The sequence below is a fragment of the Lutra lutra genome, chromosome 7, assembly GCF_902655055.1.
Source record: "Lutra lutra chromosome 7, mLutLut1.2, whole genome shotgun sequence".
NCBI lineage: Eukaryota > Metazoa > Chordata > Mammalia > Carnivora > Mustelidae > Lutra > Lutra lutra.
Genome location: NC_062284.1, coordinates 100,579,187 through 100,821,628, shown reverse-complemented (window position 1 = coordinate 100,821,628; position 242,442 = coordinate 100,579,187). Strand labels below are relative to the sequence as shown.

The following is a 242,442-nucleotide window of genomic DNA, read 5'->3' as shown; positions in this document are numbered from 1 at the left end:
TAGGACAGGAGCTGATATTTTTCTAGAGAGAATTTGGGAAACTATCAGATAGGCAAGTAGCAACTATTTTTGCTTCCTGCATCATCTGCAACACTCAAGATTTTGGAAACTTGTCATCCCAAATATCTACCCCAAATGTCTACCAAAATGCATGTAATTGAATGTATTCATGGCTAAGCAGTAAGATATTGAGATAGAAGCTAGAATCCTATGCTTCTGGGAAATACTCTTCTTTAATAAAGTAATACATAAAGACTTCTTTTTTAAAGTACCACAACACTTAGATTGAAAAAGAGGAGTCTCTACCCTATTCTGACCTGGGTCCCATTCCTCAATTCTTTTTTTTTTTTTTTTTTAATGGAGAGAAAGCAAGAGAGCACAAGCAGTGGAAGCAGCAGAGGGAGAGCAGGGCTCAATCCTGGGACCCCAGGATCATGACCTGTGCTGAAGGCAGTCGCTTAACCAAATGGACCACCCACGCAACACTACAACAGGTACATTTGATTGTAAAAATGTTTGAACTTCCTAGAATTAAAAGCTGACTCATTTTTAAAATGTTCTTTGGTGTTGTTTGTTTTTTAAATGACTTCCCCCCAACTTTACAATAAAATTGTTAAGTTCCCCTGAATAGTGTCTTCCATAAAGTCATTCGCATCAGATATCCCTCCAGTTCATCTAGTGATACTGCTCTTTAGGCCTCCCTGCTGTCTGTAATCTGGGCCATAGGGACGTTGCATGCCTGTCTTCTCAGAACTTCTCTAACTCCTCTCTTGGCGCTATCTTTTCTTTCTGAATACCCATGGCTCCTCATTTCCGGTTTACTCCCTTTGTTGGATCATATCCTCCCATAAATGGTCTGAGAAAGGATTTAAAGATGTACATTATTCTTCATATATAAAAATACCTTAACTCTATTCTTAGACTTGATTAATAGCTTGGCTGGCTAAAGAATTCTCAGAATTTTGAGGGCCTTCCTCCATTATCCTAGGGCTTCCAGTGCTTCTGTAGTACCCTTCTGATTCTTAATTCTTTGTAGAGTACCAGGTATTTTGTTTTTCTTTCTGAAAATTTTACCTCTGTTAGGGACACTTTTCATCCAGTAGACTGGGCACTCAAAGTTCCCTATCAATTTAAGTAGCTATCCTTCAGTTTTGGCCATTTTCTTGAATAACCTCTAAGATGATTTCCTCTCTATTTTCATGTTCTCCTTCCTGGTACTCTTATTAGTCAGACTCTGTACTTGAATTAACCCTCTATTTTTTCCATTTCCTCTCATTTATTTCTACCTCTTTGTTTTTTTATATCACTATCTAGGAGATTTCCTCAATGTTTCCTCTAATATTTCGGTCAAAACTTTTTATTTTGGGTATCGTATGTTTAGTTTCCAAGATCTCTTTCTTGTTCTCTAGTTTTTCCTTTTTATATATTCCTGTTCTTATGTGTTTGATGATATTGATTATAGCTGTTTGTTTGTCTTCCTTTCTTCCCTCTTTTTTTCCTCAAAGTTCTATTTTCTTGTTTGTTTTGGTCTGTTTCATGTTGGAGGCTTTCCTTAACAAACTTGTTAACCTGGGGGTATTTTATTTTTTGATGCTTTTGTTTATTCCTGGAATAATTCTCTACTCTCCTTATAGAATGGGAGAGGAAGGGATGAGGTGGTGACTGGAAAGCAGGTGTGCATAAGGTCTTCAGTTTTGGAACTGAGTATTACAGGTGGTCTGCCGGTGATCAGGGAGGCATTTTAACATTCAACAGGGAGGGGCTTCACTTAATCCACTTTTTTTTTTTTTTTTTTCATTTTGGAAATGTCTTCCCTCTCTGTCCAAATGTGCCGTGTCTAGAGTCCCTGAGTTTGTAGCCACTCTTCTTTCTTGACTGGACAATTTGATCTGGAAATGTGTTCTAAATGAATTTAGGTAAGTTTCTTTTATTTTTTTCTAATCTATCAACTAGTAGTTAAGCCCCTACTTCATCATCAGTTTTCCCACATCCATATCTTTTGTGAATTTTCCCTTGTCAATTCCAATTCTCTTCTGTCCTCTGCCCCATCCAAATTTACTTCTGCCTAAAATGGTTGCTTTGCCTTTAAGCTTATAATTTTTTTTTAAAGATTTTATTTATTTATTTGACAGACAGAGATCACAGGTAGACAGAGAGGCAGGCAGAGAGAGAGAGGGAAGCAGGCTCCCTGCTGAGCAGAGAGCCCGATGTGGGACTCGATCCCAGGACCCTGAGATCACGACCTGAGCCGAAGGCAGCGGCCTAACCCACTGAGCCACCCAGGCGCCCTATAATTTTTGTTTGAAACATAATCACATGTTGCCCCGTGACATCTCAGGCTGTTATCTTTTCAAGTTCATTATTTAATTTATGTGTACGTTCATTAATTCATTTAAAAGTCGTCTTGTGAAACTCACATACTAAGTGCTGAGGAAGCTGAGACTACTAACGTGAGTTCCCTACCCCTCTGTTGAATGAAGAGAATACATAAATTCATATTTGATTCCATGCCAGAAAGTGTTTAGGTACTGAGAAGCACAATTATATGAGCTTATGGAATGAAAAAGGAGAAACCTAATCCAACCACAGAGGAGTTAGGGAAGACTTCACAGAGGTAGCAGTTGCTTGAGCTTAATCTTAAAGGAGTTAGCCAGATGAATTGAGGACGGCCCATGTGGCACAGGGCAGAAAACATTTCAGGAGTGAAAACTTTGTAAAGACATGGAGGGAGGAAACAAGGTCAATATGGGGAATTGTTAATAGTTCAGTGACTATAAGGCAGAGAGGTATTAGAGACATAACCGGAAAAATAGGTGGGGCCAGATCATGGGGACCTTGAATGTCATGCTGAGAATCTTGAATTTGATTCCTCAGATAGTGGTGATCATTGGAGATTTTAAACAGAGGTGTGATGTGGTCAGATTTATATTTTTGAGAAATCAGGGTAGCATCAGGGAGGCTGTTTTTTGATGGGTACAAGCCTAGAGGCTGGGTGATCATTTAAGAAAATGTGATAAGGGGCACCTGGGTGGCTCAGTGGGTTAAAGCCTCTGCCTTCGGCTGGTCATGATGTCAGATTCCTGGGATCGAGCCCCACAAGGGGCTCTCTGTTCCGCGGAGAGCCTGCTTCCTCCTCTCTCTCTCTCTGCCTGCCTCTCTGCCTACTTGTGATCTCTGTCTGTCAAGTAATTAAATAAAATCTTAAAAAAAAAAAAAGAAAGAAAATGTGACAATAAATCAGGTGGAGTGACAGTAAGTGCTGAAATTAAGTCCTAGGTCATAAAGATGGAGAGAAGGGAGTAAATTGAAGAAAGAACTGGTGGGACTTGGTTAACTAATAGATTAACCAATCTATAGACTGGAGGAAAAGAGGGAGAAACTGAGGGTGGATTCCTGCTTTCTGGGTGTTTAGATATGGATAGTGGTGTGATCAAACAGTTCTAAGGAAAGTAGATGGTTGTGTCTGATAGGCAGTTGGATTTTGAAGGTCGAAGGAGAGATCTGAACTAGAAAAATAGATTTAGGAGTCATCGGCAGGGAGGAGGTACTTAAAATCATGAGACTGGGCAACTTTCTACACGGGCAAATATAGAAGAAGAGCACTGGACAGAGGATAGAATCCTGGGGAACATCCACATCATAGAGGTAGGCTGGGGGAAAGCCCATGAAGGAGACAGTTAAATAATATTAGAGAAGTGTAAGGAGAATCTGGAGTGTTTGGTGCACAGGAAACTGAATTGAAGGAGGATGGAATAAGCATTTTCAAAATGCAGCAGAGATTTCATAATCTCATGAAAGTGGTAATTAGATTTGACCAAAAGATGGCCAGGTATAGAGGAGTAGGACGGTAGAGTTGGATCCCCAACTGCACAGTGGGATTAAGGGGAAGTTAATATGTCAGTTGCTACTATATGAAGCTTGTTCTTCTAGGAATATGAGGGAAAGGAGGTGTAGATAACACTTAAGTGGCATTTCTTCCCTTTCTCAAATAACCTCAAGTGTCTTGAGAGAAAATTCTAGCAATGTATTACATGCATATTTATATTTAATAAATACTAATTAGATAAATAGATCTAATCAACTACCAAACCTTTAGATTTTTACTTAGCCTTTCTTCCTCTTGAGTGTCATAATAATTCCTTTTCCTTGAGCAGATTTTTCCCTTTAAATTATCTCCTTCCAACCTATTCAGTGCCAGAAAGTGTTTAGGTACTGAGAAGCTTCCTACAGAAATCTCCATGTCTCATTTTGGGAAATTGGGCACAGGCCATTTCCTGCTTTGGTCATTAAAAAAAATAATAATAGCTGTTGTTTGCACAGGTAATCAGAATTCCATCAAGAAATGCTGTGTACACTAAATCTAAGTTATGTTATTGTTATAATCACTAGTATTAGAATAACAAGGTTGTGACCTTGTTCATCTCTAAAAAATTTAATGTTGTTTAGCTAAGGTGTAATAGAAGGGAGGCTGGACTTTTGGAGAGCAAAGATTGAACTATGTGCCCTGTGGGTGCTCCTTAATAGTTACTGAATGACTAATCAGGTATTTCATAAGCCCTAACACAGGTGAGATGATTGCCAGAGCAGGCAGGGTGGGAAAAGTAAACTCCCACAAAAAGGACCGACTTGAAGGATTCTCAGGGAAATAAATGTCAGTGGTATTGTGCCATGTGTTATAAAACTGTATTTTACACATTCTGAAATACCTTACAAAGCTGAAAGGAAAAATTATAATTCTCAAGACAATAAAGTAAGATCCAGCAATCCCACTGCTGGGTGCATATGAAACCATTGTCTCAAAGAGATATCTGCACTCCCATGTTCATTGCAGCATATTCCCAATTGCCAAAGTATGGAAACAACCTAAGTGTACTTCACTGGATAGATGGATAAAGGGGATATGGTATACTATACAATGGACTACTATTCAGTTATGAGAAAGAAGGAAATCCTGCTGTTTGCTACAACATGGATAGGCCTTGAGGGCATCATGCCTAGTGAAATAAGCCAGACAGAGAAAGACAAATACTGCATGGTATCACTTATATGTGAAATTAAAAAAAAAAAAAGTCAAACTTATAGAAACAAAGAGGGTAGAAGAGTGGTTGGCAGGGGCTGGTGTTGGGGGAGGAATAGGGAGAAACTGGTAAAAGGGTACAAACCTTCAAACATAAGATGAATAAGCTCTTAGGATCTAATGTCTAACATGGTGACTGTAGTTGGTAACTATTTGTATAATTGAAATTTGCTGTGAGTTGAATTTAAATGTTCTCACCGAAGAGGAAGAAAGGGTAAATATGTGAGATGACAGATGTGTTAATGAACTCAGTGGTGGTGGGGGGTCCTTTGACAATGCATCTGTGTATCAGATCATCATGACACATACTTTAAATATCTTACAGTTTTAGTAGTTGATTAAACTTTGATAAAGCTGATAAAGCAGTAAAGTAAAAACTAAATTGTCTTATATGGTGATGGTTTCTGATTACAGGTTTGCTAGAAATTTGTTGTGGGCAAGAATTCAAATCTGAGGAATGGAGCTTTTGTCCTGGGAACATTCATACTTTCAAACTCCCCCAATTACAGGTTTATTGCATCAGGGTGAAATCCAGAGCTGATTCACATTCAGATTGCTTCCTTCTGCAACTTTAGGCTTTATTCATTTAGTTTCTCCATTTTCGTATCTCTCAATTTTGATAGTGTATTCTTTAGGTATTAATACTGTATACGAAAAAATACTCATTTTACAAACACAGGCAAAGAGAAGACTTGTTAAGATACTGCGAGTCACAGGTATGTTTGAGGCATAATTCCCACTTAAACAGTTGAAAGAGATTACAATTCAGTGGTAGAAACATGAAGTAGAAATGTCATAAAGGATCACATGCGAAGTTTTGTGGGGTGTCGCTCTACATGCAGGGACTTTATGTCTTTTTATCTCTAGTATCAAGCTCAGTCTGGTATAGAGTAAGTTTATTGACTGGAAATTCATTTAGAGACTGGAAATGGGTGAAGCGGAAACCAGAAAGACCATGTAGAAGAGAGAAGGAATGAGCTGAGTCTGGCCTTGGAGAGAGAAGTAGGATCAGTACACAAGCATGATGAAAAAGAACTTCCTAGGCAAAGAGGGAGATTGGATTAATATGTAAATGTAGCATGTTGTAGATATTAGAATCTGAGCTTCTCAGGCCCACCAGGATCTCAGATGGTTGATGATAAGGATCTCAGATGGTTGATGACATTTTACATTTACATTTTACAGTCCACTTGGCGAGTGATGGGGAGAGCATAGGTTATGGGCATTGAAGTAATATCTGAAGTAATATCTGAGTAATATCTGAGTTTGAGTCTCACCTTTAGCATATCATGTGACATCATGGCTGATGACATTTTATGATGTGTCAGTCCACTTGGCAGGTGATGGGGAGAGCATGGGTTATGGGCATTGAAGTAATATCTGAGTTTGAGTCTCACCTCTAACATATCATGTGACTTTGAATAAGGTATATAAACTTTCTATGCTTATTTTTCTCAGCTGGAAAACAGGAATAATACCTATTTGGGGCGTACCATATCCTAAGCTACTTCATTAAATGACGGTTCTTTAAAAAATGGCATACAAAAAAAAAGATAATTTGAAATATTTGAAATGTTAATGTGTAAGATGTTGGGAAGGTTTCCAGTTTCACCTTGAAAATTTCTCCTTGGGAAAAAAAAAAAGCTTTTAGAATAGACCCATGGCTCGGAATCAAAGGACCAGTTGCCTCTTCTTCCTGTCATCTTCCTAGAGTGGGGAGATGAAATGCGAGGGTAGTTTCCACCTGCGCTGCTGGATACAATCGTAGCCACTCTCTCGCTACATTTGACTATGAAATATGGCTAGTTTGCATAAAATGCACACCAGATTAGACTTAAAAACAACATGTAAAATATTTAATGAATCATTTACTATTGAGTATATTTTGAAATGTTTCACACATATTGGGCTAAATAAAATAAATTATTAAAATTAATTTCACCTGTTTCTTTTTGCTCTTTCGATGTAACTACTAGAAACTCTAAGTTACCTTTGCAGCCCTGGTCTTGATGACCACTCATGTCCCTTTCAGCTTTAAGACTGCCAGGGACACTGTGGACGCGTAATTGATAAGGTTTGCTTTCCACGCTTTGAGATACTGAAGGATTGGCCTGGAGTGCGCGGGGTGGGGTGGGGTGAGGCGGGGCCCTGCGGGGAGACCCAGACCCCTTCGGTTTTGCTCTCGCTCTCACAGCGGGAAAGACCCCGACTCCAGTGCGGGGGGTTGGGGCGGCCGCCCGCGAGCGAGGCACCATGCGCGGGGCGTAGGGAGGCCGGGGCCGGGCGCGGCGCGCCGGGCGGGGCCGCACCGGGAAGCGGGTTCGTGCGTCAGCCTCACACGCGGGGAAGGAAGCCGACCCGAGGCCCTGGGCAGCCCGCTGCGGGCGCCTAGGCACGTCCGCAGGCTCTGCCGGGAGGTGGCTGCCGCTGAGAGGCGGGAGAGTCGAGGGCGGGCCTGGGAGGCGGCCCGGAGGTGGGGCGCTACTGGGGGCCGGCCCGCGCGGGCTTCATCTGCGGACGCGCGGCCTGCGCCCCAGTGCTGGGACCGCGAGGCGCCGGGCGGCGATCGGCCAGAGCGGCTATGGGGTGCCGCTGGGCCTTCCTGATCGGCCTCTTGGGGGCCGTGTGGCTGCTGCTCGGCTCGGGTCACGGTGGGCAGCAGGCCCCTGAGACGGCGGCACAGAGGTGCTTCTGCCAGGTGAGGGCTGTGCGCGGCCGTGCGGCCGCTCCCGTGCTTCCCGCCTCTCCCCTGCGCTCCGTCCCGCGCAGCCCGGCAGGTGAGGGGCTAGGAGGACCCTTGAGTTTCTACCCTCCCGGACGAGTCCCCTCTTGCGGGGCTGAGTCCTCTGCAGCTCGCCTGGCTTGGTGTGGACCTGTGTCCCAACGCAGCCGCCCTTCGGATCCGGTGTTGGGTGAGAGGTGTGGGTGCACGCTGTTGTGTTTTTACCGAGTTGGTTTATGCATCTTTGTTGGTCTTCCCTTCCCGGGAAGGGCGTGGACACTGTGCACGCATACTCACTATTTGTTATTTTAGTAGAAACCTGGGTCTTCCTAACTTCTGACTTGACCTGGAACTGTGTACGTTGTGCCTATGCTGGGTGCCTTCGGTCTGCTTCCTGGGCAGGACACGCTTTTGTAGGGCGGCTACTCTCAAATCGCGTTGTCAGGCAGAAGGACTTGGTGTGGCTTTTCTGTGTCTAAGCCTCACTGCCTTGTGTCTTTGGGGCTGCGGCTTGCCCTGTGGCTCTTCGCACTGTGTGTCCTTTCTTTTTCCCAAATGTGACGAGATTTTTTAACGTGACGCCCATTTGGCTGGTCTGAACTGGGAGGATGAGCCTTACTCCTCAGTGCACAAGTTTAATTACATGCTTATTATGATCATTTTCCCTTTTTAGTAAGAGATGCGGGTTTCTTGAGAAAAATTTTCAAAGAAATTTAGAGGTTTTTGGATCTACAGTATTCTGTGTTTTAATATCATTACTCTTAAAGTCACGTTTTGGTTGGTTTATGTTGATAAAAATTACATTTTATAGAAAATTGAGGGTAGGCATCCACATTTTTCCTTTTAAGTGGATTGTACTATTATCAGAAATGACATTTTATGTGTGTAAGGACAATGCTACTATTTCACAGAGTAAAGAAACAATCTTAAATCTTATGGAAGGAAAAAAATAAATAAATCAGTATTATGGGGAGAAGAACTGTCTTTTTCACTGCTTTATATTCTTGCATTTTGTCAATTTGCGGAGTGATTTGGGAGTTGAGGTGTTATCCCAGCATGAGTAGGACAAGTTGAAAGGAAATTGCTCCTTTACTAGTAAGACTGAAAAGCTCCTTTACCTTCAGGGGTTGCAAACTGCGCACAATCAAGTACTTAAAAGGAAGAAGGGTCATTTTTATTCAGATTACAAATACAACATAACACAAAGTGTCAACTTTTACAAATAAGTAATATTGAGGTAAAATATGTTAAAATAAGTTAGTGTTGGGGCACCTGGGTGGCTCAGTTGGTTAAACGACTGCCTTCGGCTCAGGTCACGATCCCGGAATTTTTCTTAAAAGTGTTTTTTAGGGGACCTGGGTGGCTCAGTTGGTTAAGCAACTTCCTTTGGCTCAGGTCATGATGCCAGCTCCATGGGGAGTCTGCTTCTCCCTCTGACCTTCCCCATTCTCATGATCTCTCTCACTCTCTCTCAAATAAATAAATAAAATCTTTAAAAAATAAAATAAGTTAGTGTTGAAACAAGATGTGCAATATAACATTTTCAACTACATTTTAGATTTTTAGATAATGAAATAATAGTACATGTTGAGCTTTTCAACTTTCACTACGCCCCCCATAACCTTTTTAGATACCTGATTAAAATTGGGGAATTTTTAATTTTTTAATATTTTTTCTTCTAATTAGTATTTAAGCTCCCCCACCCTTACAATTATTTTCAAGATTTGAATATTCCCCCAACACAGACATCCATTAGATCCCTTTCTTTTTGTTTTAGAACAAGAGTGGCTGTTTTTCTTTTCAGAATCAACTTTTACAAATAATAAATTGAGGATCACACGGTAAAAAAGTTTTGTTTTTTTTTTTTTAAGATTTTATTTATTTGAGAGAGAGAGCATGAGAAGGGAGAAAGTCAGAGGGAGAAACAGACTCCCCGTGGAGTTGGGAGCCCGATGTGGGACTTGATCCCTGGACTCTGGGATCATGACCTGAGCCAAAGGAAGTTGCTTAACCAACTGAGCCACCCAGGTCCCCTAAAAAACACTTTAAAGAAAAATTTAAAATGGTCTATTTAATCAGTTTAAGAACAGAGACCATCAGTTTTGATTCAATAGATTGAAACAAAAATACATTTTAGTTCTGTTATGGTCAGTAACAGAAGAGATGAGGGTAAGGAGGAGAAGGGACAAATGATGAATAGACATGAAGAGAAAATTGGAGATAAGCATATAGATATAGACATGTACAGAAACGAGAGAGACACACATAAAAGAATGGTGGAAGAAAAGATTAGAGGAGATGAATGGTGGAAATTATTCATTCAATAAACATTTATAAACACTGTGTACATTGACCTGAGTGTTTGGAATACAGAAATAACTATGGTGTGATCCTTGCCCTTAAGAACTTAGAATTTAGTGAATAAAGTCCTTTAGAGCTTGGGTAGAGGCAGAGGCAGAGATCCTAAGCACTTTATTTTAAAGATTTTATTTATTTTTTGGACAGAGTAAGAGCACAAGGAGGGGGAGTGCCAGAGGGAAGGGGAGAAGCAGGCTCCCTGCAATTTGGGGGTCCACCCCAGGACTCCGGGATGCCTAGATCTTAAGCATCTTAAAAAGCAAGTTAGTAGGGACACCTGGTTGGCTCAGGCAGTAGGGGATGATACTCTTGATCTTGGGGATCTAAGTTCGAACCCTATGTTGGGTGTAGAGATTACTTAAAAAAGATCTTTTTAAAAAGTTAGTAAATAATGCTAGCCACTAAATTGAAGACTAACTTTCGACCTAAAGTTTAGAAACAAAAGTTAAAATCTCTTATTCTCTTTGCAATACCAAATTAGCAGCAAAGTTCTGTGCAGTCTGCTTTGTTAATAGTCATCTCCCTTCCTACTGGCAATCTCTCTCTTACCGGCTTCTGCCTTGAATTACCACATCATCATCCCCTCATCACATGGGTGCCTGGTAATAGGGGTTCGGTTAACAGAATACCACTTTAATGGAGCCAAAGTAGCATGTAGTTCTTTGGTCTTAGAAAGTGATTGAAATAAAATGTACAAAGCTCTACAAATAAACAGATTAAATTCAGTAAGCATTTTATTGAGGCCAATTGTGAATAAGTTTTGAGAAATCAAGAAATAAACTAAAAATTTTATTTTTTTTTAAGATTTTATTTATTTATTTGATAGAGATCACAGGTAGGCAGAGAGGCAGGCAGAGAGAGGAAAGGAAGCAGGCTCCCTGCTGAGCAGAGAGCCTGATGCGATGCGGGGCTCGATCCCAGGACTCTGGGATCACGACCTGAGCCAAGGGCAGAGGCTTTAACCCACTGAACCACCCAGGTGCCCCTAAACAAAAAATTTTAAAATTTAGTCCCATTTCTTGATACTCCAGGGTACTGAGCCTGGTACATAATTGGTACTCAGCGAATATTAGGGAAGTTACAAAACAGGATGTGAGCACTGTGCTAGCAGGAGTATATTCTTTCAGTTATTCTGCTTAGCGAGCCATTTGCATGTTTTTCTGGAATTGATCTTTCAGATGGGTTGATGGCTCCAAATGAATCTTTAAAGTTAGTCAGTTACTGCATATGTCTGTTGACATCAAGTCCTACTAAAACCATTTCCACTGTATGTTGTCAATTATTTCGGTAACGATGCTTCAGTGTTAGTTGCTGCAAATAAGTGATAAATTGCCTGGGACTTATAAGACGTCCTTAAATATAGTGCCCCATTTTTTAAATCATTCTACTTAAAAATTTTTAAAAATGTACACTTGGTGTGCAGGTCTATGTGGTTTGTGTAAAGAACCCTATGATCATGACCCGCCCTTTCTTTCAACCACAATAATAATCGTATTATTTGTTGTAATAGTATGGGCTTGAAGTACATGGAGACTCTTCAGACTTTCTTGTTTTCTTTTTTTGTTTTGTTTTTTGTTTTGCTTTTGACAGGGTTTCAAATTTTCTTTTCCCCATTATGTAACATTAGAGAGAAGGAATGTAACAGAACTTTAGTCCCAGTTCTTGGAATCCCAGGATGCATTTTAAAGAAATAACCCCAGGAGAAATATTGAAGCCTAGATATGCAGGCAGTATGGCCAGGTTTTTCATTTAAATTAATTAGAAATGAGTCTGTAAACTTTCATGTAGTCAAAATGTTTTATTAATCTTAATATGGCTAGTGCTGATAACACTCAGATCCACTTCAGTGCAGTAAATATCAGGCTAATGAAAGGGAAGTAGGTCAGATAATTCAAAATTGATCGTTTTTGTTTGGAGTGCATTGTAGATGCACTCTTCATACATGTATTTTGGCAGATTTACCTGTCCAGTGGCTTCTTTAGATTGATTTTATTTATTTACTTATTTAATATTTTATTTATTTATTTGAGAGAGAGAGCAAGAGTGAGCACAAGTGAGAAGGAGGGAAAGGGCAGGAGGGGAAGAAGAGGGAGAGAGAGAATCTTAAGCAGATTCCTCACTGAGCGCAGAGCCCAATGTAAGGCTCAATCCCGAGACTGTGAGATAATGACCTGAGCCGAAATCAAGAATCAGGCATTTAACCAACAGAGCCACCCAGGCTCTGAGCCACCCGCCCTGTTTAGGTCAATTTAAAAAACAGTTTTTATTTGTTAGAGTGGCTGGGCCATGGAAGAGACACTCCATAATATGTTGCCTGGTGGGTAGAAATACGCCTGGATTAAAACTTAGTCAGAGGACTCTTTGAAACAGGTTATCCTGCAGAGATGTCCACTGACTATGAGTACTTACTATTTGAACAAAGAATGTGGAGGAAAGCACGTTTCACATTGGTTGCTTTTCTTTGGGTCACAACAACAATTTAAAGTTCTAAAGACTAAGGCTTCAAGGCAGAAATAGCTTGTAGCTTTCCATGTCCTTAGAATGGTGCCAACTACTGAGTATAGAATGTTTGGTGTTTCCATGCTTTCATTAACAGAGGTGTCTCAGTCAAATCTTTCAATAAATAGTTTTCATGTTCTTTTTGATGGTCACAAACCACTATAAAATTAAATACAACTAAAAGTTTCTGCAAAAAAAAAAAAAAGAACACTTTGAACACTTTAAAAAAAAAACGATTTATTTATTTGACAGAGAGAGAGAACTCGCACATGTGCAGGCAGGGGAGGGGCAGAGAGAGAGGGAGAGAGAGAGAGAATCCTCAAGCAGACTCCCAGCTGAGTGCAGAGCCTGATGTGGGGCTCGATCTCAGGACCCTGAGATCATGACCTGAACTGAAATCAAGAGTCGGGTGCTTAACCAACCGAGCCACCGAGGTGTCCCTACTTTGAACACTTTTAAAAGGTATTTCATATTTTGTACAAGTATGAAGAATATATTTTCACAGTGCTTTGGAAAAAAATGATAGTCTGTGTTGGGACTAGAAGTTGTTTGCTCATAAGGAAACTATTTAGAAAGGGTTTTTTTGTTTTGCCTTTCATTGTAAATTCATTGTGAATAAAGGAAATAGTGAATAAGCAGGCCCATGTTGTTTTCTTTTCACTTGCCTTTTGTATTTGGTATTTGGTCCAAACCACTCAGTCTGTGGAGAAACTGTTTGAGACTACCTCTGCAGCTAACTGTTGGCTCTCCAGTTCTATGTTCCATTGGGGCTACAGATGTAAAATTTTGGGAAAATTTTAGCTACAAACTGGGCCTTTTTTTTCTTACTAAAAAAAAAAAATGTAGGGGTGCCTGGGTGGCTTAGTTGATTAGGTGTCTGACTCTTGATTTCAGCTTATGTCATGATCTCAGGGTTATGGGATCAAGCCCCACATCAGGCTCTGCACCAGGCTTAGAGCCTGCTTAAGATTATCTCTCCCTCTATTCCCTGCCCCTGTCCCCCGCCAGCCCACCACTCAGGACTCATGTGTTAGAATGCATGCGTGTTCTCTCTCTCTCTCTCTTTAAAAAAAAAAAAAAATTGTGGGTTGCTTTGGGGAATAGTAACATCCCTTTCCCTAGAAGCACTTAGGCAGCAGTAGGGTGATAATACTAACACTTACTGGCCATTTATTCTGTAATTTCATCTTGATATTAACTCTTATAGATGGGAACTATTAGTATTGCCATTTTGTGTTGAGAGAGCAAACTGAGGCTTAGAGAGATTAAAAAAAACTTGGGTAAGATCAGTTACTAATAAGTAGCAGAGATGGGATTCAACCCCAAGAAGGCCTGACCCCTCAGCCTTCGTGCTATCCATTGTCACACACTACCTCCTTGAGAGTGTGTAGGAGGGCATTGCTGTGTGCTTGGGAGGTTGCCGTCAAAGGCCCTCAAAGGCTTTTCAGCTCTTTAGAGGCTAGGACTTTAAACTGGATGATGTTATGTCAGGTCTACCCTGGTCCTTATATCTGCCATACCTCAGCAAGGGCCTTCTACTTGCCACCTGTTAATTTGGCTCCCTACCCAAAGCTGATTGCCACCTGAGGCCTAGAGCAGCAAATCTCAAATTTTAGCATGCATCAGTCACTTCGTCTGTGTGTGTGGCAGGGAGTTGGGAAGGGGGCATTAAACACATTCAGGTTCCTATGGTAGGGTCAGGTCAGAATTCCCTTGGAGTTTAGGAGATAGTGTGGCCGTTATTTAAGTAGCCTTCGCACATCCCAGAGCTGCATCAATGTCAGGTCGTCCTTGTTCCAAATTAGCACCCAACTTTGGGTCTTAGTTTAGGTACTAGGACATTGCTTTGTTTCCAAGATTCTGTTCATTGGATTTCTTCCTTTGTCTTTCCCAGAGACTCTATTCTGGTAACATGCCTGGTTCTCTAGTTTGTAGAACTGGGCCTGGCATCATACCTGCCAGACTTTCCAGGGATTGGGTTTTGCCTGTTGGGAGTCTTATCTGAATAGTCACGTGGCTTGGATTTCTGAGTATCTTCCTGTCTCTCTTTTGCTGGGGCCTCTCCATCTATGGAAACTTCCCCACCCTTGCTCTACCTCCTTAGGTGCCCTACTACCTTTTGTAGTAGTTGGAAATACCTCCTACTCAATTTCTAAGGTAAAGGTCAGAGGATTTTTAAATCTACCATTGTCCTGTCTTCTCTCTTTGAGGTCTCTGGGCTATAAGCCATTTCTGCTCTGAGTGCATCTTGCATTCCTTTATGGTTTCGGGCTTCTTCTAGCTTCCTTTGTGGTTAAGGTATAGATTGATAAGATGTTGCTTGCAGTAGGTTATTTACCTCTGCTGCTTGCCTTCCTTGTTCTGAGCGCATTCCTGCCGCTCGGGCTTGTGTGGTCTGGAGCACTGAATACCGTAGGTAGCACTGAGCTACTGTAGGTGACATGATAGTACATAGTCCTAATTAGATTGTGGGGCTGGTGTCCAGTGAATGAGAGTGAGAGTGGACAATATTCACCAAAACATTCATTCATATACCCACTCCACAAATAATATTGAGCATCCCCTATATGCTTTCTAGAAGTACAGTGCTAAGGACTGGGAATACAAAACATGATTTTGCTCTCAAGGAGTTTAAACTCTATGGGGAGGAAGTGAAATAGGTAAGTCGAATATAGCGAGGTAATTTGTATATAGCGAGTATGTGAAGTGTCCTGGATACACATAGGAGGGACAGTTAAGCCAATAGGGATTGAGTGGTACCCTGGGGATAGCTTGAACTTGAATTTCAAGGATAGAATTTTACCTTAAAAATGAATTATTTAAGGGGCATCTGGGTGGCTCTGTCGTTTAAGTGTCTGCCTTCGGCTCATGTCATGATCTTAGAGTAGGGGGATGGAGTCCCGCATCGGGCTCTCTGCTCAGTGGGGAGTCTGCTTTTCCCTCTCCCTCTGTGTTCTCTCTCTCAAATAAATAAATAAATAAATAAATAAATAAATAAATAAATAAAATCTTTAATAAAGAAAAGGTGAACACATTTAAAAGAACTGAATTAAAGGGAAAAATAAGTTTCAAACCCTTTCTCTTGTCCGTGTGTGTGCGTGTGTGTGTGTTTGTGCTTGTTTCTTTTTGTGACCTAATGTCTTTACTTGGCATGTGTCACTTTGGCCTTTGCAGTCTTACTATCTGTTATTTCTTTGTGTAATAATTTGTATCCAAGGGGGAAAACAGTAGCTATTTTATGTCCTTAGAAGTTTTGCTTTTAATTCTTGAAAGAAAGAGGTGTGAAAAGTCAAATCATCTAGGTTAGAAGCACTTTTGTTTTATTACTACCCCAAATTAGGAACTGAAGATTATTGTATACTCAGAGAATTTTTAGCAGGAAACAAGGACAAATTTGCATATGAAATGAAAGTAGTTATTGCAGTAACAAAATATGTAGATGAGATTTCTAGTATCCAAATTAGTCTAAAACAAGTCCAAAACAAATGAGACTAGGTAAATTGGTATAAAATCTTAGCTCTCAGATATTGCTGTCATCCTCCGACGTATTATCTGTCATCACCCAAATGTATTCACTCAGGTAAAAATTTGCATTATTGTTTTGTAAGAGCAATAGCATCATTAAATTACTGTCATACCCCATCTCTGAAAATTAGGAGGAGGAGGGATGAGAAGAGTTGTCTGAATCATAGCCTGTGAGGAAGAAGAACCTTGTTATACCTAAAGTATTTTTATGTATTATTTCATTTTCTTTGTAACAGGTTAGTGGTTACTTGGATGACTGTACCTGTGATGTTGAAACCATCGATAGATTTAATAACTACAGGCTTTTCCCGAGACTACAAAAACTTCTTGAAAGTGACTACTTTAGATATTACAAGGTATTTTTATTTTTAATTTTTTTTGTAAAAGAATACTTAGAGTTTAAATATACAGCTATATTTTCTTAGGAATTTCTGAACTTCAAAATTGTGGCCATTATTTAAAATTCAGTTCACAAGAGTGAACAATGTTGTTCTGAAACCGTCCATTGGATGCTTTTAATTTCAACAACTCAATTTTGCACTCTGGAGTTAGAAACTTACTGGTTAAATTGAAGTCAGAACAGAAACTATTACACTGTTACCAAAATTGCTAATGCGTACTTTTCTAAAATACTATATTGACTCCACTTAATTAAAATCATTAGATTTTTTTGAGAAGCATGACTTTATTCTGACCTGTATTATTTTAACTAGTCACTTGAGATATCTACAGAAAGAGTTTAGAAAATCTGATCATTGGAGTATGTAGTCCTCATCTGAGTTCACAAAGGCCTGGTACTTGCTTAAAAAAGAGTATCATTTGAGTTTTGATGGTATGAGCTACTTTGGCTCCTAGTCATCGTCTGTTCAGGGTTTGTGTAGTAGTGGTCTATCTTTCTAATCAAATCTACCAATTTGCTTACACAAGTTACACATTGATATAATTGCTGGAACTTGGCAACGGGGACCTAGAAGAAAAAGAAAAACTGAAGCTAATAGCATGACCAGGTTGTAGCATCTTAATTCAACACTTGTCAATAATAATCTCATGGTTCTTACTTTTATAACCTTTTTTGTTATCCTATAGGTAAACCTGAAGAGGCCATGTCCTTTCTGGAATGATATCAACCAGTGTGGGCGAAGAGACTGTGCTGTCAAGCCTTGTCAATCAGTAAGAACCACACATACATTTAAAACCTGTTACATCGTTTTTCAAATAATTGCAATTTTAAAAAAGGGCACAATGCGACTAAAATAACATTTCAGTCCTTAGGTTAAATATAATGTTGTTTAATATTTATGGATTAAAAACCTAAACTTGGGTGCCTGGGTGGCTCAGTCGGTTAAGCATCAAAACTCTTGGTTTTTTGCTCAGTCATGATCTCAGGATCCTGGGATCAGCCCTATGTCAGGTTCCATGCTCAGCAGGGGGTCTACTGGAGATTTTCTCTCTACTTCTACCTTAACTCCCTCCCCCATTAAATAAATAAATCAATCTTAAAAAAGAAAAAACAAAAACCAAAGGGCACCTGGGTGGCTCAGTGGGTTAAACATCTGCCTTTGGCTCAGGTCATGATCCCGGGATCCTAGGATCGAGTCTCATATTGGGCCTCCTTGCTCAGCAGGGAGCCTGCTTCTCTCTTTCCCTCTGTCTGCTGCTCCTCATGCATATGCTTTGCTCTCTCTCTAATAAAATAAAATCTTAAAAAACAGAAAAACACAAAAGCAAAACCTCAACTTACTAATGATATATCCCATTTTGAATTATTTTGCTTTCATAATAATAGAATTAAATTTTGTGATAAATATAATCCTTTGATTTACTAGTGAGATTAGTAGTTCTTTTGGCTTGATGTTTGTTTTTCTTATGTCTTACCCAAAGTTGTGTTTATAGTATAATGAAATGAAATTAATCGAAGTATAAACAAAATCCCTTTTTTCATGGGTGTATTTTTTTCTTTGGGTGGGGAGGGGTTGGACAGAATTGCTTAAGAATTGGTTTTTGCTTGGGGCGCCTGGGTGGCTCAGTGGGTTAAGCCGCTGCCTTCGGCTCAGGTCATGATCTCGGAGTCCTGGGATCGAGCCCCGCATCGGGCTCTCTGCTCAGCAGGGAGCCTGCTTCCTCCTCTCTCTCTGCCTGCCTCTCTGCCTGCTTGTGATCTCTCTGTCAAATAAAGAAATAAAATCTTTAAAAAAAAAAAAAAAAAAAAGAATTGGTTTTTGCTCACGAATTCTCAGAGCAGGGAGGCCTGAGTGGCTCAGTTGATTAGGTGTCTGCCTTTGGCTTGGATTATGATCTGGGGTCCTGGGATCGAGGCCCATATTGGGCTCCTTGCTCAGCAGGGAGCCTGCTTCTCCTTCTACCTATCACTTCTTCTGTCCACTGCTCCTCCTGATTGTGTTTTATTTATTTAATTTAAATTTTTAATTAAAAAATTAAAAAAAGAATTCTCAGAACATTAAAATTTAAAGCATTTTACTCTGAAAACAGAATTTTACACTTTCAACAAAACCTTTTTTCCCTTTAAAAGCATAAATTTCTATTTTTCTTCTTTATTGTGATAAAATATACATAACAAAATTTACCATTTTAACCATTTTTAAGTGTACAGTTTATTGGCATTAAGTACAGTCATGTTGTTGTGCAATGATTACCACCATCCAGTTAGAGAACTTCTTCCTGATCACAAACTGAAACTGCATGTTGATTAAACAGTAACTCCCTATTCCACCCTCCCTCTCGCCCTTAGCAACCACTATTCTGCTTTCTGTCTCTATGAATTTGATTATTCTAGGTACCTCGTGTAAGGGGGATTATACAAAATTTGTCCTTTTGTGTCTGGCTTGTTTCACTTAACGTGATTTCAAGGTTTATCCATAGTAACATGTATTTGAATTTTATTCCTCTTTAAGGCTGAGGAATACTGCATTGTATGTGTATCTGCTTTTCATTTATCCATTCTCCCATGGCTTGGCTTTTGGGTTATTCCCATCTTTTGGCCATTGTGCATAATGCCCTGGATATGGGTGCAGAAGTATATGCTTGCGTCCCTAATTTCCATTCTTTGGGGTATACACCTAGAGTTAGAATTACTGGATCATACGGTAGTTCTCGCTTTAATTTTTGGGGGGAACATCATACTGTCTTCACAGTAGCTGCACCATTTTACATTCCCACCAGCAGTGTACAATGTTTCCAAATTCTCTGTATCCTCACCAACACTCACTCTTTTCTGTTTTCTGGATAATAGCCATCCTAAAGGGTATGCTATAATTTTGAGTGGTTTATTTTATTTTTTAATGTTTTGTTGCTGTATTTCTTTTTTTTATTTAATTTTTTTATTAACATAAGATGTATTATGTATTAACATAAAATGTATTATTTGCCCCAAGGGGTACAGGTCTGTGAATTGTCAGGCTTACACACTTCATAGCACTCACCATTGAGTGGTTTATTTTTATATGTGTAAATATTGCTATATAGAGCTATCTAGCATATGGAATTAAAGAAAATATAAAAATTTTATTTATGGGCATTTTGTCATTAGATACCTGAGAATCAGGTCTTTAGTTATACTCATCTTCACAGACAAACTTTTTGAAAATTCAAGAATTAGCTTGTGAAACAACCTCTATTATGAAAATATCATTAAAGTGATGTCATCAGTTTAAATGTTTCATTTTATTTCCTAAGTTCTGGCATTTATATTTGGTAATCAGAAACATTAGTTGGGGAAATTCAAGTTTACCAATAACTTATGTATGACTTATTAAATATGATGAAAATAGGAGTGGCTGGGTAGCTCAGACGTTGAGCATCTGTCTTTGGTTCAGGTCATGATCCCAGAGTCTGGGGATCAAGCCCTGCATCAGGTTCCCTGCTTAGCAGGGAGCCTGCTTCTCCCTCTCTAACTCTCCTGATTTGTGTTCTCTCTCTTACTGTGTCTCTCTCTGTCAAGTGAATGAATAAAATCTTAAAAAAAAAATGCTGAAAATATGGTACATACTTAATAAAGGCATTTAATTGCACTTATGCATTAAATGGGCCATTATTAACATTGGTCAAAACAGGCAAGTGGGGGGGTCCTGGGTGGCTCAGTGGGTTGAAGCCTCCGCCTTCGGCTAGGGTCATGATCTCAGGGTTCTGGGATCGAGCCCCGCGTCCGGCTCTGCTCGGCAAGGAGCCTGCTTCCTCCTTTCTCTCTGCCTGCTTCTCTGCCTACTTGTGATCTCTGTCTGTCAAATAAATAAATAAAATCTTAAAAAAAAAAAAAAACCAGGCAAGTGGTTTTACAGGTATTGAAAATTTGGATCTCATCTTTTTTTTAAAAAAATGTTTCTTTTCTTTTAAGATTTTATTTATTTGAGAGAGAGAGAGCAAGCGAGAGAGAGAGAGAGTGTGCACAAGCAGGGTGTAGGGGAAGAGGGAGAAGGAGAAGCAGACTCTGCTGAGCTGAGCAGGGAGCACGATGTAGGCCTTGATCCCAGAACCCTGAGATCATGACCTGAGCCGGAGGCAGATGCTTAACTGAGTGAGCCACCCAGGCACCCCTCATCTTTTTTTTTTTTTTTAAGCAATTAAAAAAAAATTTTTTTTTCGGGGGCTTGAATTCATGACCCTGAGATCAAGACCTGAGCTGAGATGAGTCATGTGCTTAACTGACTGAGAAATTCAGGCATCCCTAAACGTTTTCTTTTAAGTAATTTCTACACCCAATGTGGGGCTTGAACTTGTAACCTGGAATCTCTCTATAAACTGACAGTCCAATTATTTATTACCTTTACAATGGGTCAAAGCAACATTCTTTCCCCTCCATTCTTAAATGACCAATGTGAAAATGAATAACAAAATCTAGTGTTAGTCTGTGAATAAGAAATGAGCACTCTGCTGGTTAAATCTTTTTGGAGATCAGTTCAGCAAATGTATCAACAAAATAAAAAAGGTACATGTCTTTTGGTATAGCAATTCCACCAAGATTTTGACTTACTAAAATAATTGGACAGATGTTCAAAGATCACCATAAAGCAGTAATAAATACTGTAAAGGTGTCAATTCTGCTACAATTAGTTTATGAATTTGGCAAGATATGAAAAAATTAGAGACCATCTAAATATCTGGTCTTAAGAAAAAGAATTGTACATTGAGCTAGTTCAAAATCTGGAAAGTTACATAATAAAGTGATTGTCTCTGTGTGGGTCCTTCCCTTTTGGCAGGTATATTCTATTTCAGAAATATACTTAGCACTGGAATAGGGCCCTCCCTGCGGTTTCAGAGTACATGCATCATTATGTCTATTCACAGCATCACTTTGAGGATAGACAGGTCCTATAGTTGGTAAGTGGACAACACGTGACTAAAGACCAGTGTCAATCTCCTCTGAAAAGAACTAGGGCTTCTTAAAAAATTCATGATTCCAAGATTGGAGCAAGAAATATACATGGTGGGCCACCTGGGTGGCTCAGTCAGTTAAGCATCTTCATTCAGGTCAGATCATGATCCCAGGCCTGGGATTGAGCCCCACTTCTGGCTCCCTGCTCAGTGGGGAGTCTGCTTCTCCCTTTGCCCCTCCCTGCAACTCATGCTGTCTCTCAAATAAATAAATAAATAAAATCTTAAAAAAAAAAATATACAAGGTGAGCCTGGAGTATCTTGTCATAACAGAACACAAAGGGTGCTGCTAAAGATTACTAGGGTCATATCAATAGGGATACAGATATCAAGTCAGCACTTTGTGGGTCCCCTGGTTGCCAGTGTGGGACAATTTGGGCGTCAAAAGGAGTGGCTATTTTTACATTTCCATGCTGTTATGTAAGTAATAAAATACATGATCGCAGCCTATACAATAATTTGTTGGGTTTTTGTGTACTTTTAAGAAGTGATATAAAGGGGGGGTGCCTGGGTGGCTCAGTGGGTTAAGCCTCTGCCTTCGGCTCAAGCATGATCTCCAGGGTCCTGGGATTGACCCCCATATCCAGCTCTCTGCTCAGCAGGGAGCCTCCTTATCCCCCAACCCGCCTGACTCTCTGCTTACTTGTGATCTGTCTGCCAAAAAAAAAGAGGTGATATAAAGGGACACCTGGGTGGCTGAGTTGTTAAGCGTCTGGGATTGAGCCCCACATTGGGCTCCTTGCTTGGCAGGAAGCCTGCTTCTCCCTCTTCCTCTTCCTGCTGCTCTGCCTACTTGTGCTATCTCTCTGTCAAATAAATAAACAAAATCTTAAAAAAGGGTGAATGATCTAAAAACTGTTTAACTATTCTCAGTTTAAAAATAATCTCAAAAAATAAAAAATAAAAATAATCTCATAAGGGTGCCTGATTGACTCATTTGGAAGAGCATGTGACTCTTGATCTTGGGATCATGAGTTCGAGCACCATGACGGGGGTAGAGATTACTTAAATAAATAAAATAAACTTAAAAAAAAATAATCTCATAAATTATAGAAACTTAAATTTTTTTTTCAAAAGGTGGAATAAATTTCTGATAAAAGCATTTTTTTTTCTTTTTCAGGATGAAGTTCCTGATGGAATTAAATCTGCAAGCTATAAGGTATGTATAGGTACTTACTAATAAAAGAAAAAAACCCATCACCCAGCTTCAGCAATTATTAGTCTGTGGTCAATTTTGTTTCATCTGTACCTTGTGCTCCACTTTCCCAATTATTTTAAAGCCATTCTCAGATAAGTCTTTATGGATATTTATTTTCTACTTAGAATTATAATTTAGTGTGACTTCATTTTACTGTTCAGATCATTCTAATTTGGCCACTGGGAGCTGTTTCAGTTGTTCCTGTGTCCCTTTGATCTACTCTCGTTATTGTGGTTTTTCTCTTTCTTCAGCACTTTCTTAGTTTCTGGCACTACTGGTATATTTCTGTCTCTTCAGTCTCTTTTAACCCATGTCCATTCCCTTTTCTTTTTCTTCTTTGCAAACTTATATGTTGAGGAAATGAATCCTTATCCTATAGAATTTTCCACATCCTGGGTGCCTGGGTGGGTCAGTTGTTAAATGTCTGCCTTCAGCTCAGGTCATGATCCCAGGGTTCTGGGATCGAGTCCCACATGGGGCTCCTGCTCAGTGGGGAGCCTGCTCCTCCCTCTCCCTCTGCTGCTCCCCCTGCTTGTGTTCTCTCGCTCTGTCAAATAAATAAATAAAATCTTTAAAAAAAAAAAAAAGAATTTTTCACATTGTGTTTTAGTTGATTGTATCCCTATTATATCATTCAACACATTATTTTCTATAAACTGGCAGTTATGTTTTATGGCTTTTCAGATTCATTTCCTGATATGTATTGTAAGTGTTGCTGTATACTTCTTATTACATCATATCAGAAGACACATCATGTCTGGTTTTCTTTTTTTCTATGATAAGATTGATGACTAGGTTCATTATACATCTGATATAAAGTTCCCTACTAGCTTTTTCTGTGAAAGTTTTGGTAGCTTTGATGATTATTTACCTAGTTGCATTCTTTCATTAGGGTTTTGAAAATGCTGATACCCTAATTATATCGTTCTTTCTATACTTATTATCTGTTATTATTCTATAAAGATCTTTTCTTGTCAACTATTTGGATGCCCTGAAATACAGTTTATACAGGACAGACAGGATCAGTGCTTCATTCTTTTCCTCTCTTTACCAGTTTTCAGAATAATTATGAGTCTGGTCCCCTAACACCTCTGAAGATGCCCAATAAAGTTTTTATTTTTAGGTGTTATTTTGAACTTAAGATTTTTGACATAATTTATGTGTTGGATTCTATTGTACTCATTTCTTATGATTCCTTTTGATGTTTGAGTTGTTCTGTCTTTAGTTACTAGGAGCTCCTTCAAGTTAGTGACTATGGCCTTTTAAGATGATCCCAGTAATGGATTCTGCCATTAACATTTTGTAAACTTACATTATTTCATATGTATCTGTCCATCTTTCTAGTTATCCATTAAAAAATGTTATTTTCTGGATATATTTCAAAGTAGATTGCAAGCATCAGTACGCATTGCCCTAAATGTGTCATCACACACATATATATACACACACATACACACACAACTAGAAGTATATCATTAACCAGAGTCCAATATTTGCTTCTACGTATTTTTTATAAAGTTAACACACAGTGAGATGCACAAATCTTAGGTGTGCCTGTGCTAAACACAGGTACCTGTGTAATCTATGCTTTGATTACAATAGGGAACATTACTATTACCCTAGAAAGTCGCTTGATACCCTGTTCCAATTTTTACTTTTTCTCCCAGGGGCAACCACTGTTCACTTTTTCCACCATAGATTCTAAAGTAATTTTGCTCCTTTTTGATTCCATGTTTTGTTGTTCACGTACAAAGAGTAAAGTCATAGCTATAAATGTGTTGGCTCTAGGAGCAGAACTTTGAGCATAGTTAAATAATGCCAGCATCATCAAAACTTTTGAAAGTTTATGCTGTTGAGGGAAAACATTTGTCCCTATTGTGAATGCCAGTATAAATTCATTTTAAGCTAAAAACTGAAGACAAAATATTTGTTTTGTGGTGGTAATATACAAATTCTGATAAAAACAATTCTGACTAAATCAAGAAATCTGTGGAGCAGAAATGAATTTGTAGTTGATTAAGATATACACATAATTCAGGGGTGCCTGACTGGCTCAGTCAATAGAGCATATGACTTTTTTTTTTTTTTTAAAGATTTTATTTATTTATTTAACTGACATAGATCACAAGGAGGCAGAGAGGCAGGCAGAGAGAGAGAGCGGGGAAGCAGGCTCCCTGCCAAGTAGAGAGCCCAGTGCGGGGCTCGATCCCAGGACCCTGGGATCATGACCTGAGCTGAAGGCAGAGGCTTAACCCACTGTTACCCAGGCGCCCCTAGAACATATGACTCTTGATCTCAGGGTTGTGAGTTCAAGCCCCACATTGGGTGTAGAGATGACCTAAAAATAAAATCTTAAAAAAAAGGATACATGCATAATTCATAATTGTGTCCAAATATGCTGTGATATTTTACCAATTAAGATCGAAGTGGTAATTGTCAAAATATATAGGTTTTTGTATTTATATATACACTTAATGGCCATAAAATTTTTGAGGTAAAGCTAATACAGAAGAAAATATTACTTTGGCATGGACAGGGGTACTTTCTTTGCTGTCTATCATCAATCAGATTTTATCAATGTTTGAGCCTTTGGGGAGCCTGGGTGCCTCAGTCGGTTGAGCCTCTGCCTTCAGCTTGGGTCATGATCTCAGGGTCCTGGGATCGAGCCCCACATTGGGCTCTCTGCTTGGTGGGGAGCCTGTTTCCCCCACTCTCTCTCTGCCTGCCTCTCTGCCTACCTCTCTGCCTACTTGTGATCTCTGTTTTTCAAATAGATAAATAAATAGAATCTTTAAAAAACAATAAACAATAAAAAAAAATGTTTGAGCCTTTGAAGACTATTTTGTAAAACAACCCAAGAGTCCTTCAGTGGTATTAACCAGTTTTTAATAAATGAGATCACTAAATGTCAATAGCTATATGTTTAAAATCAGTGGACAATTATTGTTCAAAGTATCAATGAATAGAATCTTAAAGGAAAAATTCTTAGGTTTTGAAGGTTTAGCAAATTGCAGTTATTATAACAAAGCTTGTAAACAAAAACAACGAAATTTATTTCTACAAAAGCTAGGAGGGATTAAACATAATAACGTGGGGAAAGTTGGTGCTCTAAGGTTTAATTCTGAAATTTTATAATTGTGTTTTGGAGTATCTCTTGTGGGAAGAGTCTCTTCTTGAAACTCTTGTTTTTAATTGGATAAGTTTGTATCATCTAAAATGAAATGAAATAAGAAGGATTACAATTTTGTAGCATCTATATTTGGCAAAATATTTAAAATAATAAGTTATTTGATGAGTTTTGTCTTAAAATATTTAGTGAAGAAACATACTTTGAAGGCGAACGAATAGACCTTGTGGAAATAATTTGGTTTAAGATATTTTCACATATTTACCTGTAGAGAGGATATTTTTCTCAATTAAAAAGTATAAATGCAGGGAAGAGGTAATTGAAGGTAGTGATGATTTCAAATTGACTAGGCATAAAAATTAACTTTGAAGGAGATTATGGGCAGTTTTATGAAAAATTAAAAATGACAAATTGAAAAAAATTTTTCTTCAAAAAAATGCCAATGATAAAAAATTAAGACCAATATGTGACTTAACAAAGTCAATTAAATTTTTAAATAGAAATAAAGAATAGAAAAAGAACCTGAAGAATGTTTTGTTTAACATATGTTTTAATATTCAGATAATTATAATGATAAGGTTTTTAAATTTTTTTGTTTTAATGTACGTAGGTATGTCATTTTTTGAACAAATTCTGTTCATTTTTTGATATGTATTTTTGACTTTTTAGTTTAAGCTAATTGTTTATAGAAAAGTTGCAAAGTTAGTATAAAGACATTGTGTGTACTCTACAGATTTACTAATTTTTAATATTTTGCCTCATTTTTCTATGTACATATTCTATATGTATGTATACATATTCTTATTTTGTATATACATATTCTTATTTTCAGACCATTTGAGAGTAGGTTGAGTGTACCATATCCCTTTAATACTTAATTATGTAGAAAGAATTTTAGTTGCTTTTTTTTTTTTAAAGATTTTATTTATTTATTTGACAGACAGAGATCACAAGTAGGCAGAGAGGCAGGCAGAGAGAGAGAAAGGGAAGCAGGCTCCCTGCTGAGCAGAGAGCCCAGTGTCGTGGGGCTCTATTCCAGGGCCTTGGGACCTGAGCCGAAGGCAGAGGCTTTAACCCACTGAGCCACCCAGTCACCCCGAGAATTTTAGTTTTGAAAATAGTGTTGGAATTGAGCTGTCTTATAGAGATAGGTTAACCATTGTAATGAAACAAAGCTGTTATTCAGTAAATAAACATTTCAAAAAATTGTATCATTTCGGTTATCTTAGTGTTCCCTTTTATCCTCAGAAGTGTCATAGGCTAGGCAGTCATTATTAGTATGGTCACTCTAACAATAAGGATACTCAGTAAATATTTGTTGAGTGATTGAGTCTGTGCCTTCTGTTTCCATTGTTATCTTTCAGCTCTGTGGTGGTGATGACCAGTGTGTTGTGAAATCGTATGATCTACATTCACTTCCTCTGTGCCAAATACATGCCTATCAGAATAATGTGTGTGTGTGTGTGAGGCTTAGATGTTGAGAAGAAATGTGGTTGTTAAAGAATATATTTTATTTTTTTATTTTATTTTTTAAAAGATTTTATTTATTTATTTGACAGAGAGAGAGAGACATCACAAGTAGGCAAAGAGGCAGGCAGAGGAAGAAGGAGAAGCAGGCTCCCTGCCAAGCAGAGAGCCAGATGCGGGGCTCGATCCTAGGACCCTGAGATCACAACCTGAGCTGAAAGCAGAGGCTTAACCCACTGAGCCACCCAGGTGCCCCTAAAGAATATATTTTAAACACCTAAAGATGTCAGAATACTTTTTGTAAGACTTGGTGTGCCCCAGGGCATATTTAGAATCATGGCATTTGGAGATGAGATTGACCTACACACACATCATCTGGTCCAGCCACTTATCTATGGAAGAGAAAACTGATGCTTACAATTAGGCCATTAAAAAAGTGGGACACCAGGGTGCCTGGATGGCTCAGTCAGTTAAGTGTCAGATTCTTGATCTCAGCTCAGGTCTTGATCTCAGGATCATGAGTTCAGAGCCTGTGTTGGGCTCCACACTGGGCATGGAGCCTACTTTAAGGAAAAAAGAAAAAAAAAAAAAGTGGGACATTACCTCATGATCCCTTGCCTAATGTTCCTAAAACCTCAGAGACTTTCTTAGCGAACAGTTTGGTAATGAGTTATCAGAACTACATTCTCTATTTTGTGACCATATAGTAAATGTGTTCATCAACAAAAACAAGGGGCAAAGCCTTTTGTTTTTTTTGTTTGTTTGTTTTTTAACCTTCAGGGGAGATGTGAGGGCTTAATTTTTTTTTTTTTTTTTTTTTTAAGTTTTGAAGCCAAGGAAATTGTGCTAGGTATGAAAAAATTTCAGATAATTTTGATATTCTTTTAAACAGTTCTTAAAATGTCATCTGTTTATTCTCCTTTTCCTTTTAGTATTCTGAGATAGCCAATAACTTCATTGAAGAATGTGAACAAGCTGAACGACTTGGAGCAGTGGATGAATCTCTGAGGTTTGATTTTTTTCTTTTTTTGCAGTAGTTTTTTTTTTTCCTTGTGAAATGGTAACTTTAAGAAAAGGGTAACAGTACCTGTTTTCTTTATTTGAAGTGAGGAAACACAGAAGGCTGTTCTTCAGTGGACCAAGCATGATGATTCCTCAGACAACTTCTGTGAAGCTGATGGTATAACAGTTTTCATAGTGTGCATTTTGTTTAAAATTGGGTTTAATTTTAAATTTGTTGTTTAAAATGGCTTTTAGAACTCAGTTTCTAAGGTTAGGCAGTTCGTCAAAAAGCTAAAGACAATTACAGTATGACCTAACAATTCAGCTCCTAAATATGTACCAAAAAAAAATGAAGACAGAGTAACACATACTTGTATGCCCGTATTTGTGGCAGCATTTTTCACAATGGCCAAAAGGTAGAAATGACCCAGATATCCATCAACAAATGAATAGAAAAGCAGAGTATAATAAATACATACAATGGAATATTATTTAGCCATAAACAAAGTTTTGGTATGTGCTGCAACATGGATAAACCTGGAAAATACTATGCTAAATGAAATAAGCCAGACACAAAAGAGCAACTATTGTGTGATTCCATTTACATAAAATATCTAGAATAGGTAAGGTGATAGAGACAGAGTAACCAGAGGTTAGGAGAAGGGAAGAATGGGGCGTTAATATTTAATGGTTAAAGTTCCTGTTTGAGGTCATAGAAAAGTTTGGAAACAGTGGTGACGATTGCCCAATGTTGTGAATATAATTAATGTCACTGGATTCTACTTGTAAACATGGTTAATATGGTAAGTTTTACATTACATACATTTTACTGCAGTTAAAGAAAAACAAACTGCCAGTTTCTGGAAAAAATTTACCTCCTGAGTTTGAGTATTACTGTTTTGTGTATCTCAGATATGTGTGTGTGTGTGTTACTTACCTATTATATATATATATGATTTTGTAATATATACAGGCATTTTTGCATAAATAGCTCAAATGTAGAGATTGAGATTGCAAAACCTTGCTTCTTTTGTACTGGCCTTGGGTTATTACATATTTTCCTTAATGATGGTGTGCGTTACTTTTGGAAAAGAGAAGAAAGAACCATGAGTTAAATCTGAGACAGTGGGACGCTGGGCCAGAGTTCTGGGACTGTTCAAATCCAGGAGCCCTAGGATGCATTAGAACCCTTTAATCAGATTTGTGGATTCTCCTATTCTTCTTTTTCCAAGTTGAATTGTTAGCCTTTTAGTTGGCTAAACAAATCAAATCCACCTGAGTTTTGGTATCCTTCATGGCTCTTTGAAGCAGATTAATGATCTTTAAAAAAAAATTAGCAAAAAGAATGATACAGATAATTTTAATTGCAAGTGAGAGACAGATCCTGCAATTCTCTAAAAAGAGGAAGACAGAGAGAAAGTACTTATTTTTAACTTTGTGGTTTCATTTTGGGAAAAAAAAGAGAAACATGTGTTTTCCTTAACGTAACAGGATTATGCCTTGGCAAATAATATTTATAATCCTCTATTCCTAATTCCAAAATCTGAAAACTCTGAAAAATGAATATTTCCCCCCTGAGTTTAGCACAGACTCATTTAGTGTGAATATTCACATGTTTCACTACAGGACTATTTTTGTGTTTGTTTAAAAGTTGCTGCCCCCCCAATCCCTCCTGGAATAATTATTCAGTATATGTTGCATACACTATAATACTTTTCTAAAATCCAAAAAGTTCTGAATTCCCAAAACATAGGCCCCAGCAATGTTGGATAGGGAGTTTTGGACTTACACCAAGTTTTAGACTAGCAAAGAAGGGGGATAAAATGCGCCAAGAGGTGCCTGGGTGGCTCAGTCCTTAAGTGTCTGCCTTTGACTGAGGTCATGATCCCAGGGTCCTAGGATCGAGCCTTGCATTCGGCTCCCTGCGTAGTAGGAAGCCTGATTCTCCCTCTCCCACTCCCCTTGCTTGTGTTCCCTCTCTCACTCTCTATCTCTGTGTCTGTTAAATAAATAAAATCTTTAAAAAAGAAATGCTCTCCCAGCCCTTTAACTTTACAGTCTCTTTTCCACAAGGATTCTTTGGCCTGAATATTACTATGAGATAAAATTAAACTCTTAACATGCAGCACATTTTTTTCAGACCTGCAGTGTTAGAGAAAGAACAGTAATACTTTAACTTCATTTACCAAAGTGTACTTTTGAGACTACCTGCTTAGATTTGTGTAGCAAGGACTGAGAATCTGTTCCATGAATCACTTGTCCATTCATATTTGTTTCTTCTGTTACAGTGAATATTTTAAAAAAGGATAGCTTTATAAGGAAGATATAATATATGTAAATGGTAGGTAGAAGACAGAAGATATTTTGTGAGTTTTAATTAGAAATTTGAGCTTTTGTCATCTGGCGAAATATGGCTATAGTAACAATTTTTTTTTTTTTAAGATTTCATTTATTTTTGACAGACAGAGATCACAAGTAGGCAGAGAGGCAGGCAGAGAGAGAGAGGAAAGCAGGCTCCCTGCCAAGCAGAGAGCCCTATGCGGGGCTTGATTCCAGGACCCTGGGATCATGACCTGAGCCAAAGGGAGAGGCTTAACCCACTGAGCCACCCAGGCACCCCTATAGTAACAATTTTTTAAAACTTTTTATTTATTTACTTAGAGCAAGTGAGAGAGAGCACGAATGGTGAGAAGGGGCAGAGGGAAAGGGAGAAGCAGACTCCTCACTGAGCAGGGAGCCTGATGTGAGGCTTCATCCCAGTCTGGAATCATGACCAGAGCCAAAGGCAGTTGCTTAACTAACTGAGCCAGCCAGGTGCCCCAGTAACAATTATTTTTTATTAAAAAGTTGAGGCAAGATGAAGTATTTATTATAAGTAAAATTATGAGTCAACTAATACTTATATCTAATTAGGCAGAATATTAAAAATTTAATTTTTTCTTGGTAATTTGTTTTCTGTCTTAAAGTACTAGATGCTGAGCATTATTTATATGTTTTAAAAGTGAGGGCTATTTTTTATGAATTTATTATAATTTGCTATACTGTGGCGATACTTGAGTTGAGTTGAACAGAAATATCTGTTCCTGAACCAGAGGATCCCATACAAATTTGTTCTACTATTTTTTTTTTTTTTTTTAAATAATCTGTATACCCAACTTGGGGCTTAAATTAACAACCTGAAGATCAAGAGTCACATGCTTTACTGACTGAACTAGCCAAGTGCCCCTGTTTTTAAGTTTTGTTTCTACTTTCTCTAGTTACTTTAATTGTCACTTCCGCATGGACTCTCAGTTATTTCTAGATGCTATCACTGTGCTACTTCTAGAAGCCAAATTTCCCCTAATTTATGTCTCTAGTGTATTGTCAATTGGGATAAAAATAACCATGCTTAGTTTTATTTTTGTTTTTGTCATTGTGTTTTTAATAAGAAGTAGGTACTTTTGAGAGCCTAATGGACTTTCTTAAAAGCACCTGTGTGCTCAGATTTTTGTCATCTGCTTTAGTTGCTTTGAGGCCATTTTTGCCTACTTCATTTTTTTAATAAAGATTTTATTTATTTATTTGACAGAGAGAGAGTGATCACAAGTGGGCAGAGAGGCAAGCAGAGAGAGAGCGGGGAAGCAGGCTCCCCGCCGAGTAGAGAGCCTGATGCGGGGCTGGATCCCAGAACCCTGGGATCATGACCTGAGCCAAAGGCAGAGGCTTAACCCACTGAGCCACCCAGGTGCCCCACGCACTTCATTTTTTGTTGGTTCATGTTGTTAAGCTTTACAAATGAGTAAGATATTACTGTATATTAAATAATTTCCCGAAGCTACTGGAAAACAAGGGGCCATTTTTTTGTTTCAAAGATAAAATACGTTGGTGCCTGGGTGGCTCAGTGGGTTAAGCCGCTGCCTTCGGCTCAGGTCATGATCTCAGGGTCCTGGGATCGAGTCCCACGTCGGGCTCTCTGCTCAGCAGGGAGCCTGCTTCCCTCTCTCTCTCTGCCTGCCTCTCCGTCTACTTGTGATCTCTCTCTGTCAAATAAATAAATAAAATCTTTAAAAAAAAAAAAAGATAAAATACGTTATACAAATTTATAGGACATATGAGTAACCAGCATCTCACCAATTTTTGTATGGTTTTCATTGGTATTTGTAATGGACTTTTCTAGAATACTTACCTTTTCATTTTATTAGACAGCCTTTGTTCTTAAGAGTTTTGTTGATTATAAAATGTAAGATATGTCATAATACCACTAGCTAATATGTATTGAACTCTTACCGTGGTTCCAAGCACTCTACACATATAAACTTACCTAAGTCTCATGGTAACGCTGAGTATTAGCTCCACTTTATAAATGATGGCACCAATGCATTGAGAACGTATGTAATTTGCCCCAGGTTCCACATGAAATAAGAAGTAGGACCTGGATTCTCACCCAGGCAGTCTGGCTCCAGAGCCCCATGTGTTGGTCTGTTTGACATAGAGGTTGCTTCTTATTTTCCCTTCTATAAATAATGCTGATGCAAGTATATTCCTGCTTATAACTTTTTTGCATGTTTAGGATTGTACCTTTGGGACAGCTTTGTGGTGGATCTTGATGGTGGTCTTGTAAGAAGGAAGTTTTTGGTAACGGTGTGTGGTAGTAATACATCTTCATCTACCCCGGTTGCTGATGAACTGCTTGCGGTTAAGGTGGAGGGAAAGGGAAATGCGTAGTATATTTTTCATCTGGACAGCTTATGAGAATCAAATCACCGTGTTTCTTTGATTCTAAAATTCACACATTCCTATTTACCATTTTTAAAAGCAGGATGCTTTTGCAACCAGTGAGTACATTTAATGTGGTTGTGCCTTCTTCTTCTCTCATCTTTCTTTCTTTTTTTTTTTTTTAAAGATTTTATTTATTTATTTGACAGATCACAAGTACGCAGAGAGACAGGCGGGGAGGGTGTGGGGGCGGAAGCAGGCTCTCTGTTGAGCAGAGAGCCCGAAGCGGGGCTGGATCCCAGGACTCTGGGATCATGACCTGAGCCGAAGGCAGAGGCTTTAACCCATTGAGCCACCCAGGCGGCCCTTCTCTCATCTTTCTTGTAAAAGGTTGTATTTAAAGTCTAGATGCACTTGTTAAATTTGTGGTGCCTTAGAATCAGTGGGATATAGTCTGTTATACAATTTTCTTAAGTAAGTGAAGAAAAAGGTTGAATGAAACATTTCATTTTACAGACATACAGTCTCCTGATGCTGAATATGTAGATTTGCTCCTTAATCCCGAGCGCTACACGGGTTACAAGGGACCAGATGCTTGGAAGATTTGGAATGTCATCTATGAAGAAAACTGTTTTAAGTATGTGTCATTTTCATTTAGAAAATCCTGACAGAGTGATTTTTATTTATATATCAACAAATCAATAAATCATAATGACTCTAAATTGCAAATCACATTGACTTTGTTAAAGGATGTATTTGGACATAGAAACATTCTTACTCATTAATCCAGTTCTCCTCTGGGAAAACATGTGGACATGAGTTTCAACAAATATTTTTTTCTTCTTCAAAAGACACAGACGTAGAAAAATAAATAAAAAATTCTTTAAAAAAATAAAGTAAAAGACATAGAAAAAAATAAAAGACAGTGACTAGTATAGGACTTTTATGGGAGTCTTGTAGACATTTTACAGATGTTCCTTCAGTGGATTATATAATCTCATTTTACAGATGAAATTACTGAGAGCCAGCCAGGTTTAATTCATTTCCCAGGATCCTAAACTTAGTAGTAGAGAATAAGTGACTCCTAAATCGTTTTTTGGTGCTCTGTATTCATCTTTTTGAGGCTCTGGTTATTTTACCTGCTTTCATGCTTAAGTTAGATTAATTTCAGAGAATAATTATAATAGGTAACACTTGAACACTCACGGTGTGCCAGACCTGTGCTAAGCATGGTATGTACATTTTCTCTTTTAGTCCCTGCAATAGCCCTTGTCACTGTTGTAGTCCTCACTGTTTACAGATGGAGAAACTAGAGACTTGGAAGGGTTAAATGATTTTTCCAGTGTCAAAAGTCTAGTAAGTGGAAGAACCCACTTTGTATTCTTTACTGCTACCATGGAAATAGTCAATTTGATCACTGTGTGACTGGGACATGCTTCAAATTTACATGCCTCTTGGAAACCTCTGGCCTCTAACCAATGTGCTTCTTGGTTTTTGGAAGGAATTTGTGTGTGCATTTGCATTATACTGTCTCAGAGATGGGGCGAGTTCTGGGAAAATGGAGTTCATAGATAAGGTAGTAATACATTTCACTTTGCGTTAAGTCAAATATAAGGGATAAGCAGTTATGCTTATACCAGAAAAATGTGTTTCTTTTTTTTTGACTTGAAGAACGTCTCCAGTTTTAAAGTGGATAATTTTCATTATTTACTCATTTCTGCCATGTGTTTTATTTAAATTCCCTGGTTTATTATTAAGAATGTTTGACTTAATTGGCTTACTTTTTTTTAAATTTAAGATTTTATTTACTTACTTGACACAGAGAGAGAGAGACAGCTAGAGAGAGAACACAAATGGGGAGTGGGAGAGAGGGAGAAACAGTCTCTCCGCTGAGCAGGAAGCCAGACACGGGGCTCAACCCCAGGACCCTGGGATCATGACCTGAGCCGAGAGCAGGCACTTAACAACTGAGCCACCCAGGCACCCCGTAATTGACTTACATTAAGGTTTTTGTTTTTTTTTTGCTTTTGCTTTGCTTTAGATTTTATGTTTAAGTAATCTCTAGACCCAACTTGGGGCTCTAACTTACAACCCCAAAATACAGAGTTGTATGCTCTACTGACTGAGCCTGCTAGGCGCCCCTAAAGGGTCTGTTTTTTTTTTTTTAATGTGAACTAAAATAGACTCAACAGAAGCATTTGTTGGATTTTACATTTGTATTATAGTTATTTCTTAACTAATTTATATCATGATTCCCAGTATAAATATTTCTAAAATATAAACAATATATGAGGCACAAAACTGAGTGTGATATAATATAGCTTACATGTTCTGTTCTTAAAGTGTCTCAAGTTGTGCAAGTTTGTAAAATTTAAATTGCAGACAAAGCAGTCCCTACACTTTAGTAGTGTTACTAACAAATACTTAATTTGAGATTTAAAGGCACTTCAGTGACATTAAAAAAAAATTTTTTTTTTTAACTTTAGTGACATTTTAACTCCTTTTTTCATATTAAAAAAATGCCTTTTACTGAAATCCTAACAGACTTGGCGGCCATAGGATCAGTTGACATACCTAAGATTTACGAAGTGGAAAATAATCTACCCAGAGTGTTTTTTCCCTTTTTATTTTCGTGCTTCGTTTGGGTATTTATATTTCTTATTTGTCTTTCAGTCAGGAGTGCACTTTGTGCCACATGCAAACACACATATGTGTACACGCATATATGTATATGTAACATATTTATTTATTTATTTATTTTTTAAAGATTTTATTTATTTATTTGACAGACAGAGATCACAAGTAGGCAGAGAGGCAGGCAGAGAGAGAGAGAGGAGGAAGCAGGCTCCCTGCGGAGCAGAGAGCCCGATGCGGGGCTCGATCCCAGGACCCTGGGATCATGACCTGAGCCAAAGGCAGAGGCTTTAACCCACTGAGCCACCCAGGTGCCCCATATGTAACATATTTAAAAACATTAGTGACTCTAGGAGAAGAGCTTGACTCGGTGTAGTCTTCCTTTGAGGAAGTGATTAAGAAATGGCTTTCTGGCTGCTACAATGGGAAAAGATCAGAAACTATTGCTAAGACAAATAACAACCACCCTCCCTTAAAGCAATTTGAGAACACTAAATGTTTTATAAGCTCAATAAAACAGTTTGATTTTGGATGTAGTCATTAAGCAATTATCTCTCTGAGATAATTTCACTTTTACCTAGATAATTATAACAAGATAGGTAACATAATTATATTTTACAGTTTAATTCTTTCGTTTCTAGGCCACAGACGATTAAAAGACCTTTAAATCCTTTGGCTTCTGGTCAAGGTGAGTTATTTATTTGCACTGTTATATTATTTATCAGCCAGTGAACTTTGGTTAGAAGGAAGAGGAAGGCCAGATAAGGGTTTTGGCAAGAGCATTTGAGGTCATATATTCCCGTTTCCATAGAAGTTATGCCTCACCCTTATAGACAAGTTGGTGTTTAAAATATTTATACCTCAGTAAGGAGTATTTGTGTAATGAAGTTCATGGTATTAGATTATCATAGGGTGGAGAGTAGGTTAAATTTTTATTCTTTTGTGCATTTTTACAAAATGTGTGTGTTTAGTTTTTACTATTTTTATTCATTTTCTAGTTAAATGAATATCCAAAAAAAAATGATTATACATATTGGGAGTCTGATTTCAAATTCACATGTCTTTATATTTCATTAAGATTTTTCATTTAAGGTCTTGCCCAAATGCTGCCTTTTCTATCTTCCCTGACTCTCCTAACTGGAATCTCCTCATAAAGTGATCTTACGTCATGTTTTGTGTCTCTTACCACCTTTCCACTGGCATTATTTTACTATTATGCATCTATTGATCTACCCTAGCACTCTGGGTATTTGGGGAGTATTTATTGGTTTCATCTCTTAATAGAGAGCCTGACACATAACAGATGGAGTTGTTTGTTAAGTGAATGATTGATGAAAACTGCTCTCCTCATTTAATGGTCTTGTCTGCAGTTAGGAAGATCACTGTTCCTTCAGCAAATGATTATCCTCCATTTACTGTGCGCTAGGCACTGTGCAGAGGCAGAAGGGGTGTGAAATTGCAACTCAGAAACCCTGCTCAGTCTGTAATAGGCAGAATGGTTTGTTGAATAAACCATTTCAGTGCTATGATTTCAGACTTTTTGCTTAGGAAATATATATCCCTGTTCTCATAATATGTGCTTACTGATGAAATCTTTGGTGTGCTTTTAGCAAATGTGTGAGTTTTTCATTTTTAAAATTTATTTGAAAAGCTGCTGATCTCATATAGTCAATAAACATAAATTTCCTCCTGGAAAGCAATGAAATTGCATCATTCCCTAAATGTTGGCAGCCTAGGCTTTCTTAGATTAGAAATGAAAGAACATCTTTAAAGAAGAGTTTGGGTTTATCTGAGTCACATATGGTAACCCTTTGGAAGCTATTGATTTAATATCAGATGAGTGCAAATTCCTAGGTAAGGGGTGATCCTCAGTATGAACTCACATTATGATCTGATTAATTAACTACCCTCACTTATCATGAAGATAAGTGGGAACAATTTAAATATTTATCATTAAGGAACTGGTTAAATGATTCACGGTATGTTCATGGAGTAAAATATACCACTAGAAATGTTGCTGAAAATTTGTATTCATTTAGGTCAGTAATGACCAATAGCACATTGAAGAAAAGAAACAGGCATCAAATCGTATGTATATTTTTGTAAAAACATACTTAATATAATATCTAAATGTCTATATGCGAAGAAAAAGGACATTTACCAAAGCATAAATGGTATTTATCTAGGGTAGAGGGAGTTCAGATGACATTTTTTATTTCGTCTGTGTCTTCTTTTTTTTTTAAACATGTATTTGCAGTTAGCATATGTATTTTAATAATCAAACAATGATGGCATTAAATAAGCATGGGCAAAATGAAGACAGTTTTTTTAAGAGTAAATGAGCAGCTGCTTACAAACTGCTGAATGGTGCATAATTTGAATCTTCACAAATAGTCTTTTGAAATATTCCTGAATTAGGTAAAATTTTACAGTGTCAGTCTAGAGGTTTCAAAGCAAGAATACAAATTTTTTTTTTAAGATTTTATTTATTTATTTATTTGACAGAGAGATCACAAGCAGGCAGAGAGGCAGGCAGAGAGAGAGGAGGAAGCAGGCTCCCTGCTGAGCAGAGAGCCCGATGCGGGGCTCGATCCCAGGACTCTGAGATCATGACCTGAGCCGAAGGCAGCGGCTTAACCCACTGAGCCACCCAGGCGCCCCAAGAATACAATTTTTTAGTAGAAACCATGTTACAGATTTAGAATAAATAAATGTGAAAAAAGGCTCTGCCAACCAAATAACTGTTAAGTCCTTAAGGTATTTGAGAGTACTCTCAGATGATAGATTAGATTTTTCTCTCCCTTCAGCCTGTATTAAATCTTGTATGAGCTGAAGCCACTCCTTACCCAGGCTCTTGGAGATGATGCCCTTGAAGCAAATCAGGCATAATTCCTATTTACCACTAGATAGGGTTGTGTCACGAGTGACTGCCTCACATTTTGCTTATGTGGGTGAACTGATGGACTAAAACTAACTGTTATTCAAAGTCTTATTTTTTTTTTTTTTTTTTTTTTTTTTTTTTAGATTTTCATTTATTTATTTGACAGACAGAGATTACAAGTAGAGAGAGGGAGGGGGAAGCAGGCTCACTGCTGAGCAGAGAGCCCGATGTGGGGCTCGATCCCAGGACCCTGAGATCATGACCTGAGCCGAAGGCAGAGGCTTTAACCCACTGAGCCACCCAGGCGCCCCCAAAGTCTTATTTTTTATGGAAGTATAGCATTTTAAAGTGACATCTGGAAGGACTTTATAATAATCAACATTTTGTTTTGTTTTTCAGGGAAAAGTGAAGGTAAGTATAATTTCTTTATCATATATATATGAATTTGCTGATACATTCAGATGTTTATTTGGGAGACTGTTCTTCCTACTTCTAAGAACTCCTTTTTATCTAAAATTTAGGAGATGAAAGCACAGGGAAAATGACTGCGCCTGGGATCAGGCCTTTACTTCTGGAGCAGATCTCTAGGATCTGCTGGGTCCTTATAGGAAGATTTAGGCATTGTCACAGTGTTGCTCCGTGGCTTCCAAGGCTTGTGTTCGCTCTTGGGAGTAGTTATTACCAACTCTGAGTTGTAATGCTAAAATTTTTAACGTATCTTAGGTTTACTTTGTCTTTGTGAGAGTCTTTTTGCTTTCTGAGTGAAATTGAAAGATTTTTTAAAAAGATTTTTCTTTATTTATTTGAGAGAGAGAGAGCGCGCGCGAGCACAAGCGGGGGAGGAGAGGCAGGAGGAGAGGCAGAAGGAGAGGAGAAGCAGCTCCCCGCTGAGCCCGACATGATCCCAGGACCCTGAGATCATGACCTGAGCTGAAGGCAGACGCTCCACTGACTGAGCCACCCGGGTGCCCTGAAGTGATTTTTCTTATTCTTAAGGCCATGTGTTTAACCATATGAAAAGACAAAGCAGTACTTAGCTTTAGTCCAGCCAGATGAAATTGCTAAAATGTGAAGTATCCCTTTCCTCTTTGGAGAGGAACATTAGTTTCTTCTGAACATTAGTTTACAAATTGCTTTTATGGGACGCCTGGGTGGCTCAGTGGGTTAAAGTCTCTGCCTTCGGCTCAGGTCATGATCCCAGGACCCTGGGATGGAGCCCACATCTCTGCTCAGCAGGGAGCCTGCTTCCTCCTCTCGCTCTGCCTGCCTCTGCCTGCTTGTGATCTCTGTCAAATAAATAAATAAAATCTTTAAAAAAACAAATTGCTTTTGTATTCTGTCTAAATAACAGAATACCAGTGTCTGATAATATTGAATTTCTTAAAATTATACTTTATGGGTGCCTGGGTGGCTCAGTGGGTTAAGCCGCTGCCTTCGGCTCAGGTCATGATCTCAGGGTCCTGGGATCAAGGCCCGCATCGGGCTCTCTGCTCAGCGGGGAGCCAGCTTCCCTCTCTCTCTCTCTGCCTGCCTCTCTGTCTACTTGTGATCTCTCTCTGTCAAATAAATAAATAAAATCTTTAAAAAAAAAATAAAATTATACTTTATGTTAATAGAAACAATAACAGCTTAATAAAATAAGATCAGAATTATACTAGTTGGAACAGAAATTCTTTAGTATAAGATTATTCTTCCAAAGATGCCTTATATTTTATTACTGTTAGTAATGATCCTATAATTTTCAGAGGTTCCCCCCCCCTTCCTTATAATTTTTAGTTTTGAGAGATTTTATTCTACCTTGGTTAGAATACCTTGGGTATTCCTAGCTATGTTAGAGGATATTGTTTCAGTTTTTCAATACTATTTAAAGATCTCATCCTGTCTCTTATTGTCAGAGAAAAGATTGTTAACTTGTGGAGTCTATCTTTAGAGAAATCATCTTGTTTATGAGTATATTTATAATTTTCCATTTTGGTCAAATTTGAAAGAGTTATCCCTGACAGCTATCCTATGAGGTGACTACACTCCTTTTCCCCCTGATTCATGGTCCCAAACTTGAAAAAAAACAAGAAAAAACTCTAAAGGTTGTTCTTTTTTGTTTTTCTTTTTTTAAAGATTATTTATTTGAGAGAGAGAGTTTGTGTGTGCCTGGGGAAGGGGAGAGGGATAGGGAGAAAGTGTCTTAAAGAGGAGACTCCCCACTGAGTGTGGAGCCTGACACTGTTCAGTCTCATGACTCTGAGATCAGACCTGCGATGAGACCAAGAGTCAAAGGCTTAACCAACCATTACCCAGGTGCCCCAACTTTGAAGGTTTTAATAAGGAGACAAATCACTTGGAATCCCACAACACCAAGAGAATTGATAATGGTAATGGCTAAGACTACATGCCAGTACTTTTCCAAGCAGTTTACAAGTATGATTTCATTTAATCCTTCCAACATTCTCAGGAGGTATTACTTTTGTTTCCATTTTGTAGACAAGGAAAATAAGTGCCAAAGAGGTTTAGCAACTCAGCTAAATCATGTATGACTTGTAAGTAGCACAGTTGGAATTGAAATTAGTCAGTTTGGCTCCAAGGTCTGTGTTCTCAGTCACTATCTCATACTGCTTCTCTGTTAACATTGTGATAATTTAAAAAAAAAAAAATCTTATTTATTTGTCAGAGAGAGTGTGTGTGCAGGCAGAGGGAGAAGCAGGAGCGATGTGGGACTCAATCCCAGGACTCTAGGATCGTGATCTGAGCCGAAGGCAGATGCTTAACCAACAGCCACTCAGACATCCCAACATTTTAATAATTACGATTATTTACATGCATGTATGTTTATACTAGATATATTTGTAGTCATGTATATTGTTATCCCCATGCCTGCTTGCTTCCTTAGCCTATGGCTTGTGTCAGGCTGCTCTAACAAAATACCATAGACTGGGTGGCTTAAATGAGTTTATTTTCTCACAGTTCTGGAGGCTCGGAAGTGTAAATCAAAGCACCAGCCAGCGGATTTGATTCTTCCTAAGGCCTCTCTTTCTGGCTTGCAGATAGCCAGCCTTTCACCTGTCCTCACTGGTGGAGAAGGAGCTCTGGTCCTTTCAGAGATCTGTGAAGACACTAATCCCATCATGGGGACCCTATCCCCCTGACCTCATCTAAACCTAATCACCTCCAAATACCATCCTCTGGGGGCTTAGATCTTCAACACATGAATTTTATCTGGAACAGTCTAGATTTCTAGAAATGGGTTTACTGGATCAAAGGTTATGGACCTTTTAGGCTCCTGACTGCATTTTGTCACTGAGAGAATGTGTGAATTTGTAACCTTTCCAATCAGTGTGCTGCTCATTTTACCTGACCCTTGTCAGCATTAAGTATTGTCATATTTTATTTTATTTATTTTATTTTATTTTATTTTATTTTATTTTATTTTATTTTAAGATTATTTATTTATTTATTTGACAGAGAGAGAGATCACAAGCAGGCAGAGAGGCAGGCAGAGAGAGAGGAGGAAGCAGGTTCTCTGCTGAGCAGAGAGCCTGATGCGGGGCTCGATCCCAGGACCCTGAGATCAGGACCTGAGCCGAAGGCAGCGGCTTAACCCGCTGAGCCACCCAGGCGCCCCAAGTATTGTCATATTTTAATCTTTACTGTTAAAAGTGCTATCTCTATGGTTGTAATTTGCATTTTTTATTTATTTTTTATTACTAGTGAGGGGGAGTAATTTTATATTCTTACTTTTCCTTTGTGAATTCTCTATTATTTGCCCACCTTAACTGAGCACTTGAGCATTTTTATTCAGTTTATGAGTTTTTTATGTAGAATATTATCCTTCTGGGGCATCTGGCTGGCTCAGTCGGTTAAGCAGTTGACTTTGGCTCAGGTTGTGATCTCAAGGTCTTGGGATTGAGCCACATGTCAGGCTCTCTGCTTGACAGGGAGCCTGCCTCTCCCTCTCCCTCTGCCTGCTACTTCCCCACTCCCCCTGCTTGTGCACGCTTTCTCTCTCTTTCTCGCTGTCAAATGAATAAATAAATAATAAATAATTTTTAAAATTTAGAAAAGCGTACAATGAGTTCTTAATTTTCATAGCATCACCTGTTTTCAAGGCTAAGTAGTTTTCCTTGCATTGATTTATTATTTAAATTGTGTGTTCTGACATCCTATGAAACATTTTATCTGGAAAATTACAAGATTTAGGGCCACCTAAGGCAATGCTGAAGCCTTCTAGAGACGGACCAAGAGAATGGTACTAAATTGAATCCACACCAAGAACTTCTCTCCTTCCTTTGGATAAATAGCAAATAAAATTTGGAACTTTCGTTCATTTTTAAATCACCATTTGGCACAAATTGCTGTTACATATTGAAAAACGTACACTTTGGCATTTTTACAACTTTGTGACTTCTTTTTCTTTTAATTTCAGAGAACACTTTTTACAGTTGGCTAGAAGGTAATTGGAAACTTTTAAACAAATTTAAATGTTAAACATTTTTTTCATCTTTAAAGACATATGAAATTAGTTTTAAAATGGTATGAGTTCCACATATAAGATTTCTGTTACCAAATTACTATTTTTAGGCCTCTGCGTAGAAAAAAGAGCATTCTACAGACTTATATCTGGCCTGCATGCAAGTATTAATGTGCATTTGAGTGCACGATATCTTCTACAAGGTATGTGACATTCACGTTTATTTATTTTACCATACTTATTTTCCGATATTCTTTTTTTTTTTTAAAGATTTTATTTATTTATTTGACAGACAAAGATCACAGTAGACAGAGAGGTAGGCAGAGAGAGAGGAAGGGAAGCAGGTTCCCTGCTGAGCAGAGAGCCGGATGCGGGGCTCGATCCCAGGACCCTGGGATCATGACCTGAGCCGAAGGCAGAGACTTTAACCCACTGAGCCACCGCGCCCCTATTTTCCGATATTCTTTTTTTTTTTTTTTTTTAATTTATTTATTTGAGAGACAGAGAGAGAGCATGAGAGGGGAAGTCAGAGGGAGAAGCAGACTCCCCATGGAGCTGGGAGCCCGATGTGGGACTCGATCCGAGGACTCCAGGATCATGACCTGAGCCGAAGGCAGCTGCTTAACCAACTGAGCCACCCAGGCGCCCCTATTTTCCGATATTCTTAAAATGTTTTGGTATTTACCTTAGCAAGACAAAATTGACATGATTGAATATTAGGCAGTAACAAATCATTCTTCAATGGTAGTAATCAGGAATGTAGGAACTATAGATATTTTAAAGACATATTCAGTATGATCTCACCTCTGTTTACCTTCTTTTTTTTTTTTTTAAGATTTTATTTATTTGACAGACAGAGATCACAAGTAGGCTGAGAGGCAGGCAGAGAGAGAGAGAGGAGGAAGCAGGCTTCCTGCTGAGCAGAGAGCCTGACGTGGGGCTCGATCCTGGGACCCTGGGATCATGATCTGAGCCAAAGGCAGAGGCTTTAACCCACTGAGCCATGCAGGCACCCCTGTTTACCTTTTTTAAGAAGCAGCTCAAAATTGTGCACATCGCTTTGGAAATATTCTTTTGTTTTGTTTGTGAGAGTTAAAAAATCTCCTAATGGCACGGTATGTTATTCAGTAGATACTTTAATTGTATTAAAACCGTTCTATTTGTGTGCCAACTTAAGGCCTGGAGTTTAACGGGTTAAAAAGCATTTTCTGCTGTTCTTTATGCTTTAAAAATGCTTTTGCAAAACAAGGCCATGGTTGAGTTTCATTAGTAACCTATTTCTTCTGGAATTTTAAAGGACTTCAGACTTATCAATAATGTCAGGCAGTCATTTTTAAATTGTGTATTTTGGTTTTATAAATATGTTTATATTCAGAAATTTGATTTCTGTGAGATCATACTTCTCAGTAAAACAGTGAATTTATTTTCCTTCTAAGTATGGGTTCTAGAAGATAAAATATTAATATAGAATCATAAAAATCTATATTATGAAAAGCAGCTTTCATTGTTCTGTATTTTCAAGTATATAATGAAACTAACTTCTCTAGATATAAATAACTCAATGTAAGTAAACTGAAACTTAATTTTAAAATTCAGATTTTAATATTTAATTCTTCTTTCTTCTCAGAAACTTGGTTGGAAAAGAAATGGGGACATAACGTTACAGAATTTCAGCAGCGATTTGATGGAATTTTGACTGAAGGAGAGGGTCCAAGAAGGCTTAAGAACTTGTATTTTCTCTACTTAATAGAATTAAGGGCTTTATCTAAAGTGGTACCGTTCTTTGAGCGCCCAGATTTTCAGCTCTTCACTGGAAATAAAGTCCACGATGCAGAAAACAAAATGCTACTTCTGGAAATACTTCATGAAGTCAAGTAAATTACATATTTTGATTTGTACAACTTATTAATAGAAGAGTGACAAGTGGTATCCAAGTTCAGGTCTTAAATATTCAGTTTAGAGAAAGGAAAAAAATTTTTTAAAGATTTTATTTATTTATATGAGAGAGAGAGAGAGAGCATGAGCAGGAGGAAGGGGCAGAGGGAGAGGGAGAAGCAGACTCCCGGCTGAACACAAAGCCCTACATGGGACTTGATCCCCTGACCGTGAAATCATGGCCTCGGTTGAAGTCAGATGCTTAACCAACTGAGCCACACAGGCATCCCAAGAAAGGAAAATTATTAAAAAAATAATTAAAAGCTAATTTTGCCTATAGGTCTTTTAGAATTGAGTTTTGTTTTTGTTTTGACTTAGGTACTAAGTGGCACAAATTTTTAGTTTTGAGAATCATTTTGTAGTATTTGATAACCTGCATTCTTTTCTTTTCTTTCTTTCTTTCTTTTTAAAAAATATTTTGTTTGTTTATTTATTTGAGAGAGAGAGAGCATGTGAGAGAGCAAGCAGGGGGAGGGGCAGAGGGAGAGGGAGAAGAAGGCTTTCTGCTGAATTAGGAGCCGATGCAGGACTCGATCCCAGAAACTTGAGATCATGACCTGAGCCAAAGGCAGATACTTAACTGACTGAGCCACCCAGGTGCCCACCTGCATTCTTTTCATATGTGGTTGAACATACTACTGTTTTATGTGGTTGTTTAAGACCTTGTTTGGGGGCAACAGGGTGTTGATTTTACTCGATTTTCTACTCTTTTTTATTATAATATTCATCACCAACCAGCAAAATGTTATCTTAGAGGTATTTTTAATATTTTACAATACCTGAAAATGAATCTTCTCTGTTTTAACCTGTAGGTCATTTCCTTTGCATTTTGATGAGAATTCCTTTTTTGTTGGGGATAAAAAAGAAGCAAACAAACTGAAGGTAATTATTTCACATTGTCTTTTTTTGGAATTTTTTTTTTTTAAAGATTTTATTTATTTATTTGACAGACAGAGATCACAAGTAGGCAGAAAGGCAGGCAGAGAGAGAGAGAGAGAGGAGGAAGCAGGCTCCCCATGGAGCAGAGAGCCCGATGTGGGGCTCGATCCCAGGACCCTGGGATCATGACCTGAGCCGAAGGCAGAGGCTTTAACCCACTGAGCCAGCCAGGCACCCCAATTATTTCATATTTTAACTTAAGTTTTAGATTCAAACTCGTATGTAGATATGAATATAAGCCCCATGTTTTTATAGTTAACAATAAATCTTATTCTGTATTAGGAAATGATAAGAAAAGCCAAAGTCATAATCATTCTTTTCCTGTAAAAAAGGAAGTCCTAAGGCAGGCCAACTTAAGATCTAGTTTGTGTTGTGTTCAAAGTAACAAAGTGTGTCACTGCACACCTTACAGATGGCTTTCATATCAATGGTCTCATCACAAATAGAAGTTATAAATTAAAGGAAAGGGATCCAGAGCCTGAATGGCAGTATTTGTCTTTTGCTGAGGAGAATTCTGAAAATGGCTTTGGATAGAGTAAAGCCATTTAGGGGGACAAGGGCCCAGGGTTTGTTACTCATCTTATTTTTCCGGAATGAAAGGTATTTAGGGAGGCCAGAAGAAGAGAAGGCATGATGCCCTACAAAATAGAGATATTAATCTCTTACCTAGAGGTATAAGCTCATACAAGACCATCTTGGTGTATATTGGCATCAAAATCCTACAAATATAAAATATTGCTAGGAAGACTTATTAAACACTCACTATGTGCAAAATATGATTCCTGTCATTAAAGGAAGGGACAGCTCCTAACCTCAGTGATTTCTACTCTGTTTGGAGACTCAAGTAAAATTGTATTACCATTCTCTGTTACAAAGCTAAGGTAAGTAAAGGCAGGTCGCTCTCAGGAGCACTGGGCTTGAACTGATTTCTTCAGAGTATGACAATATGCCTCTGTTTTGTATTCTTTGTTTCCTTCTGTAAGGAAAGAACCTGATTTTATGCAGTTTGCAAACAATACTTCTTGCACTGATTCTTTTGCTGTTAAATAATAGTTATTTTTGATCTCCCATCTACCTCCTACAGAAAGCATTCTTGCTAGAAATACATACTTCATGCTTATATAACCTGCCAGGCAGCTTCCAGGAACTTGGAAGTGAGGGGGAAGATACTGTAATAAGACTTTCTTTGTCTACTAGTTTCACTTTCTTCATTATTTTTAGTACACTTGCTGGTTTATTGGAAAGTGTTTTGGCATCAACTCTTTTTATATTGTGCCGATTAGAAATATTGCTCATGATGTTTTAATTTTATCAAAACTCAGAAACACTCAGATTTGATGTTCTATGGAGTTTAACAGATAATTTTTCTGAATTCTTTTATAATGAAGAAGTAAAACTTGTTAATATCAGAGATTTACTTTCCTAAGAAAAAGTAGTTTTATGGTGAACATCATGGATTTAAACAGTAACATGAGTTTTATTTATTTATTTATTTTAAAATATTTTTAAATTTTATTTTTATTTATTTTAAGTAATCACTGCACCCATGGTGGGGCTCAAACTCATTACCCTGAGATCAAGAGTCGCATGCTCTTCTGACTGAGCCAGCCAGGTGCCCCGAGTTTTATTTTCTTATAATTAGCATAGATTGTTATATTAGTTTCAGGTATATTATAAGTTCATTTAAAAATATCATCTTTTTTAAAAAAAGATTTTATTTATTTATTTGACAGACAGAGAACACAATTAGGCAGGGAGGCAGGCAGAGAGAGAGGAAGGGAAGCAGGCTCTGAGCAGAGAGCCCGATGTAGGGCTTGATCCCAAGACCCTGGGATCACGACCTGAGCCAAAGGCAGAGGCTTTAACCCACTGAGTCACCCAGGTGCCCCTAAAAATCTCATACTGTCTGCATTATACTCTATCCATGGATGGTTAGAAATTGAAGATGATATGGGGCGCCTGGGTGGCTCAGTGGGTTAAAGCCTCTGAGTGAAATCAAGAGTGATCTCTGTCAAATAAATAAATAAAATTAAAAAAAATAGAAGACGGTATGAAAGAATAGTCCAGTGTTCAAGATAGAGTAGGATCTCATTTGAAGGCTTCTGAAACATTTAAGAATTGGGTGAGAATTGTTTTCTGGTTAGTTGGTTTCACTGGACGTAAATTACAGCAGATAACCATAGCATGTCCGATTGTTCTACCCACTGATGGTACTTTTATGTGTTGACCTAAAAGCTGTATCCTAAACAAGGAGAATGTATAAGTGAGTTAGGTTCTGGTTATTTTAAGGATCTTAAATTTTTCTAATCTGAAATAACTTTGGGATATATTTAGATTGTTGGACATTGATATCTGGGGAGGTCACAGATGTTTTCTCCTGTTCTGATCTAGTAAACTTCCAGCTTATTAATTGGGTTCTGCATATTAAGTTAACTTATGCATTTGTACTTGGTTTTAATCTTGCAGTGTTATTTTGGCGATCATAAGCAGCCATGCTTACTCTTTCTGTGCGCCGGACAGAGATTTACTCAAGAGGTTCCGTGTTCAAGTGTTTGAATTAACAAAGATAACCACATACCGAATTTAGACAATGTCTACAAAAACAAGCATGGTCTTGTAGAACAGAAGCTTCCAACCTTTACAAGTATGAGAGTCTTTAAAGTCAAAAACTTTCAAAGCCTCTCCCCATGGTAGCAGTATTTTTAGTATCTATTGATTGTGAAAATGTAATTGCCAAAAGGCCACTATACATTTAGAAACCTTTTTAAAAAAGATTTTATTTATTAGAGAGAGAGAGAGAGAGAGTGCTCACAAGCTGGGGAAGCAGCAGGCAGAGAGATGGGGGAAGTAGGCCCCAGGGTGAACAGGGAGCCTGTTGTTGAGACTTGATCCCAGGACCCTGGGATCATGACCTCAGCTGAAGGCAGATGCTTACCTGACTGAGCCACCCAGGCACCCCTTAGTAACACTTTTTAAATAAAAGTTGTGTTTTATTGATCATAATATTTATATTCATTTGGAAATTTATAGTGCATACCTGTGACTTATTGATTCTGTCTGCATGCAATGCTTGTCTACATATGAATTGTTCAGGTCTGTATAATAACTATTAAGTCCTCCAGAGGTCAGCACCTCATAGGATGGGAACATTGACTTTAGAGTAATTTTACTATGCTGTTATTATTGTTAAAAGTGTGATTTTTTTTTTTTAAGGTCAAAACACAAATTTAAAGGAAGCCTTAAATTACCATAGTTTACTTACAGTAGTATCACTGGGTAAATGTTTTTTAAAGTTGGTTTAAAGTTCAAATTACTGGGGCGCTTGGATGGCTCAGTGGGTTAAGCCTCTGCCTTCAGCTCAGGTCATGGTCCCAGCACCCTAGGATCGAGCCCTGTATCAGGCTCTCTGCTCAGCAGGGAGCCTGCTTCCCCCCTTTCTCTCTGCCTGCCTCTCTGCGTACTTGTGATCTCTCTCTGTCAAATAAATAAATAAAAATTAAAAAATCTTTGAAAAAAAATTCAAATGACCTCCTACTGAACTCAGTCCAAAAGCACAGAAACACAAGATGTAGAATATTGTTAACATGTGGTAATAATTAATATTAATAATATGAGCATTGTATTAAATAAATACAATATTTGTATGAATAAAGATGCAAGATCTGGGATCCATTAAAAATCTTTTATATAATACAGCTGTTTCAGAGTCTCAAGCTGAATAAAGCATCTGGGGAAGAACTGTCCCCAAAATGAATTGAGGTCTACTTTGAATAGTGGGTACCAATCTTTGCTGATTTATTCCTATTTTTAGATCTTTGGTCCTGTTCTGTTCTGGTTGAGCCTGGTATGTGGTTTATTACTAAAAAAAGAGAGAGAGAGAGAAACACTACATGGTCCTCAAATTGTAGGCTGATTGATACAGTGGATTTTCTTTCTTTTTTTTTTTTTTTTTAAGATTTCATTCATTCACTTGACAGAGATCACAAGTAGGCAGAGAAGCAAGCAGAGAAGCAGGCAGAGAGAGATAGGAGGAAGCAGGCTCTCTGCCGAGCAGAGAGCCCGACGCGGGGCTCGATCCCAAGACCCTGGGATCATGACCTGAGCCGAAGGCAGAGGCTTTAACCCACTGAGCCACCCAGGTGCCCCAATACAGTGGATTTTCAATCAGAAATATATGTCATGGGGCACCTGGGTGATTCATTCAGATGTCGGACTTTTGACTGTTGGTTTTGGCTCAGGTCATGATCTCAGGGTCATGGGTTGGAGCCCTGCTTGGGGCTCCACTCTCAGCACAGTCTGCTTAAGTTCCCCCCCATTCTGTTCCTTCCCCCGCCCCTGCTAGTGTGCTCTCAAGTGAATGAATGTATGCTTAAAATACTGTAAATCTGGATTCCAATGCAAGTCAAGGACAGAGGGAGTCACTTGGTGGATCAGTTAATTTCCATTGGTGTAAAAGAAGGGTGTGTCCTTGTTGCCCCTTCTTTTTTTACTTATCCCTTAAGGACATATACTACTTTTGGATGAATTGGATTCATTTTGTCCAATTACAAACAACATAGTACCTTAGTGTACATAGATACATACATATGTATTAAAAGTATAAAAAAAAGGAACGATAAACACCAAATTCAGAATAATTATAGAGGGTAGGGTATAGGACTTTCGAGGGGTACATAGAGGGCTTCGTGGTACTTGTAATGGTTTCTTTCTCAAGATTGGTAAAATGTACATGGATGTTCACTATATTCTGTATATTTATGTATGATAACATTAATTATATTTTAAAATAAAAGATATAATAAAATAGTATTAATAATAGTAAAATATCTGATTGTTTTACCTAATTAATACTGGGATTAAAGCAGGACATAATAGGAGGCCATATTTTCAAATTCCTCCCTCCCTCTCTTGCACCCTCTCTCTCCTTCTCTCTTTTCTTTTTTTCCTTTTTTGGTAAATGATGCCACTCCACCCCTGTCCCCCTTCCTCTGATATTCACATGTAATTAATAATCACATAAAACAACAACAGCGGCAACAAAAACAATCAGAGAAAAACAGAACACTTCAGCTCAGATGGTGTGTATTTACAGATAGTTTAGTTTCTGAGTCAGGCAGGCCTGGTGTCTAAGTTTGCTGTTTACTCCATGTGGGAATTTGGGCAGCCTAAACTCTCCGAGCCTTTTGTTTTTAATTCATTAGGTATAGATTATAATAAATCTACTTTTGGATTTGCAGTGAAGTTGAAGTTGCATATGTAGATTCTGGCATGCAGGAGGTGCTCAGTGAACGTGGATTTTAATTCTTTTCGCTTTCTTTGGTGCACGCGGGGACCCCTGGCACAGTGCTAGGCACATAGAAGGCACTCAGAAAATACCTAGGGTTTGACTAGATGCTACATCTTAATAAAAATCTTGTTAAATTGTTTTTTAGGAGGACTTTCGACTGCATTTTAGAAATATTTCAAGAATCATGGATTGTGTTGGTTGTTTTAAATGTCGACTATGGGGAAAGCTTCAGGTAAGCAAATCTGGTTCAGTCTTATTTTTCATTTATTCTCTGTGCAAAGAAGTTTCTGACTTTTCTTTCTTTACTATTTCTCTTACAGATTCAGGGTTTGGGTACTGCTCTGAAGATTTTGTTTTCTGAGAAGCTGATAGCAAATATGCCAGAAAGTGGGCCCAGCTATGAATTCCATCTAACCCGACAAGAAATAGTATCATTATTTAATGCATTTGGAAGGTGAGTTTGAAAGTAGTGAAATTGTTTCTGTTAGCCAAGTAAGTCTAAAACTGGATAAGTACTATCCTTTTTAGTGAAATTATTTCACTACCGAATTCTGTAATCTTATGAAATACCTTAAGTATATACACACACACAATCATCAGGTGATATTCTTTCCTTTCCTCTCTTGATTTTTATAATTATGATTAATTACTGATTGGACCTCAATATTCATCTTACTGAATTTGTACATTTTTTTGTAATTATTAAAAAGTAGTTTTTGTGCTGTCCAAATATTTTTTGAAGGTCCTGGAGAAATCATGTTGTTTAATATATGCATATGTATAAAATTGATCTGCAAATTCATCATCATGTAAAAAGGTTAATAATGCTTTAAAAATAATTTTCATGAAAACGATTAGAAGATAAGCTTGAAATAAGGAACTTAACATTACGAAATGTAGGTATAGATGCCTTTCTTTTTGGCCCATCATACGTAAAGAATGCAGAGATTTATACCAACTGATATTTTCTAAGGACTACATTTCTTCACTTTAAAAAAATTATGACTTACTATTTTGGGTTTGAAACAATTGACCTTCAGAATTATTCTCTAGTACACAAAAACTTAATAGATATGATATGGTTCACTGAGACTTCAGCTACTTTTTTCATGGCGGAAAGCAGAACTAAAATATACTTAAAATAGTGAACAAACTTTTTATAGTAAGTAGTGAAAACAGTTTGGTTACACATTTACTGTTCTCACTTTTTTTTGTTGTTGTTTAAGATTTTATTTATTTATTTGACAGACATATATCACAAGTAGGCAGAGAGGCAGGCAGAGAGAGAGAGGAGGAAGCAGGCTCCCCGCCGAGCAGAGAGCCTGATGTGGGGCTCGATCCCAGGCCCCTGGGATCATGTCCTGAGCTGAAGGCAGAGGCTTTAACCCACTGAGCCACCCAGGTGCCCCCTGTTTTCACTTTTTATAGTCCAGAAGCTTTGATTCTTTGTGTATTTACTAACTGTGGAACATTGATTAGTTTTCAATATTTGTATACTTACACATATTTAAAGATTTTATTTATTTGTATATTTTAGAGTGAGAGACCATGTGTGTGCAGGGGGGAGAGGCAGAGGAAGAGAGAGACAGAATCTCAAGAAGACTCCATGCTGAGCGGGAACCCTATGCAGGGCTCGGTCTCATGTCCCTGACATCAGGACCTGAGCTGAAATCAAGAGTGAGATATTTAACTGACTGAGCCACCCATGCACTCCAATTTATGCATATTTAAAATACATATTTTAATGCTTATGTAATTTATATTTATGCACTTTAAATACTACACGTGTGAATATGCTTAGGAATACTTTAAATACCTAAGTATTTTGGGGCACCTGGGTGGCTCAGTTGGTTAAGCATCCGACTCTTGATTTCAGCTCAGATCCTGATCCTAGGTTCATGAGCTCAAGCCCCATGTTGGGCTCCATCCACACTGGGTGTGGAACCTACTAAAAAAAAGAAAAAAAGAATAAAAATTGCCCAAGTATTTTGATATTTATATACTTTCTAATTGTGTATTTTAAAACTTTTAATACTAAGTTTTGAATACTTAAAAATAACTAACCTCAAGGCAATATTATCTTGGTTTTACCATGTCAGATTAAGAACTCAGGTACATCAAAATTGACTAAATGGTTTATGCTAATAATAATAAATTTATACTAAATTTATTGAAATAAATTACTTGAAAATTTTTCTGTGCTCTAAAAATGCAGGGTTGAATAACAGAGAAAAAGTATCTAAAATACCTTCTGAGTGAAATTTTTTTTTGGTTACAGAATTTCCACAAGTGTGAAAGAATTAGAAAACTTCAGGAATTTGTTACAAAATATTCATTAAAGAAAACAGAAAACAAGTTGAAACCTGCCTGTTTCTGGACTATGAAAGCCAAAGAGTGGAATTTCATTCAAAGGCATAAGAGTAATGACATTCTTAAGCCAAACATTTTATATAAAGCTGCTTTTGTAAAAGGATAATTATATTGTTTTGAGTAAACAATTTTTTTTTTAATTGGGTTAAGTTTATGTATAATAGTATTGTGAGTAAAAGTAACACTTTGATGATGTGGTACAAATTTTAAAGTTTAATATTGAATAAAATCAGGATTTTCAAATTCATATATGTTAAAACTAAGTAAATGTTGTAAGTCTCTCAATTTTGTGTGAGAAGATGTAATATAAATAAAACTGGGGTCAGTGTGTTATGAGCGTTTAATAGGAAAATGCTAAGGAGGCTCATGAATCATCCATAATTAACAACTTAAGAGCTTTCAGTACATTTACGGTTACCAGATTTAGTAAATAAAAATATGGAATGCCAGTTAAATTTGAATTTCAGATAAACAATAATTTTTTTATATAAGTATGTTGCATGCAATGTTTAAGACATACTTATGCCAAAAATTATTTCTTGTTTAAAATTCAAATTTAACTGGGAGCCCTGTGTTTTATCTGGCAACCCAGAAGTACATTGATATGAAGTATGAAGTAAAAAAGTATGAGAATTATATTGCTATTTAGGTTGGCTTTTTTTTAGTGTGTAGAAAGATACAATGACAACTCAAAGACGTAGGGGATTTCTACACGTTGTGAAAAGTTGAATAGATTTATATATTTATTCTCATAATACTTTACCTAATGCTGAATAAAATTTGGGAGAAACTTTTTATTTTTATATAATTTCAAATTTACAGAAAAGTTTCCAAGGTAGTACAAAAGAACTCTTTACCCAGATTAACTAATTGTTCACTCGTGCTTTATCTTTCGTGCTCTCTGTCTATACACATGTATACTACTTTTTCCCAAGTCATTTGGAAGTCAGTTCCAGGCATCATGCCCTTTGAACCTTAAATACTTCAGTGTGTAATACTGGATAATTTTTTAAAATGATTTTTTCTGAAGAAAAAAAAAGTGGAACTTTTTAATAATAAGGCTTAATACTGTAAGCCTTAGAATAAGGAATCATTTTGAGTGCCGGTGTAAATAAAGTTCTTTTTGAGTTTGTTGTCCTTTTGACGCTTGATCTATATAGTCATAGGGCATATAATTTTTGTTCTTTGTACCTGAGGTTCATTTCCTTTTTATCCCTAAAAATTAATTTTGGGAGATTTTCATTAGTGGCAGTTCTTTAATGATAAAAATATTTGAAGGGGTTTAAGAATTTTGATCACATGGTAATTGTGAAAGAAATTATAAAAGAAACTGTACCTCAAAATGATGTGTGCCCTCTTTATACTAGGAAGTTATACCATGTTGAGATGTCACATTATTAATAAAGCAGGGTTTATTTATATGATGGTTTAGAAATACCATTTTATACTGCTGTATACTTCTTTTCTGTGTCCCTGAAGCCTGGTATATTGCCAAGTACATAGTAAGCACATGGTGGGTATCCAATAAATATTTGTTGAATGACTGTATGAATATGTATTTGGTACATCTTAAATGAAAAACCACAGAGCTGAGTTTAACAATATGTGTCATATTTTTCTCTCTCCCGCCCCCAACTGAATAAGGCAGGAAAAGAATGACATTAACCTACTTATTAAGTCAATATTCTTGGAGACTCAGACTATGCCGTGAGCACCGTGTGTAAAAGTTTAAAGGACATTTGTACTACTCTGAACCTGTGTGGAAGGGTTTAAGTGGCAATTTTTTCTGTATGCTCTTCTGACTCTCACGTCATGCCCTCGCCCTTTTTTAAGTCTGTCTTTTTGAAAGAATATTTCTGTCATCACTTTGTCACCTCCCACTTGCTCCTTAACCAAAAATCTTGCTTTTGACTCTGTAGTCCCTAACCATTTCTTCTTTTGAAGACAAAAATTTCAGTTCTAAATTCATAATCCAGTTCAGAAGCCATTTCTTATTTGACTTTTTTTTTTTTCCTGCATTTGATACTGTTGGGCAACCCCTTCTTTAAAGATATGCCCCTATATCCCTCCCTCAGGTTCCTTATATTTCACTCCTGGGCTTCTGGATGTGTCCTTTTTTTAGGCTTTTTTCATTTATGCCTTAAATGTTATTCCTCAGACTTTCACCACCACTTACTTCTCACTCTTGGGTAGTTACGACTCAATGATGTCCAAGTTCTTACCATTAGTCCAGACTTCTCAATCCGTCTGTTTATAACATGTCTTTACTGTTGTCCCACAGATATCTGTGGGTCTTAAAACAACCATTTTCCCCCCAAATCTATTCTTATGCCTGTGATCCTTACTCTTGTTAATTTCAGAGCCATCATCATCTAAATTCTCCAGGCTCATTCCTCTGCATCTTTCCGTATCTGGTCAGTGTGTTAGCACTGTGGAGTTGATCTCCACATGTCTGATGCATTACTGTCTTTCCCTTTTCCTTGCTCTTATCTAGAGCACTACACTGGCCTGCTTCCCTGTTCCCAGACTATCTCCTCCCATACACCCCACAATACTGTCACAGTAGGCTTTCTAGAAGCACTCAAACAAGGTCCTCTGACACGTCTCCCAGTCCTGTCCCCAGCCGCTATGCTTTGATAAAACACATAGTTCTTCAAATGTGCCGGGTCACCTTGGTGCATGCTGTTCTCTTTGCATCATGTGCTCTAGCCATCCTTCCCTACCTGGAAAACGCCCATTTCTCGTTGCAGACCACCATAACGCCCGCCTCTGTGAAATTGCCCTTGCTCCACTCAAGGAGTATCTTCTAATTGCCTCTCTAATGTCACCACTGTAATTACAACCTACCTCTATTGTATCACTTATTGTACTGTATTTTCTTTTAAGCCTCCTTTACTAGAATGTGAGCTCCTTAAGGGCAGGAAAAGGAACTTTACCCACTTTTGCATCTCCATAGCATATTTTTTGGCATATGAACACTTAATAAATGTTTGTTGAATAAATAGCTTTTCAGATGACAATTTTATTGTACTAGAGGTCAGACCTTCACTCCGAATATTCTTTACGACAAGAGTCAATAGATTCCCAAGGATTTGTGACATTGGGGGAAGGTCAGTAAAGCTCAAAATTTGGTGTGGTTTTGGCAAGTTATGAAGTGAGTCTATTATGGAAAAAATGGTAAGAACTATTCTTTGAGGGGAAAAGGCAACAACATCACTGAAGAATTTCTTGAATAATCAAAGAATAACTGCCCAACATTATGGCCTAGCTAAATTTATTCCTGTTTAAAATTGAAGGAGAAGGAAGGCAGTGTTCTAAGTCATTTAATTATAAAGATTTTTTCTTAGCTTAATGTTGGAATAAATGTACTATCGAAATCATACTGATATTTTAAACTAAGGTGCAAATTCACATAAAATCTGTATAACATTAAGGGACATAATGTCCAGATGTAAATATAAGCTCACTAACAACAAACTCATTTGTAATTCCTGATATTTTTGTCTTTTCTTTGGTAGCACGAGGGTTCTTTCCTGGGTATGCTAGAAACTTAGGGTTGTCAATGGAAACGTGTTAAGCAAACCAGAGCACCAAATAAAAGCACAAACACTTTTATTTTTAACAGTAGTGTTTTGTTACCATTTAGTGAAACAACAAATAAATACATTCATTGGCCACAGCTATACTTTTATGACCAGTTTGAAACTGACTGTATAGCTGAGAAACACTGTTAAACAATAAAAAAGGCAGCTATACATAAAAAAGCCACTTTAACTATAAATTACATCTTTCATAAAACTACAACCAGCTATAATGAGTGGTAAGAGTCTCAAAATTAATGACCACCCAAATGAAACAATAAAAACAAGTACTGCTAATCACTGTAGAATTACACACTTAAGCAATGAAATTCACCATTCTAATTAACCGAAAAAGAAGGTCTGAAATTGTCATCATGTGCTTCAGTGCAGGATAAGCAGGGAATCGGTAGCCCTTTGATTTCATCAACTCCTTCTTTCGAGACCAAACTTAAAGTGCTCCTAGTGCTTTGGAATTTTTAAGCAAATATTGGGCCAGAAGCTTATCTTTCTTTGTCTTTGGTGATGTATTATGGGAGATGTGTATAAGGAGACAAATGTAAGAATTCAGGTACCCTAGTTAGGGATAAGAAGAAATATACAAATCTGAAATTTGGAAGAATCCACAAATGTAGCTGAAAGAACCAAGATATTTTATCTGGAATTTTTTTTTTTTTTTTAAAGTAACCTTTGCTTATCTGGTCAAATAGGAAAACTACCTAGGGAGGCCTTAGAAAAAGTGTACCTTATTTACTTTGAACCCCAAGGATTCACAGAGATATCTTTTCAGATAGTTCTAGGTAGATACCCAACATTATTAGGAAAATAAATAGTTGGCATTCTAAAAAGAAATTTAGCAACTGAAGTTGTCCTCAAAATATACTCAGTTAAGTGCATGTTACGTTGTCATGTAAATACTAAGGTTAACTTCTGTACTATACATTTTTAAAGAATTTGGTCACAACAAGAGAACTTACAAACAAACCCAAAGTAACATAACTAGGTTTATGCTTCTGATTGAGTTCAAAATCATTTTGTATGATAAAAAGAAGGAATTTCTTTGGCTATGTACCAGCCTTTCAAAAGAGCGAAAGTATTAAAAATTTCATTTGTTCCTGTTAAACTTTTGTGAAGTTACTAAATAAGCAATTATTAAAACATTGAATGGTGTTTTTTTCCATCGAAAGGTATTTTAAGAGTACAAATAAAACATAACTTTCTAACCAAAGTAGAAGACAGAAAAGGACAGTTGTATTAGTTCAGTTCTGAAGAAACAGATCAGCAGACAATTTTACGTAGCTGGTCGTCTTTAAGCATGTTGTGACAACTTCCCAATGTTGCCTGTTCCCTTGGCATCTTGAGGTATTCAGCATCTACTTCTTTCCGTATAGATACTGGTAGAAAGTGCATTTTAAAATCCTTTATTACCTTAGCCTACCATATATATATATTTTTAGATTTGGGATAGGACATTCAAGACAGTTTTAATATAATTCTAGTAGTATTTCAATATTGTTAAACAGTGGTTTTATACTTACCTAGTTAATACCTTTGCGTCAGTTTGCTTATTCAGTGCTGGAATTAATTTGAATTAAATTTGATCTGGCTTTGCCCATTTACAAGATATAAAAACGGGAAAACTAAAGGAGGAATTATATGTCTTACGAAGTATTGCACTTGAGTTTACTGCAATAATGTATCATGATTTAATTTACCTGAGGACAATTCTGATTCAATAGGTACAATCAGCTATATCTTGTTCAGCTAAATCCAATGCTTTGAAAATGTACTCATGTTTTAACTTAGAATCGTACATTTTATGAATAATTCTTAAATGCATCTGTAAACTTGTTTAGTCCCAAGAAGTTTCTACCAAAATCTCCCTATGCAAAAATCACTATTGCTTTCTTGAAGAATCATGCTTAAACTACTACAGATATCTTAATCATACAAAATAATCACTTGACCAATTCTACTCAAAATAGCCACATAATTTTCACCGGTATACTTTCTTCTTGAAGAAATGCCTGTGGCCTTCCAAAGAACACTGCCAGTCATCACTGAAAAGGATTACTATGGTCGTTTAAAAAAAATGATTGAATAATTTCAGTTGGTATTTTACAATCATGCTTAAAAGAACTATCTTCAATGATTACATATATTTTAGATTTTAAAAAAGAATGATACATTGTTACGCTTTAATCCTGTGCACTGTTCACACTGTAAAATTTTTATTGGGTAAGAATTCTGCATAGAATACACCACTGAATATACAGGCTTGAATTTTTCATAGGAAAATTGCCTCCTAATTAGGTGTACAGTGTAATATCCCAGTGTGAACACTGGAGTGTGACTTTGGGGACCGCGGTGTATTCTTTCAGGACAAGATAAAAGTGCAAATATGCAAATATGCATGTGATGTTCCAGAGTCAGGGTGTTTGCAGCCATCAAGTGCCTTAAGATCGAATCCCTCTTTTCTCCCACTCCACACTTCCCATTTTACTTTACTTTGTATGAAGTTAAAATAAGTAACAGGTGTGTCCTCTGCTGAACACAGCCACATTTCCAGGCTTTGTTTTCAGTTGCGACAGATAATGGAATGTTTATGTAGGTGGAATTTAAACACATCGAATATACACGTTCATGTAAGACAATGGCGGAATCACATCTCTGAAATGCTCTCAGTTTTGTGGTGTTACATACAAGCTATGGTGATTGCTCATATCTAAGTTGCTACAAGTAAACAGCAATGGAGCAGTATCTGTCACAGGTCCATTCAGGTGGGGAGAAACTGTGTAACTGTTGCTGCCACACCCAGTCATGGTGCCATACCAGCCCAAACCTTGGGAATTCGATAAACTGCAACAACAAAAAAAGGCAAAAAGGCCAAAGGATGGTGATCAGAATATAGGGCACGTTGGCATTTTTAGCATTCGATGACTTATAATATAAAAAGTTAGTATCAAATATGTTGAAATATGTTTTTTGCCAAATAACATAGTAGCTTTCTATAAAATGTAATGACTTTTATCTAATATCCTTGATTTTATAACACATATTACAAAAGAATAAATATGTCAGAATTAGAACTTGATTATCAGATAATAATATAGTGCTTATTAAGGACGAGGCTCTATTTTAGGACATGTTTGTGTGTGTATATACAAAATAATGTATATACATGCACATACCCTATTTAATCTTCACAACAATCTCATTAGATAAACTCTATTACCACTATTTTACAGATGAAGAGCAGACTAAAAAATAAGGGTTAAGGAACTTGTCCAGTGAAGTGAAAATTGCAGAAAATGCTATTACCAAGCTCAAAGCATTATGGAGGTATGCATTTAGCCTTTCACTTTGCCCTGATATACAGCTAATGGTACAGAGTTGCAATGGTTTTAGAATAAGAAGGACACAAGATTTTCTATGGCCACTAAGCTTCCTGAGAGTTTCATCCAGGGTTTCTTGGTGGGTTTTGAATAGCACTATAAATAAGGAAACATAATCACTCTAATTGTATTCCTTCCCTGTTCATCAACCCCTGCCAGCTTTGAACCAACACGGAACCTGAAATGAGATGGTCCCATTTTACACACAGAGGCATTTCCCAAATAAAGGTAATATATGGACTTAGAGTCCGATGACAGTTCTTTATAGTATAGGTCCCTCTATGTGTGTAATGCCTAATGCTCTAAGATCCAGGTTAAATGATCTTATTTACTGACATATGGCACCCAATCTACCTTTCTCATATTTGGGTTAAAGCTTAGGTTTGTTCTTGTCAATCTATTCAGTACTAATTCAGTACATTTACCTTCCTTCTCTTGAACTTCCCAGTCTTGGCAAGTCATCATCACTATCGTATCGTCTTGGATTGTCGAAAAAGTAAGCTCTGGAACTGTAATTGTGACTATTTATCATGCCAGCAGGTGCCTGTGAACAAAGTATTAAATAGCATATGAATGTTTCTTTTCAACTAAGAAAGGAGGCTGAGCTCTAGAATGCTTTTTAGTTTTAAGCTTTGCCCCAAAAAACTCCAAAAAATTGATATAAACTTTCCATTATTTTTATAAAAATAAGGGGAACAGGCATTGGGGAATATTATGATATCATACCAAATTCTGGTTTAATCTCTGCGCCCGGAAAAAGAGTACCACTGACCATGCTGGCACATGTTCCCACAGAAAGAGGACCATTCCAAATACTATATACTCTTCTCCACTTATGTCTTCTAGATGAGCCTGTAAACAGAGTATGACAGGGCCATTTTTAAACCTGTTTTTTTGTATAAGCAGTCACCTGCCACAGTTAATTTGCTTCAGGTAGGGTAAGTTAAAACACACCAACTATAGGCACATAAATCTCTAAATTCATTTTCCATAGTTTGTGGTTTTATGTCCTTTAAAGGACATAAACATGCTTTGATGTTAAGTAAAATAAAAAGCTATTAACTTTTTCAATGCATCAGTTTGTGAAAATATTTTTAATATATGGGTAAGTTGAAATTATCTCATTTCTAGACTCCACAGTCTGAAGAGAGTTATAAAAGAGAGGACTGGTTCTAGCTACTACATAGCTAACCTAATAGCACCTACTGAGTTACACCTGTAGAGAAATGTCACATGTTAAGTAGCTCAGCCCCACTACTATTTAAAAATATGCTTTGGGGCAAAAAAAGAGAGAATGCTTTGGGGCCTAAACTTCATATTGAATTTGCTTTTATTCTGCTAGATGTTGGGTGAGAGAAGAGGCAAAAGGAGTGAAGAGAATCTGCCAGCTGGAACTACAGGTGAAAATTCCCTTACTGAGGAAGGAAAAAAAAAAAAACAAAAAAAAACAAAAAAAACCAAAAAACTAAGAGAATTCCTTTTCTTTAGAAAGGTAACTGAAATTCTGATAAAATGATATTCCAGAATGTCTTAAATTCAGCACTAAGTTATATTAATGTAAAGACATGACATGAAGCTATGTCAAACTGCACTTTTAGGAGGGGGGCAGAGAAAGCTGGGAGGTTAAATGTGATAGCCAGAGCACCAGGAATTACTAGAACAAGCACCTGGACACCCAGAAACTATGAATGCTCTCCCATGATCATGAATGATAATACCAGATTTTCAGAAAAGATCCTTATTTAAGTATCTAAAACCAAACCAAATATTTAGGTTATATGTAGGTCTTGGGTTTGAGAGAATAAATTTCATCCTAACAGGTTAAAAATATACCCATATTCACTAGCTAATGACAGGCAGTCAATTTATCTAGAGATAGTTCAACACTATCCTTGAAAAAATCAGTAAAATATAGGGTTATGACCAATAAATAGGTTTATGGCCCTATTAGTGTTATCCACAAAAAGAAAAGAAAATACTCCTTTGGAAGAAGTTCTCTCTGAAGAATGATTTTAAGTGACACATGTAAATGAGGATTTTTAAGCATAAACTTTTTTTTTTTTAAGATTTTTATTTATTTATTTGACAGAGATTACAAGTCAGCAGAGAGGCAGGCAGAGAGAGGAGGAAGCAGGCTCCCCGCTGAGCAGAGAGCCCGATGTGGGGCTTGATCCCAGGACCCTGGGATCAGGACCTGAGCTGAAGGCAGAGGCTTTAACCCACTGAGCCACCCAGGTGCCCCAATTAAGCATAAACTTTAAGTATGGTTATTGTTATAGCCAGAGGTAAATGTTTGGAAGTCAAACACTTAAAATATTCTCTTAGTTAATGCTAATTTCATTATTATATTATTAGATTAGCAATACATGGTAGCTACTTACCTTATCTGAAAGATTATCCCAGCCATAATTAAATGGACTTTCTAATGTATCCTGAGATATGGTGATCACCACCAAATTATAACAAGCTCTTGAAGAGTAGAGAAGAATGACTACAGAGCCTACGACAACGGTCTGGCACAGAGACATACCCTAGAAGAGATAAAACTCGTCATCATGGCACTCCACACATTTGTCACAAGCTGTTCATCCACATTCAACAGAGTCACCACTTGCAGTGGTGAGCTCGCTGAGTGAGCACTTGGTGGACTAAACCTTGGTTATCCTCCTTTGCAATTCCTATCCTTAGAACCACTTGTGTTTAAACTACCCTATTAATACAAATAAGTTATTTGCCAACTTGGCCAATGGTAGCTGGAGGAAGATTTTGTCCTGCCATGATTACCTTACTCCCTTAAGTAATATGTGAATAAATAAATTGGAGAAATCGATATTAAGAGAAGTAGTTTAATTGTAATGAGAAAAGAATGGGAAATAGAAGAAAAAGAAATAGAAATAGAGGAAATTCCATTTCATACACTTAATTTCTAATGAGATACAAAATTAGAGTAGAAATACAGCTCCTATGTTATTTGCTTCATTCTATTAAAGAGTTGATGTTAGTCCCTTATTGAAGTCATTATGTTGACAACAAAATGATGTTGGCACTCAAATGCACTTTCAAATCCACAATATTTTAATAGCAAGACTTCTGTTGTTTTCCCAAATAGAAAACCTTATAATTTATTACTTAGTCACAATTTAGTAGTCACACTCAACTTGACTGTGTATTCTGGAAAAAGGTGCAGTATCACCTTTTTACAAGGATTATTAACCTGGGGTCGATATTTCAATATAATTGGTTTCCTTTGTAATCCTATTTATCTTATGCATTAAAAACATTATTCTGAGAAGTGACACAATTGCCAAAGAGACGTACTGCAAAAAACACCCAGTGTGGTGTTTTGGAAGTTTGTGTTCTGGTTGTCACATGATGGCATTTAGCACACAAGGGCAGGGGAGGCTAGATGATCCGCAATTCACAGGAGAGTTCTCCACATGAGAGAATTCCTCTCTAAACTTCTCTAACTTTCCAGGGTCCTCTTAGAAATTCATGAAGATGAAAAACCGGTTTGTAATGATCTGAGCTAAAACCCAATTGTTTTATATATAAACAATGTTTATGTTTGCATAGTTTGAATAGATGCCAACATTTCCAGACATACATATAACATGTAAACTGAGGGAAATTTGTAATTTGTTTTGTTCAGAACTTTATCAAGAATGGCCAAAATTTGGAAAATTGTGATACAGACAGCAATACTGTGTGTGGTGTGTAAGGCACCAACACAATACCCTGTAACAGTCTGTGTTTGTAACTGTCCCATTCAGTTTCTGTGTACAAATAACAAGCATCTGACTAGTACATCATGCCCCCAAATTTACATATTGAAATGTTGGTCAATTGCTTTCCTTTTATTTCCTCTTTATACCCAGGGCAATTATGTTGAATTTTTGAAGTTATGTGTGTAGGCAGATTAATAAATTGTTAATTGCAGGATAGAAAGAGTTTATTAAAAATACTTATCAGAGGGGTGTGCTGGGTTTGATAGGATTGAGAACCATTATTGTAACTTACTTCTTTATATATAAGAACAACACATTTTAGGGGCATATGAGAAGAAGGAGAACTAAAAGATAAAAGATACCTTGAAAGATGTTGAGAGAGTAACCTTTTTAAGCTTAGTCACTACCATAACAAAAAGTGTGTGTGAAAATAAATAAAACCCTAACAAGATTAAAATTCTCTAAAGTCAAGTCTAAAATTTTCTACAGTGTGAATTTTTATTTTTGTGAATCCCCCCAAAAACTGTTAATAAAAAAGCTAATCTAAAACCAATCCAGATCCAATTTTAGAAGTACTGTATTATTAAACATTGAGTAACAAAAACTTAAAATGCTGTAAGCATTACCATTCTTTAAAATAATCATGAGTAACTTTACAGAGGAATAAAATGACCACTAAATGGGCTTGATCCCAGACATAATATAGAGAGAGATTCTGCTCATACTTATAAGTACTATAAAAACTAAAAAAAAAAAAAAAAAAAGATTGCTAGAAAAGAGCACAGAATCAATAACACTGAGGTAATTAATAAAACAAGATTACAGACAAATTACATACATATAACAATGAAAGAAGCCCACTAATTTAGAAAACAAAAGAAGATTCTTCCTGCAAAACACAGAATTACAAAACAAAACAAAGCAAAAAAGGATTCTGCAACATGGAAGCTGTTGTCAAAAGCTAAAGAAAATCTTCCTAAAATGGGTAGAGTCGTAACATACAATTCCACTCAGGAGCAGTCCTCAAGGTCTTATTTTCCCTTCCTCTATCCCTGCACTTTTTTGGAAATTCCACACCAGACAAGGAAAGAAGAATTACATCTCACTCCAGGATGCCTATTATTAATATATTGGTATGTATATCATTGACTATAGTTCAATTTTGTTTACAGGTATTTTTAAATGCAGGTATGCAGAAATTTCAACTTATCATTCACTGAGTTTTGTTTGACAAATGCGTATATGCCAATACAACCCAAATTTCTACCAAAATTGAGAACATTGCCATCACTCCAGAAAATTCCTCATACTCCTTCCCCATCAGCCAAACCCTCAAAGGCATATACTCTCCTGCTTCTGTTTTTATAACTTAGTTCTGAACTTCAAATAAATGGGACCATTGAATATGAACTCTTTTGTAGGTTTCATTCAGTCAGCGTAATGTTTTCTGCTTCATGCATGTTTCAGTAGTTTGGTCTTTGTATTGCTCAGGTGGTTGATTAGAATGACCAACTTCTCCTGGTTTGCTCAAGAGTTTCCTAGTTTTAGCACTGAAAGTTCCACATCCCAGAAAACTTCTCAGCCCCAGAGAAACCAGGACAGTTGACCACACTAATTCTACTAATTAGATGAAATTGTTTATATGAGAGTTTCATCTGTTGATGCACAGTTTCTATAAACATTCTTACACAAGTCATTTTGTGGACATGTCCTTTCACTTCTTTGTGGTAAATACCTAAAAATGGAATTACTGGGTCATATGGTAGGTATAAGTTCAGCTGTATAAGAAACTGCCAGATCTTTTTCCAAGATGGAGGTACACTTTTACACTTCCAACAAAGTACGAGAGTTCCAGTTGCTCCACATCCTAGAGAACAATAGGGGTTTTCAAGCTTTCTAATTTTAGCCATGCTGGTAGATGTATAGTTGTATCTCATTTTGGTTTTAATTTGCATTTCCCCAACAACTTATTGGCCATTTGTATATCTTCTTTGTGAAAAATCTAGTCATATCTTTGACCACTTCTAAATTGGGTTATCTTTTTTTTTTTTTTTTTTTTTTGAGTTGTAGAAGATCTCTATATATGCTGGAAATGAGTCCCTTGTCAGAAATATGTATTGCAAATATTATCTTGAAGTCTGTGCTTTGCCTTTGCATTTTCTTAGTCTTTTCTTTGGATGAGAAATTCAAACTTTTAATTAAGCTTAATTTATCAATTTATTCTTTCTGAATACTTTCTATGACCTAAGAGATCTTTGCTTACTCCCAAGTTATAAAGATGTTTTTCTGTGTTTACTTCTAAAAGCTTTGGAGTTTTTTCATTTATATTTAGGTCTATGATCCATTTAAAAATTTTCTTGTATGAGTATAGTATGAAATGAAGTTAGGAGTTCATTTTATTTCATTTAGATATCAGTTTTTATAGCCTCATTTGTTGAAAAGCTCCCATTTTCCCTTCGGATTGCTTTAGCACCTTTGTCATAAATCAAAAGACCTTATAAGTGTGAATTGATTTCTAGCTTTCTATTCTGTTCCATTGATCTGTTTGCCTCTTTTATGCTAGTCACACAGTCTTAATTATTGTAGCTTTATACTAAATTTCAAAGCCATGTAGTGTAAGTCCCTGCTTTTTCAGGGTTTCTTTTTGCATTGTTTAATGTAATAGCCGTTAGCTTCATGTGAGTATTTACATTTAAATGAAATTAAATTATTTATTTACTTGAGAGAGAGAACAGCACACACACATGAGGGGCAAGAAGGGGCAGAGGGAGGAGTGGGAGAACCAGAGAGCCCACCAAGCAGGAAGCTTGACATGGAGCTTGATCAGGTTCTGATCTCATCAGGATCTTGAGATCAGAACCTGAGCCAAAGGCAGATACTTAACTGACCGAGCCACCCAGGCACTTCCTGTAAGGGACTCTTAACTATAGGGAACATACTGAGAGTGACTGGAGGGGAGGTGGGTGGGGGAAATGGGGTAACTGCATGATGGACATCAAGGAAGATGTGTGATATAATGAGCACTGGGTGTATTATATGTATTTGATGAATCACTGAACTCTACCTCTAAAAGTTAGTAATATATTATATGTTAATTAATTGAATTTAACTAAAAAATTGAAAAATTAAATTATCAAATCCTCTTTCACAATAGCAACATTTCAAGTGCTCAGTAGTTACATATGGCTTGTTACAATACTGAATAATGCAGATACAAAATATTTTCATCATCACACAAAGTTCTACTAGGAAGCACTATTTTAAAAGTATTTTTAGGTCTTTTTCATTTTCACATACATTTAAAAATAAAATTGCCAATTTCTGTTTTTAAGAACCTCATGGTAGAATTATGATTAGGATTGGTTTGAATCTGTAGATCATTTTGGGGAGAATTGCCATCTTAACCATACTGCATCTTCCAATCCATGAACAATCGTCTCCACTGATTTAAGTCTTCTTTAGTTTCTGTCAGCAATATTTTGTAGTTTTCAGTATAGAGGTATTGTTTTTCAGAAAATTTGTTCTAAGTATTTTGGGTTTTTTGATGCTAATATAAATGGGGTTATTTTTTGAATTTCATCTTCTAACTGTCTGCTCTTGATATATGTAAAATACAATATAATTTTGTATTTTGACCTTGTGTCCTGAGAACTTGCTACAGTCAAAGTTCTAGTAGTTATCTAGTTATTTAAATATGTTTTAAAAGATGTTTTATATAAACAATTCTGTTGTCTGCACTTAGAGATATTTTTACTTTTTTATTTCCAATTTTATAACTTTTGTTTCTTTTTTTTTGTTTGTTTTCTTGGAATATTGAATAGAAATGGTGAGAATGGGCATCCTTGCTTTGTTTCCAATCCTAGGGACAAAATAATACTTTAAGTATGATATTGATTGTAGGTATTTATAGAAGGTATTTTATCAGATTGAGGAGTATTCCTAGAATTCTTTATATTCTTTATTCTGTTTTTTTTTTTTTTTTTTTTTTATCATGGAGGGCGCTAAATTTTGTCAAATGCTTTTTCTACATCTATTCAATTTATTATTTTTTTTCTCTTTGTTTTCTTAATGTAGTGAATTAAACTGATTGGTTTTTAAATGTTAAACCAATGTTGCATTCCTGTGATAAATTCTACTTGGTCATGAATTATTATTCTTTTTATATGTTGCTTAGATTCTGCGTCTTTAAGTATAAGGGACACTAGTTTGTAATTTTTATTTGTTTTGTAAATCTTTGTCAAGTTTTGGTATCAGTAATGCTGTCCTCATTATGTGCGTTGGAAAATGTTCCTTTCTTCTCTATTTTCAAAAGAATTTGTTTAATATTGCTATTATTATTTTTTTTAAATATTTGATAAAATTAACCAGTGAAACCATCTAGCCCTAGAGTTTTCTTTGAGGGAAATTTCTGATAACAACTTAGATTTCCTTAAGAAAATTAAGGGCTATTCAGATTTTATATTTTGTCTTCTAACAATTTGTTAAGTTGTATTTTTAAAGTAATTTGTCCATTTCCTCTAAGTTGTCAGATTTACCCACAAAGCATTGTTCATAACCTTCCTTTATTTTTCTTTTAATGCCTAGTAAGATCTATAGTGATATTCCCTCTTTCATTCATGGTATTGGCAGTTTGTATTTTCACTCTGCTTTTTTCTGTACATGAAATTTTTTTTATCTATTCACAGAATTAACTTTTGGCTTTAATTTCTTTATTGTTAGTTTTCTGATTCACTTATTTCTATTATCTTTATTATTGCAGTCCTTCCACTTATTTTGTCTCTCTCTCTTTTTAAAAATTTTCCTAGTTTCCCCTCGTAGTTTCTAAGGTGAAATCTTAGGTCACAATTTTATATATTTCTTCTATTCTAATATATAGTGTTTAAAGTTATAGTTTTCTCTCCAAGCACTATTTTAGCAGCATCCTACAATTTTTGGTGTATTATATTTTATTATCCTATGTGAAATTTTTCTTTTTCTTTCTTTCTTTTTTTTTTTTAAGATTTTACTTATTTGTCAGAGATAGAGCACAAACAGTGGGAGTTGCAAAGAGGGAGAAGCAGGCTCCCTGCTGAGTAAAGAGCCTAGTGCAGGACTTGATCCCAGGACTCTGGGATCATGACCGGAGCCAAAGTCAGATGCTTAACCAATGAGCCACACAGGCATCCCTATATGAAATATTTTCTAATTTCCTTTGTGATGCTCAACTGGAAGAAATGTGTGTTCTCCAGTTAGTGAGAGTCAATTAGCTTAAGGGTGTCAGTAGTACTGTTCAGATTTTTTTGTATTGATTCCTTGTTTTATCAATTGTTGAGGATGGGGCATCACAATCTCCAAATATAAGTATAAACAGATTCCTTCCCCTTTATTTCTTACTATTTGGTAAATCTTTTTTCTGCTTTATTTCCTAGTATTTTGGCTTCATGTGTACATTTTTAATTTAAATTCAATTAGCCAACATATAGTACATCATTAGTTTCAGATGTAGAGTTCAATAATTCATCAGTTGCTTATAACACCCAGTGCTCATCACATCACATGCCCTCTTTAATGCACATATTTATAATTTTTATGTCTTTCTGATGAACTGTATCTCTTTATATTTGGTAATACTCTTTGCTTCCTGATGAAAGGTATCTTTAATCTGGTAATACTCTGTCTTTAAGTCTATTTTATCTGATATTAAAAGGCCTTCTACCCTTATACTAAATGCATAGTATATTAGTTTCCATCTATTTATTTTGACTTATATCTTTTTTTATATTTAAAGTGCCATTTTGACAGTCTCTACTTTTTAATGGGAGTGTTTAGTCCATTAACATTGAATACGACTGGTGATATGTTTGGATTTAGATTTTACATTTTACTGTTTGTTTTCTGTTTGTCCCTCTTGTGTTTTGTTGTTGGTATTGTTTTTCTTCTGTCTCTTATTTCTTGTGTTCTTTTGTGTTAATTGAATATTTTTAAGAATTCCATTTTAACTTACATATTGGGCTTTTAACTACACTTCACTAGTTTTTGTTTGTTTGTTTTGTTTTGCCTTAAGTGGTTGCTCTAGAGCAGCAGTTCTTAAAAAGTGTGTTCCAGTGACCTTAAGATTAAAATCAATATGATTAAAAATACTGAGATGTTATTTACCTATTGTACTCTAATTCTTTTTTTTTTTTTAAGATTTATTTATTTATTTATTTGACAGATGGAGATCACAAGTAGGCAGAGGGGCAGGCAGAGAGAGAGGGGGAAGCAGGCTCCCCGCTGAGCAGAGAGCCCGATGCGGGGCTCGATCCCCGGACCCGGGGATCATGACCTGAGCCGAAGGCAGAGGCCAAACCCACTGAGCCACCCAGGCGCCCCTGTACTCTAATTCTTTTTAGAATACACAGCAGGCTACATGATAAGTGATGTCAACATTTTTGTGTACATGTGTATTCTTGTGTTTTCTAGAATTCCTGTTATAATAGAATTAAGGTATAAATATGTGCACTTTCAGAGATGAACTCAGCGTGTTCTCTTACTTTTACTGGGCTCTTACTAGTTTTTTTTGGTTATACCTGTCATATCTGTTGAAACCTTATTATCATCCAATGTGTAGTTATTTTGAAATCTTGTATCTCCATGGAAATATCAGGAATAGGTATTCCTGATAGATTTGTTTTACAATATTTAAGAGCTTTAAAAAAATTTAAAATTTGGGGCGCCTGGGTGGCTCAGTCCTTGAATGTCTGCCTTTGGCTCATGACATTCTGGCGTGATCCCAGAATTCTGGGATTGAGCCCTGCCTCAGGCTCCCTGCTCAGCGGGAAGCCTGCTTCTCCCCTTGCCTGCTGCTCCCTCTCTGGCTGCCTCTCTCTGTCAAATAAATAAAATCTTTTTAAAAAAATTTAAAATTTGATATTAAATGCATTTTAGAAATTAATCACATTTTACTCTAAAGTGAAAACATATTTTTTCATAGTTAAGAATGGATTATTGACTTAAGAATGGGGAATTATTTTTTAATGGATAAGAGTTTCAGTATGGGGTAATGAAATGTTCTGGAGATAGATGGTGGTGATGGTTGTATAACAATATGAACCTATTGAATGCCACTGAACTGTACACTTAAAAATGAGTAAAATGGTAACTTTTATGTTATGTATATTTTGCCACAATAAAAAAAACATTTCTCAACACACAATGACCCTGTTTACCTCTAAGATGCTGAGAAAGATGAAAGTGATTAGAATTCTCTGACTCAAAAATGAAAAGAATCTACCTCAAAGGAACTGGAAGAAACTGACTTGTTTTATCAAATAAAATGTGATGAAAACTATCTTTCAGTTATCAACATTGGATAATTTACCTTATCGTGTCTTCTATGAGAGAAGCTTTTTGAATAGTATTATGGCCCAATGAGGCTGCAGCATCATTTTGAGACCAGTTGATCAGAGTTTAAAAGCAAAAGGAACTGAAAATTTAAATGCAGGTGTGGTGAGCACTTTAAATACCAAAAATTGTTTTTATAACTTTCCAAACTAGGAATGAAAAAGCCATTCAAACATTTCACAGACTACACTATTATATTGCTCTAATATATGGCATTGGCTATCCATTGGCTGAGAAACCACACATGGTAGTTGAGAAACCAGTAAAGTCTTAATACAGTTGACATTGCTGAATGCCTACTGGATAGGAAGTCCATTCAAGAAATTATGGCATTGCCTTTTTCCAATAATACAGAAACTCACTGATTTAAAGATTTAACTGAAAACAAGGAGTGATTTAATATCTTGTCTACAGATTTATATTTTTGTCTTACAAATAAATGAACATGATATAGCAAGACTAATTTTGTTTCTATTTGTCTGGTGTCAGCCCCAGTTAATCATCCAGGGAGATATTCTTTTATCTTAATGTCTGAGAAGAAACATAAGTGGCTGCAATATCCAAAGTGTTGAAAACTCTTCTGATTGATTATTGTGGATCAACTGTGTTGATATGTTCACTAATGGTACAAAAGCAATGGTAAATAAAATGTCTGGGCCTTAGCACAAATCAAAGCAGTGGCACCAAATTGTATCGTATTCTTTACTGCCATGCGTTCCCAATTAAAAAAGAAAGTCAGTTTCATTTAAAAATGTCCTTGATGAAGCAGTGAAAATATTTATTAGTCACCAACCCTTGAGTATGTGTCTATTTAATACTCTGTGTGATTAGATGAGCTATTTAAAGCAATTCTCCTGCATGCTGAAGTATAGTGGTTGTCTTGAGTCAAAGCACTTATGTGGTTGTTTGACTTGTGAGCAGAAGTAGCCACTTTTCTCACAGAACACCATTTTTGACTTAACAAACAACTATGGAAGACAAACGATGGTTACTCAGACTTGGTTGTTGGGTATACATTCTTTTGAAAATAAATGAAATGAGCCTTTCACTTCAAGGAAAATACCCAACACTATTGCCAACAGTGAAATATAAATTTTCAAATTAAAATTAGAATTTTTGAAAACTTGTAAGCACTTTTGTTCATAGTAAGACTGGCATGGCAGCTTCTGAAAACTTAAAAACTTTTCTGATGAGATTGGAGGTGGTATTAAGATGATTTTGAATATTGTCCAATGAAATGTATCATCATTTTGAAGATCTGTGACCACTCTCTTTCAATGATCCATGCATGATGTTACACAATCATTCAAAGGGCAAGATAGACCAATGGTAGTACAGAAAGTCCACTAATATGGTTTTAGATTCCACATGGCAACTAACCTTTAAGAAACCTCCACTTCAGATGTTTGGTGTAGTATTAGAGAAGAATATCCACAATTATTTGAAAAGATTATTAAAATTCTCTTCCATTTTTCAGCTACATATATGTGTGAGGATTTTCTTCATATACTTCAACCTAAATGACATACCACAACAGACTGAATGCAGAAGCAAACATGAAAATCCACCTGTCTTCCATTAAATTAGAAATTTAAGAGATTTACAAAAGGTAAAGCAATGTTGATCTTCTAATTTATTTTTGTTTTGGAAAACACAATTATTTTTCATAAAAACATGTTAACACAATGGACTTATTATTGTTATTTTAAATGAATTAATAAATGAATATTTTTATAAGTCAAGTAGAGAGAGTCAATTATCATATGGTTTCACTTATTTGTGGAGCATAACAAATAGCATGGAGGACAAGGGGAGATGGAGAGGAGAAGGGAGTTGAGGGAAATTGGAAGGGGAGGTGAACCATGAGAGACTATGGACTCTGAAAAACGATCTGAGAATTTTGAAGGGGTGGGGGGTGGGAGGTTGGGGGCACCAGGTGGTGGGTATTGTAGAGGGCACGGATTGCATGGAGCACTGGGTGTGGTGCAAAAATAATGAATACTGTTATGCTGAAAAAATAAAAAAATTAAAAAAAAATAAAATAATAAATGAATATTTTTAGATTTTCTCAATTTTTATTTCTAATAATGAATATATAAGTAGATATAATCTATATAAACAATAGCTCTTTGGAGTTCTCAATAATTCTCAGGGTTGTAATGGAGTCTTGAGACTAAAAAGTCTGAGAACAACTACTCTAGAAATTATAATATATATCCTCAACTTTTCATGGTCTAAGTAAAGTTAATATCATATGACTTGAACTAAAATGTAAGGACTTTGTAACCATATGGATACATTTATCCCCTGTCCTTTAAGCTATAGTTGCTATGTGTTGTTATATACTATTATAGAGAATTATATATGTACACATGTAAACCTCTCATTATAAGTTTTGCTTTGCACATATTTCTTTTTTAGAAATTAAGAAATTATATTTACCCACATATTTACTATTTCTTGTATTCTTCATTCCTTCCTGAAGAGATGAAATTCAAGCTGACTTTATTTCCCTTCAGTTGTAGAATTTTCTTAACATTTCTTGTAATGCAGGTCTCTTGGTAACTAACCCTCTTAGTTCTATTAGAAGATGATGTTTTTATTTTTTCATCATTCTTTATATTCTTTATAGTTTGATTTGATACAGATTTCAGACTTGACCACATTTTCCCTTCAGTATGTTAAAGATGTTTCCATGTCTTCTGGTCTCCTTTATTTCTGATAAGTGATTTATCTTTTGAATCAATGTTCCCTTATGTAGGTGTCATTTTTCTCTGCTTTGAAGATTTCCTTTTCAGTTTTGGTTTTAAGAACTTTGATTATAAGGAATGTAGGTGAGACTTTCTTTATCCTAATTGGGGTTGCTGAGCTTCATGAAACTGTAAATTTATGTCTTTCATCAAAATTGGAAAATTTCACTCATTATTTCTTCAAATATTTTTTTCCAACCTCATTTTCTCTCTCTTTTCCTTTGGGGATTCCACCTACACTTACTTAGATCCTGAGATTGTGTCATTTTATTATCTTCTTTACCCTCACCCTCCTCGATTCTTCAGATTGGATACTTTCTGTTGATTTAAGTTCATTGACTTTTTCTTCTTTCCTCTCCTGTCTGCTGTTAAGTCACCCAACTGGTGACTTTTTAATTTTAAATATTGTATTTTTTAATTCTAGAATTTCTTTTTATAGTTTGTATTTCTCCTGAGATTTCCTATTTATTTATCAAAGTATATTTTCCTTAAGCATACTTGAACATATGATAAAATCTTTGTCTGATATAGCCAACATCTAAGTCATCTGGAAGGGGGAATTGCTTCTAATGATTGCTTTTTGCTTTTCGAGTATGAGTTGTATTTTTCCTGTTTCTTCATATAGCGAGTAACCTTGGATTGTTTTTTGGATCTTGCGAATGACATGTTTTAGAGAGTCTGGATTCTGTTATATTCTTCTGAAAAGTATTGATTTTTTTTTTCTTTTCCTTTTTTTTTTTTTTAAAGCAAAAATTAACTCGGCTAGACTCAAATCCCAAACCATGTAAGCATGGATGGCAGCTGAAATATTCTTAACTTTGATGCTTGAGTACTGTCCTGCTCATATGTAGTTCAGGTAACAAGATAAAAATTTGGCAGAATTTGTCATCAGAATTTGTTGCTTCCTCTACCTGGGTGTTCTCTTCTTGATATTTCCCACATTTTCCATCTGTGGTAGTTACTTGAATTTTGTCTTCTGATTCTTCAAGCAAGTAAAATAGAGGTTTTCTCTTCAAGTTTTGGCTGCCCCATGGATGAGAACTTCCCTCAGGCTAGAAGCTGTAAAAAACAGGAAACTTACTCAATGTCATTTCCTTCTTCTAAGTGGTTGCTCTCCAGTGCCTTCAGTGTTTTTTATATTTTGTCCAGAATTTATCATTGCTATCTGTGGATGTTTTGTCCAATAGAAGCTACTCAGCCATTACCAGAAGCAGAATCCTACATATATTTTTTGAAACAATCTTGCAAATGTTATTTTGATTTGGAATTACAACGCCAAGCTAAGCAACAATAAGAGAAAAAAGTAATAGCAAAAACACCAAACTAAACATCAATGATAAGAAAACAAAGTAATGGCAATTAGTAAATTAAAAAATTTACAGTTAATCCTTTAACAACAGATTTGAACTGTAGGGTCCACTTATATACAGTTTGTTTTTTGTTTTAATACTCAGTATTGTAAATGTATTTTCTCTTCCTTATGATTTATTTAAAAGATTTTTTTATTTATTCATTTGACAGAGAGAGAGCATGAGTGAGAGGACAAGCAGGGGGCAGAGTCAGAGGGAATGGGAGAAACAGGCTTGATCAGGATCATAACCTGAGCTGAAGGCAGACATTTAACCAACTGAGCCACCTAGGCACCCCTTACTTATGATCTTCTTAATAACATTTTCATTCCTCTAGTTTACTTTATTATAAGAAAACAGTATATAATACATATAATATACAAATAAGGTATGTGTTAATAGACTGTTTATATCAGTCAACAGTAGGCTATTAGTAAATTTTGGGGGAGTCAGTGTGTCACCTATACTTAAAAAGAAACAAAGGCATTAGAAGAAGTTTTGGGGGAGTCAAAAGTTATATGTGGATTTTTTTTTAATTTTAAAAAAGATTTATTTATTTATGAGAGAGAGAGAGACAGCATATGAGTGGGGGAAAGGGGTAGAGGGAGAGTGAGAGAGAAATCTCAAGCAGACTCTCCGCTGAGCACAGAGTCCCAACACAGGGCTTGATCCCAGAACCCTGAGATCATGACTTGAGCCAAAATCAAGAGTCAGCCACAGGCACACTGTCATACATGGGTTTTATGTGGGGATCAGTGCCCCTAATCCCTCTGTTGTTCAAGTTTCAACAGAATTTTGATAATTTTAAGATCTAAACAGTTTCAAAAATAGTTTCATGCTGCAGAGACAAATTAGATTTCTGTCTCCTATGGATTTTTAAAATTGGACAAGTGTGCGGTGGGTCTACTCAGCAACAGAATAAAAAGTAAGACTTGGGGTATAAGTACTGGAGTAATGAAGGCAGCAAAGTAAAGAAGTGACACAACTTAAGATGGATAGAGTAAAGCCTCATAATTCAGGAGAGAAATTATAGCAAAATATTGGGAAAGTGGTAATCATACCATTATAGAGGATGGTGTAGCCTCTATTTCTCTAGCAGCATCCTCTCCAAATTCTGGTTAAATTGTATTTCAGGGAGGTGGAAGAGAGACACCCATAGTATTTTAGCCTATTTCTTCAATTATGGCTTAAATTATCATAAACCACTGCCTGGGTTTTATAGGATCACCTTGTCTGCATATAAATGTCAGTAAAATTGAATGTTACTGTGTCTCTGCAAGATGCTGATGCTGTTTCCCATTCCAATACATTAAATTGGTATGGATAAAGGATTGAGTGAACATTGGATACAAAGGTTTACATAGTAATTAAAACAGGAATTCAGGAGAGAGAGAGAGAATGCATTATTTGCAAATGGGTGACTGGGCTAGGAGACAAGCTGATCTAATACTAAGTATCAGACAATGATTCCTTTTACACTCTTACCTAAATATAAAATTGGGCATGTCCCTGACCAAAGAGATAAACCTAAAAGTTAAACTTTTATTTCCACCATGACTTTGAGTGGTCTTTTTTTTTTTTTTTAAAGATTTTATTTATTTATTTGACAGACAGAGATCACAAGTAGGCAGAGAGACAGGCAGAGAGAGAGGAGGAAGCAGGCTCCCTGCCGAGCAGAGAGCCCGATGCGGGGCTCGATCCCAAGACCCTGAGATCATGACCTGAGCCGAAGGCAGAGGCTTAACCCTCTGAGCCACCCAGGCGCCCCTGAGTGGTCTTTTATACAGATAATCCCAACCTATCATTACAGGGACTAAGCATCAACATTGGTTTAAACTTTTTTGTGCTGATAAAGTTATTTTATCCATTAAAAATGATATACGTTCTACATTCTTATGAATATTCTCTTTTTTCTGAAATGGAAAGGAATATTAGAATAAAAACACTCTTATCAGCATGCATTTTATTTATTTATTTTTTTAAAGATTCGGGGCACCTGGGTGGTTCAGTGGGTTAAGCCTCTACCTTCTGCTCAGGTCATGATCTCAGGGTCTTGGGATTGAGCCCCACATCAGGCTCTCTGCTCAGCAGGGAGCCTTCTTCCCCCCTCTCTGTCTCTTCCTGCCTCTCTGCCTACTTGTGATCTCTCTCTCTCTCTGTCAAATAAATAAATAAGAAAATTTAAAAAAATTAAAATTCGTTTATTTGAGAGACAGAGTGAGTGCGAGTGCAAGCTGGGGGGAAGGGCAGATGGAGAGGGAGAAAGAGTCTTAAGCCTTGAGCCCAGAGCCCAGAGCCAGAGCCTGGAGCACAGAGCACGGAGGCTGGAGGCTGGAGCCTGGAGCCCAGTGTGGGGCTCAGTCTCATGACCTTTAGATCACAGTCTGCAGTGAAACCAAGAGTTGGACACTAAACCAACTGTGCCACCCAGGAACCCTATCAGTATGCATTTTAAAGTTAAAAGTTATGTTATAATTCTGGTAAAAATTAAATTCAAACATACCACAGGAATCATAGAAATGAAGGCAAAGCAAACAGCAATAAAAACCAATGGGAGAAAAAGACCAATACTAACACACAATCATGTCAATAAATATAAACTATTTGTTTACCATATAAAGGATTTGTTAAAACCTCAACAGCTCTGTATTTTAAGTTAATGAGACACACTTGAAATGTTAGCAATAAATAAAAAGTTAAGATAGCATCATCTATCATGAAATGCAAATAAAAGGAAATAGAGATTGTAATAAAAGATATAAGAGATTTCAGAACAAAATATGCCTATGATTAAAAATGCCATTACATTATTTTGACAATATTTGATCTATGAATTTTGAAGGGAAGCTAGTTAAATATTAGATGAAATGTAACCTATTAGAGACTTCAACTCTTATTAAAAGCTGTGTGGAATGATACATAAATAAGGTGGAATCATGTAAAATTAGAATAAAATATTTAAATAAAATATTAAAAAGAGAAATTCACTTCTTCAATGATTCTTACTCTTTTTTGAATCACTGTTCCTTTTGAGAATTTGATTACATGTATAGGACCCCCTTCCAGATAAATTTTGCCAACAATTTCAAGAATTCAAGAACTTCCTGAAACTATATTTACTTCCTGAAACTAAAACTATATTATCCCTTAGTACATGTTAGGATCATAATAGCTAACATTTAAAAGCACTTCTCAAGTGCTAGGTGGTATACTAAGCACTTTATATAAAATTTCATTTATAACCACCTTACAAGGTACTACCTTGCCCTGATAATGACCCATATGAGCAACACTATCATTATTCCCACTTAATAGGTCAGCCGACTGAAGCTTAGAGATGCTGTTACTCGTCTAATGTCATATAGCCAGTAAACAGAAGATGGGATTTATGGCCTTACATCTTTGTTCTCAGGTTTCCAGCTCTTTTTTTTTTTTTTAAGATTTTATTTATTTATTTGACAGAGAGAGATCACAAGTAGGCAGAGAGGCAGGTAGAGAGAGATGAAGGGAAGCAGGCTCCCTGCTGAGCAGAAAGCCCGATGCGGGACTCGATCCCAGGACCCTGGGACCATGAAGGCAGAGGCAGAGGCTTTAACCCACTGAGCCACCCAGGCACCCCTCCGGTTTCCAGCTCTTAATCACTATGGTACATTCCCTGTCTTTCACTAAGGTCTTTCCAAATTAATTAAAAATTGATATATCTGAAAAAAGGTAAACATATCCAAAAGTATATCCAATACCATTTTTTATTTATGCCACCCTCATTGCAAAAGAGAATTTGAAGTAGTTACAGAGATGCACACAAAATTAAAAATACACAGGAATGTACATGTGTGTGGTAGTGCTGGGGAATAAGAGAGTGAAGTAAAACTAGAGGTAGAGCCAGAACCCAAAGTAGATATCCTAAGGTCATCTATGATTGACATAGAGGTGAGCCACGTATTTGCCTCTGAATGGCATAGTGGTCAGAGAAAAGAAGGATTTAATCAATACTGTTTTACCTGGTACTGAACTGGAGAAAAAGATCTTTTCTGCAGAACACTATGTAGACAATATCCTTAAGAACATTATACAATAGAAAATTTTAAGATAAATATTTCTTACATATTTCTTCATATAGGCCAAAGCATGATGTCAAAGTATAGGTCAGAACAGACAATTCCACCCATGGAACACTGTAGTCTGAGTGCAAAACATCTGGACTGGGCTAAAGATAAAGTATAGAATAGATAGGGAGATGGAAGACTAGACATCTCTTCAGGTAATCTTTCTGGTAATTAAGCTTTTGAATTTAACAGTTGAGAGTTTATTTCAAGAACCTGGAGTACAGAAATTCTATATTGTTTATTAGGCCAGATTCATATGCATAGACAGTCAAGAGAGGGTAAAACTGGTAACTTCTCATGGAAGTCAGGGGACCTGAATAGGATAGGTGTCTGAATTTTAGACTTTCTACCAAAATAAGCTAGAGGAAGACCTATCTATAAAGATAATATCTAATTCACATTGATATATATGTATGTAATGTTGGAGACATCACTGAAATTGAAACAGAAAATTTCCTTTGTTTTTGTTAAATAAGAATGTTGGTACAATATAACAAGATTATGGAAAGCTGCCAAAGCAGTACTTGAGAAAACATATCGCTCTAAATATCTTATTTACAAAACAATAAATCATGTATCTATGTAAGAACATAGACAAAGGACAAAGTAAAAACCTTAATTATGTAAGAAAATAGAAAAATGAAAGTGCAGAAATAAACTATTCAAATTGGCAATAACTAATATTTAAAAACCCAATTAGAGTTGTTTTTTTTTTTTGAAAAAGGAAACTAATACACAGCACTGTCCTAGCTGCTAAAGGAATAAAAACTTCTTTTTTTAAAAGAGAGTCCAGATAGTTGTTTCTGAATTTTATTCTCAAAGTGAAGGAGAAGGAATCAAATTAAGTCCATAAAAAGGGAAAACACTAGAATTATGCCTTCAAAATTTGGTAAGATGAGGACAGATTATAGAACACAGGGTAGGAGAGAGATGTTCCTGGAAAATAAAACAGCCTAAGGATATAGAGACAGAAGAATGTTGTGTGCCATTTAGAAATAAGGTGGGTAAGACTGAGTTGAAACAAATCATGGACGATCTCATTCTCACTGAATATGTAGAAGAAGGAGAGAAGAATAAGCAGAAAAACAGAAGACCAACGTCTGAGCTTTAAGAAAATGCTCTCAGAGCTGGTAGGAAGCAGAGTCGGTTTGAAAGTGGCAGAGGTAGATGTTCAGTCTCTATTTGTTGACTGAATAAAAGAAATGGCTATCCCTGTGCAGAAGTAAAAGAATAAAAATGGGCCTAGTGATTTTACAAAGAGAACATGAAAGCAAGATGATGTACTCTTTGTATATGTGCTGCCGAAGCGAGCACGATGATGTACTCTTTGAATAAATGTTTATAACCTAGTTAGGATGACCAAAAACTATATAACTGTACAATGTAATACAAATAATCTAATATATTATGTTTACCTATAAAGGCCTGTATTTAAGTATGTCTCTCTGTAGTGTTCCTAGAGAATTCTGTATCCATGCACCTTTTAAATGTAAGAATTCTAAAATAATAATAATAATAAAAATAAAGTGAACACCTTTCATATGATAGTTAGGGGAAGATGTTTGAAATAATTCTCATAAATCTCATTCAGATGAGATTTTCCACTCAGTTTGGCAACTTCACTATATTCGGAGAAATATCTATTTCAAAGCAAGTAATCCAAACTTAAAAGTTGTTAGATATCCAGAAAAGAAGGCTTTTAAATTCAATCACATCTATTTATGCTTTATTACTATAAAAGCACAAGGTATGAATTTCACAGTGATATTATTACATTAAGAGGGGATGCTGTTGATACATCACAAGATTATATACTACAGTGGTGACATTATCATTTTTAACACTAAACTGAAGCCAGAATTAGCAAAAACATTTATATTTTGGGAACTTTTTAGGATAGAAATTGGATACAATTATTTTCCAGGTAAGATTAGTAGGCTTGAAAGTCTCTCTCTCTCTCTCTTTCTGTATATATATTTTTATTTTTATTTCTGTATTTATCCTGCATTCTACTGACACATGTTTAAAAACTAAAATTAAAGTCTCTACCTAAACTTAAAGGACAAGTTGATTACCATACATTTAATTAAAGCACCTAACTTTTACTAGGATTATATGAAAAATGACAACAATATAGAAGTCTAACTATATTTCAGAGAACTGTTTAAGACACTATCTTACTTATCTTCAGTGAATAGATAATGATGCCAGATTAGGGCAACCTTGTGTGTATATATAAATCACAGATCCAAATCTACACATCTATACCCATACACCCAGTGACACATACACACTGTGATGACTGATTCACTGCTCAACCACATTGTCAATCAGCAGTATAAACTTCTATGGTTCTCTGTTAATAGCTTAGCATTGACCTCTGTTTGCTGATCCGAAGTATAAGGAAAGGCAGAAGCAAGGCATTTATAAGTTTAATTACATGACTAGCTGTTTTAAAATCATAGGGTCTTCATATTATGGGATGAAATAACATTTTCTAAATCTTCATACAAATAAACACCGCCTTGGAAGTATGACATCTTAAGACTGCTAACCCAAATGCATGTAGGTATAATCTGGTGAATTTTTTAACAGCAATATTGCCACCCTCCCTGATGAAATCTTAAGTTGTTAGTGTGGCTTTATATATTAGGCCATTTGTGATACATTCATGTAAATTATGGTTTATTTAATTTACCTTTCTATGCAGAGGCTATAAGTCACAGGAAATATAATGTGTTCAATAGAAACTTAAAAAAAAACCTATTATTTAGTAAGGGCCAAGTTTCGAATGCCTTTTAATATCTTGTGACCATTCTTTCAAGCTCAAAAATATACCTTACGTTCAGAACACTTTTTAAAAAAACATAAGCTTTCCATTAAAATATGCTTCATGGGATGAGGATTTGAAGTTAGATTTTTAAGTGTAAATTTAAGAAATATACTTACCTTTGATTCGAGGTAGACATTTGCTGATGACATTTTTGTAATTTTGCATATGTAATTAACTAAAGAAATGGCACAAAGAATAAACAGGCTATCATTAACTAATGCTCGAACAAACACAGTCCATTTCAACTGATTTTCTGGGACATCTCCGTGGACTAGCATTGCACAAGCCAAGTTCACCACTAAAAAAAGAAGGCTTGCCAATATAAAGCCCAAATGCAACAGAATTCTGAAAGAAAAAAAAAAATTATTAGATGTTCATATGTTAATGAGAGATTAGACTTAATACTGAATTAGTGTGGTACTTCAGGTACAATAATACCTTTAGCTTAAAATCTTTATAATTTCATTAATTACAAATTTAATAACCACTCAGAGTTACTTGGGGCATCTTCGCTGTTATGAAATTAGTATCTAAACATTTTTAAAATAGCATTAGGTTTTAAAACACTAATTTAAAAATAATTGCATGTGGACTTGAACTCAGTTGCTTCTACCAGGAAGAATAATATAAGAGTATTTTAACACTAATTAAAGTAATCCTGCATTTTTCATCTTTATAACTACTAAACATATTTTCATTGACCTTTCCATTCTAGGAATTACGAAGCTTTTTTTTTTTTTTTAAAGATTTTATTTATTTATTTGACAGACACGAGTAGGCAGAGAGGCAGGCAGAGAGAGAGGAGGAAGCAGGCTCCCTGCCGAGCAGAGAGCCCGATGCGGGGCTCGATCCCAGGACCCTGGGATCATGACCTGAGCCAAAGGCAGAGGCTTTAACCCACTGAGCCACCCAGGCGCCCCGGAATTACGAAGCTTTTATAATTTTCTTGGAAAATTAATATACCTATCTAAATTTAAATTGATCCCTAGTATTAATTTCAAGAGGTTAAGAGAAATCTGTTTTAAATAATGTTCAATTTTTATGAACTTTTGAATATCCTTAGCAAACATTACTTTCAAACATGACCAAGGAAGAACATAGGGACAGTATATGTAGAGTTTCAAGCAGCTCATTGATACCTCAGCTTCTTATAAAGTTGCATATTTACGATGCATATATAGCAACTCTGAAAAAGAGATACCTCAACTATATCCTCTTAAAAAAATCATATCAGTGCATAAAAACTCTTCAGGTAAGGGACAGAAATTTGTATCAAGTAGCTGTAACAGCTATCTGTTCCCATTGCAAATATATTTATAACCTAAATTAGTATGAGCCAGAAATTTATTTGGCATCCTAATATCTTCTATTTTGGGTCACTTTCAAGAGTGGAAATCATAAAATATTGTCTGCCTTTGGTACAAGAGGTTAACTGAAGGTAATGTGTAATTTGTAACAAGCAATCTTTGTTAGGTGTACATTCAAAGCACAAAGATTTTAGTTTGAGGAGTTCAGATCTTAATATTCTCTCAGAATACATAATAAAATAATACTATATAACTTGAAACCCAAAATAGACCTTGAAGCTAACCATATACCCGGGGGAAGCCAAGTATGTATAGAGAGGTTAGATGAGTCGACCAGTTAGTGGGAGAATTGGTCTGAAACCCCAATCTCCTGACTCCCCAGCTTGGCACTCTCATTTTTGATGTTAGTCAGTACTGACACATTCCTTATTTCATGGAACTATACTGTACATGCTTGCCCCAAACAGTAAAATCTAACTTTAGTATGTGTGGGCCCTATGAAACTATATCTGACATCTAAAGCAGGACAGTAGCAGAGTAGCAAAAAAAGGTGTTAGGCAGCAATATGGCTGAAGGGGGAGAGCTGTGCATTACTCAATTCATTTCCCATGTGCTAATCTAACTACTGGACTTCCTATAAAACTGCTGCCTGGTGGTGGGTTTTAAGGAGGGCACGTACTGCATGGAGCCCTGGGTGTGGTGCATAAACAATGAATTTTGTAACAGTGAAAAAAAATTAAATAAAAAAAAAAACTGCTACAACTCCCTCAACCACCATGCCCTTCTACCTTGAGAAGTCTGCTGTGAAAAAAATCAGATCTTGCTACACATGAAACTTACTTGTGTTTGTCAAGTTCAGTGGCACATCTGACTTTACATATAACCTATAAAGAGAGTATAGAAAAAGGTTTTGAAAAAACATGTGTAATATATATTCTTAAACTTGTTTCAACTTTGTGTTTCAAAGTGATAAAACTACAAATAATAATATGTTACGAATAACATAAGTAAAAATTCAACTTTTAACATTTGAACTACCATGAAGCAAAAATAAACAGATTTCCAAAGGCTTAAAGCAATAATAATTTTCTTTGTTATAGTATTAAATTTAAATTTCTATCTTTAAAATTTTAAATAGAATGTATCTAGTTTAAACATCTATTGAACTTTTATTATGAGCCAAACATTGTGCTGGATAGTTTTCCACCTATTCTAAACTTCAATATATGATCTACATTTTGTCTTTTTTTAAAAAAGATTTTACTTATATATTTATTTATTGACTTATTTGTCAGAGACAGAGAGCACAAGCAAGGAGAGCTGCAGGGAGAGGGAGAGGCAGGGTCCCTGCTGAGGAAGGAGCCCGATGCGGGACTCAATCCCAGGACCCCCAGGATCATGATCTGAGCTGAAGGCAGATGCTTGCCCAACTGAGCCACCCAGGCATTCCACTTACATTTTGTCTTAAAATGGAACTGCTTACTTAAATATGAATATGGATGAATGTTCTCCAAAGATTATTTTCCCCTAAGATGCAATGAAGTAGTAAAAGGAAACAAGGGACCAAAAAATGAACACAAAGATAATGATCATATATCTTATTTTAGAAACTTCCTTCTTTCACAAAGCCTTGCAAAGCGTAGGTTTCAAATACTTGTTGAATAAAATTAAGTAGGTCGGTAAACAGAATTTGAAATAAATATGGTAAATTCTGACAGCCTTGTGTGGAAGGTCTTAATTTCTTACTGGTGAATTTGGACTTTATTTAGATGCTTGGAAGATAAGAAGTTTTTTTATGCAGACATTCCAAAATATGAAATGACACAGTTGATATCAGTGCAAAAGATGCTATCACAACATTTAAGAAGGGAAAAAGACTTAATTCAGTCCAAGAAATGGTGTGAGGTAAGGAGAAAGGGGAAAGACTGTGTAGAATCAGTGAGGACTTCTCAAAGGAAGTCACATTCAAGCCAGAGCCAAGTTATGAAGGGCAAATGAGTGTTAGATAAATGGTCAGGCAAAGATAGCAACCAGTGCATGCACTTATATCTGTGCATTTTGGTTAACCAGAAGCCAAATGTGATACAGGAGTCTAAAATATTATCCTATTAGTTTCCTAATCATTCTCAGATGTATCCATTTTCTCTGTCTGAGGTATACATTAGGACACTTTTCAGATAGTCTCTCTGCTTCTGTTCTTTATTCCATCTATATCTTTCAAAGATAAGTGTTCATTTTACTACTTTTCCTTTATTCTCACCTGTCTACAAAAAATTTTTAATGATTTCTATTTTTATAAATTGTACATTATATATATATTATGCAAAATTCACCATTTAACCATTTTTTAAAGATTTTTAAAAAATTTTATTCATTTGAGGGGGGGGCATTGGGGTGGCAGAGGGAGAGGGAGAAGCAGACTCCCTGCTGAGCAGGAGGCCTGACATGGCCCATTCCAGGGCCCTGAGATTATGAACTGAGCCAAAGGCAGATGCTTAACCAACTGAGCCACCTAGGCACCTGTGAACCCTTCTTAAAAGAGACTTGTATATTTATTTTACAGAGAGAAAAAGAGAGAGTGTGGGGGAAGGGCAGAGGGAGAGAGAAACTTAAGTAGACTCTGCACTGAGCTTGGAGTACAACACGGAGCTCCATCCCATGACCTTGATATCATGCCTTGAACTGAAACCAAAAGTCAGGAGCTAACTGACTGAGCCCCCCAGGGGCCCCCCATTTAACCATTTTTAAGGGTATAGTTCAATTGCGTTAAGTACATTCACATTGTTGTGTGAACCATCACCATCATTCATCTCCAGAAATATTCACCTTCCCAAACTAAAACTCTGTATTCATGAAACAAAACTCCTGATTCCTAGGGAGGAATCAGGCCAGCACCTGGCAACCACCATTATACTTTCTGTCTGTGAATCTGATAGCTCTAGTAACCTCATCTAAGGGGAATCATACGGTATTTGTTCTTTTTCTGATTGGCTCATAACAGTTAGCATAGTGTCTTACAGGTTCATCCATGTTGTAACTCGTGTCATATTTTCTGTCCCCTTCAAAGCTGAATAAGATTCCATTGTATGTATATATCACATTTTGTCTATCTATTCATCCATCAATGGACACTTGAGTAGCTTTCACCTTTTGGGTATTGTGAATAATACTGCTATAAACAGTATGTTCTATATATGAACATGTTTTAATATGATTTTTAAAAAATCACTTGATAGTAAGTTGTAGATGTGATGCTCCTTCAACACTAAATGTGTACTTCAATGTATACTTCTTAAAATATAAAATTCTCTTATGTAATCACAATATAATTACAAAATTTAAAAAATTGAATGTTGATAAAATACTATTACCTAATTTTCAGACCTTACTCAGATTTTGCCTTTTGTTTCAATAATGCCATTTATGGGAAAAATACCAGGATTATGCATTAATCTGTGCATTTAATTTCCTTTACTTTTCCATTTTTCCCTTTGTCTTTTCAGTGATTTTGTATGCTTCTCAGTTTGGGTTTATTTGTTTCTTCATAATTAGATTCAGGATATCATTTTGGTAGGAAGACCACAGAAGTGATGGTGCTATGTTCTTCTCAATGAATTACATCAGGATGCTCATGATTTATCCCATTATTGTGATGCTCACTTTGAGTAACTGGTTAAGGTAGTGTCTACCAAATTTCTCACTAAGTTACAATTTTTCTCCTTGTAATGAATACCACATGGAGAGATATTTACAATGTAATTATCTTTTGTTCTTCAAACTTTCATCCATTAGTTTTGGCAACCATTGCCTGAATAAATTATTATTATTATGGGGAATTTTCATTTCATTTTATTTATTTTTTAAAAGGTTTTATTCATTTATTTGACACAGAGAGCAAGAGAACACAAGTGGGGGAGTAGCAGAGGAAGAGGGAGAAGCAGGTTCCCTGCCAAGCAGGGTGTCCAATGTGGGGTTTGTTCCCAGGACCCTGGGATCATGACCTGAGTCAATGGCAGATGCTTAACCACCTGAGCCAACCAGGTGTCTGGGGGCATTTTCATTTAAAAAAGTAAATCTGATCATATTATACCAGGACAAAGCCCACACTCCATTTGACATAACAGGTCTTTCATCATCTTGCCCCACCTTCCCATCTTTGCATCCTTCATCCCATCTTCAATCTTATGGTTTGGCCATTTTGGATTATTTACAACTCTTCAAATAAGGGATTCATTTTCACATCTCTGTGCTTTCCTTTGTGTTTTTACTTTCCCTGAAATAAGCTTTCTATGTCATATACCAAATTCTAACTCATCCTTCAAGATTTGTACTTGAATGTTATCTTTTATATTGTCGCCTTAAGTGACTTAGGAAGAGAAACACCACTCTGTATCTTTGCTTTTCTAATCACATTTTATGGAATTTATCTACATTTTTCTTTCTTTCTTTTTTTTTTTTTTTAAAGATTTTATTTATTTATTTGACAGACAGAGATCACAGGTAGGCAGAGAGACAGGCAGAGAGAGGGGAGGGAGCAGGCTCCCTGCTGAACAGAAAGCCCAATGCAGGGCTCGATCCCAGGACCCTGAGATCACGACCTGAGCCAAAGGCAGAGGCTTTAACCCACTGAGCCATGCAGGGGCCCCACATTTTTATTTACTTCTTAAGAGACACCATAACTTACTCATATTTATAGCCTCAGTACTGAGCAAAATGCTTGGTTCATAGTAAGTTTTCAGAATATGTTGGATAAATAACCAGTGAATTTAGGTCAAAGCAAGTATTTTGGTGAAATACAGTGCAAGTGAAATTGGAGGGGCAAGCAGTTGCTTGCAAGTATTTTGGTTAAATATAGCACAAGTGAAATTGGAGGGGCAACAGTTGCCTAATTGTGGAGACCTTGTGTAAAAATGTTAAAGAATTAGTCTCTAACTCCCACAAACTCTGTAATATGATTTTATGTCTGAGTGATTTATTAGGTGAAGTGTAGCAAATGGATTAGAATAGTGTGAAGAACACTAGTTAAAATACTCTTGAACTTGAGTGAGTCTACTAAACCACATTCTCAGGTTATGAATCTAAAGACCTAAATGTGAGAACTGAATACATAAAAATATTAGAAGAGAGCACGCACAGTAATTTCTCTGACATTGGCCATAGCAACATTTGTCTAGTTATGTCTCCTCAGGCAAAGGAAACAAAAGCAAAAATAAATGATTGGGACCACATCAAAATAAAAAAGCTTCTGCACAACAAAGGAAAGCATCAACAAAACTAAAAGACAACCTACTGAATGGAAGAAGGTATCTGCAAATGATATATCCAATAAGGGGTTAATATCCAAAATATATGAAGAACTTATACAACTCTACACCAAAATAGACGGAAGACATCAACAGACATTTCTCCAAAGAAGACATACAGATGGCTAACATACATATGAAAAGATGCTCAACATCTCTGATCACCAGGGAAATGCAGATCAAAACCATAATGAAAAAAAAAAACAAAAAACACAACAGATATCACCTGTCAGAATGCCTAAAATAAAAAACACAAGAAACAACAAGTCTTGGTGAGGATTTGGAAAAAAAGGAACCCCTCAAGCAGTACTGGTGGGAATGCAAACTGGTGTGGCGACCATGGAAAGCAGTATGGATGTTCTTGAAAAAATTAAAAGTAGAATTACCATATGATCCAGGAATTAAACTACTGGGAATTTACCCAAAGAATATGAAAGCACTAATAAGAAAAGATATATGCACTTCTATGTTTAGTGCAACATTATTTATGATAGCCAAGACATGGAAGCAGCCCAAGTGTTCATTGATAGATGGATGGATAAAGATGTGGTACATGTATACAATGGAAAGTTACTCAGCCATAGGGAATAATGAAATCCAGGGAATCTGGGTGGCTCAGTTAGTTAAGCAACTGCCTTCAGCTCAGGTCATGATCCGAGTCCCAGGATCGAGTCCCGCCTTGGGTTTCCTTCTTGGTGGGGAGTCTGCTTCTCCCTCTCACCCTCCCCCTCTCATGCTTTCTCTCTCAGATAAATAAATAAGTGAAATCTTTAAAGAAAGAAAATAATGAAATCTTGCCATTTGCAACAAGAGGGATGTACCTAGAAGATATTAGGCTAAGTGAAACATTAATCAGAGAAAAGCAAATACCATATAATTTCACTCATATATGGAATTTAAGAAACAAAACAAATGAACAAAGGAAAAAAGAGACAAAAAGATTTTTAGAGAAAATATAGAGAACAAATTTGTGGTTTCCAGAGGGAAGGTGAGTGGAAGGATGGATGAAATAGATAAAGGGAATTAAGAGTATATTTCTTGTGATGAGAAGTGAGTAATATACAGAATTGTTGAATCACTATATTGTATACCTGAAACCAATGTAACACCATACACAATTATACTGGATAAAAAAGAAAGAATGTTATATGAATGAAACTATACAGTATGTAACCTCTTGAAATTGGATTTTTCCATAATTCTTTGGAGATGCATGTAGATTGCTGTGCTTAGGAATAAATTTGTTCTTTAAAAAAAATAAAGAATTAATAGAATGAGTGCCTCATGGCAAAAATTTTAAAAGTCAGTTTGTGGGATTGATTTTCAGGTTTAAAATTTATTACATATAGGCAGAAATACTGAGAAGATAGGTGAGTTTGGGATTATAAAAAGGAAATTACAGTCTCCTACAGAGGTGACAATTGAAACTCAAACTACAAGACATTTGAGGGACTATAATAGGTAGTCAACTTGTGATATGTTCACATCTAATAGTCATATGAAAAATCAAGAAGAGGGAAGGAAAGAAATAGGCAAAGGAGACAGATCTAAAAATCAGATTAATCACATAAAACAGCAGAGTAGTTCAGAGGTAATAAGAAGCAAGTATAGCCCTTGTAAAATTTTGCAAAAAGTTAAGAATGAATAAGAGAAGACCATTTGGTTTGGTTACCAGTATGTCACAGATACCTTGGAGGGAACAGTTTTCAGTGGGATAATAGAACAAAAGTACAAGGGGTTAAGAGGGAGTACAACAACAAAGACAGTGAGTATAGACTATATGAGATATTATGGTAGATAAGAGAACCTGGGAAAATCTGTGTTGAGAGACATTTTCTCCATGAATATTGCACATTTCTGCATGGTCCAGGTCTTCTGGACCTTTGCAGGCTTTGCAAAGCAAACATCCTTGAAAAGTAGAGAGGATGTCTACCTTAAGTCCGGAGGGCAGATTTGTTTCTTGGTTAGTAGAATAAAGATTGAGAACATCTCTCTCCCTGGGGACATTTGGGTGTGGGTGTGGGGGTGATAAAGTTCCTGTATCTGTCCTTGCTTACATTCCAGAGTAAAGAAAAAGTCTGTCTGTCTCCCTTCCTTATTTCAGGGTTCTTCCCCTGTAACACATCTTGCAGCAGGCACAAGTAACATCCGGCTCTCACTGTGTTAAATATATGGAAATTGGGGCTAAGGACCTGTTTCGCGACATTACTTTGGTTGTTTTTGTCATGAGTAATAAGTGGTATTTTGTTTTTCATGGGTCTTGTGTTTTTGTCAGTATATGTATATACAATTGTAGTAAGCTAATCTGTTAGCTTTCAAGTAAGATAAGGTCTCAGACCTTGCACAGTTTCTGATTTAATAATCTGTTGATCAGAAATAAACTAGAGATGGTGAAATGATAAATGGAGATCAGGAGAGAGGAAGGGAGAGTTCAATTGTTAAAGAAGGCTCTAGAAGAAGCAGATTAGCCCTTAAAAGGAAAACATATATTTTTTGAGTCAAGAGGTTAGAAAAGATAGTTGAAGAAAAACTAGGAGGTCTGCAGAGAAAATTTAAAATAATCTATAAACCAGCTCTCTTAAAATTGGAAATTTGGATGTAGCATGGATACAATCATTTTGATATAGAGAAGATGGATGAGAGAATGGGGCAGATGGACTCTATTTTTTCTAGTAAAGTAGGAGGCAAGGTCATATCCTGGGAAGGGATGTTAGATTTGAGCACTTATAATATGGAAAACATTTGAAGCACATGAACAGAAGAGTTATAAAGAAATATATTGAGAAGCAGATAGGTCCAGTTAGTCAGATAGTTGACAGTGGGTACTGGCTGCAAGATTTCTTAATTTTAAAATTGAAACAATCTAATAGGAAAAAATAGCTGATATTATAAAAGTTCAAATAACTAGGCTGCATTTTTCATGTAATAATTTAAAACTGTGACATATGAAACTATTATAGAGAAAGAAAAAGTGGATGAGTGAACTATATTGGCATAGCAAAAAGTCAAGGAAGGGGAATACTAGATTGACTGTAGGTTCTCAGTGCGAAAAACATCACAAGGAAGCTAATGGAGTAGGGAAAACAGAAGTGGCAAAGCGATTAAAAGTTAGAATGATTCAGTTGTTAAAACAAAATGGAGGTAAACGTTTATAATTAATCAGGAGATAATTTAAAGCCATATTAAATGTTTTTCAAAATCAAAAAAAAAAAAGTTAGAATGAGGGTGAAAAACAGATAAAAGGATGACTTCAAGATGTATAAGGGAAAAGAGAAGACACTGGTTATAAAGAATTTGCTTCATTTTCAAAAGCTGACCCAAGGTGTGCCTTGCTGTTGGGTGGTTCAGACAGAAAGGGAGGGTTTTAGAGCTCTGAGAAGTCACTGAATTGAGACACATTGATGGATTATCAGTATTAGCTTTGAAAAAGAACTGTATAACGGCAGACCACGCCAGAAGAAAAAGTGCTGATTCATCCAGGAAAGTGCAAGTTATTATTATAGCCAATGATGACCTAATCAGATGGCATGGATTTCAGAGATGATGATAACATAACATCAGTGAGTGTTGGGAACATAAAATAGGCTGATTGTTCTTCCCACAAATTGAGATGGGGGGGCAGTTTTCCTTATACCCAAAGTGTCATCAAGAAAAAGCTAGATTTCAGTGAAGGCATTTAAAAGTTTCAAGTGAAGAACAGAATGGGAAGCAGGTGGGAAGTATGGTAAGATTAAGGTCATGTACAGGGATAAATAATAGGCAGGAGAGGGAGTTGAGCAGAATGAGGAAAGAATTAAAGGTCACCTATCAGCCTAGATTTACAGAATATGTTATAATGCATCATAGATTCAACTAGGTGTTTAAATCACATTTAGAGTATAATCAAGTTAAAAACAATGATCTGGTTTTAGTAGATTCCAAGTATGTATAGAATATAGCTAACAGGACATGATCCCAAGCAAAAAAAAGTTAGTAATACAAAAAATGTCAAGCAATTGTATGTTATTTGTTAAGACAATGAAGGGAAGTTCATGGAACATAATAAACGTGTACTTTACACATATTTTTTTGAACTTTAGAATGGTTAATAACATACATTTAAATGACTTGCTGATGTCAATTTATGTCACAGGGACTATATCTTTCCAGGTCTTTCTTAATATCAGAAAAACTGAATAAATGGGCAATTTATAGGATAGTGTTCTTTATTGCAAAGATATGAAGAATTACAATGGAATGTTATTCAGCCATCAAAAAAAGAAATCTTACCATTTGCAAAGATGTGGTTGGAACTAGAGGGTATTAGGCTGAGTGAAATAAGTCAATTAGAGAAAGACAATTATCATATGATTTCACTTATATGTGGAATTTAAGAAATAAAGCAGAGGGTCATAGGGGAAGGGAGGGAAAAATAAAATAAGATGAAGTCAGAGAAGGAAACAAATCACAAGAGACTCTTAACTATAGGAAACACACTGAGGGTTGCTGGAGAGGAGGTGTGTGGGGGGGATGGGGTAACTAGGTGATAGGCATTAAGGAGGGCATGTGATGTAATGGGCACCGAGTCTTATATGCAATTGATGAGTCACTGGACTCTGTCTCTGAAACTAACATATTATATGTTAACTGAATTTAGATAAAATAAAAAAACAAAGTTATGAAGAATTATGTGGATTGATGGATATCAAATGTTTTTCAACATATAATACCCACCTTTATGCCATAAAGTAGTAGCCCATAATTTAGAAAATACTGATTTAGAATTTTTGAATTAATGAATATTTAAAATACTGTTATCATTAGCACACTTTATTAAAACATTTCAACCTATTTTTATAAAGATTTTATTTATTTATTTGAGAGAGAGAATGCATGTGCATGCATGAGTGGAGGGAGGGGCAGAGGAAGAAGGAGAAGCAGGCTCCCTGTTGAGAAGGGATCCCTGATACAGTGCTCAATCCCAGGACTCTGAGATCATGACTTGAGCTGAAGGCAGATACTTAACTGACTGAGCCACCCAGGAGCCCCTCAAACTATTTTTAAGTGTTCTGAAATGATTTTTCTATCTTAAAATGTCAACTCCATATTTTCGTCTCCCTATTTAACTTCTCAAATAAAGGGAAGAAAGGTCAGAGTATGACAAATATGTTTTATTTGTGAATGTTATCTAATGTAAGGTTAATTAATACAGGTATCCCAAGATTTGAGGAAGAGTTAAACTGGAACTACACATTATTTATTGTTTTTCATTTCATGTAGAAACATGTTGCTTGGAGATGGTAGATACTGAAATATTATAGAGCGAATGCTTTCTATAGAATTTCTTTTTGTTAAGTTGATTTTTTCTACTTTTGTTAATTTCAAATAAAAACTTAACTGTTTTCAGGAATTTTCAAGTGGAAACTTTACTGGAAAATTTGGAATTGATGCAAAAATGAACTATGGTGGGCGCCTGGGTGGCTCAGTGGGTTAAGCCTCTGCCTTCAGCTCAGGTCTTGATCTTAGGGTCCTGGGATCGAGGCCCGCATTGGGCTCTCTGCTCAGCGGGGAGCCTGCTTTCTCCTCTCTCTCTCTATGCCTGCCTCTCTGCATACTTATGATCTCACTCTCTCTGTTTCAAATAAATAAATAAAATCTTTAAAAAAAAATGAACTATGGTGAACATAATCTCTTCTCTATGGTGAATAGATAGGCATACATATCCATCTATGTAGATTACTTTCACAGAAACAGTTATCTATAGTTTCCATCTCAGTTGCTTATGTTCTCATGAGGAGTAATGTACCATTTTCAAGCCTACCATTGCTACTGCTTGCATATACAAAAAATGAGGCTTTAGCTATCCTAGCTATAAATTGAATAGCCAGACTTTTTTTCAGATGTTCTCTCTCAATGCTTATATTTCATTTTTAAGAGCCTTTTTTTAACCTTCAAAGAATTTTTTCTTTACAGTTGCCTGTTCTTTCTAGGATACAATACCTTTTTGTCTCTGACGATACTAATACCTTTCTTTTTAAAAATATTTTATTTATTTATTTGGGAGAAAGAAAGAGAGAGAGCATGAGTTGAGGAGAGCGGCAGAGGGAGAAGGAGAAGCAGAATCCCAGCTGAGCAGGGAGCCCAACATGGGGCTTGATCCTAGGATCTTGGGATCATGACCTGAACTGAAGACAGATGCTTTATGACTGAGACGCCCAGATGCCCCTCCTTTCTGCTTTTTTAAAAAAATTTCTTCTGTTAGATAGACAAAATGAGGACACAGAGAAATTTGACCCAAAATAAAGAACACGACAATACCATAGCAAGGATCTAAGTGAAACAGATATAAACAACATCTGATAGAGAATTCAAAGCAATGATCACAAGGATAGTCATTGGGCATGAGAAAAGAATAGATAATATAAGTAAACCCTTAATACAGAGATAAGGAACAACATAGCAGAGATAAAGGGCTCAATAAACAAATTGAGGAAGCTGCTTGACAGAATGAACAGCAGATTGTAAGAAGCAAAGGAACAAATTAATGACTTAGAAGACAGAGTACTGGAAAATAGTCAAGATGAACAAAAGAAAAGAGAATTTTGCAAAACAAGAATAGACTTAAGGAACTCAGTGACTTCGTCAAATGTAATAACATTCATATTATGGGGGGAAAAAACCCCACAAAACAAAAAATAAAATGGCAATAAATACTTATCTATTGATAATTACTTTATATATAAAAGGACTAAATGCTCTAATAAAGACATGGGGTGACAGAATGGATTAAAAACAAGACTCACCTACCTGCTGCCTATCAGAGACTCATTTTAGACCTATAGATATCTGCAGATTGAAAGTGAAGGGATGGGGGCTCCTGGCTGGCACAGTTCTTAAGAGCATGGGATTCTTGTTCTTGGGTTGGTGAGTACAAGCTCCATGCTGGGCACAGAACTTCCTTTAAAAAAATAAATAGAAAGTAAGGGGATGGAGAAACATCTAACATGCAAATGATGTCCAAAGAAAGCTAGAGTAGCAATACTTATATCAGACAAACTAGATTTCATTTTTATAAAAGATTTTATTTATTTACATGACAGAGATAGAGAGAGCAAGCACAAACAGGGGAATGGCAGGCAGAGGGAGACGGAGAAGCAAGCTCCTTGCTGAGCAGAGAGCCCAGTGTGGGGCTTGATCCCAAGAATCCGGGATCAAGCCAAAGGCAGATGGTTAACTGACTGAGCCACCCAGGTGCCCTGAAATAAACTAGACTTTAAAATAAAGACTGTAACAAGAGACAAAGAAGGACACTATATAATAATAAATGGGATAATCCAACAAGAAGATTTGACAATTATAAATATTTATGCATTTAACATCAGAGCAACCAAACACATAAAAGAGTTAAGTTAATAACAAATATGAAGGAATGAATCTGATCTTAATACAATAATAGTAGGGGACTTTAATACCCCACTAACATCAAAGGACAGATCATCTAAACAGAAAATCAATAAGGAAACAATGGCTTTGAAAGAAACACTGTAACAGATGGATTTAACAGACATATTCAGAACATTCCATCCTAAAAATCTATAACACACACTCTTTTCTAGTGCACATGGAACATAATCCAGAATAGATCATGTATTAGTCCACAAAATAAGCCTCAACAAATTCAAGACTGAAGACATACCATGCATCTTTTCTGACCACAACGCTATAAAACTAGAAGTCATCCACAAGAAAAAAATCTGTAAAGATCACAAATATATGGAGGTTAAATAACATGCTACTAAACAATGAAGTCAACCAGGAAATAAGCTAAGAACTAAAAAAAGTACATGGAAACAAATAAAAATGAAAATATGATGGTCTCAAACCTTTGAGAGTCAGAAACAGTGGTTCTAAGAGGGAAATTTATAAAATACAGGTCAACCTCAAGAAGGAAGAAAAATCCCAAATAAACAACCCAGACTTATACCTAATGGAACTAGAAACAGAACGACACACTTAACCTAAAACTAGCAGAAGCAAGGAAATAATAAAGATTAGAGCAGAAATAAATGATACAGAAACTAGAAAACCAACAGAACAAATCAATGAAACCAGGAGATGTTTCTTTGAAAAAAATCAATAAAATTGATAAACGTCTAGCCAGGTTTACCAATAATAAAAAAAGAAAGGACTGAAAAAAATAAAATCACAAATGAGAGAGGAGAAATAACAACCAACACCAAAGAAATGCAAACAACTGTAAGAGAATATTATGAAAAACTATATGCCAACAAATTGGGCAACCTAGAAGAAATGGATACATTCATAGAAACATATAAACTACCAAAACCCAAACAGGAAGAAGTTGAAAATTTGAAGATAACTTGAAGAAAAATTTGAAGAAAATTTGAGAGATAACCAGCAAAGAAATTGAATCAGTAATCAAAAAACAAAAGCTCACAACCAGATGCCTTCCTAGGCAAATTCTACTAATCATTCAAAGAAGCACTAATACCTATTCTTCTCAATCTATTCCAAAAAATAGAAGAGGAAGGAAAACTTCTAAATTTATTCTATGGGGCTAGCATTATCCTGAGGCAAAAATCAGATAAAGATACCACACACACACACACACACACAGAGAACTATAGGCCAATATCTTTGATGAATTTAAATGCAAAAATACTCAATAAAATACTAGCAAACTGAATCCAACAATACATTAGAAAAATCATTCACCATGATCAAGTGGGATTTATTCCTGGGTTGCAAGAGTGGTTCAATATTTCCAAATCAATCAGTGTGATACACCACATCAATAAGAGAAAGGATAAGAACCATACATTCATTTCAACAGACTCAGAAAAAGCATTTGACAAAGTATAATATCCATTCATGATAAAAGCCCTCAACAAAGTTGGTTTAGAGGGAATATAGCTCAACATAATAAAGGCCATATATGAAAAACTTACAGCTAACATCATCCTTAATGGGGAAAAACTGAGAGCTTTTCCTTTAAGGTCAGGAGCAAGACAAAGATGTCCATTCTCACTACATTTATTCAATATAGTACTAGAAGTCCTAGCCACAACAATCAGACAACCAAAAGAAATAAAAGGCATCCAAATTGGTAAGGAAGAAATAAGACTTTCACTATTTGAAGATGACATGATGCTTTATGTAGAAAACCTGAAGACTCCACCAAAAAACTGCCAGAAGGGATGCATGAATTGAGTAAGCTGCAGAATACAAAATCAATGTACAGAAAGTTGTTGCATTTCTAGCCAGCAATAATGAAGCAGCAGGAAGAGAAATTAAGAAAACAATCTCATTTACTATTGGACCAAAAATGATAAAATACCTAGGAATAAACCTGACCAAAGAGGTGGAAGACCTGTACTCTGAAAATTATAAAATACTGATGAAAGAAATTGAAGACAACACAAAGAAATGGAAAGACATTCCATGCTCATGGATTACAAATATATTTAAAACAATCTACACATTTAATGTAATCCCTATCAAAATACTGATAGCATTTTTTTCCACAGAACTCAACCAATCTTAAAATGTCTATGGAACCACAAAAGACCTTGAATAGTCAAAGCAATCTCGAAAAAGGAAAGTAAAGCTGGAAGCATTGTAATCTCAGACGTCAAGTAGTACTACAAAGCTGTAGTAATGAAAACAGTATGATACTGGCACAAAAATAGACATATCGATCAATAGAACAGAATACAAAATCTGGAAATAAACCCACAACTATATGACTAATTAATCTCAACAAGGCAGGAATTATATCCAATGGGAAAAAGATAGTCTCTTCAACAAATGTGTTGGTAAAACTGGACAGCAACATGCAAAAGAAAGAAATTGGGTCACTTTCATATATCACACACAAAAATAAATTCCAAACCTGGAATTTGTGAGACCTGAAACCATAAAAATCATAAAAGGCAGTAACTTCGACATCAACTATAGCAACTTTTTTCTAAATATGTCTCCTGAGGCAAGGGAAACAAAAGCAAAAATAAACTATTGGGACTACATCAAAATAAGTTTCTGCACAGAGAAGGAAACAACAAAAGTAAAATGCAACCTATGGAGTGGAAGAAGATATTTGCAAAGGAATATCTGATGGAGGATTATTATCCAAAATATAGAAAGAACTCATATGACTTAACACAGAAAAAATAAGTAATCCAATTAAAAAATAGACATGAACAGATATTTCTCCAAAGAAGACACACAGATGGCCAACATACACATGCAAAGATGTTCATCATTGCTTCCATCAGGGAAATGCAATTCAAAACCACAAAGATATATCACCTCACACTTGTCAAAATGGCTAAAACCAACAACAAAAGAAATGACAAGTGTTGGCAAGGACGTGGAGAAAAAGGAACTGTCACACCCTGTTGGTGGGAATGCAAACTGGAGCAGCCACTTGGAAAACAGTATAGAAGCCTCTCAAAAAGTTAAAAATAGAAATATGCTAGATCTAGTAATTGTATGACTTTGTATCTACCCCCAAAATATGACAACATTAATTTGTAAAGATATATGCAACCCCCATGTTCATTGCAACATTACTTACAATAGCAAAACTGTGAAAACAGCCCAAGTGTTTATCAACTGGTGAATGAATAAAAAAGACATATATATGCACACACACACATATATATATATATAAATTTTTAAAGAGACTTTATTTATTTATTTGTCAGAGAGAGTGAGTGAGAGAACAGCAGGCAGAAGGAGAGGCAGGCTCCCTGCGGAGCAAGGAGCCCCATGCGGGACTCAATCCCAGGAGCCTGGGATCATGACCTGAGCCAAAGGCAGACACTTAACTGACTGAGCCACCCAGGCGTCCCTATATATGTATATATATACATATAAACATAATGGAATATCATCCAGCCATTAAAAAGAATGAAATCTTGCCTTTTGCAAAGACATGGCTAGAGCTAGAGAGTGTAATGCTAAGCAAAATAAGTCAATAAGAGAAAGAAAAATATCATATGATTTCACTCATATGTGGAATTTAAGGGGAAAAAAGCAAATAGATAAAAAAGAGAAGACAAGAGAGAAACCAAGAAAAAGACTATTAAAAAAAAAAAGGTTTTATTTATTTGACAGAGATCACAAGTAGGCAGAAAGGCAGGCAGAGAGAGAGAGAAGGGGGCAAGCAAGCTCCCTGATGAATGGAGATCCTGATGTGGGGCTTGATCCCAGTACCCTGAGATCATGACCTGAGCCAAAGGCAGAGGCTTAACTCCCTGAGCCACCCAGGCACCCCAAGAAACAGACTCTTAACTATAGAGAACAAACTGATGATTATCAGAGGGGAACTGGGTGGGGAGATGAGTTAAATAGGTGATGGGGATTATGGAGTGCATTTGTCATAATGAGCACCAGGTGATGTATGAAATCCCTGAATCCATATATTGTACACCTGAAACTAATATAACACTGTGTTAACTAGATGGAATTAAAATAAAAAGTTTAAAACAAGTCTCTCTCTCTGCTTCATCTGTTTTCTTTCAAGTTGCTTAAAAAATGATATACAATCAAATAGGGGTGTTTTGATTTATAATCAAATGAAATTCCAGGTTAATATTGAACATACATATCTAATACTGTTCTCACCTTAAACTTCACTAAAACATAGTACAGGAATTTTCTTAAAAGGCATAAACCACCAAGTTTGAGCAGAATGGGAAAGGATACAATAACAAAAAATTGGAACCTGGAAAGCAGATGCATGTGTGTACAGAAAAGTTAACATAGCATGCTTGAGACTTGAGAAAAACCTGCTTGTAAGGTTGCTCTCTGGCTGGTATTTGAGAACTTGGATTTCAGGAAGATTCCTACCATTCCCTAAATGATAAGGGTGCTTCATTGTGCCTAAACTGTTTGTGCAAACAATATGGTTTATACTGGTTTATACCCAATATCTGCTTTCCTTCTGGAAGTCTGGAATTTTTTTATGTCTTAGGCAGAGAGTGCTTACCTGTTTCAATCCCAATAAAAATACTTTGGCACTGAGTTTCTAATGAGCTTCACTGGTAAGTAACATTTTACATGTGTTGTCATACATCATTACATAAAGAATTAAGTATATCCTCTGGGAGAGGACTCCTGGAAGCTTGTGTGTGATTTCCTCTGGACCTTACTCGATGCATTTTTCCGCTTTGTTGATTTTACTCTGAACTTTCACTGTAATAAACTATAACCATGAGTATAATAACTTTGAGTCCCTCTAGAAAATTATCGAGGCCGAGGATAGTATTGGAAACTCCAAAACAATATGTGATTATCCAAGAAAGATGAATCCCAAGACAGTAGTGAGAAGGGTTGAGAACCTAAAACGTATTTCATAATCTTCAAAAGATATAGGAATCAAGAAAATAAAATACCACTGAAACTGAGAAATGGGGGTGGTTAAAACTGGTAGATAAAAGCTATTTAATGTCAGCTAAACCCCTAAATTGCTTTACTAGTCCATGCCCTGGGCAAATGCCTCTTACTCACCCTGAAAAATAGCTGGGTTTTTATTTTCTGGGGACATTCTGGGCTTGGAGTATGAAAGTTAGATGCCAGTCACAGTTGATAGTTTGGCATCATACTAAAAACAGAGAGTTTAATGATGAATACCAAGTACAGGGATTCTCTCATCTTTTACCCTCTTTCCCAATTAGGTTTTCAAAATGCTGTATACTAGACCTCTATTCTCTAAAGGATTAGAATATCTTTTCACCATGAAGAATCCTATCATCCTAAGAGGAAAAACCTAAATTTACCACATCAGTGTTTCCCTAACAAGCTGACCAGCTAGATCATCCTACAATTTGACATGCCTCACCCACATTTATAGCTTCCAATCTTAATTATCAATGGGGATCCAAGGATAACCAGATAGCTCAAAAGTTTTTAATGAAAGATAGAGATCAAAACAAACAGGAAAAAGAAAATTACACACAAAGAAAAAAAAACCTAAACAAAAAATCCTATTATTCATAGAAAGATACTACAATCATGAAACCAAACAAGATTTTATTAATAAAAAATTCAGTGAATAAAAAAGAGCTCATAGAAATTAAACATGTTGGTAGAAGTGAAAAAGAGAAGCGCTGGAAGTTGAAGAAATCACCTACAAAATTGAGCAAAAAGACAGATACAAAGTAAAAGAGAAGAGGTAAGAAAAGGATCTGTCTTAGAGGTCTAACATCCAAATGTTAGGAGTTCCAGAAAGAACAGAAACAAATGAGGAGAGAAAATCATTGAAAAATTAAAGACTATTTCCCTAAAGGATACATGTGACTAAATCGAAAGGGCTTGTTCAATGCCCATCAAAATGAATGGAAAACAGAATCATATGAAGAGACAACATTTCAGAACACTAGGGTCAAAGAAAAATCTAAGTTCTCAGTAAAGAAAAAACGAGTCACCTATAAAGGGTCGAGATTCAGAATGACTTTCAGACTTCGCTAACAACACTGGAAATGTAGCAACGCCTTAAAAATCTGTAGGGAAAATTATCTCCAACCTAGAATTCTATAGCTGCCTAAACTATCAATCAAATATGACAGTAAAATAAAAATATTTCAGACATGAAAAGCCTCAAAAAATTGCTTACCAAGCACATTTTCTCAAAAAGGTACTGGTGGATTACTTCAGGGAAAAAAGATAGGCAGTGAAGGATTAATTCAGGAGGCCCGAGTTGCCTAAACTCTACATAGTTCAAAGAAATATCTGGCCCTTCCGGAGCTCTTGGAAGATAATTCCTAAATCCTACCTGATACTGGTGTCTTTGTTTACCTAGAGCCTGGGGCTACACCAAATAGTCTATGCTAATAATGTGATTTATGGTGGATGCCCAGGGCCATCTGGTATCAATTTGACCTTTGAGGAGGCTGGAGATTAAGAAACAAAGGTTGGCCCCAAAGACACCCCATGCCTACATCACTGACCTCCAGTAAAAACTCTGGAAACACCGTGTCTTAAGTAAGTTCTCTTGGTTGGCAGTACTTGATAGGTGTTGTCATATATTGTTGCTACGAGTATACATGTTTTGTGCAAGACTGCCTGGAGAGGACAACCAGAGCTTGTCTCTGGTCTCTCCTGGACTAAAAGAAACCTTGAAGATTTAATCCAATAATTTAATTTTACAAATAACAAAACCGAGCTTTAGAGATTAAATGGATTATCCAGGAACACCTAGGAAATTGAAAGAATTAAACTCCAGGTATCCTGACTCTTAATTCAAGGCTCATAGGAATCCTGGTTTTCTTTGATATATTTGCATGTTTAGATTTTTGATGGTATACAGTTCAAGTTAATGCCCTAATTTTTAAGGTGAGAAATAATGCTTTATTAACAGTGGTGTCATCTATACGTCACAGCAATAGTTGTTAGTTGTTCACGATTTGAAGAATTAACAAGTTGAAGAAAAATATATTCAGAAACTTAATTGTTTAGTAAAATGTAATAACCTGAAGCAGTTTAATACCTTCATTTTGTGTTGTTTTGCATGCTATGAAGTACCTTTACCATATACTTTACTTAACCAGAAGAATATTTTTTTAAAGCATAAATAAAATTTTCCAGGAATGAAGTATTAATTTTATGAGTGAGATGAAAAATTTGTGAGCTTTCATTATTGAAAATCACCCTGAAATATAATAGATTACTATGGACTGTTCATTAGTTTAGTATAGATAGCTTTTTGAAGATAATTTAACATATTTTATATTAAGGAATATATAGAATCTATTTCTGAACCAAGAGTCTCCCTCATTATAGATTTAAACTCCCTAAGAAACTGATTTAAATTGAATTTGTGCTGAAACAGTTTTATCCTTTAAAAAGGTTTTTCTAACACTAAATCCCCCATTGAATATTACTGATTTTTTATAAAGCCTTTCATGCTTTTTGAACGAGGAAGATAGCAGAATTGCTTTTTGTAGAAATAGAAAAAGAGAGCCAGATTCTTTGGAGAATATCAGTCTGACTGATAATGGTAGAGAAAAAAATGGGCAGAATATATCAGAAGTAATAGAATATCCCAGAGAAGGAAGAAGCAAAAGGAACACAGCTTACTTTCTTTTCATCTTGATTTCTTTTTTTTTTTTTAAAAGATTTTATTTATTTATTTGACAGAGAGAAATCACAAGTAGGCAGAGAGGCAGGCAGAGAGAGAGGAGGAAGCAGGCTCCCTGCTGAGCAGAAAGCCCGATGCGGGGCTCGAACCCAGGACCTGGGATCATGACCTGAGCCGAAGGCAGCGGCTCAACCCACTGAGCCACCCAGGCGCCCCTCATCTTGATTTCTTAAAAGCAGTAACAGTTTGAACAAAATCAGTTTGAACATAACATAATTACATTAGCTTAAAACTTCTAATTCCATGATATAATGGAAAGTTCCCTCGAGTTCATCATACCACCTCAAATTAGCCCAAGTCTTTCCATCAGCAATTGAATTAAGTCCTATACAATAACTGAGGAAAAGAGCAAAAAAGTTTAAGAAAATATTATTTAACATTTTTTTTTTTAGAGAAGGGAAAGTGGGGAGGGGCAGAGGGAGAGAATCTTAAGCAGGCTGCACACCAGCTGATCTCACAACCCTGAGATCATGACCTGAGTGGAAATCAAGAGTTGGACGCTTAACTGATTGAGTCACCCAGGTGACCCTACGTAAGCATTTTTATACTAAGAATAAAATTGAAAAAAAAAAATTCTAGTGAGTGATCAATATGCTAATGAAAATTACAGCTATATTTTTAAAAAAAGAGAAAAAAGAAAACAAATGGCAGCTATTGTTTTACAGCTGTTTTTTATAAAAGTTTTATAAAAAGTTATATACAGTTTTATAAAAAGTTATAACATACAGATTTGAAGTATTCAACCATAGCTTATTTTAGAAAGCAGATGATCCTAAATATTTAAGTATTTATGTCCTAAACAAACTAAACTTTGATTATTTTTTTTTAAACTTTGATTAATTTTAACATGATATGTGTAACTTTTTTAAAATGGCCTTCCTAGGGCACCTGGGTGGTGTTGTTGGTTAAGCATCTGACTCTTGGTTTTCAATTCAGGTCATGATCTCAGGGTCTTGAGATCAAGTACTGCAGCAGGCTTCCCATTCAGCATGGAGTGTGCATGAGATTCTCTTTCCCTCTCCCTCTGCCCCTCCTGCTCATGCTCTCTCTCTCTCTAAAATAAATAAATCTTTTAAAAAATAAATAAAATGGGCATTTGTATCTCAGAGATAGAATTCACAGTGTATTCACAACTCAGAATTCATAATTCACACTGTATTAAATCTTAAAATTGGTTCAGAAAGTAAGAAGGGTTTTTCTTTTTTAAAAGCCTCAAATTCTAGGGGTGGCCTGGGTGACTCAGTTGATTAAGTGTCTGGCTTTGGCTCAGGTCATGATCTAAGGGTCCTGGGATGGAGCCCCCAGCTGGCTTCCTGTTCAGCGAGGAGTCTGCTTCTCTCTCTTCTGCTCCTCCCCCCACACCCTGCTTGTGCACTTGCATTCTCTCTGTCTCTCAAATAAATAAATAAAATCTTTAAAAAAATAAAACCTTCAAAATCTAGATTGCTTTATTAATGTCAACTATTAGAATTAAAGATGTCTTGGATATCAAGGAGACTAATCACTTTAGAAATTAAACAAATGAAAAAAAAAGAAATTAAACAAATGGCCCAGAAAAGTAGTAATTTGGCAAATATCAATTAGTCAAGTAAAATGGAATTTGGATCAGAACTCAGAATACCAGACATCTAGTTCAGGGCTACTAAAGTTATACTACTTTAAACAGATCTCTTAACTAAGTTAAAATTAAAAGATAACAAGGACACTTAATTTATAAAAGTTTGTCTTTATTTAAAACAAATTAGGTGAAAAATTCTACTTTGCTGAGTTAGAGATTCTGATTTTATTTGTGGAGATAGAAAGAAGGAAACATTTCTTTTAAACTCTGTGAATTTGCTCAACTATACAAATCAATGGATCTATCACATACATAACAGTACTGGATGCTTAAGCACATGCAAAATCTTCCTCAAAATATATGTACAGTAGTGGCTGGCCTAAAAAATATGTAGTGTAGTGGAGGGAGGCAAACATCAATGCTATGTCATGTGATATGTGGTACTTTTTTTTAATGTATTTGATCAGACTTAGAACACTATAAATTTCCCTTAAGTTAAAATGTGCATTACTTAGAGTTCATTTTAACTAATGTTAATGGGTATTAAATGTTATTCAGCTTTGTTATATGGAAATTATAAGGACAAGATTGTGTTGATTTGTTTTGTTCCTTTAAGCAAGATAACACAGAAGAAGTAAAACGAGTTGGAGAAAATACAAATTAGTAGCCCATGGGTTGCGTTTGACCCACAAATGTTTTGTTTGGCTTATCCAATGTTAGCCTGTGGTATTTTGAACAATACTTCAATATCCTGTCATTATTTAAAAAGTAGATACCGCATTTAAATGATTTTTTTGAAGATTTTATTTATTTATTTGACAGAGATCACAAGTAGGCAGAGAGAGAGAGAGAGAGGAGGAAGCAGGTTCTCCACTGAGCAGAGAGCCCGATGTGGGACTTGATTCCAAGACCCTGAGATCATGACCTGAGCCGAAGGCAGAGGCTTAACCACTGAGCCACCCAGGCGCCCCTAGATACCGCATTTAAAGAAATCCAAACTTCTTGGCATTTGGGTGGCTCAGTTGGTTAAGTGTCTGCCTTTGGCTCGAGTCATGATTCCAGGATCCTGGGGTTAAGCCCCTTGGTAGACTTCCTGGTCAGGAGGGAGTCTGCTTATCCCTGTGCCCCTCCTCCTGCTCATGCTCTGTCTCTTTCTCTTTGTTAGATAAGTAAATAAAATTTAAAAAAATTTAAAAAACCCAAACTTCTGATTTCTTATGAAAAATCAGATGATCTGGCAATGACAGCTCACAGCTGCAACTGAATTCATGGGGCTGTCCTCTTTAGATACGTGCTGTCTAGTTGGCTACAGACACCTCCCCTCTCTATTATCTCTCAAATGGAAGTGTCCAGGGCTTCCTAAGCACTTGAATTTGGGACCTTTGTTTTAAAGCAAATGTTCTTTTTGAGGGGAGGAGGTAGATAAGTGGAAAAAGATAAAAAAAAAAATATGGGTAGGGAAAGTTCTGCTGTGAAATTACATATTCAGGAATTCCTTTACCCCACAATATTTAAGATATGTTGAATAAGGGCTTCATTCATTCAATAAATATTTATTGAACACCCAATACATACCAGTTGTTAATTTCGGTGCTAGGGATACAGCAAGAACAGATTTGGTCCTTAGGATTCCTATAATGCTTACAGTCCAGTAAGCTCCCACGAATAAGTCACACAAATATAAAATTGCCATGTGCAAATAATGTGAAGGAAAGGAGCTTAATGCTCTGACAGTCTACAATTTTGGAATCTAATCTGGTTGGATAGCTGGGGTGAAGTCTTTTCTGAAGAAGTGTCACCCTGGAGCTGAGAGTTAACTAAACAGAGGAAATAGTATTCTAAGAAGAGGGAAAAGAATATGGAAACGTTTTGTGGTAGAAGGGAAATGACAAGTACAAAGGACCGAAAATGCTAAGTGTGGCTGGAGTGGTGAGGGATAAGGAGGAACATAGTATAAGATAAGGCTGGAACCACTTGGTTAAAAAAAAAATAAATTAACTATATATGTATGGTTCTAATTCTGATTTATTTTGCTCCATTGATCTATGTATCTATTTTCCCCCAGCATTACAATGTCTTGATTACTATAGCTTTAATAAATCCTAAAATAAGGTAGTATGATTCTCCAACTTCATTCCTTTTCAAAATTCTCAGCTACTGTAAGTCCTTTGTATTTCCACATACATTTTTTTTATAAAATTGCTTTTTTTTTAAAGATTTTTATTTATTTATTTGACAGATCACAAGTAGGCAGAAAGGCAGGCAGAGAGAGGAGGAAGCAGGCTCCCTACTGAGCAGAGAGCCCGATGCGGGGCTCGATCCCAGGACCCTGGGATCATGACATGAGCCGAAGGCAGAGGCTTTAACCCACCCAGGTGCCCCTCCACATACATTTTTTAAAGACTTTATTTACTTATTTGAGAGAAAGAGAGAAAGTGCATGCATGAGCTGGGGAGAGGGGCACAGAAAGAGGGAGAAGCAGATTCCCTGCTGAGCAGGGAGCATGATGCAGGACTCCAGGTGCCCCCCCCCCCATATATTTTTTCTTTTTTTTCAAAGATTTTATTTATTTATTTGACAGAGAGAGAGAGAGAGAGAGAGAGATTACAAGGTGGGAGAAGACAGGCAGAGAGGGAGTGAGGGGGAAGAGATTCCTGCTAAGCAGAGAGCCCAATGCTGGGCTTGATCTCAGGACCCCGAGATCATGACCTGAGCCAAAGGCAGAGGCTTAACTCCCTGAGCCACCCAGGCACCCTGCCCCAATACACTTTTAAATCATCTTGGCAACTGCTACCAAAAAATTCTGCTGATATTTTAATGGGGACTGCATTATATACATAGATGAATTTGGGGGGCAAGTGACATCTTAAAAATAATGAGCTTTCCAGGGTATATCTTGCCATTGGGCTTTCTTTAATTTCTTTCAGTAGTTTTGTAGTTTCCATCGCAGAGGATTTGCACATCTATTGTTAGGAGGCACTAATGTAAGTGGAATTATTTTTATTTCATTTTCCAATTGTTTTCTGCTAGAATATAAAATATAGTCATATACCACAAGCTTCTTAGATTCACTTATTACCTACAACAATTTTTTGTTGATTAGGATTTTTGCCTAAATAATCATGTTACCTACAAATGGAGATAATTTTGCTTCTTTCTTTCTAATTAAAAGAAATTATTTTAACCCCAGAATAGTTAATATACAGTGATACGTTAGCTTCAGGTGTATAATATGGTGATTCAACAATTCTATATATTACTCAGTGCTCATCATGGTAAGTACACTCTTAATCCCCTTCACCTAGTTCATCCATCCCCCCCCAACTCACTTACCCCCTGGTAACCATCAGTTTGTTCTCTGTAGTTAATAGTCTGTTCTTTGGTTTGTCTCTTTTTTTCTTTGTCTTGCTTCTTAAATTCCATATATGAGTAAAATTATTTAGAAGTTTGTCTTCCTCTGACATACTTTACTTAGCATTATACCCTCTAGATCCATCCATATTGTTGCAAATGGCAAGATACCATTCTTTTTTATGGCTGAGTAATATTCCTGTGTATGTGTGTGTGTGTGTGTACACACATATACATATATATACACACACAATGGAATATGTGTGTATGGAATTTATGTAATATATATGGAATGTGTGATGGACAGTTGGGCTGTTTCTGTGTCTTGGCTATTGTAAATAATGCTGTAATAAACATAGGGTGCATTTATCTTTTCAAATTAGTGTTTTTGTATTCTTTCATAATCTTTGGGTAAATACCTAGGAGTGAATAATATGATAGTTCTATTTTTAATTTGAGGAAATTCCATACTGTTTTCCACAGTGGCCACACTGCTCCCACCAACAGGGCATGAGGGTTCCTTTTTCTTTGCACCCTTGTCAATGCTTGTTGTTTCTTCTGTTTGATTTTAGCCATTTTGATGGGTGTGAGGTGATACCTCATTGTGATTTTGATTTACATTTCCTTGATAATTAGTGATGTTGACATCTTTTTATGCGTATGTTGTCCATCTATGTGTTTTATTTGGAAAAATGTCTGTTCATGTCTTCTGCCCATATTTTAATTGGATTATTTTTTAATGTTCTTTGTAATTTTTAAAAAAGATTTATTTGTCAGAGGGAGAGAGAAAGCATGAGCAGGGGAAGGGGCTGAGAGAGAAGCAGATTCCCCGCTAAGCAGGGAGCCCACACCCCTGGGGCTCCGTCTCAGGACCCTGGGATCATGACCTGAGCTGAGGCCAGATGCTAAACTGACTGAGCCACCCAGGTGCCCCATCTCTGTAGTTTTTATTTTTTTTTCTTATTTTATTGCAATGGCTAGAATCTTTAGCATAATGGGTAGGACAAGAAGTGAACGTACCTTCTTCTTGTCCTAGGGAGTAATCTTTGTTGTTGTTGTTCTTTTTTTTTTTTAAAGTAATCTTCTTTACTTTTTAAAAAGATTACTTTTTAAAGTAATCTTCACACTCAGTGGGACTCAAACTCATGACCCTGAGATCAAGAGTTGTATGCTCCACCAACTAAGCCAGCCAGGTGTGGGAGTAATCTTTCAATCTTTCATTATTAAGTATAATATCTGATGTAGGTTTTTTTGTGGATGTCCTTTGTTCAATTGAGGAATTTCTCCTCTTTTGCCTAGTTTGCTAAAAGTGGAGTTTTAAAAAATCATGGTTTAATTTTGTCAGATTCTTTTTTCTACATTTAGTGAGATGATATGATTTTTTCCTTTACACTGTCAATAAAATTTATTACATTGATTGTTGAATGTTATACCAATGTTGCATTCTTTTTTTATTTTATTTTTAATTTTTTAATTTTATTTTTTTTAAAAGATTTTATTTATTTATTTTGACAGAGAGAAATCACAAGTAGGCAGAGAGGCAAGCAGAGAGAGAGGAGGAAGCAGGCTCCACGCCGAGCGGAAAGCCCGATGTGGGGCTTGAACCCAGGACCTGGGATCATGACCTGAGCCGAAGGCAGCGGCTTAACCCACTGAGCCACCCAGGTGGCCCTCTTTTTTTTTTTTTTTTTTTAAAGATTTTATTTATTTATTTGACAGAGAGAGATCACAAGTAGACGGAGAGGCAGGCAGAGAGAGAGAGAGAGGGAAGCAGGCTCCCTGCTGAGCAGAGAGCCCGACGCGGGACTCGATCCCAGGACCCCGAGATCATGACCTGAGCCGAAGGCAGCGGCTTAACCCACTGAGCCACCCAGGCGCCCCCAATGTTGCATTCTTGGGATAAAACTTATTTGGTCAGGATATGTTATCTTTTATGTAAGTTTTTGGATTTGATTTGCTAAGAATTTTTACATCTATATTCATGAGATATTTGCAGTTTTTTAAATAATTTTTTCTGAATTTGGTATCATTTAGTTCTATAACAACCCTATGGGATAGGCATTATTCCCCATTTATGGAGATGGGATATAGGCACAGCTATCTGGTAAGTTTGAGATACCCTCTCAATCACTGTCTCACTGTCTCTAACTTGTTAATGTTACTTTCATGTTCTAGCATGTGGACAATTTCTTTTTCTTTTTTTTTTTTTTAAGATTTTATCTATTTGAGAGAGAGAAAGCAGTGGGGAGGGGCAAAGGAAGAGAGAGAGAGAAGCAGACTCCCCACTGAGAAGGAAACCTGATGTGGGGCTCCATCCTAGGACCCAGAGATCATGACCTGAGCTGAAAGCAGATGCCCAACTGACTGGGCCACCCAGGTGCCCCTCATGTGATCAATTTCTAAAAATATTCCATGTGTTAATAAAAAGAAAGTGTACCCTGTTGCTGGATGTTGTATGCAATGAATGAACACTTTCTGTATTCCCTTTTATTTTATATACTTACATTTTTATGTTCCTTATATTTTTCAATAGCAGAAGTGAAAATGGAAAATTCACAACTATGTGGAAATTAAACGACACACTATTGAACAACTGTTGGTCAAAAAGGAAACCCAAAGGGAAATTAGGCAATATCTCAAGATGTATGAAATTTATTCATAGCATTTTATACATGGCCTTTATTATGTTGAGGTAATTTCCTTTATTCCTACTGTGCTGAGAGTTTTTATCACAAAAGAATATTAAATTTTGTCAAATGCTTTTCTGTATCTATTGAAATGATCACTTTTATCCTTTATTCAGTTAATGTAGTACATCATACTAATTGATTTTCCTATATTGAACCATTCTTGCATGCCAGAGGTAAATCCCACTTGGTGTGTGATCCTTTTAAAGTGCTGTTGGATTATTTGCTCATATTTTCTTGAGGATTTTTGCATCTATATTTATCAGGATATTGGCCTGTTGGTTTCTTTTAATGTGTTGTCTTTGTCTGGCTTTGGTCTCAGGGTGATGCTGGCCCCATAAAATGAGTTAGGAAGTGTTTTTTTCAATTTTTTAAAAGTGTTTTTGAAAAACTGGAATTAATTCTTCTTTAAATGTTTGGTGGAATTCTCCAGTGACATCATCTTAGTCTAAGATCTGTTGGGAGGTTTTTGATTATGGATGCACTCTCCATACCAAGCATAGGTTTTCAGATTTTCTATTTCTTTATGATTCAGTGCTAGTAGGTTTTACATTTCCCGATATTTATCCATTTTGTTGGTTTGTTGGTGTATAATTGTTCATAGTATCTTTTATGATCCTTTTTATTTCTGTGGCATCAGTTGTAATTTCTCTTCTTTTGTTTCTAATTTTCTTTTTTTTTTCTTAGTCTAGCTGAGAGTTTGTTGAAAAAAATTATCTTTTTAAAAATCCAACTCTTTCGGGGCACCTGGATGGCTCAGTCATTAAGCGTCTGCTTTGGCTTGGGGCATGATCCCGTGGTCCTAGGATTGAGTCCTGCTGAGCAGGAAGCCTACTTCTCCCTCTCCACCTCCCCCATGCTTGTGTACCCTCTCTTGCTGTCTATCTCTGTCAAATAAGTTAAAAAAAAAAATCCAACTCTTTCATTAACTTTTCCCATTGTTTTTCTATTTTCTGTTTCATTTATTTCTCCTGTGATCTTTGTTATTTCCTTCATTCTACTAACTTTGGGCTTAGTTTGTTTTATTTTTCTAGCTCCTTGAGGTGTAAGTTTAGGCTGAGATCTGAGATCTTTCTTCTTCTTTGTTAATGTAGGCATTTGTAGTACAGACTTCCCTTTTAGTACTACTTTTGTTCACATAATTTTTGGTATGTTGTATTTTCCTTTGCCACAGGACATTTTCTAATTTCCTTTTTTTATTTCTTCTTTCACCCAATGGCTGTTCAAGGGTGTGTAAATTTCCACATAGCTGTGAATTTTCCAGTTTCACTTCTACTGTCAATTTTTAGTTTCATTTTATTGTGGTCAGAAAAGACACTTGGTATGACTTCAAACTTGTTAAATTTGCTAAGACTTACTTTGTGATTTAACATATCATCTACCCTGGAGATTGTGGTTGAGAAAAGTGTGTATTATGTTGCTATTGGGTGAAATGTTCTGTATATGTGTGTCAGGTCTATTTGGTGTACAGTTTACTCTAGTACTTTGTGTCTTTTTTGATCTTCTGTCTGGATGTTCTCTCATTTTTTAAAGATTTTTATTTATTTGAGAGAGAGAGAGAGAGAGAGGGAGAGTGTGTGCACACACATGCACAAGCAGGGAGAGAAGCAGAGGGGGAGGAAGAAGCAGGCTTCCCCCTGAGCAGGGAGCCCAACATAGGGCTCAATCCCAGGACCCTGAGATCATGACCTGAACTGAAGGCAGATGCTTAACCCATGGAGCCATCCAGATGCCCCACTGTCTGGATGTTCTATCCATTATTAAAAATGTGGTATTGAAGTCTCTATTATGGTATTACTGTGTATTTCTTCCTTCAGTTCTGTCAGTATTCACTTTACATATTTAGATATCCTGACGTTGGGTGTATACATAATTGTTATATTTTCCTGGTGGATTGACCCTTTTATTGTTATAAAATGTCTTTCTTTGCCCCTTATCACAAATTTTGACATAAAGTCTATTTTGTCTTATAGCCACCACTGTTCTTTTGGTTACTATTTTTATGGAATATACTTTTCTATCCCTTCACTTTCAGTTTATGTATATCCTTAAATCTGAAATAAGTTTTTGCAGACAGTATATAGTTGGGTCTTTTATTTTTTTTCAATCCATTCAGGAACTCTAAGCAATTTGGGGAGTTTAATCCATGTACATTTATTTATTTATTTAAAGATTTATTTTATATATATATAGAGGGAGTGTGTGTGTGTGTGTGTGTGTGTGTGTGTGTGTGAGAACGGGGGGAGAGCAAAGGGAGAGGGAGAGAATCTCAAGCAGACTCCCTGCTGAGCATGGAGCCCAATGCCAGGCTTGATCTCATGACCCTGAGATCATGACCTGAGCTGAAATCAAGAGATCTAAAAGAATGAGCCACCCAGGCACCCATAATCTGCTTACAGTAAAAGTAATTATTAATAAGAAAGGATTTACTTTTGCCATTTGTTGATTTTTCAGTTAGTCTTGTTATTCTTCTGTCTTTTCATCACTTGGTGTCCTCCTTTATGATTTGTTGATTTTTTTGTATTGATATGCTTTGATTCCTTTTTCTTTTTTTTAAAGATTTTCTTTATTTATTTGACAGACAGAGATCACAAGTAGGCAGAGAGGCAGGAGGGGGTGGGGGGGAAGCAGGCTCCCTGCTGAGCAGAGAACCCGATGTAGGGCTTGATCCCAGGACCCTGAGATCATGACCCAAGCCGAAGGCAGAAGCTTTAACCCACTGAGCCACCCAGGCGCCCCTCCTTTTCCTTTTTATTGTATAACTTTCATAGGTTTTTACATGTGCATATGTGTAGTTACCTTGGAATACACAAAAAATCTTATAGTTAATAAGTTTATTTTAAGCTGATAACTTAAGTTCAATTGTATACAAAAACTCTCCACTTTAACTTCTTCCCCTAACATTTTTTGTCACAATTTGTATCTATTTTGTGTATCTTTTAACATTTTCACTGTTATTTTACTATTCTTTTCCTAACACTTATACTGGAATTAAAAGTGATTTAATAACTGCCATTACAGTAATACAGTATTCTGTATTTGTCTATATATTTATCTTTACCAACAAGTTTCATACTAATGCTATTGTGTTACTTTTAGCATCCTTTTGTTCTAACTTGAAGAATTCTCTTTGGCATCTTTTCTAAGGCAGGTCTAGTGGTGATGAACTCCTCCAGCTTTTATCTGAGAAAGTCATTATTTTTCCAATTTCTAAAGAATAGTTTTGCAAAATAAATATTATTCTTGGTTGGTAGTATTTTTTTTTTTTCTTTGCACTTTGAATAGCTCATCCCACTTTTTTCTGGCCTGCAAGATTTCTCCTGGAAAATCTGCTTATAGTGCTATATGGATTCCCTTGTATGTGACAAGTATCTATTTTTCTCTCTGCTTTCAAAAATCATTTTGACTTTGACAATCTGATTATAATTTGTCTTGGTGTGGATTTCTTTGGATTCCTCTCTTTAATGGTCTTTTGGCTTCTTGGATCTGGATGTCCATTTTCTACCCCAGATTTGGAACTTTTCAGTCATTATTTCTTTGAATAAGCTTTCTGGTCATTTCTCTCTTTTCTAACCAGGACTCAATGCATATAGTGGTCTGTATAATGGTGTACCATAAGTCTCTTTAGCTTTATCATTCTTCTTCATTCTATTTTCTTTTTGCTCTTCTGACTAAATTATTTCTAGTGACTTGTCTTTGAGTTCATTGATCCCTTCTTCCATTTGACTGGTTTGCTGATGAACCCCTCAAATGAATTTTTCACATCAGATTTTATTTCCAGCTCCATGATTTCCATTTTGTACTTTTAAAATATTTTCTCTCTCTTTTGAAATTCTCATCCTTTGTCGAAATTGTTCATGCTTTGTTCTAGACCTTGGTTAGCATCTTAATGGCAGTTATTTTTGAATTCTCTGTCAAGCAAATCGTATAACGCTGTTTTATTAAGATTTCTGAAGAGAATCTTGCTGATTTATTTGGAACAGCTTTGCCTGATTATTCATTTTTCTTGACTTTCTGTGTTGGTGGCTGTGCAACAGGCAAAAGTGTCACCTCTCCCAGTCTTCACAGAATGTCCTTATACAAAAGATGGCCCTCACTAATCAGCTTGTACAGAGATTTTGGGGGCCTCTACCAATTCTTTTTCTCCCCAGGGAAATGTAGGAAGTTGTAGTTCTGTTTTGCTTGATCTTTGCAGAAATTTGGGAGGGAAGCTATGCCGTCCTCTAGTTCAAATAGCTATCTCTGTTCTTCCCCCCAGGTGGTTAGACTATTTTGGACCCATAGAACTCCAAGACTGGAAAGACAGAAGCTTAACATTTGGGGAACACCCTAGGGAAAGTTAAGGTGCTGGATGAGTGAATAAACACTTTTCTTCCACTGAAAGAAGCTGAGTACTGGGAGGTCTCTTCCCAGTTACAAGATATTGCACTGGGATCAGGGACTGGTTTCCCTACTCATTTTAGTGATTGTGGTTTTTGTCTTCACCTGGGATGCAGGAGCCTTTCGATTAGTTTCTGGATTTCTCATAAAGGGAATTTGTCTGTGAATTATTGCTGAATTGGTCTGTTTGCAGGGGGAAGGGGGTCCAGGCTTACCACTCCACCATCTTGCTGATGTCCCTCCTGACAAGGCTTTTATTTCACCCTTATTGTTGATAGTTTCATTGTGGATAGAATTTTATGTTGCTGTTTTTTTTTTCTCTCAGCATTTTGATGATGTTTCACTGTCTTCTGAATTCTTTAGTTGTTAATGAAATGTCAACACTCAAACTAATTTTCTTTGTTAGTAATATATTGTCTAGTTTTAAAAAAATTTAATAGATATTATGTTTATTTTAATTCCAGTATTAGTTATAAATGTTATATTAGTTTCAGGTATATAATGCAATATAGTAGTTCAGGAATTCTATATATTACTCATACTCATCATGATAAATGTACTCTTAATCTCCTTCACCTAGTTCACCCATTCCCCCATGCACTTCCCCTCTGGTTACCATTAGTTTGTTCTCTATTGTGAAGTCTGTTTCTTGGTTTGTCTCCCTCTTTTTTCTTTGCTCATTTGTTTTGTTTCTTAAATTCCTCATATGAATGAAATCATGTTTTATTTGTCTTTCTCTAACTTATTTCCTTTAGCATTATACCCTCTAGATCCAACCATGTTGTTATAAATGACAAAATTTTATTTTTTTTAATCTGAATAATATTCTATTGTATATATACACATTTTCTATCTCCATTCATCCATTGATGGACACTTGGGCTGTTTCCATGTCTTGGATATTGTAAATAATGGGGCAATAAACATGGGAGTGCATATATCTTTTTGAATGTGTTTTTGTATTTTTTGGGTAAATACCCAGTGGTGGAGTTACTGGTTATGACAGTTCTATTTTTAATTTTTTTTGAGAAACCTCCACACTGCTTTCTATAGTGACTGCACCAGTTTATATTCCCAACAACAGTGTATGAGAGTTCCTTTTTCTCCACATCTTCACCAACACTTGTTATTTCTTGTGTTATTTTAGCCATTCTACTTGTTTTAAAAATATTTTGTCTTTGTTATTTTGAAGTTTTACTTTGTGTTTATTTTCATTTAGATTGTCTTGGATTTTGGGGCTTTCTTACTCTGAAACTTGGTTTCTTTCATAAATTTGGGCAAACTCTGTCATTATTCTTTTGAAAAATTTCTCTGAAATTCCAGTTGGTATATATTGGACTTGCTTACTCTATTTTCATTCTCCCTTAATCCTTTGTTCATATTTATTTATTTATTTTCTGGGCTATATTCTGAGTGATTTTACTCTCAGCTCCTTAGTAATTTAAGATTTTGAGTGAGGGGCGCCTGAGTGGCTCAGTGGGTTAAGCCTCTGCCTTTGGCTCAGGTCATAATTTCAGGGTCCTGGGATTGAGCCCCACATTGGGTTCTCTGCTCGGTGGGGAGCCTGCTTCCTCCTCTCTCTCCGCCTGCCTCTCTTCCTGCTTGTGATCTCTGTCAAATAAATAAATAAATAAATAAATAAATAAAATCTAAAAAAAAAAAAGATTTTGAGTGAGAGAGAGAAAGGTGGGACTATGAGTTGGGGGAGGAGCAGAAGGGGAGGGAAAGGGAAAGGGAGAGAATCCCAAGCTGACTGCACTGAGCATGGAGCCCATGGCACTGAGATCCCAACCTGAGCCAAAATGAAGAGTCAGATGCTCAACCTGGGCCCTGCCATTTCTTCTTGTTTAATTTGTTTAACCATTCATTTCAATTTTTAATTTTAATTACATTTTTAATTTAAAATTATTTATTTCCAAATGTGCCTAGTTTACTTTTTAAAATCATATATCAATACTGTTCACTTTCTTAATTCACATAAATGAATATTTTATATTATGTATTTGATAATTCTAATATCTTTAATTTTTGTAGGTAGATTCCATAGTGTACTATTTCATTCTGAGCTCATGTTCTATAAAATCTTATCTGTCAGGATTCTGGGTTTAAATTATACTCCTCAATAAATGATTTGCATTGGCTCCTTCCAAGTTCTTGAGGTTATTATCAAGCCCGGATAGCATTAAACTACATTTTCAGATTGGGGTTTATTTATTTTTTCCTCCAAGGTCACAGAAGTGGTATGAATTCAGGCTTTAAACTGGTGTGAGAATAAACTTTAGTTATGTGTTCTCAGGGGAGACTTTTCTTTCCCAATATGTACCTCCTTCACCCAGAACCAAGGCAGAGATAGGCACAAAGACCATCATTAACCTTTGGGAATCTGCTTATTTTTCCAAGCCCATCCACCGAAGATATACACTTTGAGAATTCTGGGATTAAGTTGGAGGGAAATGAAGTCTCTGATCAAACCTTACCATAAGATATTGCCTCCAATGTCACCTTCCCAGATTCCCAACACATAAAATTTAAAATCCAGCCTTTAAGCCAGCAGGAAGCAGCTAAGAACCAATCCTACCCCCACAACAAACATCTGTGTGGTATCATTCTGCATTCACTTCTTTTGTGTGTGTGTATGGTTTCTTGCTTCTGAGGAACTTCCTCACTTATTAGCTCAATCATTCATTGAAAAGATTAAATACTCTTTGCAGCATTTTAAGATATCTTTCTGAATCTTTGTTTAGCCAGATGGCCCTGGTTTCTTCTATAAACTAGGAGCTGAGAGTCATATGCTGAGAATGAAGGGGCAAGAAATAGTTTGCTGGAGAGAGAAAAGGTTTGAAATGGGGGAAAGTGGGAAAGCAAATGACATAGTAAAGCACTAAATATTAAAGAGTTGATGGTACCCAGGAAAGTTCATAAGGATGGATCACTTGATAAGATTTATAGCCTTTGGGTATATGGTAGCCTTATATCTGATACATATTAGCCCAATAACCTTGGACAAATCACACCCTGTTTGTATCTACCTATATCACAGTGATTGTGAAGACAATTGTTATAAAAATCCAGCATTGAACTAAATCACTATTTCTAGCAAATAGTAATTGAGTCATGATGTGAAACTTATTTGTTTTACAGACTTATTTAACAGAATTTGTTGAAGCCAAATTAGCAAAGACCTACTTACTATGGGCCATTTGCTGTGATGTAAAAATAGTTTTGCCAAGCAAAACTTGAATATATTCAAGTGTCTTCATTAGTAATACTTTACCCGTGGTAATAAAAATTAACTTTTATCCAATTAAATCATGATAATCTAAGAGAATCTTAGCATTCATACCAACAGGCAATCTTTAAGGCAGAAAATATAAAGATCCCAGAAAGTACACAAATAATTTACCACAAAATGTTCATCAAAATCAAGTTAACCCCCAAATTTTAGATGGCTAAATATTTTCTAGTTTTGGCCTTTTCAAGAATATCATTTGATAATATATTCACCATTGATCTAGTTGCTATGAGATAAAAATATAATAAATTAACTTAATCTTAAGGAGTTTCCATGTTAGGTGGTCAAATGCTTTTGTGACAAATCACAGAACATTATAATGAAACCCAAGTACATGTAAATTAAACTACACATTATTTGACATATCACCAATATTTGGAAGAATGTATTCATTGTCAGAACAATGATAGCATCCATGAATATAAGAGTTAAGATTCTGAATTTAATTTTCCTAGCTGGCATTGTGGCATTTTGGCATTGTGATTAAGTCACCATATTTATCCTGATTAAACAACTGGCATTCATGCTACAAAACTGTGAGAAAAAATGTCAATATGGGCCTTGAAAATGAATTCATTGATTTTGGGATATATAACAATGCTCAAAAGGCAGTATACTATTAACTCTTATCTTAAGTCCTTTTACTTGTTCCAGTGGTAGGTAGCATCAGTTTTTTTCAGATTATCTGTTTTAAAGATTGAAGTCTTTTCTGGTCAAAGTACAGGAGTAGAATCTTCCTCTGGTAAAGTACATGTTCTATTGATCATGCCAAAAAAAAGTTCGGTAGGTGTTTTTAGATTAGTGTACAGTGGGATTTTTCCCCCCTCAAGTGTCTGCTTCCAGGAGATTAAGTTGAAAAGTCTAATTATTTCAGAAGGGTTACTTCTCCTTATCTCAATTCCACTCAAGTGTAGTCAACAAAAGAGGGACTTAGGCAGTCTTAACTTTTTGAAAACTTAATGAGTTTTGGAAGAACCACCAAAATGCATTCAAAGGAGTAATAGTTGTTTTTCTAACTTTATTTGTATTCTGCTCCATGGTTCTTTGTAAGTCCTTAAAGTTAGAATGTTTTTAATTATAAAAAATGTATGTAACAAATGCTTTAAAGAGGCCAAGAACAAAATGTAATTGGTATTTAATGACAGATAGTAAAGACAGAGTGATTTGGTAATCTAGAAGTACAACTATTTGAAACAGATATAGGGCCTTTTAGTTAAAAAAAAAAAAAAAAAAGTCAAGTGTTAGTTTTGTTGTCACCAGATAGATCCTTACCATACTTCTGTGATACCAAGAACCACTGAAAGAGTTTCATTGATTCAGAATGATCAATGGAAAGTATACTTCCAGTTACTTGGAATTGATATAAAAATTTAAATTCAAATACTCTTTTAAATACAGATTCCTCTGGATTTTTTCTCATGAATAGGGAAATGATTTCTGGTCAAGATATCTCTCTTTAAACAGTTGAAAATTTGTTAAGTACAGTTATGGGTCTTAAAATTGTTTATGTGATCATGAAAAGACGAGTATAGACAAACTACACTCTTTTTAGGAGACACTGTGAAAGGAAAAAGTTTTAATCTATCTTTTCCAATTATATTTTCTAGGTTTATTGAGTTTTATTGCCTTTTGAAAAATGACATCACACAAAAGATTCATTTAACAGGAAGACTTTTAGACACTTAAAATCTTCCCTTGGAATATCAGTCTATTAAAAGTATGAAAACTCAATCTAGATATCATGCAGTTTATGCTGTAGAAGCATACTTTTAGAATTTTAAGCTTAACTATAAATGCTTTTTCTATTGCAATAGTGTTTAGCCACTTTGTGATTACCTCAAGGTGAGAAGTGTGACTGGGAGAGGGCACAAGGGAATATCCTGGGGCACCAGAAATGCTGTTTATCTTAATCCGGGTGGTAACATGAATGTAAGCATACATAAAATTTCATATCTGTATCCTTCAGATTTACGCCCTATGGCATAACTTATTTCTCCAAAAAATGTAAAAAAAAAAAGAGTGTTTACTTTATGAAATGCCTACTCTTTTACAGGAATCATTAATATAATTTTATAAGTCAAAATGTATACGGGAAAAACAAATTATCTGATGCTTATGGCATAAGGATTACTGGTCACTTTCAGGTAAATTATATCTGAAGCTAGAGTTAAGCTTCAGTAATGAGAGGTCACTGGTATTCTATCAGAAATGGTGTTGGGAAGAATACAGTGTATCAATTTAACTATAAAGGACAGAAATGCTATAACAGCTTTAACAACAACTCAAGATGAGAGCATCATTAAATAAGTGACAGGACTCTGGCATAATTATTTGGCTTATGATTGCCCTTTTTTTTTTTAATTTTTGCTTTTCACTGCTTGGGTTTTGCCTTATTTTTGCTTGGACTTCCAAAGTATAGGGAAGGAAAAGAATTCAAGTTAAATTAGTTTTGTTATTTATTTTCAACTGTTTTTAATGTGGTAAAAAGCTGAAGTTATGACTGTAATTTGAAAATTATGCATTCTACTTTCCATCTATTATAGGAGAAAAGAGTTGGTTTATGAAGGAAATATAAACAACCTGCCTCAAATGTTTTTTTACTTTTGCTCAGAACTATGTTAATTCTCATCACCTCCAAAAGCCTTTGAGAGGATTAGCTGCATAGACCAATATTGTTCTATATTAGTCAGTATTAAGCATATGATGTCACCTTGTTTCCTCCCCTCCTCAAGTCTTTTTTTTTTAAGTGGGGGGAGGGGAGAGGGAGTGTTTTGGGCGATTCTCAAAATTCTGTGGCTTAAATATCACTAGCTGACACACCTGATTGACAACCTTACACTCTCAAACCTGTTTGAAATGGGTCAAATACCCAAGCGCTGCAGAACAATGCAATCTAACCAGCAATTCCCCATAAGAGAGAAAGGGGGTGTGATTAGGTTCCAGCTATTAAGCAAGTTATTGCAAAAACAGTTTAGTGGTTTGTTTCTGCAACAGTCACAGGTTAAGCTAGTATTTTCTATCTTAATTAGCTCCAAGAAAACCCCAGTAGGCTGTAAGAGGCAGGATAAATAGCCAAAGCTCGAAGCAAGTGGGGCAAACATTAAGAGCTTTATGGAGGTCTTTATACTGACCCTCAGCTTTGGTTATTGATCATTAACCCTGCTGGGGAACTATCGAACGGAATTTGTTTGAGGCTTATCGAGCCACAGGAAAGGAGATGCAGGAGGGAATATAAGCTTCTAATAAAAGAAACGCAGCAACAATAGCAGAGGAACAGCTCTGCCTGGTGACGTAATGGCTGGCAGCAGTCCAGCTTCAGCAGAGCTGCTGCTACCTCAGCATCCAACCTCTCTCAACACAGTCCAGCTTCGGCAGAGCTACCGGGGCTGCTACTTCTTGCGATGCCACTTTGTTGGTGCCACCAACACCTTACCTTGGAGGGCCAAAACACCGAACAAAGGGTTGTCCTGTTTTAAGTTGTCGGAACCCACACTCTCACTCACTCAATCCCGCCAGCTTCTCAGGAACCGAGTCAATCCGCCGCTTAAGTTTAGGGTGAGCACACTGGCGCACACTCCAGGCGTGCCTCAGTTTCCCCAAGCTGCTCTCGGGTCCGCCTCGAACTGCCCGGTCCCCCTCCCCCTCCCGCCCCCCCGCCGATCCTCAGCCCGAGTTGATCGCAGCAGCCCCGCTCACCCGCCCGGCCCCGCATGCCGGTCCTCTCGCCTTACCTCCGCCAGGTAGAGGTTGAGGAGACAGAGCGTGGAGAACTGGAGACAGGAGGGGAAGCAGTAGAGCAGCCAGTGGGGGAAGAAGTGCAGGTGAGCGGGCGGCCGGAGCAGGGGCAGGGAGCCGCTGAGAGAGAAGGCGGCGGAGAAGAGGGTGGTCCTGAGCGCTGCCCACAGGAGACAGAGGAAGAGGCAGAGGCTCTGGTAACTCAGCCGCCGCTCCCGGTACAGGAGCAGCCGCCACAGCTGCAGGTAGGCAAAGGCGAAGAGCGCGGCGTAGAGCAGGGCGTGCAGGATGCTCAGCGCCAACTGCACGGAGCCCGGCACCGCGGCGCCTGAGGCGGCAGCGACGGCGCCTCCGCCTCCGCCTCCGGGCGTCGAGGGCTCGCGGCCGGCAGCCGGACCCGGCACGGACACCCTCATGAGGGGGCTGGGGATCAGGAGAGAGAGCGCGGGAAGGAAGGGGCCGGACTCAGAGCCGCCGTCGAGGGGGAGAAAGATTTCCCCCTTACCCCCCACCCACCCCAACCTCCAACCCCAGGAAGCGCCGTGACAGGACCCGGAGCCCCGCGCAGAGCAGTCGCGGCTCCCCGGACCCCGCCTCCTCTCCCCGCCCCCCCCGGGGGGTCTCGGCTCCTCCTGCTGCGGCTCGGCTCGGTGGCTGCAAAAAACAACTCTCGGCTGGAGACAATCAGCTGAGAAACCCGAGCATTTGAGGCGCTCGCTCCGCACCGTGGGCTCGCGCCGATTGGTCCAGGCGGGCACGCCCCCTGCGCACCGCGCTCGGAAGGCCACGGGCCACAGGACCCGTCGCTCGAAGGCTCCAAGATCTGATTGGGCATCCGCTTTCCTCACTTTCTCCCTCCCTTTTACTCCCCACCCACATTGCCGATTGGCCCAGCAACTGCACGGCCCGCTCGCGCCGGCGGGAGGACTCGGTGGTCGCCTGTCACCTGGGGCGGCTCTCGCTCCTCCCCCTGAGCTTTCCATTGGTTGGAGAGGCCGCACGTAGGGAGCACGAGTAGGGGGAGGAGCCGTGGGATTGTTTTTTGCTCAGCAGGCCGACCCCATCGTGCGGAGGTGGCCACAGGCGCTGAGGTTGGGTTTGCTGCACCCTAGTAGGTAGGCGCTGCCGTTCGTCGCTGCCCGCCAGTCGGCGGGGGCCCCACCTTCTGCCTCTTCTTCACGTGGCGGGCACTGTCGGCCGCTGGAACCGTCTTGGTTCCTCTGGGTAGGTCTTGCCGCAGGTTTCGCGCAGGTGAGTGGCAGCGGAGGTCCTTCCTTGAAGGGGCTGTGGTTTCTGCCTGCCGGGATGGGGATTCAGCCTGGCGGCTGTTCCCCAGCAAGGGCAGCTCCACTGAGCTCTGGGGTCTGGCTTAAAAGGGCCTCACCTGCATCCTTCTGAGGGGCATTTTGCTTTCTTCTTTTCCCCCAGCATGAGCAGCGAGAAAAACGTGAGCCCTTTGTGGGGAGAGGGGACGGAATGAGAAGAGTGAACTGAAGCTTTAAGCAAACTTCTTCCTCGGGGGAGGACGAGTGATATTAGGATGAGGTGGATGTCCACAGGAGATGTGAATGGGGGGATGTGGGTCTTTGAAACTTAGAATTTGAAAGGATGCTCTGAGCACAAGTGTAGGGAAGAAGGCAGAAAAAGAACTGTAAGTCTGATGAATGTTTAGGGAGAAAAAAGTAGAGTAGTTTGTGCTTAAATTCCACATATATTCCTTCAGTCCTTAGTCCTGTACTTGGTGGATGGTGGCGCTCTTCTTGAGGCTCAGAGAGGTACAAAACAAATGCTATATTATGTTATTGCTATACATAGCGAGGAGTAGATCTTCCAACGTGTGTTGGACTGACGACATTTGCTGATTTTTTTTTTTAGCGTTTGGCAATAAAATGAGCAAAGTAATGCAGAATGATGAGAAAACAATTTATATTCTCTTTAGAGTGAGTGGCACGTCACAAATTCAGTATCCTTTTGAAAGTCACTGCTACATTTACTGGTGCAGCCAAGACTCAGCCTTCGGTAACTTACCATTCTTTGTCCTAACGCTTTCCGTAAGAAGACTTTGCTACCTTCTTTCCTAGCTAAGTGATCCACAGGGAACTGTAAAGTCTATTTTGTACTACAGAGTCTGGGACAGTGCTTCACCCAGGCACCAGATGCTGATGTGTTTTGGATTCTTTATAGGTATATTGACAAACTGTGATGTTTAGGCTTGGCATAATTATGTGGATCTCTCAGATAAAACATTCAGCCCAGCAGGGTGTACAGTGTAGCCTAGAGCAGGGTACAACTTGTTGAAAGAAATAGGTCTGAGTTAAGCAGTTGTGTGCTTTAGCTTGCAATTTGCTTTTTAAAAGGGAAATTATTATATTTTAAAGATTTTATTTATTTGAGAGAGAGCAAGCATGAGCGCAAGGGAAAGGGAGAAGTAGACTTCCCACTGAGCAGGGACCCTGGGATCGTGACCTGAGCTGAAGGCAGCTGCTTAATGCACTGGGCCCCCCAGGTGCCCCTTAAGCTTGTAAATTAAGCAGGAACTCAGAGTTCTGTGATTTTAGGCACTCATCAAAATCAGGAGAACCTCCTGTTCCCTGACATGCCTATTTTTGTATCTTCCATAATGATGAGGTACATGTTTTGTTCACAAATAGACTTTCACCATGAACTGGTTTTTCTTTTTCTCTGGTATTCTCTATTCAAAGTTATGGTAAACAACATCTGGATAGTACCCATACTAGTTTGAGGTCTTTGCTTGTTAACTTTTTTATTTCAGAGCATGTCCAGATAGTTTTTTTTTCCCCCCTCTTCCTCTTTTGGGGGTGCATGAGGGCTGCAGATAGGGGATTTGCCCCAACTGCCTTGAAGAAGCTCTGAAGTAGAGAGAGGTTGACTCCTTTTATTGCTTCCATTGAATCTTAAATGATAAACGTTTGTTTGTTTTGTTTTGTTTTTAGAGGTCACAAGTAAGCAGAGAGGTAGGCAAAGAGAAAGGGGGAAGCAGGCTCCCTTCTGAGCAGAGAGCCCGATGCAGGGCTCGATCCCAGCACCCCGAGATCATGACCTGAGCCGAAGATAGAGGCTTAACCCACAGAGCCACCCAGGTGCCCCTTAAATGATAAACTTTGATGATATCTAATCAAGAGTTTATTTAAAGCTGGTTCAATGAGCAGGTTTTCTCCAGTAGTAGCATTAAACTATAAGCTAATTTTTGCCAGAATGTTCTTACAGGAAGTTTGTAAGCATTATATGCTCCATTTGTTGCAAAATATGAAATGTGTCTTTTCTCAGAGAATGATGCCCACAGACTTGGTATAATTTGTTTAATGATTATAGTTGTTAATTTCCTCTTTTTCTTGAGAGAGAAAACTTTTAGTTTTATGGTTAATCATTAGGGAAATTTAAGTCTATCAAGGGAAACTAACCAAGGTCGTCTAGAAAAGCTTGCTACTTGATATTCTAAAATTTGAAATGTGTCCAAATGCAGAGTGGTTGAATATTGTTTTCTAGGAGGGTACATTACTCCAGCACAATGGTCTTTCAAACATTTCAAAGCAGAAGAACTATTTGCCAAGTTTTATTATAAACAGGACCCAATCCCAAAATGGGATTGTTCTAACTGTAGAGAGTCACCAGCTGCTCCAGCTGTGGAACACTGGAAGGCAGTGTTCCTGCTACCCCTCACTAGCAGGAAGATGAATGTTTTTCTGTTTTCTGTTGAAATTCTTCCTCCTCATTGCCCTCTGGGGACTCTCAGTATTTTGGTGCTGAGCAAAATTTTGTTGCTTTTTTTTTTTTTTTTTTTTTTTTTTTGTAAGTTGGCTTCACGCCCACTGTGCAGCCCAACGCAGGGCCAAATCCACAACCCTGACATCAAGACCTGAGCTGAGATCAAGAGTTGGTTGCTTAACCGACTGAGCAACCCCAGGGCCCCCAGATTTTGTTGCCTTTTATTTACTGTTTCTATTTGCAAGCTTCAACCCTGTTTGTACTACAGCTTCATTGTTCCAACTCACAGTGTTTGTCACTCTCTTGTATTTGTCCTTAGTTAAATGTCACATGTATTTGCCAAACTTTTTTTTTTTTTTTTTTTTTTTAAGTAGTCTCCATGCCCAGTATGGAGCCCAATGTGGGGCTTAAACTGAGATCAAGAACTGCTTAACCGGGGCGCCTGGGTGGCTCAGTGGGTTGAGCCGCTGCCTTCGGCTCAGGTCATGGTCTCAGGGTCCTGGGATCGAGTCCCACGTCGGGCTCTCTGCTCAGCAGGAAGCCTGCTTCCCTCTCTCTCTCTCTCTGCCTGCCTCTCCGTCTACTTGTGATCTCTCTCTGTCAAATAAATACATAAAATCTTTAAAAAAAAAAAAAAAAAGAACTGCTTAACCTATTGAGCCACCCAGGTGCCCCTACCAACTTTTTTTTTTTTTTTTTTTAAGATTTTATTTATTTATTTGACAGAGAGACAGAGAGAGGGAATACAAGCAGGAAGTGTGGGAGAAGGAGAAGCAGGCTTCTCGCTGAGCAGGGAGCCCGATGCAGGAATCCATCCCAGGACCCTGGGACCACGACCTGAGCCAAAGGCAGCGGCCCAACCCACTGAGCCACCCAGGCGCCCTGCCCCTACCAACTTTTAAATGGTACAGGTAGGTGTACTTGTTTAGAGTTTAGGGATGAGGCAAAAGTTACATCTTGCATACCAACTCTGATTAGTGCTGACAGGAGCATTATACTGATGAACTGAAGGCCCCCTCTAGGCTCAAAGGGTATGAGTCTGCATGTAGTTGGGTGATATATATGTGTAGTATAGGTAAACATTTACCTATGACTTCCTTCTTTTGGTATTGGCACCTGTTGTGGTTATAGTCTGTTGCATTTGAAAGAGTCCTCTTCATTTGTAGAATTATCCTACAGAGAAATTGGGTCAATTTCCTGTGAATTCTTTGATATTTACTGCTTTGAAAACACAGTGTATGTATTTATGTTCAAGTCACTTTCCTCTTAGCTGTTATTAAAACCAATAAGTCTAGGCTGGGTTGTACTGTAATAACAACCCCCCAGACTTAAGAGATTTAACACAACAATGTTTAATTTGTGTTCACTGTGGGTTAGCTGGGAGCTTTGCCCCATGTTGTCCTCTTTCTGAGACTAGGTTTAGCAGAGAAGGCTACATTTTGAGTATTATCATTCATCATAGCAGAAGAAAAATGTGTTGTGGGTCATGAAAATATATTGACTAGGAAAAACTCCCGGAAGTTACATATGTCACTGCACATTTCATTGGCCAAATCAAGTCATGGCTATACCTAATTCAAGGAATTGGGGAAGTATAATCTTAACATGTGTAGAGAACTAGAAGCATTTGAACAGTCCACCCTTTTTGTGAACAGATACTCTCCTTCTTACCTGTAGTTCATCCTTGGCCCTCCCAGTGGACATAACCTCCAAATCCTATCCAGTCACTATATCAAGCTCAAAGTCCAGGATCTCTGACTAATGCCCAGTAGTGCTAATCTCTAACCAGTCTAGACATTATAATTTATCTGTTTCCCACTCCCAGTTGAATACATAGGATAGCTTAGGGACAAATACGAATAAGTGTTCCAATTTGGAGAGGGGAGGAATGGAAGACACATACCAGACTTGAACTCTGAAATCTCACTGGGCAGATATTGCCAGGGCTCTTCTTCCGTTCACTGGGTTCTCCAGGTCCGTGCTTTTCAAACTGTCTGTCATGAATGACCAGGGTTGGTTTTTTTTTTTTTAAATTCTTAATAATTCAAAATCTAAATTTGTATTTTTCTTAACTACAATAAAAATGAATTACAACAAAAATGGAATGAAAACACTTATCAAATGACAAGCCCAATTTTAAAATTTTTAGATTTAACAGACAGAAGATTACTGTGTAAAATGGATTATAACAGCTTTTTGACATCTACACTCAATGTCTGTGTTTGTCTCATTATTATAGACCCAGTAACAAACAGTTGGTATTCTGGCACATGCCCTAGGGCATAGTTCTCCATGGTCCTTGGCTTTACTCTGCAGGCGGTCTTTCCATTTTTATTATCTTTGGCCACATCTGAAGTTTATTTTGGAGAATATGGCCTCTTTCCATAGCTGAGCAGTTTTGTCAGCTTGCTTCCTGATGATAGAAGGGTGGGTGCTAAAGAACTAAGTTTTAAACAGCTAGTCTCTTGGATGGCGGTGGTTCTTTGAGTACCTTTATTTGAATACCTTGTTAAACATAAGCACCTACACTCTTGGTGGGAATGCAAGCTGGTGCAGCCATTCTGGAAAACAGCATGGAGATTCCTCAAAAAGTTGAAAATAGAGCTAACCTACGACCCAGCAATCACACTACTGGGTATTTACCCTAGAGATACAAATGTAGTGATCCGAAGGGGCATGTGCACCCAAATGTTTATAGCAGCAGTGTCCACAAGAGCCAAACTATGGAAAGAACCTAGATGTCCGTCAATAGGTGAATGGATGAAGAGGATATGGTATATATACACAGTGGAATACTATGCAGCCATCAAAAGAAATGAAATCTTGCCATTTGCAATGATGTGGATGGAACTAGAGGGTATTCTGCTGAGTGAAATAAGTCAATCAGAGAAAGACAATTATCATATGATCTCCCTGATGTGAGGAAGTTGAGAGGCAAAGTGGGGGGTTTGGGGGTTAGGGAAGGAAAAACTGAAACAAGGTGGGATCAGGAGGGAGACAAACCACGAGATTCTTAATCTCACAAAACAATCTGAGGGTTGCCGGGGTGAGTGGGGTGGGGAGAAGGTGGTTGGGTTATGGACACTGGGGAAGGTAGGTGCTATGGTGAGTACTGTGAAGTGTGTAAACCTGGCGATTCACAGACCTGTACCCCTGGGGCTAATAATACATTATATGTTAATAAAAAATAAAAAATAAAAAAAAACCAACAGCAACTATAACCCAGTGCTCATCTTCTGTCTATCAGCCTCTTCTGTTAGGGCCATATATAAGTTCATTAGCCACACAAGCCTGGGTACATGCTCATTATAAATTCATTAGGTGTGTGTCACCTCCAAATTATTGTAGTGACTGTTTTGTCAAATGTTTTGTCACTCCTTAATATGGATTGCTAAGCTCCGGTCTCTGATGAAAGTTTCCCTGATTGGGCCCCGAACAGTCCTTGCTCCTTGGCCTCTGAGCCACTGTTTTGGGGTTCTTGTTAAGGTAGCACCTCATTCTAGTTTGTATACCAGTGAAGATAAACTAGATTATGCTGCCATAATAACCCCTCAAAGCTCAGTGGCTTCTGACAATAAGGTTTATTTCCTCCTGTGTCACACACTCTTTGCATCTCAGTGAGGGTTCTCTGTGTTGTGCTCATACTGGGACTCACGCTGAGGAATAGCCACCAGCTGAGCATCTTTCATGACTGTGAGAGAAGAAAATAACTCCTGCCCTACCCCACACTAGCTGTTAAACTTGCCTGAATGAGACATGCCGCTTCTGCTTACATTTCATTGGCCAGAGTAAGTCACCTGGTGGCCACAACCAATTCGCTAGAGGTGGAAAGTGCAGGAAGTTAAGTGTAATCCTACTTTCTACAGGAGAGCGGAACTATTTACCCCATACCAACAAATTACTACACCAAAGTACCAAGATTACATTTCTGCCAAGGTACTCATTTCTTTGTTGATATTTAGTTTGTTTTTTAATTAAAAAAAAGTATTTATTTTTTAAAAGATTTTATTTATTTATTTGACAGGCAGAGATCACAAGTAAGCAGAGAAGCAGGCAGAGAGAGAGGAGGAAGCAGGCTCCCTGCTGAGCAGAGAGCCCGATGTGGGGCTCGATCCCAGGACCCTGGGATCACGACCTGAGCCGAAGGCAGAGGCTTTAACCCACTGAGCCACCCAGGCGCCCCTATTTATTTATTTTTGTGGGGAGTGGGGAGAAGCAGACTTCTCGCTGAGCAGGGAGCTGGGTGTGGGACTCGATCCCAGGACCTCGAGATCATGACCTGAGCCAAAGGAGGATGGATGCTTAACTGACTGAGCCACCCAGGCACTTAATGTTTAGATTTTGAATAATTAAGTATTGTTTTCTGTTTCATTTTCTAATTACTGGAGAAAAAGAGCCACCGAATACCTTCTGTATCTTTGTTTTTACTCTGTTCTCACTAGTATTCTTATTCCCTCCCCCTTTCCCATTCATACTTCCCTTCTCTTTAAAGATATTTTTATATGGAGAACATGTCTCTGGGCAAATGCATTTTTATTTTACATGCATGTGAAATGAACATTCTTCTGTAGCCCCACAGGGATAAGTTGGAGTAATAGGAGTAGGAGCTATGGAAAATGTGATTCCATACAAGTAATAACTTTAATGTTTAATTTTCATTTGTATTATTTTAATGCCAGTGTAATCAACATACAGTGTTGTATTAGTTTCAGGTGTACAATATAGCAGTTCAACAATTCCATGTATTACTCAGTGCTCATAAAGAGAAGTGTACTCTTTTTTTTTTTTTTTTAAAGATTTATTTATTTATTTTAAGAGAGCCTGTGCATCCGAGCTCGGGGAGGGGCAGAGGGAGAGGAAGAATCCTTAAGCATTTTACCTGCTTTGCGTGGAGTCTGTTCCAAGTCTTGATGTCAGGACCCTGGAGATCACAACGTGAAACAAAACCAAGAGTTGGACGCTCAACCAACTGATCCACCCGGGTGCCCCAAGAGAAGTGTACTCTTAATCCCCTTCACCTGTTTTATCCATCCCCCCTCAACCCACTTCTCCTCTGGTAACCCTCTGTTCTCTATAGTTAAGAGTCTGGTTTTTGGTTTGTGTGTCTCTCTTTTTTCTGCATTTGTTTTAATTTCCACATTTGAGTGAAATCATATGGTATTTGTCTTTCTCTTATTTCACTTAGCATCATACCTTCTAGATCCATCCATGTTGTTGCAAATGGCAGGATTTCATTCTTTTTTATGGCTGAATAATATTTTAATGTATATATACTATATCTTCTTTATCCTAGTTATGGACACTTAGGCTGCTTCCATAGTTTGGCTATTGCTAAGTAATGCTGCAATAAACATAAATGTATATGAATCTTTTTGAATTAGTGTTTTTGTATTCTTTGGGTAAATACGCAGTAGTGCAATTTACTGGGTCATAGGGTAGTTATATTTTGGGGGGAACTTCCATACTGTTTTCCACAGTGCCTGTACCAGTTTGCTCCCATCAACAGTACATGAGGGTTCTGTTTTCTCCACATCCTCGCCAAGGCTTGTTGTTTCTTGAACTTTTGATTTTAGCCCTTCTGATAGGCGCCAGGTGCTATCTCATTGTGGTTTTGATTTGCATTTTCCTGATGATGAGTGATGTTGAGCATATTTTCTTGGGTCTGTTGGTCATCTGTATATCATCTTTGGATAAATGTCTGTTTTTGTCTTCTGCCCATTTTTAAATCGGATTACTTTTTTTTTTGATGTTGAGTTGTGTAAGTTCTTTATGTATTTTGGATACTAACACTTCTTTGGATATGTCATAAGCAGATATCTTCTCCCATTGAGTAATTGTTTTTGGTTTTGTTGGTTGTTTCCTTTGCTATGCAGAGCTTTTTATTTTGACGTAGTCTAAATAGGATGACTTTAACTTTTAAAATCAAAATGAAAAGGTACACTGTTTAAAGAGTTAGATGGTTCTATGTAAGACTTCAGAAGTCCCCTTGGTATCGTCCTCCTCCAATTTCTTATTCCTTAGGGGCAGTTATTTAAATTTCTCCCTGTTTCTTATGGCATCAATCTTCCTATTTCTGATAAACTTGGCTTTTGGTGTTGTGAAAGTGAAGATTTAGCTCTTTTATTCCTCCTCCCACCCTGACTTTGTGTTTCCTTATTTTCTGTCTTCTCAGCCTCTGAACTGTGGTTGTCTTAAATTTAGTTAAATCATTGTTCAATGTTTATTTTTCTTAAATATTTATTTATTTATTTATTCACTGTTTGTTTTATTATAATCATGTAAGCTATTTCTGGCTGACCTGTGCAATATTCTCTGCTTTAAGTAATTCCCTAAAGAATCAAATTTATCAAAGATGGAACAAACTGCAAAGGTTTTAGTTACTAATGAGTTCCTATCCTTCAAAGTATGTATGTAAGAATAATCACCAACATCTCTAATTGATCAAATGCATAGTACTTTCACATCTATAATTTCATTCGTCCAATGAACTGGTGTGGGAAAGTATTGTAGCACTGAATGTGCAGTTAGACCTTTTGCTGCTACAAAATTCATTCTATGGGAAAAGAATCCTATGTTAACCCTACTGTCCAACTAGTGTTAAAATAACTGCATTATAACCACAAGCCCAGGAAAAATTATATTTATACTTGAATTGTTCAAGTGTACTTTTATTTAAAAGTTTTATCTTTTCATTAGGTTTTAGTTATTTTGTATAGTAACAAATGTTATATACTTATTCTCTTAGCCTTGGGATGCATACATTTCCCATCCTCCCATAAAGAAAATATTGAATGACCTATTTTAAACCATTGCCATTAATATAAGTGGCTTTAAAATACACTGGTTTAAAATGGCTGTAATATGTAATCAGTGTTAATATAAAGGATACCCCTTAATTATATAATTAAAATTACTTTTTTATATACCCCTTACAGTCCTCACTCACTCTACTTGAATTTTTGAACTCTTGTTCATTATTAAATATCAGTGGCAGATTGTTCATTGGTATAAATTAGCTCTAATGAAAATAATGTTAAGAAGAAATTGATGAGGGTAGGGAAGGAAGGAAGAAAACAAAAATGAAACAAGATGGGATTGAGAGGGAGACAAACCATGAGAGACTCTTAATCTCATACCCTCCCCAATGTCCGTCACCCAGTTACCCCATTTGCCTACCTCCTCCCTTCCAACAACCCTCAGTTTGTTTCCTAAGATTAAGAGTCTTTTATGGTTTGTCTCCCTCTCTGGTTTTGTCTTGTTTCATTTTTTCCCTCTCTTCTCCTATGATTTGCAGCCATCAAAAAAAAAAAGAAAAAAGAAAAAAAAAAAGAAATCTTGTCATATGCAACAACATGGATGGAACTAGAGGGTATTATGCTTAAGTGAAATAAGTCAATCAGAGAAAGACAATTACCATATGATCTCACTGATAGGTGGAATTTAAGAAACAAGATCTAGGGTCATAGGAATACCTGCTTCTTAAGGAGAGAAGTTACATGCTTACTGATAAGATTAAAAGAGCAAAGTAGGGATGCCTGGGTGGCTCAGTTAGTTGATCATCTGCCTTTGGCTCAGGTTATGATCCTAGAGTTCTAGCTCCTTGCTTAGTGGGGAGCCTGCGTTTCCCTCTGGGTGCAACTTCTTTGCTTGTGCATGCAACCCCCAACACCTGACAAATAAATAAGTAAAATCTTAAAAAAAAAAAAAAAAGTGAAGTAAATACCCAGTTTAGTATAATTCTCACTAAATTTTTCATTCTTCTATCATTTTATTCTTTACTGAGAAAGCATACCCCTCTCCTTATGAGCAATTTTTAGCTATATTTTTCTGTCTCTTGTTCGGAGATAGTGATCTTTTGTTTGAAAGATAGGGATTCTGTTTGAAATTTAAAAAAAATTAAAATTCTCATCTATGCTTGTGGGTGTATATTACCTCCTAGAAGTATGATATATTTTCCCAAACTATCTTCTTTTAAATTTAGGTAGTATAGATCATCAGTAGAAAAACTTCCTGAAAGAAGAAATTGTTCAAGAGAAATTTGAAGGTAGCAAAACGGAAGAGGAAGAATTGACAACAGATGCAGAGGATAGTATGGAAGTAAGTACAGCATGAAGGAAGATGAAAGGAGGATATCTAGAACAAATCTGAGTTCAGAAGATAGAGTTAAAATATGGGTTGGAAAAGATGCTTGAATTTCTAAGCTATATAAATAAATCTAAGTAATGTATTAAAAGTATATTTAGAAGGAATGTCCTTTAAATAGTTTTTATAGCTGTCTTCTAGGGAATTTAAAATAAAAAGAATGTGGACATAGTAGATATAGATTTTGGATGTCTCACTACCATTTAATGGTATTAAATAACTGAGTATTGATTGTAAGTCTGTTCTAGGTAGAGAAAGATAAAATGCCCAATTTAAAACAAGGATTAAAAAATATTTGAGAATTAATTTTAGGACCCTTAAAAATGACAATTAGCTTAACATCCTTTAGTAAATATCTATTAAACTCAAAATATTTCATATTGAATTTTCTAGATCTCTTTTGCAAGTATCAAAAATCAATAGTATTATTAAATCAATGTCATTTTATACCATCCCTCTCAAATATTTACTAGAAGGAAATAGGAAAGTACTGGCAAGATCAAATATATAAGTAATGCCTTATATTATTCTTTTTGCAGATTTTACTTCATTCATTTGTTTAACAAATTTATTCAGCAAAACTTTGTTGAACACCTGCTCTTGCTAGATATTACCCTAGGCAACAGAACCGCAGCACTGAAAAAAACAGACAAAAACCTCCTGCCCATGTACAACTACAGCTGATGATGTCTTCCAGTTTCAATTTATTTAGAGTGGGCATCTCTTTTGTCATGATGTGCATTTTTTGTAAGTCAGCAGTAGGCTCTCTATCAGAACTGAGTCCTCAGAAATATTTCAGTACATTACAACCAGGAAAAGCCTCCTTAGCTTATTTTTGTCAAGCTGGTAAGTATTTTTTATATTCTACATGATTTTTGTGATGTTTCTATTGCTGTTTAATCAATATTCTCAGTGGGAATTTATTGTCAGGATTAGTATTATGTGCCATAAAGCTGCTACTAAAATATGCCTGCCTGAGTTTAAATCCCGATTTTGCCACTGTATGATTTTGATCAAGTCACCTAGCCTCTCTGTGTTTTTGTTATCATCCTTAATGAGGAAATAATACTTGCTTTATAAATTTGTTGTCCTTACAATTAAATGAATTTACTCATGTGACTGGTCCATAGTAAATATTAGATAAGAATTAGCGATTAGTAGAATTACATCTGAATTTCATCTAGTCATTTCTGAAAGTATGCTTTTTGGTATTTTTAGTGAACAAATAAAAGTGTTTTAAAACTTTAAATGATGTATTAGTAACACTTTTGTTTAATACCTTGCTTTAGCTGTACCATTAATTACACTGATTAACCAGTTGAACATAACTAAAAATTGTAATGGTCTCATTAAGTCTTTATCCCTTAAAAAAAACTATTCTTGGAATTAGTAAGTGGAATGAATCCACATTTCTGTTCGCTCTCTTCTAATTGTCATTTGAAAATGGTATTTTAAAGTTATTTTGAGGGGCGCCTGGGTGGCTCAGTCAGTTAAGTGTTGGATTCTTGATTTCAGCTCAGGTCATGATCTCAGGGTGGTGAGATTAAGCCCCACAGTGAGCTCTTTGCTGGGTGTGGAGCCTGCTTGAGATTCTCTTCCTCTCCTGCTGCCCCTCCCCTCACTTGCATGCATGCTCTCTCTCTTTCTCTCATTAAAAAAAAGCTTTAAAATTGTTTTGAAAGTTTTGTACATGTATCCATGTGTGTTGTGTATGTGGCATTAAACTTGGAAAAATAATGTCAAATGTTAGCTTTAAATTAAAAAAAAATTTGTTTTTTTTAAGATTATTTATTTATTTATTTGACAGAGAGACCACAAGTAGGCAGAGAGCAGGCAGAGAGAGATGGGGAAGCAGGCTCCCTGCTGAGCAGAGAGCCCAATATGGGGCTCGATCCCAGGAGCCTGGGATCATGACCTGAGCCGAAGGCAGAGGCTTTAACCCACTGAGCCACCCAGGCGCCCCTTGTTTTAGAAATTTTAAAAATTTACTTACAAAGTTAAAATATATCATAAAAACATTAGAAATATGAATGATGAGGCAATAGGAAATAAGGGTATAAAATATATAACTAGGTATGTTTATTATTTGTTGTTTTGTATACTTTTAGGGCAAACTGATCTGTTTCTTCTTCAGTGTGCAGCTTTCAGGTTTAGTTTTTAAAATTCATCTTTTCTAAGGAGCAAGCCATAAAACATTCATTAAACATTTCTTATTTTTAGATTCTCCAAGAAACTCTGTATTTCTTGAAGAATTGAATGAGGCTGTTAAACCTCTCCAGGACTATGGAATTTCAGTTGCAAAGGTAGGAAGACATTTTTTGTTACTAAATTATTAGTGACAGACACTTTACAATTATATGACTTAAGGCTGAGTATCTAAATATACTTATGTTTCACACCTTTTTCCAGACTGGAAAAATTTTTTCCCTACCATTTTATATACGAAAAAACAGCACAGAAAGATAGTTGCAGGTTATTGTGTAAATTAATACATGAAGAAAAAAAGCTGTTCAGAATTCTTTGGCTTAGAATTTATTTTGTAAACTGTTTTATTGAGGCTGTGGTTCAGTTTTCAATCCTATGGTTAGGCTTTGTTGTTTTGTTTTGCCTGACAAATATATAATAATAGATCTCTATATTCAATCATTTATTAAATTTCAGTTTATTAGCTCAGTTTCTGACCACAAACTGAGGTACAAAAATTGAGGTAATTGTTTGCTTTTCTAGTCTTCTGAGTCTTTATAATTACTTATGTTTCAGTTTTCCCTTTATTTTTAGAATAAAGTCAAATCACTCTAGCTTGAAATGACATATTTAATTTTTTTCTCAAAAAAATGTTTAAACTTGTCATTGAGTATATGGAAAATTTCCACATGCGTCAGAGATTAGATAGCTCCATGAGCTTTTCATTTACTTTAATCTTAGAATTTGTATCTCAGAAAATTGAATGATTAAAACCCAGTGATTATTGAATTCTCTCAGATTAGTGTCTACCTAACTTTCTGTGTACATTTATTCTTTGTTAGTTCATTAGCTTCCTACCTCTGAGAGATGGTCACTGTCCCACTTGGTCCCTACAGCTAGAGTTCCCAGGGCAGGAAGCATAGAAAGATTAACTAATCTTGGCTATTAAAGGGAAACTCTTTCCTCTACCCAGAGATCACTTTCAACATCAAAATGTGTGTTTTCCCACACCAATCAGTTCTGTCACTAGCCACCCACTTAGCTCAGATCTTACAGGTTAAGGGCTCAGTCCTATGAGACTGCCCTTCCCCTGCCAGCTTCAGATGCCAATACCAAGGAGTGGATTCTCAGGTTACCTACAACTTCTGCCTGACTTGGCTACAAATTGGGGGCTTTTACAACCCCCTCCTGGGTTTGATAATTTGCTATAATGGCTCGCAGAATTAAGGGAAAACACTTTGTTTACTAGGACTGGTTTATAATAAATGATGGAGCCCTGGAACAGCCCAATGGATGAGCTGCATAGAGCGAGGTCTGGAAGTCTTGAGCACAGGAGCTTCTGTCCTTTTCTGGTTTGGACTGTGCCACACTCCTGGTACTTGGATGTGTTCACCACCCTGGAAGCTCTCCAAGCCCTGTTGTTTAGGGTTTTTATGGGGGTTCCATTATGTGGACATGATTGATTAAATCTTTGGCTCTTGGTGATTAACTCAATCTCCTGAGGATAGGAGGTAGGACAGAAAGTTCAGCGTAATCATGCCTTTGTCTTTTCGGTTAAGAGTCTCCATCTCAAAGCTATATAGGAGCCATCAGGGATCAGTCACCTCATTAGCATGCAGAAAGGTACTCTTAAACACTACAGGAGTTTTCTTAGAAGCTCTTGTATAAGGAACTGGGGTTTAAGACCAAGTATTAGAACAAAAGATACTCCTATCACTCAGGAAATAATAAGGGTTTCAGGAGCCCTGTGTCAGGAACCAGGGGCAAAAACCAATTATCTGTTTCTTACTATATCACTGCTAAATACTTAAAAAAATATTTTTTATGTCGATTCTATATGTAACTTTGTTAACTTTGAACAACTGATTTCACTCTAGAATGATAATGGTGCTCATCTTCAAGGCGCTTTTAATAAAATTCTAAAGTTTAGAAGTGAAATACTAGGCTGGTATGACATTCAAAAGGGATAATCATGCTGTTTATCTAGTAACTAATAACCGTGTATCTAGTAACTAAAATAGAGTATTAAGGTTTATGCCCAGGGTGTTGCCTTTATGAACTAACAAAACTTAAAGCCTTGATTTTACAGTTGAGGATGCTAAGCTGTGTGGAAAGGAGACTGGTGAATAACACAGACCTATATTGAGGACCTAGCTCACTCTCTGGCACACAGTAGATACTGGATAAATGTTTATGACCTTGAAATGAGGTGATGTTGTTTAGTCTTTTAGATAGATATGTGACTAAGATCTGGTCTATTTCCTTGAAGAATTTAGATCCTAAATAGGGGAGAAAAAAATATATTCACAAATCATTTCAGAAATTAGCAGAACACAATCATTGTAATAGTTACAAATAAAATGCCATTTAGGTTTAAAGGAAGGGAAGCTCATACCTGATTGTCAGGGGAGAAGGTCATGTGTGGTAGTAGGAAGGACTTGACAAAAAGTAGCATTTTGAGATTGTCTTTAAAAGTTAAGATTTCAGGAGGAAGGTGCAGATGAAGGAAACACTAAAATATAAATTGGACTAAATGTTCCAGTTAAGACAAAGATTGCCAAGCTGGGTATGATAAGCAAACCCTACTCTGTACTATTTAGAAATTCATCTTAAAATAAAGGCTTCAGACATCTTCAAGGTAAATGAAGGAAAAAGATGTATCATGTAAGTGATGATCAGAAGAAAGCTGGTGTAGCTATCTTACTATATCAAAGCAGGTTTTAAAACAAAAAAACCTTTGGATCATCTTTGACTCTTCATTTTGTTGTAAACAATCCATCAATAAACCTTTAGGTTCTATTATTAAAACTTCTCAAATCTTCTCACATCCTACACTTGCACCACACCCTGCCCGTCTAAATCTTTTTCACTTCTCATCTGGGAAATTATAGTAGCCTTCTAATAATTGGTCTTTCTCCTTTAACTCTTGTCCCACTAGAGTTTTCTCCACACATAATTCATATGTGTCAGGTCACTTTGCTACCCCTTCCCATTACATTAGGATAAAATAGAAACCTTTCCCTCTTACTGACACTGGCTTCCTCTCTAATTTCATTTTTTGTCTCTTACCTAGCTCAGTTTGTTCCTGAAACCTACAGGTCCTTTTTTTGTTACTTGGACAAGCTAGAAGTGTTTTTCCATAAGGCCTTTGCAAATATTTTCCCTGCTGCTTAGAACTTCTCTCTTCCATATATTTATATAATCATATGCATCGTTCCTTTCCTTCTGTTCTTTGTGCAAAGGTCACTCCCTCCTGCAAGCCTTCCTTGGTTACCTATCTAAAATGTCCTGTCATAAACTGTCCCCTTAGTATTTTTTTCTATATGGGACTTAACACTGCATATTAATTAGTTTTTAAAATTGTATCTACTTTTAGAATGTAAGTTCTAAAGATAAAGATTTTTATTTGGAACTTAACTGTACCCCCGGTGACTAGAAGACTGACATATGGTAGGTGTTCATATATATGTTGAATGGGATGAATGGAAAAAAAAAATCTATTGTCATAATGTCAATCATCCCCTATACTCTGACTTGTAAAATTCTTGCTAACATTCAGTTTTTTGGGGGGAGGGGTGTAGCTGTATTTTGACTTTTAATTCTAATTCTCTATTCCTAATACTTCTTTCTGAGTATCAGTTCTCCTTTTCTTGCTTTTGAAAATAAACATGGCTTCCCCAGTTGTCATTCTCCTTCCTTTCAGACTCCATTAAAATTAAATTGAGCAACACACACACACAGACACACAAAACCCCGAACCCATTAAAAAAAAAAAAAACTTACAAAGTCTAAAATGAAATAACTTTTGCTTCCAGCCTTAGTTTAAGTTTTGTTGGCAGCTACTCCTTGCCCCATCTCAAAACCTCTTCATTCTCTTTATCTCTTTCCTTCCTCCTCTATCCCATGCTACAAACACATGCCCAGGCTTCTTCCTAGATCTCCTTGCTGTATTGGTGAAAGATCCCTTGAACCTCTTCTGTCCTTCTCTGCTTTACTTCAGGTGCCAGTCATCTTTGCCCTGCACTGATGTGATACTCATTTAACCTGCCTCCTTATCTTTGCACTTGCTTGCCTTCCATTGTATCTTCATGTTGCTGCCAGGATTATCCTTATATTTTTCACACAGAGTCTAGATTATAAACCATCAAGGGCTGTTATGGCTGCTTTAATGTCATCAGTGATTAAGGTTCATTGTTTCTGTGGCACCATCCTCAGCAAGGGTTTCTCCTTTCAAGATGTTTTATGGTCCATGATTACTGTTGGTGCCCTTGCTGCCTTGTCTGTTTTTTTGTCAGAAAGAAGTGGAAAAAGAGTGTAAGTCAGCTCCCTTTGAGGAACCATCTGGAATCCAATGCCAGTGACTTCGAACACTGTTCAGCCATCTGTACCTGTTGGGGAGTCTGGAAAAGTCTTTCATTGGGGCACTTGGGTTTAGGGAAGTTCTGTTAGTAAAACAAAAGGGAAGGATGGATTTTGGGTAAGAAACCAACAGTATCTGTATTCTAGCTGTTGAGATGCTTTCATGCTCCCAACTTACCACTTACTTCTGCTTCTTGGCTTTTACTCATGATTTTTTGTCCTGCCTTAATTGTTTCTTTCCTTTTCTACCTGGTTACCTCTAACTTGTTCTATAAGGTTGAGTTAAATGTAAATGCTTAAGTACAATTAAATAGAACTATTAGATGTAGAAATAATTCCTTAGGGTTACCTCAAGCACTTGAATAAATGAGCAATTATAGGATACAAATCAGAAAGAAAAGTAAAATAAAAAATCTGACCTGGAGACAGACTGTACTGCTTAATTTTCCTTCTTGTTTCCCTAACCAAGAAACTTGACCTTTTGATATATACTCTAAACTTTAAATATAATCTTTTAAAGGTTAATTGTATCAAAGAAGAAACATCAAGATACTGTGGAAAAGAGAAGGATTTGATGAAAGCATATTTATTCAGGTAAAGTATTTTTTTGAGTGTGATAGGCAGATATAAAGCTATACTTCTAGAATGTTAAAATATACAAAATATCACTAAGTCAGAATAAAGTTGCATGCAGTAGGAGTCAATGAAGCTTAGCAAACAGTCTAAGCCATAGAGTTGTTACCTGTGCTTCAGCTTTCTTGTCTATAAAATGATATAAAATAACTCTAAAACCTACCTCACTGACTTGTTTTGAATATTACATGAAAATTCTTATGTAAATTCCTACTATAAGTGCCTGAAAAGTAATCACTTAACAAATTTAGTGTTTTGAGTAGATCTGTCAGGTCCATATTTGGGTGTGAAAGAAATGTATTTTTTTTTTTTTTTTTAAGAAATGTATTTTTGAAAGATCTGCCAATGTCCCAGTTACAGATTCCTTTCCACTTTGGTATGCTAGTCTCTCTGAGGTTTCTCAGAGTCTTTTTCCCAAACTATTTGGATTTGGCCTAAGAAGAGGGGACAGATTCTGTCTCCTCAGAGATCAACTGCTAAGGATACTTCTTTTTCTCTCCAACTTGTGTCCTTTCCCAGCCCATTTAGGGAATGTGTGTGTATATGACTGGGAAGTTGGTAGGAAGCCTTGTTGAGACTCATGTGTTTTTCCCAGTCTTTTTGCCTAGCCCAGGGTCTAAGCTCCTCAAAGTCAACGTATTTATTGAGTGTAAATATTCAATAAATATTTTTGTGTGTTTTATGGTCAGCATGCTGGTAGGGGAGGTACATGGGATAATAGATAACACTCAGGCTCTGACATCAAAGAACTTACAACCTACTGTATTGGAAAGACAAGAAAAATGAATTTCAAGGGAATATTTCTGTAATGCTTTTTGAAATTTTTTGTAGGGGCAACATCTTACTTAGAGAATTCCCTCCTGATACTCTTTTTGATGTGAATGCCATTGTTGCTCATGCTCTCTTGTAAGTACGGAGGTACCTATTCATTTGTTGTTTATCTCTTGATTTTGTTAGAGGCTGCCACAATCCATTAAAATATTTTAGGGTTTTAACATTATATTTGTAGGCATTCATTCACACATTACTGGTCTGTCTTCTCCCTATGTAGAGGATCTCAAATGTCTTGAATGGCAGAGGATACAGAAACATTTTTATATAAGAAATAGGAGAGGACACAATCACATGGTGATAGTATTGCTTTTCCTTTTGAGTATAACTGTGGAGTAAGGATTTTACAGGTAAGAAGCTCATTTTGCTATTCTCACTGGGATTTTTAAAATGTCTGGCTTGCTTCTCATCCCAGCCGGATTTTTCTGGAGTCTGTAGCTCTGTGCCTACTCGGTAGGTGCCGAAACAGTGCAAATAGTCCCAGCACTCATCTTAGTGTTTACTGAGAGAGGGAGAGAGAGAGAGAATCTAAATTTAACTTCCCTGGCATGGAATCTTTACACCTAGGATTTAGGCCTATGAGGAGTCCATTCTTGTATTCTCCCCCTGAATGGAGTCTGGTTTCCTCCTCAGTGACACAGCTAGAAGCTACAACTTAATCAGGGATACAAGGTTACATGGACTTTTCCAGTTTAATGTTATGTTAGGACTGCTGGCACTTAGACTTTTGCTGACATGAGTATCTTTGTTGTCTGCTTGGCTACCCTATTCCTTCTCCTCTTGGACTGGATTCCCATAAAAATTGGGTGAAAGTTAAATGACAGGAAACTCAAAACTTATAGGTGAAAAGTTGTGGTTATCATTTTGAAAATGGACACTTTTAAATGTTCCAGTACCCATCATATATAAAAAGATTTTAGAAATCCTTGGGGCGCCTGGGTGGCTCAGTGGGTTAAACCTCTGCCTTCGGCTCAGGTCATGATCTCAGGGTCCTGGGATCGAGTCCCGCATCGGGCTCTCTGCTTAGTGGGGAGCCTGCTTTCCCTCTCTCTCTCTCTCTGCCTGCCTCTCTGCCTACTTGTGATCTCTGTCTGTGTGTCAAATAAAATCTTAAAAAAAAAAAAAAAAAAAAAAGAAATCCTTGCCAATGATGGAGCCTAAGACCTGTAGACTAAGAAGCCAGTTGTAAAGAGTAAGTGGTGGCCTTTTAGAGAGGAATTCCAAAGAGCTGGTATGGTTTCTCTTCTCTAGGAATATAGTGTTTTGTTGCATAGACAGATACAGAAACAGGAAATATTAAGTAGTAAGTAAATTGGTAGCAACTTCTATGTATGAGGGCATAAGGATCCACAACACAGGGAAAAATTCCTTGTGTCTAGAATGGAGGCGGATATTTGTTAAGAAGGCTTCCTGGTGGAGGTGGCACTTGGGATGAATCTTAAAGGATAAGTGGGAGTTTGCTTGGTGAAGAAACAGAAGGTGGGGAGGCAGGGGAAACTGAGCAAAGGCATGGAGGTTAGAAAACTTTGGGGGGGCAGTTTTTTTTAAATAAAATTTTTAAAAGATTTTTATTTTTTTGAGAGAGAGCAGGGGGAGAGGCAGAGGGAGAAGCAGACGCCCTGCTGATCAGGGAGCCCAATGTAGGGCTTGATCCCAGGACCCTGGGATCATGACCTGAGCCAAAGGCAGATACTTAGCTGACTGAGCCACCGGGTGCCCCATGGAGGGGTGCAGTTTTTACTGGACTATGAAATGTGAAGCAGGAGATGAGAGCAGAAAAGTAGGCATGGGGTTCAGATAAAGGGATCTTTGTTTACCATGTGAAGAAGTTGAGGCTTTGCAGTAGCCACTGAAGGGTGAGGAGTTTAGCTCCAAGCCAGAATCCTTGTGTGACCTCTGAGTCATGACCATAGGCAATTACAGTCTTCGTCTGGCAGCCCTCATAGAGGAAAGATGCCCTGCCCGCACCAGACTGGCTGTGTGCCCAGTGCATTGTGTTTTCTAGAGAAAATTGAGATCCAGGACTCAGGCACCTAGGCCAGTCATGCTCATATGTAACCTGTATTTCTAGCCCAGGTGTCCCTATACAGAGGCCTCCTTATCAGGGACCTTGACTGAGGCACCTCCTAGGTGCTTTTGCTAAGACCTTCTTATCAGAGGTCTTTAGTTGAGGCACTTTCCTCCACTTGACTCAGTATCTTTCCATGTCTGGCTCTTCCCCCTTCCTTTCCCCTTGGACCACAAGTCCATAGTCAAGAGCCTTTTGTTTGGGACCCCTTGGAATGAGATGCCTCCATGCATGTGACTGCATCCACCTAACCCTTGCCTAATGCTGGCCCATGGTGGTTGTGGCAAGGAATTGAGCCCTTATGGAACTGGGCCTCTCTATTGGTCTCTGGCTTGCCCTCCTATTACAATGAGGGAATAAAGACTTGATTGTTACTTAAGTTTGGCTCACTGTCTTGACCACCTCAATGTCTGATTGCTCAATAGAGGGTTGTAGGCAGTAAGTGATGTAATCAGATTAGTACCTTCGAGCTCTTTCTGGTGGACATGAGACAGATTTGTGAAGTCCAATCACACATAGAAAGCATTGTGTGTACATTATACAACCTAGGGAGGTAAAATAGAGATAGCAAAGAGGGGATTTCCTTTTTAATGCTTAGGAGGTGAAGTTAACTGGATTTGCTAAGGGCTAATTTGGTAATAATCAGCAAAACTACAGACTCAAAGTTAATCCCTAATCTCTTCTTTTCTGACTTTCCAGTCTCACTCTACCCCAAATCCTCTCTGATTAACATCTGAAGTAGGCAAGGAAGAAGAACAGATTGACAGGGGAAGATGAGTCTATTTTAACAAGGGGAAGCCCATCAGACCTGAGTCTCCAGTAGGGACCTGTGGGAATTTGAACCACTGAGGAGTACAGATGTAGGTGTAGTCAACATACAGGTTATTCAGGGAGCATCTGACACAACACCAACACTCATGAGAAGAAGAAACTGAGGGGGGGAATGTAAATGTAGAATTGCAAAGAGGCAATGTTCTCATTTTAATTTAAAATGTAAGAAAAATGACTTGTGGAATATAGTATTTTACAAAAATTCTCTGTAGTAATATTTAGAATGTTGAAGAACTGTGCTAAATAATGTGCCATGTCATAGCTGCACCTTCCAAATAACCATGAGGGAAAAAAATACCTTTCAATTTGACATTCTGCTTTAAGGTGCTAAAACCATCTGTTTGAAATATGCAGTGCCTGGCAAGCAATTTCTCTCCTTAATGCCCATCACCCATTTAGCCCATCTCTGGCCCACCCCCCTCCATCAATCTTGTTTGTTCTCTATAGTTAAAGCTCTGTTTTACCGTTTGCTTCTTCCCTACCCCACCCCCCATGTTCATTTGATTCTTAAATTCCACATATGAGTGAGAACATATGGCATTTGTCTTTTTCTGACTGACTTATTTTGCTTAGCATGATACACTCTGGGTCAATCCACATTGTTGCAAATAGCAAGATTTCATTCTTTTTGATGGCTGAGTGATATTCCATTATGTATATACATATATATATATATATATATATACACACATACATGTACCACATCTTCTTTATCTACTCATGAGTTGATGGACATTTGTGTTCTTTCCATAATTTGCCTGTTCTTAGTAATGCTGCCATAAACATTGGGGTGCATGTATCCCTTCAAATCAGTATTTTGTATCCTTTGGGTAAATATCTAGCAGTGCTAGAACTACCCTGAATCCTAGGGTAGTTCTATTTTTAACTTTGTGAGGAACCTCCATACTCTTTTCCCAAGTGGACACACCAGTTTGCATTCCCGCCAACAGGGCCAGAGGGTTCCCCTTTCCCTGCATCCTCGCCAACATCTCTTGTTTCCTGTGTTGTTAATTTTAGGCATTCTGAGGTGGTATTTGATTGTAGTTTTGATTTGTATTTCCCTGATGATGAATGATGTTGAATGGTCTGGATGTCTTCTTTAGAAAAATGTCTATTGATGTCTTCCACCCACTTCTTAACTAGGTTATTTGTTTTTTGGGTATTGAGTTTGTTCTTTATAGATTTTAGATATTAATTCTTTATCTGATATGTCATTTGCAAATACCTTCTCCCATTCCAAAGGCTACCTTTTTGTTTTATTGATTGTTTCCATTGTTGTGTAGAAACTTTTTATCTTGATGAAGTCCCAATAGTTCATTTTTGTTTTTCTTTCCCTGTATGTATGTAGTAGGGAGTTGCTATGGTTGATGTCAAAGAGATAGTGCCTTTGTTCTCTAGGATTTTGATGCTTTCCTATCTCACATTTAGGTCTTTTGTCCATTTTGAATTTATTTTTGTGTATTGTGTAAGAAAGTGGTCTAGTTTCATTCTTCTGCATGTTCCTATCCAGTTTTCCCAACACCATTTGTTGAAGAGACTGTCCTTTTTCCGTTGGATATTCTTTACTGCTTTGTTGAAAATTAGCCTTTCTTACCCATTCATTTAAAAAATTTTTTTTTTTAAAGATTTTTATTTAGTTATTTGAGAGAGAGAGAGAGACAGTGAGAGAGAGCATGAGCGAGGAGAAGGTCAGAGGGAGAGGCAGACTCCCTTTGGAGCTGGGAGCCTGATGCGGGACTCAATCCTGGGACTCCGGGACCATGACCTGAGCTGAAGGCAGTTGCTTAACCAACTGAGCTGCCCAGGTGTCCCCATTCATTCTTTAGTAGAATGTTCTTTAGCTTCTATATATTTGTGGTCTTTCCAATTTTTTTCTTGTGGTTGTCTTCAAGTTTCATAGCATTGTGATTGGAAAATGTATTGTATGGTCTCAGTCTTTTTGTACTATTTGAGGCCTGATTTGTGACCTAGTATGTGATCTATTCTGGAGAAGGTCCCATGTGCACTTGAAAAGAATGTGTATTCTGCTGCTCTGAGCTGAAGTGTTGTGAATATATCTGTTATTTTAAGTCCATGTGGTCCAGTGTGTCATTCAAAGCCATGTTTCTTTGTTGATTTTCTGCTTGGATTGTCTGTCCATTGATGTAAGTGGGGGTGTTAAAGTCCCCTACTATTATTATTTTATTACTAATTCATTCCTTTATATTTGTTATTAATTATATATTTGGGTGCTCCCAAGTTGGGGGCATAAATATTTACCATTGTTAGATCTTCTTGTTAGATTGACCCCTTTATTATGATGTAGTGCCCTTTTTCCTCTCTTTAAAATCTAGCTTATCTGATATTAGAATGGCTACTCTGACTTTCTTTTGACATCCATTTGCATGGTAAATATTTCTCCATACCTTTACTTTCAATATACAGGTGTCTTTAGGTCTAAAATGAGTCCCTTGTAGGCGGCATATATTGATTTTTTTTTTTTTTAAATCCATTCTGATACCCTGTGTCCTTTGGAGCTTTTAGTCCATTTATATTCAGAGTGATTTTTGATAGATATGAACTTAGTGCCATTTTATTACTTGTTTTGTTGTTGTTTCTAGAGATTTTTCTTTGTTCCTTTCTAGTCTTTGTCATTTTTGATCTTTCTTTCCCATTCAGAGAGTATCCTTTAATATTTCTTGAAGACTAGACAAACTCCTTTTGTTTGTCTAGGAAACTTCTTTATCTCTTCTATTCTGAATGACAGCCTTACAGGATAGAGGATAGAAGAGCATAAGAGCTGTATATTTTTCCCATTTAGCATGTTGAATATATCATGCCACTTTCTTCTTGCCTGCTGAGTTTCTGTGGAGAGATCTTTTGCTAACCTTATTCGCCTTCCCTTATTTGTTAGGGACTTCTTTTGTCTTGTTTCATTTAGTATTTTTTCCTTATCTTTATATTTTGCAAATTTTACTATGATGTGGCTTGGCGTTGGCCTGATTTTGTTGATTTTGATGGGAGTTCTCTGTGCCTCCTGGATTTGGATATCTGTTTCCTTTTCCAGACTGGGAAAGTTGTCAGCTGTAATTTCTTCAAATAAACCTTCTGCCCTCTTTTCCCAATTCTTCTGGGACTCCTATGATACAAATGTTATTATGCTTTATAGAATCACTGAGTTCCCTAGGTCTACATTCATGATCCAGTATTTTTCTTTCCCTCTTCAGCTTCATTATTTTCCATAATTTTGTCTTCTATATCAGTTATTTGTTCCTCTGCTTCTTCCATCCTTGTAGTCATTACATCCAGTCAGTTTTGCATCTTGGTTATTGCAGTTTTCATTTCAGCCTGACTACATTTTAGGTTTTTTATCTCTTGGATAAGGGTCTCCCTGCTATCTTCTGTGGTTTTCTCAAGCCCAGCTAGTATCCTTATGATTGTTGCTTTACATTCTGGATCAGGAATATTACTTATATTTGTTTTCATTAGATCCCTGGCAGTGTGATCTTTTCTTATTCTTTCTTTTGGGATGAATTCTTCTGTCTTGGCATTTTGTGTATATTCTGTCTTCTTTGTGTTAGGAAAGCCTGTTATGGGGGCACCTGGGTGGCACAGTTGGTTGAGTGTCTGCCTTTGGCTCCAGTCATGATCCCAGGGTCCTGGGATTGAGCCCTACATTGGGCTTCCTGCTCAGCAAAGAACCTGCTTCTCCTTCTCTTGCTCAGTGGAGAGCCTGCTTCTCCCTCTCTCTCTGCTGCTCCCTCTGCTTGTGCTCTCTCTGTGTCATATAATTATATAAGGTATAAAAAAAAAAAAGAAAGAAAAGAAAGCCTGTTATCTTTCCTTCTCTTGAGAGTGATGGTTTTATGAAGTAGAGGTCCTGTACTGTCCAGGGCCTGGTGCTTCAGGAAGTGTTTCAGAGTGTATACTCTGATGCTGTGTGTTTTGGCCCCTCTTTCCTTCAGGTCAGTCCTTCCTCTTCAGAGTTTCTCCTTGCCTGCAGTGGCGAGTGTTTGGATCTTGGCCAGAGTGTGGCACATTTTAACTAGTGTATTCCTGTCTGTTTTTTTTTTTAAAGGTTTTATTTATTTATTTGACAGATAAAGATCACAAATAGTGAGGTGGGCAGCGAGAGAGGAGGAAGGAGAGAGGAAGCTAAGCAGAGAGCCCGATGTGGGGCTCGATCCTAGGACCCTGGGATCATGACCTGAGCTGAAGGCAGAGGCTTTAACCCACTGAGCCACCCAGGAACCCATTTTTTAAAAAAGATTTTATTTATTTATTTGACAGAGAGAGAGGTCACAAGTAGGCAGAGAGGCAGGCAGAGACAGAGAGGGAAAGTAGGCTCCCCACTGAGCAGAGAGCCCGATGCAGCCCTCGATCCTAGGACCCTGAGATCACGACCTGAGCCGAAGGCGGAGGCTTAACCCACTAAGCCACCCAGGCGCTCTCCCGTCTGTTAAAAGAGACCTGATGCTATTTCCACTAGAGCTGAAGCTTTGTAGAGCTTTATGTTTAGTAGATGTGGTATATGGGGGATGGAGGGTTGTGCTGGTATTCTTGGAGAGGGTCCCACCACGCTGGTTCTTAGGCACGCTTGTCTAAGAAAGCAGCAGCAGCAGCAGCAGACCCTGTGCAAGGCTTGGTGTAAGCTATTTAGCCCACCACTGTTGGCACTGTGCTGCTTATTGAAATTAGTTTATGCTGAGTGGTGGGGGAGGGAAATGGGGCCAGCTCTCTCCCTTGCCCCTAGAGAGGGGAGTATGTGCCTGCCACTGTCCAGGAAGTCCTCCTGGAAGAGCAAAGAATCTCCCCTCATGTGTCCTAGGCATCCCTCAGATGCCTGCCTTTACCCTGTCTGTGTCTAGCATGGCTGCCCCGCTGATAGCACAGTGCACCTTGGGGTCTATCCCAGGCAGACTGGTTGTGTTTTAAAACTCCATACTTTAGGGACCTGGCATGGTGGGGTCCTACACTGTCCTTTAGGGCAGGGTCTCACTGTGCTGAGAGTGATACAGGTTTGTCCCAGAAGAGTAGTCGCACCAAAGTGCAGGGGTTTGGAGTTTGTTGTAAACCACAGCAAAGAGCTGGTGTCTAGGTTAGCTGCCCTCAGCAGGTGTCTTTGCATCTATGTTGAGAGGTGGGGAGGGAAATCGTGCCTGCTGGCTCTTTAGTCCACCTCTCCCAGATGTGCTCCAAGAATGGGGAACTGCCTCTCCTAGTGAGTCCCAAGGAATCCTGCGATCAACATCTGCCTCCAGGCTATCTGCCCTCTTTCTCCACAGGAGAACTGTAGCCCCTGCCAGGATCCACACCAATTTTGCTGTGGATAGCTAAAACTCTAGTCTTTGAGCCCCACTGGTTGTCAAAAAATATCGAAAATCAGCTCCTCTCATTTTCCCTGTCAGTTGCTTTGGGGAAGTGTTTTCCATATGCAGTGCCCTGTGCATTCCTCTCTCCCTCCCTCCTTCCCTCTTCTGTGACCAGGGTTCCCTGCCCTCTGCAAGCACGCATGATCTCTTTCTCCCCCAAACCACATCTCTGCACCTCCTACCTTCCATGATATGTCTTCTCTCCCTCTAGATGCGCAATTTGTTCTGTCAGTCTTCAGATCAATTTTGTCCTAAACAAACAACTTGATTAAAGAGAAGAATTAGTAAATCAAACCTAGGTTCTGCAACTTGTGAATTTCTGCCCATGGTACTGGGAATTCTCTCTCTCTGGGATATGATTATGAGTGTACAAGACACCACTACTAGTTTCTTACCCTTCCAATTTAGAGGATGAACTAGATTTTTTTTTTTAAGACTTTAATTTTTAGAGAGAGAGCATGAGCATAAGTGGGAGTGAGGGGCAGAGAGGGAGGAGAGAGACAAGCAGACTCTGTGCTAAATGCAGAGCCTGATGTGGGGCTTGACCTCAAGACCCTGAGGGCATGACCTGAGCCAAAATCAAGAGTTGGATGCTCAACTGACTGACTGTGCCATCCAGGTGCCCCTAGATTTTGTTCTTGTTTTGTTTTAGAGCAGTACTAGATTTAGAGAAAATTGAGCACATAGTGCAGAGAATTCTGTATAACTGCTTTCTCTTCTGTATTCAGTTTCCCTTATTGTTAACATTTTGCATTAGTGTGGTACATTTGTTACAATTGATGAACCAATATCAATACATTATTAACAAAAGTCCATAGTTTACAGTAAGATTTAGGCTTTCTGTTGTACAGGTCTGTGAGTTTTGACAAATGTATAATGATACATATTCACCATTATAATATCAAACAATAGTTTCACTAGCCTGAAAAAAATCCCATGCTTCACCTATTTGTCCCTCCTTTCCACTCCCCAACCACTAATCTTACTGTCTCTGTAGTTTTGCCTTTTCTAGAGTGTCATATAATTGGAATCATAGAACTGTAGATTTTCAGATTGACTTATTTTACTTAGCAACATGTATTTAAGTTTCTTCCATGTCTTTTCATTGTTTGATGGTTCATTTTTAGAAAACTTTTAATTCTAGTATACCTAACATACAGTGCTATATTAGTTTCAAGTGCACAAATTAGTGATTCAGCAATTCCATACATCACCTGGTGCTTATCATGACAAGTGCACCTCTTAATCACCATCACCTATTTTACCCATCCACCCCATCCACCTCCCCTCTAGTAACCATCAGTTCATTCTCTATAGTTAAGAGTCTGTGTCTTGGTTTGTTTCTCTCTCTCTCTCTCTTTTTTTTTTTTTTTTGCCTTTGCTCTTTTTTTTTGTTTCTTAAATTCTGTGTATGAGTGAAATCATATGGTATTTATCTTTCTCTGACTGACTTATTTCACTTAGCATTATACTCTCTAGCTCTATCCAAGTTGTTGCAAATGGCAAGATTTCATTCTTATTCATGGCTGAACAATATTCCATTTTTTATATATATATATATATATATACACACACATACACACACAGATATGTGTATATACACACATATGTGTATGTATACATATATACACATATATGTGTGTATACATGTACATATATGTGTATGTATATACATATGTACACACACACACACACACAGACACACACACACACCCCACATCATTATCCATTCATCTATTGATGGACACTTAGGTTACTGCCATAATTTGGCTATTATAATTAATGCTGCAATAAACATCAGGGTGCATGTATCCTTTTGAAATAGCGTTTTTGTATCCTTTGGATAAACATCTAGTAGTACAATTGCTGGATCATAGGGTAGCTCTATTTTTAACTTTTTGAGGAACCTCCATACCGTTGCAGAGTGGCTGTACCAGTTTGCATTCCTACCAAAAGTACATGAGGATTCCTTTTTCTCCACATACTCGTCAATACTTGTTTCTTGTGTTTATTTATTTATTTTGAGAGAGAGAGAAAGTGGGGGAGGGACAGAGAGAGAGGGAGAGAGAATCTTAAGCAGGCTCCATGCCCAGTATGGAACCCAACACCAGGCTTGATCATATAACCCTGAGATCTTGACCTGAGCCAAAATCAGGAGTCTGGACACAACCAATTGAGGCACCCAGGCACCCATGTTCCTTGTGGTTTTGATTTTAGCCATTCTAACAGGTGTGAGGTAGTATCTCACTGTAGTTTTAATTTGCATTTCCCTAATGATAAGTGATGTTGAACATCTTTTCATGTGTCTGTTGGCCATCTGGATGTCTTCTTTGGGGAAATGTCTGTTTATTTCTTCTGGTTGGCTCATTTCTTTTATCACTAAATAATATCCCATTGTGTGGTTATACCAGTGTTTGTTTATACATTCACCTATTGAAGACATCTTGGTTGAGTCCAAGTTTTGACAATTATGAATAAAGCTTCTATAAATGTTCATGTGTAGGTGGGCTGTACTATTTTGTATTCACACCCACAATGAATGAATGAGTTCCTGTTGCTCCACATCCTTGTCAGCATTTGGTATTGTCAATTTTTTTTAAAAGATTTTATTTATTTATTTGACAGAGATCACAAGTAGGCAGAGAGGCAGGCAAAGAAAAAGAGGGGAAGCAGGCTCCCCGCTGAGCAGAGAGCCTGATGTTGGGCTCAATCCCAGGACCCTGGGATTATGACCTGAGCCAAAGGCAGAGGCTTTAACCCACTGAGCCACCCAGGTGCTCCAGTATTGTCAATTAAAAAAAATTTTTTTAACCATTCCAGTTGTGATATCTCATTGTTTTAATTTGCAATTTCCTAATTACATATGATGTTGTGCATCTTTTAATATCCTTATTTTCCATCTGTGTATTTTCTTTGGTGGAATATCTATTTGGATCTTTTGCCTATGTTTATTTTTATTTTTTTAAAGATTTATTTATGGTCCTTTGGTCCTTTGCTCTGGTCCATCGCAGTGGACATAGGGGAAGGGAGGAAAACTGAATGGGAAGAAAGTCAGAGAGAGAAACAAACCATGAGAGACTCCAGACTCTGGGAAGCAAGCTGAATGTTACAGAAAGGAGGGGGTGAGGGGGATGGGGTAGCTGGGTAATGGGTATTAAGGAGGGCACAATTGGTGATGAGCCATGGGCGTTATACACAACTAATGAATCATTGAACACTACATCAAAAACTACAAAAAAAAAAAAAAAAAGATTGATTTATTTTAGAGGGGTTGGGGGGCCAGAGGGAGAGAAAGAGAATCTCAAGGAGACTCCCTGCTGAGCGTGGAGCCCTACAATGGGCTCAGATTCACGACTCTGAGATTTTGACCTGAGCCAAAATCAAGAGTTGGATGCTTAACAGACTGAGCCACCCATATTTTTTTTGCCCCATCTTTTGCCCATATTTTAATTAGATTGTTTTCTTATTGTTGAAGTTTTGTGTTTTTGACAACCAGGAGTCTTTTTAAATTTTATTATTTATTTTACTGAAGTATAATTGACACACAATAGCCTGTTAGTTTTTGGTGTACATGATAGTAATTTGATATATATATATATTTTAAAGATTTTATTTATTTATTTGACAGACAGAGATCACAAGTAGGCAGAGAGGCAGAGAGAGAGAGAAGAGGAAGCAGGCTCCCTGCGGAGCAGACAGCCTGATGTGGGGCTCGATCCCAGGACCCTGGGATCATGACCTGAGCCGAAGGCAGAGGCTTTAACCCACTGAGCCACCCAGGCGCCCCTAATTTGATATTTTTATACGTTGGCAAATTATTCTAACACTTGCCATCTGTCACCATTAAAGTTACTGTAATACCATTGACTGCTGTCACCATGTTGTGCTTTCATCTCCATGACTTATTTATTTTTTATTTTCTTTGCTGCAGCACTTTATTTTCCTCACACAATGATGCTTTGCTGGGGCCTAATGTTTTCACAGGACAATAGAAACCAAAATTTACTGTCCTGTCTTAAAGAATTGAGAATTGGGTACAAAATCCTTACATAAGTTGAAAGGATGAATACATTTATAGTTGTAAATGCAAACTGTTTTCCAGCTTATGGCAATTAACAATCCACAGTGTTCTGCCAGGAAAACATTGGGTAAGAAAGGAAAGTGGGTCCAAAGGTTCAGACCTTTCCAAGCCTGTCAGACCAGCAAGATAGAAATGACAGCTGGTTCAGTATTCTTGCCAGCCTCTAGAGAAATCCTCGAATAGGCAGCTCTTACACATTAATAACCTGCACAGATCAAGAACATCATGGTCTTGCAGATTCTTATCAAACCGATGGATTTCTCTTTATATGACTTTTTTATACCTGAGAGTTTGTACCTTTTAATCCCCTTCACCTATTTTGCCCTCAGCCTCTCCCACCTTGAATCTGTTTTGTTCTTTTGTTTTTTAGATTTCACATGTAAATGAAATCATATAGTATTTGTCTTTCTCTGTTTGACTTACTTGACTTAGCAGAATACACTTTGGGGTCCATCTGTGTTATCTCAAATGGTAAGATTTCATTCTGTTTTATGGCTGAGTAATACTACAATATGTGTATATGTATGTGTCACATTTTAAAAAATCCATTCATCCATGGATACTTAGATTGCTTCTATATTTTGGCTATTGTAAATAATGGTGCAATGAATATAGGAGTGCATATATTTTTACAGATTGGTATTTTTGTTTCCTTCAGATAAATACCCACAAGTGGAATTGTTGGATCATATGGCAGTTCTATTTGTAATTTTTTTGAAAAGTTCCATGCTGTTATCCATAGTGGCTATACCAATTTACATTTCCAACAGCATTGTACAAAGGATCCTTTTTCTTTATAGCCTAAGAGCACTTTTTTTTTTTTTTTTTGGTCTTTTTGATAATAGCCAATCTGACAGGTGTGAGGTGATATTGTAGTTGTGATTTGCATTTCTGTGATGATTATTATTGATTAGTGATGATTAATGATATTGAGCATCTTTTCATGCACCTGTTGGCCATCTGTATGTCTTATTTGGAAAAATATCTTTTCAAGTCCTATGCCCATTTTTTAAATTAGATTATTTGGGAGTTTTAAAGTTGTATAAATTCTTTATATATTTTGGATATTAACTCCTTATAGGATGTACGATTTGCTAATATCTTCTTCCATTCAGTAGGTTGTCTTTTCCTTTTACTGATGATTTTCTTCACTGTGTAAAAGCTTTTTAGTTTGATGTAATCCCTTTAGTTTGTTTTAGCTTGTGTTACTTTTTGCCTGGTCCAAAAAAATATTGTTAAGACAGATATCAAAGAGCTTACTACCTATGCTTTCTTCTAAGAGTTTTATGATTCCAGGTCTTACATTCAAGTCTTTAGTCCATTTTGGATATATTTTGGTACATGGTGTAAGATAGTGGTCCAGTTTTATTCTTTTGCATGTAGCTAACCAGTTTTCCCAACACTATTTAGGAGTTCTTTTGTATATTTTGAATACAAATTCTTTATTAGACATGTTGCAAATATTCTCTTCCAGGCTTGGCTTTTTTTCATTCTCTTAACCTGTCTTTCACAAAGCAGGAGTTTTTAATAATAATAAGTCCAGCTTAACATTTTTCATGGATTGTACTTCCAGTGTTATATCCAAAAATTCATTGCCAAATCCGAGGTCATCAAGATTTTCTTCTATGTTATCTTTTATAAGTTTTATGGAAGACGTTTGTATGTTTTATATTTAGATCTTTGACTCATTGAGTTATTCCTGTGAAAGTGTAAAGCCAGTGTCTAATTTCATTTGTTTGCATGTGGATGTCCAGTTGTTTTAGCTATACTTTCTTCATTAAATTGCTTTCTGCTCCTTTGTCAAAGATGAGATTCTATTTGTATTTATTCTCTTAATGTTTTAATGGTTTCAATTTTAAACAATCTTTGATGTTTGGAATTTAACTAGTATAGAAATGGATTTAGCTCTATACTAGCCAGGTTGCTACATAGTTGTCTCAATACAACTCAGTACAACTGAGATTAGTGAATCTCTTCATTATTCAAGATGTTACCTTTTATATTAAATGCTAATGTATATATATATTTGGGTCTATCTTTGGACCATTTCATATATATATACTGGTACCATTGCGCACTATATATATATATATATATATATATATATACACACACACACACACACACACACACACACACACTGGTACCATTGCTTTAATTATTGAGGCTTTATAATATGAAGGTCTTATATATTTCATATTTCATATGAGGAGGCCTTTATATTTCTGTTTTCAGAATTGCTTGTTTTGTTTACATATGACATTAAAATTAACTCATCCAGTTTCTTCCCCTCCCTGACTAAATCCTACTGGCATTAAATTTATAAATTATTTTAGGGATGATTGGTATCTTTATAATGAATCTTCCCATCCTGGAACCTGATGTCTTTCCATTTGTTCAGCTTTTCTTTTGTGACCTCCAGTAGAGTTTTAGTGTTCTCATGATTTATGATTGGACACTTAAATGTATTGCTAGGTATTTTATCTCTTTAGTTTCTATTGTAAATGGGTTCTTTTCTTTCGTTGTCTTCTAGCATACACATATTGATATTTTATGTGTGTATATGTATGTATAATATATGTGTATGAGAAACAAGTATAATGTATAATTATAGTTATATGCATTAAGTTTATGTCCTTTGACCTTATTGAATTTTTATTATTTTAAAGAAGACTGGAAAAACAAACATAGGTTACAGTAATATGTTTATTATAGAATGCATAAGAAATATAGAAAGCCATGAAAAACCCTTGTAAAATTCTTAATAATCCCATTACCCAGATCTAAACAGTTATTTATTTATTTATTTATTTTTGTTTTTATCCTTGAGTTTCTTCCCTAAGACACTGTTATATTTATTTATTTATATATTTATTTTTAAAGATTTTATTTATTTATTTGACAGATATCACAAGTAGGCAGAGAGACAGGCAGAGAGAGAGGGTAAGCAGGCTCCCCGCTGAGCAGAGAGCCTGATGCAGGGCTTGATCCCAGGATCCTGAGATCAGGACCTGAGCTGAAGGCAGAGGCTTAACCACTGAGCCACCCAGAGGCCCCAAGACACTGTTATTTGATATTAAATATATACATAAGAACTTTGTCTTTTTTCAGACACCATTACCTGATACTAAATAAATATATAAACTATGTGTGTGTATATATATAAGTATATTATATAGTAGGTATATAATTATATATAAATAATTCTTAATAAGTTTAAATTAAACATTTTATTAGGCAATAAACTGATGAGCCAAAACTCACTGGCATTTATTCAGACATGTTAATTTCAATTAACTTGTCAGTTATTTGACTCAAGTCCTCTTCTTAGTCTTATTATAATCAAGAAGAAGAAATATTTATATATAATATTTAGATTGTTTTTATATTTCTCAAAATACTTGTATATGTACTCAAAACTTGTATTTGAGAATATTTGTATTGCTTTATTTGACTTTTTTTTTTTTTAATTTATTTGACAGATAGAGATCACAAGTAGGCAGAGAGGCAGGCAGAGAGAGAGGAGGAAGCAGGCTCCCCACTGAGCAGAAAGCCTGATGTGGGGCTCGATCCCAGGACCATGGGATCATGACCTGAGCCGAAGGCAGAGGCTTTAACCCACTGAGCCACCCAGGCACCCCAACTTTATTTGACTTTTTAAAAACGTGTAAACCTATGCTAATTATTTTTTTTCTTCAAAGCATTTGAACTTGTTCTTTATGTAGAATGTTTTCATTGAGAGTTCTTTGACAACAGAAAAGATCAAGGTTTTAGCTAACTTTTTTTCTCTGAACATAGGAAAGTTGTGTTTAGGAAAAAGATTAAGTTAGTAAAAATAGAAGAATAGGAAAACATAAAGTTAGGGTAAGCAATTACACAAAACATTTAAAGAATTATCTATTTTTGGACCATTACAGCTAGTTAAGTAGTGTTTTTGGTAAGATATTTAAAATACTCCTAAAACATCATTGAGTAAAAATATACTGACTTACTGTCTATTAAAATTTTCCTACATTGGGGTGCCTGGGTGGCTCTGTCAAACCTCTGACTATTGATTTTGGCTCAGGTCATGATCTCAGGGTCCAGTTGGTGTTGGGCTCTGTGCTGGGTGTGGAGCCTACTTAAGATCCTCCCTCTACCTCCTCCTCTCCCCTCCTTGTGCACATGTATGTGTAAGCACACATGCACGTGCCTGTGTGTTTGCTGGCTTGCTCTCAAAAAAAATTTTTTTTTTTCTTGCACTGATATTTCAGGATATGTTAAGTAAACTAAACCAAGTGAGTGTTGAGAGTATAACTCAGCACCATGTATGTAAGACAGCAGGTATTAAGTCTAGATCTCAGAAGGGTTTCTGGTATTACCCTACTTGTATATATAATTGCAGAAACACCAGGACTCTGAATCAGAAGTTAGACCACACGGCAGTGACAGCAGTCAGGGTAGCATGGTAATACTAGGTCTCCCTTAGCCAGGTCTTCACAGAGCAACAATGTGAGAGCCATATGCTTACACCTAGACTTATAGTGAGGTTTGGAGAAGGAGAACTCAGAAATTATGAATCTCTGAGCTTCTTTTTTTACTCGATTTTATTTATATATTTGAACAAGAGAGGGAGCTCAAGAGAGAACAAGCAGGGGGAGAAGGTAAGGGAGAAGCAAAAGCAGGCTCCCCGCTGAGCAAGGAACCTGATGCAGGGCTGGATCCCAGGACCCTGGGATCATGACCTGAGCTGAAGGCAGACACTTAACTGACTGAATCACTCAGGGGCCCATGAATCTCTGAGCTTCTAAAAGAGCTGACACATTTAATCTTTCTTTCTAGATAGTGGTAGAGTGCTCATCTTATTTTTTTTCCTCTGAAAGTAAACAGATCTTCTCTGGGGCAGAAGATCTCTGCCCCTAAATTTAACTCTTTGGCTCCAGGGGGATAGGAAAGGTTTTATTGCTCCTTGAATGGGAGCTGATGGCTTCAGAGAAAGGAGGCAAGCTTAGAAAGGTACAGAGGAGACAGTCTCCAATGTTAATGTCATGCTAAGTTTCATCTGTGGGAGACTTGGACTGTGAAGGAACACTGAGAAATACAGGGAGGACTGTCTTGTAACAGAGGCATATATAAATACATGTTTATGGCTTATATGTATATGGCACACATATTCAAGATTCATAGGAAACTGATAATGTTGGCTTACAGGAATGGAGTAGAGAAACTGGGATTGGGGGAGGGCATTATAGGTGGATACAACTCCTCAACTCAGAAGTACTTGTGTTTTGAACCATATGGGAATTTTTACCAATTTGCAAAATAAATAACATTTAAATTAAAAATGAGAATTGGGATTTATAGTCTAAAACTTCTTAGTCCTGTTTTCTAAAATATACATAGTCAAAACTAATGGAATTGAGTGGTTTGATAACCATATGAGGAAAATTTTACTCCCAGCTACTGGATGGAAAAGGGTAATATTTAGAAAAAGAAGGTTGAGATAGCAGCTAACCTTTACTTGTTGATTGAGAATATCCTATATTTAGCCAGTGTGAGGCAGGTTAGGTAGAGGATGGGTGATTGAGGCACTATAATCTTAAATGTGGATTGGAAAATTGTATGATATATGAGGAAGTCAGGATTCACTGAGTATTTGAGTTCCCATTCCTTATTTTCCATAGTATGATCTGAGCAATTTATCTTTTCTGACTGCTAGTTTTGCACATCTTTAAATGTTACAGTTGCACCTCATGAGATTGTTGTGAAGATCAAAGAAGGTAATGCCTGTGAAAATAAATTGTGCATTTTACCCAGTACTCTATGAGTGTTAGTTGCTTTTTTCTGTGTAAATGCAGGAAGTCTGGGGTGCCTGGGTGGCTCAGTGAGTTAAGCCTCTGCCTTCGGCTCAGGTCATGATCTCAGAGGCTTGTGCCCAGCAGGGAGCCTGCTCCATGCGCCCCCCCCCCCAATCCCAGCTCTCTACCTGCCTACTTGTGATCTCTCTCTCTCTCTCTCTGAAATAAATAAAATCTTTTTAAAAATGCAATTATTTTTTCTTAATTTGCAATTTAGAAAAAAAAGGAATCCAAATTCAGATGTCTACCTGTGGTTTTGTTCCACACACAGTGTTAACAGAAGTGAATTCATGTGAATTCATGCTGTGATAGGTGCTGTGATACTTGCCATGAGGTAGCAGTTGCAAAGAAAGACCTTTCTTTCTTTCTTTCTTTTTCTTTCTTTCTTTCTTTCTTTCTTTCTTTCTTTTTTTCTTTCTTCCTTTCTTTGACAGAGATCACAAGTAGGCAGAGAGGCAGGCAGAGAGAGAGAGAGAGTGGAGGAAGCAGGCTTCCCACTGTGCAGAGAGCCTGATGCGGGGCTCAATCCCAGGACCCTTGGATCACGACATGAGCTGAAAGCAGAGGCTTTAACCCCCTGAGCCACCCAGGCACTCCAAGAAAGACCATTCTTTTTTTTTTTTTTTTTTAAAGATTTATTTATTTATTTGACAGATCACAAGTAGGCAGAGCAGAGAGAGAGAGAGAGAGAAGAGGAAGCAGGCTCCCTGCTGAGCAGAGAGCCCGATGTGGGGCTCGATCCCAGGACCCTGGCATCATGACCTGAGCCGAAGGCAGAGGCTTTAACCCACGGAGCCACCCAGGCGCCCCAAGAGAGACCATTCTTATAGTCATTTTTGATTCCTAAATACCATGAAATGATTCAAAAAGGAAAGATTATCCAGGACTATAAGAAACAATGAAATTGGGGCGCCTGGGTGGCTCCGTGGGTTAAGCCGCTGCCTTCGGCTCAGGTCATGATCTCAGAGTCCTGGGATCGAGCCCCACATCGGGCTCTCTGCTCAGCAGGGAGCCTGCTTCTTCCTCTCTCTCTGCCTGCCTCTCTGCCTGCTTGTGATCTCTATCTGTCAAATAAATAAATAAAATCTTTAAAAAAAAAAAAGAAACAATGAAATCTCATGAACTCTTCATTAAGATGTGGTACTTGGTATTCTTGAGACAGTGTTTTGTCACAAAGTGGTTTCTTTCCCTTTAAATGAACATATTACTTATAATAATATGAACTTCAAATATTATGGGAGTTATTTTCAACTATCACAAATTTTGCTAATACTTTGTTCTTTAACATATTATTGCCAAGCCAGGCTATTGAGTCTTAAGGTGACTTTATTATAGAACCTCTGGAAAAAGCTACCTTTAGAAATGTCTTCCTCTAAGATCCTAAACTGCACCTGTGTTGGTCCTTTCTTAATAGGATTGGTCTATTGCTTATTCTTTAATCTGTGTCAGGTTTGTTAATGCACAATATTGTCAGGTGGGTTCATGTGTGATAGTGGTATACTTTTTACTGGGAAATTGTAATAAAACATTACTTTCTTGGATTTGAATTCCTCACAGCTCTATGTTAACTGGTGGAAATGATTATTTCTCTATATGTTGCTCTATTATATGAAGTCCTTATACCAGTGCATAGCACCTTGCATGACATGTATTAGGTGTTCATAAAATACTGGATTGATGGATGAATGAATTTGGAAGCTTCACCGTTTGGTTGTTAAAAATGGGAGAAGCAGAAATTCTTTCATGTTATAAGTCTGCAAGATTGTTTCTGGTGATAAAATTTTATAAGGAGAAAGCGAGTAGGAGAATATACAATATATGACAAAAATAATAAGACCAGTATTTGTGAATTTGTTATTACTTGTACTCTCCATTTATATTTCAGAGGTGGCTTTTGTCTGATATTTTAACTGTATTAATTTAGAAAATGCTTAAATAAATATTTTGGGATATTTCATTTTGTTCATGGATCTGCCCAGTCACAATGTAATTAATTTAGAGAAAAGTAATCTGTTCCTCTCTCTGTGTTGTTTTTCCTCCTTCCTCTCCCCCCCATTTTTTTTCTTTCTTCTTTAAAAAAAATTTTTTTTTTGTCATAGGGATTTGGTATGGCAAAATAGAAGGTAATATTTCCTTTTTAGTGGGTTTTTTTTTTTAGGAATAATGACAGAAACATAATGTAAAAATAGTCTTTTTTTCTGAAGAAAAGGCTGAATGACCTGCTGCTCCAAAATCAGGGTCAAGTTGACTTCAGTTTCATTTCTTTTTCTTTTTCTCTTTTTTCCCTCCCTCCCTTCCTTCCTTCCTTCTTCTCCCTCTCTCTCCCTATCCTTCTTTCTCTTTTTTTGACACCCATTCAGTTCTGGGCCATATTCTAATGGTTGTGATAGGAGGGTCTCAGGAAAAGCATGCCAAGGAAAAGGAAGACCTTTCTGGGACAGGAAGAGCTTCCAGGTCAGAACTGCTTTAAGCTATTTCACCCCATCAATAAATAAGAAAATGCCAAGACAGACTTTTCCTTTTACCCATTTCTCTCAGTATTTCTCTTCTTTGTGAATTTGAGTAAAGGAACACAGGCTTGTGAATGGATCCTCGAGATCTTTGGATGTCCCCGTATTCTACAGATTGACATTAAAAATGTATTAAAGTTAGGAAGCCACTGGGAACAATCACGGAGGTCATTAGATTGTGAATGTCATTAGTTTTGGTTATTATTACCTCACAGATAATGACTACTTAATGAGCTTTGGGACATTAGGCAAGGTAACCTCTCTAAGCCCCATGACCTTATCTATAAAATGGAGTTAATGATAGTACTGATCTCAGATGGTTGCTATGAAAATTAAGCAAGACTGAGTGCATTTCTGAGTGTTTTTAGTGATAAGCCTCAAAATCTGGGTCTGACTGACTTAAGCAGAAAAGGATTTGGAGTGGATATAGGAAATCTCAGGCTCGCTAGAAGGGCTGGAGAAATGGACTCAAAGTTAATACGGTTCTAAATTATAGTCAAAAACATGACCCACAACTAGTCTGGGTGTGACTGGTGCAATAGCGCTGAGTGTCAGATGTGACAACTTGCCTCACCTGTGCTGGGGCTGTCATTGATACTGTTGTTAGTGCGAGTTTTAAAGCTGACTATTGCTCTACTGCTTCTTGAAATAATTCTGTTCTGTCCCTTATTCTTTACATCACTGGCTCCTGATCCAGAATGTCAGGCAAGTGATTCTGGGTCATATGGCCATGCCTTGCAGCAGAGATCCTAGAAGAGCAAATTTATGATATTATTAGCTTTTGTGGGGGGGGATTTGGGCTCTGCCCACTGTGAAGACATAGAAAATAGAAATCCCCAAAGCAAAAGAGAGTTTAGAGCTGGGCAGTCCCCAAACTGATAAAATTTCCACTACCATGGAATACTTCATACTATGCCTGACATGAGGTAGGTGCCCCCATATGTTGGCTTTGTTAATTTATATTTGCCAGTTTTTTTGAGAAACAAAAAAGGGAGATTTATACTCCCAGATATGATTTTTGAAGCAAATGGATTAAAGTTGCTAAAGCAGTAAAGATAAATGGGCCGATGTAATTTCCAAGCCTAGAATTACATGGCAGTCCAATTAAGTTCACTAGATGTCCTCTCCCTTTGGATTGAAATATTTCAAGGGTAATTTTGGACAGGTAGCCAAAATGTATAAGCAGCAAATAACCTAGATTGCCACCAAGACTCCCCTGATGTTCATTAGTTGCTTCCCTTTTCACCTAGTTTCCCATTTATGAGTGGACAGTACTAAACATAGTTTAGAAAGTTCTGGCCTCAGTGTCAGAAGACCTGGGTTTGAATCTCAGCTCTACCGGTGACCACCACTATGATCCGGACAGATTAAATAGTCCCTCAGGTTGTTTCATGTGTATATAATACAGAATATTTAGATTGAATACAATCAGCTGGAGTCTGGCGTGCAGCTCTTTTGCTGACTTGTTCAAGTTCACCAAGCTGCACATGGAACACAATGACTTGGTCAAGTTGAACTTCACCTACTTTCCACGCCTCATCTTCTGGCACTCCCTCTGCCTGAAGAGGGATAAGGTGGCCATCGTGGTTAGCTCGCTGGACTAGGTTTGGAACCTGGAGAAAAGGACCTGTTGGGCAGTAAGATCAAGTACATGGAGCATGTGTTTGAGATCCTGCTGCACCTGCAGACCCTGCAGCTGGACTCCAGCTGCCTCACGTGCATCGAGGCCTGGATCCTCAACTCTTGGAAATCATTGATGAGCATCATCCTGGCCAGGAGGAACATATGGGACTGTGGACGCATTGTGTGTGGCCTGGCCTCGTGGCTCCACAGCTTCCAGGGGCACTGCGATGACAACTCCCAGTGTGCCAGCCCAGAGTACACACAGGGCAAAAACATCCTAGATGCTGTGGACACCTTCTAGGTGTGAGGATAGGGCCGAGTCCAACGTCAGTCTTCTGCTCTCAACCATCCCAACAGCAGTGACCTGGGGCTCCTGGCCAGTCCGGCCACCGTGCTTGCTGATGGCAGGGAGGGGCAGCTCGGTGGCACAGACGAGCCAGCTGCTGTGGCTCTCCCCAGCAGTGAGCATGCTGAGAATACCATGCAGATCCACAGGGTGGTCACAGGCACCATGGCCCTCATCTTCTGCCTCATCTTGGTCCTGGTGCTCTTTGTCTCCTAGAAGTGTTTCCTACCCAGCCTTGGACAACTCAGACAGTGCTTTGTCATGCAGTGCAGGAAGCAAAAGCAGAAATAGACCAAGCATCAGATGGCTGCCATATCTTCCCAGGAACACTACATTGATTACAAACTGAATCACATGGAGAGAGCCCTGGTGGTCATGCCAGGTGTGATTGTCCCAGTGGATCTCAACCCTTATGCTATCAAACAGGTCTGGCCGGCTGGGTTGACCTGCCAGCACCGGGGTGGGGTCTCCTTGTCTGTGCTCTGATACGCTCATGACTGAAACTATAGGGGGATATTTTAACAGCAAGGTCTGTCCATACTAAGGAACCTGAGAGTGTAAAAAGGTTCCAATCATTCATTTTTTAATTTTTTTGTAAATGAAAATGTTTAAAATAACATTTATAGTTTTTACCAAAAGAATATTTAAATAGTACCATTGAGGATTTACGTGAAAACCTATGAAAATATCTAGCAAATAGTACTGCTCAGTAAATATATCTTTTTTTTTTAAAGATTTTATTTATTTATTTGACAGAGAGAGATCATAAGCAGGCAGAGAGGCAGGCAGAGAGAGAGGAGGAAGCAGGCTCCCTGCTGAGCAAAGAGCCCAATGCGGGGCTCTATCCCAGGACTCTGAGATCATGACCTGAGCCGAAGGCAGCGGCTTAACCCACTGAGCCACCCAGGCGCCCCTGTAAATATATCTTTTAAAAATGAAACAAGAAGTATACCTGGGTGGCTCAGTCGATTAAGCCACCTAAGCCTTTGGCTCAGGTCATGATCCTGGAGTCCCGGGATTGAGCCCTGCATCAGGCTCCTTGCTCTTGAAATCAATTCTGTTCTGTCCCTTATTCTTTACATCACTGGCTCCTGATCCAGAACGTCAGGCAAGTGATTCTGGGTCATATGGCCATGCCTTGCAGCAGGGAGCCTGGAAGAGCAAATTTATGATATTATTAGCTTTTGTGGGGGGGGATTTGGGCTCTGCCCGCTGTGAAGACATAGAAAGCAGAAATCCCCCAAGTAAAAGAGAGTTTAGAGCTGGGCAGTCCCCAAACTGATAAAACTGCCACTACCATAGAATGCTTCATACTATGCCTAACATGAGGTAGGTGCCCCCCCAAAGGCACCTACTTCTCCCTCTGCCCCTCCCCTTGCTTGTGCATGCTGGCCCTCTCTCTCTTTCTTTGCCTCTGACAAATAATTAAATAAAATCTTAAAAAAAAAAAGCCCTGGGAATTAAAGAAATTTAAGTTTTACATTTTTTTTTTTAAATGAAGAGATCTAGGATGTATAGGTAAATATGTAAGCCACTGTAATTTAGGGCACCTATTTCAGGGTATCCATGAAGTCATAATAGTTTTATAATATTAAGACATTATTTGCCTTTTTCATTTTCATTCTATTATGAATTCAGTTTCTAAAAGCTATATGGTGTGTTGTGTGATGTCACAACAGATTGAAGAAGCAGATATGAGAATCCAGCTGACTTTTATTTAGCCCAAATATTAGAGATTTGCAAAAATATAAAACAATGCCAATTTTTTTTGTTTTGGAAAATTTAGTTATTTTTAAATAGAGTATTAATATGCAATGGTGTTTATTATTATTTTTAAAAGAATTAACAAATATTTTTAAATTGCTGTCTTAATTTCTATTTTGTTAACTACATATAGATGTAACCTACATAAACCAAAGCTCTTTGAGGAACTCAGTGATTTTTTAAAGGTACAAAAGGATCCTGAGACCGGAAACTTCGAAAACTATTATATTCTCAGACAGTGCCATGTTTTCCATAAGAGGAAACTCTGGTGGACTAATTTATTGGAGACAGTTTGCTTATCTAAGTATATGGACTTGGAACAGTTTTTAAAAATCCTTAAAGTTTAGCCTAACACACACACACACACACACACACACACACACACACACACACACGTGTATGTGGGGGATTAAGTGGAATGAGTTGTTAGGGATAAATAATCTATATAGAAGTAGAAAATTTAAGGGGTGCCTGGGTGCCTCAGTCGGTTAAGTGGCTGCCTTCGGCTAAGGTCATGATTCCAGGATCCTGGGATCAAGCCCCACATCTGGCTCCCTGCTTAGTAGGGAACCTACTTCTCCCTCTCCCTCTGCCCTTCCCCTCCACTCATGCTCTCTCACTTTTCTTCTCTCTCAAATAAATAAAATATTTTAATTTAAAAAATAGAAAATTTAGAAAGGAAATTCTTTTGGATGAAGAAATATGATTACTTAGTCTGATCTATATATTGAAAAGATGATTTGGAAGAATTTGGTCAAGTGGAAAAATTACTGAGTTAGGAATGAAGAGATGTCTTTTATGTTCTGTTCCTGGCTTCTCAATTCTGTAAATGCCTTTTTGAATGAGTAAGCTCTTATGTTTTGGATTTGCATTTCTTCAGATGAATGGGAATAAATAATTCCCACCCTGCTTTTTCTTTCATTTATTCAACAAATGTTTATTGATTCCTTAGAGTGTACTAGGGTCTATTCTAAGTTATTATTGTTATAGTGATTAAAATATGCAAGGCCCTGACTCAGGAAGGTAACAGTTTAATAAGAGACTCAGGGATAAACAAGCAAATACATATATAAGCAATTATAAATTGTGGTTAAGTGCTACAAAGGATCAAATAGTGTGAAATTAAAGAGAAAAATGCTACAGACCTAATTACATAGGACCAATAGGGTAGGTTTCTCTGAGGCAGTGATGTTTAAACTGAGACCAGATATATGAGAAGGAGCAGAGGGAATAGTTTTCAGCAAAGAGAACTGTGCATAAAGGCATTGAGGTGTGCCTAAAGTATGGTAGACATGAGGAATGGTAAACACAATGGGGCTGGAGAAGTATGTCATGCTCAGCAGGGAACATATAAGAGCCTTATATGTGTGGGAAAAAGCCTTCAGTTTAGATGTGTAAAGAGTTCAAATATGTTAAAGGCTGAGATGTGTAAGGGATCATTGGGCCAGTATAAGATGTTAGTGCATACAACTTAAATACATTAAGGTAGTTGTGATAGAGGAGTACCATTTCTCACAACTGTTCCTGGTTGATGTTCTCAGGTGTAGATAAATAATTAAGAGAGTAATTTTAATTCAGTATTAAAATGCTTAGTTTCTGGGGTACCTGGGTGGCTCAGTTGGTTAAGTTTCTGCCATTGGCTCAGGTCATGATTCCAGGATTCTTGGATTGAGCCCTGTGTTGGACCCCCTCCCCAGCAGTGAGTCTGCCACTCCTTTTCCCTCTGCCTCTCTCCCTGCTTATGCTCGAACATTCTCTCCCTCTCTCTCAAATAAATAAAATCTTTAAAAAAAAATGCTTAAGTTCTTACTGCTGATAATTTGTTCAAAAGAGTTAAGTTTCTTTTTTGGTTAGGTTCTTTAACTTACTGAAAACATGTGTTAAATAACCACATATCAGTTTCTTCTACCCATTGTATCTCTGTTTATTTCAGTGCTCTTCTTTTTAATGAAGTAAAATATATTTCCACTCTGGAAGACCTTCAGAACATAGAAAGTGCTCTGAAAGGAAAAGCCAACATTGCATTCTCCTACGTAAGAGCCATTGGAACACCAGGTATTTAACTTTTCTCTTAATCTTTTTTGTGCCTCTACACTTGTCTGAATGTGTTGAAGGACTTAAAATAGAATCCTTACCATTAAGTTTTCTTTCTTTAAGCAAGCAGCATAGTAATATGATTGAACAAAAACCCTGGAGCCAGATTGCCTAGTTAGATGCTCTGCCCCCATGACTTACACTGTGACTTGCACAATTTACGTAAATTGAGTTTCCTAATCAGTAAGGTGGTGAAAATAACTATGCCTACCCCTTAGTGTTATTGTGAGGACCAAATGAGTTCAAATAATTAAGATAGTTCCTGACATGTAAGGGTGTCCTATAAGTGTTAGTTACTATGTTTATCTCCTTATGGTCCTCCTGGTACCTGGTATAGTATTTTACTGTATTCGATAATGTTGACTGAATGGCTTTCTGTTTTATTTTAACATTTGCTATTGATGACTTTTTCCTGACTTAAAGAATATGTAATTTTGACAGCATCACCGTGAGCTGTAAAATGCAAAATTACATAATTTTGTAGTCAAGAAGTTTATAAACATCTTATGAACAAATTATTATTATGCTTTCAAGACTTTGATTTATTAATGGTTTTAACTTGATCATGTTAATATAAAATGTTAAAGACACTTTAAAAATGGAAATGCTGGGGTGCCTGGGTGGTTCAGTGGGTTAAACCTCTGCCTTCGGCTCAGGTCATGGTCTCAGGGTCCTGGGATTGAGCCCTGCATTGGGCTCTCTGCTCAGCAGGGAGTTTGCTTCCCTTCCTCTCTCTCTGCCTACTTGTGATCTCTGTCAAATAAATAAATAAAATCTTTAAAAAAATGGAAATGCTCCATGAAATAAAATCACAATTTTTTTTTAAAGATTTTATTTATTTATTTGACAGAGAGACATCACAAGTAGACGGAGAGGCAGGCAGAGAGAGAGAGAGAGAGAGGGAAGCAGGCTCCCTGCTGAGCAGAGAGCCCGATGCAGGACTTGATCCCAGGACCCTGAGATCATGACCTGAGCCGAAGGCAGCGGCTTAACCCACTGAGCCACCCAGGTGCCCCAAATCACAATTTTTGTAAACATAAAACTTGATAGCTACATAGCATGCCACTGAATTTAACATACTTGTAATAATATACTATTATTTCATCTACTGTTAGCCTGTTTTTGTTTACAGGGCTCTCAGGTTTACTGTCCATAGTTTATAATTGTCATCAATGAGAAAGATGAGCTAGAGAGGGTTTATGTTGCTACAGTGGAACCAGAATTCTCTGATTTGTATTTTAACAGGATCATCCTGACTTCTATGTTTGGAATAGACTAGAAGGAGGAATAGTAGAATAAGGAAGGAAAGTTAGGAGGTTATTGCAGTAAGTCAGGTGAGAGATGTTGGTGGGTGGTTTGGATCAGGGTGTTAGCAGTGGAGGTGGCAGTAAATTTGAACTCTAGAAGTATTTTGGCTGTATGAATTTGCTGATGTATTAGATGTGGAGTGAGAGAGAAATAGCAGAGACCAGGGTGGCTCTGAGGTTTTAGCATGAGTTACTCGAAAGGTGAAATTGCTAATAAGTGAAGTAGGGAAGATTGAAAATAGACAGTTTGGAGAAGCTGTGGAATTCATTTTTGGACATCCTACTTGTGAAATACCATCTAGACATCCAAGGAGAGATATCAGCAAGGTAGTTGGATGCTACTAGTCCATGTTTGATGGTGGAGATACAGACTAACAGTATAAATTTGGGAGATAAACCGTGAGACCAGAAGAGATCACAAAGTGAATGATGCTAGATGAGAAAGAGAAGAAGATTGAACTGTTGAGATCTGTCAACATTTACAGGTCACTGAAGTGAGATGTAAACAATAAAGAGACAGAAGGAATGGACTGTATGGTAGGAATGTCCTGTAAGCAAATTGAAGATAGGGTTTTAAAGAAGAGATAGGAACAGTTGTGTCAAATGATGCTGAAAAGTTAATTAAGATAAGAGCTAATTGACCTAATTATGCTTAGCACTATGGGATTTGTTGGTGACCTTGGCAAGCACAGTTTCTGTAAAGTGGTAGGGTAAATGCCTAATGGGGTACAAGAGAATAGGTAGAGAGCAACTGGAGGCTGTGAATATGGAGACTCATTAGAGAAATTTTGCTGTTAAGGGAAGGAGGAAAACGGGGCAGTGGCTGGAAGAGTATGTGGGTGAAGTGAAGAATTTCTTAAGCATATTTGTATGTTGACAAGAAAGATCCAGTAGAAAGCAGAAACTACAGTATGGAGGACAAAACAGGGAGAATTACTGGAATAACATCTTTGAGTCAACAAGAGGGGATGAAATCTAATGAACGAGGGGAAGTGTGGTTCTTTGGTGGAAGCACAGAAAATTCATCTATGGTGAAAGGAGGGAAGACAGAGACTATGGGCATCAATTTTGTTAAGTGGGCAGATAAATATGCTTCTGGAAGTTTTTTTGTTTTTGCTTTTGGAACTGGCTATGTTTTTCTCAGTGAAATAAAAATGATTTCGTCAGGTAGTTTGAGGAGAGAAGACATGAAATAGTTGTTTTAGAAGGCCTGAAAATAAAGAACGGTTGGGGCCTCTGGGATGGCTCAGTCCAATTAAGTGTCTGACTCTTGGTTTCAGTTCAGGGCATGATCTCAGGGTCCTGAGACCGAGCCCCGTGTGGGGGCTCTGCACTCAGTGGGGAATCTGCTTAAGATTCTTCTCTCCCTCCCACCCCCTCGCTGCCTGTGCTCTCTCTTTTTTAAAATCTTAAAAAAAAAAAAAAAAGTTTGCCAGACAGCAATAATAGTTGGTATCAGTAATTTAAAGTGAGCCCATGAGGCACTGGGGTGGTCCAGTAGGTTAAGTGTTGGACTCTTGATTTCGGCTCAGGTCATGATCTCAGGGTTGTGGGGTCATGACTTGCATAACCAAGGAGTCTGCTTAAGATCTTCTCCCTCTGCCCCTTTTCCTGCTCATGTGCTCTCTCTCTCAAATAAATAAATAAACAATAAAGTGAGATCATTAGTGTGGTGATGCTAACAGGTTTTTGTTTTTGTTTTTCCCTCCATCCATGTTTATTTTTATGGGTGTAAGTACAGAATAAGCAGCATATCTGATTTAATCTGGATTGTATTTTAGCCAGACAGGTAGGTGAGTGATTATGAAGACTGACCATGGAATGTAAGCTGGGAAGCTTAAGAGGGAAAAAACCCCCGAAGGAGTGGAGGATGGTGAAAATGATAGGACTGTAGTTCCTAGAGGATTATGTACTAGACAGAGTGACATGAAGATGGAGAGGGGGTGTGTGTTTATGGAAGAAAGGGGTTGAGGGTATGCTAGACATTGAGATTTTGGAGGGGTTTGAGATTGATAATTACAAGTCCTGGTGTGGGACCATAGCAGCGATTGGCTAAGGTAGACTTGAAGAGAGATCACCGGATCTCTAGAGAGGACCAAAGACTGAGAGGCTGGATTTGCAAGTGTCATCTACGGGGATAATGAATCCACCAAGGATTATGAGGGAATAGTATTAGAATGACAATGTGACAGAAGCTAAATTTTTTTGTGGCATGAGGGCTTTGTTTCTGGCTGGGGTGGTAGATGACTCCAAGGCAGAATGGTGAGTGGAATACTCTGATGAACTCCTCACATGGTAGAAGATTGAGGTGGAGGGGAAGATGATTGCCTAGAAATGGCAGTGAGGAGAAAAGGTGAAATCAAACAAAATGGAAAGGAAGAACTGCTTAAAGTAAATAGTTTGAGAAAATTTCCCAGAACTGAAGGAGTTGAGCTTCCAAATTGAAAGGGCTCACTGAATCCCAGGATAATGGGTGAATGTAAAACATCTCATTTTTCAGTTTCAGAATGTTGCGAACAAATACTGTTCTAAAAGCTTCCAGAAAGAAAGAGTATACAGTTAAAGCATCAAGAATCAGAATTGCATTGGACTTCTCAGTTGCAGCCCTAGAAACCCAAGAAAATGGAGCAATGCTTTCAGAATTCTCAGGGGAAATGACTTGAACGTAGAATTCAATATGCAGACAACTGTAGTTAGTTACAATATAAAATAAAGACATTTTTATAAGCATAAGGTCACAAAACATGTGTATTTCATATATCCTCTCACAAGCACAAGGTGCTAGAGAATGGGAGTGAGGGAGCAAATCAGTCAGGAGGATGTGGGTAACAGGCCAAAGGACCCAGCACAAGAGACGAAGTAAGAGAATCCCCAGGACGATGGTGAAGTGAGTAGTGAGTTCCCAGGATGAAGCTGTGCAGCGGGCCCAGTCGCAGGCACTGCAGTGAATCAGTGGGTTCTGCAGAAGTGTCTCCAAGAAGAGGGAACTGCTCAGGTGCCCGATCTATTTGAAGTATTGAGAGCATTCGCCAGCAATGGAAGAATTTAGCAATAGAAATAAATTTAAACAAATTAAAAAGTTATAGCTAGTGAAAAAGTTGCTCAGAAAAGGAGAAATGTTCATTTGGCTCTCTGTGACTCCCTTGTAAATAGTATTTGCTGAGTTATGACAATGTAAATGCAGATAATTAAGCTAATAAAAATTAGAACTATATTGGGATCATTGAGGGGATAGAAGTGTGTATGTGGGGTGAGGTTTTGGTAAAGAGTAAATAAATAGTAATAATAACACTTTAAAAAAATCAAGAGATAAGAGTTGGAGATAAATACCAAAAGAAACAATAAAAGAATTGAAAGTAGCTGTCCCTTGGGAATTGGAAATGGGGTGGGGGTGGGAGATAAATTGTTTTTTTTATTATGTTTTGGAGAATTGTTCCTTTTTATTTATTTTTTATTTTTTAATTTTTAAAAGAGATTTTATTTATTTATTTGACAGAAAGAGAGAGAGAGAGAGTGCACGTGCACAAGTCAGCAGAGCATCAGGCAGAGGGAGACGGAGAAGCAGACTCCCAGAGAGCCTGATGCAGGGTTTGGTCCCTGGACTCTGGGATCATGACCTGAGGCAAAGGCAGATGCTTAACCAGCTGAGCCACCCAGGCACCCTGAATTGCTTTTTTAAAAACTATGTATAAGAATAAGTTTGAAATGTGTAAGCGTGATGATTCACAGACCCCTACCCCCAGGGCAAATAATACATTGTATGTTAATAAAAATTATTTAAAAAAGAATAACTTTGATTAAAAGAAAACCAAGCCAGAAACAATAAGTAGGCATATACGTAAAATATAACATGTAAAAATTGGATGGCGGATGCATAGTCTCTCCCCTACTATGAGGAGGAAACTGTCACAGATTTGTCATACTTATATTCTCAAGTATAACTCATTTCTATTTCCTATTAACTCTTCTCTTTCCTTGAATAGAATAGACTTTTCATAATTTCTTTAACTGCCTGCATTTTCCCGACTGGGATTCCTACAAGGAATTTTTCTTCGTAATAGAGCTTCAAAGGGTATAGGGCAATACTCAGAGAGTCACACAAACTAACTTCTTATGTCTTCCAACTCTCTTATCTTTTCTTCAGAGCACAGAGCAGTCATGGAAGCTGCTTTTGTATATGGGACTACATACCAGTTTGTTCTAACCACGGAAACTGCCCTTTTGGAAAGTATTGGGTATGTACATGAGGGATATGTCAACAATTTTATGTTTGCTTCTTTCACATTACTTATTCAACATCTCCATCAGAGTTTACATCATGGGCTTACCCGAGAGGAATTGTAAGCAGATGGGAATATATAAATGAAACTGCAAATCCCCTTCATTATTACTCTCTTCCACTGTAAAGTCTGAAAATGAATTTAAATATACAGAGGTGATATTAGGCTAAGGTGAACAAAGACAATATGGATAAGCCACAATATGTGATCCCATGAGTGGCCAAGCGTATTTTAGGAATAGATCTCCCAAAGTGATCACATAGGTGATAAAATAATAGCTTTCATAACTAAACTCCAGAATTTTTTCCTGAGAGTTCTGTAAGTTACTTTGTCAGAATAGTCTTTTTTTTTTTTTTTAAGATTTTATTTATTTATTGGACAGACAGAGATAACAAGCAGGCAGAGAGGCAGGCAGAGAGAGAGGAGGAAGCCTGCTCCCCGCTGAGCAGAGAGTCCGATGTGGGGCTCGATCCCAGGACCCTGGGACCAGGACCTGAGCCGAAGGCAGAGGCTTTAACCCACTGAGGCACCCAGGCGCCCCTGTCAGAATAGTCTTAATTATATTTAAGTACAGTTTTTGAGCAAAATTTTTTAAATATTTATTTTTCTTGTTTAGTTTCTAGCATACAATTTTAGGTAGAGGCCTTCTTTTGACTTTTTGCCTGGGCAACCTAGGGTTGACGTTTCTTTCCTTTGGTAATTATAGACACAGGGAATAGCCAGTGTATTTTAAAGATTTTTCCTCAAAATGCTCTTCAGGAAAATTAATAGGAAGCAAGGCAAAATGGTGATCATGTGACCTTTTTATACCATGCAAGTGTTTTTGTTTTTGTTTTTTAGTTTTATTTTTATTTGTCAGAGGATGAGAGAAGCACAAGCAGGGGAAGAGACAGGCACAGGGAGAAGCAGACTCCCTGTTGGCAGGAGCCTGATGTGGGATTGATCCCAGGACCCTGAAATCATGACCTGAGCTGAATGCAGACCCTTAACCCATGTCCCAACTATGCAAGAGTTTTTAATTAGCCCTCCTGCTAACTTCTTGGAAAACAGTGACTATTTGATAAAACCACATGCAATTAATTAAGTCCCAGACATTTCACAACTCTGTAAATTTAGAGTTTAGTGCATAGAAGGCTGATTAGGTGAAATGATTTTTGGGAGTAGTGGCTAGATGGGGAATAAGGTTGTAGAGAGAAGTTATGTTTTTACTGCTCTGTACAACATAGGCCAGCATTTTCTCATTGGCCACCTTTTCTCATTTGTCTCTTCTGATTGGACTGTCATTCTGCTGACTCCTTCATTAATGAATTAAAGAAAACTTTGATGCATGATTACTGTCTGTACACAAATTAATATTTTTAACCATTTGGGGACTTTTGCTGACAAAACCACCAAGCTTTGCTGTAAGTCACTGAGTCTCAAGATACGATGAGCAGTGGTTTAGCAAGCTGCTTTGCAACTCTCAGTGTTGACTGCCAGTTTCCCATCCCAGAATGGGGTAAGTCTGGTTATTCTCATCTCATGGTGATTCTGTGGCAGCCAGTTAATTGTTTGTATGTTTTTGTGTGTTCCTAGCTTATTTCTTTTCTGGTGATGCATAGTTGGAGATAAAGGTGACATGCTTAAAACACAGAAGATAAAGGTCCTATCATTTATCTTACAAAATCTGTTCAGCAAGATATACCACATACATAGCAATTCTGATCTATGGCTAGACGTGATAATGGTCTGTAAGGATTTTTGCCTTTCCCTATTTTTAAAATGAGAATTTTAAAATATCCAGTTACTCTTTTTTTTGTATACTTTTGAATATTTAATACATTGGAGATGTTTCAGTATTCATCTATTCATGGATAGCAAGATGATAAGGAGTCCTACTTAGACCTACCTAGACCTAATATGACTAATATGACAGGGAGGGACTTTGCATTCAGAGTACTATAGTCCTATGGCATAACTTCTGGATGAAGTAGTTTGGCTATGACTTTGCGTTATCTCCTAATGGAGGAGAGATGAATGCATTTTTTTTCTTTCATTTGTTCATTCTTTTATTCAACAAATAGTTATTGAATGCCCTCTATATGCTAGGCACTATTCTAGTTGCTGGAGCTGTAACACTGGGTAGGTCTAGTATATTAATCATTATATCATGTTGGGCCTGAATTTCTTTGAAGTTATATGTTGGTTAAGGAGGGTGTATAGGATAGGCAGTATAAGAGGTGACATGCCATAGGAATACAAGTATGTTTTGTTATCTCCCCACACTCCCCTCTTAAAGGGTCTGTGTATAGGCCAAGGATGTCAGCCCCTCACCCCATACAGAGTTCTAGCAGTTAGATCAGAGGTGGCCACCTGATCTAGGGTCAACCAGCCCTCTGGCTTACCTTAGCAAATGAGATCCCCTCTCTCAGGAACTTGGAATTGGACATGGAGAAATGGGATTATATAGTGTTTTGGCTCTCTTGCTCATAGGAATGTTTTGGCCAGGTAGAAGTAAAGCAGAGAGGGTTGTCTTTATATATAAAGAGCGGTGGGAGCTGACAAGTATTAATGGCAAAATGAAGATCCCTTGAACTCCTGCTGTTCAGATCTATACATTTATTCTCTGATTTAATTGCTTGAACTTTCCTTGTGTTCTGTGATATGTGCTTCTACACTTCCAGTAAGCCCCCTCTCCACCTTTTTGGTTTCTGTTACCTACAACCAATGATTTCTGATGAAATAACTTTCCAAAATTATTATTTCAGAGGTTATGATATGATGTTCAACCTCAACTGGGTCCTCCTGCTTTCAAAACTTTGCTTTTAATATATGTAACCATATGAGACCCTAAATAGTTCCAAAGTTAAGTACTTTGAGTTTAAGAGTCAAAAATTAAGTACTTTAATTGGGTTTTAGCTATATAGTTCCTTTGTCTAAAGTACCCATTTGTCTTATCTTGTTCAGGAAGTTCTGTCTCCTTTACTGTTTTAATCTCTATGAACTTCTTTTTCCTTCTTTCTCCTTTCTGACTTGAGGCAGAATAAAATATTTCTTTGTTTCTCATAGTACTTTGCATATTGTAGCACTTACAAACTACATTAGAAAAAACTGTATGTCCTTTATTCTAAGCCCCTCAAGGATTTGAATCATCTTATTCATCTTAGTTTTTTGTATTTGGTATAGGGCCTAACACAGAATAGGCTTTATAATCCTTGACTGATTGTTTCTTTAACCATTGAATCTATTAGAAATTAGTTTGTAATTAAATTTGAAATCAGTGAACCTCAGATCTCAGTTTGAGCATGTATCAAGAATTAAAATAACATTTTAAAAATAAAAATTTGCAGTATTTTGCCAAACCCTGCTAATGCCATATGGAGATTTTTTAAATGCTATTTTAATTTTGGCAAACTTTACTTACCCACTATAAGTTTATCTTTGAATTCTCTTATTGAAGGGATGCCAGAACTCAAATTATAAACCATATTTGCTGAGTTTTGTAATATTTCAGATACAAACTCACAAACTCCCACAAACTGTCACATGGTTTCTATCTTAAGGCATGTTTTGGCTGAAGTTTATTCAAAACAGATTTGGGTTTAAATTAAACCTAGAAAATTTGTGTTACAAGGCTTTATTTAGCATAGCTCTAGAAAAGCAACTACATTCGAAGATAATCTCCTTGTCCTCAAGGTGACAGTCCTTTATTTAAAAAAAAAAATTGTGTGGACCTGTCTATAACCTAATTTAGAAGTTTAGGGAAAAAATTGCTAATACAACTCTAAAACTGTATCTTCTTTTTTTGCTTAGGTCCATTTTATTTTGTTTTACTGTTTTAGATTTTTACTAAAACAGTAACTAAAACACTTGAGACTTAAAGATATTTGAACTATGTCTTTCTGGATGGTAGAAAGATAATACATTGAACTTCTTCAAGTGAATCTGTCCCTGATTTTTTATTTGTAGCACTGAGGATATTGAAAATGCACATCTCTACTTTTTTCATTGTAAACAAGTCTTGGATTTGACTGAGCAATGTAGAAGAACACTGATGGAACTACCACTGACTACGTTGAATATACATCGATTTATTAAGACAATGGAAGCTCCTCTTCTGGTATGTTTCATATTTTATTTTATTATTTTTTTAAAGATTTTATTTATTTGTTTTGAGAGAGAGCACACATAAACAGGGGGAGGGACAGAGGCAGAGGGAGAGAGAGAATCCAACCCAGACTCCATGCGGAGCACGGAGCCCAATGTTAGGCTTGATCCCATGATCCTGAGATCACGATCTAAGCTGAAACCGGGAGCTGGTGGTTCAACCAACAGACTCACCCAGGCGCCTGTATGTTTCTTATTTTAATATATCAGGTCATTCATATGTAAAATTTATTACAGTTATGCATTTTACTTAGATGAACTCTTTTCCCTTTCCTTAGACCTATTTCTTTCACTGAGGGGGATTTAGGAGTATTTACTTATTGAAGATAGAATAGAAGATACACTGATCATGAGATGACATTTTAATGCCTGGAAATAAATTGTATTGAAATCCAAATATAACCATGTGTAAGTGGAAATATTCTGTGGTAGTTTTAATGAACTGTGACCACTCCAAGATCACAAAGACCACATCATGGTTAAGGAAAGACCTCTTTTGTGAACGTTTTTTAAAAAACCATTTTTATTAACATATAATGTATTATTTGGCCCAGGGGTATAGGTCTGTGACTCGTCAGGTTTACACACTTCACAGTACTCACCATAGCACATACCCCCCCCATAACCCATCCATAACCCAACTACCCTCTCCACCCTCCCCCAGCAACCCTCAGTTTATTTTGTGAGATTAAGAGTCTATGGTTTGTCTCCTTTCTGATCCCATCTTGTTTCATTTTTTCCTTCCATACCCTCTAAGCCCCCCACTCTGCCTCTCAGCTTCCTCATATCAGGGAGATCGTATGATAATTGTCTTTCTTTTTTTTTTTTTTTAAGATTTTATTTATTTATTTGACAGAGATCACAAGTAGGCAGAGAGGCAGGCAGAGAGAGAGGTGGAGGCAGGCTCCCTGCAGAGCAGAGACCCCAATGCAGGGCTCGATCCCAGGACTCTAGGATCATGACCTGAGCTGAAGGCAGAGGCTTAACCCACTGAGCCGCCCAGGCGCCCCCGATAATTGTCTTTCTTTGATTGACTTATTTCACTCAGTGTAATACTCTCTAGTTCCATCCACATCATTGCAAATGGCAAGATTTCATGTCTTTTGATGGCTACATCGTATTCCATTGTATATATATACCACATCTTCTTTATCCATTCATCTGTTGATGGACATCTAGGTTCTTTCCATAGTTTGGCTATTGTGAACATTGCTGCTATAAACATTCGGGAGCATGTTTCCCTTCGGATCACTACATTCTTTAATTTCCTGGTTGACCCATTCATTCCTTATAGGATGCTCTTTAGCCTCCATGTATTTGAGTTCTTTCCAACTTTCCTCTTGTAATTGAGTTCTAGCTTCAGAGCACTGTGGTCTGAAAATATGCAGGGAATGATCCCAATCTTTTGGTGCTGGTTGAGACCTGATTTGTGACCCAGGATGTGATCTATTCTGGAGAATGTTCCATGTGCACTAGAGAAGAATGTGTATTCTGTTGCTTTGGGATGGAATGTTCTGAATACATCTGTGATGTCTGTCTGGTCCAGTGTGTCATTTAAGGCCTTTATTTCCTTGTTGATCTTTTGCTTAGATGATCTGTCCATTTCAGTGGGGGGGGGGGTGTTAAAATCCCGTAGTATTATTATATTATTGTCAATGTGTTTCTTTGATTTTGTTATTAATTGGTTTATATAGTTGGCTGCTCCCATGTTAGGGGCATAGATATTTAAAATTGTTAGATCTTCTTGTTGGACAGTTCCTTTGAGTATGATATAGTGTCCTTCCTCATCTCTTATTATAGTCTTTGGCTTAAAATCTAATTTATCTGATACAAGGATTGCCACCCCAGCTTTCTTTTGATGTCCATTAGCATGGTAAATTGTTTTCTGCCTCCTCACTCTAAATCTGGAGGTGTCTTTGGGTCTAAAATGAGTTTCTTATAGACAGCATATTGATGGGTTTTGTTTTTTATCCATTCTGATACCCTGTGTCTTTTGTTTGGGGCATTTAACCCATTTACATTCAGGGTAACTATTGTGAAAGATAGGAATTTAGTGCCATTGTATTGCCTATAAGATGACTGTTACTGTATATTGTCTCTGTTCCTTTCTGGTCTATGTTACTTTTAGGTTCTCTCTTTGCATAGAGGACCCCTTTCAATATTTCCTGTAGGGCTGGTTTGGTGTTTGCAAATTCTTTCAGTTTTTGTTTGTCCTGGAAGCTTTTTATCTTTCCTTCTATTTTCAATGATAGCCTAGCTGGATATAGTATTCTTGGGTGCATATTTTTCTCATTTAGTACTCTGAATATATCATGCCAGCTCTTTCTGGCCTGCCAGGTCTCTGTGGATAAGTCTGCTGCCAATCTAATATTTCTACCACTGTATGTTACGGACTTCTTGTCCCGAGCTGCTTTCAGGATTTTTTTTGTCACCAGGACTTGTAAGTTTTACTATTAGATGACAGGGTGTGGACCTATTTTTATTGATTTTGAGGGGGATTCTCTGTGCCTCCTGGATTTTGATGCTTGTTTTCTTTGCTGCATTAGGGAAATTCTCTACTATAATTCGCTCCAATATGCCTTCTGCCCCCTCTCTCTTTCTTCTTCTTCTGGAATCCCAATTATTCTAATATTTTGTCATCTTATGGTATCACTTCTCTTTCGAATTCTCCCCTTGTGGTCCAGTAGTTGTTTGTCTCTCTTTTGCTCAGCTTCTTTATTCTCCCTTATTTGATCTTCTATATCACTAATTCTCTCTTCTGCCTCATTTATCCTGGCAGTAAGAGCCTCCAATTTTAATTGCACATCATTAATAGCTTTTTAAGATTTCAACTTGGTTAGATTTTACTTCTTTTATTTCTCCAGAAGGGGATTTTATTTCTCCTGGAAGGTTTTTTCTAGTATCTTCCATACCTTTTTCAAGCCCAGCTAGCACCTTGAGAATTGTCATTCTGAACTCTAGTTGTAACTATATTACTAATGTCTGTATTGATTAGGTCCCTAGCCTTCAGTACTGCCCCTTGTTCTTTTTTTTGTGGTGAGTTTTTTCACCTTGTCATTTTATCCAGATAAGAATATATGAACAAGAGAATAAAATACTAAAAGGGTGGCAAAGACCCCAGAAAAATGTATACTAACCAAATCAGAAGAGACCCAAAACCAGGTGGAGAAGTAAGGGGGAAAAAAGAAATAGAAATTAAAAAAAAAAAAATATATATATATATATATAGTAGACTGGTGAATAGAACAGAGCCACCCACTTGATTTTGGGTGTATTTTGGTATCTTAGAAGAAACTACCTCCCAAAATTTTAAAGAAAGAGAAACTTATATATATACAAAAATAAGGGTAAACACGATGAAGGGGTGGAATATGATTGTAAAGATGAAAATTAAAAAAAAACTCTAATAAAGGAATTGATAAGATAAGTTGGTTGGAAAAAGAAAAAAAAAAAGAATGTGCTCAGGCTGGAGACTAGAATAAAGCCATGTGCTAGATTTAGGGTATATTTTGATCTATTAAAAGAAATTATATCCCCAAATTAAAAAAAAACAAAAACCTATATGTATACAAAAAATAATGTCAAATACAATGAAGGGATAAAATATGGCTGTAATAATGAAGGTTTAAAAAGATTTTTTTTTTTAAAGAAAGTTATTGTTAAGATAAACTAGTTAAAAAATGTTACAAGAGGAAAGAGGAAAAGTTAAAAAAATAGAATAAGAAAAGTAAAATTAAAAACAATTTAACTTTGCAAGACTAAAGGATCATGCGGGAAAAAAACCATGAATCCTATGCATTGCTTTCCCCTAGCTCTGGAGTTCTGCTGTTCTCCTTGATCGGTCAGTTTGGTCTTGGCTGGAGGTTCTAGCTGATCTTCTGGGAGGATCCTTTTGTAGTGATTCTCAAATGTCTTTGCCTGAGGTGGAATTGCACCACCCTTGCCAGGGGCCAGGCTAAGGAATCTGCTCTGGTTTGCTCTTGGGAGCTTTTGTTCCCTGAACGCTTTCCGTACAGTTCGGGTATGAAAATGGCAGCCTCCCAAATTCTGGCCCAGAGGAGCTGAGAGCTCGAGGCCCCACTCCTCAGTGCACCCTCAGAGAAGAGCAGTCAGTTACTCCTGTCTTCCTGGTCTCCGGCTTTGCTCTGTGCTCACCCAGCCTGTGACTGAGCATTTATGTCTCTGGCACACAGCTCCATTTGGAGTCTCCAAACCCAGCAGATTCCTGCCACACGTTCTGTGCCACTCCTCCTGGGGGAGGATGGAAGGGTCTCTCTGGATCTGCCACTTGTGGAGTCCCTGCTTGAAAAGCAGTGGCTCGACTATGCCGGGGATCACGGTTTAAGGTAACCCCGGGCTGAGAGCTCACTCCTCGGCTCTGTCTCTGTAGTTGGCTTCCCTTCTCCAGTACCTGCAAGCTCTGTTATACTCAGACACCTCTGATCTTTCTGTGACCCTGCAGGACCTGAGACCACACTCTCCCCATGAGGGCTCCACTCTGCTTTGCTTCTGGAACTATGTCCCTTAGTGGAGCAGACTTCTAAAAGTTCTGATTTTGTGCTCCGCTGCTCCACTGCTTGCTGGGAGCTGGCTCCTCCCTCTGTAGTCTATCTTCCCGTTGCTTTGGATTCACTTCTCTGCATGTCCTACCTTTCAGAAAGTTGTCGATTTTCTGTTCCTAGAATTGCTGCTCCTCTTCTCTTCTATCTCTTGTTGAGTTTGTAGGTGGTCAGAATGGTTTGATAACTATCTAGCTGAACTCCTGGGACCTGATGTCATTTCAGTCTGCTACTCCTCCACCATCTTGCCTCTCTGTCCACTTTATTTTTTAAAGATTTTACTTATTTGTCAGAGAGAGAGCACGAGCAGCGGGGAGGGGTAGAGAGAGAGAAGCAGGCTGCCCCTGGAGCAAGGAGCCCAATGCAGGACTCGATTTCAGGATCGTGGGATCATGACTTGAGCCAAAGGCAGATCCTTTTTTTTTTTTTTTTTAAAGATTTTATTTATTTATTTGTCAGAGAAAGAGAGCGAGCGAGCGAGCACAGGCAGACAGAGTAGCAGACAGAGGGAGAAGCAGGCTCCCTGCTGAGCAAGGAGCCCGATGTGGGACTTGATCCCAGGATGCTGGGATCATGACCCGAGCTGAAGGCAGTGGCTTAACCAACTGAGCCACCCAGGCGTCCCCCAAAGGCAGATCCTTAACCAACTGAGCCACCAGGCATCCTGAATGAGCCATCTTTAAAGCAGACCTTTTGCCTCTTGTCCAAAGGCCCTGCTAATGCTACATGGATCAGAGATGAGCTTGCAGCTATACAGTCAAAATAAGCGATTCTTGTTATTTTAAGCCATTGGGTTTTGGAGTACTTTGCTACACACACACAGTGATAGATGGTCAGAAAACACCATTTAGGTGATCTCATCTGTTTCTATCATGTTAACTATACCAAGTCTCCAATCTGAACTTTCAGGTTAAATTGTTTTTTGGATTTCCTGATCCATATAATTAACTACTAATTAGATGTATCTGTCCTTAAGCTTAGTATGCCCAACATCTATGTGTTGTCCTTGTCCACCATCTGTTCTTTCTCCATTATCCCTTAATTTACTATCCAGTCATTCATAGCAGAAACCTGGGGAATCATTCTCAAATCCTGCATCTCCCCACATCTAATTTTACATCTTAAATATCTTTCGAATTCTTCATTCTAATAGCCAATGCCTTAATTGAGGTTTTCACCATCTCTCATGTTCTATTTTAGTAATAGTAACTGATTTGGTCTCTATACCTCCCTTCCCCCCCCCCACTCCTTGAAGTTCATACTTGCCATTGCTGGTAGAGTAATTTTTTTAAACACACATGTTAAAATATTTCGTACAATTTCTAAATGGTTTCAATTCATTTACAGAAGAAAGCTACACTTTCTTAGGAAGAGATAATGGTTTTTAATGATTTGGCTCCTTGCCAGATCTCCACCCTTACTGCTTATTCCTCATTTTCAGTTTTTAATGTTGAATTACTGATTGTTCTCCAACTGTTCCTTCAGGTTGTTCTACCTATTCAGGCTTTGGTATAATTCAGTTCAATGTGATTGTAGGACGAGGTCCCCACTTTCTTGCTGCTCATTGGCTGGTGTTGCTCTTAGCCTCTATAGGCTGTTCACAGGTCCTAGCCACAGGGCCTTCTCAAAAAATTGCAGCTTCTTCCTTCAGAGCCAGCAGGACAATCCCACTGCATTGTGCCATGACCGTTTCTATAATAGAACCTAATCAAGGGAATGGCTATCCTAGGGATTGGGATTATGCAAGATTGGTGCATCAGGAATCTCGGGGACCATTTTGGAATTTGACCTGTCATGGGTAAATATCAATTTTTCTCTAGAAACTTTTAGAATTAAAAAAAAATCCTCAATAATTGCAAAGCTTGCAAGAAGGGATCTTCCTGTGTATCTACTTTTATCCACTATTTGGTTACTCAGTAGGCTCTTTCAGTCTGGCAATTCATGTTCCTTCTTCAGTCATGGGAAACTTTTGTGTTTATTTCAGTGATGATTTCTTCCCTTCTTTTTTCTCCCTTCTTTCTTTCTGGGACTCCCAGTTAGACATTGGACCTCTTGGATCAGTCTTCACCTTTATTACATTTTCTCCTATTTTCCATCTTTTGCTGTATGTACTTTCTGGCAGATTTTGTTCAATTTTAATTTTTATTTCTTTATGGATGCAGTATCTTCCCATCACCTGGAGATTATCAGGGGTGGTTTTCTGAATCTGCTTCCTGAATAGTCTGTGTTGTCTCCATGTTATCTGTTTTTCTCTTTGTTCTGGGTTCTATCTTTTATGTTAGAGGCTTCCCTCAGATGCATGTTACTCCTTGGATATCTGTTTGTGATTTAGAAGATGAACCTTAAAAGCTGATTGGAAGTTCTAGGAATGTACATGAGACTTGTTAATTCTGAATTCTATAGGGTGATTGGACCTGGGCTGCTTTTTGGAGAACCCTAATGTCAGTATCCTCAGGCTTTTTCTTGGGCTTAATGATTCTCAGAAAAGGATCTTCCCATCTTCTGCCCAGAGGACAGAAGTCTGGCCGCTTTTATTCTGGGAAATGAGTGGGTAGGGAGTCGGGGGCATCGTAGCATTTGGTTACTTAATCCCCCCACTTTTGGCATGGCATTCACACTCTGAGATTTTCTGAAGTCACCCCCAGATTTCTTCTGGTATGAGGGAGGAATAGTTGCCTAAACTCAATGGAATCGGAGGGGAATCTCAGTATCTAACTCCTCCAAAGCTTTTACGTGTATTCCTTCTTATTTCAGAGCCTTCCTGCCACTGCCCTCCAGTATTTCTCTCCTAGTTCCAGAGATACCAGGCACTGGCAAACCTGAGCAATTTTAGGGATGCTGTACTTGATTGAACTGTTTCTTAGCTTTCTCTCTCCTGGCTTATTGTTTTGCTTTGAAAGATTTTCCTAAGTCAGTTATTATTCTGTTCTTCAGCTTCCAAAAAATGTTTGCCTTTTCTCTTTTCCTTTCTTCACATATGTATGTTTATCTCCTTTAAAAGAAGATCTTCTTGCTATACTTTTCCTGGGATTACTGGAGGGAGTAAAATTAGATGTATATATTCAAGCTGCTGTCCTAACTCAGATGTTCCTCTTGTTTTGTAATGTGTCATTACATGTTAAATTTTATATGAAAGAATTTTTTCCTCATTCTATTTCCCTTGAAATATCTCTTTATCAATACTACACTATTTTATTTATTTATTTTTTAAATTTCTTTATAATGCACTTATTCCTTGTGGTTGTGATTTCATGTTTAACTCCTTGTAAATATGTTTTATAATGCTTCAAGTATATAGGTACATCGGGAGGATTAACCTTAGGAAATAATGAGGTAATTTCTGTCACTATTAGATTTATTTCAGAGGCTTCTGTTTGTTTTTTTTAATGCATGACTTTATTAATAAGAATTAGAATTTAAATCCAAATGTTGGAACCCTGTTTTCACACAGTGAAGACATTTTGTTCTTTTTTTTAAAATGAAGACCGAAGTTGCTGAAGACCCTCAACAGGTTTCAACTGTTCATCTCCAACTAGGATTACCACTGGTTTTTATTGTTAGTCAGCAAGCGACATATGAAGCTGATAGAAGGACTGCAGAATGGGTTGCTTGGCGCCTTCTGGGGAAAGCAGGAGTTCTACTCTTGTTAAGGTATCTTAAACATTAAGTATTCACTGTATTTAGCAAAGCACTAGAATTTTTCTCTTTTTAAAATATGGTAATATATTCACTTGTAAATAAACTTAGATCTCTAGTAATTTAATATAGTTAGAACCAGTTGCTAAGCTAAAGTCTGTACATTAATTATTAGCTTGTTAAAATTTAGACCTTTAAACTTCGCTAAATGAAGATGAAGATGGAGACTGGAACATCTAGTCTCTATTTATATCTAAAATATCTTAGACTCAGTAAATTATAATCTTTTTGCATAAATTGTTTTTAGTGTAAGAACTTATAGTTCTCTTTTATGTTGACATCCTGGATGACTGTTCTTCAGATCAGCCATATAAAACATTTATTTCCATTTTGAAAAAGGGACTCTTTGGAAGTGGACATTCCTCAGCATGCTAACGTGGTCTTCAGAAGAGCAGAAGAGGTTAGTTATTTTATGTATTGCTCTACAATGTCTACTTATTTAAAGAAAGTTCATAATGTGGTCATAAAATAATATAAGCTAATTATAGAAAACAAATTCTATAAATTGCCACTATTCAAAGATTATTGCTGTTAACATTTTGGTGTTCTTTTTTTTTTCCCATTTGTTAGTCTGTCTCTTTTCTCATGTTCATAAATATATATATATATATATATATATATATATATATATATGTTTTTTTTAAAGAAAATTAGGATCATGCTATATATCCTACTTGTCACATAAAATTATATCTAATTACTTGCTATTGTGCTATGATGCCTGCCTTTGTACACTGTTTTGAATATCACTGGTTCTTTCCTTTGGCTAAATTTCTGGAGTGAAGTTTGTCAAAGGAAATGGGATTTTTTAAGGCTGTTAGAATACATCGTCAAATTGCCCTCGAGAAACCAGCAAGATATGGAATTCCTTGTTGCTCATACATCTTGCCACTGCTGAGCATCATCATGTTTAAAAAAAAAATCTCTATCCACAAAGTTCCTGTTTTAATTTGCATATTTTTGATTACTAGTGAGGTTGAACATTTTTTAAAAGCTTATTCCTGTTTATTTGCCTTTGTAAATTTCTGTTAATGTTCCTTTTTCTTAAGTTTCTTAAATTTTTCTTAATTATTAAGAACTCTTTAATTCTGCACATTTCAAAATATTATATCAATATGCTAAATAATTGATGTGTTTTTGAACTGCCAGTTTAAAAATTTTTTTTTAAATTGACCTAAGTGATCTCTACACCCAACATGGGGCTCAAACTAATGATCCCAAGATCAAGAATTGGGTGCTCTACCGACTGAGCCAGCCAGCCAGATGCCCCTGAACTGCCTGATAATTTAAACTTAAATTCTCTTGCCTAGGGCTATGGCATGAATACCAGGTCAATGGTTAGAAGACTGGATTCTGTTCCTTTGGTTCTGGGACTGGATTAATAAATCACTTCGCCAAGCTCAGTTTTCTCATTTGTGAAATATTCGCAAAACCTTCCCTTAAAACTTACAAGAAATTTATAAGACCCAAATAGGAAAATACTTTGAAAAGCATAGTATTGTTCAAATGTAGTATGGGGCTAGTATGCTCTGCTTTTTGGCTAGGTCATGGAAAGAGTATTTCTGAAGCTGTTTTTTTGCTGATAGGTCAAGATCCTTAAATAAGAAGTTATAATATTTATTATTAGGAAATAGGTTTTTTGGAAAAATTAAAATTCATGATGGTTTCTGAGTTTGATGTCTTAAATTATTAAAATACAGTAAAATATAGTAATTGCTAAAATATAGTAATATAGTAATGTATAACATGCGGTAAGATAGGTAATAAGATAGCTATCTCTGTGAAGATATTTTCTGTAAAGGATAGACGAGTCTTTTCTATGAATCTCTTTATTAAAGTCAGTGTAATTTTTTTTTAACCTTCTCATCAGGGCAATAATGTTCATTCTGGGTTTGTATAATCATTCTTTCTCTCTCCTTTCCAGGCAAAGTGTTTGAGGGTCCTTAAAGTATAGAACTGGTTGCATAGATAGTATTGTATGCTTATATTACTGTATTATAAGCCTTGTATAGTGAGTTTAAAACATATCTTTTAGTATTGTGTTAGTTCTTCAGAATTTTTTTCCTAGGGCACTAATTAAGAGTTTATGCTATAGAATCTTACTGCCTAGTTCAAATCCCACTTTGTAACTCTGGGCAATTACTTGACTTCTATCTCTCTCTCTCTCTCTGTCTGTCTCTCTCTCTCTTTTTTTTCATTGTAAAGGAGGGTTAATAATAATACCTACTTTAATGAGTTGTTGGGTCAGTATATTAAAAGAAATAATGGAAAGTGCTAAATTAGCACAGGATCCAATACATTTGTAAGCACTCAATAAATACTAATACTCATCCATTTATCCTTTCCATAAGTATTTATTGTGTACCTGCTTTGTTTCAGGCACAGTCCTAGGCTGAGGATATAGCAGTGAACAAAAGCAAGTTTTTGCCCTCATGGAGTTAATATTCTAGTGGCAGGAGACAAATACAAAACCAGTATAGCTAGAATTTCAGATGGTGTTAAAGACAATGGAAAAAAAAATTAAGGTAAGGTGAGAGAGTAGTCTTGGAAGACCTCACTGATTAGTAACAATAAAGCAAAGGAATATGCCTGTGGATATGTGGGGAAAGAGTCTTCTAGACCGAGAGGACACACGTGCAGAAGCCTTGAGGAGAAGAGTTGTTTGTGTTTCAGCATAGTATTATGAGGGATAGTGTTAATGCCTAGGATATTTCTTAGTACCTGAGTTTTTAAAAGCCCTTTTTTAATTCCTTTCTTCAGAGACTTTTTTTTTTTTTAAATATTTTATTTATTTATTTGACAGACAGAGATCACAAGTAGGCAGAGAGGCAGGCAGAGAGAGAGAGAGAGGAGGAAGCAGGCTCCCTGCCGAGCAGAGAGCCCGATGTGGGGCTCGATGCCAGGACCCTGGGATCATGACCTGAGCCGAAGGCAGAGGCTTTAACCCACTGAGCCACCCAGGTGCCCCCCAGAGACTTTTTTTTAAATAAAATCAAACAAACTGAAAAGTAGAAAAAAAATGAACAACCATATACTTACTACCTAGATTCAGCAATTAATATTTTATCCTATTTGCTTCACCTGTCACTTTTTTCTGAAACATTCCAAAGAATACTTGATATAATGGCATTTACCCATAAATATCTAGCATGAAACTCTAAAAATTATTGTTGTTCTTCTCTGTATAACCACAATCTTATCACACTTAACAAAATTAACAGTAACTTGTTATATCATAGTGTAATCTTATAGCCAGTTCCACTCCAATTTTCTCGTCTTAAAATTATTTTCTATAGATGTTTTTTGTGAACCAAAATTTAGTTAAGGATTATGAATTTCATTTGGTGTGTTTCTTAAATGTCATAATGTCTTCTTTTCCCTCATGATAGTGCCTTTTAGATAAATGGGCCAGGGTTTCCATATTCTGGATTTGTCTGTTTCCTTTTGCTTTTGTCTGCCTTGCTCCTTTGTTCCCTTATGTTTCCTAAAAACTGGGAGTCAGATTGCCTAGCTCCATTAAACATTCTGGGTAAGAATACTTCACACTTCTGGTTCATTTGTATTTTATCTTATCCTAACGTGGAGGATGTCTGGTTTTCTCACATAATGATGCCACCTTTGATTACTGAATTAAGGTAGAGACAGTTAATTCTCTCCATCATAAGATGCATTTCCCTTATCCAATTAGCAGATAAACTGTAGGTAGAAATGCAAACAAAACCACTAGAGATACCAGTACTTACCCCCCAGAGTGGCTAAAAATTTAAGAAGTAACAATAGCAAGTGTTTGTAAGAAGGTAGAGTTACAAGAACTTTTGGTAGGAGTAAAAATTAGTACAATGAAAATTGGAAAAATATCTGGCAGTGCTTCCTAAAGCTGAGGCTACGTATATATCATGTGAACCAGCTGTTTCATTCCTAAGCATTGCCCAGCAGAAATGTGTATACACGTGCACCAAAAGACAGCTATAGTAATGTTCCTAGCAGTTAGTATTTATAATCGTCCAAAGCTGGAAATAACACACGTCCTTAAGCAATAGAGTGGATAAACACAAACATGCATATGGTACATACTAGTATATTCATATAATGAATTCATCATTGGAAAAGAATAAACTGCTTTTGAATGTAACATGAATATACCTCACAAATAGTGTTGAGCAAAAGAAGTGGTCACAGAAAGATTATAAGCTGTATATAATTATATAAATTTCAAACTGGCAAAATTTATAGATGGTGATGAAAGTCAGCATAGTGATTACCTTTGGGGGATGGTGATGACAGGGAGAGGCAAGGAGATGGCCTCTGGGTGTGCTGGTAATGTTCTGTATCTTAACCTGTGTGGTGATTATATAAGTGTATCAGCTCTGTAAAAATTCATCAAACTATACACTTACAATTTGTGTTCTTCCTTTGTGGATATTGTATTTGAATAAAAATGTTTATTACCACAATATCTATGTATACTCCAAACAAATTTGGTTTGACTTTAATCATTATACATTTTAACCCCATTATTATTTCCACAGAAGTAACAAGTTGCTCACTTTATAATATTAAAAAGATGAATATGTGATATCAAAGAACAAACACACTTTAGAGTTATTTTATAGCTTTATTCTCATGCACAGTTACAGTCAAGAATGATTTATTAAAATAATCTAGTGGCCTAAAATTTCATGTTTTTAAGATGTGATAGTTGGGTATTAGTGAAAGAGATTTCAATGGAATAATCTCAGTGGGTTAGATTTGGTATTCTTAAAATACCTGGGGCAAATTGTAGTTTTAAATGTTTTTAGCTAAATTTTAGCAGAATTATTATAGGATGAGATACTATTTTGAATATATCTGTGGAATATCTAAATAATTTTGATTGGTTCTGTTTATGATTAAGTTGTGTGTGTGTGTGTGTGTTCCTTTTATATTGAGTTGGGACATACTGTTATGTGTGAAATGTTGCAGACTTCAGTATAATATAATTGTGACAGGCAAGTGAGACTTCTAGTTGTTTTTTGCCCTTTTTTTTCATTAGTATACACTATCTTTAGATAAAATATGCTTTGGATACTTTTCATAATGATTATGGAATTCCCTTTTTTGTTTTATTTAATTTTAAAACTGAAGTTCTAAAGATTTAGTTTCATTTTAATATCAAACAAGTAAAACTTTTTTATTAAAATGCTTTGATATATTTTTAGTCATGATTTTAAAAATGAATGTATTTCTAGGGAGTGCCAGTGGAATTTTTGGTCTTACATGATGTTGATTTAATAATATCCCGTGTGGAAAGTAATATGCACATTGAAGAAATACAAGAAGATGAAGATGAGGACATGGCAAGTCCAGATATGGGTAATAAGTTTTGTGATGCTCCTTCCCCCTCCACCCCCTATTTGTGCTTGGCACCCATAAGATCAGTGAAATTTCAGTGAATTAACTTTCTCATAGAATGTTTTGACAGTCAAGACTATGAAATATGAAAATACCTGGAGAAACCCATTTTGAATAATATCTTACCAAGTTAATTTGGTGGAAAAGGTAAGGATGCTATATTTTGTTGAGTGTAATACATTTCATTGTTACATGCCAGGCTTCTAGCTTTCCACATCTGTGCCTTTATCTTCTAAATCGGTTCTTTCAGCCCTCCTGGTCTCTTCCATGTTTAGAAAAAATGACCTAGGAGCCACAACTTGGTATTTTACTTTTCTTTTTCCTATTAGGATATGAAATTCTAGTAAATATTGTTGGATTTGTAATTGTAAATAAATCTGATTATTGACAGTTTGGGAGTAAATTTCAGTAACATTTAAAACTTCTTTTTAAACCCATTTCATTCCTTTTTATTGTACTTATTGCTTATGTTTTTGAAGTATTCTCTAGTTTCAAGACTATTCTCCTACACGTTATTTACTTTGATTGAGTTGGTTGATGTCCCCTTCATTTTGTAGATGAAGAATCTGTGGTTTAGCAGGGAAATGTTGGAAGAAGGGGACAAGAATGAATTAGAAAATAAGAAAGGGGGGCACCTGGGTGGCTCAGTGGGTTAAAGCCTCTGCTTTTGGCTCGGGTCATGATCTCAGGGTCCTGGGATTGAGCTGTATCGGGCTCTCTGCTCAGCGGGGAGCCTGCTTCCTCCTCTCTCTCTGCCTGCCTCTCTGCCTATTTGTGACCTATCTGTCAAATAAATGAATAAAATCTTAAAAAAAAAAAAAGAAAATAAGAAAGAACTGGAAGGAAATGAAAATATGTGAATAAGAAGGAAAAAATATAGTAAATAGGAAAATAGGCCTTTATTCATTTTGGTATTGAAGTTGTAACTTGTTAGTGTCAGGGAATGTGGTGTTTTAAAGTTCCTTTAAGTTAGTAGAGTATAACTCTTATGTTTCAGATTTGAACACTAAGGGAGAGTTATGTGACTGACTAGAGTCACATGGCTGAAACCCGCGGAGATGCACTGTAATTCAGATCTAATATTTTTATTTTATAGTATTAGAAATCATTTGAAAATAATACTCTCATTTGTAAATTGTCTTCCTAGATTCCTTTCTTTGTAATGTGTTATTATAAAGAATTATGAACTTAGCATAAAGTAGACAGGATAATAGAACAAATCTCCTTGTATCCATTACCTGGCCCCACCCAACCACCATCAATGCATGGCTATCCTGTTCCAGTCACTGCCCACCCCTTATTATTTTGTTGCAAATCCCAAATATAGAGTTTCATCCACAAAGATTTCCCTGTATATTTCAGAAATATAAGGATTCTCCTTTTAAAATGAACTTAATGAGCACTGGGTGTTGTATGCAACCGATGACTCACTGAATTCTACTTCAGAAACTAATAATAAGAGTATATGTTAATTAAATGGAAATTAAATAAAAAATTGAAAAAATAAAAATAAAAAATGAGCATAATTGGGGCACCTGGGTGGCTTAGTTCGTCAAGTGTCCAATTCTTGATTTTGGCACAGGTCATGATCTCAGGGTCATGAGATCAAGCCCTGTGTTGGGCTCTTTTATGTCTTAGAGCCTTCATATATATTTTTGCTTTTGCCTAAGACATTTTTCTAAAAAGTTTGGATTCTCTAGCTGGAAGGCTTTGGCTCTTCAGATCTGAATCTCCTTATTACAATGTCTCAGGTGCCATTTTCTTTCCTTAAACTGACACAATTTATAACTATGTGTTTATTCAGTGATGAGTTTATTGTCTGACTATTCTGTAAAAATAGGAGCTCTACGTGGTCAGGGACTAAGTCTGTTTTGTTTACTGTTTTCCCTACTGTCCATCACAGTGCTTGTCATACAGTAGAATTTGTATTTATATAAGTTATGCATTTAAATATACATTAATTTATTTTTTAACATTTTAGATATTCAAGATGATGAAGTGGCAGAAACTGTTTACAGAGATAGGAAGAGACGGTTGCCTTTGGAACTCACGGTGGAACTGACAGAAGAGACTTTTAACACGACAGTAGTGGCTTCTGATAGCATAGTGCTTTTCTATGCTGGTTGTGAGTATGAGTCTTCAGAGTCAGGGAGTATTATGTATTAGAGGATTCAAAGTGGGTGGATTTTATTTTTGCATTCTGTATATTGCATGTTGTAGAATGATATAGTGTTCATATGTCCCAACTAGACTGCACATATTGAAAGATTTACTAATTTACTAATTTAGAAAAATTACCAATTCATGCTGATGTTTTTAATATATGAACAGTCTTATGGATCTGTAAGAAAAAGCCCTTCAACTATTTTCCTTGCACTATGAGTGCAGAAAATTAGTTGCATTTAGAATCCTCTTAAATGATTGCATACTATTGGGTACCGTATACTAGAATATTTCTTATGAAGGAATAACAGTTTTGGGAAACCCTATAAATTAGTATGTTTGTAAATGTATAGGTGCGGATGCTTTGGAGATACGCATGTTGCAGTATCTGTTGAATTTTTTATTTTAATGTAGGGCAAGCTGTATCCATGGCATTTCTGCAGTCCTATATCGATTTGGCAATTAAATTAAAAGGTATGTAATATGGTATGCATGCTTATTTTCTTGATTTTAAGCTATAGCTATTTGCAGAGCCATCATGCTAAAGATGAAGAAAACCACGTAAAATTTCACTTTTTATATCTGTGTCTCCAACATTACATTAATGAACCATAAGTTTCAGAGATGCTCAGAAGCATTCATCTTGGTTCTTTTCATGGAACTGTCTTCAGTAGTAGGTAGAGAGCCTATGTACTAAGTAGTTGTGGCCACACAGTTAATCCAGTAATCATTTTGGCTGAATTCACTTAGCAAACATTTATTGAGTGCCTACTCTTGAGCCAGTTACTATTAAATATTAAATGAATACTAAATACACCTAAACAAAAATGGGACAGATAAGACCCAATCTCACAGTCTAACCAAACATCTAAGATCTCAGTGTTCTTAAAGCTGTTTAGTTAGCTCCTTATGGACTGGGATATTTCTTAATAGCCAAAGTCTTTTAACTGTTCTATGAAAACCTGATCCCAGGGGTAGGTAAATAAGAATTCAAGGAATAGACTTGAATTCAAGAAATGGGCTTGAATTCAAAATACCTATGCCATCGTTCTAGCAAAGACATAAGGAGAGGTAGGGAAGCATGTTAATAAGAGAGAGGTAATGATGGATTAGGATAATGTTTTATAATCATTTGAATAAGAATGCATCATGCTTCATATCTGTAATACGCCTTTTCCTACTGTTTTTCTTAGCTATTCTAATTAATTGAGCTTATTATTTTTAGCTACTTTAGGAATGTATCCACCATTTAGTTTTTTGGGGCACTAGCTTACAGGTTCTTTCAATTTTTAGTAAGTTCTTTGTGGGTAGATACCATATCTTGTACTTAGTTCACTGGACCTGGCATATTGACTTACATTGTAGAATATTTGGGGTTTAATAATTCTTGAATAAATGAATGAGCTAATAGTATATATGTATATGAAATTAATTCCAGAGAGTCAGTCCTAAATATAACATGTTCTATGGTAATAAAAACATAAGAGATTTTAAAAATCACTTTGAACCATTTTTCCTCAGGTCATTTCTCAACCACATTTGATCCAACTTCTGATTTCTTCATTACCCAAGTGAAGAGGCAATTAAGTCTCAGATAATGTAATTCCTAATATATTTTTAAAAAATCCTGTTACTCCTTTAGATTCTCCTTCCTAGTTGCAATCTATGGAAAGATTTAAATTTCTTTTTTTAGGTTCTCCAGCCTCATTGGCAAAAATTTAGGAGAAGGAAAAAGGAAGGGAGGAAAAATATAAGCCATAATGAATAAATAATAGGATAATGTCCCTGAATAATAGAATTATCTCCCAAGCCAGCCCATTTGTCAATACCAAATGAAATGGAAACAGATTCCTTTACATTCTTCTCTATTAATGAACAAATAAAGAGACTCCCAGGCCCCTCAGTGCAAGGACTCTGAGTGTATTTGTTTGTAGAATAAAAAAGCAGATAACCAACCCAAGACTTGATTTCCTTTTTCATTTAGGACGTTCTATATGAGTAACAATCCTTTTAGTAATTAGATAATCAGATAAAGGGACTGTTTTAGAAGTTCAGGGGGCTTAATGTAGAAACACATAGTATGGGTATGCTCTACTACCCCATACATACTATGCCAAATTGGAAGACTATTGTAATACTTTGGGCATTGGGTCCTATAACTTTTCATGTTGACTTCGTGGGGAAGAAGCCACTTCTTATCTAAGACGATGAAGAATATTTTATACTCAGTCACAAGGTGGCAGCAAATATCAAATTTTTATACCTACCCGTACCTAGTAGCTGTAGCTAAGAGAATCTGGGTTTGTTTTTTTTGTTTTAAATCTTTAAATTAGGAACACCTTTGGAAATTCATGCATTGATCAGGTATCAGGGATGTAATACTGCAGACATCTTAGACTCTACTGGCAGATGAACATGGAAAAGGGCCCCAAAAGTGGAGCAGCAAAGGAGCTGGGAAAATAGGCCAGTTGGGGAAGGGATTGCAAAAATTAAGGGACGAGAGGGTCCGGTAGAAGCCATTCATGCTGATGAGAGGTTAAAAAAGAACGGGCTAAAAATATTGTTAAGTCTACACAACTGAGTTTTCTACATTCATATTTACAAAATGTGCATTTCCTGCTGTTGTAGGCACATCCACTATGCTGCTTGCTAGAGTGAACTGTGCAGATTGGTCTGATTTATGTACTAAGCAAAATGTTACTGAATTTCCTGTTGTGAAGATGTATAAGGAAGGTGAGACCCCGGTGTCTTACACTGGAATGTTAGGAACCGAAGATCTCCTAAAATTTATCCAGCTGTGAGTACTCAGCTTCTCCCTAAGACTTCTACATTTTGAGGTCTATAAACTTAATTCCCATACTTTGTAGACACACCTTGAAAAGGTTAAGGAGTAAGGAAATGAGATCACAGGAGAAGGTGAAGAGAGCTTATTCCTTCACTTTGGGGGAGGTCGAGGTTGTGTTTAATGAGGGTTTTTTTCTTTTTTAAATTACAATAGTATTTGTCTTTATTTTGTCAGATATTTACCCTGTGGAATATAGTGTTCACCAGTGTCAGTATGTTTTATTTTTTTTGCAACCTGAAAAGTATCCTTAAAAATTAATTTTGAATATAGCTATCTACTCATTCAGCAACAGGATTTCATGCCCAGTGTACATAACATCGGCCCAAGAAGCAGAAGAGTATTTAAGTGGGGAATTACATAAAGACCTGATCTCCTACTCTAGTGTGTCAGTGCTGGGACTGTTTAGCCCAAACATGACAACAGGTAAGGAGTTAGGTAATAGTTAAAAACTTGATTGCTAGTTTTTTAAAAAATGAATTAATATCTTTTTCAATGATAGAGAACTCAAATTACAGAATTTTGAAATTAAACTTGAAGGAAAAAAATCCAAGATTATTTAGTTGTTAAATTTATTTTTTTTTAAAGATTTTATTTATTTATTTGACAGACAGAGGTCACAAGTAGGCAGAGAGGCAGGCAGAGAGAGAGGTGGAAGCAGGCTCCCCGTGGAGCAGAGAGCCCAATGTGGGGCTCAGTCCCAGGATCCTGGGATCATGACCCAAGCTCGAAGGCAGAGGCTTAACCCACTGAGCCACTCAGGCGCCCCAAAGTTTATTTATTTATTTAAAGATTTTATTTATTTATTTGAGAGAGAGAGAACATGAGGGACAGGGTCAGAGGGAGAAGCCATCTCCCTGCTGAGCAGGAAGCCCGATGCCGGACTCGATCCTAGGACTCTGGGATCATGACCTGAGCCAGAGGCAGTTGCTTAACCAGCTGAGCCACCCAGGTGCCCTTAGTTGTTAAATTTTGATATAATTCTTTCCCTCTTTTCTCTGTGTAACTATGTATTGTATATTTGTATATATTTTAATGTAATTGGGCTAGTGCTGTGTATCTAGGTTAGTATCTTGCTGTTTTAATTTAATATTACATGGGTGCTTTTTTCCCCTATGATTAATATTCTTCAAAATCATCATGGCTATGTATTTGGATGCATATACCATAATTTATTTAACTGTTTACCAACAAATAAGATCTGTTGTTTCACTTTTTTCTTTTTGCTATAAAGAATTTTTTAATTTATGCATCTATCTGTGGAATTTAGACTATTTAATGGGTATAGATTCCCAGTAGGAAGATAACTTTATGTTTTCTATAAGCTGTGTGTTGTATGTGTTATTCATTTTTAAAAAATGGGGTTATAGTGCTTGTTTAATGAATTACTATGAGATTTTTTTGTATTAAGGATATTAGATTCTTGTTATTTTGTTTCAGTTATTTCCCCCCAGTTTGGTTGTTAGCTTTAATAATTTTGTATTTAGCAGTTTAAAATTTGTTTTCAAATGTATTGATTTTGAGATTTATCCACTGATTTCAGTTATAGAAAATCTCTATCATCCTTATCAGTTAATAGTCACCTATATTTTCTTCTTGCTTTAATTTATATTTTTTATACTAATTTATATTGTCTTATTGCTTTGAATATTTTTCTTTTTTTAAAATGTTGATAAAATACATGTAACAAAATTTACCACCTTAACTGATTCAGCATATAGTTCACTAGTGTCAAATATATTTACATTGTTGTACAGCTAATCTCCAGAATTTTTTTCATTTTGCAAAACCAAAACCCTGTCCCTGTTCAACAGCTCTCTGTTTCCCTATTTCCCTAGCCCCTGAAAGCCTCAATTCTACTTTATATCTCAGTGAGTCTGACTTGTCTCTTATTGGCTGGCTTATTTCACTTAGCAGGATGTTTTTAAGATTGAGCCTTGTTCTATCATGTGTCAGAATTTCCTTCCCTTTAGGGGCCTATGGGTGGCACTGTTGGTTAAGCATCTGAGTCTCGGTTTGGGCTTAGATCTTGATTTGGGGTCGTGAGATAAGGCTCTGAGCTTAGAGAGGCATCTGCTAGAGTTTCTCTTTTTCCCTCTGTCCCTCCCTACTCTCTCTCTCTCTTTCTTGCTCTCTCTTCTCTCTCTCTTTAAAATAAATAAATCTTTTTTTTTTTTTTTTAAAGATTTTATTTATTTATTTGTCAGAGAGAGAGAGAGCGAGCACAGGCAGACAGAGTGGCAGGCAGAGGCAGAGGGAGAAGCAGGCTCCCTACAGAACAAGGAGCCCGATGTGGGACTCGATCCCAGGACGCCGGGATCATGACCTGAGCTGAAGGCAGCGGCTTAACCCACTGAGCCACCCAGGCGTCCCTAAAATAAATAAATCTTTAAAAAAAGGAATTTCCTTCTTTTTAAGGGCTGAGTAAAATTACATTGTATGTATGTAAAACATTTTATTTATCCATTCATCTGTTGACTAACATTTGGGTTGTTTTCACCTCTTGGCTATTGTGCATAATGCTTCTGTGAACATGGGTGAACATACTGTTTTCCCTAGTGGCTGTACCATTTTATATTCCCACCACTAGTATACAAGTGTTCTGACTTCTCCACATCCTCTCCAACATTGTTATTTTCTGGTTTTTTGATACTAGCCATGCTCATGGGTGTGAGGTTTTGATTTGATTGTGGTTTTGATTTTTACTTTCCTGATAAATAGTGATACTGAGCATCTTTTAATGTGCTTGTTGGACATTTATATCTCTTCTTTGGAGAAGTGTCTATTCAAATCCCATGCTCGTTTTTTAAGGAGGCTGTTGTTGTTGTGTTGCAGGAATTCTTTATTTATTCTGGAAATCAACCCCTTATAATATATATGAATTGCATATATTTTCTTCTGTTCCATAGCATGCCTTTCTACTCTGTTGATTGTGTTCTTTGATTTTTTTTTTTTCTTTTTTAAGTCTTTAACTATTTGGATATTTTTATGCATGGTATGAGGTTAGGGGCCAACTTTATTTTGTCTGAATAGTTAACAGTTGTCCTTTTTTCTTTCTTTTTTTTTTTTTTTTGATGCCACCATCACCATATTAAATCCATGTCTGTATTTGTGTGTGTCTCTGTGTATCTGTTTAAATATTTTCTATTTTATTCACTTTTATTTCCCTGTCAATACCTAATCTATTCATTTTTTTAAAAAAGATTTATTTATTTATTTGAGAGATAGAGAGAGAAAGCAAGGTGAGGAGCAGAAGGAGAGAGAGACAAGGTGGCTGTGTCCTGAGCACACAGCCCAACATGGGGCTCTATCCCAGGACCCTGAGATCATGACCTGAGCTGAAATCAAGAGTTGGACGCTTAACCGACTGAGCCACCCAGGCGCACCCTCTAATCTATTAGTTTTATAATACATGTTGAAATATATAATTGGGTCAACTCTTTTGTTTGTCTTTTATACATTTTCTTACTTTTTTTTGCCTGTTGGCTCTTCCAGGTGAACTTTAATCATTTATACATATTGTCTAAACTTATTTTTGTTTCTGTTGCTTGTTTTATGCTTTCTTTACTTAGTTTAGTCTACATGGAGAATGCTTCTTTTGGTTTTATTTTCCCCAGAGCCAGAGAAGATGTTCTTTTTTTTTTTTTTTTTAAAGATTTTATTTATTATTTGACAGAGACACACATGGAGAGAGGGAACACAAGTAGGGGGAGTGGGAGAGGGAGAAGCAGGCTTCCTGCCAGGCAGGGAGCCCGATGTGGGGCTCAATTCCGGGACCCTGGGATCATGACCTGAGCTGAAGGCAGGTGTTTAACAACTAAACCAGCCAGGCACCCCATAGAGAAGATATTCTTTAAAACAAAACAAACAAAAATATTAGAATCTATAAAATTAAAGACCATTTTAATGATTTTTGACTGCTTCTATGGAAGATGAGAATGCTTTTAATTTCTTCTGTCATTTTTTTTCTTTATGTGGGCCTCTATAGTCTTGTATCATTGATTCAAATTATTAGTATTACTGAACTTCAGTATTTTTGCTTTATATATTTCTCTTTCAAAATTTTTTTTGCATTTATATTTCCAACATTTTATTATGAAAATTTTCAAACATACAGCAAAGTTGAAAGATTTTATAGTGAACATCCATATACCTACCGTCTAGATTCTACTATTGGCATTTAACTTGTACTTGATTTAGCACATACCTGTGCATCTGTCCATCCTTCCACCTGTCAATTAATTCATCTTATTTTTGGTGCATTTCGTATTAATGTTTTTTCATTCAGCTTTGAAACAGCACTTATAGCAATTAATTGTTAGTTTTACATAGCATCATAGACTATAGTGTTCTTTTAATATCACAACTTCTCTATTTTTAGACTCTATTTTTTCTAGCTTTATAGGAATGGCTTTCAGTAAGTAGTAAAGGAAGGGTACACAGGGGTTTGTTTTGATTTTTCTAACCAGTATTATTGTTAGAATGTTATTCTCTTGCCTTCCCATATGGATAACTTCTTGAATTGACTGTGTAACAAAACCTTTAGTGTTTTTTTCATCACAGGTTAGCTGTTTGTATTTATCCTGCAAACCTGCCCCCTTATTTTTCTCTAATTTAAGATGAATTTCAAATTCTGAATAAAATCTTTTAAGGATATTTTTCTGGGAAGAGTATCCCCATGTAGCATCATATCTGTAGATAACAGATACTGTTAACTAGTTATTAAATTCTGCTTTCTACAAATTTCTGTCTAGCAGTTGTTCCCCTCTATGTTGTCTTCAAAATCTTTTAAAATAAAAGCCAAAAGAACTTACTAGAAGGAAATAATAAGAATATGAATGCGTGTTCTGTGGCTTCCCGTCTTAAAAGGCAAAATCCTAGAGAGGACAGCTTTTTCATTTGTATTCTCTTTATGAAAAATTGTGAAGTGAATGAGTCTGTGTTTTACTCCTCTGTCTTTGCCTTTCTAATGTTTTTGCTTCTACCCATTGACTTTTTCTTCTGAGCTATTGCAGGTGCTTGGTGCCCTGAGGTTGTCTATTATTTACTCTGGGCTTCCTTCCAAAAAGAATTAAGGCCTTCAGATAATAAAAAGCACAAATACAATAAAATCATTAAAACAAGAGTAAGAGTTAAGCCATAAAAGATCAGGGGATAATTGTGTAGAACATTTAGAAAACACTGCAGTTGGTCATAAAACTTAACCTTAGGCAATCTGGCAGCAATCGGAAACAGAAAGATGAAATTTTTGCTTTCTTATCATCATTATATAATAAATGGCAATATAAAACTTTCCCCTGATTGTAAATGCTGAGAGGGATTTTTCATAATTCTTTTAATGTAAAAGATATAGGGAACAGTATACTTTGATCATTTATATAAATGATAAGATTTACACATAATTATCTCTTAACAAAAGTCAAAAAAGTATAGGGGCACCTGGGTGGCTTAGTTGGTGAAGTGTCTGACTCTTGATTTTGACTCAGATAATGATTTCAGGGTTGTGAGATCTAACCCTTAGTGGGGTTCTGTGCTCAGCAGGGAGTCAGCTTAAGATTCTCTCCCATTTCCACCCCTCCCTGTGCTCATGTTCAAGCTGTACTCTCCCTCTTCGTCCTCCCTCTTCCTCCCTCTCTTCCTCCCTCCCAAATGAATAAGTCTTTAAAAAATAAGTCAAAAGTATAATGTTAAACAACGTAGAGATTGTTCCAGTGTACCTGAATGATGTAATCTGGATAGGATGCCTTTTGTTATTTCACTAGATTGATTGTTCTCAGACTTTTTCAGTCAGGTATTAGATTTTATTCTTTTTGTTGTTTTTGTTTTTTGCAGATATTCATGTGATAGTTACTGGACTTTCAACATCTATTGAATGAGGAAATGTATAACAATAAAAGGCTGTTATGAATTGACTAAATTTTTATGTACAAATGTATTTTATTCACAAGAGCTAACTAGTAACATTTACTGAGCACTTATTTTATATCAGATATTGGTTTATTGTTCATGTAGATTCTAATGATTTAAAGATTAATGTGGATATCATGAGGGCTGAAGTGTCTCCTCTGTCCAATGATGTATGTGCCAGGTTTCTTTACTTGAAAGATACTTTTTTCCCCCCTTTGTAATTAATAAGTATCTTTTGGAGATAGAATTTAAAGCTCTGTAAATGTCCTGTTTCTCATTATACTTTTGCATTCCAGTTTTAGAATCCATTGCTTGAAAGAGCTAGAACTATGATGGTTGCCAAGTGGAAAATTTCTAACTCCCTAGTCGTTCTATATATGTACTAATATACTTCACATACTACTGTAGAGCTTTTCCTTCTCATTGTTTGGTTTTCAGTATAGACACCTGAGTCCTTATTTTATTCAGTGGGTTATAATTAGTTGCTGTCACGCCCCTTCAGTCGGACTCCTGTGTCCTTTTGACATGTTTCCATCATTTTTTGGGTGTGTCCTTTTGGTACAAAACGTTCCCAGTCCCATTCCTAGAATCAGCCATTTCTCAACCAAGAGTCTAAGTTCCTTTTAGTGGGACATGGAATTTAGAAACCAAAATCTAGGGATTAGGAGTGGTTTTTTTTTTTTTTTTAGGAGTGTTTTTAGTTACTGGAGTGTTCTTGCTTCTCAACTCTTGTTGGTAGAGCTAAAAAAAAATAGATGTATGTGTAGCATGTGTATATGTGTGTGTGTGTGTATAAATGTAACAATTCAGTAACATGACAGTGGGGAAAAAAGCAGTATTGCTAAGTTAATGTATTTATTTTATGCAGTTAAAACATGTTTATAGATACACAACTAAATATTGGAGGTCACCATTAATATTATATCCCAAATATATTTATTGTGATTTAAGAACATTCTTATTTAGATTAAATGATTTTTTTCTTATACTTGGGGTTGCAATATATTCTGACATTTATGTAGTTTTCACCAAGGAGGAGAGTATGTCTGGTTTTTAAATGTTCAGAGGAAAACTGACAGTCTTGTTTGGTGGAAATGGATGTGTATCTGAGGTCTACAGTATGTATGTATGTATATATGTATTTATTAAGGTCTGTAGTTTTAAATATTTCCATTGCAGAAGTAACAAGATATATGATGAGCCTTTTAAGAAACATATTCATGGGGTGCCTTGGTGGCTCAGTGGGTTAAAGCCTCTGCCTTCGGCTCAGGTCATGATCCCAGGGTCCTGGGATCGAGCCCCGCATCGGGCTCTCTGCTCAGCAGGAAGCCTGCTCCCCCGCCCCTTGCCTGCCTCTCTGCCTACTGTGATCTCTGTCAAATGAATAAATCAAATCTTTCAAAAAAAAATAAGAAACATATTCATGGGGTGCCTGGGTGGCTCCATTGGTTAAGTGTCTTCCTTTGGTTCAGGTTATGATCTTGGGGTCCTGGGATCAGGCCCCATGTTGGGCTCCCTCTCAGTGGGGAGCCTGTTTCTCCCTCTGCCCCTTTCCCCCATTTGTGCCTCTCTCTCTTAAATGAATAAATATTTTTTAAAAAAGAAACATATTCATGAGTAGAGAGGCTTCTGTATGACGAAATTATATGGACATAGTATAATTTTCCACTGTTATTTATCAAAAAAAAGAAGCTGAAACAGATTCCATTATGTCATTGTTTTAGATAATGATCATCAATTACTGACCAGAATTTAGTTCTGTTTTCTCTTAGAAATGAAAGTACAGGCAGTCAGTCCTAATTGTTTACTTTTCTTCTCTTTCTCTCTCTCTTTTTTGTTTTTGTTTTTGTTTTGAGGGGGCAGGCAGAGGAAGAGGGAGAGAGAGAATCTTAAGCAGGCTCCATGCCCAGCACTGAGCCTGATGCAGGCCTCAGTCTCACAACTCCAAAATCAGGACCTGAACTAAAACCGAGGATTGGATGCTTAACTGACTGAGCCACCCGGGCGTCCCTTTGTTTAATTTTTTTAATGAATCTTTTCTGCTTTGATGTAACACAGGCTGAAGAAAATATTTTCATGGGGTTTCTCATGAAATTCATGGTTATAAATGAGCCCTCAATGCTGCTTACTGGCTGACTGTGCCACTTCAGTAAATTGGCTTTGCTACAGTGTTTCTTAATCTTATGGAAAGTATCCATCCTTTTTAAAGAATACAGCCTTGTGGTTACCAGATGCTAACAGTGCTGATGCTCACACCATGAGCACAGTATTGACTACTTAGGTGCAGAACTTTTGGGTTCAGCATGTCCAGAGTACTAGGTGCTTTAGGACTCAGTTCTTTTATCCTCAGTTTTCTGTTTGAACTGCCATGAACCTTCCATGCAGTGCTACACTACCATTTAGCCTTCACTTTGCAAGAATATGTCATTTATATAAGTTTACCTCTGTTCTCTCATTAGTCTATGAGCGTTTAATTCAGACTTGTTTCTTGGTCATAAAATAGTCTAGATCCAGAATACAATTTTATTTATGAAAACATATTCAGAAAGCTACAGAAATAAATTATTTCTTACAAATAAGTAATAAATTATTATTACAGATAATAAATTATCTGTATCCTAACAAATGAAAAAAGACAGATACACAAAGCTCAAAGATAACAAAAACACATTAGAGCAAATAGGGGAAATATAAAGACACAAATCCCTCATAATTGTAGAATCCTAACATAGATACTGTTAAAGGCCTAGAATTACTAGTCTTCTATTTTTTCTGTACATGTAAGCACTTCTAGATTTTTGGGAGGATAATGTGTTCATCATTTCACATACACTTCTCTTTCCAGGCTATGTGTAGGACGGCTGTTTCAATTACCTTAGGAGCAAATTAAAAAGCAACAAATATATTCAGTAACTCTGTATGATTAGAGTGCTATAAATCTGATAAATCACATTTAGAGTACATTTGTTTAGGGAACCATAATTGCATTATATCAATTTACATTTCTCTAGTAATCAAATGTCATAAAAAAACATAGATTTATTTTAGAACTACTAAGTTATATAAGATCTACCTGTAAATATTTATCTTTATAATTAATAGTAAATTACAACCATTTATAAATCTGTTCATCAGTTATATAGCCCACATAATTTTAAAGGTTTCAGAGTTTTGTCTTGTCTATGTATTTATAGCGAAAGAAGATTTCATTGAAGCAGGAAACTGCCTAAAAGGATATGTTATCACTGGAATTTATTCTGAAGAAGATGTTTTAATACTGTAAGTTTATTGGTCTTCTAATTTTAGAGAGGAAGAAGTTTGCAAGATAATATATTGTTTGTCTTTACACAGTTGATGAAGGAAAATAGGTCAGCAATATAACTAAATTTTTAATTTTCTTCAAAGAAGATCTGGGAAGTACCACCTGCATATTTAGAATTTTTAGTTATTCTTTTGCTTTAGGCTAGAGTCCCCATAGGGGTGACCTTGGATTCATGCTATTTCATCTTTCCATAAAAATTTTCCTCTTTGGGTTCTCTTACCTGCAGTTTTGGTTCTTTGGAATTACCAAAGTTTTGGGAATTTTACATCTTGAGTGTCTGGGTATTGATTTGCCACCAAGGTATGTATAAATATCAGAATTTTCTCATATTTCCACCAGTTTAGGCGATATAACTATACCTGATAGTGCCACCTAATTTTAAGTTATTGCAAACATACACTTAATCAGTGCTTTTTTTAACCACATAAGTTGCTTTATTTGTAGAGTGTGGGACTCCTGTGAACTACCAGATATTTCAGTTGGTTCAGAATGAAGGACTAAATCGAAAATTTGGAGATTAGTAATGCATACTCAATACATACAGTAATACATGTACATCATATTCTGCATTAATGGCTTATTTTCAGGTGCAAGTGGAGTTGATAAGTCCAAATAATTTGTCTTGCTTACCTCCTGACTGTAATATTCCTAATTGTGATTTCTGAGCTTACGTCTTTCATCCTGAACACTGGTGACATATGCCCTTCATGATTAATATTTCTATCCATGAAAGCAGTAACTTGTCAAGTAAATCCTGAACTCCAGATCTTTAGAAAATATGAGACCTACCTATTCACCTGACATAAGGAAGTCACCCACTGTCTTATACTCTGCTGTCATTGTGCATTTAGCTGTGGTCTAAGAGGTGGGCCAGTAGTTTTCAGAGCATGTTTTATTTATAACCAACTGATCACCTAAGAGAGTCTTCCAGGTAATTTGAAGACTGGACCCTCTACTAATGTTTATGTATTATAACATCTATACTTTGTTTTATCATCAACTGAGATTTTACATGATATATATGTGACTATCTCACTGGTCATTTCACACCAAGCATTTTTTTTTTTCTATTTAATTTAGTGATTCCCCTCTTTTGTTAGCAAAAGTAGTGATAAGAAGTGGCAGATTGGGGCTTGGTTACAGTGGAGAGAGCATAGACTTTGTATGAGGTGCACCTCAATTTGATGAAGCCTAGCTGTGCCATTTATCACTCTGAGTCCTGGTGTCCTTCTCTATCAAATGCAGGTAATAGTGGTCTCATGTAGGGCTGTTCTGAGGGTTAAATGAAAACTAGAGGTGCCTGAAAGAGTGCTTGGAAAATAGTAGGTTTCTAGTAAATGCTTGTCTCCTGCTCAGCAGTATGGTGAGCCGTCCAGAAAGGTCGATAACCATGCAGCATATTCCTAATCCTGTTTAGACATTTTCTTGATGGGTAAGTTGTCTAGAGAAAAAAAAATCTGGCTAGGCTTTTATCTGTTGCTTTCTTTTAATCTAGGTTGTCAAGGCTCCTGAACTTCCTCAGATAGCCTCATACAGAAGAGAAGTTTGCCGGGAAATCGAGTTCATTTTTTTCTTTAGTAGTAGGGCTTCCCCATTTGCTACTTCCCACTCTGACCTCCTGGACTAATTGTTTATGTTTTTGATGACTTGCTATATTTTATTGGAAATCTTAATACTACATTTCTCCATAGGTCAAATAAATATGCTGCAACCCTTCCAGCCCTGCTGCTGGCCAGACACAAAGAAGGCAAAACAGAGAGCATTCCATTAGCTAACTCCCCTGCACAAGACATAGTTCAAATAATAACAAATGCATTACTGGAAACATTTGTGAGTATATTTTATAATACGGATGTTATTTAAAATAGGAAAATCTAGACCAGTTAAAAATAGTCTGTTTTAATACACCATTTTCCAGCCTTTGTTGGCACAGGGCATGATGTCTTGTGAGCTGAAGATTCATTGCTGTTTTAGTCTTCACTCATTATGCACACAGCTTCTGTAGTCCACTGCCAAAAGTTGACATGTCTTTGGATTATTTTTACTGCCAAGACTAGTGTAGCTGATGACCAGTTGAAGGAAGTACTTAAAACTAGGCTGAAACTTGGTGCATATATAAAGCACATGGATTCTGGAGAGTCATACTACCCAGCTTCAGATCCTTGCTTGATTCCTTGCTGGCTCTTTCTTAACTTCTCTCTGCCTCACTTGCCACGGGCGTAAAATGCAGGTGGTTGTAGCACCTGCTGCAGAGACTTAATTGTGAAGACTAAGTGAGACAGGTATATGGTGTTGTGTGTCATATTTGGACCCTGATGAGCATTCAACAACTGTTAGCTAGTATTCTTACTTGCACAGTTTTAAACAAAATAGTATCTTATGAAAAGCCTTTTCCACTGCTTCCTTTGAAAATAGTGAATTCAAGGGCAGAACAGTTGTAACCTACATTTCTCAGTTTCCGTTGTTTTTGTATTTATATTAAACATAGCTGGAATATTGTAAATATATACTTTTCTGCATTTCTTTTTTTTTTAATTTTTCAAAGATTTATTTATTTGACAGAGAGAGATCACACACAAGTAGGCAGAGAGGCAGGCAGAGAGAGAGGAGGAAACAGGCTTCCTGCCGAGCAGAGAGCCCGATGCAGAACTCAATCCCAGGACCCCAAGATCATGACCTGAGCCGAAGGCAGAGGCTTAACCCACTGAGCCACCCAGGCGCCCTACTTTTCTGCATTTCTAAAGTGACATAAGAAGCATTACTATCAGCGATAAATAATGAATATCCTCCTGTCATGTTTTTTTGCCATGATGATCTAAATAACATTATATTTTAGGCTCAGATTAATAGCTGTAGTCTTTATTAAATCTTTTTGTGATCTTGGTTCTGTTTCCTCCCTTCTTCCCATTAAAGTTACAGGATATAATTAATCAAATCATTAATATTTTCAGGATGTAGGTTTCCAAATTATTAAGGTGACATTTTTGTATTTAATGACCTGTTATTAAATGAATATTTCCTTAGCCATATACATAGTGTAATATTTTTGGAATTATTATAAGCCTTTGCCTTCTTTCTTCCAGATAATACAGAGAACTGTTAAGAGAAGAAAATTGGAATCAACCATAACCTCCTTGACGAAATTTAAATTGGGGTGCCTGGGTGGCTCAGTGGGTTATAGCCTCCGCCTTCAGCTCAGGTCATGATCCCAGAGTCCTGGGATCGAGCCCTGCATCGGGCTCTCTGCTCAGCGGCGAGCCTGCTTCTTCCTCTCTCTCTGCCTGTCTCTCTGCCTACTTGTAATCTCTATCAAATAAATAAATAAAAATCTTAAAAAAAAAAAAAGTAAATGGAAGAAATATTTTCCCAAACTTAAAAAAAAATTCCATGTGTATCTATGATTTTCTTTTTATATTAAGGGGTATATCCACCAAGAAATGAAGATTTACATACTGTTTTTTTAAAAATATCTATAATATTCTGAAAAAAAACTCAGCATTTTTTTCCCCTTAAAAATTGTATGTTAGATACAATGAGAGTTTTGTTTGTCATATGTTTGCCGTCTGATCTGGTCCAGATTTTAGCATAAGAAATCATTAGAAGTGTTCCATCCTTGTAAAACAGGGAACTCTTATCTTCAAGTTAGCTTTATTTTGGAAATAACTCATTAAGATAAAGTGAGCTTAAATGAAAAGCTCTTATCACTAGTCAAGTCAGTATAGCAAAATCTCCACTTAAAATATGTTTGAATTCCATTTTACAAACTAAAATTGCATGAGTGATTTGGATGTTATTTTCTATTTTATGTCTCATCATTCTACATGTTTTTTCTTTCTTTTTTTTTCAACAGCCAGAGATCACTGTGGAAAATCTTCCCATTTATTTAAGACTTCAGAAACCATTACTTATTTTATTCAGTGAGGGCAGCATAAATCCTCAGTATAAAAAAGCAGTATTGACACTGGCAAAAGATAAACACTTGGATTCACTTACCCCCTGCTGGTTAAATCTGTAAGTATATTCTTATTTTTTAATATGTAAAAGGTAAGAAACTATAATGATTACATTTTTTAAAAAGATTTTTATTTATTTATTTGACAGAGACATAGAGACAGCGAGAGAGGGAACACAAGCAGAGGGAGTGGGAGAGGGAGAAGCGGGCTCTCCGCTGAGCGAGGAGCCTGATGGGGAACTCGGTCCTAGGACCCTGGGATCATGACCTGAGCCAAAGGCAGACACTTAACTGACTGAACCCTCCAGGCGCCACATACATTTTCTTTAGGAAATGAAACTCTCTAATTCTATCTTTGGAGTTAATATAATGGGACCAGTGTATGAGTTATGATATTTTAGTAACTAAACTTCCTCATATGGTCTAAGATGACCTTATTTTGGATTAAATTGTTTTACAATAAATTTTTTATTTTGTTGAATGTTATTTTTTGCAGGTGTATATAGGTATACTTGACAATATTGTAAGATATTTAAAGTGTACATCATGGTGATTTGATACACGTATACACTGTGGAAGGATTCCTCCATGTAAATTAACATATTAATTACCTTGCATTATATATATATGGTGAGGGAGGGAGTAAGAACATTTAAGTTCTCAGCAATTTTCAGTTATATAGTGTTCACAACTATAGTCACCATGTTATATACAGTAGATCTTCAGAACTTACTTATTCATGTTACAGCTGAAAGTTTGTTTCCTTTTCCCAACCTCTTCCTATTTCCCCCAACCCTGAGTTCCGGGCAACCACTTTTCTACTCTGGTTCTGTGAGTTTGACTTTCTAATTTTTTACGTAAGTGATTCCATGCAGTATTTGTCTTTCTCTCTCTGACTTGTTTCACTTGGCATAATGTCCTCAGAGTCCATCCATGTTGTAGGAAATAGCAGGATTTTCTTCTTTCTCATGACTGATTAATATTCTGTTGTATCTGTACCACATCTTCTTCATTCATCTTTTGACAGACACTTAGGTTGTTTCCCTATCTTGACTGTTACAAATAATGCTGCAATAAACATGGGAGTGCATGTATTTCTTCACTATCTTGTTTTCATCTTCTTTGGATAAATACCCAGAAGTAGGATTGCTCAGATGGTAGTTCTATTTCAGTTTTTTGAGGAACCACCTTGCTGTTTTCCATAGTGGCTGTACCAATTTACGTTCTCACCAACAGTGTACAAGGGTTACCTTTTCTTTGCACTTGTTATCTTTTGTTTTTTTGATACTAGCCATTTTAACAGGGTTGAGGTGGTATCTCATTGTGGTTTTGGTTTGCATTCCCTAATTTCCCTAATTAGTGATGTTGAGCATCTTTTCAGACATACAGACAATGGCCATCTGTATGTCTTCTTTGGGAAAATGTCTATTTAGATCCTCTGCCCATTTTTTAATTGGATTTTGTTCTTTGGTGTTACACGAGTTCCTTAGTTATTTTAGATATAAACCCCTTATCAGATAGATGATTTGCAAATATTTTCTCTCATTCCAAAGGTCGCCTTTTCATTTAGTTGATGGTTTCCTTTGCTATGCAGAAGCTTTTTAATTTGATGTGGTCCACTTAATTTATTTTTACTTATGTTTCCTTTTTGTGTCCTACAAATTTTAAAAAGCAGTATTTTTTCTGATTTTAAAAGTAATTGATGTCCACTGAAGCAAATACAGAAAAATAAACATTGTGATATTTTGGCATTTTTCTTTAGTTCCTTTTTCTGTACTTTTATATCTTTAAAATGCAACCTAATATGTTACAGATAATTTTCAGTGCATTTGCCAGCAATATTTTCTGTTATGTTTTCTAGATGTATGGCTTGTGTTCCATTTAATGTCTGTGAACACAGTTCACATAATACACACTGTTTGTTGTTCAGATTCATCAAATGAAAAGACATTTATCACAAGAATGGGGCAATGTACATTTTTTTTTCCTGTGAAGAGATCACCAACAGTACAACATACTGCTTAAGACAAAAATTTCCCAGGGCTTTGTAGATATCTCAAAGTAAAACAATATTTTCCATGATTTGGAATGTGCTGTTTTAGGAAACCTAGGTATCTTAAAAGTTGTGGTTTTTGTGTATGGACAGAACTTTTAAAAAAATGTTTTAAATTTGAAATTAACCCCTTTATTCCTGAGGAAAAACAACTTTATTTGGAGAAGTATTTATTATAAATATCTTACTATTTTATAGTTTGTAACCATTTAATTTTTAAGTTGATAAGTGATCTGATACTTGGCTCAACTTTGGGAGGAACCTATTGATTGATCCTTTGGGAGGAACCCCAATTGGCAAATCTTTGACCTATGACTGGTTTTCATGAAAATAGTCACTGACTACCTTTGTTTTTTTTCTCCTAAGAGAAACACAATGCCCATGTTAAAAGAAACTCATTTCTGAGTTGTTTTTTTTTTTTAAAGATTTTATTTATTTATTTGACAGACAGAGATCACAAGTAGGCAGAGAGGCAGGCAGAGAGAGAGAGGAGGAAGCAGGCTCTCTGCTGAGCAGAGAGCCCGATGTAGGGCTCGATCCCAGGATCCTGGGATCATGACCTGAGCTGAAGGTAGAGGCTTTAACCCACTGAGCCACCCAGGTGCCCCCATTTCTGAGTTTCTAACTGAATCTGATTACTGATAACATAGTTATAGACCTCTGGGATTTTAGAATATCTTTTTATAAAATAAACTTAATGATATGATACTATATTTAAAGTTTAATGTTTTACAGCCTGTTGTTTTCATAATTTTGTTATAGAAAGAAATACTAATGGATTCAATTGCTCTCTTTTGCAGAAAGAATACTCCTGCAGGACGAGGAATCTTACAGGCATATTTTGACGCTCTGCCTCCCCTTCCTCTTCTGGTTGTGGTCAATCTGCACTCAGGTGGCCAAGTATTTGCATTTCCATCAGACCAGGCTATCACAGAACAAAACCTTTTATTGTGGCTGAAGAAACTAGAAGCAGGACTTGAGAGTCATATAAGTAAGTTTTCCGTTTTAATACACAGTTCTCTGTTTTCATAGATTTTTAGACTTGAATTATAGCTAATATATGCTAGAATGAGTTGAATTGTAATGTTTGTAAGTATCTTAAATATTAATATGTTATAGCATTATCCATGGAGCAGTCTTCTTTGTGGTATTTATTACCCCCAGAAAATGAGTTCCATTCCATTCCATTTTATTAAATTTAATGATAGTAATAACAAACGTTTACTGAATACTGAACAGGTGTCTAGCACAATGCTAAGTGATTCACATGTGTTAACTCATTTAATTCTCCTAAGAGTCATAGGAAGTATTGCTACCTGTAGAAGACTTAGGTAACTATTTCAAAGTTAAATAATTAAACAGTAAATGAGGAACTTTTTAAAATTTATTTTTTTTTATTTTTTATAAACATATATTTTTATCCCCAGGGGTACAGGTCTGTGAATCGCCAGGTTTACACACTTCACAGCACTCACCATAGCACATACCCTCCCCAATGGCCATAACCCCACCCCCCTTCACCCAACCTCCCTCCCCCCAGCAACCCTCAGTTTGTTTTGTGAGATTAAGAATCTCGTGGTTTGTCTCCCTCCCGATCCCACCTTGTTTCATTTATTCTTCTCCTACCCCCTTCACCCCCCCATGTTGCATCTCCACTTCCTCATATCAGGGAGATCATATGATAGTTGTCTTACTCTGATTGACTTATTTCACTAAGCATGATACCCTCTAGTTCCATCCACGTTGTCGCAAATGGCAAGATTTCATTTCTTTTGATGGCTGCATAGTATTCCATTGTGTATATATACCACATCTTCTTTATCCATTCATCTGTTGATGGACATCTAGGTTCTTTCCATAGTTTGGCTATTGTAGACATTGTTGCTATAAACATTCGGGTGCATGTACCACTTCGGATCACTACGTTTGTATCTTTAGGGTAAATACCCAGTAGTGCAATTGCTAGGCCATAGGGTAGTTCTATTTTCAACATTTTGAGGAACCTCCATGCTGTTTTCCAGAGTGGTTGCACCAGCTTGCATTCCCACCAACAGTGTAGGAGGGTTCCCCTTTCTCCGCATCCTCGCCAGCATCTGTCATTTCCTGACTTGTTCATTTTAGCCATTCTGACTGGTGTGAGATGATATCTCATTGTGGTTTTGATTTGTATTTCCCTGATGCCGAGTGATCTGGGGCACTTTTTCATGTGTCTGTTGGCCATCTGGATGTCTTCTTTGCAGAAATGTCTGTTCATGTCTTCTGCCCATTTCTTGATTGGATTATTTGTTCTTTGGGTGTTGAGTTTGCTAAGTTCTTTATAGATTTTGGATACTAGCCCTTTATCTGATATGTCATTTGCAAATATCTTCTCCCATTCTGTCAGTTGTCTTTTGGTTTTGTTAACTGTTTCTTTTGCTGTGCAAAAGCTTTTGATCTTGATAAAATCCCAATAGTTCATTTTTGCCCTTGCTTCCCTTGCCTTTGGCGATGTTCCTAGGAAGATGTTGCTGTGGCTGAGGTCGAAGAGGTTGCTGCCTGTGTTCTCCTCGAGGATTTTGATGGATTCCTTTCTCACATTGAGATCCTTCATCCATTTTGAGTCTATTTTCGTGTGTGGTGTAAGGAAATGATCCAGTTTCATTTTTCTGCATGTGGCTGTCCAATTTTCCCAACACCATTTATTGAAGAGGCTGTCTTTTTTCCAGTGGACATTCTTTCCTGCTTTGTCGAAGATGAGTTGACCATAGAGTTGAGGGTCCATTTCTGGGCTCTCTATTCTGTTCCATTGATCTATGTGTCTGTTTTTGTGCCAGTACCATGCTGTCTTGATGATGACAGCTTTGTAATAGAGCTTGAAGTCCGGAATTGTGATGCCACCGACTTTGGCTTTCTTTTTCAATATTCCTTTAGCTATTCGAGGTCTTTTCTGGTTCCATATAAATTTTAGGATTATTTGTTCCATTTCTTTGAAAAAAATGGATGGTACTTTGATAGGAATTGCATTAAATGTGTAGATTGCTTTAGGTAGCATAGACATTTTCACAATATTTATTCTTCCAATCCAGGAGCATGGAACATTTTTCCATTTCTTTGTGTCCTCCTCAATTTCTTTCATGAGTACTTTATAGTTTTCTGAGTATAGATTCTTAGCCTCTTTGGTTAGGTTTATTCCTAGGTATCTTATAGTTTTGGGTGCAATTGTAAGTGGATTGATTCCTTAGTTTCTCTTTCTTCTGTCTTGTTGTTGGTGTAGAGGAATGCAACTGATTTCTGTGCATTGATTTTATATCCTGACACTTTACTGAATTCCTATATAAGTTCTAGCAGTTTTGGAGTGGAGTCTTTTGGGTTTTCCACATATAGTATCATATTATCTGCAAAGAGTGATAGTTTGACTTCTTCTTTGCCAATTTGGATGCCTTTAATTTCCTTTTGTTGTCTGATTGCTGAGGCTAGGACTTCTAGTACTATGTTGAATAGCAGTGGTGATAATGGATATCCCTGCCGTGTTCCTGACCTTAGCAGAAAAGCTTTCAGTTTTTCTCCATTGAGAATGATATTTGCAGTGGGTTTTTCATAGATGGCTTTGATAATATTGAGGTATGTGCCCAAATGAGGAACTTTTGATTCCAACCTGTATCTCTTACTCAGAGCCAGAATTTTGAACCATAAGAAAATAGATCTTGGTCAGTTTATGATGCTGCCTTATGATATGTGATAGTCTCTACTTTTCTAAAACATATATGAATTTATCTGTGGTATAGATGTATATGTTGATTTATGTACAATTGTGGTTAACGGGCCTGTTGCTATAATTTAAATAAGATGTAATGGACTAGATCATTAGTCTATTGAGGAAATGGTATGAAATTTGATGTAATGAAAAACCTCCTAAGGTACTACCCAAAGATTTTGTTATTGGATATCAGTTGAACTATATTATATTTTGACATTGTTCTATGATGGAGTCCTGAAATAGGGGATGTGTGTATATAAATATGTATGTATATGTATACACATACATTTCTTGTGTACAAATTCCAACTCACTGTTATATTGTTTCTCAGCCAGCTGGCACAGTGTGAATCTACCATTATGTATATTTGTGTATATTTAATCAGATACCTAATTTAATTGTCAGTCATTGCAGCACACCTGTTCTTCCTAGGTGGTCTGCTTCATTTCTGTTAAGTTAGGCAGTTTTAATTATGTTTAACTTGCCTATGGGTGATGTTTTTATAGTCAAATATAACTCACATACCATAAAGTTCATCCTTTTAAAGTGTACAACTCAGTAGTTTTAGTATATTTACAAGGTCATGCAACCATTATCACTATTGAATTCCAGAACATTTCATCACCCCAAAAAAGAAACCCCCTACCCATTAGCAGTCACTCTGTCTTCTCCTTCCCTCCACTCCCTGGCAATATTCTGTCTCTGTATTTGCCTCTTCTGGACAATTTATATAAATGGAATCATAGAATATGTGGCCTTTGGATCTGGCTTTTTCCCTTAGTATAAGTTTTCAAGGATCATTGATGTTATTAACATGAATCAATAGTTCATTCCTTTTTATGGATGAATATTTCATTGTATCGGTATACCATATTTATTTAGTCACCAGTTGGACATTTGGGTTTCACCACTTTTTGGCTATTATGAATAGTGCTGCTGTGAACATTCCTGTACATATTTTTGTATCTGTCCTTATGCCAGTACCACACTGTCTTGCTATGGCTTTATAGTTGGTTTTAAATTGGGAAATTTGATCCTCCAACTTTGTTCTTTATTTCCAAGATGATTCTGGCTATTCTGGGTGGTCTTAGATGGCATTATTAGGTTTTAATTTTAATATTTTCCCAGGAAATGTGAAAAATTAAGTAACCATATTGTTTAAGTTATAATCTGGAAGAAGGTCTTTCTGTGTTATCACTCATCTCTGACTCACTCATTCTGGTCACATGGTATAGGGATCCTTTCAGTTGTAGGTTTTGAACTCTTCAAACACTCTGTGTTCACTTCTCTATCTCATTGCTATTTTATAGACTCAAATGAGGTGTTGTCATTTTGTAGTTATGGTGTGATAATTGAAGGAGAGAGAAAGACTTTTCCAGACAAACAAAAGTTAAAGGAGCTCATCATCAGTAAGCCAGCCTTGCAAGAAATGTTAAGGAAAATTATTTAAGTGTAAAAGAAAAGGCCATAACCAGAAGAAAATTATGAAAGAAAAAACTTACTGTTAAAAGCAAACAAAGATAGTGGATCAGTCGCTTATAACTAGCATGAATATTAAAAGACAAATGTAACATCAGTCATCTCTAAAATAATTGACACACAGAATAAAAAGATGTAAAATATGACACCAGAAACATAAAGCTGGGGTGTGGGGGAAATAGTAAAAATGTAGTGCTTTTAGAATGTTTTGAAACTTAAGTGACCATAAACTTAAAATGGACTGCTATATATGTAGTGTGTTATATGTGAACCTCATGGTAACCACAAACCAAAACTCTATAATAGATACTCAAAAAATAAAGAGAAAGGAATCCAAACATAACGTTAAAGAAAGTCATCAAATCACAAGGGAAGAGGACAAGAGAAGGAACAGAGAACTACAAAAGCAGCCAGAAAACCATTAATAAAATTGCAATAAGTACACACTTGTCAATAATTACCTTATTTTTTTTACCTTATTATTTTTAAAGATTTTATTTATTTATTTGTCAGAGAGAGAGAACACAAGGCAGGCAGAGGGAGAAACTGGCTCCCCACCGAGCAAGGAGCCCAATGTAGGACTCGATTCCAGGACCCTGGGATCATGACTTGAGTCTAAAGCAGTTACTTAACTAATGGAGCCACTCAGGTGTCCCTAAAGATTTTATTTTTAAGTGATTTCCACATCCAACATGGGGCTCAAACTCACAACCCCAGGATCAAGAGTTGCATGCTCTACTGATTGAGTCAGCTAGGCACCCCTCAATAATTACTTTAAGTGGGCTAAATGCTCCAATCAAAAGACACAGAGTGACTAAATAGATGAAAAAACAAGACCCAATTAGTGCTTCCTACAAGAAACTCACTTCAGACTTAAAGATACACATAGACTGAAAGTGAAAGGATGAGAAAAGATATTTCATGCAAATGGAAATGAAAGCTGGGTGAATAATATTTATGTCAATATAAATATTAAAACAGACTATAATGAGGGACAGTGAAGGGCATAACAATAATAAAGGGATCAATCCAACAAGAAGATAAAACAGTTGTAAATATCTAGGCACCCAGTATAGGAGCACCTAATTATATAAAGCAAATATTAACAGACATAAAGGGAGGGGCACCTGGGTGGCTCAGTTGGTTAAGTATCTGCCTTTGGCTCAGGTCATGATCCTGGAGTTCTGGGATCGAGCCCTGTGTCCAGCTCCCTGCTCAGTGGGAGGGTCTGCTTCTCCCTCTGCCCCTCCCCCTCCCTCTCCACTTGTGTTCTGTCTCTCACTTTTTCCCTCCCTCATATAAATAAAATCTTAAAAAAAAAAAAGACATAAAGGGAGAAATTGACAGTAATACAATACTGATAGGGGACTTTAACACCCCAGTTATGTCAATGGATAGAGAACACCCAAACTGAACATAGGGAAAATAGTGGCTTTGAATGACATACTAGATCAAATGGACTTAACATTATATAGAACATTTCATCCAAAAACAGCAGAGTACACATTCTTTACAAGTACACATGAAACATTCTCTGGGGTAGATCACAGGTTAGGCCACAAAACAAGTCTCAATAAATTCAAAGAGACTGAAATCATATCATGCATTTTTCCCCCACCACAATGGTATGGGACTAGAAATTAATTAGAAGAAGAAAAAGGCTGGAGAAAAAAACCCATAAACACAATGAGGTTAAACAGCATGTCATTAAACAACCAATGGGTAAACAAATCAAAGAGGAGATAAAAAAAAATACCTACAGTCAAATGAAAATGGAAGCACATAAGTTCAAAATCCTTGGGAGGCAGGCTGCAAAAACATTTCTAAGAGGGCAGGCTATAGCAATGTAGGCCTCCATCAAGAAACAAGAAAAATCTCAAACAATCCAACCTTATACTTAAGAGAACTAGAAAAAGAACAAAGCCCAGAGTTGTAGAAGGAAGGACATAATAAAGATTAGAATGGAAATAAATGATTGGAAACTAAAAAAAGAGAAAAGATCAATGAAACTAAGATTTGGTTCTTTAAAAAGACAAACAAAATTGATAGACCTTTATCCAGACTCAATCAGGAAAGAGGACTCAAATATACTCAGAAGTGAAAGGGAAGTTATAACCAACATCACAGAAATACAAAGGATTGTAAGAGACTACCATGAAAAATTATATGATAAAAAATTGCACAACCTAGAAGAAATGGATACATTCCTAGAAATTTCCAAACTTCCAAAACTATCAGGAAAAAATAGAAAATGTGAATAAACCAATTACTCCTACCAAAAATGAATCAATAATCAAAAAACTTCCAACAAGCAAAAGTCCTAGACCAGAAGGCTTCACAGGTGAATTCTGTTCTACCAAACATTTATTTATTTATTTATTTATTTATTAAAAAAATTTTTTTAAAGATTTTATTTATTTAAATTTGACAGAGAGATAGATCACAAGTAGGCAGAGAGGCAGACAGAGAGAGATGGGGAAACAGGCTCCCCACTGAGCAGAGAGCCTGATGCAGGGCTCGATCCCAGGACCCTGAGATCATGACCTGAGCTGAAGGCAGAGGCTTAACCCACTGAGGTACCCAGTGCCCCTCTACCAAACATTTAAAGAAGAATTAATACGTATCCTTTTCAAACTATTCCAAAAAGTACAAGAGGAAAGAATTCTTCCACATTTATTCTACAAGGCCATCATTACCCTGATACCCAAACCAGGCAAAGATACTACCAAAGAAGAAGGTGGGGAAGGGAAGGAAGGGAGGAGGAGGAGGAAGAGAGGAGGAAGAGGAGGGAGGAAGGAGAAGAAGAAATTACAGACCACTATCCCTGATGAACATAGATGCAAAGATTGTTTTTTTTTTTTCAGATTTATTTTTATATTAGAGAAAGAGCATTGGGGGATGGGGCAGAGGGAGTAGAAGAGAGAGTCTTTTTTTTTTTTTTTTAAAGATTTTATTTATTTATTTGTCAGAGAGAGAGAGATCACAAGTAGGCAGAGAGGCAGGCAGACAGAGGGAGAAGCAGGTTCCCTGCCGAGCAAGGAGCCCGATATGGGACTCGATCCCAGGACACTGGGATCATGACCTGAGCTGAAGGCAGCTGCTTAACCAACTGAGCCACCCAGGCGTCCCAAGAAGAGAGAGTCTTAAGCAGACTCTGTGCTGAGCATGGAGCCAGGTGTGTGGCTTGATCTCAAGACCCTGAGATTATAACCTGAGCTGAAACCAAGAGTTGAATATTTAACTGACTATGTCACCCAGGTGCCCCTAGATGCAAAAATTTATAACAAAGTATTAGTAAATTAAAAAATATGTTGAAAAGGTCATTTAGCGTGATTAAGTGGAAAATATCTCAGGGATGCAAAAATGGTTCAGTATCTGCAAATCAATCATCATGTTACACATTAACAAAATTAAAGATAAAAATTATATAATCATCTCAATGCAGAAAAAGCATTTGACAAAATTCAACATCCATTCATAATAACGCTCAAGAAAATAAGTATAAAGGGGTATACCTCAATATAATAAAGGCCATAAACAACAAACCCACAGCTAGCATCATGCTCAATGAAGAAAAATTGAAAGCTTTTCCTTTAAGATGAGGAAAAAGACAAAGATGTCTACTCTCACTTCTATTCAGCATAGTAGTGGAAATCCTAGACATAGCAATCAGACAAGAAAAAGAAATAAAAGGTATCTAAATTAATAAGAAGTAAAACTGTCACAATTTGCAGATGACCTGATACTATATATACAAAATTCTAAAAATTCCACTAAAAAACTATTAGAACCAAAAAACTATTAGAACTGATAAATGAATTCAGTAAAGTTGCATGATGCAAAGTTAATATTCAGAAATCTGTTGTGTGTCTATACACTAATTATGAACTAGTGGAAAGAGGAATTAAGCAAACAATTCAGTTACATCTGTATCAAAAAGAATAAAATACCTAGGAAAATATTTAACCAAGGAGGTAAAAGACCTGTACTCTGAAGACAACAAATGAAAAGATATTCCATGCTCATGAATTAGAAGAATTAATATTATTAATATGTCCATGCTACTGAAAGAAATCTACAGATTCAATGCAGTCCTTATTAGAATACCAAGGATATCTTCACAGAACTAGAACAAATAATCCTAAAATTTGTATGAAATAACAAAAGACTGCCAAAGCAATCTTGAGAAAGAATAACAAAGCTGGAGGTATCACAATCCTAGTTTTTCAACAGTATTACAAAGCTATATTAATCAAAACGGAATGGTACCGGTACAAAAATAGACACATGGATCAATGGAACTAAAGAGAGGGCCTACAAATAAACCCACACTTATAAGGTTAATTAATCTATAGCAAATGAGGCCAGAATATACAGTGGGAAAAGACAGTTTCTTTAATAAATGGTGTTGGGAAAACTGGACTGCTACATGGAAAAGAGTGAAACTGCATCACTTTCTTATACCATACACAAAAACAAATTCAAAATGGATTAGAGTCCTAAAGGTAAGAACCGAAATTATAAAACTCTTAGAACATGGGCAATAAACTCTTGGAGATCAGCCTTAGCAATATTTTTCTGAATGGTCCCGAGTTAAGGGAAACAAAAGTAAATACACAGTTGGGACTCTATCAACCTAAAAAGCTTTTGCACATCAACCATCAACAAGGAAACCATCAACAAAATGAAAAGACAACCTACTTAATGGGGAAGATATATGCAAATGATATATCCAATAAGGGGCTAATATCTAAAATGTATAAAGAACATATATACCTCAACATCAAGAAAACAAATAGTCCCGTTTAAAACTGGGCAAAGGACCTAAGTAGACATTTTTCCAAAGAAGAAATACAGATGGCCAAGAGACACATTGCATGGATCACTGGGTGTGGTGCATAAACAATTAATTTTGGAACACTGAAAAAAATGAAAAAATAAAAAAAAAGATGTTCAACATCCCTTATCATCAGGGAAATGCAAATCAAAACACTATGAAGTATCACCTCATACTAGTCAGAATGGCTAATATCAAAAACACAAGAAATAATAACTGTTGGCAAGGATGTAGAGAAAAGAGAACCCTTGTGGACTGTTGGTGGGAATGTAAATTGGTATAGCTACTGTGAAAAACAGTATGGCAGTTCCTCAAGAGATTAAAAATAGAAATACCATGTGATTTAGTAATCCCACTTCTGAGTATTTACACAAAGAAACTGAAAACACTAATTTGAAAAGATACACACACCCCTATGTTTACTGTAGCATTATTTACAAGAACAAAGATACGGATGCAACACAAGTGTCCTTTGATAGATGAATGGAAAAAGAAGGTGTGATATTTATACTAAACAATGGGGTATTGCTCGGCCATAAAAAAGAATGAAATCTAGCCATTCGTGACAGCATAGATGGATGTAGAGAGTATCATGCCAAGTGAAATAAGACAGAACACAAATACTATGTGATATTACTTATACATGGAATCTAAAAAACAAAACAAATGAACAAAACAGAAACAGACACAGGTTTTCAGAGGGGTGGGGAGTGTGGGAGGGATGGACAAAATAAAGGGGAGTAAGAGGTACAAATTTCAATTATAAGTCATGGGGATGAAAAGTACATCCTAGGGAATACAGTTAATATTCTGTTTTTGTATGGTAACAGATAGTAACTAGATAATGGTGATAATTTCATAATGTATATGAATGTCAAATCATTCTATTGTATACTTGAAGCTAATATTGTGTGTCAACAGTACTTCAGTTAAAAAAATAAAAATAATAAAAAAGGTGGTGATGTTCAAAGGTACAAAAACCTGACCTTATAATCCAACCCCCTTGATTATTAATGGTGTGGCTCTAGGCAAGTCTTTGTTTCCTCCTCTGCAACTATGAAGTAAGATTAATAGTTCCTACTCTATGTCACATACATAAATTTTTAAAAAGATTTTTAAAGTTTATTTATCTGAAAGAGAGAGAGAGAGTGAGCACAAGCAAGGGGGAGGGGGAAGGGAGGGGGAAGGGAGGAGGAGAAGGAGACTCCCCGCTGAGTAGGGAGTCCGACATGGGGATTGATCCCAGGACCCTGAGATCATGACCTGAGCCAAAGGCAGACACTTAGCCGACTGAGCCACCCAGGTGCCTCCCACATACTTATTTTAAAAATCAAGTAAAATTATGTATGTAAAGGTACTTTGTAATGTGTGAAATCTGAAGTATTATCATTAGTTTTATAGAGATCTATCCTCCAGGGAGCATCTATAGGGCCTTGGCTCTTCAACTCAAATCATTACCAAGAGGAAAGAACCAGAATTATTATTATTATTTTTAGTTTCCTGGGAGACTAGCATGTGTAATTTTGTTAATGCCTTTGCTAACTCACCTTTTGAGGGGTTTCCATCATTTCTTTGTATCAGTGTTCTACTCTTTTTTTTTTTTAAGATTTTTTATTTATTTATTTGACAGACAGAGATCACAGGTAGGCACCGAGGCAAGCAGAGAGAGAGAGAGAGAGAGGAAGCAGACTCCCTGCTGAGCAGAGAGCCTGATGCGGGGCTCGATGCCAGGACCCTGGGATCATGACCTGAGCCGAAGGCAGAGGCTTTAACCCACTGAGCCACCCAGGCGCCCCAGTGTTCTATTCTTAAATTATTCCTGTAGCCTCTGCAGCAGGAAAGAAGCAAACTGAGCAGTACTTCTGTGTATCTGGTCCTGTCTTCTGTGCCAACAGGACCCAGTCTTACCACACTTTGAGAGACAGATCGGAGACTGGGGTGTTGTAGCTACTCCCAGAAAAGCCTGAATCTGTAATGTGGTGCCATGTGTGTCTTGCTGCACATTTTAATTTATATGAAATTGTGACCACTGGCTATTTTTGTTCAAGATTTCCATTTAACCTTCAAGTTCTCTGTTCTAGGTCTTGATTTTCTCATTTATAAAATTGGGATAAAAATTATACTTACTGCATGGGGTTGTAAAGATTAAAACAATAACGCCTGGTACAAAGTGAAGGATCAATAAATGTTACTGTTGTTATCATTACAAAGCATTTATTATTCATACATGATGAGAGTACATTTTTATTTGCCATAGAAAACATCCAGGACCTTTACATAGTTTTCTTAGCAAATAATTAGCAGAATTGAGATGCCTACTTTCAGGCATCTTGCTATCATGCCAGACTACTAGGCTGCAGTGTTTACCTTAAAAAATAAATAACCTAAATATTTATTATGTTTTAAGTTGGACTTTCCTTAAAGATACTTTAATGTCCTTGTGCCTGGGTGGCTTAGTTGGTTAAGCATCTGCCTTCAGCTCAGGTCATGATCTCAGGTCATGATCTCAGGATCACGGCTCAAGGTGGAGTCTGCTGCTTCCTCTCCCTCTGCCCCTCCCTCAGTTCATACACACTCTCTCTCGCTGTCTCTGTCTCTCAAATAAATAAAAATCTTTTTTTAAAAAAGATACTTTATCTGCATCTTGCAAACTACAGTTATCCATACTCTTACCTATTCCTTATATTCAAGAAAATATTTTATCTATTGGTCACTTTTGAATCTGCTAACCCGGCAATGGTCATTTTAAACATCACCTACAGGTGTAACTTAAATTTAATACCCTCCCGATGTACCGTGTTCTAGAATTTCATATAATTGAGTCTACATGAGGAAATTATATACAGTATAGATAAACTGCATATGTTATTTATGCAGATTTTTGTTGGAGCTTTTAATTTGCCTCTGGAAATCAGAATCTATGTGAATTTCCTAAGCCTTTAAAGGTATTTATTTGATTTATGAGAGATGCTCGTTTGTGTTTTATCAACATTTATTATTATTTTTTTCATGTAATTGTGCAGAGGTTCTTTCACTGGAATTTATCTTTTAAAGGTTTACTTTGCACATTTCCTTCTCAAAATAGCATTTTAAATGGGTACCTAAATTCTAAAATGTTTTTGTAAATAGAGAAGAGTTGGCTAATTTACTCATATATATTATCAGATTAAATCAGTTTTCCTCTTCCAATGACTAGTTTTAAAATAATGTTCAGATTCACTACTGTGAAGCCCATCTAAGACACTAATTGCTGTCTGTTTATCATACAGTTGATTCTGTAGCAATTTTTAATTATTCCTTATCTATAGTTACTTTTACAAAATGAGCTTGTTTTCATAAAGCGTATGTAAAGTGTAATCAAAAGGTTCAAAAACATCTATCAGTGGATACTTGGGTTGCACCCATATCTTCACTGTTGTAAATAATGCAATAAACAGGGTTACATATATCTTTTCAAGTTAGTCTTTTTGTTTTCTTTTGGTAAATACTAGTAGCAGAATTATTGGATCATATGGTATTTCTATTTTTAATTTTTGGAGGAACTTCCATACTGTTTTCCACATTGGCTATACCAGTTTGGCTATTCCCATCTACAGTACACAAGGGTTCCTTTTTCTGTACATCCTTACCAATGTGAATGGACCTAAGGGTATTATGCTAAGTGAAATAAGGCAGACTGAGAAAGAAAAATACCATGTGATTCCACTTATATGTGGAATCAAAAAGCAAGCAAACAAAAATAAAAAGAATCAGACCTGTAACTATAGACAACAAACTGAAGATTGTTGGAAGGAAGGGGTGGGAGATGGGCAAAACAGATGAAGGGGAGTGGGAGATACAGGCTTCCAGTTATGGAATGAATAAGTCATTGGGATGAAAGGTGTAGCATAGGGAATATAGATGATAGAATATAAAATATAAACTAATGGAGTTGTGTGGTGACAGATGGAAACTACACTTGTGGTGAGCATAGCTCAACATATAAACTTTTTGAAGCACTATGTTACACACCTGAAAGTAGTAGAACACTATGTGTCAACTATACTAAATTTTAAGAAAAAAGTTTCAAAAACAAAGTGCTTTAAAAAAATGTAAAGAAGGGGTGCCTGGGTGGCTCAGAGACTGAGCCTCTGCCTCCAACTCAGGTCATGATCTCGGGGTCCTGGGATCAAGCCCCGCATCGGGCTCTCTGCTTGGCGGGGAGCCTGTTTCCGCCCCTCTCTGCCTGCCTCTCTGCCTACTGGTGATCTGTCAAATAAATAAATCTTAAAAAAAAAATAGACATTTTTAAAAAATGTAAAGAAATACTTGTCTAAATAAATGTGTATATTCCAAAACTTTTTTCTGGAATGATTCATAAGAAATAGTTCCAGGTGAGTTTCTGGGAAGACAACAGAGTAAGAAAAAGCTTACCCCATCCCATGGATACAACTAGATAACACACACCTACGTCAATGTAAAAACCCAAAAACAACCTGAAGACTGGTGGAACAGACTCTCCAAAGCTGAATGTTAGAGAAGGGGCTACACTGAAGAAGGTATGAAGGGCAGACACATGGTTGGGAGCTCAGCAACATCAGGACTGTCTCCGAAAGGAGGGACCCTATGGGCATACAGGAGAGAGAAACGGACCCTCACACCAAGCATGAAAGGCATGGGGAACCTGCATGAGGAAGATGAATCCACACAGCATTTGACTTTGAAAACCGGAGGAGCCTAATTTCATGAGTTCTTAAAATCAGTGGTGCTTAATGCCTAGAACTTAAAAAGTCAACAGTCTGGGCCCTTGGAGAACCTGGAGGGCAGATTCCCCCACCCTTAAAGAGACAGCACAACAAAGAGCCCAACAGAGAGATGCAGCATAGAAGCAAAGTAAAAATGCTTGGGGTATATCAGGAGATTTATTTACTAACCTCAAAGTGTGTGCCAGAGTGGCAGGAATCTATAGGAGACTTCTCTGGGAAGAGAGGAGCTGGCAGGCACCATTTCTTTCCCCTTCCCCCCCAGCATAGATACATGGATACCTGGGGGACCCAGCTCAGTGACCACACTCTCCACCTAACTTGCCTACCTCCCTGTGTTCTCCTATGGACATAACCTTCCAATCCACCCTTGGCTGGAGTCCATCCAAACTGGTGCCACAAGCATGGCAGTGTACAAGTAGCCACAACAGGGGCCAGTACCACTCCAAGGTAACTCCTGCTCTGGGAAGAGGGGTAGACAGCCACACACTAGTCCAACTTCAGCCCCAGCAGTAGGATAGGGGCAGATATCCAATCTGGCTGCAGACCCTGCCCAGAACAGAAGCTTCTCAGGGGACAACACAGGGAAAGTGCCCCATGCTATTATATCTCTGGCAAACACCTGGTCCTACTCAAGCCCACTGTGGCCCCAGACTGTCTCACTAACAACACAGGGATTAATCCCTGTCCACCACAGGCAAAGAGCCATTGCAAATGATGCCCTGAGGCAAAAGCAGCTCAACCACAGTAGTAGGGCACTCACAACACAATAGGAGACATCCATGAAGTGTCAATGAGCCAACCAAGAAATCAAAGAGAAAATAAAAAAATAGAGATGAGGAAAATGAAAACGAAGGGTGCAAGATCTTTGGGGTACAGCAAAAGTTCTGAAAGGGAAGCTTATAGCAATACAGGCCTGCCTCAAAAAGCAAGAAAAATTTCAAATAACCTGACCTTACACCTAAAAGAGGCAGAAAAGAACTAACAAAACCTGAAACCAGTAGAAGGAAGGAAATAATAAAGATCAGAGCAGATATAAAGGAAATAGAAACTAAAAAAAAAAAAAAATTAGTGAAACCAGGAGCTGCTTCTTGGAAAAGATAACAGAATTGATAGACCTTTTAGCTAGATCATAAAAAAGAGAGGACTCAAAATTAGAAGTTGTAGAGGAGAAATAACAACTGATAGCACAGAAATATAAAGGATTATAAGAGAGTATTATGGTAAATTCTATGTCAACAAATTGGACAACCTAAAAGAAGTGGTTAAATTCCTAGAAGCATGTAACCTCCCAAAACTGAATCAGAAAGAAATAGAAAATTTGAGTCAAAAGACTCCCAACAAACAAAAGTCCAAATGGTTACACAAGTGAATTCTACTAAACATTTAAGGAAGAGGTAATACATTGTTCTCAAACTATTAAAAAAAGGCAGAAGAAAAGCTTTCAGTTCATTCTATGAGGCCAGATAAAGACCCTATAAAAAAAGAATCACAGGCCAATATCTCTGATGAACATAGATGCAAAAGTCCTCAACAAAATATTAGCAAACTGAATCTAACAGTACATTAAAAAATCATTCACCATTATGAAGTGGGATTTATTCCTGGGATGTAAGGGTGATTCAGTATTCATAAATCATCATTGTGATACATCAAATCAACAAGAGAAAGGATAGCCATATGATCATTTAAATAGTTGCAGAAAAAGCATTTGACAAAGTACAACATTCGTTGATGATAAAAGCAACAAAGTAAGCTTAGAGGGAACATACTTCAACATAATAAGGCTATATATGAAAACCCATAGCTAACATCATGGTGGTGAAAAGCAGAGCTTTCCCTCTAAGGTCAGGAATAGGATAAGAATGTCTACCCTTAAACCCCTTCTGTTCAACATAGTACTGGAAGTCCTAGCCACAGCACTCAGACAACAAAAAGAAATAAAAGGCATCCAAATTGGTAAGGAAGAAGTAAGACTCTTACTATTTGCAGATGACCTAATACTATATACAGAAAACCCTTGAAGACTCCACCAAAAAATGACTAGAACTGATAATGAATGCCATAAGGTTGCAGGATACAGTCAATAAACATATCTGTTGCATTTCTATACACTAACAATGAAGTAGCAGAAAGAGAAGAAAACAGTCCCATCTAAAATTGCACCCAAAATAATAAGATATCTAGAAGTAAACTTAACCATGGAGGCAAAAGACCTACGGTGAAAACTATAAAATGATGAAACAAAGACAACATAAATGTTAAGTTATGCCATGCTCATGGGTTGGAAGAATCAATATTGTTAAAACGTCCATACTACTCAAAGCAATCAACAGATCTTAACGCAATCCTTATCACAGTGCCAACAGAATTTTTCACAGAAGTAGAACAAGCAATTGTGTACTTTGGAACCAGAAAAGACCCTGAATAGCGAAAGCAATCTGTGCAAGAAAAACAAAACAAGAACAATCCCAGATTTCAAGATCTACTACAAAGCTGTGGTAATCACAACAGTATGGTACTGGCACAAAAATAGGCACATAGATCAATGGAGAATAGAGAGCCCAGAATAAACCCATGATTATATGGTCAATTAATCTTTGACAAAGGAGGTGAGGATATGCAGTGGGAAAAAGACAGCCTATTTAGCAAATGGTATAGGACAGCTACATACAAACAAATGAAACGGAACCACTTTCTCACACCTTAAAATGGATTAAGGACATAAATGTGAGACCTGAACCATAAAATCCTAGAAGTACAGGCAGTAATTTCTTTGGCATTGGCCATAGCAACATTTTTCTAATACGTCTCCTGAGGCAAGAGAAATAAAAGCAAAATTAAACTATTGGAGCCCAGCAAAATAAAGGACTTCTGCACAGCAAAGGAAACAATCAACAAAACGAGAAGAAAACCTACTGAATGAGAAAAAGATATTTGCAAATGACATATTTGATAAAGGGTTAGTATCCAAAATATATAAAGAACTTAACACTCCCAAAATAAGTAATCCAGTTAAAAAGGGGCAGAAGATATGAATAGACATTTCTCCAAAGAAGACATCCATATGGTCAATAAGACAAGTGAAAAGATGCTCAGTATCACTCATCCTCAGGGAAATGCAAATCAAAACCACAATGAGATATCACCTTACACCTATCAGATTGGCTAAAATAAAAAATACAAGAGATAGCAAGTATTGACAAGGATATGGAGAATAAGGACTCCTTGTCCATTGTTGGTAGTACTGCAAGCTGGTGCAGCGCCTGTGGAAAACAGCATGGAGGTTCCTCAAAAAATTAAAAGAGAATTACCATATGGTCCAGTCAGTAATACCACTACTGAGTATTTACCCAAGGAATATGGAAACAGTATCTAATTCAAAAAGATATATGCATTCCTATCTTTATTGCAGCATTAGTAACAATCGCCGTATTATGGAAGCAGACTGTCCATTGATAGCTAAGTGAATAAGGAAGATCTGTGTGTACACACAAACACACGAATATTACTCAGCCATAAAAAAGAATGAAATCTTGTCATTTGCAACAACATGGATGGGTCTAGAGGGTATAATGCTAAGTGAAATAAGTCAGTCAGAGAAGGACAAATACCCATATGATTTCACTTATATGTGGAATTTAAGAAACAAAATGAACAAAATAAAAAAGACAAACCAAAAAACAGACTCTCAACTCTGGAGAATGAACTGATGTTTATCAGAGATGAGGTGGGTGGGGGATGGGTGAAATAAGTGAAGGGGATTAAAAGTACACTTATTCTGATGAGTACTGAGTAATGTATTGTACTAATGAATCACTATGTTACACACTGGCTGCTAATATAACACTATGTTAACTATGCTAGAGTTAAAAAAAAAAACAATTCTTTGGGATAAATTTGGGTAGGGTGAAAAGCAGGAGGCCTTTTCATTTTAATTTGTATCTGTATGTAATCTCATTACCATTTTGCTATTTTTTTAAAACCTCAACAAGGGTTTAACTAGTTGGGAGATTTTGGATTTTGGACCTTTTTTTTCTCCATTAATACTAATGTTTAGGGACACCTGGGTGACTCAGTTGGTTAGGTGTCTGCCTTCGGCTTAGGTCATGATCTTGGAGTCCCAGGATTGAGCCCAGTATTGAATCTACTTCTCCCTCTGCAGCTCAACTTGCTTGTGCATGCTCCGTTTCTCAAATAAAATCTTTTAAAAAAACAAATGTTTTTTTTAAAAAACCTTTATTTAGAATAGCTTGCAAATATATAAAAAAGTGAAAATGGCTAGTAATGATAAATGTATCAAGTTTCTTAGACAATGACCATAAAAAAATCTAGTTTCATTTAGATAAGTAAGACTGATAAAGCCTTTACTCCTACAAATATATTTTTCAAAATAAAATATTTTTCTAGTGTATTTATATGATGATTTTATAGCTGTTCATTATTAACCTTTGGCTCTATCTTCCTTGCAGCAGTTTTACCTGCTCAGGAATGGAAACCTCCTCTTCCTGCTTATGATTTTCTAAGTATGATGGATGCTGCAGCATCTCACCATCCCACAAGGAAAGATCCCGAGTGTACAAAAGAAACAGATGCATCAGAGAATGATAAAAAACAGGAAGACAAATCAGCAATCAGAAAAGAACCAATTGAAACACTGAGAATAAAGCATTGGAATAGAAGTAATTGGTTTAAAGAAGGAGGAAAATCATTTAGGCATGATAATAAAGAGTTATGAGCTGGTTTCCTAGGGCTGTGGAGAGCTTTACAAAGTCTTTTTAGTTTATATGATAGACTGAGGAATTTATTAAATAATACTAAATCATTTCAAGTTTCTAGACCAGTTTTGGCCAATGAAAATATGTGAGCCATAGATGTTACTTAGAATTTTCTAGTAGCACATTTTAGAAAAAAGTAAAAATGCACAGGTGAAATTAATCTTAATATTTCATCCAGTAAGTATGCTAAAATAGCTCAGTTAACATCAAAATGATAATATTTTACATTCTTTTTTTTTCTGGCAAGTCTTCAAAATGCAGTGGATATTTTACCCTTCCTGTACATTTCACTTCAGAGCAGCCACATGTGGCTAGTGACTGCTGTGACTAGTGACTGGTATACTTAATTTAACTTAGTTCTAGCCATGAATTAGAATAAAAATGCAACTCTGTTTTAATCATGGTTGGCTCCACAATGGTATCACACATCTGGAAACTGTATTTGTTCTGTTGTAGATATGATGTTAAAACCAGTGTTTTTAAACCAGGGAGCAGTTTTGCCCCCCAGGGGACATTTGGCAATGTCAAGAGACATTTTTGCTTGTCATGACTAGGGGTATTACTGGCATCTAGTGGGTAGAGGCCAGGAATGCTGCTAAACACCCTGTCATGCTTTGGACAGCCCCTCACAACAAAGAACTGTGCTGCCCAAATGTCAGTAGTGCCATGGTTGGGTAACCCTGTGTTAAACTAGCCTGTGGTAGAATGTTCTTCTTCTGCTCGGTTATGTCTGGAAAAAATCTTGAATGTTAGAGATAAATATTATCTGGACACAACCATATCTTTTTTTTTTTTTTTAAAGATCTTATTTATTTATTTGACAGAGATCACAAGTAGGCAGAGCAGCAGGCAGAGAGAGAGAGAGAGAAAGGGTAAAGCAGGCTTCCCGCTGAGCAGAGAGCCCGATGTGGGGCTCGATCCCAGGACCCTGAGATCACGACCTGAGCCGAAGGCAGACACTTAACCCACTGAGCCACCCAGGCACCCCTGGACACAACCATATCTTATAAATTCATTTTTATAGTTTTTTTTTTTTTTTTTTGTCAGAGAGATAGAGTACAGGAAGGCAGAGTGGCAGGCAGAGTCAGAGGGAGAAGCAGGCTCCCCGCGGAGCAAGGAGCGCAATGTGGGACTCGATCCCAGGATTCTGGGATTGTGACCCGAGCCGAAGGCAGCCGCCTAACTGAGCCACCCAGGCGTCCCTTTATAGTATTTTTGAAAGGTGATGAGATAACGCTAAAATGTACTGAATTATATTGTGCATATAAGCACACAGAAACATGAAATTGATTAGTTATTGTACCATAGTCAGAAATTTTGACAGTTGTTAATAACATGTTCTTTTAATAACTTTAATTAAAGTGTCTAGATTTCAGACTACCTCCAAAAACTTCCTTTAACCTATGTCATGCCCTCTATTGGACCATGTACCCTATATCATTTGGGTTTCTTTGGTTGCAAGCAACAGAAACTTAAGCAAAATGGAAATAGTGGATAATCACGGAGTTAGAAGAAAGAATAAGCCACATTTTTAAAAAGATAGGAACCAAGGCTGTTCTAGAATCTATGTGTGAGGAACTAACAGCTTGGTGATGAATCAGTTCCAATTGTTTTTCTATCTTTTGTGACTCAGGGAATCCTGGGAAACTTGCTTAGGGGAAGAGTGGGCACTTTATTTGGGAGCCCTTACCAGACTTCCACAATGCAAAAGAGGTAAATCTCACAAAAGAAATCTGGATTCTGTCTACCAGAAAAAGAGAGCGAATGTAGAGAGGATTTCCCCATGATACCACTTGCTGTTCTTTTATCTGTTCTTTGTATCCTTCTCAGGTCTTTCTGCCATATTCTGTTCATTTTTGAGAGCTTCAACCCCAGGTGGTTTTAGTTTTCCTACGTATCCCCCTGATCTTCTGTTAGACTTGGCCACTTGGTATGTACATTCTGCAGAATATCTCTCATGAGTTGGATTCTTTCACTTCTCCTGCTTCACCTGTGCTAGAAGGTAAACATCCTTGGTCTACTGCTTCTGGCTCTGGGATGAAACATTCCATGGACAGCTTTTCAAAATTCTTAAGAGTTTTTCACCCAAGCTTACACTGATTTAAAAAAAAACTAATTAAACATATGCATAAGCAGGACCATGGAGTTTATAAATCAGTAAGGGTCTATCTTTGGTAATAGAGAATAATCACATAGATACATACACCTTGGGAGTTGTGCTCCCCTTAAGATGTAGAAAGCTGCAGGAGAATGTTACCCCTATCCTAACATCAAGAAAAAAATCATAATTTTTCTTCATACGTGTCAGAGAAGGCAACCAAAGGAACTGAACAAGACCTTTCAAAGGGAGACAGGATATATGAATGGTTTCCCCTTTGGCAGAGAGTAGAACACTAAAGCAAGTAAGAAGAAATTATTAAGAACTTGGAAGAGTCTAAGATTTTAGCCTATCTTCAAGTTATGTTAGTGTGCCATAGTTTATTTAATGAGAGGAAAAGGACTTTATTACTCACTGTAATCGCATTTATCAGAGTGCTAGTTCCCTGATCCCCAGTCCTACAGTGCCATCAGAGGAGGCACAGACACCTATACAGGCAGTGGGTCCTGAGCTTAGGGAGCCTAAATATTTTGTAATAGGTATTAAGTGTGCCTGCCCTTTCCTCCGGAGGGAGAGACATATTTATGATAGTGGACCGTAATCAAACCTAGTTCTTATTTTCCCAGGCTGAAAAGGTAGTCCAAGACAAAGGCAGTCAGTGCTTCTATTCATAAATGACTCAGAAATGGGAGACCTTGGAGGAATTGTCTCCCAACAGGAATCAGCTAAAATTTTAAAGTATTCCTTAAAGGCTAAGTGTGGATAAAAATATAAGCTTGGAATAAGTGGAAACCCTGACAGGACAACAGTTAACATTCATTCATTCTGTTTAGTAGCCATGTATTTGGGTTCTTTCCAAATTTCCTCTTGTGATTGAGTTCTAGCTTTAGAGCATTGTGGTCTGAAAATATGCAGGGAATGATCCCAGTCTTTTGATACCGGTTGAGACCTGATTTAGGACCAAGAATGTGATCTTTCTGGAGAATGTTCCATGTGCACTAGAGAAGAATGTGTATTCTGTTGCTTTGGGATGAAATGTTCTGAATATATCTGTGATGTCCATCTGGTCCAGTGTGTCATTTAAGGCCTTTATTTCCTTGTTGATCTTTTGCTTGGATGATCTGTCCATTTCAATGAAGGGAGTGTTAAAATCCCCTACTATTATTGTATTATTGTTGATGTGTTTCTTTGATTTTGTTATTAATTGGTTTATATAGTTGGCTGCTCCCACGTTAGGGGCATAGATATTTAAAATTGTTAGATCTTCTTGTTGGACAGTTCCTTTGGGTATGATATAGTGTCCTTCCTCATCTCTTATTATAGTCTTTGGCTTAAAATCTAATTGATCTGCTATAAGGATTGCCACTCCTGCTTTCTTCTGATGTCCATTAGCATGGTAAATTCTTTTCCACCCCCTCACTTTAAACCTGGAGGTGTCTTCAGGTTTAAGATGAGTTTCTTGTAGGCAACATATAGATGGGTTTTGTTTTTTTATCCATTCTGATACCCTGTGTCTTTTGATTGGGGCATTTAGCCCATTAACATTCAGGGTAAGTATTGAGAGATATGAATTTAGTGCCATTGTATTGCCTGTAAGGTGACTGTTATTGTATATTGTCTCTGTTTCTTTCTACTTCTTTTAGGGTCTCTCTTTGCTTAGAGGACCCCTTTCAATATTTCCTGTAGAGCTGGTTTGGTATTTGCAAATTCTTTCAGGTTTTGTTTGTCCTGGAAGCTTTTATTCTCTCCTTCTATTTTCAATGATAGCCTAGCTGGATATAGTATTCTTGGCTGCATGTTTTTCTCGTTTAGTACTCTGAATATATCATGCCAGCTCTTTCTGGCCTGCCAGGTCTCTGTGGATAAGTCTGCTGCCAATCGAATATTTTTACCATTGTATGTTACAGACTTCTTTTCCCGGGCTGCTTTCAGGATCTTCTCTTTGTCACTAAGACTTGTCAATTTTACTATTAGGTGACGGGGTGTGGACCTCTTCTTACTGATTTTGAGGGGGGTTCTCTGAACCTCCTGAATTTTGATGCTTGTTCCCTTTGCCATATTGGGGAAATTCTCTCCAATAATTCTCTCCAATATACCTTCTGCTCCCCTCTCTGTTTCCTCTTCTTCTGGAATCCCAATTATTCTAATGTTGTTTCGTCTTATGGTGTCACTTATCTCTCGAATTCTCCCCCTGTGGTCCAGTAGCTGTTTGTCCCTCTTTTGCTCAGCTTCTTTATTCTCTGTCATTTGGTCTTCTATATCGCTAATTCTTTCTTCTGCCTCATTTATCCTAGCAGTGACAGCCTCCATTTTTTATTGCACCTCATTAATAGCTTTTTTGATTTCAACTTGGTTAGATTTTAGTTCTTTTATTTCTACAGAAAGGGCTTTTATATCTCCCAAGAGGGTTTCTCTAATATCTTCCATGCCTCTTCGAGCCCGGCTAGAACCTTGAGAATCGTCATTCTGAACTCTATATCTGACATATTACCAATGTCTGTATTGATTAGGTCCCTAGCCTTCGGTACTGCCTCTTGTTCTTTTTTTTGTTGTGAATTTTTCCGCCTTGTCATTTTGTCCAGATAAGAGTATATGAAGGAGCAAGTAAAATACTAAAAGGGTGGCAACAACCCCAGGGAAATATGCTTTAGCCAAATCAGAAGAGATCCCAAATCGTGAGGGGGGAGAAAGGGAATAAAAAGAGGTTCAGAAAGAAAAAAAAAAAAACAATTAAAAAAAGAAAACCAATAAAGAAAAAATATAAAAAGGAAAAAAATACATATATATATATATATATATATATATTAGATAAACTAGTTAAAAAACGTTAAAAAAGAAAAGGGTAAAAGTTAAATTTAGAAGAAGAAGAGAAAAAAATTGAAAAAGAAAAAAAAATTAAATTAACTGCAAAGCTAAAGAATCATGGGGAGAAAGCCATGAGTTCCATGCTTTGCTTTCTCCTCCTCTGGAATTCTGATGCTCTCCTTGGTATTGAAACTGCACTCCTTGGTAGGTGAACCTGGTCCTGGCTGGGTTTCCCGTTGATCTTCTGGGGGAGGGGCCCGTTGTAGTGATTCTCAAGTGTCTTTGCCCCAGGCGGAGTTGCACCGCCCTCACCCAGGGCCGGCTGAGTAATCTGCTCGGGTTTGCTTTCGGGAGCTTTTGTTCCCTGAGCGCTTTCCATAGAGTTCTGGAGGATGGGAATGAAGATGGCGGCCTCCCAGTCTCCGGCCCAGAGGAGCCGAGAGCCCAGGGCCCCACTCCTCAGTGCGCCCTCAGAGAACAGCGCCCAATTACTCCTGTCACCCTGGCCTCCGGCCGCGCCCCGAGCTGACCGAGCCTGCGACCGGTTCAAGGTAACCCTGAGCTTAGAGCTCACTCCTTGGCTCTGTCTCTGTAGCCAGCTTCCCCTTTCTAATACCTGTAAGCTCTGCGACACTCAGACACCCCCGATCCTTCTGTGACCCTGCGGGACCTGAGGCCACGCTGACCCCACGTGGGCTTCACCCCGATTAAGCCTCTGGAGCAATGTCCCTCAGTGGAACAGACTTTTAAAAGTCCTGATTTTGTGCTCCGTTGCTCCGCCACTTGCCGGGAGCCAGCCCCTCCCCCTGCGGTCTATCTTCCCGGCGCTTTGGATTCACTTCTCCGCCAGTCCTACCTTTCAGAAAGTGGTTGATTTTCTGTTTCTAGAGTTGCTGTTGTTCTTCTCTTCGATCTCCCGTTGGATTTGTAGGTGTTTGCAATCTTTAGATAAGCTATCTAGCTGATCTCCCGCTAACTGAAGTAGTCTCAGCCTGCTACTTCTCTGCCATCTTGACTCCTCCTCGTAAGAGATGCTTTTTGATTCACATTCATTCATTCTGGAGCTCCTTTTCATAAGCTCCCACTGGGAACTAATGAAGACCCCTAGGGCAGGAGCCTGGCAAGAAGAGATCCCTCAGTGACACAGCATGTGTTGTGATAGATGTGAAACATTACCCACTTCCTCAGATCTTTCTCTTGTATAAGTAAAAGCCATTTAAAAAAAAGCCATTAGGCACTGGTGGAGGGACAGCAAACCTTCCCCCCTCCAGGACCGAGGCAAACATCCACTGCCTCTGGGGGAAGGGCAAATACAGAAACTTTTGGCCCTGGGGAGAGACAGAATAACTCTTAAGCCCAGGATCCTCCCCCAATACCAAGCAGAAATCTATCACTGGGGGAATATAAGTACACTTTTGTTTATGAACCTTGAGAAGTGTCTCTGCCATGTTTAATTGCCATGGGGAAGAAGGTAGAAATTTTCAGAAGGTGTTAGCACAGGAACCAGGTACACAGACCCTACTTAAGTCTGAAGATGGGCCAAGAGACCCAAAAACTTATACTCCCACTCATTATCATCTCCGTATCAAATAACAGGTAGTAACAGTTTACAAGTTTGGGAAGCACAAGATTGTGGGATGACATGAACAACCAGGCATTGCTGAAAGCTGAGGATAGAGTTGGAAAATGAGCCATTGGACACCTGGGTCTGACTCTAAGTACAAGATGATAGGAGCACATTCCTGAAGGAACATGCAGACCATAGTACAGTAAAAGTAAAAATAACAAAATCAAAACCAGTTTCAACAGACTAAATTTACACAGGCCTTCATGCTCATGGCCAGATATAGATGTTATTAATCTCTCTCTACTATTTTCCACAGGATGTGTGGCATTCAGTTGAAAATTCTAAGACTGGGACATCCAGTTGGCTCAGTCAGTTAAGCATCCAACTCTTGATTTCAGCTCAGGTCATGATCTCAGGATCATGAGAGAAGAGCCCCATTGCGCTAAGTGAGGAGTCTGCTTCTCTCTCTCTCCCATTCTCCCTTCCCCTGCTCAGTCTCTCTCTCTCTAAATAAGTCTTTAAAAAAAAAATTCTAAGACTAAAAGAATTCATTGTGAAGAGATGAAACATGACAGAACTAAACTCAGAGACATCCCAGACACTGAAACTGTGAGGCCAAGACAATACAGTAACTAAGACTAAAGTTGTTAAAAGATTTGATGGAAAAGCCAGGCAACCTACCTGAACAATGGGAAACTTTAACTGGGCTAGAAATGAAAAAACATGCTAATAACATGTTTTTGTTGGTGGCTTATCAGTAGACTTGGCACAGCTGAGGAAAGAATCTGAACTTGAAGATAGGTCAGTGGTGATAATCCAGAGTGAAACACGGAGAGAAAAACAATAAATGAATAAAACAGGATAGAGGACTCAAAAGCTGTGGGATAATATCAGTCTAACAGACATGTAATTGGAATTCCAGGAGAAGGGAGAGAAAGCAGAAGTATTCGAAGAGACAATAGTTGAAAAATTTCAAAAATTAATGAAAAACAATAAATCACAGATCTAAGATGCTCAGAGAACTCCAAGTGGGATAATTTAAAACACCTAGATGCATAGTAGTCAAATTACCTAAAAACAAAGATAAAATCTTGAAGTTATCCAGAACAAGAGACAGATTCCCATCCTCCTCTTTGCTCTCTCTTATTCTTTTCTTTTTACAACCTTTTAAAAAATTAAAGCTGTTCTTAGTTCAGGAGTCATACAAAAACAGGCCCAGGCCCAGGCCTGAATTTGGCCAGCTGGCCATAATTTGCCAACCTCTAGTCTAAAGGAAAAACTGGAACAATATTTTGTGAGACTCATACCTATATAAAAGTAAAATCTATGCCAAAAAACATCTGTTACAATAATAGCACAAAGACTGAGGGAAGAAATTGAAATATAACTGTAGTAAGGATCTCACTTTATATGAAGTGGTATAATACTTAGAGCCAATAATAATTAGAGCCAAATTGTGATAAGCCACTAGTAATTATTAAAAATGAAAGAGATAAAACTAAATAAAAGCTATAACTATGTAATATGTATGTGTGTGTATGTATGTGTGTATTCCAAAAGAAGGCAAGACAACAACAAAAACAGAATAAGAAACATAATTACACATATAGTGATACATATATTAAAATAAATGCCCTATACATCCAAATTAAAAGGCAGAAATTGTCAGAGTAGACTTTAAAAGAATTATATATGCTATGAAAAACCCACAACTTTAAACATGGAGATGTAGATAGGTTAAAATTAAAGAGATGAGATAAAATTTGCAAGCCCTAATCAAAAAAGATAACTGGTGTTATCTTAATATTACTATTAATATCTGGAGTTATATTACTATCAGACAGAAGATCCAGAACAAGGACTATTAGCAGAGATAAAGAGGCATATTACATAATGACAAAAGAGAGAATTCATCAAGAGGAAGTAACAAGTCTAAATGCACATGTATCCAAAAAGAGATCTTTAAAAGTTGATAGAACTGCAATAGACAAATCCATTAAATAGTTGGAGACATCAACACTCTCAGTAATTGATATGATAAAAAACAAAATCTGTAAGGGTATAAAAGATCCAAACGACAATGTACTTAATTGACATTTACAGGACATTCCACCTAATAAGAGAATACACATTCTTTTTTAAGTGCACATGAGCTATTCACCAAGGTAGATTATCTTTTGGTATACCATAAACCTAAACTAATTAAAGAGATTAAGCCATACAAAGTTTGTTTCTGACCACAACAGAATTAGACTAGATAATAATAATAGAAAGATACCTTGGAATTTTCCATATTTCTGTAAATTAATCAATGTTCTTCTAAATAACAATGGGTCAAAGAAAAAGTCACAAGGGAGTCAGACAAATTTTGAATTAAAGAAAATAAAAACCAAATATATTGAGATGTATGACACAGCTAAAACAGGGCTTAGGGGGAAACAGCACTAAACTGCTAGATTTGAAAACAAAGATCTGAATAATCTAAACACCTACCTTAAGAAACTAGAAGAAGAGGAGCAATTTAGGCCCAAGTTAAGAAAAAAAATTATAAAAGCAGAGAGAGTCAATTATCATATGGTTTCACTTATTTAAAAAAAAATTTTTAAAAGAGTTTATTTATTTATTTGGCAGACAGAGATCACAAGTAGGCAGAGAGGCAGGCAGAGAGAGAGGAGGAAGCAGGCTTCCTGCTGAGCAGAAAGCCCAATGTGGAGCTCGATCCCAGGACCCTGGGATCACGACCCAAGCCGAAGGCAGAGGCCTTAACCCACTGAGCCACCCAGATGCCCTCATATGGTTTCACTTTTTTGTGGAGCATAAGAAATAACATGGAGGGGGCACCTGGGTGGCTCAGTGGGTTAAGCCGCTGCCTTCGGCGCAGGTCATGATCTCAGGGTCCTGGGATCGAGTCCCACGTCGGGCTCTCTGCTCAGCAGGGAGCCTGCTTCCCTTCCTCTCTCTCTGCCTGCCTCTCTGCCTTCTT

At 37.0% G+C, this 242,442-nt stretch overlaps 4 protein-coding genes across 10 annotated transcripts; 3 read left to right on the top strand and 1 right to left on the bottom strand.

Annotated features, from left to right (window-relative positions):
- Nucleotides 1-7,295: 7,295 nt before the first annotated feature.
- ERO1A (endoplasmic reticulum oxidoreductase 1 alpha) lies at nucleotides 7,296-56,568 on the top strand. Its single transcript, XM_047735985.1, has 16 exons — nucleotides 7,296-7,775; nucleotides 16,418-16,537; nucleotides 17,268-17,351; nucleotides 22,690-22,728; nucleotides 28,294-28,370; nucleotides 28,468-28,541; nucleotides 33,575-33,695; nucleotides 36,334-36,380; nucleotides 38,973-38,984; nucleotides 42,991-43,017; nucleotides 43,146-43,238; nucleotides 44,663-44,909; nucleotides 45,783-45,852; nucleotides 51,342-51,428; nucleotides 51,517-51,650; nucleotides 53,475-56,568. Exons 1-16 carry the CDS (start codon nucleotides 7,659-7,661, stop codon nucleotides 53,533-53,535), a joined length of 1,410 nt encoding a protein of 469 aa, XP_047591941.1. The 5' UTR covers nucleotides 7,296-7,658; the 3' UTR covers nucleotides 53,536-56,568.
- A 599-nt stretch (nucleotides 56,569-57,167) lies between these two features.
- On the bottom strand, nucleotides 57,168-124,101 carry GPR137C (G protein-coupled receptor 137C). Its single transcript, XM_047735988.1, has 7 exons — nucleotides 123,416-124,101; nucleotides 84,812-84,855; nucleotides 82,781-83,009; nucleotides 62,921-63,070; nucleotides 61,266-61,391; nucleotides 60,965-61,083; nucleotides 57,168-60,003 (listed from the first exon to the last, which is right to left on the bottom strand). Exons 1-7 carry the CDS (start codon nucleotides 123,833-123,835, stop codon nucleotides 59,826-59,828), a joined length of 1,266 nt encoding a protein of 421 aa, XP_047591944.1. The 5' UTR covers nucleotides 123,836-124,101; the 3' UTR covers nucleotides 57,168-59,825.
- Nucleotides 124,102-124,430: 329 nt separating this feature from the next.
- Nucleotides 124,431-233,847, top strand: TXNDC16 (thioredoxin domain containing 16). 7 transcript variants are annotated; one of them, XM_047738156.1, is made up of 22 exons: nucleotides 124,433-124,670; nucleotides 131,942-132,127; nucleotides 135,127-135,242; nucleotides 135,895-136,133; nucleotides 137,508-137,590; nucleotides 142,351-142,424; nucleotides 143,295-143,369; nucleotides 169,639-169,760; nucleotides 175,251-175,341; nucleotides 179,335-179,485; nucleotides 187,576-187,742; nucleotides 188,127-188,187; nucleotides 193,016-193,139; nucleotides 195,160-195,303; nucleotides 195,756-195,815; nucleotides 197,970-198,138; nucleotides 198,473-198,609; nucleotides 207,285-207,369; nucleotides 209,104-209,242; nucleotides 211,263-211,423; nucleotides 214,218-214,408; nucleotides 232,684-233,847. In XM_047738156.1, exons 3-22 carry the CDS (start codon nucleotides 135,223-135,225, stop codon nucleotides 232,947-232,949), a joined length of 2,559 nt encoding a protein of 852 aa, XP_047594112.1. In that variant the 5' UTR covers nucleotides 124,433-124,670; nucleotides 131,942-132,127; nucleotides 135,127-135,222; the 3' UTR covers nucleotides 232,950-233,847. The 7 variants fall into 7 exon arrangements, with proteins under 7 accessions (XP_047594114.1, XP_047594112.1, XP_047594111.1 ...); XM_047738158.1 differs by lacking the exon at nucleotides 131,942-132,127 and having other exon boundaries at nucleotides 124,431-124,670; nucleotides 232,687-233,847; XM_047738155.1 differs by lacking the exon at nucleotides 131,942-132,127.
- LOC125105082 (leucine-rich repeat transmembrane neuronal protein 1-like) lies at nucleotides 165,412-165,976 on the top strand. Its single transcript, XM_047738162.1, has one exon. The coding sequence runs from the start codon at nucleotides 165,624-165,626 to the stop codon at nucleotides 165,894-165,896; it is 273 nt and encodes a 90-aa protein (XP_047594118.1). The 5' UTR covers nucleotides 165,412-165,623; the 3' UTR covers nucleotides 165,897-165,976.
- Nucleotides 233,848-242,442: the final 8,595 nt, after the last annotated feature.

Bases quoted from the DNA above. Each gene is read 5' to 3' on its own strand.
- ERO1A (XM_047735985.1), top strand. From the start codon at position 7,659: ATGGGGTGCCGCTGGGCCTTCCTGATCGGCCTCTTGGGGGCCGTGTGG. The intron at 16,538-17,267 runs GTATTTTTATTT...GTTATCCTATAG, and splicing joins ACTACTTTAGATATTACAAG to GTAAACCTGAAGAGGCCATG. The intron at 43,018-43,145 runs GTAATTGGAAAC...TACTATTTTTAG, and splicing joins TTTTTACAGTTGGCTAGAAG to GCCTCTGCGTAGAAAAAAGA.
- GPR137C (XM_047735988.1), bottom strand. From the start codon at position 123,835: ATGAGGGTGTCCGTGCCGGGTCCGGCTGCCGGCCGCGAGCCCTCGACG. The intron at 63,071-82,780 runs GTAAGTATATTT...TATCTCTTCTAG, and splicing joins ATGTCTACCTCGAATCAAAG to GGTATGTCTCTGTGCCAGAC. The intron at 60,004-60,964 runs GTAAATGTACTG...TTGTTGTTGCAG, and splicing joins GGAAGTTCAAGAGAAGGAAG to TTTATCGAATTCCCAAGGTT.
- TXNDC16 (XM_047738155.1), top strand. From the start codon at position 135,223: ATGCAGAGGATAGTATGGAA. The intron at 143,370-169,638 runs GTAAGTACGGAG...TGTTTATTTCAG, and splicing joins ATTGTTGCTCATGCTCTCTT to TGCTCTTCTTTTTAATGAAG. The intron at 187,743-188,126 runs GTATCTTAAACA...ATTTTGAAAAAG, and splicing joins GGAGTTCTACTCTTGTTAAG to GGACTCTTTGGAAGTGGACA.
- LOC125105082 (XM_047738162.1), top strand. From the start codon at position 165,624: ATGGAGCATGTGTTTGAGATCCTGCTGCACCTGCAGACCCTGCAGCTG.